This window comes from Xiphias gladius, chromosome 4 (assembly GCF_016859285.1).
Source record: "Xiphias gladius isolate SHS-SW01 ecotype Sanya breed wild chromosome 4, ASM1685928v1, whole genome shotgun sequence".
NCBI classification, from domain to species: domain Eukaryota; kingdom Metazoa; phylum Chordata; class Actinopteri; order Istiophoriformes; family Xiphiidae; genus Xiphias; species Xiphias gladius.
The window spans coordinates 6,222,977-6,493,896 of NC_053403.1; the positions used below are offsets into that span (position 1 = coordinate 6,222,977).

At 41.3% G+C, this 270,920-nt stretch overlaps 7 protein-coding genes across 15 annotated transcripts; 2 read left to right on the top strand and 5 right to left on the bottom strand.

Annotated features, from left to right (window-relative positions):
* Positions 1-9,804: 9,804 nt before the first annotated feature.
* hadhb (hydroxyacyl-CoA dehydrogenase trifunctional multienzyme complex subunit beta) lies at positions 9,805-18,345 on the bottom strand. 2 transcript variants are annotated; one of them, XM_040125594.1, is made up of 16 exons: positions 18,230-18,344; positions 16,798-16,870; positions 16,383-16,424; positions 16,033-16,129; positions 15,744-15,788; positions 14,805-14,904; positions 14,408-14,495; positions 13,852-14,039; positions 13,538-13,718; positions 12,550-12,671; positions 12,038-12,117; positions 11,892-11,939; positions 11,498-11,585; positions 11,097-11,171; positions 10,472-10,636; positions 9,805-10,238 (listed from the first exon to the last, which is right to left on the bottom strand). In XM_040125594.1, the coding sequence occupies exons 2-16, from the start codon at positions 16,862-16,864 to the stop codon at positions 10,203-10,205; spliced, it is 1,422 nt and encodes a 473-aa protein (XP_039981528.1). In that variant the 5' UTR covers positions 16,865-16,870; positions 18,230-18,344; the 3' UTR covers positions 9,805-10,202. The 2 variants fall into 2 exon arrangements, with proteins under 2 accessions (XP_039981528.1, XP_039981530.1); XM_040125596.1 differs by lacking the exon at positions 16,383-16,424 and having other exon boundaries at positions 18,230-18,345.
* Positions 18,346-18,366: 21 nt separating this feature from the next.
* fhit (fragile histidine triad diadenosine triphosphatase) lies at positions 18,367-19,367 on the top strand. Its single transcript, XM_040125597.1, has one exon. It carries the CDS (start codon positions 18,497-18,499, stop codon positions 19,190-19,192), a length of 696 nt encoding a protein of 231 aa, XP_039981531.1. The 5' UTR covers positions 18,367-18,496; the 3' UTR covers positions 19,193-19,367.
* Positions 19,368-23,933: 4,566 nt separating this feature from the next.
* Positions 23,934-42,649, bottom strand: gareml (GRB2 associated, regulator of MAPK1-like). The gene is made up of 7 exons (XM_040126205.1): positions 42,095-42,649; positions 38,067-38,207; positions 32,564-32,694; positions 32,196-32,361; positions 30,615-31,465; positions 28,212-28,381; positions 23,934-26,547 (listed from the first exon to the last, which is right to left on the bottom strand). Exons 1-7 carry the CDS (start codon positions 42,204-42,206, stop codon positions 25,947-25,949), a joined length of 2,172 nt encoding a protein of 723 aa, XP_039982139.1. The 5' UTR covers positions 42,207-42,649; the 3' UTR covers positions 23,934-25,946.
* Positions 42,650-45,248: 2,599 nt separating this feature from the next.
* On the bottom strand, positions 45,249-47,855 carry atp5mj (ATP synthase membrane subunit j). Of its 2 annotated transcripts, none has more exons than XM_040124675.1 (4): positions 47,717-47,855; positions 46,687-46,810; positions 46,144-46,164; positions 45,249-45,385 (listed from the first exon to the last, which is right to left on the bottom strand). In XM_040124675.1, the coding sequence occupies exons 2-4, from the start codon at positions 46,808-46,810 to the stop codon at positions 45,372-45,374; spliced, it is 159 nt and encodes a 52-aa protein (XP_039980609.1). In that variant the 5' UTR covers positions 47,717-47,855; the 3' UTR covers positions 45,249-45,371. The 2 variants fall into 2 exon arrangements, with proteins under 2 accessions (XP_039980609.1, XP_039980610.1); XM_040124676.1 differs by lacking the exon at positions 47,717-47,855 and adding an exon at positions 47,056-47,165.
* A 2,312-nt stretch (positions 47,856-50,167) lies between these two features.
* LOC120789093 (nesprin-2) lies at positions 50,168-138,409 on the top strand. Its single transcript, XM_040125586.1, has 113 exons — positions 50,168-50,267; positions 53,437-53,498; positions 55,571-55,666; positions 55,802-55,879; positions 55,965-56,057; positions 56,262-56,458; positions 56,595-56,794; positions 57,231-57,331; positions 58,396-58,509; positions 58,608-58,745; positions 59,003-59,167; positions 59,409-59,521; positions 59,648-59,816; positions 60,101-60,197; positions 60,311-60,516; positions 60,611-60,763; positions 61,072-61,209; positions 61,367-61,468; positions 61,727-61,894; positions 62,326-62,484; positions 62,575-63,093; positions 63,178-63,357; positions 63,661-63,795; positions 64,291-64,446; positions 64,585-64,751; positions 65,445-65,772; positions 66,441-66,559; positions 67,493-67,643; positions 67,734-68,638; positions 69,018-69,173; positions 69,315-69,465; positions 69,647-69,805; positions 70,033-70,200; positions 70,339-70,440; positions 70,698-70,901; positions 72,721-72,926; positions 73,853-73,960; positions 74,500-74,788; positions 75,299-75,477; positions 75,642-75,957; positions 76,989-77,153; positions 77,324-77,662; positions 77,825-77,961; positions 78,330-78,459; positions 80,003-80,173; positions 80,273-80,480; positions 80,628-82,273; positions 84,216-84,386; positions 85,195-85,350; positions 85,523-85,764; positions 85,867-87,895; positions 88,011-88,345; positions 88,480-88,624; positions 88,805-89,005; positions 89,267-89,526; positions 89,606-89,756; positions 90,304-90,447; positions 90,534-90,665; positions 91,184-91,366; positions 91,589-91,726; positions 92,226-92,411; positions 92,733-92,855; positions 93,472-93,654; positions 93,991-94,104; positions 95,199-95,300; positions 95,898-95,975; positions 96,154-96,612; positions 96,908-97,008; positions 97,119-97,266; positions 97,380-97,466; positions 97,930-98,085; positions 98,333-98,533; positions 99,194-99,283; positions 99,851-100,036; positions 100,302-100,472; positions 100,631-100,768; positions 101,585-101,784; positions 102,320-102,452; positions 103,272-103,454; positions 104,167-104,316; positions 104,956-105,132; positions 105,520-105,675; positions 105,775-105,930; positions 106,449-106,619; positions 107,039-107,172; positions 107,458-107,653; positions 108,695-108,877; positions 109,060-109,173; positions 109,333-109,484; positions 109,679-109,826; positions 110,408-110,502; positions 112,158-112,380; positions 113,169-113,366; positions 114,663-114,785; positions 116,420-116,575; positions 119,717-119,875; positions 121,069-121,235; positions 125,567-125,729; positions 126,175-126,365; positions 126,753-126,903; positions 127,719-127,901; positions 128,820-128,957; positions 129,339-129,530; positions 130,060-130,345; positions 132,141-132,209; positions 133,929-134,071; positions 134,201-134,327; positions 135,547-135,749; positions 135,831-136,007; positions 136,666-136,794; positions 137,030-137,221; positions 137,727-137,809; positions 138,007-138,409. Exons 1-113 carry the CDS (start codon positions 50,192-50,194, stop codon positions 138,212-138,214), a joined length of 22,938 nt encoding a protein of 7,645 aa, XP_039981520.1. The 5' UTR covers positions 50,168-50,191; the 3' UTR covers positions 138,215-138,409.
* Positions 138,410-143,682: 5,273 nt separating this feature from the next.
* On the bottom strand, positions 143,683-164,034 carry esr2a (estrogen receptor 2a). Of its 5 annotated transcripts, XM_040124826.1 has the most exons (11): positions 163,953-164,012; positions 158,731-158,824; positions 154,661-154,917; positions 154,025-154,558; positions 152,811-152,977; positions 151,875-151,991; positions 150,583-150,885; positions 148,571-148,709; positions 146,295-146,428; positions 144,503-144,686; positions 143,683-144,362 (listed from the first exon to the last, which is right to left on the bottom strand). In XM_040124826.1, the coding sequence occupies exons 4-11, from the start codon at positions 154,429-154,431 to the stop codon at positions 144,122-144,124; spliced, it is 1,692 nt and encodes a 563-aa protein (XP_039980760.1). In that variant the 5' UTR covers positions 154,432-154,558; positions 154,661-154,917; positions 158,731-158,824; positions 163,953-164,012; the 3' UTR covers positions 143,683-144,121. The 5 variants fall into 5 exon arrangements, with proteins under 5 accessions (XP_039980760.1, XP_039980761.1, XP_039980762.1 ...); XM_040124827.1 differs by lacking the exon at positions 158,731-158,824 and having other exon boundaries at positions 163,953-164,034; XM_040124828.1 differs by lacking the exons at positions 158,731-158,824; positions 163,953-164,012 and adding an exon at positions 162,724-162,809.
* Positions 164,035-202,657: 38,623 nt separating this feature from the next.
* On the bottom strand, positions 202,658-254,117 carry jag2b (jagged canonical Notch ligand 2b). Of its 3 annotated transcripts, none has more exons than XM_040125312.1 (26): positions 253,156-253,630; positions 252,155-252,475; positions 232,046-232,100; positions 225,536-225,793; positions 223,731-223,791; positions 220,734-220,864; positions 218,381-218,500; positions 217,811-217,924; positions 217,350-217,463; positions 216,208-216,321; positions 215,698-215,744; positions 215,430-215,603; positions 211,378-211,540; positions 211,121-211,282; positions 210,472-210,585; positions 210,158-210,271; positions 209,805-209,918; positions 209,318-209,434; positions 208,617-208,644; positions 207,920-208,005; positions 206,212-206,325; positions 205,921-206,036; positions 205,138-205,395; positions 204,889-205,020; positions 204,036-204,186; positions 202,658-203,911 (listed from the first exon to the last, which is right to left on the bottom strand). In XM_040125312.1, the coding sequence occupies exons 1-26, from the start codon at positions 253,222-253,224 to the stop codon at positions 203,388-203,390; spliced, it is 3,771 nt and encodes a 1,256-aa protein (XP_039981246.1). In that variant the 5' UTR covers positions 253,225-253,630; the 3' UTR covers positions 202,658-203,387. The 3 variants fall into 3 exon arrangements, with proteins under 3 accessions (XP_039981246.1, XP_039981247.1, XP_039981248.1); XM_040125314.1 differs by lacking the exon at positions 253,156-253,630 and adding an exon at positions 253,919-254,117 and having other exon boundaries at positions 202,659-203,911; XM_040125313.1 differs by lacking the exon at positions 216,208-216,321.
* Between the last annotated feature and the right edge of the window lie 16,803 nt (positions 254,118-270,920).

Consider the following 270,920-nt stretch of genomic DNA (forward strand, 5'->3'; position numbering starts at 1 on the left):
AGCTCTAAACCCCCTGGTGAACCTTTACCTCCACCGCAACTGCTAATGTAACTAATCCTGATACTAATCTTAACTCTTGTAAGGGCTTGAAAAAAGTGCCAAAAGACAGACCAGACAAAAAGACCGCACTTTGCAAAGAATATCCTCATTCCACAGATCAAAAACTCAAAGAGGATAGAAGCACAAGGACACACACTAAGATATCAGCAACGTTATGTTGGAGGAGGGGTGAAGACATGCCCTTGACAAATGGAGTTTTTGTCATCAAAATGGCGGGATGAAAACCTTTGGCACCTTTAGATTCCAGCAACTGAGAGGCGGGGCCCCGCAGCCCAGCGGGCGCTCTCATTGGACAGGATCGGTGGACATTTGAGCCCTGTGGGGGGACGTGATTGGAGCGCGGGAGCCCTATGCAGAGCACGGGATGCAGGCGAGAACAAGAGACACCAACACAGCATGAGACACGTACAGAGGGAGAAGGAGGCTGAGACGAGAGAGATGGATGGATGGGAGGAAAGACGGGGAGGAAGGTGTGTGTGTGTGTGTGTGTGTGTGTGTCATGGTGTGTGTGTGTGCAACAGAAAAGCCCAGATAGCACTGTGTCAAGAGCGCTGTCAGTCACTCATCCATCCAGCTGGCTAATTGGCTCCTTACCCTCTCTCTCCCTCCTTCTGTCTCCCTCTCTTTCCCTTTCTCTCTCTCTCTCTCTTTCTCTCTACCTCCCTCCCTCCATCCCTCCCTCCCTTGCTCGCCCTCTCTCTCTCCCTCCATCAGGCGTTGCTCCTAACTGCGCGCCGGAGGCCAAAATGCAGATGAGCTCTGCCTCGCGTCAGGGGGAGCTTCTGCTCTGCTTAATTATCGTGTGTGTGTGTGGGTGTGTGTGTGTGTGTGTGTGTGTGTGTGTGTGTGTGTGTGTGTGTACATGTGGGTGTGTGTGCGAGAGGGAGGGAGAGAGAGAGAGAGAGAGAGAGAGAGAGAGAGTTAGCTTATCAGCTTACTGGCCCACACACACACACACATACACACTGTTCATGCTGCTGCTGTTGCTGCTATGCTAAACAGCAAGGCATCCTGGGAATTGCAGTGACAGCTCATTTTGGTTTTTTTGCAGTCTATGTATGAAAGCTGCTGAGAGACAACCTTTCCCTCCCCCCTGCCTCCCCCCTATCCCTCTCCCCTTACAACACGCACACACACACAAACATACACACATACACTGACACATACACACACACACACACACACTGACATACACACTCACTCACACACACAAAACCCTCTCTCCCTGGTGCTCATGGGAATGGTTCTGGGGCCTGTCACTAACCCACCCCCACTCCCTCACCCCTCCTACCTCCCCACCACCCCATCCTCCCCTCATCGCCGCGGTGACAGGGCTTGTTGACAAACGCCAGCAGTCATCAGGGCACCATGGGAAATCTTCTGCCACCATTTTGTCAGCAGAATGACAGAAGTTGTTAATGTCTCGCCTCTCGCCCTGACACGAGACGCCAGGGCTGACAGACTCTGACACGCGCCATACACACTCGCACGCACACTGACACACACTCATACACAAGCATACTCCTTACACACTGCTGCTCGCAGCCGTACGACGACACAAATGTCACGCTCAATACAGACACAAACACACACATTCCATGTGCACTCACACACACTGACATGCTGCACACACACATCATTCATGTCCACATTGTGTGCCCACCATCCTTCACTCTCCCTCCATCTCACTCAACTAAATCAGTCAGTGTGTGTGTGTGTGTGTGTTGTCTGACAACTAGATGTGTATGGATGTTTAGTGTGGATGACTAGGGAGTATTAATGAGGATATGTCTATGAATGTGTACGGCTCCTAATGAGTTGTTCTCTAGTGTGTGTGTGTGTGTGTACGAGTGAGAGTGTGTGTTTGTGTGTGTGTGTGAGAGGGAGAGAGAGAGAAAGAGAGAAAACAGTGTCTCAGCTCTCGTTATGGATGAGGTGTATGCGTCTGATCAATAACATTTACAATCCCAACAGGAGATCGAGCCTGGCAGACAACTCTAACTGACCGTTATGAGAACATGATGAACTCTGGACAGAGCACACACACACACACACACACACACGCACGCACGCACACACACACACACACGCACACGCACACGCACGCACACGCACACAAAAACACTCTCACAGACACACACACAGATACATATGGGCAGCTTCTCTGGACAGCCAATTACCGTTCCTCATAATCCATTTGCTCATCACTCAGCCTCTTCCATCCACCTGTGTACAGTTAGTGTACAACCAACAGATGTAAAGATGTATTTGTGAGTGTGTGTGTGTGTGTGTGTGTGGGTTGCTGAGGATGCCAAACTTCCCTACAGAATCCGCAAAGATACACCATCTTAAGCACACAGGCCCCCGATCAGATTAACAGGTGTAGCTTGCTACATTTCGATGCACAGGCGTTGTTGGGAACTGAACTATCTGTTTGATGTTTCAGGATTTCACTGAGTTGCTCCTGCAGGGACAAACACTGCAGAGTCTTTGGAGGGAGGAGGAAGGTGTGTGTAGAGCCAGCTTGGGTGTTTCCAGGGGCAGGACACAGGCCCCCGCAAGCAAAAAAAAAAGATGTGGCTGGATGGACAGCTTTGATGAAAAGAGCAGAGCATGTGCGATGATTTCAAACCACAGTTTTGTGTCGGTGGACAAATTTTCCAGCCCAGTTCGATCTTTTTCAGGTTCGTTTTGGCACATACTTAAACGTAATGCCACTGATATCCACTTGGTAGGACTTTTTCCAAGGGGCCCCCAAACTTTTACCAGTTTGAAAAATCTGCTGTAGATATACGTTATTGAACAAAACACTACTTTTAAATCAAATTAAGATCAAACATAAGCATCCTATAAACATGTAGCCATCACAAAAGCTGTTGAACCAAAGGGAGCAGCTTGACAGCAGGGATGGCACTCGGGTTGTTTCATTTCTATACTCGCTCTGATCACTAGCGCTCCGTGTCCGTGAGTCTTCACAGCCCAGTCTAGGCCAACCTGTGCTGGCCCTGGAGCACCGAAGAGTGGCGCCATTAGTAGAATGGGGTAGACGATTGTTATGTAAACTGTGGAAGGACACCAGTCACCTCTGAGTTAATTGTGTGTCAGGGCGGATCGAAGCAACACTGATGTTGTATCTTTAAAATGAGGGTTTATTGTGAAAAAGGCTTTAGGCTTGCATATCATTCGGTTCCGGCTTCTTAACGCGAGGATGCGCTGCCTTTCTCTGTTTAATGTCGTTGTAAAGTGAATATCGTTGGGTTTTAAACTGTTGGTTGGACAAAACAAGGAATCCGAAGACAACAAAGTTGTGTGGGGCCCAATTTTCTCAAGTTTTTTTTAACTTAAAAAAAAAAGAAAACACAGATGAATCAATAATGAAAGTAATCATTAGTTGCAGCCCTAAATCAATGCATATCCTCACATATATATTTTTGTTAAATCTTAAATCTCTCATTTTTATTGCGGTATATATTAAATAAGATAAATGCATAACGTCTTTCACATTATTCTTTCACATTATTGCCAATGATCAATGTCCGATCTGCGCATAATGACAACTGAGCCCAGTCTTATGTCTTGTCGAGCTCCAGTCCACACTTAGGATACTGCGAAACAGCTGTCTGGTTGCCATACGGAGGTTAGTAAGTCATTTGAGGTTAGATGCATATCACCTGCTTCCTACACAATTTTGCAAATTCTTGATCGAAATGCTTTTTGGGTATGAATTTTAAAAACCTAGGTTTCTGTAGCGGTTTTGGTCATTTTAATGTTTTTCTTGTCGGGCTTGTGGTTGTACTCGTACATCAACGTCTACAAAAGCCTTTAACTCAGAAGTTGCAGACAGTATTTACGGGGCCAACAGAGAGTAAAAAGACATAATGGATTTCTCTGCATTTCTAGGTGCGGGTCCAGTATCCCTCTTCCTCCAGCCTACAGGACGTAGAGTCGACAAAAAGGCTAGTATTGTGTGTGTGTGTGTGTGTGTGTGTTCATGGTACGCTAAGCTCACATATGATTGATTGATTCTCATTTTCACAGACTGGATTTCTGACTCATACCAACCTGGTTTAATATCATCCACATGCACGCACACACACACACACACACACACACACACACACACACACACACACACACACACACACACACACACACACACACACACACAATGGAGCTCTGACACTTCGGCAGTATTAAAAGTTGCACACGCTTTCTCTCGCACACACAAACTCACACACTCTAGCAGATATCTGTCACTTATATAGTAGATACCAAAGCGTTTAGCATCACATACACCCACTCACACTCATTTTGACACTTGTATAGTGAGTGGGTTATATGGAAACCCGTTAACACACACACAAAGATAAGAGATGAGAGAGAGATGGAGCGAGCGAGGATCTTACCAACAAGTGGTACAAACCATTTTCAGCTGTTTCAGTCACGCTCTGAATTATTACACTTGCACTTCCACAACCAGCTCTGGTAATTCTCTGTTTCATTACGGCCATGCCAGTAAAGCGAGAATGAATTCGAGACTAAGAAAGAGCTGAGGTTGGCGGAGCAACCTGAACTCTACGGACGAAACAACTACGCGTGACTTAACGGTGATGGTATGAGGCAGATTAACGCACTAGATGTCAAGAAAGCTCAAAACTCTTAAGAGAGGTGGATCCTGAGAGGTTTCAAGGGGGCCCAGAGCCGGACAGGAGCATGTTTATCGCGTCAGAGCTGTCGTTGAGATGTCATCGGGAGGCCCGGAAATTACTTGCCCCCCATCTGAACCCAACTTTGTCAGTCAGTCAATACAATCATAATCAAGGCATCTTAAAACACACTTTATCCCAATATGGGCTAAACAAAACTGTCTAGCCCAGTTCCAGACTTCTGAATCGCTCGGTATGTCTCCATATTTTCCAGTGATTTAAACAGAATAATGACGCAAAACAAAATAAGGTTGAGCTGATAATGAGGCTAAAGGCTGTCGCCGCCATCACCAAAATGTCAAACACGAGATCTAACTTTGCTATCACTCCCCAAACGATTATTGCCACTGACACCACGGACAAAAACTAAATTAGAGCTTGAGAGTTGTTTTCTTGACCTTTGAAACAGCAGCTGACAAAACAGGCTGCATTCAAGGTCCACTTCCTCGCTTGGTCTGGAGCTCCATCAAATGAAGGTTTTGATCCGATGAAGACCGTGTGATGCATTTAAAAGCTCCAGAGGAAACGTAACGATCGAAATAATTCAATTGTGCCATTCGTACATCAGTAATGTTTCTAAACACTGAAGGGGACTACAGTTTTCAGTTCTTATTATGATTACAAAAACAAGTCAACTGATTTCCCTTTCGGACAAACTTTAATTATATATTATTTCACTGGTGATGCTCTTAAAAGGGACCGTGCAAATAATTTGACAGCCTTTTTTTAAATCCAGTTTACTTGTTATTTTACTAATTCATTCAGTCACAATCACTGAATTTGTTTTGTTTCATCCAAAACTGCTCCAACAGTTTAACTGCTTCCATTAAAGACTTGAAAGGCCAACTGCTGTCTGCCGTCAGCTTGAGTGATCTTACGTTCACGGACTCCAAATTTGGGCCTTTAACTCATTAGTAGAGCCTTCGGTGGTGGGAAGAAGTTCTCAGATCTTTTACTTAAGTGATAGTAGCAATACCACCGCGTAGAAAAACTCTGTTACTAAGTCCTGCATTCAGTGTTTTACTTGAGTAAAAGTAAAAAAGCATGAGCATCAAAATATACTTAAAGTACTAAAAGTAGTCATTATGCAGAATGACCCATTTCAAAATAATGTAAAGTATGTTGTTGGATTATAATTAGCCTATGATGCATTTTATGTTTGTATCACTGTATCAATGATAATCCATCTTAATTTCTTAGTTGATTATATTTTGTATTGACCATCTGAATCTGCAAAGTAGCTAGTGGCTGTAGAATAACTGTAGCGGGGTAGAAAGCATTATATTTCCCTCGGAAATGTACTGCGGTAGAAGCTGTAAGGGAATTTTCCATTACGCGGGTCAAGCATGGGCCTCGAGGTCTCAGGCGAAGCAGCAGCGAGTCTTTCTGAAAGATTTGAAAGGGAATCTACTCTGTGTCCTTTGGGAAATGCGGGGGCTCCGTCTCAGATTTCTGATCCCGGAGTTTAGTCGCGGACCCTTTGTCTGTAGAAACTGCGGACACCGGGCGAGCCACTTTCTGAATTTTCGCCCCATTTGACTTCAAACCAACATCACTGTACCGAGGGGAATTGAGAAATTATCAATACAAGTTCATGGGCAGGATGCCGTCTCCACTCTGAAGCTCTGCCCCCTGTGCTCAGTCTTTAAACCCCTGCAGATCGTGCCTCCCAGAGATGGTCAACCTCAAATCCTCTACAGTATGCGGAGTTAGTCTTATTGGTTTGCTATTCTGCAAACAGGGAAATGTTTTACCCCCGTTAGTTCGGATCACTTTGCACGTGGCCTTCAGTATAACGTCAGCGCATCCTGTCCCGGAGCCACTGTTGTCTGGCTATGCCCGTGGATTCTAGCAGACACCAGTCTGCGGCGTCCGGGGAGGCAGAAGCAGCCGTCTCCTTTGACCTTGGTTACCACAGCAACGCCGCTTCACTTTTATCAGAAAGGCTCTGCCTCCCCCAAATAACCTCGGACAGCTGCCCGGCGTCTCAAGGAGAGAAGGCAGCGTGCCTCTCAGAGAGGTTTACCGCTGTTTTCGCCTGAGACCTCAAGGCCCAGGCTCGGCCTGCGTGACCCGATAGAAAATTTCCTAACAGAGGTATAAAGCCGCATGGAAAAACCGAATCACTCAGGGGCAAGTAGCTCAAAATTGTGCTCTGGTGCCGTAGCCCACTCAGTTACTTTTCACCACTGAGAGCCACAATTCATAAAAAAAAAAAAAAAAATTTGTAAATATATTTTTCATTTTTCTTAAAAGTTCCAAAAAGAAGAAAAAAAATTCTAAGAAGTCGGAGAAAATGTAAACAAAACTGTCACAATTCCCCAAAAGCAAATTGTCCCATCATTTTGCGCGTGCGTGCACACAGTGCACAGAAACTTGTTCAGCCTCGCGTGCGCGCGCGCACACACACACACACACGCAGACACCGAGCGCGCGGAGCAGGTGGAGGAAGCGCGAGGCAAGTGCACCTTCCAGCAGGTGCCGCCCCGCGTGAGCCGGCTAGGACGAGATGAAAGGCGCCGCTGCGCACACCGACTCCCCACTTCCCTCGCGCCCCCTCCGCGTGAACAGCCCCCGCCCTCGCGCGCTCGGTGAGGTAGATTTGTAGTGACAGCAGCGGGTGCATTCGCCAGTCATTCCCCATAAAAGGTTCCGACTGATCAAAGCCCCGCTGCGGCAGGGAGAGGCAGGCGGAGGCGGCCCGCGACGTCGGCGTGTGTCTGCGTGTCTCCGGTGTCTCGCAGGGTCGGGGGCGGTTTTGAAGCTTTAAAAAACACAAAACCCTCCCTGTCTCTCTCCCTGCTATTTACATTTGAGCTCCGTTTTGCCTCGGCAGTAAAACATTGGTTTTTATTTCCCCTCCGCCCGCAGCCCCGGTGACAAGCTCGACGGCATTAATCCACTCCTCCCCGCTCGGAGTCAAGGATCTCTTCAACTGGAAGAATTAAATCTTTAAATACGTTTTAAACGGAAGCGTCTGACTGATGTCGTGATAGCGAGCCCGCCGAAGCTCAGGTGCGCGGGCGTGTGTCGGGTTCCCCGCCGAGCGCTGAGGGGGTCGTGCACACCAAAGCGGAACAGGGGTGATGTGTTGATATAAATTTACCCATCCGCAGTCAATTAGACAAACACTTTAGCAGGTGTAAAAGTTGGGCTTTTCCAAGACAGGAACACCCAAATATCAGGAAGGCACCGCTGCAACCTGAACTTTTAACTCAATCCGCCAGTCAGTCATGTTCCAAATTTTCCATATGCATGTTTTTTTTTTTTTTTAAATCACCAGGAAGCCCAAGCATCCCTCTTTACCTGCTCATTAACATCAGTCGTCTGCTCAGAGGCAGACAGCCTTATTCACCGTCAATTAAGTGCAGGGGAATCCAAAGCCAGCCTCTACTGCTGACACGCCTTGGTGCAGGGCCTGGGCGGGATGCAAATGCAAATGCACAACAAAAAAAAAAAATTTTTGGTAATGCAAATTTTGAAATCTGTTAAAGAGTGAACCCCCCACCCACCCATCTCCCCCTAGTTCGTTGATGTTGTTGTCTGCAGCACAAAAGCTTTCTATACATTGATCTTCCTCCCTGCAATAGTTTCAGTCCCTGCTGAATAAAACATAGCCCGCCACCGCTACTTGGAAGTTACTGTCCGTGCATCAAGGCCTTCTATCGGCACAAGAGTGTAAATCACCACGGAAATGTAGAGAAAGTGCTGCACACGACACGAGGAAAAACCCAAAGTCACTGAGAAGTTGCGCTTTGTACAATGAGAATTCAATTCCCAGCCCCATTTCTGGAAATGCTGACTACTGAAACGTGACGTGTGAATGCCGTAGCGTAATTATCTTTACTGGTGGAAGGTTAAAAACCTGGTCTAACCCGGCTGTTTCTGCCAAATCTTGTCATTGAGAGCAGCTCGAGAATGAGAAAACCCTTAAAGGCCCTGAAAACCTACTTGTCAGTGAGTTTCCTATCACCAGCAATAGTTTCCCTACCTGAACACATACTTTCATACAGTTTTGGATTTTTAATCACATGGCAAATTTGTCTTTTTTTTTTTTTTTTTGTCTTTGTCTCTTCCTGCTGGTTTGAAGTAGGTGGGGCTCAGCTGGAAAGTGATGTCACAGGTAGGAATTGAACAAGGTCTTTAAAAAAAAACAAAAATAAAACACGTGGTGACAGTTATGGGGTTGTTTATGTTGCCAGCCCAGTGTCATTTATGTTTTACTTCATGCACCTGCAACCTTGGGTCTGGTGGAATTTGGGACGAGGCACTGTGGCCCTCACTCACAATCGCTTCTCCTCCATCCACTGTGGCTTGAACTGTATCGCAATTCAACATTAGACATTTACATGTCTTTAAATTGCTGGTTTTGTCTGACCAACAGCCCAAAATCCAAATATATATTTACTTTACTTTAATAGAAGACTAAGAAATCCAGCAAACGTCCGCATTTTAAAGTTAGAGCTAGTGAAATTCTGGTATTTTTGCTTTAAATAAAAAATATTTACACGATCAATAGACTATTTAAATACTTGTCACTCCACTAAAGATCACCAGATGCAGTAATCTGGAAACAGTATTTACAAAAGGAAAACAAACTTCGATTTCTTCATAAATGAGAGAATTAGCAGAGTAATTGAAAAAGAAACTGGGATATTACAAGAAATCATGTGACATCCAACAGTAATTAAAAGTGTAATTAAAATGCTCGCTTAGTGATCACTGTGCCTAGTCCTTTTTCACAAAGACATTTTAACAAGTCACAGTAGGAAAAGCAAAAAGGTATAAAATATTGAAATGAATTCCATTTAGCTGCTTCAGGTTCAGGGTCCTGGCACTGTGCACGCTGGCTCACTGTCACACGGCAATGGCTGACTGGGGCATTTCAGTAGAACAGAGCTACAAGTTAAAGTTACGAGTAAAACCTGTGCTTTTCCTACCGTGACCGGTCCGAATGTCTGCCGTGAAGAAAAAAAAAAAAAAAAAAAAGCCCGTTTCAGATGGAGAAAAGAACAGCAAACCCAGAAACGACTGCCAGTGTGGTTATCATCATCATCATATCATTTAATTTCTACAGTTCATAAGAAAAAAAAACAACATATCACAGCGTATATAAACATTAGCACTGTGGCTCCTCTGAGTGCTTAAACTTTGCTATGTTACATTCGACTCGGTGACAATGCTGACATGATGCACCCCGAAGTCCACAAAAATCAAAGGCAAAATTCCTCTGCTTTAATTTAACAGCCTCAAAAGCAAAGTTTAATTTACACAAGCTTCCTCACATACACACAGACACACTCACAAATTGTTTCTGACTCCTCTCTGATCAAGGCAAAGTGGTGCTAGTATGTACACTCTGTTGTCTGGATGTTAGCGTGTGTAGCCATCGTGATGAACCTGAGGACCGGGTTGGCGGATGATGCCTCAGGTGCTTTACTGGGGGTAGGCCTCGATCACCATGGCATGACCCTGGAAAACACAAGAAATACAAGCTTGTCAGGAAAACAACAGCAGCCTAAGATGGTTTCCTCAGACTGTGTAGAATAAATGAAAACATATTTGAGTAAAGTCTTAATTCCCTTGAATTTTAACATCTCAGGAAGTAGAACCAAAACGGATAATGCTTGTGAATTTTGAACATGAAGAGAGATTCAGCCGGCGTCTTTTTGCTGTTTTATGAAGGCGTCGCCCATTAGTTTTACCTGTCCTCCAGCGGCACAAGCCGCCACCAGTCCGTACTGTCCTCCCTCCTTCTGCAGCCGGTGCGCCACTGTGGTTACCAGCCTGCAGCCAGTGGCACCAAACGGATGACCCAAAGACAGAGAGCCTCCCCACTGGTTGAACTTCTCCATGGGAGGAGTCCCCACCTGCATACAACAGGCATTCGGTCAGGACTGATATTTTACGCCAGGGAAATCGAAAATCCAGAAATCGGAGGAGGAGAGGGCTATCAACAAGACCCTGACTGCCGCGGATAAAACTCAGGTGATAATGTTACCTAACGGGAAAGTATTATGCATGTCTTGCTTTGTATTTTTATCCCTTGATGTTTTGTCAGTATTTAGTTGCTGTAATTTTTTAAAACATTATTATGTATATAAAACTAAGCAAAAACATCCAATTGCTAATTGTGATATCAGGCCAAACTACCAAACCAAAGTCTTACAGTTTTTGTATTACACTACAACCATATACAAATATGGTTATGCCAATACGAAATGCCTACTGTATCATTATCTTGGCCAAAATTAACAGTGTGCACAACGTTCATCTGCTGCAGCATGTTGCTGAGAAAAAAGCCAACAGCTGACCAGCAGCCGTCTTTACCTTTGATTTCCTTCCCAAGTACGTCTGGGCGAACCAATCTGAGTCCATAGCCTTCAGGTTGGCCATTATCTGGCCCTGGAAAACACACACACACACACACAAAAAAAGATATATCCAGAGAGTTAACATAGATACCAGACTGAAAACACATCTATTTCTACTTATTTCTCAACGTGCAAGATATGAAGTAGACCAGTCAATCTTACTCCTACATTGATGTCCATGAATAACACAGGCCGCAATTGGATTAAGGCAGACACAGAAACTGAGAGATTGTAGTTGAATTGTTCCAAAAAATGTACATCTAAAATTTATAATGTCTTGAAAATTGTCAAGATATTAATAGATAAATACACTCAAACGGCTCTACACACGCTCACAGGCTTTTTGCGATAACTTACTGCAAATGCCTCGTGGAACTCAAAGACATCGATGTCACTCATGGACAAGCCGGCCCGTTCCAGGACTTTGGGTGTACCGTACGTTGGCCTGAAAGGGTCAAACAGAGCACACTGTGAAACAAACAACTGTTGCTCGTCAAAGGAGCAATGCACTTCAAAATATAATCTCTCTTTACCTAGACACAAATGCACAGTAGGTTAAAAAACACACACAAGGTTGGCTATCACAGTTCTGTCACTAAAAACAACCCCTTGTTTTGCAAATGTTTGTCAAGCTTGCTGGATTAAATCTGTGAATAATATATGAACTTTAAAATAACATAAGGAAGAACACCATCAGCTGACGTTTCTACCTGAGAATCAGTGAAAATAATAATAAAGGGCTGAGGCTCACCCCAAAAGCAGCTGATCTTTGGGGTCCTGGGACACGTAGACAAAGTCTCTGCCGGGATGAAAACACAATATGATTAGCACATCACCTGAAATCGCATCGTTTGGGAAATTGAGGCATTTGGACCAAAACAGAGAGGGTGCTGATACCTGAGGTAGGCTTTGGGCTTGTAACCCATGGCCAAAGCTTTCTCTTCAGACATGATAAGCACAGCAGAGGCACCATCAGTCTGAGGACACACGCAAACAAGCAGTTTACTTAAAGTCAAGTGGTGACGGTGTTTCCTCTTCTGAGCGGGAACGGTTGGAAGAAAATCCAATGAGATAGAGTTTGGGCAGGGCTATACATTTCTTTTCATCAGTGGACCCAAAATGTCAACAGAAAATGTTACTATAAAGCCCAAAAGAGTGCCTGAGATAACTGTAAAAACAAGGCCAAAGTTGCCGTCTGAACAGAAAAGGCTCACCATGCTCAACCAAATTTTCACAGCATTTTGCTTCAGGTAAATGGCAGATTTGTTTTTGCAGCTTAAAGTGTGTGCAGCTTTGTGTGTTTGTTTTACACACAGTGACAGATGCCGATGTCTATGCTGAAGGAGGTTTAGAAGCAGGAAGGAGGAATTAAGAACACTGAGAATGTGTGTGTGCGTGTGTGTGTGTACCAGGAAGGAGGAGTTGGCAGCGGTGACTGTGCCATGAGGTTTAATGAAGGCGGGCTTCAGTTTGGCCATTTGCTGCATGGAGGATGGACGGATGCCATTGTCAGTGGAAACAATATCACGACCTGGAAAAGACAAAAATATACGGTCGTCGTGTAAACAATTTAAAAAAAAAAAAAATGCAGGACTGGCCTTTACTCGTTAAAATTTGTTACAGTTCTGGCATTCGGTGTCACGCGCAATCTCTTCAATTCATGTCAAAATCCATCATTTGTGTCTGATGTATTACACTGGACGGATAGCTGGTGAGAGAAAATGACAGAACTGATCCATAGCCAAAATGTACATGAATGATTGCTGCCTTAATTCAAAGCAGATCCTCAAAGATCCTAACACGGCATAATCAAATCAATTACAACCCACAACAGGGGCTGAAACTAATGACTGTTACGTATTAGATTCATCTGCTAATTATTTCTGGATTAATCAGTAAATAATTGGGTCTTTAAAATGTCAGAAGATTGTGACAAATGCACGTCACAATTTCCTAAGGCCTTCATTTGTTATGTTTAGTCTGAACCACAGTATAAAGCCCAGATTATCATATCCAGTTTACACTGATATAAAACACAGAAAATCCTAACAATTAAGAGGCTGGAACTGGCAAACTGGCAAAAAAAATTTCAACGATTAACTGATTATCAAAATAGTTTTTCTGTCACTCGACCAATCAATACCATTTTTTTCAGCTCTACATACACCCATCAACAACATCAATAAATGGTTCAAATTAGCACTTACAAACAAAATCAATGCAGAGAATGCACCAAACAGACAAATGACTCTGACTAATTACAAAAATGTAAGCAACAGCCCTTAAGTAACCACTATCCATAAAATTCCTGAAAACTAATACAACATATACAACCATCCATAAGCCATTAATTTGTAATGTCATGTATTTCAGTTTAAAGGGTGAAGCAGTGTTTACCTGGCACCTTGAAGGAGATGACATCCTGCAGCAGACCATCATCCTGGGCCTTTTTAGCGAGAGTGTGCGATCGCAGAGCGAACTCATCCTGCTCCACTCTGGAGACCCCGAACGCAGCAGCCAGACGATCAGCACTGTGGCCCATCGTTTCAGCTGTGGAGAACTCAGCCACGGCCGGAAGCTAAGCACACGTGATAAAAAGGTTACAGGAGGAAACACTATTTCGTACGTCGAAGATAAAAAGAGAAGGGCTTTGAAATCAACTTTAACAAACTGAAAGTGGTGCAGCTGTTGGAGATTAAGTGATTATCTACCTCCGGGGAGAGGTGTGCCAGCCGGATGCTGCCAATCAGGCTGAGCCTCTGGCCAAGGGTCTTTGCTTTGTTGAGGGACAGCATGGTCTTCCTCATCTTACGGCTGTGGCGGATAGGAACATCGGACATGAACTCCACCCCGCCAGCAACAACACTGTCACACTGGCCTGCAGCAATCAGACCAACAGCTGGGGGGGGGATTAAGAAAAAAGAAAGATCAAACAAAGAGGGGGACAACCAAAAAAAAACAAATGCGGACACAAAGGTGCCTTACTGTAATGATAAGATTATTTCCTATAAGTCCTCATCGTCAACATGCCCTGATGTTATGATTTGTTTTGATATTTGAGTCTTAAACTCAGCTAGTGGGCTTTTTTTGTTTTGCTTTTTTTTTTTTTTAAGCAACATTAATTTTTTTTACTTCTAATTACTTCTAACAGCAGCAGTATTCAACATAAAAAAAAAACATCAAACAATATCACCCAGCCCAGCCCAAAACATACAGTGTGTGTCAAATGGAAGAGGCCGGGTGTAGAGACTTCTCTCCCTGACATACCTGAGGTCATTGCCTGGTTGGAAGAGATGCAAGCCATGGTGACGGTGTGAGCCGGGATCTTGTCAGAGAAGCCTGCACCCAGCGCTGCCTGAAATCACAGCAAAACAGGAAGGAGATGCACAACAGAACAGCAGCTCTCTTTACAATTTTGCAAATGTGAAAATTCTTAAACTGCTGGACGACAGACATTTGCTGGGGACAAAATGCTCCCTTAGTTAAGTTTATGTCTCAGCATGCAGTGTTCATGCTTAGGATCAAGGTTTAAAGACGTTACATGAAACATGCAAAGTAGGTGAAGCTCCAGATACTATAGCCATATTGGGTTATAGGAATGTGTGTGTGTGTGTGTGTGTGTGTGTGTGTGTGTGTGTGTGTGTGTGTGTCTGTGTTTGTATACCTCTCTTGCTACATTGCTGGTTTTGACCTCCTGAATGACTGTTCCATAGATGATGTAGTCTACAGCGTCTTTGGGTATACCCGTCCTGCTCAGCAGACCCCTAGAGAAACCCGAATGGAAGGTTTTAATCACAGTAGCACTGAAAAAAACAGCATCCTGAGTGAATTTATTACATGGCAGGGGATGAAACTAATCTCTGGTTTTCAACAAAACACTCCCAACCCCCTCACAGCGCTGTCAAGCTGTTGCTCCAGTGTTCTTCTCTTTCTCCCCCTGTCTAAACCGACACCTTCAGCCATTTTCAGCCTAGATATTTACAATCTGTAATTTTGTCATGCTGGTTGTCCAAACTGTAAATCAAGTGTGTGCTCTATTCTGTACACACAACATTCATTGCATGTCTGTCCATCCTGGAAGAGGGATCTCTCCTCAATTGCTCTTCCTGAGGTTTCTTCCATTTTTTTTTTTTCCTGTTACAGGGTTTTTCTGCTGATTTTTTCCTTATCCAGTTCAATGGTCTAAGGACAGAGGGTACTGTGATCTGTACACACTGTAAAGCCCCTTGAGGCAAATTTGTGATTTGCGATATGTAGGCTATAAAAATAAATCTTAATATGACTCGATGTGGCCAGATATTACATCTGAAGGTCACCCATAATTCATAGAGCTGTGGTTACATAAGATGTACACCCTGGGTACGACTTTTGGGGGGTCTAGAGGCCTCTGAAAAAAAGTAAAATTACTTCTGTAGTAATGAACACTTTAGAACGGGACTAGGACTGTTTGATAGAGTATTAGGGTTACTGTATATGTAGTTTACCAAGTCAAAAAAGTGGCAGATTTTATCTAGACTAATGGTGTTGATAAAACCGCTAATGGTGGACTTGCTAGTGTTGTGACACAAATAACACAAAAAACACAACATGAGGACACACTTACTGCAGAGCTGCTCTGGCCAGGTCATGGGGCATTAGGTCAGCATATCTGTAAAACACAAACCAGAAAGGTTTTACCTTCAAACCACTGAGATTATCTCTCTGTAAAACTGTCATCCCACTACAGGTTTTCCCTGACTATCCAATGTTTAAAGGGCAAAAGTGTTCATTTCACTTTCCTAATTACTTCCAGGTCAAACAACCTTTTGTATTCTTATTAATGCGCCATACATTTATGATGGCCTAAGGTTCTAGCCAGTCATCTTAGCCATAAGAAAGGAGCAGAGACGTACGTGGTTCCAGACATGAGGAAAGGGGTTCGAACTCCCTCCACCAGTACTATGTTCTTCACACCAGGCCGAGCCAGCGTCTTCTTGCTCTTTGTCTGAACTGAAAGAAAGGGAAGATGGCAACACATTGATAGACTCTGACAGTTGTGAGCTAACCTGAGAAATCAATTTTCAACCCTTTAGATTCCACCGAGGGGAAAGTAGTTTTGCACAGGTTCAGCCCGGATAAATAAATGAATCAATAAATAGAAATTTAGACGTTCAGCTCAAATTTTAAACGGTGTGATCTCCATAAGACTATAAACCGGATTTTTATGTGAATGTAAATTATATCACTTAGAGTAATGACTTACCCTGAGCCTGAAGCTGGGCCGTCGTACTGAGAGAGCGTGCCCCTGAGACGCACCGAGAAAAATATTCCTCATCATCCTCAATTTAAATTACTTGGCTAGTTCAGTTGGCACAAACATCTCAAATGATTAACAATACACACTATAACACGACTTAAGCAGATAACAGTGTTGGTGCAGCCTGAATCTACGCAGCAAATTTCTGTATTTGGATCACCAGTTTGTGTGGTAATTGAAAAGGCTAACCAAACCAAAGTGACAGAGGCCAAAGATCAAATTTTTGTAACCACTAATATACAGTATGTATAATGTAATGAGTATCTTGCATTCCTGACTCTATTCTTGTTTGATAGAATATTTTCCCTATTGCTTTTTCACATATTTTTGAATCTGTCAAGTAAGGATGCAGACAACTCACCAAATCGCACCGCCCAGGAAGGGCTGACAGAGCAGCTCCGCATCGAGTTCAGCAACATGGAAGCCATTTTGTTCTACACGGAAAGAAATTTTGATCATCACTGCGAAGTTCTCACCAGGGTTCTTATAAAAAGGTTCATGGTCCTGCGTAACAATTCCATGTTTTAAAAATGTTACGATTTTCTGTTTTAACAGTGTTGTTCTTCTCATGTAGGAAAAAAGTCAGATTTCCTCTTAAATTGGACTGCAAACTACCAGCTAATGCAATAAATGCAGCATGTTGAACATCCATTTATGTCAATGAGGGTAGGCTAAATGACAGAAACAACTCTCTGTGTATTGCAAACACAGTTTAACAGGACCACAGACCTACATCCTCCAAAATGATCACACAGCTGAATCAACACCTCTCTGAAACAGCTCGAACAAAAACTGAACATTGCTGTAGAATTATTGCAGCAATGTTTTATTAGACTGTTTCGCTAGGTGTACCTAATAAACTGGCAACTGAGCGTACATGACCTCACATCCCAGCACAGTGACCAGTCTTCTTGGTCCTTGTCAAATTCTTGGCTCTCCTTGCCTGGACTCACATTTGACATTTTAATTTTATTCCTGAAACTGCGTAGCCCATGCGGACTGTGTGTGTGTGTGTGAGATAGTGCAGCCTAGAGAGTGATATACCCACACTACACTGCCTCTCAGGTAATACTCGGATCTACTTCTGTAGGCAAAAGGTCAACTGTGACCTGAATGTCTGAATAAACCCTCAGTACTGAGGCTTGTATGACTGTTTATAATTAGCTTACTCTGACCTATGCAGATTAATGTGATCATAAAAAATTGCAAATATCAATGGCTTTTTGAATTTAATAGACTTAAACTGAAAGAAAAGATGTGTGTGTATGTATGTATGTATGTATGTATGTATGTACATACATACATACATACATTTATATATACATATATGTGTGTGTGTGTTTGTTTGTTTGTTTGTTATGTCTTATTCTGTGCTTTAAATGTGATTATAATACGACATATCATTGTCGGTCATCCGCCCAACCCCCCCCCTACCCCGGCTTTGACCCTTCACCTAGATTCCTGTCCTGGAGAATAAGAGGTACAGAAATGCACAATCGCGGGTCTCAACCGGGGTCAGACCTGTGTACAGATCGACTAAGTATTTGGTTCCCTAATATAACGTTTCCATCGGTCAAAAACAGCGCTGAACAATCTAAAACGCAAAACAATTCAACTGGTACGGTAGCTACGCACGAGCTAGTAAAGATAGCTACTGGTTAGCTAAAGTTTCCATTCAGTTGTGATGCACTTCGCTGCGTTTGGGAGGAAGAAGCGTATCTGCAGAAATCATGCCATGCCTTTTTCTCTTTCTACCTTTTTTTATCAATAGTGATAGCTAAGTTGAAGCTTACCTGTGCTTGTGTTATTTCTTTGCTGACACTACCTCCCTGTCAGACGGTCGGGCACACTCGTCAGCGCTACCGGACTACAAACCCCCCTAACCTCTTTCAAGGACCCCACCAATGTGTTGCTGACCGAAATAATGCCTGGAGGACCAATGAATAGTGACATGCCTGCTGGGTTTTAGGAGCAAATTTAATTAAAACGGATACAACCGACATCATAAAGCTCTTTTTTTTTTTCTCTCAAACAAAAGACAACAATGCGAGCACAATAACATGTTGGGCTCCGGAGCTAATTCTGCGTCTCGGGAGGTCCCAGTCCTGTTTGCAATCCGACACTCGTTCGCTCTCGGAGGGGCGGATGGCAGGTGCCGGAGTTTTTCTCCAGGACCTCTCGCGCCGGGGCTTCAAGCCAGTATTAGATGCCGGAAGTCGTCGCTCAAGCCGACTCACGGGCTGGCGAGCTCCCCGACGCCTGCATTAGCCGGGACGTTACCGACGAGTCAGCGGGACATGTCGACCCCGCGCTTCGGACAGCATCTCATCAAGGCCTCGGCGGTGTTCCTGCAGACCGAGCTGTCATTTGCCCTGGTCAACAGGAAGCCCGTGGTGCCCGGACATGTGTTGGTGTGCCCCCTGAGACCAGTGGAGCGTTTTCGGGATCTCAGGCCGGATGAGCTGGCGGACCTGTTCAGCACCACCCAGAGAGTGGCCGGCCTGGTGGAGAGACACTTCGGCGCCACCTCGCTCACCATTGCCATCCAGGACGGCCCGGAGGCCGGACAAACCGTGAAACACGTCCACGTCCACGTGCTGCCCAGGAAGAAGGGGGATTTCGAGCAGAACGACAGCGTATACGAGGAGCTGCAGAAGCACGATCGCGAAAACGAGGACATCCCCTCCAAGTGGAGATCGGAGGAGGAGATGGCAGCGGAAGCTTCAGATTTGAAGGAGAAGCTGCAGAATCTCTAAACGGACAGTGTTCAGCATCTCATGCCAGGGTCAGCGGTGACTGGGACATATTGCGAACGCCTGATATTAATGAGGAACAATATTCCCTAATATTTACTCACATCTTCTTTCTTTTGTATCGCCACATCCCTCTTATATATTTGTTTTCCAAAATAAAATTCAAATAAGCGAGAAAGTAAAGTTTAAATTCTTTATTTTTTTTCTCCCCCTCCTTCAAATGTCCCTTCTCGTCAGGTATGTGACACGAAATCAATAAATCAGTGTCTGTTTTATGGATTCACTCGTGAACACCAGCCTCTAGCAGTCTGACAGTTCGGTGTCTACTTTCACTCTTAGATTTCTGGCCACACGCAGACTCGGGCTTGGGGGATTGGTTAAAAAAAAAAAAAAAAAAATTTTACTTTTTTTACATTTACTTTTCATTGACTTGCAATTCACCCGGTGACAGGCTGGCTCATGCCAACAGTAAGTGTCCTTGAGCAAGGGCACTCTTCAAGGGTATATTCGTGCTACTCGTGCTGACATTCTCCGGGGACGGCGTTAAACTCGCAGAAAATTAACATAACACAATACCGGTGGCCCTCTGTCTGACGGTCTCTCATCTTTTTTTTTTCCTTTTTTTTCACTGTTCTCTCCATCAAGCCGCGAAAAAACACACGTCAGCCACGAGCTCAAGGATGATGTGGCGGTTGCACGACTCGGTGGTACAACAGCCGCGGCGTGTGCGTGTGTTTGTGGCAGAGGGGCGTGAGACGGCAAACGCGTGTCAGAGAGAGAGAGAGAGAGACTCTGTTTTTGACAGTCTTGACTACCCGTCTCCGTCTCCGTCTCCCACTGACAGATGTGGGATGATGAACCAGGAGTGTATGCATCTGTGCGCATGAGTTTGTGCGCGTGCCGGGCGAGCGCACCGCCGGTGCGGATGCACCCCGAGCGGAACGGCGGGTGATGGGGAAAGTCCCCCATCCGTAGTGGAACTGCCCGGATGGAGGCCTCGAAGCAGTAGCAGTGCGTGTGCGTGTGCGTGTGTGTGTGTGTGTGTGTGTGTGTGTGTGTGTGTGTGTGTGTGAAGGACCAGGAGCCAGATAAGGTGTGAAAAATGCTGCTTATGTGGAGTAAGATTTCAGCACTAAGTTCCGATTCTGTCTCTTCTCTGTAGTTTGCGGTACCGCATGAGCACACACACACACACACACACACACACACACACACACAAAGCTCCTGGGGACACCGGAGATCGTGCTGGGACTGCTGCCTGGAGCAGGGGCCACTCAGAGACTTTCCTAAAATGGTATAAATGCACACACTCATATTAATCAGTTATTCAGTTCATAGCGTGAAGGCACTGCCACTGTCTTGTGCTCGTGGCTACTGGGTCACACCGGAGTGTGTTAAGGTCAAGAGCCTCACTTGGGGGGGGGGGGTCAGCTCCCAGTGTCTGCAAGCCGCTTGTCGCGTGCGTGTTTTCAGGTGGGTCTCCCCCGAGCGTTTGACATGAAAGTGAAAGGCAGCAGGGGGATCGGGTCCAGTGCACCAGCCTTCGGGCCCTCCTGGGTATGTTCGACGTGAGGCAAATCGTGCACGTTAAAAACCCCTCAGCATTCAGTCGCCACGATTTGCATCGAATACACAACTCCCCTCCGGGAGTCGTAGCTCAAGTCAGATCTTAGCACACAGACATGATTCACATAGTTTTCGATTCATGTGTAGCGGCCATTTTTTTTTTTTTTTTTTTTTTTTTGCAGGTATCATCACATTTGATGTCCATAGTTTGTCTTCCGGTGTCAAGGTAAACCAGGGATAGTGGTTGGTGCATCCACAAGTACAGTGCAAAACGGAGACCGCCAGTAGCTAATTTACTGGCCCTCATGTCCCGGTAGTTAAATGTACTTCATGTTTCATGGCATTTACCTTTTCTCTCTTTCCACAGGAAACAACATGTTGAGTCAGTTACGAGAAAAAGCATTTAGGCAGTGACTCCACTGTTACAGTATTTTATCTGTGATCTTTATGTTCACACGGTGAATCTAATTGTTATCAGTTGTAGGTTGTAAATCTGTTAAGAAAAAAAAAAAAAAAGCCTCTTTATCTGTGGAAATGAAAAAGAAGACAGGAAATAGGATACAAATCCGAAGTGACTGACATCCTCTGGTCTGATCTACTCATGAGCCTCACTCTGAAAGTGATCACGTGTGTTTGTTTTGGAGTCCGCCAGACTCTGACGTCCGGTACCAGCTGGTGTCTCGCTTAACAAATGAGGCGGGTCTGTGCCTCCTGGAGGGAACATTAAAACACACAACTTACCCTGATACACACACACACACATATCTTGAATCAGAGCCATATGCACCAGGTGATCAGGCCAATTCGTTAGGTTACCAGGGATCATCTCAATCGAATCTTGGGATGGTGCAGCCCTGAAGTAGGCATCGTTCTCTGAGGTGTCTGTGCTAATCCCACATTGCTTTAACCCCAGCCAGAAGTTTTACAAATGACCCCCCCAAAAAAAATGGATTCTCTAGCAGAAACCACCCACGACTACCCCAGTTCACAAGACTGTAGCAAACTGGATATGACCTGAGCATGCACCGAAGGAATGCACCACAGTTTTGGGTCTTTTTTCTTCTTTGCTCTGTATTTAACTCCTCTGGTACACACCGGCGGTTCCTGAATCGGATGGCTGTCAATGAGTCCGTTTTCCTTTCAAATTCAGAAAATATGTGTAGGGTCACAATATTCATTTATTTGGATCCCCATCAGCTGTTAACCGGCGCAACAGCCGGTCTTCCTGGGGTCCATAGGGGAAAAAGTAGCTGCAACAAATTCCTGAAACTATCTCAAATATAACTGTACACAGGTGCCCTAGGAAAAAAATTCATCATTCGTTTTCTGAAAATGCAAATTTTGCTGTAGATTTTAACACTGACCTTCGTTCACTGTTAATGTTAAACCCTTCGTCTGATTTCAGATGCCTGAGGAGTTCCCTGTGAAATATTACACTACCCACCATCCATGGAGGTTACTCTTTAACACCAGTGGTGGAAACTACATTTACTCAGGTACTGTACTTAAGTACAGTTTTGAGGTACTTATACTTCACCTGAGTATTTTAATTTTATGCTACTTTATACTACTCCACTACATTTCACGACAAATATGATGCTTTTTACCCCACTACATTTATCTGACGGCTATAGTTACTTTTCAGAGTAAGATTTTACGTAAAAAGTAATTCTACGCTTATATAAGCTTGTAAAATACATTCCATTGTAAAAAAAATAAATAAATAAATAAATAAACCAGTGGTTCCGAACATGTTTGGCATGTGACCACTTACAAAAAAGCAGTGTTTGGTTGGGGGTCTTTGTCAAGTTTCATGAGTTGTTAGCAGATCATTCAGAGAAACAGTTCCCCTCTGAACTTCTCACAGGGTTTCAGTCATAGAACTGTTTGAGATATTCAGATATTTCCCAGAGAAGCAAATATTCAAAAAAAGTCCCAAAAAAATGAATAGAAATTTGTATTAAGACCTTTGTTTTTTCTTCTTTCCTCTCCCATTAATCACCTCATGACCCCTCAGATCAATCTTGTGACCCTTTGCAGGGGCCCAGAACCCTACGTTGGAAACCCCTGGACCAAACTACCTATGATATCTGTTTATAAAGATCTTTATATCCAGTCTATGATATCAAGTAGTTAAAACTAGCTAAACCTCGACCAGCTATAATAATAAAATGCTGCTTACACATTGATGCATCAGCATTGATCTAATAACGTCACATACAATAACATATTAACAATAATCCGTCACAGTTACATTTTTTCTGCTGAACAAGTACTTTACTTTTGATACTTTAAGTACATTTTTACGTGAGAAAGATTTTAAATGCAGGGCTTTTACTTGCACAGAAGTATTTGGACATTGTTATAATGGTACTCTTACGTATGTAAAGGATCTTCTTCCACCACTGCTTAACACCGAAGCCCCACCTTTTCATGTTTTCTGTCGTTCCTAGCTAAACCGAGGCGAAGTAGTCGGTTTTATCACTCAGTGGATCACTGACATCGTTCATCGTGGTACGTGACACAAGAAATGTAATGCCTCTGAAGAACTGTGATGTTTTCTCTTTGCGTTTTTTCATTTCTGTTTACGGATCTGTCATAAGCCTCTGATTGATCTTGTAACTGCTGGCTTCACTTCAAAGTGTAAATGTTTGAGCTGTGCTTGTAAGTGGTCGTACTTGTGCCTGGAACAAGATGTATTAGTTTGCAGTTCATTAACAGCGGACCTGGCTGCCTTTTTGTCATTTGTCCATCATACCTTATACTGGTGGTGTTGTGGCTGCAACTACCCATGGCTAAAATAGCCTGACACACTGCCCAGGTCTCCGAAAACTGACAGATCCGGGATGCCGTTTTTTTTTTTTTCTTTCTAAATATCATTTTCTACCAATGCAGACACTGTGCTACTGTATCCGGCTTTATCTTCACCAAGCCTCACAACCCCCCGGCTGCGTGTTGCTATGACTCCGGCTCCCCGCAACCACCAGGGCACAAAAGAGAGGGTAACTTGATTTTCAGAGGTCATTAAGTTTCTATTTATTTTGTGTTCTCATTTATTTCTTCATTGCTCTTCTTACAGTGGCCTTGCAGTAACATGATCACAGAGAGTACATCAATATTATGTAGGTGTAGTAGACCAAGGAGGAGGTGTGTGTGTGTGTGTCTGTGTGTGTGTTGGGGGGGGGGTATGGAGCCTTCGGGAATTTTGGGAATATGGAATTTAAAGAGGATTATTTCAAACATTTTCAGAGGACGGCAGTTTGTATGGCAACAAGAGAATCGTAAGAACTAATAAACAAGTTAATTTTAACATTTACAACAACATAAATTGCATTTTCACAGTTATCTGTCTAACTTGGATGATCTTGCTTCTTGACATAATTCTCAGTGTAGCTGAGGCTACAGTCCCTGGTTATATAACATTATTATCATCAGTATTTGTATGGAGGCATAGTTTATACCCCTAATTGAGCAGGACATATACTGTGTGTAGAATTCACAGAGCAGGCTTCCACTTAATTTGAAGAGCTGGAAGCAAACGTCTGCCCTTCGATCTTCTGATGTCTGGATTCATTCAGAACCAACCATTTTTATTCCTGGAAGACATCTGGCCAGAGACTCGGGTCTTGCCTGTGTGTGTTCAGCCTAAACAGATCAAATCTGTAGCATTTTGCACATATTTTCAGTACAGATTTGGAGGTATTTATATACCAAATTAGAAATGAAAATGTAGGGCTGCAACTAATGATAATTTTCATTATCAATTATTTTTTTGAATAGTCAGTTAATCATTTGGTCTATGAAATTTAAGAGAATAAGAAAAAAGCACCCATCAAAATTTCCTTCAACTTACTTCAGAAAGTGAATGTTCCTATTAAATTATTCCTTTTTATTATTTAATAACTTTACAACTACGACAATTATTTTAATATCTAATGCAACAGTTGTAATCCTTCAACAGTTTCTAATTGTGTCTTCTTTTATGGGGCTGCGGAACTTTCCCCAAATTTTTCTGACATTTCTTATACTGTTTGTTTACACCGGACCTGTATTTTTTTTCAAGCTGTCATCCGTGTGCGTGTTTGTAATGAAGGAGTAAAAACCAAATGGCTACGTGATCATACTACCAAGTGCAGTTTCATTTATTATTACGCATGGCTAAATGAAGCACATCTGAAGAAGTGATCCGAGGTACATTTTGAGAACTCTATTTGTGAGGCACTCAAAAATTCGATTGTAGCATGGCAACACATCTGTGTATCTGACTACGGAGAGGACGTCTTGTGGTACCCTTAAAGGGGGTTTAATAAAAATGTCACTGTCCCAAAGCACAAAATGGCCTTGATACAAAATTCTGTATATTCTGAGATGGTTCAATGAATCACTGATCAGTGCCGGAAACTCAGTGATTAATTGGGTGCTAAGATTTCAGACTTTCTAGATTTTTCTTTTTTTATTTAGCTTTCAACAACTAGCTGTTTCTCATCTCCTGAGAACCTCTCACTCTTTTATCTATGCCAGTTACATGCCAATGAAGCTCAGTGATGATGAAGGCTGCGCAAGACGCTCGTGTAGGGGACGGGTTCGCTGTTACATCTGTGTTGTTACATCTCGTACTGGTCAACAAAGAGAGACTGTGAATCCCTTACCGCCCGTCTCACTTCAAACCCCAACTGTGGTGTAATTTATGAAATGCGTAGATACTGCAGGAATTCTGTCGATTTGTCATAGTGTTTTTATGTCAAATGAAGGCATGTTTTCCCCTCTTGTCAGGTTTTATGACGGACAACAGCAGGGAGGCAGCACAAATGTAAGTAGTGCTTAAAACCTTTCTGTTGTTTGGTAGCATGAGGATGTATTGTGGTTGACTATCTGCCCCAAATACCAAATGGGGCACTTTCATCATGTAGCTCTCTGCTGTAGCCATTTGTTAGTAAACTAGTCCCAGTCTGTGATTCAGACAGGAAATATGCAGTCAGTCTGTCTGAAACTCTTGGCGTGAGAGCCGGTCAAGTGTCGGTTCTACAGTTTGACCACAGGATGGCGTGGTTTCCTTCAGCAAAGTCTCAGCTCAGTCGGTGGGGCTCAGCAGCCAGTTGGTCACAGTGGAAGGCACGTTCAGGAAGGCTCAGGAGCCGACAGGCACATTATCTGGACAGTGTGTGCGTGTGTGTGTGTGTGTGTGCGTGTGTTAGATTTTGGGCCTCCAGCCCTGTATGAACTGTGTGATCTTGGTGACATGGAGTCGGCTCAGTTGGAAGTCATGTGACAGGATGTCCTCAGTCAGCTGCACTAGGAGGCTGCCGTCAATTCGCTCCCTCTGGAACACTGCCACCGCTCCCTCTGATAGACCAATGAACCGCAGGCATGCTGACACTTCCTCCAATGACAGAGCAGACAGGTCAGCAGGAGGCCGCCAGGTGGGGTCAGGAGGCGGGGACAACCCTTCAGTGACCCCCGTGGACGTCCCACCGCCCTCTGCACCTCTGGAGGAATCTGTCGGGGGATTGGCAGCAGGCTCAGGCGAGGGGCAAGGGGACTGGCGGTTGAAGGGGTTCAACGCCCCAAATGGAGCGAATCGACTCTGTGGAGGTGGTGGCCTGAGTCGGGGTCCGGAGGAGGTGAAGGAATCCACCCACGGCTCTGCCCAGGTGGCCTGTGCCGGCTGAGGATTGGCTGTGTTGTCTGCGGGGACGGCAGGGACTGGCTCAGGACTGGCAGGGTTAGGGGCAGGGCAGTCTGCCCAGGAGCACGGGTAACAGTACAAGGAAGCATCTGGAGAGGGTGAGCAGCTGGGACAGAGCAACAGAAAATGGGATTAGTTTCCATGATAAGTCAGCATGATTTAACACCAATAAATTCCATATGAAAAACTGAAATCATTCACATTTTCTGGGCTATAGTTTATTGTTATTTGACCATACCAACAAGTTATTTCCCAGCAAGCATTTATTGAGGTTTTGCAAGTCAAAAGACATCAAGACCTGTAGGATAAAACAGGATTAAACATGGTCATTTTAAATATTAGTTATTTCAGCAGTATTTAAATTACTATATTTCGCTGTCAAACAGGCTCTGACTCCAAATACACTCATTAAAATATAGTTGATAAAATAGTTATACGTCAACTAGACATGGAACTGTAAATGTGTAAAATTTGCTTTCTTGCTCAGCACTTTAAGGACCGTCTCAGTTATGTTGGCATAAAAAAGCTGTGGTTTTTCTGAGTGCTATAGCACTCAGAAAAACTGTAAACGTGAAGATTTACAGCACTGATTTGGCCTGACCAAATCAGCGCTTACCAGCTTTGGTCTGATCAATATGGATTTTACAATGTGGTTGACTGCACAGCCAGTACCTGATATATTCTGCTGCTGCATTCGATATTTCCCATTATTTTGGGAGCCAAAAAGTCTTTTTTCAAAATGCCTGTTCTTGTCAGTGTCCAAAAGGCTTTGAAATAGTCTTTGGACCATTAAAAACTATACTGTCATTCAGGATATTACTAAAAAATAGTAGAGCTGAAATGATTAGTCAATTAATTTATTAGTTGCTGACAGAATTATTTGAAAACATTTTTGATAATCGATTAATCATGTCTGTACTTTTTTTTAGAAAATCCAAAATGTTTGGTCGTTTCAGCTTCTTTCTCTGTTTTATATCACTATAAAATGAATATCTTTGGGTTTGGGACTCTTGGGTGGACACCACCAGCAATGTAAAGATTTTTCTCCTTTTATAGACTAAACAATCGAATAATAAAAAAAAAAAAATCAACAGATTAATAATTAATAGTAGTTGCACCACTAAAGAATAATAAAACTAACAAAACATTACGATCTGATTAAAAAATGTCAAATAAGGTAATGTCATCTACTAGAAAGCCAAAGTATGTTTATAATTTATACAATAAAATGGTAATCAACCAAACTGCATCATATTTCAGAGCTGAAACATGTAGCTTAAGTGATACAAATCGTACCTGAGGGTGCTGTATATAGCTATTTGAAAAACATCACTTTACTATTGTCAAAGTCATTGTGCTAACCTGGGATCCAATGGAAGCCTCCATCTAACAACACTAGTCAAAATTTGTGAATTTCTCAATAATTACACCAAATTTAAATTATCCCTACTATGTCCTATTGCAAAGAGAAAGTTCCTATTTGTTCCTGTTCTTCCCGTCTATAAACAGTATCATCTGCTTTAAAGAGCAAGAAGGATGAGATTTGGTGGCATCCTTTGTTTAGGAAACACTGGTTAGTTAAGCTCAATTCGAGCTAGAAGAACGCAAACCTCTTCCTGTTTGCGTCATAAAGCACATCCAAAATAAAACAATGTCAGATCAGATAAGGCGGCTGCTCCTCTCAGTAATTATACTAATAATTCCAAAAAATGTAATATAATGGCTGATCTGTTGCATGTTTTTATTTACAACAAGACCTTCATAAAGTACCTGTCCTGAAGTCCAGAGGAGTAGAAGGAGAGGTTTTGTCTCAGGGAAGTGGAGGTTTTTGGGAAGCGAGGTGGGACAGGGGGGCTGGGGGCCGGACTGGAGATAGAGCCCCCTTTAGAGCAGCGAGGGGGGACCGGAGGGGCGATCAAGTAGCGACACTCCTCTCTCACCTACAGGCAACCACACACACACGCACACACACACACACACACACACACACACACACACAGAAAAATGAGAGCTACAACAGCAAAAAATGTAACTCCTAAAACTTGACTTTTCAGGAGGCTCCAGTTTGTGTGTGTGTGTCTGCTGACTTGTCCCAGTGTTCTGCATGGTAAATGCCAAACTTAATGACCTTTACACCTCGGACAAACAAACATGCACACACACACACACACACACGCAAACACTCAGATAGTGTCTTGGCAGGCTAAATATCAGGGAATGAGGAACTGTGTGTGTGACAGGGTATAATCCAGCTGCAATACAGACATCAACACCCACAAACCTTCTCTGTGCTGCTGCTGGCTGCCATCACTTTAAAAGAAAAAAGTTAATTAAACAAAACAAGCGTGATAATGCCTCCCTTACAAACACAGATGCCATATACACTAACATATGCACTCTAACGTTGGGGAATAGCAGCAACAAAAACAACCTTGTTTTCAACAGGAAACACCATTCTCTGGTTTAAAAACCATTTGGTTTTAAGGAAGCTTCATATATGCGGGAACTGGTCGTCTTACAGAGGAACATAAGAGCCTTCAGTGGAACACGAGGAGCACGATGAACTATAGCAGTGTAGGTACAACCCCTAAAATTAGTAAAGTAATAAAAGAATAAATCAGATTGAAAAAGTAAAAAAGTAGCCAAAACAATCCTACGAAGAAATTTAGCTACACTTCTTAAAGTACACTATCCACTTAAGCACTTAAAAAGGAATATTCCACAACCTTCCCATTTATGTTCAATAAACTTGATTCATCTGTTTCTATCAAGTGATGTAACACAGTAATGATTGCACCACACGTTGTTCATTAAAGTTTGTACTTTTTCACTTCTAAGTTCTTAATATCTGGTTGCTACACTATGCACTGAAAAAAATGGTTCTACAGATATTGATGCATTTTACGCTTCCAGGTCATTTCCAATCAATAGACGAAGAGGAGCTTGGTTACTACAAAAGAAACTTTGAAATAACTTTAAAACTATTCAGTCGAGTGCTCGGGGGTTGAGTTCAAAGCCCTGATGAATAAACCAATGACTGAACCCTTAGGAAGCTATTGAGGATGTAACGTACTAGTTTTGTCATTAAACCTAGGGAACGGTCGTTTGAAATAACTGTAATAACGCTTACATTTACTTTATCAACAAAAAACTAAGCAAGAATTTGGAAAATCAATGCATTGTTTAAGTCATTTGTTAAAGAAAAAAGATTAACTATTCTCTCTTTCCAGAGTTTGTGCTACGTTGCTCTGTTTTATATAAGGACCAATGAAACCAAATGAAATTAAATTGAATATGTTTGGGTATATGTTTTTTGAACTGTTTTTCAGAAGTAAAGCTATTTCAAGACGCAACCTTGGTGTGTGGGAACTTGCGATTCGCGTTATAATATACAAATATAATATAAAAATAGTTCCAGATGTACAGGCAGAATAAGTGGTACTGCCCCACCTGAACAGATGTTGGACGAGCTGACACTGTCATCAACTGTCAACATTGCTGAGCAGGAAAAAAAAAAAAGAAACCGTCATCTGCAGAAACTAAAACTTCACTGAAACTCTAAGAAAAAAACAACCCAGCCTGTTTGATTGACAGGTTTTTGGAAAGTGCAGTACTGATACACAGCAATTACAATAAACAAAGCCTCTGGATTAGCACTTATACAACAACCAACGTATTGTGATAGATTTTGTTTTCTGTTTTTATCATTTGAAATGGTTAGACTGTTGCTTTGTCACCATCTTTTATCAGGAAGTCAACAATAATTTGTTCATTCTTAAAACCACAGATTCCATTAGTGTCATACTCTGCTGTGGGAATAAAATAGTTCAGTACCGTTTATTGAATTATTGTATCCCGGAATACAGCAAACATGTACCTGCGTGCTTAGTGATGACGTATGTATTCATGTGCTGTGAGTGTATGGCAGCCTTTCCAGGAAGGCAGTGTGTGTGTGTGTGTGTGTGTGTGTGTGTGTGTGTGTGTGTGTGTGTGTGTGTGTGTGTCTGTGTGTGTGTGCTTATGTGGTCAGTTGGTGAGGTTTAAAAGCTGTAATGTATGAATAATTCAAGCCAGGCATCCTGAGTTTTACAGCCGGATGCTGCTGTGGACAGATAAGAGGAATGAGAGACAGAGGGACAAAAGGGAAGACAGGAGTTGAAGACTGAAACTCACAGCATCAGATTTGGGAGGTACAGGTGGCGGGGTAGACACTCTTGTCACCATGGTACCAAGAGAACCATCCAATGAGGAAGACGAATGGAAGGAGATGAGGTTTGGCTCCTTCCCCAAGCCCTCTGCTGTCTGATTGGTCCAGAGTTCCTCATAAGGGATTTCCTCACTGGTCCTCATTTCAGCCTCAGTCCACTCAGGAGTCACATACTCCCTCTCCTCACCTGGTCCCTCCCCCAGTCTCTCCCCAAGAGAGTCCCTACAGCGCTGTGACAGGCTGTCCGAAACCCCACCGCCATACCCGCACATTGAGAGGCGCTGCAGTGCCGGTGCCAACGAGTCCTGACCCGACACACACACGCGAGAGCGCCGCGGGCTCACACACTCCTCTGTCATACACTCTAGCTCTGGCCGGGTTTCTCTAACGGCACGAGAGTAGGCATCGGGGTCGAACGCGTGTCGCAGTAGGAGGCTTTCCAGCGCCGCTGTGTGAACGGAGGCCTCGGCCACATTAAACCGGGGCATGCAACGCAGCAGCAGGAAATGGGAAGGGGAGACTTCCTGTCGGCGGAGTACCATGCAGAGCACCACCGTCTTGCTGACGATGTTGAGCAGCTTGTAGCGGTGGCCCTCACGGACCGCATGGCGGTCGTAGGGGTTTCGTGGCGGTCGTGAAGGTACGGACACATTGACGGGGAGGCGAACCCTCTCAATTATGCTGCGTACCGTGTGCTCCCCTCCCAGCATGCCTTGTTCCAGGGGGGAGCGTGTGCAAAAGCGTCCACGGCAGCCAAAGGGGAGGCTGACACTCTGGTTGGTGCGATGGTTCATACAGACCAGGCAGGGAGTTTTACCTGAGGAGGCAAAGACAGAGAGGTGGAGGGGCACAGGGTCAAAAGAGACTAAGGAAATAAAACACCAGAATATGAAAATCCATGGTTGTGCCTTCAGGGGGTTGGGCATATCTACAGAGCCATATGCTATGCTGATGTGAACCTCCTAAACAAATTAACTACATGTCCGAGCTATCGTAGCTACATACCTGCCATGTTGACATCACAAGAGCTGTAATTGGTGAATTTGTGCAGCTTGTGTTTTCTCCTATAAGTTTCTGACGTTGGTGCAGATGCTGATGTTGCTGATAGTGAAGGCAGTATTAAGCGAGCTAAAGAAAGGCTCAGTGATCTGCTCGTTTTCACTATCAAACATCCAGTAAAGCCATTTCTACTGTAAATACCACAGCTCTATCGACAAATGAAAAACGCAAAGACGGCGAGTGGACGCCAGTAGTCTCCTAACCTCTTTCAACGAGGATAAACCCATCTTTATTCTGGTGAAAGTAGACAACAAAGAGATGGAGCTGAAAAGGTCCAGGCACCTTTTTCTTGCAGAAGTTACAAAGCAAAATCATCCATATAGATTTAAAAATCAACAGTAGGTACCCTTTTCCAGGCATAAATATCTCATCCCACACAGTACTGCCACTGATGTCACTGATTCCCTTTTCCTCATCCTCATGTGCAACCACTGAAATAGGACTCCATAAAACATAGAACTCAACACACCGAGTTCGGCCTTACTTACTTCTAGGAGTCTTTCCCAGGCGTCTCAGGAGTGCACTCAGTCCCGTCTTTTCCTTTGAGGGCGTGGCACAGAGCAGCTCCGCTTTCCCCATGAGTGACAGCTCATCTCCAGCCTGCAGAGTGAAGCTGTAGGGCTCGCTGTCCTCACTGAACTCCCCTGAAACCACCTGCAGCACACACATGCATGGGTGAGGGGGAATTGATAATGCATTGCTAGAAGGTTGTGCGCAGACTGAGTCATGTTACTCAAAAACTATGAAATAACCTGGAGTGGGAAGACCAGGATACAACTTTACCTGCCTATCAAAGGCTAAGTAAAGTAGAGTAGAGCTGGAAATGCATTATATGAGGATGTGAGAAAGTGCTAACCTTGACACTAAAGGTGATCGTCTCCATGACAAAGACCCGGTCAGGGAAGACTCCAGCAACTTCCTCCACACTGGAGAAATACTGGACAGGATCCCTGACGTCCCGGTCTTCATCCAACAACTTGAACTTGCCTACAGAGATGGTGGAAACAGGATGATGGTGATGGGGGTAGAGGTGAAGGAGATGAGAAGGGTGGAAGAGAAAATAAGGCGGAAGAAGAAGTGAGTTGGTGAAGGAAGTGAAGGAAAGGACAGAAGAAGAATAAAGTAGAGGGAGCCCAGAGGAGAGAGGATGATGAAGAAAATGGGGGAGAGAGGGAAGGAAGGAGGACAAGGAGAGAGATGGGTAGAGAAAAGTGGAGGAGGACAAGAAAGGAAGAAAGCAGCACAGGGAAGAAGAGGAGGAAAGGGAGGAAAAGGAAGGCAAAAAGTTGTTTTTGTTCTGTCTTTCTTTTTTCTTTTTGACTTCCTGCAGTCTTACTCCAAACACACACACACACACACATCCGCAGTAGACACTGTTTGGACGAGAAGAATACAAAGACACCTCCATGACCTATGACCTGGCACCAGCTATCGGCCAATCAAAAGCTGACGGCGTTGGCATGGCAACCAATAAAGGACCCCCATTCTCACGCAGAGCAGAGACACATCACCATGGAGACACTCACACATACACTCTGTCTCACACACACACACACACACATACACATGCACAACTCTCTCTCTTTCACCCTTTCTTTCCCTTGCTCATCCCCTCCTCCGTCTTTCACACTTACTGTATGCACTCCATTGTTGTCGTCCAGTAACTGTGTTTGTGGTCTATAAACTGTAAATTTTTGTGGTTTGTACCACCTTTTGATGTTGAACCACTTAAGGAATGCACAATGGGCTCCAAGTCCGCTGTATTAAATAAACATTTTTAATGGCTCTCATATTATTCTTGCATTGAACTATGATAACCCTCGAAGGATCCTCCTTTTTTCTCACAGTCAAAGTGTTTGTGTTTGAGGGAAAGAGACACGGGAAAGTTTTTTTTTGTCTGGAGGGCAGAGCAGAATACCAAACTCCACCATCCTTCTCACCAGCAGCTCCCTCCTTCTTTCTCCCCCTCTTTCTCCTCCACCCCCCGCCTTCCAATTCAAACAGAGCCCCCAGGATAAGGAGCTTCCACCCACCCGCAAGTGCTACTTTGCAACACAACCCACCAACCCCCTTCCCTAAAAAAGTGACAGGCTGAGGAGGGGTTTTCAAATGAATCAGGTTTTACCACAATACCATACAAACTCCAGCTCCATCTTGGTAACTCCTATTAGTATGGGGATCGTTTGGCTACAAGCGAGACTCCAAATGTTACTGAGATGTGACACTAAAATAAAAAGCTAATATTACTCTGTGAGAAAAGGTTGTTCCAAGAAATAAAAACAGAATCACTCTGATGCTTTTAAATCCCTACAAGTAAGGGTTTGGCCGCTACTGCCCCATTACAATAGTGGCTGCTTCCTTGAAACCTAGTCATGACAAGGGATCATTGGGGTCTTCTGTCCTCTACTCTTCAATCACTGTTGCCGCTCCCTGATGGACCGAGGAGGATACAGACAGCCGTGGCGAGGATAAGGAGGAGGAGGGAGCATCCTGTTGTCCATCCCCAGGGGGGAACCTATATTGCTCTCCTCCTAAGCTTATTTAGACTTCCTGTATGAAGTCATCACACAGACATTAGCTCATCACTGGCAATGGCCTCTGATTCAACAACAACTCACCTGTTATAGTTAGAGAGACATAAAGGTAGTCCTAAAAATAAGCATGGGTTTTAATTAGCTTTGCTAGCTTGGTTTTTCTTTCCAACCAAAAGGAATCATTAAAATGGTGGACATCGGGTTGATGTAATGCTCCAGGGTCCAGAGACAGCAATGCACACAACAATCAAGAGTCACCCCACAGCAGCCCTTACAAGGCTGTTGCCTGTTAGACTCTTACTGTGAAGCCCCTTTTCCGCCAGCGGAACCATTTTGGTTCCTTATCCCCAGTCACTTCCTCCTAAAAAAAGTCCCTGCCATGAACATCATTAACTGACAAGACACATATATGCCAGCCCTTTTACAAAAACTGGAAGCCAGTAGATTGAAATAAAGGAGCAGCAAGGGAAGGCAAATGTTACAAGAAATAATATGAAGATATAAAACCCAAATGAATCTTGGAGCTGCTGTTTTGCGTGTTTTAAATTTAGGAGACCTAGAGTTTCATATGGCAAAACTGAAATGAAGACTATTAGGTAAAGTAACTTTGTTTTAAAAATTATTGTCCAAGATGACTGCAATTTTCCCATCACCACCTCCTAATCTGCCTTAAAGTTATAATCCTTAAAATTTCAGTTTGGTTAATTTGGCGACACCCATAGTTACAAGTGGTAACACTTAGACCGTCTTAGTAATATAATGTGCGCATGAGCCAGCTCTTGTCCTTTGAATTTTGTCCAGTATGAGCATGCATTGTTTGCTGTGAATCCCTTGTCAGTGTGCCTGAGATTTGAATCCAGCGTGGAAATAACAGACTCTGCCACTGACGATGCAAACTACTATATAGAGTGCCAGAAATTGAGTTTGATATGATGAAAGTCTTGAGGATTACGAATTAAACGTCCCAGGTTTTCATGTGCAGTGGTAATGACAAAAATGTGTTCAAGAAATTTGTGTAATTCCTAAACTTTTCAATACTTCTAGTCCTGGGATCTTTTGGTTCATAAGGGCCGTAAGAAAAGCCTGGCTACACCAGTGCAACCCACTGTTACACTTAAATGGCCCACTCTAATACTTTTGGAAACCCAAGGACAGACTGTATAAGAATCACTAAGCCAGCACCTATTTACTTGTTATTTACTTCACGTATCTCTGTTACATTTGTATTTCTTATTTATTGTTTGACACAACTACTGTTTGAGTTCTTGACCTTGGTTCTTGGAGCTGCCTACTTCCCTTTGCTAATGCTGGTGGTCACATGCTTGTGATGTGAAATGCTAAAATGTCTAAAATGACAATGATCTCAACATACCCCCTCCCACCCAAATGCTCTCTCTTTCTTCCGAAAAGGAGCCTGGGAGGCGGCAGTAGTGTGAGGTAATATCAGTGCTCCATCAATGGAGGAAGCAGTGGAGAGGAGGCATTAAGATCCAGTTACACAGTGAATAATGTGAATGGATGGAGAATCCGAACAATGGGATTGTGGGGATGAGCTCCGGTGAGGTCATACTGGCTGGACTCATTCAGCGGGAAAACTACCAGTGAATGGAAAGGAGGAGACAGGGAAGGTCACACCTTCAGTAGCCAGTTGGCTGTATGAATATGGAATGTAGTAAGTGTGTGTATGGGTGTATGTAACGGTATATGTCTGTTTGCTAAGGTCTAATATTAGGGTCTGATTGAATGTTTTAATTATTATTATCTAAATGTGACCATTTCACTGTTTTTCAAGTTTTAATACGTGACTTCCTCACCCGAAACACAGAAATCACTGTTTGTGCTAATGTGGTATTTATTGGATAACAGTAAAGTAATTTTGGTCACCAAATATACAGTTTTCCCCTTTGGTTCCCCGTAAAGCTTTAAAGGAATTGTTCAGCATTTTTGGCAAATAAACGTATTTGCTTTCTCGCATAACATAAGGGCTGGAAAGTACAGGGGGAAACAGCGAGACCGGCCAAAGGTAACAAAATCTGCCAACCAGCACTTCTAAAGATCACTAATTAACATGTTTCACCTTGTTTGTTTAATCTGAAAAACAGTGTTAGAAATGTTTTCTTGGTCAGGACATGAACAATGTTTGGCTGCACAGCATACGCTTGTAATGACTGGTTCATTAGGGGACCGTTGCTTGTTAGGGTTTCACCCTAGTAGGGAAATTCATTCTCTGAGTTTGAGCTGTCCCACATATTTAGGAGCAGTGGGCACTCACTGTGCTTCCACATTGCTTGTGGGATCTAGTTGTGAGCCCAATGCCTCGTTCAAAGTCACGGGCAGGAGTATTCCTAATGCCTGACATGTGTGCCTTTTGGGCGGAAGCAACCAGAGGGAAGTCACATACATTTTAAGAACATGCAAACTCTACAAAGAGGGGTTCCAGTCATCCCCAGTGGGGTTTGAACCTACGACTCGGGCGGCAACTTAAGTTTATCTTCAATGACTTATTATTATTCTGATGATTGATCATTGATTAATCTTGTCCAACCAACAGTTTACAACCCAAAGATGTTCATTTTATGATCATATATGACAAAGAAAAGCAGCAAATCTTCACTTTGGAACAGCTGGAACCAACAAATGTTTGGCATTCTTTAAAAATGACTGACGCGATTAAACGATTATCAAAATAGTTACTGAATAATTTTCTGTCGATTAATTAATTGATTAACAGCGCAATTATTTCAGCTCTGCTCGTGAACTTGCCATATGCAATGTAAATGTACTGTTACTGTCACAGTTTAGATCATAGATTGTGACTGGAATGATTACGTGAAACTCATTTTCCTTCTCTATAAAGAGACCTTCTTTGGGAGTTTACATTTGGGCTTTTTGCTATGTCAGGCTTGAAAGGTCATAGCTTTTGAATAGTGTTATCTGCCAAGTTCTCGATGAATCACTATATATCGAAGAAAAAAAAATGAGGAGACTGTTCTACTGAGGCATCTACTGTGACTACAGTACATTGTATTGGGTTGTGTGGTTGTATGCTTTTATACAACCATTTTTTTCTGTTCATGTTTATTATATGAGTTACATCAAGACTAATTCGGATCAGCCTGTTTGAAATGGGGACGAACTATTGAACTTAAACTTATTTTAGCTTTTTTAATTTATCTTTACAGCCCCCCTGTGGCTTAGAGGTTAAGAAGACGATCATGAACCACAACATCCCTGGTTTGAGTCTGTCTGAGACAATTGTTGCAATTCTTCCTCCCTCATTTCCTGTCATATATCACAATCTAATGAAGTCATAAAATTCCCATCATAAAAATCATTAAAAACGTTAGTTTATCTTTAAGACCATACTATTCAACACTAGAGATACCTCTAATATTCATCATGTCATTAACCAAACAATTAAATAAACACAAGCTTTACTAAAAAAATTCTAAATTCAATTAAATGTCATTGCAAGTTTCGAAGAAATGTCGACACATCAGACATCATTACTTGCCAATAGCAGTATACGGTATCAGTCTAATTCTACTGTGTCTATTGTATGTGTTTGTTTGCCTACCCCCAAAGTGACATGAATTCCCCACCAAATATAGAACAAGTGGAAAATTTTGACCTTGCGACAAAAATGTGTATTTATTTTTACCCCCTAGATAAAATGGACATTTTAGGGAAGATTTGCTTTTTGGTTTTTTTTTTAAGGTCAGGACAAATTTTGACTATTTAGGAATTTTTGTCCATGCTAGTGTAGAAAAGCAGTGTGTGTGTGTGTGTGTGTGTGTGTGTGTGTGTGTGTGTGTGTGCACTCACCCTGGTATTGCAGAGGGATGTCTATCTTGGGTCCAATGACGTAGTGTCCCTCTTCCAAGCTGTGGGCCGTCACTGTGGTCCACTGACGACAGGAGTGTAAAAGCACCACATCCTCCTCTGACAGACCCTCCACACATTCACCTGGAACACACGCACATACACACACAAATGGATTAGGGATTCACAAACAGTCAACTGGCCTCAGGTTTTAATTTCTAAGGTCACCGTTAGTGGCTCAGCAATGGAAAACACTAAAACACCTCCCCATACACACACACACACACACACATGCATTGAGGATTCAGTGTCAATAATTACCACCATCAGTGACGGTTCACCACCCCTAACCTACTCATTTGGACCCCGCTATGCAACTGGCAACCTACTATTACACAGCCCCCATACGTACCCACACAAACACACACACACGCACAGCTCTCCAGCTTTCACTAGAGCCATCGTGTAGCACAACAGCATTGATTTCTGATGGCGCAGTGGTACAATTCAATCACACAGCACACACACACACTCTCTCACACTCACAGGCTCACACACAGATCACATGGATGCAATTCTTTTTGCTCTTGTTACTCAGGGATAGCTGTTACTCCCAAACCTTTTAGTCTAACAGTCATGCTGATGGATGGATGACCAGAAACACAGGACAGAGGATGTGGGAGTGTAAGTAGAAATACAACAGGTCCTATGCTGAAAAGTTTATTATCAGCAGAGGAGCTTGTTCTCTTTTGGGAGTTTGGCTCATTTTCACTTTAGGCTTGACACTAAATTTGTATCTGTGTGTCTCAGTTTGCTCTGGCTAGTGAACATATCAAAGTTTTTAACTGTATGTTAATGGTTCAGTTCACTCAAATCACAAACAGACATATCTACCCTCTTATCCTCAGTGGTGTCAAGCAACACAGCAACGTTATTTTCCACAAAAAACACATTTGTGTCCAATGCAAACACCTAATCTATTGTGTAAGCTCTGCTGAAGGTCTGACCTTGACCAAAGTACTAGATGATAACTTGAGACACGTTTGTATGTGTTGGTTTATTTTCATTGGAACTAGATTTGAAACTTTGGTCAATTAATCAAGTAGTTGATCGAGAGGAAATTAATTAGCCACTATATTGATAATAAATCAATTGTTTAAGTCATTTTTTCAGGCCAACGTGCTGCCCATTCTCTTGTTTCAGTTTCTCCAATGTGAGAACATGCTGCCTTTTTCTGTTTTATTTCATAGCACACAGAATATCTTTGGCTTTGGGACAAAACAAAACATTTGAAGGTGCCTTAGACATTTAGGTTATACTGAAAATATTCAGAGGTCGAAGCCCTCATTGGAACTATTTTACTACTCAAGAGTAAGAAATCCTGTAACTGTCCCCAGTGAGGTGCAGCATGTAGATTATCTCGACGAACTAAGAGAGAAAGTGCTGCTTTTTTGTCATGTGGTCGAAGACGCCACTTTATGCACGACAAGTCGGCTGTGCATTGTATTTGCATAGAATACTGTACTTTGCAATCATGACATGGCTTCGACTGTTTATTGGGCGGTTTGGGTTCATTTGGTAGCATTCATACTGTATGAGGAGAGCCTCCCCATCACACACACACACACACACACACACACACACACACACATACTACAGAAACACAGTCTTGCCATCCGGATAAAACACTGTTGTTGTTTGTTGTCAATATGATGAAATGGAGGGAGAAAAGCTGGCTTGCTGACATCATACCCTGTTGTAAATAACCAAACCACCATCTGGGTTGGCGGCCTGTGCAAACAAGCTGTCATCTGTGGGCTAACTACAGAGCCGTTAATAAACACCCACGGGTGAACTCTCTCTGCAACGCACACGCGCCGGAGACGGTAAGGTGCGTAATTTTCTGGGGGGACCATGACATGGCTCGGGTGCGCGCTTTTGTCCACCGAGGAAAGTTGGAGCCCCCACCACCACCACCAACCCTCGTCGCTGCTCGTTAGTATTCACCACATTCACCGACAGATTACAGCATTTACATATGAAAAGAATTGAGCAGCACTTCAGCAGCACAACAGACACTTTGTGGCTTTCCGGGTCTCGCTGGACTGGAACAACTTTGGCCACGACACCCGTCGCCCGATCCCAAAGGAAAGACACCGAAATCTGGTTCAGTGGAGGATCGCGTTGGCGTGAGAAAACAACACAAATAAAAAGAAGACTGAACCCAGATGTTACATATTAACTCTCGTATCCACGTTAGTGGATTAGTCTAAACTGTGAAAGTCTGTGGCCGAGAATGAACGCTGCAGCTGCATCAAGGTAGCCACATTTAACCGGAATAATAACGGAAATAAAGCCATGTTGGTTTCAAAATAAGAGCATGAAATGTGCCCAGAGAGCCGGGACAGTCGGTAAAACTTACTGCAATACACTGTACACCTTGTCCCAAGAAAAATGATAGCACTTGATTGTAACAGTAGTAGTGGCTTCTCAAATGTTTTGTCAAACTACATCAATAATATCCAAAATATTGCACACGATGAACAAAAAAACAAATGATCTATTCCAAAAAAAGGAAATATGTTATATTCTGTATGGAGTCTTTTTGTTTGACAGCATGCCTCATTTTAGCAGAAACCTCATTTGAATCAATTATACATTTTGATTCAAAGCAAATCTGAGCCCTATCTTTATTGGACCCGTCAGCCAAAAGTAAAAAGTGACGCTACAATAGCGAAGCACATCCAAGACTGAGACATCACAGTTTTGCATCTTTGATTAAAGTGATTTCTGATGTCACCTAGGTCTAGGAACAGATCAATTAATTAATTAATCTGAGCCCATAATACAGGCTCATAAACAGCCGAGAGAGCCTCTAATCTCTTAAGTGTCATTTGGTATAAAACATAACCAACGTCAGACGTTAGTAAACATGACGTTAGTACTGTGTGCTGTTCACTGGAATCACTTCTAAGGAACTCTGGGTAATGTTGCCCGTCTAGTCAAAGTGGGTAACCTCTAGTTCGTGAGAGACCATCAAATATAATTTTAGAAAGAGAAGTAACACTTATTTGCCCAGCTTTCATTTAAAAGACAAAACCTTTTATATACACATTGTAAATGAATTTAAATATCTGCTTTAAACTATTCGAGCATCCCCATTAGGGCTGCAACTAAAGACCATGTTCATTATCTATTATTCTGCAGATTATTTATATCATTAATTGATAATCGTTTGGTCTATGAAATGACAAAAAATAGATGAAAATGCCTGTTACAACTTCCAAAAGTGAAAAGTGATGTCTGTAAATGTGTTTCTTCGTCCAGTCAACGGAAAATAATTAGTTAACATGGAAAATACATGGAATGATTGGTATTTTTGCTTTAATATTACTTTAGTTAATATTATCATTCGATTATCAAAACAGTTAGTGACTACTTTTCTGTCAATCGACTAATTGATAAATCACCTGCTTCAGCGCTAACCCCCATTAAAATGTCTGCCTAAATTGTTTCACAATTATTATATGAGGTTAACCTCTAAGTTAATGATAGCTGATTACATTTATTCATTTATTTTATTGTTTAAAAATATTTTAAGCCAGTTTTTTTTTTTCATTAAAAACTTATTTTAAAAAAAAATTCTGATACGGTTAAGAATTTATTTTGAACGTTTTGACCGGAAGCGGAAATTTTTCCTGGCAACCTTGACACTATTAAAATGCTGCACAGATTCCTCAGTTAATTGCTACACTTGTCGTTATATTTCAGCGTCGTTACATCCACAAAACCCCGTACTAACGCACTTTACTCGATACGCGTTTGTGTCTTTCACGTTTCCCAACTGGAAAATCCACATTTATCGTTACTCCTCATCCTTACTGTCACGGTTGTCTTACCTCTGGTGGCTGTGAAGCGACGGAGGAGCGGCAGAGTTAGCTAACAGTTGTCAAGCGAATACACGGCAGCCCTGAAAGTTTTTAACGGTCGCGCTGGCGGTCGAAGCCCCTTAAGGGAAGGTTGTCTCTTACCGTGGGCCAGACGGACCAGAGTAGGCAGACGGAACTTGCTGACCACCGCGTCCAACGGCAGCGCCAACGGGCTCCAAGTGATCTCCGACAGGCTCGCCGACAACTTCTCCATCCTCCCGGGTCATCACGGTAACGGAGATAATGGTGATGATGATAGTGAAGATGATGATGACGATGATGATGATGGTGGTGGTGGTGGTGGTGGTGGTGTTGTCGTTGTTGGCGGCGGCGACGAGGACGATGAAGTGGAGAAGGGTGAGGGTGATGGTGGTGGTATAATGGCAAAGAGTTTCGCCATGTTTGAATGTAGGAAAAGAGGGAGCGCAGTCACAGTCGGTGCGCACGAGCGGTGGGAGGGAGCGCGAGCCCTCTCTCCTTCTCCCTCCGTGTCATTCAGTTTGTCCACCACCCCCACACACACACGTGAACGAAATAGCAACGCAAAACTTTGATTTTGGGGTTTGCACCATTGCAGAATTGGTTCAAAAATCAGACGCAGACGTAGGGAAGCCTCCGGCCTGTCTTTCCAAGGATGAGAAGTCTGACAACCTGCCTTGTAACTTCATGTTTTATCCCCCCATTAATTATTACACCACTCTGTCCACACACGTTAATCTGAACAGGTGCGTAGGAGGAAAACGATAGCTGGGGCGGGGGGGGTGCAGGGTGTCGCAACCTTTGCTGGTGCCAAGATTTTCCACCGGGCAAGCAATTTACAGATGTGGTATACAGGCGTGGATGGAGGTACTGAGCAGGCCTACCGGGCTTATCGGCGGACGCCTGGGCCTGAACAATGACCACAGAAAAGAGACACACACCCACCAGACCGCAAAAACAACCAAGGGATGAAAAACGACCTCAGAGACACAGAAAGACAAAAACAAGACACATGTAGTTGTTGTAGTTGTTATTTTATCTGTCTCTCAGTCTGGGGGTCCTATGTAAGAGGGACGGGGACCGGGACGGGGGGCTCTTACCTGTCTGTGCCCAGGTACCCATTTTCTCATAATCCATCCATGTACATAAATCATGTAAAATCTGAGTTTGGTCTTTTCAGGGTGAACCAAGTACATTTACTCAAGTGATGGACTGAAGTACAATTTCGGACCGCAGAGCTCCAAATTGTGCTTTACAGGGGTGTTTCTATTATACGCTGCTCTATACCTCAATGAATGTACTTTTTACAGCAATACAATTATTTCCCAGCTAAAGTTGCTGGTTGCCTTGCAGAATAAGATTTTATGCACAACACCAATATTGAGCTTATAAAATGTGATGCACTGCAGTGGTTCCCAACAAGATTTTACTGCCCCTAACAGACCATCAGTACTCACATGCAGTTCTTAAAGGGGACATTTTGCATAATGAGTACTTTTACTTGAATTAATTTAGCACAGTTTACTTAAGATTTTCTGAAGAAAATGTCACATATGGGCCAAAACATTTTCTTTATGGGGGATGCAGTTTGTATGTTTAGACATCCATGGCATGATAACCTTGATACCAGGAGCAAGAAGCAGCCATGACAGCTCCCCCAGACACTCAGACCGGACATTTATTTAATGATGTAGCATCATAATAGAGCAAATTCATGAGCGCCTACACACATGAACAGTATCTTATCCCTCCCATCACAAGCAATGGATTCATCTCAGTCCCAGGGAGAGTAACTTTACAAAAGACCGATGCATCTGTGTCATCATCAAGAGACAGAGCTGTATGATAGGAGTCACCTACGCCTGTTTTGGGGTGGATTTTGCATTTAGCTTTAACACAATCAAGGTGGTCTCTAACTACAAATATTGACGTAAGACTTTTTTAAAAGTTCAGGAATTGAGAGGCTTGTCATACTAATTACAGACCATTACTTAATTGTCATTACAAGAGAAGTAATATCATCTCTTATACATCAATTGTGCAGGTGTATATAAAACATGTACACCGTTGCCCATTAGCCTTATCCCCAGCACATGTGGACAGTAGTGATGTGTTGCAGAAGTGGAATCAGTTTATCCACCTCCTCACCCAGCACTAAACTTCTGGCCCCGGGCAAGACTCTGGTCAACTCACATTCAGTTCAATGAACCAAACTGTAAACAGAAACAAATTCATTTGCTATCGATTTTTTTTTGCCGGCAGACCAGTTGTGATGCCGCAGTCCTTTAAGCCCTAACCGAGAGTGAGCACTTCAAATTATTTATATACCTGATATCAAATCTACCATTGTAAACTGTAGCACTATTTAAAATATTTATTGTAAGAGGGTTAAGTGTGTCAATGCAGGTCATCAGTTATCAAGTGGGCTCGTCCAATCACATATTTGGTTGAATCAGTATTGTCTGGCTCCCTAGAAGGAACCAACTACACCAACGCCTACTCTTCACCAAATATGGCAGTGCTGCGGCGAATTGTCTGTTCAGTTAGTTAAAATGTAAACCAATACTGTGATTCATTGGCTGTTAATGGCTCACTCATTCTCAGTTTTCACTCTCACAAAAGCATATGGCAAACACTGAGATACGAAAGATACAATTGTCCAAAGGACCACCTAATCTGGATTGAACCAACGAAGGATCTTTAAGAACTGATTGTAGGGGATTTATAGTTTCTGAATATTGCTTGCCCCTTCCTTAAACATTGTATGAACAATTTAGCAAGACACAAAATTGGGATGCAGTATTTCCTTGAACCTTTTTGTATTAGTAATCAACACACACAGAAAGTGTTAAATGTACAATAAAGGAAATCCAATGATAGAGGAAGGGATTTATCAACACAGCCAGATATTAGTGCTTAAATGTCCCAAATGTGTACTAATACCTGTTGGTGATATGGGGTGTTAAAAAGTAAAAGGTATTAAATAGTGTAAGTCTAGTCCTACGTCAATAATCATCCCTGCAAAGGTTGTAGAAAAATGTGTATTTATCATGTGAAATACATAATGCATTCTTACTAAAAATGAATTTATTTTCCATGGACACACCAGTCCCCTCACATTGTTGTTCACAGGGCCTGAGGTTAATTCCCATACCTTTATTTTGATTACAAAAAGTAATTGTAATCCCAGTTTTTTTTCTGCCTACAGTCACCGCTGCATACAAACAAACAATGTAGTATGGCCATCATGAAACAAAATGACAATGAAATGACCAAAGATTTGGATAACAACTTTATTTGTTCCATATTAACAAAAATTCAAATATGAGGCTGGACTTCTGGACTAGCGACTGGGGCATTATTTCACAGCAGGTGGAAGGGTGGTCAGCATGGTGGAATCTCAATGGGCAGGCTCTGCAAAAAAGAGAGGACAGGGGAGAAAAAAAAAAAAAAAAAAACCCACACATTTAATGACACAGATTGATGAAAGACCCTGTCCAACAAAGCATGGGCATACTATGGTGAATTTCTTCCTGCACCAGAAATCACCTAGACCACCAAAAGATCAGCCAGTAATGGTTCTCTAAATGTAATCTGTCACTGACACTTAGAGGAAAACATATGAAACTACACAACAACTGACAACTTTTCCTGCAGAATAGCGCATGTTCACTGCTGCAACCTTTTCCCACGAAACTTCCTGTGTGTTGAAGAATCCCAAGATACAGAGGGTAATGACTAATGGCTTACATAACCACTCTAAGAGCTTTGTTTAAAATTAACACACCTTTCTTTTCAATGTAGATGACCTATTTAGAAAACATACAGTAGATTGAGGAGCAAATTAGTACACAAGCCTGGTGCTACTGCTAATAACGTCTGTTCTCTTTAACCTACCCGTAGCACTTAATGTACGGTATTTCTAATTACAAGCAGGCAGCAGAAAAATGTGTTCAAGTTCAGTTCACTGGGTAAGATAAAATCTAGGTGACTACATAGTTAAAGACTGTCTGTAATCCAGGTAGTACTTTTACATACATTATATGCAGGAGTGGTCAATATCTGAAGGTAGCTAAATTTATATTGCCCCACGGTATATATTATCATATTGTACAACCCTGGTTGTATAGTATGATTTAAAAAAAAAAAATAAAAAATGTTCGACTACTTACTGTCCTTCACAGCCTTCTTGCCTAGAATGATGAAAAAAAAAAGTTATATTAGTTGCATTAACCCATACCACTTAGTCACCATGCATTAAAATACTGCATATTTAAGTAGCTCTAGCTGCAGCTGGTTACACAGCCTGTGCCCTGGCAAGCGATGCAGTGTTTAATGATGCAGGATCATGGCATTTATTCAGCACTATGAAGGCCACTTTTATTTCACACCTATTTTCAACTTCAGTATATTTATCTTGCAATATGTCGTACATACATTGAGCAGAGTTGCCCTTGTTGTGCTACTCTTATTGATGTTTACAAATGAATCCATATCCAGCACAAATAAGTGCAAATATTGATTGCTTTTCAGTTATTCAAACCACTAAAAGTTAAACCAACTACGGTATAGGATAAAGAAGATCCTACCAAATTTGGTAGCAGATATCATATTTGTCAAAACAAAACCACCTACATCACTTCACATTCAGTTTGTATTATGGAGTGAAGCTGCACTTTCAACATAATGTACAAACCAGTAAGTCTTAAACTCACCCCCATAGGAAACTTTGTAGTACAGGTATGTCATGATGCCAACACCAACCCACATCTCTTGGTAAGCCTTTGTGTAGTAAGGGCTCACCTTGGCCCACCAACTTTGGAACATGCGCCCAGCCATCTGTGAGAGAAAGCACCGACATGCTGTCAAAAACAATGCTCATGACTGGAACATCACAGTTCCTACCCCACAGTGTCTTGCATTCTCCTTGCAGAGAAAGACCATACAGAACTTCATTCAAAATTCTACCACTTTTTTGATGTGTTGCTCTTTTGCTTATTCGACATAACTAGCTAACTTTAGACATTTACTTATAGATTTCATACTTTCGGTTTAATGCATTTAATACGTTAGGCTGCACTAACTTTGACCGAAGCTTTAGATACTGCTTCCTTCATTCATACAATGTTGTTACTCAGCATAAACGACTCAGATTGCTACCTTGACCCTCAGCTGTGTCGGGCCAAGCTAATGACTTTGGCCACCTGGGAAATTGAGATCAAAAGACGGGGTAAAATAGCACTACTCTCTCCTCCCTTTTCTGATCTTTATTGTTAGTGGGATAAGAGACATTGTTTTTTTCAGTTGGCGGTTCAAGCCAATCTTTACTGAAGATCAGTCAACCTAATTGCTTAACGGTAAAGTTACTGTTATCATTACGATCTCGCATCTAGCCAAGTCAGCGTTAGCATTACACGAATGCAAGCCCGTTCATTCACATGAGAACATGTACAAGTAGTCACACAGTTGATATATATATTGCGCTCAATTAGCTTGAGAAGCTAAGTACTTCAATAAATGAATGGCTCCTGACTAGCGTGTTAGCATCCTCCAGAACCAGGAGAGAACGCTAACTAGCCTTAGCAAGAAGCTAAGCTACCTAGCAGAGTCCACCTGAAAAAGTAGCGCACACCACCGTGGTAAGTGGAGACGATAGCTTCATTTTTAGACTGTCGCAAGGAAGCAACAGATTTGATTTTTATGATTAAAGTCACTCTGCTAAATAATTATAAACGCTTCTCTTACCTTTTAGTTTATCAAGCTACAGTTGGAAGGTCAAGACAGCCTCTGCTGCTAAACGTCAAAGTCGTGGGGGGAAGCTTCTTCTACTCTCAGCCGTGTTGGACATTCAATCACGTTTTGGTATGCAGCGCCACCAGATGGAGGTACGACACGGACTCATTTGATACCCGACTATCCATCTCATGGCTCCACCTTGAGGACTGAATCATAAATGCTGAACACAGACATCTTTTCTCCCTTTTTTTTTTTTTTTTGGTTTTATACGAACTGAAATTAGAGCATTATGTGCTGCTGTACACCAAACATTCATGACAAGTCCATCGCACGTCCAGACACAGAATTAGTCAATGAAAATATATTCAATAGAGTCAAAAGATACTGTAGATGTTGCATAATGTTATAACTTAATGACTTAATTGCATTGATTGCAGTTTCAGCCTCAGAATGAAATTTGATCTGATGTCATGTAAGCCTTTATGACTGAACCTACAATTTCCATCTGGCATTGTAAGAAGAATCATGGGTATGAAGCTCATTTGGGGAATTCTGAATACTGGGCTCTCTAAATACTGGACAGAGCCACCATAATAGTTTTCACAAAATGCTGATTTAGTCCCCATAAATACATTCAAATTAGGGCCGTGTCCAATTGGAGGGATTGGTCAGCCGTCTACAAACTCAAAATGTTTCTGGGCATTATGTGCAGGTGGCCAATAAGTGTTTCTCGGTTTCATCGTATTGGACTTTTAGTGAGTCACACTGGCTACAAGTTTTTAGGTAGACAATAACTGATCACTGAAAAAATGTTATAATTACTCAGGTAGCACACTTATCTCTTCATAAGTCAAAATAGCCAGATACAAAACTGCCATGTGAGGGGGAGTAAGAGTTGCTAAGAGTTTGATGACTGTCACATACTTGTTTGTGCTACTAAAGCTGATACCAGTTTCCTTTAATTACTGCTTTTACAAAAAAGTCAGTGGACATTCACTACAATAATCTTTTAGTGTGGAAAAACTCCCTGCTTCACTTTCAGTTTCAGTCACACACTCCTTACTCCATGCACCTTGCCTGCTTTTCTTCCAGAGGAACAAATAACTATCTCATACCCTGGTCTGCTTTTATTCACTATTTTGTTCTGCTACTGCCATAACTGAGGTGGGAATTAGAGGTCAGGGTGCAGCTGCCGCATGGCACACAGATTGTCCACCAGCTCTGTCTGCTCACCATAGTGAGACAACAAATAAAACACTGGCACTACTCTCAAGGGTAAAAATGGCATTGTGTAACAACCTCTACTGCTCATGCTTCCTCTTTCTCTTCAGGTGAAACAAATAAATAACCTTAAGTAAAGAGATATTTTACAGTCTAAATTCAATTGTGAGCATCCTGTTCAGGTCAAGAATTTGAAAAACACGTGCTCCCGGTGATCACTTACTTAAACTGTAATGAATTATACTGAAATTATAATTGAAAAGTCTTAACAGATTGTTATGACCCAATATGAAACTTACTGTGAAAAGTGAAAGGAGAAATAAATATTTATGAAGTACTGTTTACTGGAGAGTTGTTCTGGAATTACCCCTAAAAGGAGAGTGAAACAGTTTCACATTCATGCATCAAACCGAAGATCTTTCCCAGTGTTGTTTCCTTCTTTCTGTAACTTTATTGCAATAGCATACAAGAAAATCCAGGAAAAGATGACAAGATAAAATACATAAGTAGAGGCACTTGTGACAACTTCTGCTTTTGCAAGCAAAGCTGCAAACCAAAGGAGTCGTCTCTGGGATTTGTCAGGATATGATTACTTTTTAGGCAAACGGTACTAAGTTTGTATGGGAGCCTGCAGGAGTGATTTGGGCCGGCAGTGAGTGTGGGCGGGACTTTCCACTCTTTTTTGTCCTCCCGCTCTGATAGGCAGGAGGCACCTTGTTTCATTTAGGAGCACCTAAAGGCAAAGCCCCTATTTGAAGGCTCTGAACACAGTGAATTGAGTTGTGCTAATATTAAAGGACACGGCTGAGGAGATTTACTGTACACTGTTCACACTCTACTGGCTCCTCCATTGTAATATGCACTACAGTAGCTGTCTGCGGTGACTACAGCCCTGCTACAGGTATGCTGATTTGACCAGGCCATCTATTTTTGTATATCTACATTATGTCAGTGTGCTACGGTCTCCTTCCATACAGTATCATTCCTCCTCTGTGAGCTCTTTGTTTGAGTGTTTGCATGTGTGTACTTGCATCTGACTATGTGCGTTTGTGGTAATGTGGGGTGTGGATTGGCATGTTTTTAATGTGACTAATCAGGCAGTGGAGGCAGCTTACAAAAATGTTTTGCAAAAAATCTTTGACACTGCAGTATTCTCTTTTTATTCAATTTTTGTTCTCGTGGATTTCTCTTGAGTAGATAATTTACTAATCCATGTCTCCTGAATCTTTCTGAGGTCGATTTCGTGCCGTGGTTGGAGACAAAATGGCTTCAGGTGGTGCAGAAGAAGACGATGGAGGCATTCCATTGGACATTGACAACGTGCACATGCTCCTCCAAGGTCAGTCTATTCCTGTACTTTTAGAGATGTTGTGACATGTGATGTGCTGGAGTGGGGAACCACAGTGTTGGCCAACTATCTGGGGTCAACTACTCTTCAAATAATAATAATATTCGGTGGAAAATAGAAAATGTTTAGGGAAAATACAAGGTAATAGGATCTCGTGGAGATTCTACTTTCCTGTATTTTTCATAATCTTAATCTTAAATTACGTATGTGTATGAATTCATAACTTAAAGACCAAATTAAAAAGAAAGTGACAAAGACAGATAACTGTGTGGGTTTTCAAAAAAAGTTATAGGGAGTCCAGTGCCCAGAAAAGACAGTTATATAATATGAAGTCAGCACACTGTTAAAGTCATCAGGTCTTAATGCTGTCTTGTTAGTGTTTGGTTATTTGGTTGAAGTTTGATGAGTCCAGTCTTGTCCATACTGGACACGGCGCTGACTCAGTGTTGTCCGTTTTATTTGGCAGCTCTGTTTTTGTTTGCTATTTGTGGAGATTACGTCGTAGACATTTAAAAAGCTCTACCACCTGACACACACAGAAGAGGGCCCTTGTGATGCCCCAAATCCAGTATGTGACCAGGTCCACTATGTTATTAAAAGGGATTTTTGCAGCTTCTTTATTTTCACCATTGAATAGACTCATGGCTCGTGTCTGGCATAACGTTATAAACTCTAATGCAGAGAAACAGTAAATATCATCCAGTGTCTTTACAAATGCTTGCATAATGTCAATTTTCTATGGTATATAGATCCATTTCAATTCTCATTTTTAGTTTCATATAGTCTCTGTCATTCATGTTGTTTTCAGTTTCATAAAATCCCTGTTTTTTGAAGAGACAGTGAAGAATTTTGTTGTTCAAGCCCTTCATGTTGAAATGGGAAAATCTGAAATGTCTGGTCCACACCATCAAGTGTGTGTGTGACTCATTTATCAAGTGAAACATTTATTCTTTTGGTCAAGCTGGTCTTTAATTACATGCTTAATCGCTTCTCTTGTCCTTTGAGCTTGATCATCAAAAGAAATTGGCCTTGTTATTTCACATAGCATAACTGCTGCTCTGTGAATGTGTAATGATGGCTATCGTCACTGAAAATTACTTTGAGAGTCACCACATTTATTGATCGGACAAATATTTTGTAATTAGAACGCGATGGTGCTCGCAACTTCGCTATCTCAAATACGAGCTTTGAGCAAATCTTGTATTGGTGAAAATGTACAGCCCTTTTAATTAAGTGTTGAATCTCTGTAAGCGATGCACATATTAAACGGGAAGGAATCTTGCCAATATGTTTTGATAATATTTAATTTATAAATATCCATTATTTAATGTTACTGCGTGTGCTGCGTGTGTTACTGTGTGCTGCGAACGTGTTCATTCATAAGTGTCCAATACCGGTTACTGTATGTGCTTACACTTTTTTAAAAAATAAGGATTGTGCTGTGCATCAGGGAATATCTTACATAAGCAGTTTTGAAATTAGTTGATTGTTTATAAACTTCTGCAAAAGCTCCATGATTGTAATTTGACGCGAGACAAAAAAAACATATTTGACTGAAGCCGTCTTACAATGTCCTGAGACCAAGAAGTTATTCTTAATGCGTTGAAGAATCTCACTCCTGTTTATACGGGCCACGTCCGGTGAACTGGGTGGAGTTGACTGATGAAAATACTCAGGAGTTTCCTGGCCTGGCAGGCTCTTGAACAAACAGCGGAGCCAGTGAGTCAGATTCGTGGCCAAATCTGATATCAGCAAGTCAGTCCATGAATCTGAGTGTGACTGTGTGCTTTTCTGATTGACAAAACAGCAAGCTCCTTTATTTATTATAGACTGAATCATAAAATTTTCCCACCAGCTTGTTTGTAATCATAGAAATGTTTGGTCAGCAGGAGACTTGAATGTATAATTTTCGCGGGTCATGCTTAATTGCAGCACAAACCCAGAACTTGTCATCGAAGCCTCATGTGAAACCAACATTGCACATAGATACGGAAAGTAGTGGTTAAAGGTTTATGAGAGTGACGCTGGCAGAATCATCTAATTATGAGCAGCAGCCAACTTTTTATGCTTGATACAGTTCATACAATTAATCTAGAAATACTAGCAAGAATAATTAATTATTCTACTGACAAGTTTAATTAAAGTAACAAATTCATCATGGCTGTGAGTGTGTCTCTGTGTACGTGTGTGTGTGTATATGTGCGTGTGTGTGTGCGTGTGTGCGCGTGTGAGTGTGTGGTTGCCTCAGTATCTATGTCTGTCAGTGTCTTGGAAGCCATCCTGTTGCCAGATTCCAACCTTACTTCATCTTAAAGAGGAAGCCTTTCACTCCAGGGTCATCCAGTGGGAGAGAGGGCGAGTTTTATGTTGTTTAAGTGGTCGATCTCCTCAGTTGTTGTACATGGGTCGACTGACTATTGGTTATAAGAATGGCGAGTCGAGAGGCCCTTCAGTGGTCTGATGTTGGTGAGTAGCTTTCAACCTCGCTGTAGCTCAAATCTCGGTTTCCATGGCTGTTTACCTTACCAGAGTGTGTTCCACGCAGAAGTCAAGGAAAGCACAGGTTGTTTTTGAGGAATGTAGTGTAATGTATTTGACACAGTCTTTTGATGCAATAGCTGGTGGTTTTCAGTACAGCTGGAGCTGGAACTGACCCTTCACAGAATTACAAAAACAACAGATTTATGTTTAACGCTCTGCCAGTTTTCTGCAAGGGATGAATGGAATTTTTGTATAAATCAACGTTTGACTATATTTGCATTGCTCTTTTCAGGAAAAAGCAAGAGAGCATTCATCTAAGTGTGCATCACATGTTTTATTTTTAACTAAACATATGCATGTGATTAAACCAACATGAGAAGACGTAATTGGACTGTCATATTAATAGGACTGAGACATCCCAGAGATGCCCTTCATTAATTCATTACTGTATGTAACTATAGTGTGTGCTGCGGTCAAGTTGTCAAACACAGTCTTCCAACATTCAACAGAAATGATCAATTTTTAATTCATATTATGTTTTCATTAAATTACAGCAATATATTTTGGTGTCCAGTACACCAATACTGTAATAATGCCAGAAATCAGAAACCACCACATTTAAATACATCTTGTACTGTATGTGTATAAATAACAGTTTATTTCTCTGTTTCCCAAACAGTGGAGCATGAACAGATTCAGAAAAGAACTTTCACCAACTGGATAAATGCTCAACTCGCTAAGGTATGTGAGGATAGCATATTTGTGTGTGATGCTCATAGTATAAATTTAATGCATTTGGAAATGGAAACAAAACACTAAAGCCACCTCATTTTGGGTAACATATAAATATAAACGTATATATTTGTAAAGATAAAACTGCTCCTGGAGCAGTGGTTATGGCTTGGACACAAAGTTGATCTCTTATTGGATGTCAAAGCATTTTTTCTTAATGTAGGTATTATCAGACAGCTGATATTTAAAAAAAAAAAATTAAAGCCTGGTGCTATATCAAAGTAACCCCTGTACAAAAGTTAACATTCAGTTATCAAAAATATTTTTTTTTATTCTGGAGAATATTTTTATGACAGTTGGAGTTTATTAAAGAATATAGTGGAGAGATGCAGGAGAAATAATGTAGGACGGGACTGACGAGAACAAACCTTCAAGGCTGCAGGTGTATATGCTATTTGCAGCCTGGAAGAAGGAAACTTCCTTTTACATGTGTTGTGTGACTTCATTTTTCCTAATACTTAAAATAGTCTACCTGTGGTTGTTTTATTTTTATGCAAGTTTTATAGGAGGTTTGAGTATAGTTTGTGTTGCAAATAGTCAAAAAACCTACATTTAATGTGGGCCATGTCTTAAAACTTGATCAAAAGTGCTGCTTCAAATTATGCTTTTAAAATGGTTTTTGAATTTTAGGACTCGGTGTAATTACAGTTGGACTAGAATGAGTGGCGACAAATGAAACCTTTTTCGAAAAACCTAAAGAGTGCTGAAAAATGGCACGACGTCGTACTATGGTTTGATTGTAAATGATAAGAAGCAATCTATAGAGTGTAACATGCTGACTCACCGGTCAGACAAGGAGGTGCAGTGAAGCAGCTCGCCCTGGATCTCGTTGGAAAGAGACCTTGAGCTGCCTGTGACATTCGCCTGGAGTATAAATAGTGCTTCAGCGGAGCAGAGCAGCACGAAATCTGAACCCAGCCACCTCTTCGTAACCTCATGTCCATATGACTGCACTCTGACGCCAAAATCACTCGTTCATAACTTTCCATCTGTTACACCAATCTGAGTTCACTTACAACTGCCAACAGAAAATATTATCAAGGACGTTGTTCACTGTTGTGACTCAGCCTAAAGCTTTGACCCAGACACAACTTTTTTTTGAACGAATCTAAGAGAGTTTCAGTTGAAGTTTTGGTTGAAAGAGAGAGTTTGTAGACACTGTTCTTTAGGGTTATGGGGGGATTTGGAAATGTGGTATGTGGAGCATTTTAAAAAGTATGTCATTGCCCAATAAATGTTTATATGCAGTATTTTCATAATTACAATAAAAGCATAAGACCAGGTCAAATTGTCTAAAAACCTCTATATTACACAAATGGTAATGTTAGTTTTAAGTGTTTCCCACACTGTTGGCCAATTTCCCATAAACGTTTTTTATTAGGTTTCTGTTTTGGTTCACTAAAGGGTAAAGAAACAACAGAAATTATTTTTCCATCAGCCTTTTACTCCTTTTACCATGACCTGAGGAAGCTCCGAACAACTTCCTGTTTTATATAAAATGATGCAGCAAATTTCCAACCAAATATGACACCGTGACCCTGGGTTATATACATAACCCTGTCTAATTTGTTATCTATGTGGTATTTATATTATGTCCCAGATGATTGTGGTGTGATTGATTATGTGTTATTGCCTGTAGCACATTTGACAAAAATGTTAGGGTGGTTGCTCTCATGGCAAAAAAACTGCACAGCTTAGACGCTTTTGTAAACTCTGCTGCTTCCTGTTTTGAGGTTTTAATGGAAATAAATGAGAACAGTGCATAAGAGGAGAGGTGCAATAGATTTTTATTGTGCTTTCAAGCAAAAAAAAATTAGGCTATGTATAAGAAATTATCTAAGTGCCGGTACTAAGTCACACCCGCTGTATGTATCTGCACACAGACTGTAGTTGGTGTAACTAGTAAAATCAATGACGGACAATAGATTTCACATGAGCGCAACCACTACTTCATTTTGATGTGCTGTGCAGCTGGATATGCAGTATAAATCAGTCAGAGTAAATTTTGTGCATTGTTACAGAGATGCCCGCCCTCATTTGTATCAGACCTGTTTTCTGACCTCAGAGATGGGTCACAGCTGCTTGACCTGTTGGAGATGATGAGTGGTCAGTCTATGGTGAGTTACTCCAGTGTATTTCTGATATCACTGAGTGAAGTATTGGGTTGGGAAAAAGGCGAAACAGCACAAAAAAAAATGTTGAAATGAATGTTATTATCACAGTGAAGCTGATGTTATAATTTGTCTCCATAGAAGAGACAAAGGGGCCATGGGGTTTTCCAGCAGAGGGCCAACATTGAGACAGCACTCAATTTCCTCAAGAAAAAATCTGTAAGTTTTCACACTTAAAAAAACTCACTATCTGAAACTGTAATGCTTTTTATTGTTAACATTTGTTGTGGTTTGGTTGGTGTAGATCAAACTGGTGAACATAAACATCCCAGATATCATAGATGGACGACCCTCGATCATCCTCGGCCTTGTATGGACCATCATTCTCCACTGTCATGTGAGTACCAGTAGGAAAAGTTAAATATTAAAGCCACTTTATATTACTCTACTACTGCTACTGCTATTGTGAGAAAGATGTAGGAGGAGAAACAGAAGAAGAAACACAAGCAACAACATGTTGTGAAGAATTGTTATTTCTTAAAAAATTCTTATATGAAGATACATTAATAAACAGCATGTTGTTTCACTATCTCCATCTTAGATTGAGGAGCTGGCCAGCGCTCTCTCCTTCAGCTCTCGTCATTCCTCTCTTGACTCTCTGGCCAGCCTGGACTCCTGGTCCGGTAGCCCCATCCCAGCTAGTCCAGTCCCTGCAGGCCGGACATCTCCCCTCCACAGACGCTTCAGAATATCCGCCAAGAAGGCCCTGCTCATGTGGGTCAGGGACCAATGCCAAAGGTGGGTTTTTAAGCATATACTTAAATGCTTGAAACACAGGCATGTCGGTTGATAAATTGAAAAAAACAAACAAAACAAAAACGGGATAAGTCTCTTTTTTCTGTTTTATTTTCTTACTTTCATTGTCTGTCTGCAGGGTTGGTAGCTCTGTCAGCGTGAAGGACTTTAAGTTGAGCTGGAGAAGTGGAGAGGCCTTCTTGGCCATCCTATGTTCGCTCAGACCACAACTGGTTGATCTCTCACTGGTCCAGTTCAGAAGCAACCAGGAGAACCTGGAAGAAGCTTTTCACCTGGCCGAGAGGGAGCTCCACATCCCCCGCCTGCTGGAGCCCCAGGGTAAGGCTAATGAGATTTTACATGGCGTTTCACAGGGATGTTTGTTATATTTCTGGCTAACAAGTAGAATAACAGACTACTGAAACCACTCACTCCAAAAAATTAGAGGACATTTAATTAGCTTTTGAGACTCTAAATTCTTCTGGATTCATAACAAATTATTTAAAATTAACTTTACTTTGTTTTTCTAGTAGGTATAACTGTTAATTTGAGTTTTGTGGTAGCAACAGAAAAGCAGGAATAAACAATTTAAAGATTTACTGCTGTTGGGAAGTACTGAGAAAGGGTCAAACTTTTATATTTCAGTGTTTACTGACATATTAGAGTCTCGAGCAGCAAAACCAAAACTGGTTTTACTTAAAGCCATTTGAGACACCATCTTTCATAATCGCAGTGGGGGTGAGTTTCTCGCTGAAAGCCTTTTCTTTCACCCCAGATGTTGATGTTAAAGACCCTGATGAGAAGTCCATTATGACATATGTGGCCCAGTTTCTACAGTACTCCAAAGACATGCCAGCACCTGATGACCATCTGCAGGTCAGCAATCTGACCCACATCTGTAATCACAGCGTCACATTCGCATCACGCCTGCTGAGTAAAAGAGAGATTTATTTCTTGGATAACTCCTACCATTGTATGCTTACTGTGATGTTTCACACCGTAAACCCAGTGTTGCCATAAAGTAGTTGTGTTCACTGATTTGCAGCGTTCTCCACAGTGGCCTTAAACAATCAGTTTACATATCTCAGTGACCCTGCTCCCCTAAAATATATTTAATCTACAAATTACATTTATGGTGCCTGCTACGCTCCTATGTCCTTTTATTCTCCTGGATCAATCCAGCCTAACAGACACATTTACATTACACCAATTTACATTAAGACATGGTGATAAATCTTTAAGTCTCCAGGTGAAGATAAGCTCCATATCCTTTTCATTTTTACTGAACTATGTTTTTACACCGGAAAATCTTCAGAATTAAACCGCAGGTCTAGTGTTACTGTTTCAGTTGGGTGTTTTACTAGCTGTTCTAGCCCCTGCTGCTTATATTCCCTGTCTGATCTTGAACCCACAATCCCCTGCATGAAACCTTCAACCCTTTGTTTTCATGCTCTCTTCTGGTGGCGGTGGCGTAGCTGTTCCCTCTGGATCAGCCCTCCTGCTTCTCACCTGTGGATTTGCCCGCACACTTCACTCCGGCAATTGCTGTCACACCATTACGCCAGGTAGCTACGTACCAAGCAAAGAGTTCCTTCATCAGAAGTCTTTCTCTCACCCACTAGTTTGCATTAATTGTGCACACTTTTATTGCCGAACAATGCAGTTGCACGTGATTGATATTTATCAGATGCATGGCTGTTCCTGCCGACGATTTTTCTTATCTCTAAATTTGAAATTTCCAGCTGTTTCCAGGGGTCTAAAATCTCTGTTCTATCAGAGCTGAAACGTAGTTGAGGTTAACTGTTAGGTCTGTATGAGTACGGCACATACTTCATGTATTTATCCAATGATTGTGACTCATTAGCACGGTTATTCACCTTGGTTAGCACTCTTATAGCAACAAAATGTAGTTGTTGACAGTTTCGATTGGAAAACTTTAGGTCTCTCCAAGTGAGCGAGCACAAGAGGTGACTTGCTGGCTGCAGCAGGCCTATCAGGACCTGTCAGAAGCGTGGACGGCTACAGAGAATTCAAGCTACATGGAAAAATATCGGGTAAGTGCAGAACACAAGAATTGAAGGAAGAAAACATTCACGGGTGTGTATTTTTTTGTATTGTTGTACAGTGATTGCAGCTGTGTTTGGTTCACCAGGTGTTCCAAACTTTCACTGACTCCTTCACTGAGCAAAGGAGACCTGTAATGACCCTCCTCGCTGCCATAGGACGCTGCCCTGAGCTCAGTCGAGAGCAGCGTGCTCTCAGGGTAGCGTGGGATGATCTGGAGGAGGAGGTGAGGCCACTCTGGCCCTGTTCTTATATTTTTGGTGTTCATGAATTTGTGAGGGAGTAATTTATCATGATGCAATATGGAATCAGTGAGATAAAATGTGAAAAGCATTTGCTTTTAGTCTGAGAAATGGCTCTGCCCGAGTCGCTTCCTTTATCTCTCTCCAGATGAGTGAGAAATGCTTACAGAGCGCTCATTAGACAACATTAGAGTGATCAGAATTTGTGCTTATATCTGTGTATGTGTGTGTCATTCTTCAGCTGCAGAGATGTAAAGCAGACCTGGACCTGAGTCTTCCTGCTCCTCTGGACTCAGTGGTTGTGTGGCTGCAGCGTGCAGAGGCAGCGCTGACAGAAGAGGGAGGAAGGGTGAAAGATCATGCGGATGCTGCTAAAGAAGCAAGAGCTCAACAAGACACCCTAAAGGTTACTTTTATTTTGAAGCTACAGAAGAAATTTGATCTTTCCTGTTGTCAAAAATCAAAAATGTACATTTTTCTTGTTTTCTGAAACTCTGAAACTATCTGAAATGATACATAGACTATAGGACAAGAGTGATGCAGACTTACAGTGAACAGGCAACATAACAATATCTCAGGACCTTGAAACTTGACATTTTCATTATCTAGTTTCTGTGCTTATAACATTGTTTACTGGTTTTCTTTAGACTGTAATCAAGGAGATGAGCCACCATGTCCAAATCCTCGATGACTACCACAGCACCGATGGCTCAGGGAACGTGGTAGTTCCCGTTGAAAAGTTTGATGAGATAAGACGACGGTACCTGACATAATTGTTCAAAGTCATAAATCTTAAAATCACTGATAATAAAATAATCCACAGTAGCTTCTTTTGTACCAATAATCTCACTAGATAATGTGGTGATACTTTTTCATTTGAAAACAGTGTGACCCATGTCAGAGTCACAGCCAAATATCAAGGGATCAAGTTGGAATACCAGGAATATCATCTCACTGTATTGGACCTCCTGAAACGTTTCAATGCTAAGATCCAGACCTGGCAAACTCCTTACAGATCAAAGGAGGCCGTGCATGTGCTTCTGCAGGACTGGCATGTGAGTGTATATCCAAAAGAACAAGAGTTACACCTGTTACGAAACGTGGTATTGTCAGCCGAAATAATGGCAGAGTAAATTGGAGATAGTAATATCAATAAAATTCTGACAGCCTAATCGACAAAGCCTTTTATGAGCTAATTTTCCATGGATTTAAGGAGAAATATTTCACTCCTGGCTTTCATTTGCTCTAATTAGAATTTGTTAACCCTACCAATTTATCTTGTAAATTATACCTGCAGAAAATCAGCAACAGTGATGACTTTTGTTTGTTTGTTCTCTAGGAAACAGTGGAGCGCCAGGGCACGCTTTTGATTCTTACGGACACTCTGCAAAACCTGAAGGAGAAGGCAAACACTTACACCAGCAAGGCAGCCCTAGGTATGAGCTAAATGTGTGTCTATGATAGGAGTTCTGTAAGCAGAAAATAGCTTAATCTCAAAGATTTTTTTTAAAAGGCAAAGCTTGACTTCCGCCCACCCCTCACTCCCCAGGTGACGATTCCCAGCTTGTTAATCGTCAGGTGAAGGAGGCAGAAAGTGAAGCTGAATTGGTCACACAAGCCGTGACCGCCGTGAAAGGGATGATGGAGAGAGTGGTGTCTGCGTGGGAGACTTACAACAAGTGCCTCGCCTCTCTAAAGGCATGGCTGGCACAGACTACACAGTCACAAACCCAGTCTCCCGCTGTGGGGACGCAGGTAATCTGTACGACTCTCACTGGGAGGTCCAGCGTTTACAATGAAACCGCGTAGCTGTAGGAAACGTTTTTATTCTTCGTTTTGGTTACCGCAGGATATGAGCGAGTGGGCGTCATGTCAGGCTAAGCTAAATGAGGTGGGGAACTTGCTTATTGAAGTGACAGAAACTTCAACCAGCCGCACTCTGGCCCAACAACTCAGCAAGGTCAACATGCAGTGGGCTGAATGGATGAAGAGAACAAAGTTTGTAAGTTTGCAAGTTTTCATTGTTCTTGCCACAGAGACTTTTCAAGAAGGGATAGTTAAGTTTAAAGGAATGCAAAGGATTTTGAATGTTCATAATTTCCAGAATTAATCTGAAACTGTTAAAACAAAGACCTATTTAAATAGTGTTGCAGTTTTTTCATCTGATGAAGATTACACACTTTTTATTTATTTTATTTTGTATGGGACAAACAAAATGTGACATGTGAAAGGTAACTTACACGGGCATGGGAGTAACAGAACATGCAGGCATTAGTAGAGGCTGCCAGACATGAAGCATGTCTTTCTTAGGAAGTATCATCGGAGCCCAGTGTCGGTCCCCCGTGTCTCCAAATGTTGCATTCACTGACCCAGGAGGCCAGCTGGCTGCTGAGAGAACCACTGGATGTGGCCTCTGTCCCACTGAAGGCTAGCAGACAGAAACTACAGGTTGGCAAACTTACACAGTAACAAAAGGATCGGTAGATAAAAACCAGCAGCAAAATATACACAAAATTTTAAAATTTTTCTATGCCTGGTCTAGTCTTTTTTTTTTTTTTTTTTTTTTTTTACTTCTAATGGCTGCAACTACTTTTGTTTTTATCAGCTACTGAGTAAAAAGATGGCAGGAGTGGACATGTCATCTCTCAGTTCATCCCAAGACTTTCAAACAAGCCACATAAAGAACCTCCAGCAAACTCTCCCACAGGTACTCTCCTGTAAAAACTCACTGACAAATTCCATTCCTTTTTCCATTTAATGACTAAACCCATTCTGAAGACAGGCTTTATTAAACCAGTGCACAGGCAACATTCTGCAAATCCAGTGCTGTCCAAATATTAGGAGAGACTGCAAAGAAACGCTGTGTTTATCACTGACATTATCCTGTGCCCATTGTCCCCTCTCCTGTGTTGTAGCGTGGCAAACCAAGGGTGAGGGTTCAGTCCTTATTGCTTGTATTTGACAGATGCTGGCTGAGGCAGAGAGGATCTGCGGGGAGCTGCAGCAGGCTGCATCTAGGCTAGAGGGCCGTCTGGCTGAGCTGGACCACTGGAGCACAGATGCCCTGGACTGCTACCAGCACCTAAAGGATAAAGAGCACGGACGACGCTCTGCACAGGACTCTACAGCCAAAGTCAGCAAACCGAAACTTTTTTCTCCGTCTAAATAGGCCTTTTTTTTTTTTTAGTGTTAAAGTCACCATAAAAGATCCTCGGGCCCTTTCTCAAAAGGGATTTGTGAGGATTGTTTACATGCAGATTGCAAATGATGGTAGCATTACAATTCACAAATGGTTATCGCTGGCAAATTGCAGATAAGTTTGAGAGTCCTGCAGGTCTCTGGTGCATCTTTTTCTACATACCCTAACATGGGACTCATCCTGGGTAGCAGGTGGTGTCCGTGCACACTGAAATAGTGTAACACTGGGTTAGAGTGACTCAGGGTAAATATAAAGCATAAACGTGTCCTGTGGAGTTGTAAAACTATGCTAATATTTGGTTTAGGTCCTTAAAATTAAACAGTACAGTACACACAACCCAGTATAGTCTTTGTAATCCTTTCTAGGCGCTGATCTCTCGAGGCTTGCAGCTGGAGAACCAGGTTGTAACTGAGGGAAAGGATCTGCAGGACTTGGTCGCACAGGTGCAGAGAACCTCTCCTCTGCAGCACCTCAGTACCTCTGGGATGCAGGACAGGATCTCAGAGACAGTTTCCCACTGCCAGGTAAGTTAAATTAGTGTATTGCAACTGTTTTTTCAGTTCCTCAACAATTACTCATATTCATGAGATTTGTATATTTTTCATTTTTTTTAGGAGATTCTTGGCATGTTTAGATCCCTTGGGTTTAAGCGACATATGGATGAAGAAGTCCATCGGACACAGAGACAGCCAGAGACAGGGTTATTTGTTGTGGCCAGAGCCAAACATGTGGACCAGACTGGGAATGTTAAGCTGCAAACCCAGGACCCGAGTGAACTTTCACCTCAGATTCAATGTAATACGCATCAGCATAGGACAACCTATTTCCAGGGTTGGCTTAAAAACCAACACATGAACACACTAGATGAAACAACCATCGTTATATCCCCTGTCGAAATCCAAATGCTCCCTCAGCCTTTGAGGGAACCAGTACCTCATTTTCACTCATTTCTTGCTCAAAGTGTAAAAGAAGCTGAATCTAAGCCCGTGATTCAGCCTGGGTCATTTTCCGAATCCCATGCTCAAGCTTCAAGTTTGGGTCAAGATCATCAACCTTTACCTTCTTTGACCCAAAGTGCTGTTGGAATACCATCTCAAAAAAGTCTGCTTCTGTCTAAACATGTAACAGGTACAGTAACAGAGGAAAAGGAAAGCTCACCCCCCTCGCAAACTCACAAATCGAAATCCAGAATAAGAGGGCTACCAAACACTCTACAGATTAATAAAACATCTCCACGGCCGCCAGTTATGGTTCTCAGTGAAGTTCATTCAAAAGCTCAGTCAATGGCAAGAAGCAGACTGGAGAAGGCCAGGGTTCATCTGCAAGGACGCATCCAGCAAGCCATCAAGTTATTTGGTTGGATAGAGATTTCAGAGTCACAAGCCAAGAAGAAACAGGTACAGTTTTAAACATTAAAGGGACATCACTAATCCTAACTGATTTTTTCAAACTTGTGAAAGTCTTTCGAGACTTCATTTTTCAATTATTATAATTTGCCAAAAATACACTGTCTACCTATTTCTTGCTTATTAAATGCTCAAAACAGAAGCTTGGTTATTTTTAACAACATCCAGACCCTACAAATCCCAAATTTAATTTCAGAATCAGGACACATTCTTTAAAGGTCTATGGCGTTTCACTTTGTGTTGCTGCCAGCTTTGTTTGCGCGTGTTTGTCTAGCTGTGTGTCTTTCTGTGCAGCGGGCCTTAAAGACTCTGCAGCCTGTCGTCCTTGACGAGTTCCTGGATGCAGTGGAAGGCTATGGGGCCTTCTGCTCCGGTCCCCAGCTCCAGGACTTGATGCTCCTCTCTGACTCGGTCAGAAAGCAGTGGGAGGTATGAAAGAGAGTCTATAAGAGGCTGATGCACCCACCAGCAAAGGTTAAGTCAAAGACAGGTTTTAATGTAACCTAATGTAAATTCTTTAACCAAATACCAAAAGAATTCAAAAACACACCTTAAGCTTTCCTTTTTTTTTTAATCTACTAAGTGAAGCTTAATAGGAATTGATTTGGGTTAGGTATGTTTCCCATTGAATTCTTACATTTCTGTTGTTATAAGGTGATAAACATTATTTTGCATAGGTTGTGTCACCATAATCACAAATCAAATGATATTTTTATACAGTGTAAAATTATATATTTTGATGGTAACTTTGTCTCTAAAGGTTTTTTTTTTAATACTGGTTTTACTTTTTGTGTTCTCCTGGATTCATCCAATATTTTAAAGACCTTTAAATCATTACAACTTGACATAACTAACATTTTTCTTACAAATTTCTCTTAAAAAATTTCCCTAAAGCAAGTTTGTGCTTGTTTGTGCCACACTCAGGATGTACGCAGAGAAATGGCTGCCTTTGTTCCCATCATATGGTCTAAGATCAGAGAAGGAAAGCAGGCATTTTCTGTTGTGCAAAGTAAAACGCATACTAACACTCTCCATGAAGCTACTGACCAGACTGACCATGATGCTTTGCAGCAAAAACAGGTACTTGCATAACCCTGTAACATAGCATTAACATCTGACTGTACTGTGTGGCAAACTCTCTGATTTTGACAAAAGATCAGATAGCAAGACAGAAAGATTCTTGATTCCAGTTTCTCAGAGGTTCGCCTTCCTCCCCAGGCCGTCATGGACGGAGCTGCATCTGTTGAGGCACGGTTTGAATCGCTCCAAGAGCTGTGTGAAGCAGTGACAGCAAGTAAATCATCCTGCCTGGCAACAGACCAGCTGAAGGAGTCAGATGAAGCACAGGAAACACAACCCAGTGACACAGTGCTCCCAGCGCGCACGTAAGATAATGCTAATGTTAAGAAGGAAATAATAAAATCCACATTCCTTATGTGTATATCCACTTTGTCTGTTCTGCTCTGAAGCAAAGTTTATGCATGCCATTCCCTCAGTCTTGAATAGTCTTGTTTGGATTTACTATGGTTTGGATCTATAATTCTGACAGATGTCGTGTGATACCCCAAAACATGCTCAATGTAAGCCCGTGATTTCCACTCGGAAACGCCATGCAGTCATTGAAAAGTCCTTGAATTTGATCTCATTAAGTATACTCGTATTAATGTAAGGGTTGACTTGTGCATGATGGGAACGTCTTTCCTTATCTTTCTGGTTAGACAGTTCTTTAGTGCATCTACAAATAAAATTCAGTTCATATTTCAGATAAAAGCTCAATTTATTAAAAAAAAAAAAAAAGAGTTTTCACAAAACAAGCTTGGGTCATGCCAAAGCCAGTCAGTGGGAGGTAGAACGTCAAACTGTAGGAAGAGCGTTAGACTTCAGTTTAAGATATTAAAATTTGGACAGAAATAGAAAAAAACTGGAACCGCATCATTCAATTGAAGCAGACAGCTTATTTCATAACAACTGTCACTCTGTAATCCTTTGAGTCTACTAATCTTAATGAGATGCCTGTTGCACTGGTTCTAACTGACTGGCCCTGACCTCCCCCTGATGAACGTTTCTTAACTCAGCAGGGGACGGCAGCTTGGGGGAAACACCCCGCTGAGTGCGACTGGCATGTCGGTTGACACACAGCCGAGCAACAGTCTGCCGCAGAAACAAAGCGCGGACAGCCCACAACAAGACCTCTCACCTGGGGCTGGCTCAGCGCCACTTCATGTTGATGTACTGCCACAGCGATCTGAGGACACCCCAGCAGAAAGAAAGGACAACCTGACACAACATAGAGCCTCGTGGTCGGGGCAAAATCAAAAGCCTTCACTTGGAGCACAAGAGCAGCCACTGAAAGCTCGTCTGCTGCACATCACAGAGAGCAATCAGCAGGCCCAAACTCATATACAGGTATGATGGGATCACATGACCACGTTTCGTTAGATTTTCTTTTTTTTTTCTTGATTTTCTCAGCTCCACAAGGTATTTGAGTACTTTGTGAGTTCCAAGTTGCAGTTAGAGACGATCATTTACATTTTTGAAATGTTTGAACAACTTTTTTTTTTTTAACCTAAAAATCATGTAATGTGAAGTAGTTTGAATTTTCCAGTGTCCATACTCAAAAGTAGATAACAATTTGGGACAGCCAGCTTGTTACTGTATGAGGCATGCCACACTTTTCTGTGTTTCAATCAAACTATGAGACACTTACAATTAATTATTTGCTTCAAAGAAAGAAGGAGAAAGTGTCACAGTCATAACCTCACTAGAAAAAGTGTGTGTTTTCCTTCAGTTTATCACATTACCTAACCTCAAAATGTTGCCTATGCAGCTTTGAGTTTGTTGCACATGTTAATTATCCTGAAATTAATCCTATTTACTTGATACATTGCATTTAAAGTTCCATTTCCTCTTCCCAGTCAGAAAGAAACTCAGCGGTTTAATTTGCTGTGACTGACACTTACAAGCCACAGCGCCAGCTGTAGGGCACTAATCCTCAGTAATTGGATAGGCTCGCCGCTCCAGCTATTCCTCTTTTCTTCACTGGACTGTCACTTTGTAACTCTCCCATCTCCCAGGCGGTTGTGAGGGGTGACACTGTGGAGACCAAGCAGGAGGCAGAGTGGACCGTCATCCCAGAGACAGTCGCCCCACCGCAGGAAGAGCGCCCCACTGGGGCAGAGGAAGTACTGGAAAGGTATGGGTTCATATCTCAGCGTGAGTTTACAGAGTGAGATGAACTTCCTCTGTTCTCATGTAGCATTTCATGTGTAAATCTTTCACTGTAGGTACAGAAAGTCCTGGTTGGTATTTCAGTCTCAACTCCAAAAGAACAAGCAACATTTGGAGGAGTTTATCGCAGAGCCAGTCACTACCTCTACCGTGCAGAACCAAAAGAAGCAACTACAGGCAAGTTGAAGCATCACTTATGTTACTACACCCCCTTTCATAATGCATTTTTACAACCTAGACCAATCAAACCGCAGTGCCGAGGAAGGTCTTCGTCCCCGCATTAAATAATACTTTCTGCATAAGTCACCGTGTGCAAACTTTTCACTTTGTCTTTTGATTGCTTTGTAAACATGTGTCTTCTCAACAGACTTTAAAACAGGAGACAGAGGCACTATGGTTTGAGTTTGAGCTCCGATATGCCGACCTATCCCAGTCTGCCCCTCTGATGACCAGGGAAGACCTGAGTGAAGTGGAAAGAGACTGGGAGCAGCTGACTCAGGAGTGGAGAGGCCAGCAAGTGTGCCTAAAGAACAGGTAGAGTGCACCTCTCAGATTAATCAAAAGTATTTGTAACACTTATTCCTGGTTGGGGATCTTTCAAAAAAAAGTTCATTTACCAGTACAAACAATAACTGTTCACCATTACTAGGGTCTGAAACATCGCTGCAGAATATAATTGCACAAGGACTGTAAATGTAAGATAAGTTTCAAAGTTTATTCTTGACCTTGGAAACAACTATCTCCCTTCAAGGTCCATTTAGTAGTTACTCTGAAGCTTTCAATTATATTACACAATCTTAATCAGCAGATGGTGTGAACTAATAACCATATGTTAGTACAAGACATAGTAACAACTTATTCTAACAAGTAACGTTGCTTTTACTTTGGTTTGTGTCAGGATGACATCTCTAGAGAGTACTGCTGTCTTGATGGAGTCTGCAGATGATCAGATGGCACTGATCACACAAAAACTGGATGGGATCGTCAGAGGGTCTATGGACATCTCTTCCTTCATCTTGGCTGACCCTATTCTGCTATCTGACTTAAAGGTACATCTTTCCTCTGTTCAAACACTTAACACTGTAATTCTGAGAGTGAAATATGCAAAAACTACTATTAATCCCTGATGTGTTATCCAGGAAATGGATGACAGGCTGCAGACTGAAATGAGAAAACTAATAAAACAAGGCAGTGAAGAGGAAAGACAACACCCTGAAGCCAAATCCCTCCACCAGGCTCTCCTCAACAGTGTCAGTCATCTCGAGCAGCTCAGACAACAGCTGGAGAAGGTTCAGTTAGCTGCCCAGGCTGTGGATCACTTCCTGGCCACAGTGAGAGAAGTCAAGGCCGAGATCCCAGCCGTGCTGGCAGACCAGGATGCCAGCAGGCAGCAAAATGAGGCAGACTGGGAGCAGGAGAGGCATTCTTGGCAGGCAGCAATGCAGCAGAGGTTGCAGACTGTTGCGGAACAATCCGATAGTGTTGACAGCAATTTAAAGGCAGCGGGGATGACTCTGACCGTGGATGGTGCAACTGTCACGTGCCAGGATGTGGTGACATCATTGTCCAAGCACGTTGTGGACCTGGAGAAAAAGCTGATGAGAGCCAGGAAAAGGGAGAGCAAAGAGGAAATAAAACCAATGGGAAAGGAACAAATGCAGAGGAATGAAGAGTTGAATCCTATGGAGATACATCAGACAAAGACGGGGGATGATTCACCACAGCAGGGGGGAGCACAGGAGCGGGAGCGTCCCCCTCCAGGTGGGGCAGAAGAGGAGTCAGGGTTGGAGGCCAAAGGGAGTAGGCTGGATGGAGAGAATGAAACAAAGATACAAAGGGAGGAAGAGCACAAGGCTCAAACACGGAGGTCTGAAGGGGATGACAAGGACCAGAACAGAAGAAGCAGCCATGATAAGAAAGAGGGAGAGGCAAAGGATAGCTTGGTCCAGAGAAGAGCTGTCTTGTTGGGAGTACTGAGGGAGATAAAGGGAGCAGCTGAACATCTGGGGCTGCCCGAGCCCACCCTGCCAGCTCTGCAGCAGAGGTACAACACTGATCTGGATGCAAAAATACATTGTTATTCATTTTAACCTCTCCATTTTCCCGCTGGGGGTGGAATACCAGATTGAGGGAGTTTACTACATCAGGATAATGACGACTGTGTTAAGTAACTAAAATAACTCTCAGATATTTTCCTATGATTGTGTAAACCTTTGGGTTTTAGCTATATTATGAACAAAAATCTAACAAACAACAAACATTATGAAAACATGAAAACATAATACATATTACCCTTCAAATCGTGATTTTTTTTTTTAGCTGTCTTCTCACAATATCAGTAATCTCCACTCCTCCGTAACCTCTCTATTTTCCCGCTGTGCACTGATGACCCAGCACACTCATGACTGTTTCTTCCTCTTCAGGACACGTGCCCTGACAGAGCTGGAAAGGCGTCTTGCTGGCCTCCTCTCTGAGCTGCAGTACATACGAGATGCATCTTCATCAGGAATCTATGATGTGAGTCAGACCGGCGGGGTGGAGGATGTCTGGGAGGAGACAAAAAAAGCGGTAACTGAACGGTAAAGACAAGAGGAGTAGTTACAAGCACAATGTTGGATTATTTAAGCTTCCGTCTTTCATGATTTAACCCTATGTCAATATAGTTGTGTTACTTTGCTGAGTTTGGGGTGTGTTTGTGTTGTGTTACGGATCACATTCAGGCTGGAGCAGTGTCGTGTCCTAACTGAGCTGCTGAAGATGTTTCAGAGCATTCGTGGTGAGCTGAGTGGGACATTGCAGAGAGCAGAAAGCACCATTAGTGAACAAGCCTCCTACATTGGGAAAGACAACCTGCACAGATTACACAATAAGGTACAATATCAAGATTTTTGGAGTTTGGCCCATTGGTCAGTTTGCGAGTAAAGTATAGAGAGCATGCAGTAGCCATCAAATCATCCTTGTGTCCCTGTTAGATTACCGGCACAGGGTCTTTGTGGTGACACCCAAATACATAATACAGCCTTTGTGTGTGTCTGTATGTGTGATTTCACAGATTCAGGGAACAAAAGCAGAGCTGAACGGCCTTGGGGACAGCATAGAGGAGGTCCGCAGTGTCTGCAGGCAGCTTCACGCTCACCTTCGTCTGATACCAGAATGCACCATCATCCCATTTGAGAGCGAGGCTGACACTCTCATGGACAGCTGGCTGGATGTGAGTTTAGACGCTTTAAAGACTCACCTCAACCACTGTTGTTAAAGTAGAATTTACTACCTCCCTTTATTTTATGTGTGGATGATCCCATGTATGTAAATTATGAAGTAAAGCTTGTATAGTGAGTAATAAGCATTGCAAATATCTAAGTGCTGTGGTCTTAGGTTGAGCAGAGTTGGGTCCTATAAGACGAGTGCTAGCTTTCATTGCAACTCACGTTCTCGCAGGTATCAGAAAGAACAGATTCCCACCTTGAAAACTTGCACCTTGGCCTGACTCTGTGGGATGGAGTCCTTGAGCTGGGAGCAGAAGTGGAGAGCTGGACCACCAAGAAACTAGCAGTGTTTGCCCAGTCTCCATCCTTTCAGTCAGAGGACGACATCAAGACACTGCAGGTAAAACGTGGTTCCTTTTAATCGTTCCGTAACACATAGTTTCAGACTTCTCTGGGGGTGTCTTATGGGAAATTAATTGATCCTCAGGTTTTCTGCAGTCGCTTTGACTAATGACAACCTCCCTCTCACTCCCTCCAGAACGAGATTGTGGCCGTAGAGAAGAGCATGGAGCGATTCCAACGAAGAGCCACTGAGATTCAGTCGCTGCTTCAAAGTACAGAGCCCCCTCTGGAGCTGCAGGTACAGCTTGTAGCTTTTGATTTCGTTTTCTGTTTTAAGTTGTACTGTAGGAGTTACAGGCTGAAATAAGGCTGCTAGGATGGACAGACGATGATCCGCAGATTATTTGAACTGATATGATGCCACTACAACACACTTCACGCTTCTCTTTTTGATTAAATCTGGATATATTTTTACATGCTTGTCAGAGACACACATACCTTGAGCCACGGTGTCTCTGTCAGCTCAGGCCTCATGCTTAATTTTGTTTTGTCTAGATGGCAGAGACCCAGATAAGGAAGAAAATAGAGCAGCTGAAGGAGATTGGTTCCGAAGCAGAGGATGTTTACAGGCAGATGGTGGCTGCTAGGGGACAAGTTACTGCCAGGATGGCCGAGTGCTTCAGCTCCCTCCAAGAGATACAGAACTCCCTCCTCGCTCTCGGTGGTTCAGATGTTGCAACAGTCCTTGCAAAACTTAAAGTAAGTTCTAAGACTTAGTTTGAAAAAATATATATATATTTGTTAGTATTAGACTCAAATTTTACCATATAATCCCACATAGGTTTGTTAAAAACATATTTAAGATGTTTTGTGGAAGAGATTGTATGTATAAATACTCACAGGACATCTACATCAACTCAAATCATGAAATGGAGCTGTAACATAAAATTGCTTCCTGTCCCATTTCATTTGGATGCTTTATATTGGGTCTTTTTTTCTAAATATGGTAGCAGGTAGAGATACTGGTTGGAAACCTGTCTTATACCCAGGAAATGACACAATGACCTTTGTATTTAACACAAACATTTCTCCTGCACCAAAGCCAGACCTAAAGTATCAATGGCTGAAGCTTTTCACAAAGTCCACCTGCATTACTGCCAAGTACAAGTCATGTATGTTTAGTGCTGTGGCATCACATTTCGTCCTAGCAGTCAAGTTTCAAATTCAAACCTTAAATGCTTTTAATTTTTTTGAAAGCAAATATGTGAAAATTGCAGTGTTGCTCTGAATTGGAATTTAATGTTTTAAACTAGCGATTTGGTGCAAGGACCTTGCAGACCAACCAATGTGTCACCGGCATGAAAGGCATACAAAAGACATTAAACATAATTCTGATTTTTTTTAAAAACTGTGGGCCACCAACAGGGTGACAGGGTCACAACACTGGAGAGTGTATGACTATTCTAACATTTAAGCTGTCAGAGCAACAATAAATACTTCGATCCCCTACATTCTTCAACAACACAGCATATACTCGTATTGCCTAAAAGTGGTTGTACTCATGCAATAGAAAAATAAGCATTTTAACATCTGATTAAATTTAACATATCCCCTCACCATCTTTTCACTCGGTTCCTCCTGGAACCTTTTAAAATGGGGTTTGGACACCTGGGGACTCTTTTTTTCCCGAACACCCTGGAGTGGAACGGAGAGACACAACACCAGAGATAAGTGACTGAAAAAATATAAGTAAACATTCAATCACTCAGTCTAATTCAGTTATTCCTCTTATGTGTTACCAAACTGTGACAATTCTGGGATAACCGAACTGGCCAAAGTTTGTTTCACTTACAGGCCAGGCCTTCAGTCACTGTGTACTGAGACTGCTACCACACCAAAAACACACGACAAATTGCAATACACATATAAATGATGGAAGCGAATAAAAATGGATTCAACCTCAGCAGATTGTGCAGTTATTTTTTCCAATCACTCATACAAATAGTCATAGTGCAAGTATACATTTGTGATGTCATGTGATACAGTTTCCAGCAAGAAAGACGACCTGTGCCACACAGAAAGTGTGGAATTTGATGTCAGTAAAATTCATCTTAGACACTCACTGTGATCTTACAGTGGTGGGGAAGACAGTCCAGATTTCTGTGGACACAGTGCACATGCTGCTGTTCAGGAAACAGTTAGTTTCACTTTAATTTGTCAGCTTCTGTGTGGGAAAGATTTCCCATAATGACATCAGCTCGACTGGAGTGATCCCACTGTGTCAAAGATGGGGAAAAGTTTTTTATTTTAAATCTTACCTAGTGCATTTTAAAGCAACTGGGTGTGGAATTAGAAGATTTGTGACTCTGGTGCTCTTCCCTAGGTATCGCAACAGACCGTACTAGACAGAAATGCACATTGAAGAGATGACTGAAGTGAAAACACCAGTTTTCACCAGAATGATTTAAAAGATGCTATGATCACTTTAAATTCTGCACGTAGCGGCTATAAAGTCCAGACACCGATAACTGAGGGTTTGAAATGCGGATCACTAACAGTAATGTCTTTGCCTCTGCAGGAACTATGTTGGCAACTCCAGACCATGGATGAGCAGGCAGAGAGCCTGCTGGAGGAGCTGCGTGTTATGAGCTCCATAGCCACTCCGGATAGCCTACAGAGTGTGTCTACGGATGGGATTCAGCTGCGGGAGAAAGTCAGAAACTCCCATCAGCTCTTCACTGAGGTGGAAGAACAGACTCAGAGGAATATCCAGGACCTCGACAGGTAACGGACAACATGCATAGACGTTTCAAGTTCATTTTTCAATGCAGCTGTCATGTAATGTCTAAAGATTTACACATCTAACGTGAAATCTTGATATATGTCTTTGCGACCATGTAGCGTGCACGCAAACATCATCCAACATAACATGCAACATTTACACATTACAATAAGGGCATGAGCGAGCCGCTCGGCAGATATTTCTGGAGTTTGTTCCGATGCTTTCTGTTTCTTTGTCCAAAAGCTGCTTGATCACCTGACTGTGTTTCAGTGGTTGTCATCAGGGGATCTGCATAAAGAACAAAACAGGCAAAACCTGAAATGAGTCTAAAAGTGTAAGAGCAGCGAGAGGGACCAATTGTGATCAGCAAAGCATGCAGGATATATATTATACTGCGAACCCTGTTCTTTACAAGAATAGATATCTCATCAGTCTGTGTTAAACCATAGACATCATACCTGTAATTACTCAAAGTAATCAGTTGAAATACTTTGGAGGATATCAGATTTGAAAAAATTAGTTATCTATCTTTGGACAATGAAATATTCTGCATGAATCCATGTAATCATTTTTATTTTCATTTGTGTTTCTAGTGTTTAACCTGATTTTAACTTCTTTTCAATGCCTTTTTTTCATACATTTTTCTTTTCTATAGTTCAACTTGATTTAAATGATATGGTTAACTATATCGTATATTTTTGTTATTGTCAACAGTTCCCATGAGAAAGCCCAAAACCAAGAGTGATTTAGTTAAGCATTGCCAGTCAGTGCTTTCTGACTTCACCAGGCTGTCTGTTGCACTCGTACCTAAGTCTGCCCATTCTAACTGGAGACATAAAACTTAGTCGCAATTTTTTTTTCAGAAGACTTTACATAAGCGTGACTGCGTCATGCGTGTGCCTGCAGTCATGGTGTATGTGTGTTGTAGGCTGCAGAGGGAGAGCGAGCATTTGGAACAATGGCTGCAAGCTGCTGAGGAAAAAGCAGCAAAGGAGGAAGATCTTAGCCTCCTACAAGAGGAAGCACTTAAACTAAGGTAAACTTTTTTCTGGGTGAAGGCACGTAATGCTCTGTATACAATTTTTTTTAAAATTGTAGAAATTAAGACTTTAAATGTATTTATGAGCTGTACTTGGGCAGTGTATGGGGTGATATACTTTATACTGTGTGTATTTAGGTTACAGTTAAGCTATTGACTTCTGTATCACACTGTCTGTAGCACACGCTTATAGTAACTAAATAAAGCTTTTGATAAGGTGCAACATCATATCACACGCATGGAAATACAGGTTTAAGCAATTACTCCAGGTTGGCTGATGCAGAGACTCCCATCATATACATTGTTTCAATTTGAAAATTCATTAAGTGTAGGTGAATTTCTTCTTCCAATACACTTTGAAAGAGCTGCAAGGTTGTGACAGATTTTTCCTTTCTTCTTATCTATCACTTCAGTACATCCTTGGTAACTTAGCCCTGACAAAGACAAAGCTTCATTTTTGTCCCCTTATTAACATTTGAAAGTGTGAATAAACTGTCGCTGAGCAGCAACTCCCTTTTCATTTCTCTTTCCTGCAGAGGGAGGACAGAGCTCCTCGGTCAGCTTGTGTCATCCCTACAAAGCAGCAACCTTCAGCAATGTGCACTGGTGGAACAAGGTAGCAAACTGCTGGAACGATACCACAACTTCCACACCAACACACTACATGGCGCCGAGGAGAAGCAGTGCTCTCTGAGCAGGGACGTTGAGGTGTTTCGGGCTTTGTCTAAGTCCACACGATCCTGGGTCGCAGATCTGAGACTCCTTGTTGACTCTTCACTTGTTGAAAGCCCCAGTCCTGAAGCACAGAGACTTCACCGTGCTCAAGTAAGAAAACTTCACCTACTTTGATTGATTGAGCTGCTCAATTTCTCTACATATCTGGCAAATCATATCCTACAACAAATCTGAACATGATTCATTTGACTTACTTATACTCCTCAGCTCCTTTAGTTTGCATCACACCTGAGCCAAATACCTGTTTGGCAAAATTAAGTGTAGTATTTTAAATATTGATTATTTTTATTTTGTTTCATATAGCTGTAAAAAGTGGTGTTTACAGTAGTATGATTTGTCAGATCAGGGTGTGATCACACTGATGTGTTGTTTCTTTGTGTCCTCATTTGTTCCTACTCGTTCCGAAATGTGGATGGCCTATTCATTGTGCAGAACCGATGTTATGATGACTGACATTTTCAGAGAACTTTCTGGAAGAGACGTTTATGTTACAAAGTTGTCATTGTCATACCAGCCGAATCAAGGAGACGTTTTTGTCACTTTTCATGCTGAATTCTGAATAGGTTATGCACAGATCTTTGAAAACATGCTATATTTCAGGCTATGGTGAGTGCAACAGCAGATGGAGAGGCTCGCTTTGAGGAGCTCAGAGTTATTGGGAATTGTCTGAGCCACCGACTGTGTGATGGAGATGAACTGAAACTCGAAATTCGGGAAACCATTCAGAAAATAGAGGAGCAGTGGAAGGACCTTCTGCAATCAGTTGAGCCTTATTACAGGCGAGTGGAGCAATTGAATGGCTTTTAATCAGTAAGATCTTTTTAATCAGTAGGATGATTAGGGTTGGAAAAAAATATCAATCTTGGGTTTGGGCTTCATCATCTTCATTGGTCACTTAAAGACAGAAGTAGTTATAATCTGGTAGTTTCTCCTGGTGTTTCAGGGCTCTGCAGGCTGATCCAGAGCTCACCTCCTCCTACCTGGCAGGAAGACAGGAGGTTGGCTGCAAAGTGGAAGCGCTGCAGCGCCAAATTGCTCGGCTCCCCATTTTATTCCCCTGGCCTGGAACAGGTGAACGTAGACAAGCCTGCCTTCTAGCCCATCAACTGTGGGATGAATCTGAATCCCTGCAAGTAACTCTTACCAGCCTGGCAGAACAGAGGAGGGAGCTGGCTGAGCAGACCAGCGACGCCATCTGGAAAGATCCCTCCTGGGCTGAGCTGGACAACTGCTGCTTATCACTGATGGCAGAGCTGAGGGTAAAACATTACTTTTCCTTTTAAAGTGATGATCATGGTTTGTCACAGTGATTCCCAACCAGGGGTACTTGTGCCCCACGGTGCACTTCTGCAGTTGGCAGGGGGTACATGGCAAGATTACGGAGTAGCTCACCTAATGTGGAAAAAATAGGAAATAGGATTTTAATTAAAAAAAACAAAAAAAACAACAAAAAAACCATACCTATATATATGTTAAGAGGAAGATAAATCTCAAAACAGGATTAAAAGTGTTTTTTAGTAAATTTATTGCCACAATAACCAGTGAACTACCAGCTAATAGTGGCTGACTGCACAGTACACACCTCTCACCAACCTCAGTCAGTTTTAACACTTTAAAACCACATGTTGCAATTGAGACTGTATGAATACTGGTAAGCAATTTGAAATAGTTAGCCAAAAGTGATGGTTAAACGGTGAAATATTTAACCGAAGGATAAATGGTCGAAAATTCTGATAAAAGTAATGGATAGACAGCTGTAATACTTAGCTAAAAGTAATGGACAAATAGTGAAAATAGTTACAGGAGCTAAAAGTAATAAACAGTTCAAATAGTCAGCTAAAAGTAATGGATACATTTTTTAAATACAGTACACAGGCAAAAGTAATAGATAAAGAATGGATAAATAGTACAAGTGAAAAATGATAAATAAATAGTTCAAATAGTTAGCTAAAAGTAACTGGATCATTTGAATAATTAGCCTAAAGTAAGTTGAAATTAAATAGCTAAATAGTTGAAAGGTCTAACTTCTTCCACTCAAAGTCATAGAAATAGGAATGCAAACTTGACTAAATTGACGTAAACACAATTCAGACAATTCAGCTGTTTGAAAAAAATATTGTAACAATATCCATTTTATTTAGTCCATGCACTTTAAAATCAATTGAAATTAACACATATGGAGCATTACAGGTTGGGTCAATGAAGTCATACTTTATTATAATCACAACAAGAACGTGTACTTAAATATAAGCTCTCTGACTGTGTCTCGGTGTCACCGAAATATCCGCAGGATGTGTGTTCCCGCCTCGAGAAAGGTGCGAGTACTGAGGAACGTTTTGGCCAGTTACTGCAGGACTGCCAACGTAAACTGACATCCGTGCAGAAAAGGATGTCAGCCTGTCAAGCCCAGAAAGAAAGCTCAGATGGACTGTTCACTGATGTACCAGCTCTGGAGGTGAGGTCCATTAACTAAACCGACCCGGTGAATCATGTACGAGCTCTCGTACGTTTCTTTTTTTGTTTGTTTTTTTTCACTTTCCTTCTACATTAAATCCATGAAAAGACATTCAAATAGAGGAGATGGAAAATTTTTCATGTTCATGTGTCACTTTCTCCACTTTTCAGGCTTTGCTACAAGAAGTGACAGACATAGAAAAAGACATTTTGCAACTTGTAACACTGAAGGACTCTATCGCAGACGGTTCCACAGTCGAGGCCCAAGCCAGCCTCTCCCAGCAAGTCAGCAACCTCCGAACCCACAAGGGGGCACTAGAGAGCAGCATTAGAGAAAACCTGGCTCTGCTCAAAGAAAACAGCAACCAGAGAGTTCAAAAAGTGAAGGAAGAGGTCTCCCGTGTAAAGTCAGCTGTGAAAGACCTGGCTGAAGATGTTGGAAATCTGTGTGAGAACCATGACGTGTTACCTGATATCAGTCAGCTCCAGCAGCTGTGGAGTACTATACAGGTAACATTAAAAGATCCTTTAAAATGTTGCTTTGTCCCAGATTAGTAGGTCCGTGAAGGAATATATGCTCAATGAATTTGCCTGCCTGTCCACTCAGTCAAACACGAAATCTTAGACATCTGACAATATTTTCAGTCACAGAAGCATTTGCTCCTCTCTCAGGACTTTGAGTACAGGCTGACAGAGTTGGCTGCAAGAGTTCACAGCCTGCAGAATACTGGAGAGTCCAGCATCAGCCCAGAAATGCTTCCTGCAGATGTCATTTCGACTGTTGATGGAGTTGCTGAAGACCTTGACAGGTACTTTGGATTCCTCAAAACGATTAACCCCTCCAACGTTAACTCACAATATCCATGCAGCTTTCTTGATGTCAAAATGTGTAGTGCACATTAAAAGATATGCCAGGAAAACAAGTTGGATGGATTGAAATGTTGTATTGGCAACAGAAAGCATACAGAGTGGGAAATGTGCTATGAACCTTGTAAAACACCTTCATTATCAATAACACTGCAGTGAGCCAGAGACTACCTGTTGTCTTTAAGACCAAAGAACCGCGATTTATTGAAAATGTAGTCTTGCTACATGTATATTTTTTTCCCCCATGTTTTAAATATCCAATTAACTAATTTCCCGCCTGTCTGTTTTCTCTCTCGTGTCCTAACTCTAGCCTCAGGTCCATTTTTCTACAAAAGAAGCGGGAGTGTGCAGAAAACACTGCTAACAGGGTGAGACAGGCCATTAGGCAGCTGCGGCAGTGGAGCAAAACAGTACAAGCTGAACCACCATCGCCCAGCCAGGTAATACACATTTTTCTTTTTAATATAAAAAAAAATAATTTAACAAACAGAGTCTGCTTTGCCACTGCCAATTAAATAAATTCCCAAAAATTCTAAACAATATCCAAAAAAGCTCAGATAAAAACTGTCAGTACGCTCGACTTTAATTGGCCCTTCATTCTATTGTCTGTGACCTGGAATTTGTGGAACGTAAGTTCAGGCAGTAGTTACTTCCCACAAATGCAGAGAGCTTAAACATCCGATCCCATCTGAGCCTGCACTTTGTGTTAATATGAAGACTATTATCTTTTGCCGTTTTCGGCTTGGGACAAAAAACACATGATGTTTCTACTTAGCAGAGCTTTTATGTCTTTTTTTAAAATTTGTTCTTAAAATGTCACAGGTCCATCCTTTATGCTTCAGAAATACAAGAATGGCAATACCGTCTCCTCTGTGTTGCACATGGTGGACATAATAGATAGTCCTCACAGGGAGCATGTGGCTAATTTCAGCAAAGTTTTGCTCTTTGGCATTACTAAAGATCATAAACATGATGTGACTCATTTTTTCCATCAGCCTCACTTTCTGCCACTACCAAAAACTCTAAGCCTAAATCCGACTGTGTTATTCCTGTTTTGCCAGTCTTCTTAGTGATGGTCTTAGCGTATATACAGTAAATAAACTGATGTCTATGACTTAATTTGATGATCATTTACTGATGGTAAAATGCAAAATGGTTGACCTCTACAGTTTGTAGTTCTAAGCATTTTATAAGCTAGAACAGATTCGGGGTCCATCGCTGACAGATTCATTGCCTGGCTGGCTGCATTTATGATACAATCACTGAGTCCAGACTGAAATATCTCAACAACTACTGGATACTGGATTTGCATTTTTTTTTTTTTTTCCTACGGTGCCTAGAGGATGAATCCTACTGACTTTGGTGATCCACTGACTTTTACTCTGTTTCCACCATAAAGTTAACATTTTTGATTTTGAGTGAAATGTCTCAACAACTATTAGATGGACTGCCACTAAATTTGATACACACATTGATGCTCCCCATAGGATTAATTGTAATAACTTTGGCAAACTGTTAACCTTTCATCTAGCGCCATCATCAGGCCAAACTTTTAATTTGCCCATTACTTTTGTTTATTACTTGCAAAACTAATGATATTCTCAGCAACTTATGCTGTACTTTGTTTAATGCTAATTAGCAAATGTTAGCATTTTTATTCGCTACGATGCTGAAACATTATACCTGCTAAACATCAAAATATCAGCATTGTCATTGTGAGCATGTTAACATTTAGCTCAAATGACGACGTTGTACCTAAAGTACAGCCTCACAGAGCCCCTTGAATGGCTGTAAAATACCACGTAGACAGGCAAAGTGAATTTCAACAGATCAGGAACATCCAAACTGTTGCAACACCAGAAAGAATGGGCACTTTGTCCTGTTCACACTTAGGTCAGTGATCTCAAAAAACTATATCTTACCTATGAAAAGGTCTCCTTTTTTTTTTTTTTTGAGTTTGTATATCTGTCTGTGCTCTGGTAGGCAGCTCTGGATGAAGGTTTGCAGCTTCAACAATCTCTCCGTGAAGTGCTCTCAGACAAAAATTTTCTTCTAAATTGTTTGGAAACAAAAGTCTCAAAAAAACTGGAGAAAAATGCTTCAGATGCTCTCAGTGAAAGCACATCCGCACTTGAAACCCTGTCTAAGTGTGTGGTAAGTTTATTTTCAGTCACTTAATCTTACAGTACAAAACAATGGTGATAATATTATTCGTGTGGTTAATATTTTTGTTAAATTTCCTGCGTTTCATAGGTGAGTCAAGGTCACGGTGAAGTGGAATTGGACAACAAAGATTTGACGTGTGAAACTGTTGGAGAAACATTTAGAAGTGACACAACAAATTCAGCTTCACCTGATGAGACAATGGCCATGTGTCCTCCAGCATCTCCTTCCCAGTTTGCAACAGATAAGGAAAATTCAGAAAGGGATCCGAATGACCACAAAATGATAACCAAAGGCAGTTTCTACACTTTAGAAAAACATCAGCCTTCCACTGAGCTTGTCATGAACACTTCAGGAAAATCTAATGTGGAAGCTGATGCCACAAGAGAGGACGACCCATGTATTTCTACAGAACAAGTACACATTTCAGTCATGTGTACTGCAGATAGCCTTATCCAAACAGCTGAAAAAGATGCCTTAGTACCTAATCAAGTCCCAAAAGCAAAAATCCCAGATGTTTTCAATTCAAAAACCCGCCAGGAATCACAACCGTTAACATCTCCACCAAAAATGAATGTGAAAACTGATCTCAGGCCAAAAGATATTGGCAACATTAACACAGATAGCGGCCCTCAAAGCAAGACACTTTCTGAAAATAACAGAGAGCCTATAATGTCAGATTCACTTCAAACTCTCAACGAGAGCCTAATAGCTCAACAAGAGATCCCTGAACCATTGCAGGACAACACTACCTCAATCCTGCACTCCACACCGTCAGCTATAGACACAAACAATACCAAAGAAATCAATGCACCACACTCTATCACATCCCTGGCAACAAAGCCTAATGACTTCCCGCTTTTTAACACTGAAAATGTGTCTGGATATTTCGCAGCACAGTCAGAGACATTTGGGGCAACCGCTGATGCTCAAGAACAACAGGGACCATGTGAGGACATCAGTGTGACCCCAAAGAAAGTGTTTACAGTTTTGTTGGACATGGAGCCACAAGACATGCAGGAAAATGAAAATGTTGGAGCCAGCAGTCCAGACGTACCAAGATATCCAAAGGGAGCAGCGCTGTGCGATGCAAAGCTCACAGAAGTTTCAAGCACAGGATTCCCTGAGAAGAAATCTGGACTGCTTACACCATTCATCGGTCCCAAATCAGACAAAACAGACTTGAAAAGCCTTCATTTAGCAGCACAATCAGAGACATTTAAGGCAGTTACTGATGCTCAAGAAAAAGGGGTAGGCTGTAAGGATATCAGTGTGAGCCCAAAAAAAGTGTTTACAATAGTGTTGGACATGGAGCTGCCCTTCTACCAGCCACAGGACATGCAGCAAAGGGAGAATGTTGGAGCCAGCAGTACAGATGTATTCACATGTTCACAGTTAGTAGAGTCATGTGGTGCAAAGCTCACAGAGGTTTCAAGCACCGGACTTCCTGAGAAGAAAGCTGGACTGTTTTCAAAATTAATCAGTCCTGAAGCAAATGAAACAGACTCGAAAGGCCATTGTTTAAAGAGTCTTAAATCAAATCTGTCTCAAATGGAAGACTCACTGTCAGAAAACCCCGTGGCGTTAATGAGTACAGAATTAGAGGAAGGGCAATCAACAAGTGCCAAATTATCATGCAAAGAAAAATCAGGAACCCATGAATTAATCCACAGTGAGGTGTTGAATTCCTCCAAATCATGTGGCAGTGTTGCTGAATGTCAATTCACTGGCACTCATGCAGCAGAAACATTTCCGGTAGTCAGACAAGAGGAGGTGACAGATTTCTGTCAGACTGAAAGGCAAACAGTTAGCTCAGTCTTGTGCACTGTGGAAAGTTCAGTGCAAACTGGAGATGCCTTAACCGAAACTCACATACCTGCTGGTGACAATAAACAGATGATGGGTGCAGACACTGCAGAGAGCACAAGTCCAGGACATGCAGAGATGGCAGAAGGAGAAAACACAGAAAAAACAAGTGACCCTGATGGCCCGGAGTGCAAACATTCAGAAGTGCCAGAAAGACGAGACATCGCTTCGCCGCTAAAAGAAGAAAGTGAATCAAAGTTACCTGCATCGCTGGAGGACACAAAGGTGACAAAATTTACTCATGTTTACAATATAGACAGCTAATAGGAAACAGGGAAGCAGAGAGTAGATTGCCGTGCAAGAAAGGTCAAACAGGGGATGCTCTGACTACATGGTCGGCATTGTAGACCTCTAGGCCACAAGGACATCCCATTTAAAAAAAAGTTTTGAATCAATACTATCAGTGATTGCTGTCAGGTTTCTAGAATCATAAGAAAAACAGAATCTCAAAGTTAGTGAAGCTCTGCAAATATAACACATTTTTCACTTGTTAAAGAAATTTGAACAGTGGGAAGGACTTTATCATCCCCGCAGGCAGTAGACCAAGACGTCCCAGGTAAATTCATAGTCCTTGCTATCTTGACTTTCACTAATCAAACAGGGCCATTCTCCGCTGCCTGCCCTCATGTTACAGTGGGTGTGTGTCCAGTGAAACTTAAGTATTTCTGACATTTTAAAACTATAATTTTATCCCAACATTTGCCCTAAGCTTAGCTGGAACTTATTTTTTTTTAGTAGATTTATTCCTTTCACCATTTGGCATTTGAATGTCATAATTCATTTCATGTCCAGTCATAGTTTTTAGCATTCTCCTTTTTTTTTTTTTTTTTTTTTTTGGAACATTGGTCATCCAGTGGAAAAAAAAGACATTTTTCTCTTGACAAATGAATGAAATTCATGTCACATATATCCTTGTGTATGGCACAGAAAAAAATATAAACTGCCTATTACAAAACAAAATTATGTAATAACACTATGCCACAAAACACAGAATCGCATGCTGAATAGTGAAAACAAACATATTCCAACGTTAGACACCCGGTAGTGACAGAAAATCTATGAAAAAAAAATCTTCTTTACCTATGTACCTATGTTCAATGCCAGGGAAAGAAAATAAAGCATAAGACCATTTTGAGAGAGAAAACCACACACACATGTTACTTAACCACTGTTAATACTCTTAATTTTGGCCTCCTGCATAAATGGAAACTGCTAATATCTGTCACTTCAGAGCTATTCAGTTTCCAAATGTGTTTTGATAGTACAAGCCAAAGTGCTCAAAAATACCTTTTGGTCCCTGAGGAATTTCTCAAACTAACACAACCTGTCATTATTGTGAGTAATAACAGCGTGCGTTCTCTCTATAAAAATGCTTCCATTTGTTTACAGTGATGAATACTGACTGTCCTAAAATGTTCCTCCAAATACCAAAATATTTGTAGTGATAAAGCTGTCTGGTTTTAGTGGTCATGATTCAAGGAGCATTTCCAATATAATAAGATTTTTAAAACGTGTGTGTGTGTGTGTGTGTGTGTGTGTGTTAGACACATTTTTACTTCAAAACACTGGTAAGGAATGTTTATTTCAGACTGTACACTCTTGTATGTACTCTCAGCTTTTGTGTTGGTCCAATGCACCTAATTCTTTGCACATTTTATGAGAAAGTAATATTTGTGAGTCAAACTTGACTCAAACAGTATAAGATATTCTCTTTTGTACTCTTTTCTCCCTGCAGCCAATCAGAGGTATGTTTTCAAATCCTCTTCTCGCTGTACTTACACCCTGGTACAACACACATCTTGGTCATGCTTAATGCGTTTCAAAAGGCACCTCCCTTGTTTGTAATATAGTAACCCGGCAGTTCATGTCATATTTTGGTGTTTTCCCTGTCTAAACAAATTATAACAGAGCAGTTATTTCCTCAAAGACGTATGGGAGGCAGCCCTTTGTAGATGAGTAGATGGAGTCCTTCTCCCTTGGGGCAGACTGCTCCCTACTCTGGCACATTCTTGTTTTAACTGCACCGACTTGCCGGGCCGCTGCCAACACTGTAATATTTACCACTGTGGAGCAGGGAAAGAACAGGAAGCTCTGTTATTATCTGTGGGCAAACACAGGGAAGGAAAAGGCTAAAATGTGACACCACCCCTGTCTTGTGTGTATGCAGCCTCAGATGCAAGAAGGCATGGAGGGTGAGACAACGGCGCTGGGTTTTTCAGCTGATCCGGGTTCTGGAGAGACGACGGGGGGATTACCAGCATCCTACAAACACAGATCCAGCATGAACGATATTTTGTCTGAGATACAGAGCTTGGTGGAAAGAAGTAACATAATAAATGTGAGTATCAACAGGTTTTAATAAAATTAAAAAAAAATCAGCTGGCAGCACCTCTCTCACACTAGGCTTGCTATGTCTCAAATCATGTTGCTGTGACTTAATAAACTGATTTGTAAAACTATGAACTTTAAAGTGTGTGTACAAAAGGTTCAATTCTGAAGTGACTGGTTCACTGTTATTATTCACTGTTGTATTCAACCTGTATTCTGTAATTGTGGACAATATAGCAAATGGGTATTGAAATGAAAATGTTTTTTATGTTTTAAATTATTGTTAAGTAATATAATTCAAAGTATAAATGCATAGCTCCATGTGTCCAAGTGTGCAAAAGGTTGATTATAAATGCATGGTACAGTGAATAGATAAGAGTATCAGTGATTGATTGTTGTTTATATATTCCTATGATGCTGCTGACAGGAATGTCTACAGGAAGGACCAAAAAGATACAATGATTTCCTGCTGGGTCGTTAGTTTGTCTAATTACCCACAGTATACAGTCTGTGACTTGCACTGCGATGGTTTGAATGCTTTTTGATACCAAGTTTGATTTTGTTTAATTATGGAAAGACAATTAATCATTCCCACCATTTACAAAAAAAAGAGAAAACATTCCCACCCCAACATAATGCTGGCAGCAATAAGGTTTTGTTTTGTTTTTGTTTTTTTTGGTCTGTTTTCCACATAATTGTCATTATTTTCACCAACAGAGGTTCAGGCCTAAAGGGTGCTATAGCAAGCAGTATTTTTTTCCCTCAATACAGGTTTCCCAATAACTTTGTTTGGTTCGTTGTTGTTATTGTGTTTATAGAGGAAACCACAGATTGATTTAAATTGGTATCTGAGGTCCTCTCCTGGTGAACCAGAGATTCGACTTGTACGAACTGTCCAGCAGGTTCTGGCATGTCGATATCAACCAGCACAACTTGATCTCACAGCCATGGTAAAACAGCTCGAGGAAGCAGAGGTATGTATAGTACTTCAATTTACTTCTTTTTCTTAGTATGACTAACATAGTTTGCACCAACTTCAATATCACAAGATTCACAAATTTAACCTAGATTTTTTTTTATTACAGAAAAAAGCAATAATGTAGAAAATGGTCTAATCTGTTCTAAAGCCAATTCTGTCTACTGTAGGAGTACAGGTGCTGTGTTCAGGAGCAAGTAGCTACTATGAAAAGAATTAGTGCTGCCAGGGTTTGTGACCCAAATGCCTTGAAAAGAGCTGAAGGACAATGGAGTGCAGCACTGCTGGATGCCTCTGCCACTGTGCAGGTGAAAGCAGCACAGCTGGATGAGGTCAAACAGTATCATAAACAGATGAAGATGACCAGAGCTTTTCTGGCGGTTTTAGCTGCTGAAAAGGAAAAAATGAGCTTGTGAGTAATCTTTTGCTGTAGTTTACATCATCATTACTTGATAATGTTTCTTTGTGTGCATGATATATAGTACACTCATGTTTTTTTTCACGGTTTTAACAGAAATGCTCTGGGAAGTAGTGCTATTCAAGCTGACAAACTCCATGCTCTACTGCAAACCATGGAACAGAAGAAAGACATAATGGAGGAGCTGCTCCACCTAAGCAGCCAGTTATCAGTCCACTTGAGCGATTGTGAAAGTTCAGGTGCTCTTCTTGCCCAGCTTGGAGATGTCCAAGAGGAATGGAGGCTTTTAGAAGGGAGTATCAAGAGAGCTCTACAACACGCCACAAATTCCACCTCTCAATCCTCTCTTCTAATAAAAGAGGCCGAACAGCTTAAAGCCAAGCTTGAAGCTCTGCAGAAATGCAACTTTCAAAGCAATGATACGAAAAGCACTTTAGAATTTGTTTGTCTAACCACAGACCTAAAACTTTATAACCAGCTTTATCTACACTTACAGTCCCAGTCAGAAGCTCTCGTCCATTTCTCTCTGGGTCAGAAGGAGAAGGATGAGATCCAATGTAATCTTCAGGAATTGGGGTCATTGCTTAATTTCACCAAGAGAAAGCTCAACACATATAGCTGTGGAAGTATTTCTTCAACTAAGATCAACAAACAATTACAAGACTTGATCATATGGGCCAAGCAGGCAGAAAACCACGTCTCTACTGGGAAAAGATTAGCCCTTTTCCCAGAAGAGGCTCGTGTTCAGATTGTTGACATGAAGAAATTTCAGACTGATATATTGTCCCGACGGTCCAAGATACAAGTACAAGTTGAGGAGATGAAAGATGTAGCCTCTAATATGGAAAAGGAAGAAAGTGAAGTATTGAAGGTAGTACAGGACCTCTATGAAGCCATTGCTGACAGCCTGGATCATGTTCTTGACACCATGAAGAAACACCTACATGAGAGGGAAAAATTGTTATCCCAGCTTGCTAGCATGGATGGATGGCTAGCAGAAACACATGCAACAAGAGACCCCTGTGTCCATGTTGAAAATGTTTCCAAAGCTGACATCCAGAACCTGGAGAGCGAGCTGGAGAGTCACAAATTAGCCACTGCAGAGGTACAGAGCCAGCTAAATCTAGTGGAGGCAATGGCAGAAAGTTTCAAGGATATAGCAGAAGGGTTGAGTCCAGGAGAGAGCCGCTACCTTGTCAACAGACTGTCAGGCCTTTGGACAGAATTAGATGGACTCCTAGCTCATGAGAGAGCAACCAGCTGGGAATTGGAGGAGCTGATTCATGAGCGAACCTCTTCAGATGAGGAATTGTCAACCATCCAGGCTAGCTTAAAGCAAATTTTGACTGATTTGGACCAGCAAAAGTTCCCTTTAACACAGGAAACCCTTTCAACAGTTGCACATTTGAAGCACATGCTAATGGAGAATCAGTGTCAGGTACAAGAGCTTCAGCACTGCAATGAGGCAAAGCGAAGTGGCCTGCTTTACACAATTGGGGAACTGCAAGAGAGGTGCAAAGCTCTTAGTTTAAATGCCTTTGAGCAAGAAAAATATCTCTATCTGAGGAGACAAATGGAGGAGTCTAGGGACATTGCCAAGGACCAAATCCAGCGGTCCAAAGACATAACAATCAGTGTGGGTGAGAGGTTCAGATTATGCCAAACACTCCTGGTTGAACTTCCTTTGGTGAAGACACAGTGTCAAGAAGCAGGAGACCAACTGGAGGCATTAGCTCAGGAGTTGTACCCATCTAAGCTTAATTCAGAGAGGCAGAGGATTCACCGCACTGTGGAAACTTTGGTCTCCTGGGAGCATTCTGCTACAGATGATATCAAAAATCTAGAGGACAAGCTGCTGCTAGGTCTGCGCTTTTCCTCTGAACTTCCTGCCTTAATTGAGCTTTTCCAAAGAACAAGAGTGGAGCTGGAGGGAGCCCAGCCAGTCAGTCCAGATGAGAAAGCAGTAGATACTGCTCTACGAAGATGCTGGGTCATTTGGAGAAATATGGAGTCTGGGATGAGGGTGTTAGAAGCTCTGGGACGGAAAGAAAAAATTAACTTGAAGAACTACAGGGATTTATACTCTCTCAGAGATGCAGCCATGCAAGAGTGCCATTTACGAATGGTAAATTAAAATATTCTTTGTTAATCCAGCCTATTTTTGAGTTTTTTTAATTTACAATTCACACGTTTGTTTGTTTCTCTAAACTATCCTTTATCGTGTAACATTTGTTCAACAGGAGAGTTTATCCCAGGCTCGAGAATCCTTGAAGGATTACCATTGGGCAGCTCAAGGAGCATTAGCCTTCCTTCATAATGCCGAAGCCACCTTTTTGTCAGCTCCTGGAGGGTTTTTGGACTGCACCGAGGAACAAAGACAGACCCAGCAGGCTCTAGAAGCTCTAGGAGATGGATTTCAGGCTCATATCTGCCACCTTGTGGAACTGGTCCCCCAGCAACCCTGCCTCTCCCGCCAAAAGGCCGAGCAGCTCCACATCAGCATTCTCAGCCAGTTGGTAGTGGGAAGAGCTGTGCTGGAGGCCCAGGCCCAGCTCAGGCTGGAGTCCTTGCAGCGGTACTGGGCTTTTCTTGATTCCTAAAACCAATTCTGCATAGCTTTTGTCTTTTCATAATGTGGTTATTTCTGTGTTTTTCTTCTTTTTCTTAATTCTAAAAAGTAAAATCACCTGAAAGACAAATTTGTTACAGGTGTGCAGTAAGACAACAAAGCCACAGGAGCTGTCATGAAGACATACGGCAGCAACTCTCTGGGTTTGAAGCCAGGCTCTCAGACTGTGCTGCAGCACAAGTGACGTCACATGAAAAATGTCTTGCCCAACAAAAGACAGCTACGGTGGGTTCAATGCAGAACTTATTCACTGCTGTCTAGCAAGTGTTTCGACACACATTTTTCTATATACACTGGATCCACTTGCTGACAGTTAACAATTTTGATACCTGTACTGGTGTTACAGGAATGCGTTCGACCTGTTTACATGCAATTTTGATCTTAAACTTTTATCTCTTCACGAAGCTGCTGATGGAGGATCTCCGCAGCCTTGCTGGGAAGATAGAAGAACTGAGGGCTGGATGTCCGATGCAGGGCTGTGGCCTCGGTAAGGATGGTGAGCTGGGTGCCCTCTGGCGGCGCTGGGTATCATTACGACGTGGTATTGGCCTCCTGATGGCACACATAGAACAGAGACAAGAGGAATGGAAGGACATCACTACAAGTGTGAGTGCACCAACCACAACTCCATCTATGCATCTAAACATGACCTAATGTATGTGCATCAGCACATATCAATTAATTAATAATAAACAACATTTTCTTTTGTAACAAACTTCTTTTCTTTTAGGAGAGATTTATTGTATTAAGGGACTTTTATTGCTTTCTGAGACAAAATTGGGTTATTGAATTATAACATACCGGACATAAAGGATAGAGAAAAATTATATACAGATAATATGTATGATTAAATTCTCTTCCTTTTAGATAGAGCAGTGTTGCAGTTTTTTGGCCAGTCTTCAGTCTGAGGTCCCTGACTCCTGCACTGTGAGCTTCACTCAAGAGAAACCCCAGGAGCTTCTTGCCCAGGCTGAGATGTACCAGGCCGGTCTGGAGCAGGAGCAGCAGGCCTTAGCCTCCCTGGAGCATCGACTGGAGCACGCCTTGAGCTTATCCAGTTCCCAGGATCCCATCAGTCCTGGCCCTGTTGGCAGAACACTGGTGAAGATCCGAGATACTGTCAGGAGGTGGGATTTGTTTAATATACATGTGGAAATTGATTCATGATTTATATCAGAGATGCTGAGAAGATCCTGTTCCCTACAGCCTAAAAGAGAGAAACGTGCTGGTTGTAGCTGCAGCCCAGGCAGAGGAGAAAGAGAGACAGCAAGTCCAAGAGGATATAGGAGAGGTGGAGAAACACATATTCGTCATTCAATCCATGCTGGAAGCCTGTTCAAATCCAAGCACACGACAGGTCAGGCTCAATTTTAATGCTTCACAAGCTTGGAAATTGGAGTTTTGAGATTTTGTAGGAAAGTAGATGAAGTGACATTTTTGGGAGGCAAAAGACAATGGGACTGAAAAAAATAACACTAAAGTTTCTTTCAGTCTACATTACTTATAATTGTCTGGCTATTTATTAATGATGCAATGGTGAAATTTTGAGTTTTAATAAGCTATACTTTTATGTTATGCTTAAAACAAGCTTATTTTAATGTCGGGGTAAGTCATCCCGAGCCATGAGAAACACACTGTTAACCGTTCACAGGGCTCCTTTTGTCAGTTTCAGCTACAGACAACATGGAGCTTCTGCAATTAGATTACAGACTGTAAGTGGTCTTTTCAAGTTGTCATCAGTCTGAACTGTCTTATCTGTTAAAAACCAGCAGTTAACATGAAAATAAGTTAAACAAATTCAGTGAAGCTAAACTTTTGAACCCGCCCCCCCTCCATCTATTAGTCTCTGTGTCTTTCTTACATCCTCTCCTTCCCATTTTTCACTTGCATTTCCACCATGACAGGAGCTCAGAAAGGATTTGTCCTCCCAGAGGGTGAAACTAAATTGTATCATGGATGGTGTGCAGAGCCGATGTGCAGAGATTCCTGTTGATATCAGCAAACGGTTGCAAGAAGTTCAGTTGTCCCTACAGAGAGCAGAAGAGGAGGTAACAGGAAACAGCACTGAATCCTTCCTCAATGGCATGTATAAAAAGATCTCATTTTTTGTGATTGTGTGTGGTCTGTTTTACAGCTCATGGTGGGGACCAACCCGGTTCGGAAGCTGGCTAGTCGAGTGGTGGAGCTGGGTTCTGGCCTCGAGAGAGTGAAAGCGTTACTGGAGCAGAAAAGTCCATCAATCAGCGAAGCTCAAAATGTGCTCAAGGTTTGTACAGAATCTATGCTGTTATTATGCATATGAAGGTAAAAGTTTGCAAATTTGGGTGTGAGTGATTACTTGTCACATTAATCACATAATACATACATAATAAAATTTTATGATATATAATAATCTTATAATTTTTCAAAAATTATATGAATTTATCTTTTTCTTGAACCAGACTTTAAAAATTAATAATAAAAGATTTTTTTTACTTAGGAGTTTCACTTTTGATTAAAATTTAACTGAGTTTCAATTAAAATATGATGTTAATCTTAAGCTGAGTAGAAACTGCAGTCTGTCAACAGAGCTAAAATGTTGACATACAGATACAAAATCACAAATAATCAGTGCTGAACTGGTGAATTTGCAGTAAAAAAAATAACACAGAAATCAATGTCTACTCACTTATCCCAAGATGGCTGAATGGCCGCTTAGAAATGCAAACTACCGTCAAGCCACAAGGCTGCAAGGATAACATTAATCATCTCAGAGCCCTACATACTGTATCCTCTGTTCTCCAGTGTGCTTGGGATGAGCTGGATGCATGGCACAGCCGCTTGATGCTTCTGGAGAACCAGGTGCATGATCTTGCAGAGGGGCAGCCAGATCAAGCCCACCACCTGATGGACCAACTCACACAACCACTGCAGCTCTACCAAAACGCATCGCAGATGGCCGAGCACCGCACCTCCTTCCTCAGCAAGGTCAGACATAGTATGTTGGGGGATATTTACACCGTATTGTATTTTATTGAATGCAGTGATATGAGGTCTCACACACCATTAAACAGAAACCAGGCTTTAACTTAATTAAAAATGCACGACATCACAGACACATCAGTGAGGAAAGTGTCCTCTAAAAATCTGAAAATCAGTCAAATAAAACAACCATTCTGCTTCCTTATATTTTCTGTACTCCTTTGTCAGATCCCCGCCTGTCTGGAGGAGTTTCAAAACATTTTGTACAGCGCCACCTGCTGGTTAAATGAGGCCCAGTCATGGTTGAGCACTCCTTGCTCATTCGCAACAGCCAAAGACCTCCAGAATCATGCAAACTCCCTGCAGGTCAGTGACACCATGTAAAAAGCAAACTTCTATATATCTGATATCACATCCTTTTATGTGAGATTTACGTTTTATTTCTCTCTATATTCTCATATTTCTCATGTATTTTATCTTAAATATTAGGGTTTTTTTATTATGCTTTTATTTGAATAGAATATGCTTTTGATATTATAAATTTGTCTGATACATTTTCACATACCTATATTACAGTGATACTTCCATCATTGTGGCATGAATACAGATGCTATACACACCCTGCTTACATGATGCATTTTTTATTTATATATTTATTTTTGAATTAATTGCATCTATGCAGGTGTTTAACAGCCACATGATAGTATAGTACTTCTTTATTGTGTCTTGTCACTGTTTCCTACTACTCATGCCAGGCCTTATTAGACACCTTAATAGACATGATTCAATACTGACCACAGCATCCATAGGCATTTTCACATATGTCATGTTAATAATGATTTTAATCATAAATCCTGTACTACAGCTGGTCCTGGACGACTCTGAGAGGATCAGGGACACCCTGCAGGACTTCAGAGCAGTGCTGGCTGAGATCTCTGCTGTGTGTGACATCAGCACGCAGGAGGAGAGGCTGGACCAGTATGACCAAGAAGTCCACAAAATGCAACGCAAGATATTAGAGCCACTGGAGCAACTGCTGCAGGCTGTTGTGGTACGAACAACTGATACCTATTTGGGCAGATTGGCATTTTGAGATTTAGGAGTGATATAACAGCCATATAATGTACATCTATACACAGTAGAAAGTGAGAGGAAACAATGGCAGAGACATGATGTGCAGTAAAAGTCCTCAACCAGAACTGAATCAGGGACATTGTTGCTACACAGCATAGCTCCCAGGCAGCTATTTGAATATATTTTTACAAAAAGTAAAATCAAGAGACATGGGCACTTTTATACAGCATATCAAACCATTTAGTTAGAAAGATACAAGTCAGATCTCTCAAGAAGTTGCTGGCAATCTCCTTTTCAGTTGGTTGAGGATACGGAAGCTGAGCTGAAGACTTTGGAGAAGAATGTTCCGAAGATCAGAACAATCTTATCCTCCTTGGAAAACTCCAACATAACTCTAACGGAACATCTTCACAACCGACAGGTGAAACTATGCAATTACTATTCTTATATATCCATTTCATGCAAATAGTAGTGCAGTATAATATTAAAAATATTTAGCACTTAAGATGAAGAGGTAAGGAATGCAAGAGCTCAATGTTATTTAAGTTGGAAACTTGGAAAACTTAATTTTATTCTTCTTTGTTTTGGCTGATTAATGGAAAAAAACGTAGCATTTTCTTCCTCAGACACCACACAACTTCTTTCTCTACATCTACTAAAATGTCCAAATGAAGCCCCTGCTTTGACAGTTTCCCTAAATAAAATGAAAACATGACAGCTGAAAATAAAATACTGAAAATAAAATACCTAACCAATCTCAATTCCAGTTACACAGTTGTGATTTACTGCAGAGGGAAGGAAAAGTCTTCGTTTCTTTCGAATCAATGTGTTTGGAATAAACAAAGCTGTAAAAGTATTAAAGTGACTTTATTTTATTTGAATTTGTAACTTTTTTTTTTAAAGAGGTACACCAAGAAGGATGTAGAACGTTTTGTGGAGCTTTAGTCACTGTCAGCCAACTGTCCATCAAGCATTCGTTGTTTGTACAGAGGTTTAGTTTACACACATGTTGTTTTTGGTTATTTTTTCACCTGAAGGTGATCCTGGCCAATGTGCATTCAATGTGGAGGACACTAGGGGAGATGGAGAGATGCAAAGGAGAGCTTCGCCTCCCACAGGGAGCAGAGGAGAGCCTGCTGGTCTTCTCCCGAGCCAGGCTGCTCCTGCAGCCGCTCCAGGAGCTGGAACAGCTCACCCAGCAACAAGTCTCACTGCTGGAGGTACACCATCACGTCTGAACGTCCCTGCTCATAGAAAAAAACCATGATTTTGTTCTGTTACTGTAGAAGACCTGGGGGTTAGGCAGAAGGTGTCTCATGAATGCTTACAATGACTGTTGTTATTTTGCTGGCAAAAACAAACAGCACTCAAGCTGGTTCTTTATCTATGTAATCAGAACCTGTGTAATGATCTTCTCAACCCTCAGCTTTGTTCCTCACAGCACAGTGGCGCAAACAACCACAGTGACAAACAACAGTACAACCTTGAAAGTTTTTCATCAACTTTTGTCACTTGCCACGTTCTCTCTCTTTGTCTTGTCTCTTTGACTAACATAGAACAAGATTAGGAAGGAAGAAGAAACCGGTAAGGATCTTGGCATCACCGCAGTCTCCAGTATTCCCGAAGAGATACAGCAGCTAGACGCATCTCCACAAAGACACTTAGTCCAGGTAATAAAAATCACAATCATAATGAAGTAGAATTCATCATCAAACACCAGCTAAAACAAAACCAATATTGTGATGTTTGATTTTAACTTGGCATCATGTTTGAATTAAACCAGTTAAAAACAGCTTATTTAATAAAACTTGCATCTTTATTCCGTCAGTGTGAAATAGTCCAGCACTTTTTAATTAAACTGTTGTGGTAAGTCACCAAGTCCAGGATTCCCACTGGACACCGAGTTTTAAAAGGTGTGTTTTGATAAAGGAATATGTAGTAATTTCATGTCTCAAGGATGTCAGGCTTGGTGAATATCGTTTATTCCCTGTGCTACCTGGAATTGGTTGAACCTGCCTGGTACAGGTCTGTCTCAAAAAAACATCGCCCTAAAAATGCCACGTTCATTCTACTGGGCTGTGAGGCAGGCTCAAGCAAAATCCACGAATCCTATAGTTTGTTTTTTGGGGGATTATTATTATTCTTATTAATGTCCTACTGTACGTACCCAATGACTGACAAACTTCCAATATGATGTTTTGCATGCAGTTCAGAGTGATTTTTAACAATCATCTAGGCCCAATTTAGCTCAGTGAGCACATATTTTGGATGCATGTGGGATCACACTTCGATTCCTTTAAGACTGTACATGAAAATTAAACAAAATGTTGTTCCCTGGGTAAGAAGATAAGTAATCTTCCCCAGAAAATGAACAGTCCTTTTAAGCAAGTACTGTACACGTTCACTAAATTAACATGTATTCCTGCGTTCCTGGTGAATCCATCAGTCACCAGCAATGTTAAAGCCTTTTTCTTGCTATAATTTAAGCAGACAAATTACTTAGTGAAAAGTGCTTTAAGTCTCATTTTTCAGGTTCCACATGCTTTGAAGCCATGGTAAATCTAGCAAAAATGAGTGGGTGACTGTTTATGGAGTCATGGTGGTATGCATACTTCACCAATATTCCTTGAACATTACATTAGGAAAAGGAAAAGTTATATTTAAGAAAACTGAGGAACAAGTATTCATCAGAAAGCCACTTTAATTGTTCCATTTTCATGTAACTCACCATTTTGATCATATCATTCACCCTTATCACTAAAAGCAGGAGGCTTTTGAAGTGTCTAATTCAGAGGAAGAGGAGGATGAGGATGACAAGAGTTGTCACTCGTCGTCCTCTGACACACTAACATGCAGTGTTCCAGAGGTAAATCTGAAAAATAATTACAGCTTAGGAAGGCATGTTTCTTGGTACCTCTTTCTTTGGGTTCCATTCTAAAATGTCACTTTCAGCAGTGTCAAAATTGCTGTCGTTAAAAGCTTCTTTGTGTTAAAAATGAAAATTTAAACAATCCAGATCCTCATGAACAGATACATTTTAGACTTGGCAAGGAATTTCAAAAATACACATACTAATTCTATGTGTTTTGGAATGGAATTCAAGATTGCTTGGGGGACCTTCCTCCCCTATTTTTCCTCCTTTATTAATGTTTTGATTGATTTAATAGATTTCAGCTGTAATATTGCTTCTTTTTCCTGCAGTTTGGAGGCTTTGGGGCAGATTTTGCATGTTAATATGAAGCTGTGTGAGGCAGGCTGTCCTGTTTACTGATAAATCCACTCTGGCACTGTCAGGTGCAGCTGCTTGAAATGTGTTGCTCCTCGGGAACCTTTCCTTTCATTAAAAAAAATAAATATATATATATATGTATGTATGTATGTATGTATATGTATGTGTGTCTGTGTGTGGTATGTGTGCATGGATTTCTTTTACATTTATGTATTTATACGGCTCATATATTAGGACCCAGAGGAGACGCTCAATGTTTCGGATGTGAAAAGTGAGGATATTGCTGAAATAACGCCGCTGTCAAAAGTTAAGGTAAATAAGGTTTTAATTTTGGAGATGGTATTTGTTTAATGAACACTTTGAAAATGGAGCACATTTCTTTCTGAAACGTAGCCTTCAATCATTTTCTTTTTTTCGCACTGTTTTTCATATCAGTGTAGTTAGAGGACACATGTACTAACTAATCATAGTCATTTCTTTTGTCTTTCAGGACCTGGAGAGTTTGGCTCATCAGTTTTCTTCTGAAATGGAGACGAGCTCAAAAGGTGCTGAATCTGGGCTTTTGTCTGTGAAGCCTGTGTGTGATACCGATGACTTTGGATCTACAAATGTTGACACTGGATTAGTAACAATGGATTCTAAAGCTGATGTTGGCGATTTGTCTTGTCCCAACACTCTGACGGCTGAGCCGCTAATCACCGCAGCCATTCCAGCAGCTGAAGACCAGTTTACTGCGGCTGCTACACTGGATCAACACGAATCACCAAAACATGAAACCTTTGACACTGACCCTCATATAGACTCGCCTCAGGCAGCAGCTGCAATTGAAGACACAAAACTGATTCCTGAAAGACCTAAAACTCCATTCACGGCCACTAGAGAATCAGTTGAGTTCATAGAGGAGAGAGACGAAGATCTGTCTTTGTCCACAGCTCCCAATGAAGATGTGGTACGTCCCTGAGAGAGAAAAGACTCCCTTTTTAAAATAGTTTTCAAACTTTTCTTACAAATGTTTAACTTTTTAAAAAAAAAAAGCATAATATTAACCAGTCAGTTGCATCCAATTCTAAAATGAAGAGAATTATAAAGTTTGATTCTTTACACGTTTAGTGTCATAATTAACACTGATTTAAAACCTTGAACTTCAGTTATATCTAAGGTGATCTTTCTGAAGTGACATTCAAATAAAACACAATAGAAACAGCAAGAAACCACTTTTTCCCTGCCTTCTCTTCAATGTCCAGGACACTCTTAATGGTTTGAAGGAGCAGAGTGAAGTTAGGACCAGCCGTAATAGTTTGGAAGAATCCCAACAAGCCCGGGAGTCGTCTAAATTATTTGTCAGGTAAAACACAAGGGACCAGTCACAGGAACTGATGTCAAAGAGGTTTACAATTCACATACACATAGCATACCATAGATTCAGGCATATTGTGTGTTCCCTGTGGTCCCTAGCTTGGCAGGACCTGAAGGAGATGAGATGGAGCAGCAAAGGTGGAGCCATCTTTATACCACGATCTCTCAAAAACTGACCACTTTGAAAAAAGTTGAGGAGGAGCATCAAACCTTGATTAGCTTAGAGGCCGGAGGGACCCAAGAAAAGGTAGGAAAATACAGAAAAATAATAAGACTTTTTCTGATTTCTGTTTTGTGTGTGTGTGTTTCTTTCTTCCACCCACTGTGAAACTTAAATTACAATTATCTGGTTTTGTTTAGGTTCCAGAAAAGGAGCTGATATCAACCAGATCTGCTTCGGCTGTTCTCCAGCGGGCACATGAGTCAATCACCATGCTAAGACAGATAGTATGTGCAATAAAAACAGAAGTGAAATCTCAGCACATTTGTGTTCCTAGTTAAAAGGACTTAGAGTAGACACAGAGATCGCTGACTCTGATAAATTGTCCCGCAAGTGATCAAATAACATGGATCTCTGTGGTTTAACGAGCTAATGAAGGGGGCTTAATTTTGAACAAATGCTGTTACAGTTTAGTCCTGACATGTAAAGGTATACGGACCAAAGTGTAGAAACCATACCCAGGGGATCAGAATTATTGAATCATATGTATGATTACTGAAGTCAAAAACTAGCATTACACATGTAGCAATATGCAGCAATGGCACACCGCTCCTCTGTCAGCGTTGTTGCCAATTTAAGTGAGGCAAGATCCAAGATGTTCTAAAATCAGTCGCGGAGAAAAAGGTTTCTTTTACCATGGAAAATCCTGCATTGAGTCAAAGTGATGATCATGTATTTGATGTTTTCCAGGTGAAGTCTGCAGACGGTTCTCATCCAGGTGTGAGAGAGGAGTTGTACGAGGCTGTACGGAAGGTCTTCCTCTGTCTGGACACTTGCACTGACTTTCTGTTGACTCCTGGTAGCGCTGGTGAAGATGACCCCCAGCTGAGGCTGCTGCAGCAGGAGGTGACTGACCGTAATACTGCTCAAGCACATATATATTGTATAACTATATCTCCTGTATTAAAAAAAAAACACACATGCAGGTCGACTGATAGGAAAGGATTGGAATTTTTCCACATCTCAGTTCTTTGTCCAGTCAAGAATAGTGTAATTTTTTCGATTTCTTTATACCTTGTCTTTGGATTTAGACCTCCTATTTATTCTAAAAGGACTCTCCTGTTTTTGAACTTCTGTCTAAATTACCACGTAGTGTGTATCTACTGAGATGGCGACTCTGGCTGAGCTGCTGAATAAAGTGGAATCCGAGACGAGGCCTGCACTTTTGAAAGAGGAACCCGACGCTTACCGCTGTTTGACCTGTCTTCAGGATTGTCTTTGTACAGTCCAGCTGGTCTTAACCTCATCCAGCAAGCAGCTCGCTGAACATCTGGGCCTCAAAAACCAACATCAGGTTTGAAATTGAGTATGATGAATTCCAGAAGCGCATTGTCAGTTCTCACAGCTTCACCTGATCATTTCCATTAACCATATAAATTCTACTGTGTGGGTCAGAAACGAGTGATTCTGTCAGATAGCAAGGTTGCACATGTCTGCTGATGTGCTGAAACCATGTATCAGTAAAATATCAAATCGTAAGTATACAAATCCCAAATGTAACTAAACTACATTTATTTAAGTACTACCATACAGGTATAAATTTGAGGTACTTGTACGCTGTATTTCCATTTAGTGCCACTTTATAATACGATTTATAAATATAAATATAATTAGATATAGATTAAGCTATCTAATAGTATATAAATTCATTAGAATTAGGTCTCTCTCAACCAGCTACGACATTAAAAATGCTGCTTTCATATTAATGCATCGGTAATAATAATCCAATAATAAATAATATTGTGAAAGAGGAGCATTTCTGCTGCACATTGACTACTAATACTTTTGATACGTAAAACTACATTTTGGCTCTAATACTTTTAAAACTTGCATTCAAGTCTAGAACTTGTAATGGGGTATGTTTACATTGTGGCATTGCTACTTTTACTTAAGGGATATGAATACTTTCTCCTTCACTGGTCTGAACCAATGCAGATTACTTTTACTCACATAGGAGTTCTTCAGCCAGCTGTGCATTTTGGACGAGTTTGAACTGGGACAGAGTGAGATCTTCCCAAGTCTAAAGGATGCACCTAGTTTGGAGGTAACCACTGCTTCACAGCTTTTTATAAGTGTGTGTTTATGCATGTTTAGATACCAGTATGTTTATGTGTACAGGTATCAAAGGTTTGGCTAATATGTGTCTAAAGGACTCTTATAAAAACACTACTGCCTTTACAAGAAATGGCCTAATTGTAATGCTTTAATTATAAAAGCATTACAGGCCATTACTGCTGCGCTACGATTTTAGATTTTAATGACACATGCAGAATGATGAATTTGGCAACAACATTCTGGTGCTGAATAACTTACTGATCTGATGTGGGTGCCGTAATTAGCTAGCAACGTTTCAGTTTTCCTTAGAAAAAAATAATTAAAAAAAAAACACTAAATAATAACCACTAAAATATGGCTGTCTACATCCTCAGAGAAAAAAACACAAGAAATTTACTTAAGTTCAAATTACAGACTAATATCAATATATGGTTTAGAAAAAATCTGCTACTCCATTCAACTCCATTGTAGTTGGACTGGAAACAAGATACAGGATCTGTTTTTTTGAAGTTAATGGTATTTTCCTTACACTCTGTGCTCCTCCTGTATCTCTCAGCAGTGTGTCCTGGGCAGACATCTGAGGGAGAGTCCGGGGGAAAAAGCCAAGCTACACCGAGCATCTCAGTCCTTGCTTCAGGGGATAACTCACCTCCTGGAACTGGGTGAAGAATGCATAAAAGACGGGCAGGGGAGCCAGGTTCACAACCGCAGTCAACTTCAAGCCGCTGCTTGCAGACACAAGGTATCTCACCGTGCTTTTCAACAAGTTTTTCAGCAGGCAGGCAAAGCCCAGATTTAAGTTACTTTCCCAAGAGAGTGTAGAAGCCTCTTGATGGTTTTCAAAGAGACTTTGAACAACTAATGATTAGACTTAACATGGAGATATTTAGAACTTAATCTCACCCTCTTCTTCAGTTCTCTCTCCATTCTTGTTGCTATATTTATCAGGCCTACTTTGCATCATTTCACTTCACTTCTGTCATAAATCTGGTCTCTTTGTGATCCAGAAGCTCCTACAGGTCCTCGGGTCTCAGTTGGCTTTTGTGCAGCATCTATTCCAACGTGAGCCAGAAGAACTCAGTTGTCAAGAGGATGAGCGGTTACAGCTGGAAGTCAGGGCCAAAGCTTTGCAGCAACAGGCTCTGGAACAGGAAGTGGCTTTTCAAAGGAGGCTGCAGGTATGTTGTGCACATTTGCTGAAGGCCATAAGAATTCGTATTAACACAAATGAGAACTTTCTCGAGGAATACTGGAGAGATTATCTGTGTTGGGGTGTATGTTCTCACAAATCAAATCTTAAAATAGATGTGCGGGTTTCTGTTTGGATCTGCTGTAGGAGTGGACCCTTTGGGAGGATAATTGTGGTCAACTGGGTGGGGTGCTGGATGAGTTTGAAGCCCTCATCAGCAGTGGGGGACCAGAGGGAGACCATGAAGAGGAGTTTGTAGTACAGCGAAGACTAGATGCCTGCCAGGTAAACCTGATCACACTGCACACAAACACGGTGCCTGCTATTTTTTCATCAGACTTTTACTTACCGGCTCTTCTCACCTACCCTCGTTTATGTAGTTTCTTTTTATTCCAGTAGACATTCTTTATCTCTCAGGTTGGCGTTTTTTTTGTTCATCAACCTGCAGTAATTCAGTTTTGCAAATGTACAGAAATTGAGAAAACCATTTTGTGAAGTGCTGTAAACTGCTTTTTTGATTAATACATCAATCTGCTTATTCTGCCCATAATTCTGTAGCTAATTTACTTAATTTCCCTACATGCCTCTCAATAGCCCCCAGAGATCATGCCTGCAGAGAAAAAGCAACAGTCACACATTTTCAAAACTCAACATGTTGCTATTGAGTCTTTTGTTTAGAATTTGATCTGCCTCAGCTACGATGATCTGGTTTTGAAGATTTGATCAAGAGATGAAGAGAGCTGTTGCCATAGCAATGGATGAGTGAATTGGCACAAATCAGTGATATTGAGGCAGGGTGATAATATGGTTGGTTTGTTTTTGTCTGTATTAATTGCCCTCTTTTTCCCCTCATGTTCTTTATTACTTTGCTGCTATTCTGAGTCGTCTTTTCATTTTATACCGTTCTGTCATTCTCTGCCATTTTTGAACGCCATTTTATATTTCTCACACTCATGCTCTTTAACGTCTCCTCTTCTCTACAGTACATCACATTTGCTCCATGCTGTCTCTTCAAATGTTAGTGTGGAAGTGGCCTATGAAGAGAATCTCACTGAGTGTAATGTAAGCTTAACATAAGTACTAATTCCCCTTGTCACTCAGCAAGCATCGGTCCGGTTAGATGAGAGCAGAGCTGCTTTAGGACTGCTCCTGGATCAGTGCAAGGTGCTGCAGACAGATCCAGTGTTTGCTGCCTCAGTCAGCCAGGCAGGAGGTGCTCTTGAGCTGGGATGGAGGAGTGCCTTCAGGCGGACAGAGCAAGAGATTCAACGTTGCAGAGATATCCAGGACCTCCGGGCCAGGTGTGACAGGCTCAAAAATACCAATGTATAACTTCTGTTAAAACATAAAAACAAATTATGGTGCTCTAGATTACTTTATTATCTTCGAGTGGAAGCCAGATGGGTTTATTTATTGCCTGAAAGGTCTGACAAATGTTGTTGTCTGGAACAACCGCATCAACGATTTTGTGGATGGATACAAAATAAAAATATCATGCCAAAGTGTTTCTTCACTCCAAGGCCAAAGATATTAAAGGCTATTGAAAAGAACTTGGATGTGCAGGACTAAGACTAAGACTAAGGTTTTAATGTCCATAGAAATATTGCACAGGATTTAGTCAGTAAATTTTAGTGAAACACACAGACTTTGTGCCACCTAAAATAATAGACATGTGGGATACAGCTACGAGAGAGCAAATAAAAACACATGCCGCAAATCGGCAGTCTTGTTTATTAGTATTGGATCCAAACCTCAGTGGTTACTTCACTGTCTGTATAAAGGAGCCTACATGTTCTGCTCCACTTGATGAGCTATCTTCCCTCATCTTCCCCACAGATTCCAGACAGACTTTGCCTCGGTCAGTAAATGGCTGGTTGATGCCAACAAACAACTGAAGACTTTGTCTGACCTGGGAGACCCCTCAGACCTGAACCAAGATTGTGTTCACAAAAATCTAATCAAGCTACTGGTAAGGTTCTTTTATGTACTCATCACCTTTCCATACTACTAAAACAGAGAGGCTATTGTCAGCAAAGGCCTTTTAACCTGAAAAAATAACATCCCAAACAAAAAAGGGAGTCTGGTGCTTTGAATCCTCAGCGTCATTTCCCAATTTTTCTTCTTTTTTAAGCTTATTTGCATTCAAGAGAATTGTTTTTGTTTTAATGCTGTTATGCTGTCATTATTTTCATTTGTGACTGTATTAGTTTAAATCCTTTTAAATTATTTTTATTTGTCTTTGAACTTGTATTTTTCAGTTTTATGTCTTCTTAATACACTTTACTTGTTTTTGACAACTATGATATAAAGCTATTGCTATTATGTGTGGTCAGAACAGGCATAAGATGTACAAACTAACCCATAACTTCTTCAGCAGTATTTGCTATGCAGTCCAGATCAGCATTATATATGTACGATGATATTCCATAACATTATCATGAAAACAAAAATCTGCTCGACTACAGACTTAGCACACAATATACAGCCAATAGCCTTTGTACCTGTAATTAGCTTTAGCTGTGATGGGAACAATGACCAATGAAAGCTCACCACCTACACAAACTCATACGTCACTGACGGAAAATTGAAATAAAGTAATGCCCCAGTACTAAACACACTTTGTGATGGACTGACGAACCGACCCGTACTGGCTGCTGGTTTTAACCAAAGACCTACACAGGTTGACACTGAAATTAAAACTCACTCAGCCGTTCATAACGCATCTGTTGGACGGTACTGAACTGCGTCCTGACATTGGTTAACCTCCAACCATGACTCTGTCCCCAAGGACTTCTCCATGGAGGTGGAAGCCATGTCGGTGCATAGGGCATCTGTTTCCAAGGAAGCCGCTCAGCTGCTCCACCTGAGGGAAGCTGATTGTCGCGGCCTGAGAGCTCAGATCGCCCAGCTGGAGGTCAACTGGAGCCAACACACCTCTGATCTGTCCAAGATACAAGACCAGCTACAAGAGGTGAGGTGTTTACAAAGACTTCTCTCAGAGTTTTACATATCCTGTAGCTGCACTGTAACTGTAAGATAAATACTTATATTTTGGTATAGTTACCTTAAATAAATGATGCAGTGGTCATGATCATCTCAAGCCTGCATCACATACTAGTGGCGTTTTTTTTCCAAATTTCAACCACATGCCCCATAAACTCTTACTTTCCACTTCTCGAATGGATTAAAATGCAATGGTCCAAATACCATTGAAGTGCTGTTAGTTTTCAAAAATAATTAGGCATTTTGAAATCCCTTGCGGTAAAGGGAGTGCAAACCTCATTACAATCCTGTTGAAATCAGTTTTGGGGTGATTGAGGATAGGGAGGACTTACAAAGGAGAAGAAGGAGGACTCTTTTTTCTTCACGATTTATCACCAGTGAATGGAACCAGATATTCCACTTTTATAATAATTTAACTAGTTTTGCCAGGTTTGACAGAGGGTTCATTCTGATGACTTACACTTTGGCAGTCACCTCAGGAGAGGATGAAAAAGATGTTATCTACCAAAGGAAGATTTAATCATTTGGACAGGCACAAAAAGTCTGATTATGACAGGACTGATGTTCACTGTGTAACTACCCAGCTGGATAAGTGAAATACATTTATTTTAAATACAGTAAAGTTAGAAATGAAAGGTACAAGTAACTCCTTGTCTTCTCTGTTGTATTGTGTCTGTTAGCGGCTGCTGGATGGATGGCCACCGGTGGAGCTGCTGTCTGACCTGGAGGACTGGCTGAAGAAGCTGGAGGCTTCGCTGAGCCATGAGAAAGAAAAAGTTCTCAAGGCCAAAGATGCTGCTCAGATCACTGAAATCCTGCAGCACTACCAGGTACTTATATCCCCAATATTCACTGTTTTTTTTTTTTTTTTTTGTGCATCTTTTTCTTTAATCAGAGGCTCTGTTTCAGTGGTTATTTCATCACTTGGGAGGTTCTCCTCTATTACAGCATCCACTGCCCTTCTCTTTTGTTTGGTTGAGTCATGAAATGTGTTAAGCTAATATTCACAGAGTTACATTGTGTCCTACACACTACATTATGTGTGGAAACAAAAGCAAGACACATCTGCAAGGTGTATTCTGTACAATTAAACATAAACGAAAACTTGAATTTTTCCTATAAACAACCTAAAAATCTTTCTTTATTGGGACTGACTTGTAGAATTAAACAGTGTTTATGTCCATACAATTACTTGGGCAATGATGAATGAATGATGTTTTTTTTACTGGTGAAAAAATTTGGGATTGTCGGAAATGAGCCAGTCACAAAGGAAAAATGTCTAAGATGAAGGTAATTAAAACAAATTCCATAGCGCATCAGATAAACCAGTACCAGAGGTGAATGACAAATACAAATTTAAAAGCATGAAAAATTTAAAAGCAAAGTAGCACATGTCACTTTTGACTGTTGCCATCTTGAAACGGTGCTTTTACATAAATGAGATCTTTATATTTAATATTCTTTTTCAGGAGTTAAAGGCAGGTATTGTCAGTGGGCAGCTCCTCCTTGATTTCCTGTGCCAGTCTGGGCCTCAGGTGATGGGAGCAGACGTCCAGGCTCTCCGGTCTGAACGTTCAACGTTTTCAGAGACACTTGGCGCCCTTAGACTCCGGTGGCTCCACCTCCGGAGGGAGCTGGAGAGCCAGGTCAGTATCTCAGCTACCAATATGCAATATAACACTACTACTTTTAGCGAGCTGATCTAACGGAAAAGTAGTACAGTTGGGTGGCTCAGATCTGAACGTGGAAGTATTTTCATGCAACCAAGTCCAAGACTTGGTTCCATGTACGTCTTTTTCTGTTGATGTATTGTCATTAAATGCTCAAATACGTTGTATCAGCAAAAATGTTTGCTGATGGTTTTTATTGTTACTTGAACCAATAAGCCAAACCATAAACATAATTCCGTTTATGCCAGTGACAACATCTTGTTTAATTCTCCAAACAGACTAAACAGAAATGTAACTTTCCACTTCTGATCGTGTTTTTCTACGCATGAGCCAATGAGCCACTGTTTGTCTTTGCCCACTCAGATTCGTGGAGCTGAACAGATGCATCACACTCTGGCAGTCAGAGAGAGGCGGTTACGGCACCTTCGTGTTTGGATAGAGCAGCAGAAAAAGCAGCTGGATCAGTGGGAACGACCCACCAGTCAAACTCTGGCTCGTAAGGCTCTGCTAGAGTGGGAGGTACAGAAACAGGAAGCAAACAGGTGTATGTTTGTTATGTATGTGCTGCTGCTGTCCTCAGATCTGAGCCTACTCTATTTTTTTTTTTTTTTCTTCCAGGCTGTTGTAGGCAGAGTGAAGGAGGTGGCTGCAGCTTTGAAGGAGTTGAAAGTCACACAATTACATGTTGAAAAAGAAGAGGAGCATCCTTTTGATATAGCTTTCTCGAACCAGGCAGAGAGCGTTAGTCAAGCCTGTGAGGACCTTAGTCAACAGGTAAAAATAGGGCTGCTAGTGCCATCAGAAACAGGGAAAAATTAGCTCCCGAAAATAACAGTGAAGTAAAGCACTGCTTGTTACCATGAGTTACTACAAGCTGTAAAACCGGTGATGAGACACCTCACCTGAAGGAAAAAAAAAAATACCTTAATTGCGCCAACAAATAATTAATATATTGTTTGTAAAAATGTATGGCTCCTCCATTCCATGTACAATCCACTGATAACGTCTCACTAAAGAGCAGTCATTTACTTCTGATAATAAAAGTTACGTAACAGTTAGTGCACTGTTCGGTATTCTCATTCTTAATCGTTAGTCTGAAATATCATGCTAGTCAACAATCTACCAAGGTCACATACTCTTATGTCTTTATGTTAAAACAAACCAACAGGGGAGTGCTTTATTCCCGTAAATACGAAACCTATACCTCAAAAATATTGAATAAATGCTCCCCCAACTGTTATGAAAACTGCATTGCAAATCCTCATCCGGTTTCTCTCTCTGGTATTTTGCAGATGGAAGCTCTGAGACCAGCTCTACAACAGACTGTTGCGGAGTGGAGTTGTTTTGACAGAGATCTGAGGGAGGTTACTCTCAACACCAGTAGGGTGCGCTGTGCTCTGCAGCATCAGCAAGCTCCTCTGTTCTCACTGAAGCAGGCAGAAGGATACATGGAGCTCCTCCAGGTGAGCAAAAGCACTGACCATTATATCTTGTACACATGCGTTCATAAAGGCTTTACACTTATAAGAAGAAAATATTCCTATATTGAATTTGATCATAATGATCATCACATTAATCCAAGTAAAAGTTGCTTCTTCAACCCCTTAAGCAAGTTGATCCAAAATCTAAAAGGCTTGACAGCTATTAAGCTTAAAAAAAAAAAGCAAAAGGTAGTTTGTTTTTTTTTGTCACCCTGAAACAGCCAGCTGTAACTGTGTGAAGTTAAAAGCCCTTCCAGCTAGTTGTGACAGATTCAGTAGAGGTGTTGGCGTACGTGGACGTCAAGCTCTCAGTTCTTTTCAGTCCCTAAACTTAGATGTTAGGGAAGTAAATGCACCTCCCAAAGACGGAACATGAAAGAGAGGTGTTTTTCTTTGCACAGCATTTCCAGGAGAAGGCTGGAAAAGGAGAGGAGCTTTGGGCAGCTGTGGAAAAATCATTCCAGAGTCTCATGAAGACTCTTCATTTTGGAGCAGCACAGGCACTTGGTGTCCAAATGGAGGTAGAGCGAAAACGGTCAGTAGCATAAATTACAAAATGAACAATATCAGTGGATCATATTCAAACTTCCACATATCATCGCTATCCAGTGAAAATCATGTATCTCCAAATTTGGTGATTTAAATTCTCCTACTTTTAATCTAAATATATCATTTTAAAATCCATCAGAAGTATGTATTTTCCTAACATGTATAAAGATTGCAAACACTTTCAATGTCAATAAAATATTGTGATACAACTTCACCAGACAAATGTAGCCTCATAGAGTTACAGTGTGCTATTGTACTGCGGCTGTGTCAGGTGGAAGGACACGGTGCAGCAGCTAAAGGACGAGCATGTGAAGACTGGGGAGACACTTTCCCTCTGGCAGGAGTATAAGCGTCTCTCTGATAGCTGTTCCCTTCACCTGCGACACCTGTGGCTTCAGTGGGAGGAACTGTTGGGTTCTTCACTTTCACCCGAACAGGACACACAAGCCATGGTTCACTCAGTGGAGGTGAGTTCAGGGGGCTTTTAGCAGAGTCTGAATATGCAGTCCTAGAGTAAGTGTGTACAGCAAAATCCAGTGATTGCTAAAATAAGGTAGATGATAGCAGAAAGTGTCCGGATGTAATGCTACATTCTTGCTATATATTCGAGGCAAGTAACAATTTCAACATGTGAGTTTAAAATATGATGTATATACAGTATAATATTTTTTTACATGAATAATAACACATGTATGCAAACATTTAGTTTTTTGTTTGTTTGTTTTTTTTGTTGTGAAGATATGTAAGATACAAAAAAGCTGATGCATGAAAAAGTAAGGACATATTCCACCAGTGATATGAAGATTTTTGGCAAAATTTGTTGTTGTGATCATCACTGACTTGTTTATTTAGGGCTCATAAACATCTAAGAATTTGATGTATCTTAAGCAGCTGAATTGGAACAAATTTCTGGCATCGTTGAGGGTCACTTAGAAAAATTCCCTGCTTGAATCATCCTGTTCCTGGTGCTGATTCAGAGAGTTTATGCATCACATTCACATTTTAATTGAATGTTTTTTTCAGTGACTGGTCTCTTATTCTTGGAAACGAACAGAAAGCATGCACTCATGGGCAGAAATATCAGCAATGGTCTGTGCTGTGTTTGTACACCTGATCTGTTGTAATTATGTTTAGTCCAGATGCTGCATTATGTGCTGTTTTGCACATTCATGCAAAAAAACAAGCTTTAGGGTTCCCATTCATCTAATTTTTTCCATTTCTGCCCTCTTCAAAAGTACACAGGAAGATGTATTTTGGAATACATGAGTCAGAACCATTTGTGGAAAACAAGATTTCCATTTTTACCGGACAAAAAAGTAGCTGCAATGTTATGAACCTTATTTTTTTTTTTAAGGTGCATTGATGAAAACATTCTGAGAGATGATGAGAAGCAGGAAATACTTTGTAGTTAAGTCAGTTAATTACAACCCAAACCTGCTCACAGCAAAAACAGTAAATAGACCTAATAGAACTGATTATGTTTTTTCTCTCATTTATTTTAACGCCAGATGTTGCAGGTTGTTGCTAAGGACTTGCAAAGCAGTGTGGGAGATGTGCTGGAGTCTTCCAAGCCTCTTATTGGACGGCTAGAACCACTGGCCGCAAATCTAATCCAATCAGAGACCAGACTGCTGTCACGTGACATCCTGCTGCTGAGCCAGGCAATGTCAGTTAAAAAGAAAAGTTTACAGGTAAGAAAATTTGTCAAAATATCACCTGAATTGTTTGTAACAATAATATCAGTAAAACGGGTTTTAAATTCACAGACCAGTTTGCCTGAAGTTTGTTCAAACACTAACTAACCAGAGATTAAAGATTGTCAGCTACTGTCCAGATTTCATTAATGAGTCAGTTAATTTCTCTCTGTGTGAAGGATGATTTGGGGGAGCAGAAACTGTTTCGTACTTGTCTGCAGACCCTTGAAAAGCAGACACAGAACATACAACAGAAACTAAAGGCCAGTTTAAATGATGACAACCCTGTGAAGGTTGGTCCGAATCCCTGTCATTTCCCATGAATGAGCTTCACTGTACATTACTTTTGGACATCACATTTAAATTCAGAGCGCTAGGATCAAGACATCTTGACCGTGGGATCTTAAACTAAAAATGTGCTTTATGTTTCCCATTTCTTGGATGTGGAGCAGGTTCTCATGGAGCTCATTGATCTGTTTCCCTCGCTGGTTGACGTCAGGGAGATCAGCTGCTATTTGACCATTAACAACCAGGACGCAGAGAGACTGCACACGGTCAGCAGGGAGAGGATCGAAAGCATGACTCGCACATCTGCCGTGAACAGGTGACAAAGATCTAAACTGACTAAATGGAAATTCACATGCTATTTGAAAAGGTTCACAAAACATTTTTGCAACAAATGCAGAACTGTAATAAATAGTTATTTGTTGGAGCCCATTGAAGTCCTTTTGAAAGAAGCTTCAAGTTGTAGTCTATAGGAAGGCTATAGAAGTTTACTGAGTATTCTTGGTTTTCCAGAGAGCTGCAGGCAGAGCGTCAGTGTTCCCAGACCTTTGAGGAGAAGCTTAAGAACCTGACACACATAAAGGAGAAACTTGATGAGGAATCAGTGTCCAGAAAACCTCACAGTTACTCCTGCATCCAAGAGATGCTGACTGTCCATCAGGTACGATACACTTTTCAGATTCTCTGCATTTCTTCCATTCGAGAGACATTACTGATTCTGACAAACAGAAACCAGCCTCTGCCTCTTAACCACTTTTAAAAACTTCTGAGGGATAGGAACTTCAGGTGGTGTAGTGTTTGCACCCTGGCAGCCAAAAGTGGCAGAGACAAATAGTCCAAATTACTCAAATTGAATGGACACTTTATCTTATCGCTCCTGTTAAAGTGTCTTGTTAAAATGTTAAAAGCAAAGCTAACTCGCCAGCTATTCTCACTTGTTATGGGAGAGCTAGGGGTTAAATTCTTGCTGGATGAATTCTTTGTTGATAAATCCTTTCCCTCCCCTACATCGACAGATGAGTCTGTACTCTAGATAAACAGTTCAACTATATACTGCCAATGTGTTACTATATGACAAGCATGTTGACAAAGAAATATTTGGTAAGGCCTGAGGAAGCCAAATTAATGACCTCATCAGCACAAAGGCTTGTTTAATATATCCCTGGGATTATAGCAGGACATTTGGCAGATCACTGATTCTCACACTGTTCTCTCTCCTGCTGTTATCATTTATTCCCACAGAGTCTTTGGGCTGAAATCACTCCTGGACACCAGCTTCTGCAGGGTCTTCTCTGTGATGCAGTCAAGTCCATGGAAAAAGAAACAGGAGATAAAAGGTATATGTAAGTTGTGGAAAAGTCTTGGAAGACATTAAGTCCTGGTTTAATACTGTACAAAAATATTTTAAATGCATAGTAACAGGCTTTATTGAGCTTTAAGTTTGTGAATACTAATAATGGCTAGCAATGAGAGAGCTTCAACCCTTTAAGCCCTAATTTTCCCTGGTTCTTCACTTCAACTATATGAAGTTAATACAAATGAAGTTAACACATTCACAAAGGCCCAGTTCAGCACACTCTTCAGCTTGACTGGTCAGTTTAATTCACAGAAACAGCAGGTGTCTTGCCAGAATGAATGAATGAGAAACTGAAAGGCTTGAAAGACTTCCAGAATAGCCACATTTTATTGTCAGCTGTGTCATGGCACAGGTAGTACTAGAGAAATAATTTGTTGTTGCGTCTAGAGGAACTAATTACCTAAGCCTCTATATGGAAACTAAACCAAAAGACTTCACGGATAAGGGTTATTATTAATATTATCCATGTTATCCATGTTATTATCCATCATAGTCACAAATAAAATAGTTTCTTGTTACTCTGCCAAAAACAACAGCTCTCCTCCTACTTCTCTCCCATTTTTTTTAGCATCAAGGTTCAAGGTTTGTGTGCCTCTGACGGTGCTCCTATTAGATGAGACTCACCCTTTTGATTTTTTTTAGCAACCAATCAATAAGACAATGACAGCCATGGAAACATGACACTTGTCTGAAAGGACAATTTCAGTAGAAAAAGGGGAGCTAAGACTTAGAGAGATACTTCTTAGGTAATGCTATTGACTAAAAATGTCAATCTTGCCAGGATATGTGACGCGTCGCGGTCATACATATCCAGCTGTAGGATGGGATGTCATTTGTGAATTGATAAAACCTTTTACTCATCAACTCCCTTTTGGTGTTTGTACCGATACTAGCAGGTATCATACTGGCAGCAGTAGTTAAAAACTCTGAAAAATAATGTCTCTGGCTGTGTCTGGGCCCCATACTGGAGGAAATCTCTGGCAGTAATCTGAGTTAACAGTAAGTGAGTTTGTAGTCTTGTATTTGTTCAGGCCCCGTCATCAATAAAGTGACTAGATCTGAAGTTTTCCAGTTGCATTCCTTCTGCGCTTTTGACAGTCTCACATATTGGATGCACACTGAGACACAACAAAATGCAGTCTGTACAGGTGTTTCCTACCCTGGAACAGCTAGATGCTTCCTTAAATCATATTTTTGCAGTGTTTTGGAATGCTTGGAAAGCTCTTACATTTTTAAGGGATCCAAGGGAAAGTTCCCTCTGTTCCCTCTGCTGGGATTGCTACTTAAGACTGTAAGACAGTCTTAAAATTCTGCATTGTTGTAGTATTTGGCTGTGAATGACCTATAACAGACTCATTTGTTTTTCTCCTTTTATTTTATTACTTCTACCAGTTTGTGTTCTCTTTTTGTTTTTTGTTTTTGCAAAGAAAGTATATTATGCTAAATTTCGTTTCGCAAAACCTAACTTGACCTCCACTTTATTTTTCAACACTTCCCCCATTTTATCTTGGATTCATTACATATTTTTAGCGTCTGGATGGATGCCAACACGTTTGCCAGAGGTTTACAGCAATGTCATTGTTTTTCTCCAAATAGAGCACATTAGCTGAAGCTCTTGTGTTGCTTCTTGTACAGATCTGAGCTCATGGCACAAGTGGCCAGTATGAGGGAGAGCTGGTTCAGTGCCGTTTCTCTGGCTGGCCAGCGCAGGGCCATGGCCAAAGAACAGCTCAGACGATGGAGACTCTACCACCACGGCCTAAAACGTCTGTGGAAGCTGTTGAGGGACGCTGACCCTCTACTGCCCCCTGCTGGCCCTGCTCTGCAGCAATTACGAAGCTGTGCGGATGATTACCAAGTAGGCAAAGATGACAACTAGTGCTGTTTTATGTTTTTTCTGTCAACTAAAAATTTTAGTGAAGCTAAAGACCTGATACAATAATAGTACATCAATGGTAGAAACACACACATACACACAAACACTGAAGCACTGAAAGTGCCATACAGTATGTCTTAAAAATCCAAATTCAACCCCTCAGGTCTAACCTTGGGTTTGTTTTGGTGGGCAAGAAACATTTGTTTGGAATTGGCTCTCAAATCGCAGTTTTTCCGTCAGAGCGTTTCAGCCAAACACCTTTGAAACATAGGGGAGAAGACTATTTCCAGTCCATTACAACTGACTTGCTGATTGACTGATCAGTCCAAGCATGCCCAAGACTGTATGGCTGTAGGTAGATGCAGTGTATATTCTGACCAGCTAAAAATTCAAGCTTCACGCTTAATAATTTGGACGTAAGTACCAACAAAATATGTCCAACCAGTGACCCTGCCAGTGTGTGAAAGGATTACAACGTACGTGGTGCATGTCTGCAGATTTTCATCTGTCACACTGTGGTGAAGCACAATGTCTGTGGTGTTTCTTTTGACTGGAGCTAGTTGGTCAGCCTGTATCCCATTCTAGTGGTTTTGTTAGTTTTCAAAATCAAGACCACATTTCCTACTGTACACTCAAGGAGTAACCATTTTCCTCTGGTGAAAGACTTCTTTCTTTACAGAAATTGCAATTGTCTGACAAGTTTAATGTTTTATTAATGTATAAATACTTCGAATCACAAATTTAAAAAACAAGCCTCTCCTCCATATTAGTGTGTTGACGCGGCTTTGAGTCTGCACTCTACCGTGTACGACCAGACACTGGAGGCTGGCAAGCAGTTGTATGAAACCATGACAGAGTCTGAGTGTCAGAGTCGACTGCGGTCAGAGCTCCAGGCCATAGAGGAAGCCTGGAAACGAGCCACCTCACTGCTGGGGAAGAGAAAAGACCTGGTTAATAAAACTCTTCAGGTAACAGCCATAGTTATATATTTATTTATTTTCATTTTCATCTATTAAACACCAAGACTCTAATTCTACATCTGACAAAATGTATCTATAGGCAAGAAAATCTTAGTGTCACTTCTTTGACAAAATGGTCAAGAGTTTAATACAATGTAATCAGAAAAATAAATAAGACCCCAATAAACCTCCAGTATTAAGCTTTGCGTGACCTTATGCTACCCCAATAAACACACACAGAGGAGCTGGTGAGTTGCCCTGGCACTGAGCTCCTGCCAAGAGGGATCAAAGAGCGGCTCAGATCTATCCATGATCCACATCCAGACACAGCTGGTTACCAGTGTCTGTCCCTTTCATTCCATCACTGCTTCACTGCAGTTCTGATATATAGTATAGTATGATAACAGTTAACTCTTTAAATGTATAAGTTTTAGAAGGTCTTCCCTGGTTCATGAGCTGTGTTAGTTACAGTACAACATCCGATTGTTTTAGTGACCAGAAAGGTCAGGGAAAGTTGTGTTAACCCCCTTAAACTAAACAGGATCTACCCAGGGACAGGAAAATCCCTCTGACCAGCATGGCAGAGATCCTATAGACGGAGGCATTCAAGCACAAACTAGAACTGACAGAAAGAGACTAATGTGCTCATCATATACGGTCAATCAGATCTGCTGTGAAATCTGAAGATTTTTAGGAACAGAAAACTGGTGTTATTGGTTTCGTACCCTTTTTAAATTTAGTTTTTTTTTTTTGATTTTATAACTATACTTTTTGCTTTGATGCACTTTTTTTTAGAAGGCCCGACACTGATAAGCACAGAGTACTAAATACATCAAATACAGTATCAAATACATTTTATAATATTTAAAAAAATTTGGAAACCAATTAGATGGTCATGGTCTTTTCAACTTTTGACATGAATTAATTTGTTTCACAAAGCATTTATTTTAGCATCTGAGTCTTGAAGAATTATGTTTGCGGGAATATTAAAAGGACAGGCATGAACAATTCTGCTTTTAATGTGATTTCAAAAACACATTTCTAGGAAGCACAATTCATTTTTTATCCCTGTATTGCATATACAACAGCGAATTCAACTAGAAAAAAGAAAATGAATCTTTAGAAGAGCATGTTGAGGAGCAGGTTACCTCTATGTTGATTGAACTTGTCCCTGTTTCATTTGATGTAATTGATGGATTCTCAAAGTGTAGTTCCCAAAAATATAGTGAATATGTTTTTACAGAAGCCCAGACTTTTGTGCTTAAACAATGCAAATCTCAAGTCTGCGTCCTGCTGTTTATTTAGAAATGGATTCAGTGTCAGGACGGGATAACCAACATCATGTCTGACCTGGATGAGGTGAAGACCAGGATGAAGCGGCAGCTGCCTGAAGGACCAGAGGACTCTAAGAATGAGAAGCTCGTTCAGGTGATTATAACATGGGTGGTGTGTGGTGTGGGTGTGGGTGTATATAAAAACACCTGTTCATTAGTATTATGTAGTGATTTTTTTTTAAATATTCCTACATTCATACAATTCACAAATAAGATGTGATTTGCTGTGTTGATCTTTACCTGATGCATGCACAGTCTCCTATCATCTTCCAACTTCAAATCTCACTGAAAAAGCAGATAAAAACACTGTTGTCCTTTTCGAGCAGATTTTATATAAATCAACCTGCACAAAACTACCAGAGCGCCTACAAGTCTTCACTTTCAAAATAATGCTAGTGGCTAAAAGGGTAGAGGCTACCATTGAGGGCACTAAGCTCACTTTTCATTGTATTTATTCTAGGAATTTTGGGCTTTTGGCAACCCATCCTACCGCAAAAAAATATTTTATCTCATAGGAAGAATGCGGTGTTTTAGACTCGATATCTTTTTAAACCTGACTACTCTGTGATTAAAAAAAATAAAATAAAATAAAAGAAGAAAATTGTTCCAGCGTGGACGAACCTATGGCACCGCATTTGGACCTTCATGTTCAGAAAGAAATTTTACAGGAAATACAACTAAACAGTTAAATAAAATAACAGGAAGTGGACATTGAAGAGGGGCTGGTTCTGAAATCACTCACTATTTACTATATAGTGCACTATATTTACTGTGCGATGTTCTCTGAGCATGTTTGCCCTGAAAACTTCCAAACTGGGGCAATGAAAGTTGTGTCCTTATCGTGTGCACTACTTTCTACCAACAATTGCACAGAGCAATGCTCTGCATTTTATGGATGCAAAAATTACAGTCAGGCGACTCCACACCTGTCAGTAATGACTCAAAATGATGATGATTAGTAAGCGTCCGAAATCTCAGTTAACGACAGAGTGAACTGTTACGTAGGGAGTAGTGAATGAGTGACCCTGCCACAGATTCATCACCTCGGTATATCTAAAATCTGAGCTGGGGCCCCGGTGGCTCACTGTCGCTCACCATTAGGGATGCAGGACTCGATTTAGGACAAACTCTCTGCGAAAGCCTAAAAATTGCTCTCTAAAACACAAACTGCTTCTTAGAATCCACACTTTTGTGTCTACATTTTGACTTTTGTTGGTTGCCTCGCCTATTATCATAAGATTTTTTTTATTAGATGGAAAATTGCAAAGGAATGATGAAAAATATCGTTTTTGTCATTAAGTTAATTCCGTGAAAATAAGTTATCATGGTACCATGTGTATGACATTAACACATAAAGTCATGATATAAGTCCCAGTGGCATTCATCAGCATGAACCTGTTGGAGGAAAACCTAACAGGTCAGCCAGTCTGAAAACTGGCAAAAGTTTCCCCACCTCTCAACTCCATTAAAAGCTACCCCCCCCCCATCCCACCAGAGCGCCTCTGAGTTTACACCCCTTTCCCCTATTTAATACCCCCATGCTTTCACTCCCCTCCCCCTTTCTGCCCCTTCTACCCTCCCCCTGTCCCATCTACAGCCTTTTAATCTGGATGGTCAGAGCGAACGCGTGCAAGAAAGAGGTAGAGAAGCGTGTGCACACAGCTTGTATATGGCTGTCTGTCTGGGTGTTTAAGTGTGTGTGTTTGTGTGTGTGTTTGTGTTATGCAGGAGACAGAGCTCACTCTGCAGCGTTTGGCCAGTGGTTTGAGGGAACTGGGCACCATGAAGACAGACCTGTCCCAGTACATAGCGGCTGGTGACTCGGCTCTGCTGGAGCAGCAGCTGGAACAACTCCACGGTCAATGGGAAGAGCTGTGTATGAAGGTGAGAACTGATTTAAAAAATAATAATAATGTGGGTATATTTGTGTGTGTGTGTTGTGTTTGTTTATATATATATATATATATGTGTATACAGACAATCTGTGTGGGCAATAAAATGAGCCAGAGAGAGTTAGAGATTGTAGTTTTGGGAGAGAGGGAGAAATTTGCTACCAGCGGTTTCTTGGCGGTGACCAGCAGCACAAAGCCTATGCACCACTGAAGCTGAAAACACACACAGACACACACACACACTCACACACACTCATTTGTCTGACAAAAGAGCCAGCATTTGCGGGTTGTTGGAGGGAAAACTGCAACATCTTGCCCTCTTGCAAGATGTTGCAGTTTTCCCTCCAAGAAAAGTTGCTTAATACTCAAGCAACTTTCCTCACTAAAGGTCAAATTATTTTTTTCTTTTTACATGTCGACTGCAAAGGTTTTTCTCAGTTTTTTGCTCATATCAGCACACAAAGAAAGTTAAGCCCTTTGCAGTTTATTCAAACGTTTTGAAATAGTTGCTTGCCAGCTTTTTAGGGATATAATTACCTCCTGACTCAGAATCACTGTGCAAGCTAAGCAATCACATGAAACTCTCACACATAACAGGCAGTTAATTCTGTAACTGCATTATTGGTGAAAGTAGGTCCACTTTATACACACAGGCTCAAATTCCTACAGTTAAGTCTTTATGGCTTAAACATAAATGAACTCTTGTTCTTTAGAAACCAACGGTTATGACATGCTTGGGACATTTTCGTCAGTTATTAGGGTTATGGGACAGTTTGCACTCATGGTAATTGGGTCTCCAGTTTGCCTGGCTGCTTCCACCTGCCTCCTATCTTGGCAGGAGTTAACTGAGTTACTCACTGACGCAGCAACAGCAGCCAGGATGCCCCATTGTTGGGTTTTCTTTTGACATTTAGGGTTTTGTACGTGGAATTGTCTTCGTTAGGTGTACCACCATGGGTAGCTGACCTTGCAGTCACTGAGGGTTAAGAATAACAAAACTTAAGTCTCATACATTGTGTATATAGGTTCAATCAATGTTATTTCCATTGGTTTTATATGACAAAGTTATACTTCGATATTCCAAAATGGATATTTTTGAAAATGTTTTGATAAATTGACAAATTTATTCAAATTAATTGAAAAGAAAACATGTCTGATCATTTGAGAAGGCACGGACTAATTTTTGCTGTTTGATCACACAAGAGTTTTCATCCCTATTCATTCTTGACATGGCCGGGGGGGGCATGGATCTGATCCACAGCAGCTTCCTCTGCATAGTTAACAGGTTGTAGGTGGGGGAAGCCACTGGAATGGGTCCGATGAGCAGATGGCCTGGCTGGCCTAAAGGGATTCAGGGGACAGGCTCTATTGTTCCTGGTGAAGCACAAAGTCCTCACGGGGTGACTGCAGCGCTCAAAGCTCCCTAAATTCTCCAGAGCCCAAAAGGCCTTGCAGTGTTAGTACATTAAAACCAAAGCAGAGCTCATTTAAATCAAATGAATGCCACTGAACAGTAAAACATAGCAGTTTCAAAGATGCCCTGTGGGCCCGTTAAGCCCTTTAACCTCAAAAAGATCATCAGCCCCCTCCTCAGCTATGTAACAGGGTGTTTTCATGGCATTAAGCTGTCATTAGGAAAATGGACCTTGTTAATTTTATCAAATAGCCAGACTCTATTGGGGATTTTTATAAATTCAGTTGATGACTGTTTCGGATAGAGATTAAATGTCCCTACTGCTTTAGTGTAGTAAGATAAAAAACACTTAATATTCAGTCAGTTTTTACAGTATTTTATTCACTTCTATATCATCTAATTGCCCATTTTTTATATTTCAGGGGTTTTGAAATGAGCTTTTTTTTTTTTTTTTAAGTGATTTTCTCAATTGTTACCACCCATGCACTAAGCTCAAGCCTACAAAGTGCTTTGTTGTGTATTAGATTTGGGTCACAGTGTTTCCTGGATACACACCAGGAAGCATCATAACAAATAACCCTCTTTCAGACTGGACTGACATTCGTCAAAATCTTTGGCACTACTGTTTTGAAGCTTTTGTTTTGCATGTTAAACAGTGAACACCCTTTTGCTTTCAGGTCTATAGTAAATTAAGAAAGAAAGTACCTAACTCTTGTAACTGAGACACATTTATTGTGCTGTTGTAAGATCATCAGTTTCATTGTTTGTTTAAAAACTATAAATCATGTTTAGTGCTTTTTGTGGACAATGCACCAGACCCCTTGTTTGCTCTAAGCTTGCGTGGTAGTTGCATCAAAAGTGGCTAGCGTGAGTGTTATACCAGTTCCTATCTGCTGTTAGTCATGAACAAGCTCAGTTTCCATGCACTTTGTTTGTAACATTTATGCGGAGGATCAGTAGATGTACACTCACAGGATTATTTTTAATGGCAGTTTAGGGGGCACCACAGGTGTCCTGCAACCACTGTCTAGACCTTTATTGTCATTGTACAAGATACACATTCAAAGACATTAAGTGTAAGTATTAAGGCTCTTGCACGACCCAACTGGGTTTAGTTATATTTGACAATGCTATAGAAAACAGTGGTTAACATTTAATGTGCTGTGAATGTATGCAAACCCAACCGTGTCGCGGAAGAGCCTACGACATCGACCATTTTGAAAACCTTTCAGGTAACGGAACCACCTGCCCTCTGATTGGACTCTGCTTTGTGATTGGACTGTCATTGTCCAATCAGATTCAGGTGTAAAGGCAGTCAAAATTTGTATGTGTAACTTGAGCGTCACACACAATGTGAGAACTTTGAGCTCTGAGTTTTACACGAAGTTTAAAGATTTTAGAACAAATTTTATTCAGTCTTTTTTTTTTTTTTTTTACTAATGCATAAACTTGTCTACACATGCACAAACTTGAATTTCTCACGCTGAATTATTTTACAGGTTTACAAAAGTAGATTTACAACTAAAAACTTTGGAATTGTTTGTGAACATCACTTTACAAGCTCAAAAGATTATTGACCCGTAATTTGAGCTCATAATTATCTGCGTTCTGGTACTTCACTCATATTTTTCAGAGATTTGTCTCACTGACATAAAGTGTGCAGTAGCGTGCAAAGTTGCCTAACACCAGTTCTACTAACTCGTCTCCGTCCTTTACCAGGTTTCTTCGCGCAGGCAAGAAATCGCAGACCGCCTCAATGCCTGGACCATCTTCAACGACAAGAACAAGGAGTTCTGTGATTGGCTGACTCAGATGGAGAACAAGGTGTGCCACAGTGGAGATCTGAGCATCGAGGAAATGGTGGAGAAGCTGAAGAAGGTACAAGATCTATGAAATCTTAATATCTTCCTATACAAATAAAGGGCTTTTCATAGGATAGGTTTACATGTGACAGACTTAAAAAAAAGATGCACAATAGGATCCTATCTGATATTTTGTCTCACAGATCATCTTATGACAAGAATGTTTTTGAATATATTGGCCACACAATATGTAAAGACATAGCAATGGTTAGAGTGACACTACTTTTTAAAGTTCATTTCATGAAACTGAACTGTTTTAGGATTTCCCTACCTTCAAATACTACTGCTGAATTATATCTTGCATTGCAGATCTGAGTCTCAGTGGTATCCTCCAGAATGCACATTATAAAACTGTCATGCGGGATACTACTTGCACACTAGTCCCTATAAATAACACCGTCACAGTAATTCCCACAATCAACCCAGGATTCAGGGCACGGGTAGCACGGTGTAGCCATGATTAAAATCCATGCATGAGCTACATATGCATTATGCTGTTTATAGCAGATGGTGGCCTGGAATCGAATGGCTGTGTGCCCTTTGTTCACACACAACAGTTGTCCTTTCAGTGACTGAAGGCCTTTTGTACCTTCCTGACTCATCCGTGAAGCATGGTCATTCAGTAAACAAGACGATAAGTGGTTTGAACGTTGCAGAATCAAAATTTTGGACTGTTAAATGAGATGAGAAAATTAGAGGCATGTGATAGTAGTTCAAATTATTCAAAGAGCTGTAAGTGGCACTTCCTGGTCGGTTATCGATGGCTCCACAGCATGGAAACAGGTGTTAGACAAGTTGAAGTGAATCCACATTTTTTTTGTTTTGCTGGTCATTTTAAGATGAGACAGATGAGATTAAGTCAAAAATAAAAAGCTTTTTCTCATCCTTTTCCTCACCCTTGGCCAAATTGGTAAACCTACAGTTTACTAATGTGATGCTTCATGCATTGGATATTAATGTTGCTTACTCTAGCTGAAGTTCACATCGCCACTATAGAGGGATTAAATCATTTTACATAACTCTACTGAAAAAATGTCCATATGAAACCCATCTATTTTAGTGTAAAACAGAAATACATACAAGAATCCATAGAGCCGAACTTTAAATTTAATCTCTATTACACAGGTGCTGTTTTTGAGGTTTTCCTGCTTTTTCCTTAAGACATGATGTATGAAGCAGAGACATCTTATCATGCCATGTTCTCCACAGGACTGCATGGAGGAGATCAACTTGTTCAGTGAGAATAAGAGCCACCTGAAACAGTTGGGTGAGCAGCTGCTGTTGGCCAGTGATGAGGCCAAGCAGACCCAGGTCCACGGCTCGCTGCAGGAGGTCAACCAGCGCTGGCACAACCTCTTCCACCACATCGAAGCCAGGTGAGAGCAGCAACAGCTGTCACAGAAGCTGCACAGAGGGTTTTGTTGACCCACTAACATGTATGAGCTTGTATTTGTACCAACGAAGCACTCTCCAGTAGACACAAAAGGAAAGCAAACAATACTGGAAAATATTGAATGTGTGCCTTTCAGTAAGGACTTTTCAAACGCAAATAGTAAAGGGTGGTTAAATTAAAAATCAAAGTGTGTGTGCCTGTGTGTGTCTCTGTGTGTGGATGGTTATTCAGCTTTGCTGAATACCACACACTAAATTCAACAGATTACTATCCTTCCGCACAAGCACCTTTCACAGCAAAGCCACTCTGCATTAAAAACCATAATTAAGGACTGATAGGCTTGAACAGGGAGCCTGTAATTAAACAGTAGCAGAACCATCCACCTGCTGTTGTGTATTCCTGCAGCTGTGAGAAATACATGGCTTCTAACGTACAGACTGTAGAGGTTAAACCCCTGTGATGATAAACAGTTACTGCCCCCCCCCAGACAGATGGACAGCCCTGTGGAAAAGCAGGAGATACAGACTTCACCCCTAACCCTGCACACCCAACCTACGCCCACCACCATGAAAAAAAGCTGCGCTTAAGTCTCAGACAGTACCATATGTCTCCGTGTCCGCACTGACCACCCCTCCCTTCTTCTAGTCTGTCAGAGTGGGACGATGTGAGCGAGGCGGGGGTGCCTTAGCGTGGCAGGGGAGGGGTCTGTCGGCATGCATTAATCATGATTCCTAAAGAAGTCCCCTCAGAGATTCCATGAGCAGATTTCAGGGGGCCTTGATCCAGTGCAGGCAAGATGTGGAATAACATAACCATGATGGAGTAGCGTTCTTCGGTCAATTAGCGGCTTAAAATTTCCCTTTGAATATTCTTTTTTTGATCAGCGTCAGCACGGCAAGACAGCAACACTACCAGCTTCACTTTTCTCGGGGTCTGCTGTTGCACTCATTAGACCTTAAGTTAGACTTAAGTACGTAAATCAAGATTTGTTTGCACTATATAGTAATTAAAGCTGCATTTGTTGATTTATGGACACAAGGAGGCCCAAAAACTCCAAAACAAGCTGAGAGACACAGCTCGGACGTGTCATCGCCCTTTAAAGTTGCTGCGGCTAACGTTTTAATAAAAATTGCCAGCTTTCACATCCGGTAAACACAGAACAACATCAACATCCTATTGGAGTCTTTAACCCAACTGACAGACTTTTAAAGAAAAAGCTAGGGATTTCCCAAGTGGACAGTGTTTGCCTGAAAGTATGGTAGCCCTTCATTTACGTTACATTTTAATAAACTTTTGTTCTAAATGGAAACTCCTACAGCAGAGGTTGGGGTGCATCCATACCCGGCATAGGCTACAGTAACATGAAATATGTACTCTATAATGTATGTGGCCAGCTATAATACAGTGACTCAAAGCATAATACTGAGAAAACACATCTACAGTAAAGGGCCAGTTGGAGTTTAATCTGTGAGTAACTTTGAGCCCTCCTGTGGTCAGCTGCACTTTAACTTCGTCCTCCAACCATATATCCGCAATTATCCTCCTGCTCTTTTCTACTGCATTTTCTCCATCCACTTTTCCTCAGCAAGGACCCCTGACCGGGTTTTGTGTCTTTGTTTGTCCTCCACATGAAGCTGCTGGCCTTTTGTTAAGCTGTCAGAGGTAGAGAGGGAGTGAAAGGGAGAAAGAGACAATTTAGCCGACTAGGACGGTTGTATCTGCAGAGTGGAAGGCTATTTGCTGGACAGAATTTACAGTGACTGTATTATGTCTTCATTACACGGCCATAAACAAGAAGTCACATAAACTATACACACAAACTTCCACCGACTACATACTGTACATTATTCCTGAACTTTGCCTGGGGATTTGAAGTTTCTTACTAATTTTTGTAAAACTACCAACACCATACAGTTTTTCAATCCTTTGAGGAACTTTAAGGAAGTTGTTTGTGTTTTTTTAATTTTTTTTTTTTTTTTTTCTACAAATCCCACAATTTTTTTAATTTAACTAAATATGCCGGACTTCTCAGTGCATGATTGTTTCAAAGTTGTCTTAAGACAGGCAGCCATATATGTAACTGAGTCTACATAAAATAGTCTAAAGTCAGGAAAGTAATGACTCAGTCAGATTTTGTTCATATGGTACCTGATCTGAGTAGTCGAAACCAAATTTCAATATTTCAGCAGTTTTCGATACTCGGCGTTCCAGATGCATTGTGGTCTGTACTCAGACCTGTACTACTGAGGTCCGATACTAATCTCTAGAACTGGATATTGTTTTAAGTTTTTTACCAGAGTGTTGGACCAAAATGTTACTGTTTTTTATACCTTACTTTGAAGAATAAAAATATCTCCCTACAAAATCCTCTTGAGCCATGCTAATGCTATATGGATGGCAAGGCTTGTCTGTCGGTAGGTCACACCACCTTGGCCCAGAGTGAAATATGTCAAAAAACTATTGGAAGGATTGTCATGAAATTTAATACAAACATTCATGGTCTCCACAGGATAAATCCCTCTGACTTTGGTGAGCCCCTGAGTTTTCCCCTAGCACCTTCATCAGGTTTAAATTTGACTTTGCCCAATACTTCGGTTTATAACCAAATACGCGCAAAACTAATGACATTCACATCAGCCTTAGCTGCACTTTGTGTTAAGTTCCTTTTAGCAAATGTTATCCCGCTAACACGCTCAACTAACATTGTGAATCTGCTAAATATTACACCTGCTAAACATCAGCAGTATAGCTTCGTCATTGTGAGCATGTTGGCCGTCTGATATTAGCATTTATCTCAAAGTCATTTAACAAAAGAATCCAAATGACTCAACTGTTAAATGTTGTCTAAACGCAAGCAGCCATACACGAACTTTCCCCGATATAAAGTAAAAATTAAGTATAAAATCCGCAAAAATCTGATTCCGTCAGAGGCTGTTTTTATGTTAGTGTAAGTAAAGACGAGTAGACAGTTTTCAATATTCAGTGCTAGGGACACATTTTGGCTGGAACTCAAAAGTACTCAGAGCAGAAAGAGAACTTCAACTGGATCTCAGAAGAACAGATCTAAAAGGGCTCTCACTCATGCACACGCTCACTTATCTATAGTTGTCCCAATGTCTGGCATCTGTTGGGACCCTTTCATGCCTTCTTCATCCTGCCACTCACACTCTCAGCTGTTTTTCAGTGCTTATTATTTTGGCAGAGAGCGTCTCCCTCTCTCAGCCCTGACAGGCTCTGCTGGACCTCGACAGGAGAGGAAGGATCAACTGGGGAAATTAACTCAACCTCCCAAATGGGGCACACTTTCAGAGGCTTTTAAGCCACTGAAGAGAGCTTTTATTGTCCCAAGCGTTGCTATGACACCAGTCTGTGTGTGCGTGTGTGTGTGTGCGTGTGCGCGTGTGTGTGTGTGCATGTGTGCGCGCGCGTGTGTGTGTGTGTGTGTACAAGGGGGTCAGTTGCCATGGAGACTTTGGAAGTTCTAGTGTAAGATACCTGAGAGAGCTGTAGGTTAGTGAATAGCTTAAGTTTATTTGTTTGTGTTTTTCTGATTCTCTTTTTTCTGTCTTTCTTTGTTTTTTCCAGATTTTTCTTTTATCTTTATCTTTTTATCAACTTTTGTGTCTCTTTCTCACTTCATTGCTTTTGTTACTCTCTATTCACTTTTCTTTTGTTTGCTTGTTTTTCTCCCTATCTCTTTTTTCGTTGTTTTTGTCTTTCTTTCATTTCTTTAATTCGTTCCTTCTGTCTTTGTTCCATTTTAATCTTTGTTTTTCTGGCTTTTCTTTTATTTCTTTTTTCTTGTTTTTTCTTTGTTTTTCTGTCACTTTCTTTTTTATCTTATACTTTTTTTAATTACTTGTATTTATCAGGGTCTGTGTCATACATTAATGTCATACACAGAGAAGAGGTACCTTTTATACCAGATTTCTATATATAAATATATATATATATATGCATACACACCAGATCTTTTCTGTTGTTCCTGTCTTTCCTTCTGTCTTTTCATGTTCCATAAGTATTTTTCTTGTGATTCATTTGCTGTTTTTACCCCTTCACACTGCAAAATTTTAATCCCTTTTTGGCTAATTATAACCCACAGACATGCAACTGTTGACAATGGGTTACAAGTTGACATTACTTCTTTTTAAAGGTTCATACTCATAAATACAAAAACATTGGAAACCACTTGGTTAGACGTTGGTACATGTGCATAGATGTTTCTCACAGTCCTAACTGCTTACTTGAATATGGATTATGAAATATGAAACGTGGATAATACAGTTTATACAACAGCCTGTGTGTGATTTGCAGGGTGAAGAAGCTGAAGGAGACACTGGTGACAGTGCAGCAGCTGGATAAGAACATGAGTAACCTCCGCTCGTGGCTTTCCCGAATCGAGGCCGAGCTGTCCAGACCAATCACCTACAGCGTCTGTCACCACCAGGAGATCCAGAGGAGGCTGGCTGAGCAGCAGGTAGACAGACCAGACATAGACTCACACTTTAAACTGTTCACACTTTAATGAACACTTCGTATTGTGCTGTTCCTGCAAATCTTTTTTCTTATTTTTTGCCTTTTTAATCTGAGTATTTCTTCTTTTTTTTTTTTACTCTTTCCTACTATTTTTGAGTTATTTCTTCTTTCAACTGTATTTGTACTTTGGCTTTATAGTTTGTATTGTCACAATTTCTTTTCATATTTCTGATCTCCCTTTTTTCTTTTTCTGGTTCTCTGTCACTCCCTCAAACTCTTTGTCTCTGTTTATGTTTAATAATTTATGACCGTCCTTTGTTTAACTTTGGGAGTGGTGGTCTCATGTAGTGGCACAGTGTCCTCTGTGGGCTGATGTTTAATACATGACGTCTTTGGTATGGGCTGGTGTGATGTCTGTCTGCATGTCTGTCCGTGTGCGTGTCCAGGAGCTGCAGAGGGACATTGAGCAGCATACGGAGGGCGTAGCGTCGGTGCTCAGTCTGTGTGATGTTTTGCTGCGGGACGAAGATGCTGCTGGCGGCACTGAGGCGGAGAGCGACTCCCTGCAGGAAACCAGCCGCAGCCTGGACCAGCGCTGGAGGACCATCTGTGCCCTGGCTCTGGACAGGAGGCTCAGGTAGGAGCTAAAACACACATGCATGTATCAGTCAGATTAGTGCACACCCTCATCTTTGCATCCAAGTTTGTAAGCAAGAAGAACTTCACTTCTAGGTTCTTTGTCAATTCCTATAACTTCCGCAATTATTATATGTCATGATATACATGATTATTTCACAGCTGTTGAACAAACTTTTGTTGACTGATCCATAAAGACATTTTGAGAACAGGAGGTCGACAAAACAGTTTCACCACAAGGTCAATTTAGTAGCCGTTGTGGAGCTCTCGAATGTATCAGTTGTCCAGTTGACTGAAAGAAATTCACTCATTCATAAGAATAGCACCCTTCAGTGTCACAGAAACCCTGCACAGCGGACTGCAACTCCAGTACCATGTCTCCCTGTAGGATCGAGGAGACGTGGAGACTCTGGTGCAAGTTCCTCGATGACTACTCGCGGTTTGAGGATTGGCTCAAGATGGCTGAGCGCACCGCTGCCAACGCCAACTCTGCAGACGTCCTTTATACCGTTGCCAAAGAGGAGCTCAAGAAGTTCGAGGTCAGTTGTGAGGTCCGCAGAGGGAACAGGCTTCCAGTAGCTTTGTTTTATTTGTTTTTGTTTTCTCACTGTTCTGTATTAAATTTTATGTGACTCAGTAAATGACTCTTGAGTTGGACATCGGTTTCCACTGCAGACACCCTGTCACTCAATCACTGTCTGATATCTTTTACCTTTCTACAGTGTTTATTCTGATGTCTGTTCAATTTAGAAATAAAAAAGGGTTTTTGATTTTACTCCTCTATTCTGATTTTTTTTTTTCAACAACAAACAAATACAAAAAAATACATCAAAAGTAAATCTGTCCATTGTTTTACATTTTGGCTGAAACGAACGTAATTTTTCGTCACGGATCAGTCTGCTGATTATTTTCTCACTGAATCACTTCATAGTTTAATTTATAAAAGGTCTGAAAATAGAGAAAAATGCCTGTCACAATTTATCAGAGCCCAAGTTGACATATTTAAATTGTTTGTTTTGTCTATCAATAATCAAAACCCAAAGATGATGAGGCATACTTTCATAAAAAACCAGCAAATATTACAATTCTTGAAGCTCTAAATAGTAAAATTTTGGCTTTTTTTTTCTTGAAAAAATGACTTACATAATTAATGGATTGTCCTAAATAATTTTCTGTCAGCAAACAAATCAATTTACTAATCATTTCAGCTCTATTTGACATTATGAAAAGGACGGTGGATCACACACAGCTAGAAAAAAACAACAACAAGTAATTACATAAGCCTTAGTTGGAGGAATGATTTCTATATTTGCTCCAAATCCATGGTTCATCCTTATTCTGCTGTTCTTCTTAGGGTTTCCAAAGGCAGGTTCATGAGCGACTGACCCAGCTGGAACTAGTCAATAACCAGTACCGCCGTCTGGCCAGGGAGAACCGCACTGACCGGGCCAGCCAGCTCAAAGCCATGGTCCGTGAGGGCAACCGGCGCTGGGACACCCTGCACCGCAGAGTAGCTGCCATCCTCCGCAGGCTCAAGGTACAGTACGAGGAGATACAGTACAGAGTAGCACAACTGCTTAAAACATATGAAGAATCTGACTAGCTGAGAAGAGAATGAGTGAGTCACCCCCACACACTCCTGTTTATTTTCCTCTTCTAACACTTCTGTCTTAAATAAGCAAACACACGCCTCCAGCTCTGTGTGCAATAGCATCATGCATGTGACAGAACATCACATTGTCAGGTGAATTAGTGTTAATGTGTGTGCCACATACAGTGTGCACGGCATAAATTTAGTTTTTTCTCTTTCATATCTAAGTAATGGGCACATTAGTTTGCCGTAATGACACTGTTTTGACTCTCAACTGGCTCCGGCACAGCTGAGAACAGTTTGAAATATTAATTGCGTAATCAGTAATGTTTTAGAAAGGCCAACTGGTGACTTATTAACACAGAAGTGGACAAAAAATGCTGCACTGTTCCTCTCCCCAAATTACATTCACAGTAATTCTGACATCCTGGGTTTAAGTCCGGACTGGAGCTTTGCTTGTATACATTTCCCCTTTTTCTATAAGTCAGTTTATTCAATTTTATAATCAAAAGGCAGAAAATTTGATGTTTTTGTATTATTGCAGCAGGAGCATTTTTAAAATAAATCTCTTGCTAATGGATTAAATTGACAAATTGGTCCGAATGTCAATTGAAGGACTGACATAAATTTTTCACAGTCCTCTGCTTTGATTGTGTATGGGACGGCCTTCCCTTTTTATTTTCCTTAACCCTTAACGTTACAGTCTGAAGATGGACCGTGTACAGTGCTCTACACCAGTTGAAGTCGACTGAGATAGAAGTTTTCCCTAGAGAACCTGATGACAGGCTTACTTCCCCCATTACATTAAAAATATACCTATATTCCCTCTCTCTTCTATTCATTCTGCCTTCACTTTTCTCTCAGTATTTTACCAGCCAGAGGGAGGAGTTTGAAGGCACCAGGGAGAGCATGCTGGTGTGGCTGACCGAGCTGGACCTGCAGCTCACCAACGTCGAGCACTTTTCAGAGAGCGACGTCCATCACAAGATACAGCAGCTCAACGTGAGGACATATGGTTCACAGACAGACACTCATATTTTCTGCACGAGTCACAAACTGCAAATCCTCCTCACTGTGTCAGAAGAAGCTCTCCTCAGTTCTTTTTTCATTTTGAATTCTCCTGAACAAACATACCTCTTTTTTCAGTCAGTTTTCTTGGTGCTCACATCTTGCAGCAATTTAGAGGAACTGCATCTTAAGATGCATAAGGCGCTGGCTTCAATTTTAAACTGCGGGTAATTTTTTAAGGAAGGTTTCTCTTCCAGTTAATTTACTGGACCCTTTTACAAAAACTACTAACAGTCGTATTTGGTTTCTGAAACGTTCCTCTCAATTTCCTGGCTCAGTCTCTGTTCGTACAACCATCTAACTCTCTTCCTGCAGAGCTTCCAGAAGGAGATCACGCTGAACACTGAGCGCATTGACGGGCTGATAGTGTTTGGAGAGGGCCTGATCCAGAGGAGCTCACCGCAGGACGCAGCACTGATAGAGGACGAGCTGGAGGAGCTGCACACCTACTGCCAGGAGGTTTTCAGCAGACTGGTCCGCTTCCACCAGCGCCTCAGCCAGCCCCCGGTGAGCTGGAGCCCTCACACAAACACACACACACACATTACAAAAGTTAATATATAGAAATGTTTCAAATATGTGCTTATGTTTCAAATAAGCACATCTTCCTTTTGCTATTCTTTTATTGATTTCTATATATTCTATATATTTGCAGGATTGGATTGTTGCTTACAAAATTCCAGATGAATTTGTGGGTCCTACAGGGCTCCTGAGTCCTCATTTGTGGGTCACGAGTGTGGTGTTTGTTTTGATGCATGAGGCCTCTCAAAGTTAACAGGAGAGCAAATGATTTCAGGTTGCAAATTTGGTGAATACAGCCCCTACATGCTCAGGCAGTTTAAGAAGCACAGACAAAAAAAAAAAGTTTGGTCACCCTGAGTAACAAAGTGAGTAGTGGAAACAATCAGGAGACTGCAGCTCATACGGCGATTAACAATTCCACAATGTAACTAGGAGCCTTGCCATGCAAAGCCTTAAAAGTTAAGACACTCGCATATTCACACCTGGCTGAATACCTGTTACTTCTTGGCCTCAGATCAGAGAAGAACCGGAGCTCTCTGAGACTACCTTTTCCCTGGAGTCCAGCTTGGAGCTGATTGGCCGGTCGTGGCTTTGGCGGAGCCAAGGAAGCCTCCCGGCCACACCCACTCACCTGCTGGCCTCTCCGCTGGAGCGTTCGGGGCGGGAGACGCCGCTAAGTGTGGACTCCCTGCCTCTGGAGTGGGACCACACCGGCGACGTGGGAGGTTCGTCGTCGCATGAGGATGATGAGGAGGAGGAAGAACAAGATGAGGAGGGAACGTACTTCAGTGCACTATCAGGTACATTTACAGTGTATGACCTCACAGAAAAACATATAGAGTGATGGTAACCTGACAGCAAAAGTTCACACACTTTTTACATTTCCTTTTTTTTTTTTTTAATGTTACTTTTTAAGGGTTTTAGATGTCAAAAGGTCATAAAAACGAGTTGTCATCTTCATACTGACCCGTTGCCTCAACAGACTTCAAACCTAAACTAATCAAACCAAACCAAACCATTCCCGCAACTATGTAAATGGAGGAACTAAATTAGCAACCTAAAGTCCCTCTTTCGACATCCCTGTTTGCATTTCCAACACACACGACTGATGTTTGAATGAATGTAATGTATGGATGAAAAGAAGACAGAAAACTCCAGGAAGCGTCTCCCCACAGTAAACGTTCTGCTTTATTCTTTTATTTAGAACGTAACCGCAATGAAACAATCAGGAAATGTTTTCTATCTCCACCTCACTCGATTTTTTTTTTCTTTTTTCTTTTTTTTTCTGCTCTTTCGCTCTCATTCACCCGTGAGATCACTCGACTGCCGCTCCTTCTCTCGTTTACTCGTGCTTTCAACTTGTTTACACGCTGTCTCTCTCTCTTTCACTAGTTGGGAAGCCAAAAATAAAGCTTCAAACTTTGTTTCCAAAATGAATAAATATCAAGAAATGTCCACCCCTCATCCTAATATTAGTACTAGTCGCACCCAGCACTTGTTTTGTGAGTGATGTTGCGCACAGGTTGAAGCAGCCACGGTGCCCTGCATGCCCTGCCGCCATATTTCCTCAACTGTCAGAAAGTACTATCCCCAGATCAGGGACTTCTTTTGCCACCTTGAAATTTTACTTCGTACAGGGACCAAAATTTATTCCCTGGTTCCGGGGCTCAAAATGCCATAAAGTTCCTGACTTCATCAAAACGGTCTCGGCCCCTGTGGAAAGTTTTTCACCTCATTTAACAAACCAATGTGGGTTTTCAATATTTGTTGTGTTATCTATTGTGCCTTATGTTATATGCAGCTACATGTAAGCCAAGAAGAGATCACACTTCACTGATCAACAGGAATCACAGAAACACAGGACATGACCCCAAAGGTCAAGGAAACAGGAAACAGGAACAAGCCATAAACCACAAGGCGGGCTTTACGTTACGCCCCATTGGGCTGACTGAAACATACAGCATATAAAAGACACACACATAGAGCTCAAGTCAGATCTCTTCATGGTATTGCTGCTTGTGCAGACCTGATTGATCTCCGCTCTCTGCAGACAGCGAATAAATACTCATACTTATTCAATTGAGTTTCCGTACTTTGTTTCCACATCTGAACTGGGAGAGACTGTGGCTGAAACAGGTCACAACACCAATCAGTCAAATGTAGGGATAATGTATTGAAAAGCAACAACTTTGTTTGAGATGGAAGGTTTTATTACAAAATGAACCAATAACACAGAGACACAGTGCTGTTCTCTGTAGTTTAGAATCACATGATTGTGATGTTTAAATGGATTCTGCAAAGGAGACGTGGATGAGACCGAAAATATCTAAGGCATAGACCTAGGTTAGACCTAGACCTCCCTTAAAAGTCTCCTGGGTTACTGGAAAAGGGTTAATATTTATTTTTACCTCAGCAGTACTGAAATGAAAGTGATAAACATCTGAAGTACTTAGATTTTATAGTTAAAAAGCTAAAAAATGACAATATTTAATATCAATTTCACACATGTACGTACACTGCCTGACGCACACACACACACACGCACACACACATAGACATCCATATACCTCTACTCTGACCCCTCTTTCCTCCCAGAGGTGGAGTTGACTGAGAGCCCGGCGGATTTTGTCGAAGCCCCAGAGGCACTACTAGCCTCCTCGCTGGGTAGGCACAACAACATCTTCACTCTCTGCATTATAAATCACAGCTCTTCATGGTGAAATAAATTTCCTGCAGATATCTTCCAGCAGCTCATGTATCACTTGCATATAATTGCCCGCTGTGCTGCTGCCTTGATACTTTGCTTTCTGCAGCTGTGGTTTGGAAAATCTTTCAATGGCAAAGCAAACTTTTTCTACTTCTTTTCTTTAACACAATTTAACAAACTAAAGGTAAAAAAACCTCTCAACTTGAAAGCCCTGGTTGGATTTTTTTGTTAGATTGCTTATAATTCCCTGCAAAGTAGGAATTTCAGAGGCGAATGCATGTGTCATGTCCACGACCTTTTTATCAGCCTTTGCTATCATAGATCTCCTTTTTTTTATTTTTCCACATATACAGAATTTGTTTTACACCACCAAACCTTATGTTTTTCAGTCAAATCTGTTTTTTGTTAATTTCAGTCCCTTCTCTCATGATCTTTCATCCTCCTCCAACATCCTCTTTTATCTTCTAGGTTTTAAATTCTACACTTTCATCGTTTTTTTTCCCACCTTGTTTCGCTCTTTTCAAGTTTTTTTTTTGTTCTTTTTTTTTTTTAATATCTCCATTGTGTGTGAAATCCTACTCCTCCACACTCGCCATCTCCCTGCTCTTCCATTAATCTCTAGAGACTACTGTAATAACTCCAAAGGCAATCAGAGAGCGCAGACTTCTGCCAAGGTCAATGTCAAACAACATGCACCATACTTCGGAGAAATGAACTTAAAATTCATAGTAAATGATCCGGAGCTGCCCTAAAATTGAATGGGTGCTTCCCTGGCCTGTGCCTTCTCCCTCCACCAAGTTCAGTGCAAATTGGTTCGGTAGTTTTTGCTTAATCTTGCTGACAAATAAACCCACAGACACGGGTGAAAACCTCCTCGGTGGAGGTAACAAACACCACCACCACCACCACTGACAAAATCGACTACTTTTACTGGCCCCATCAGATGGGATTTGAGGAAAATCTGACTTATTGTTTTACTGCACAGAACAACAAAAGCTTAGCCTTTTTGCATCCATAATTTGTTCACAATAATCTTACCAAGGTATCGTGCCATGGCGTCTTTAAAGGTCGTTGCTTTCATTGTTTAAGGACTGGTGTGAACTGGTTTTGAAGTTTCCAGCTGCAACTTGCTCTGCTGGGATCTTGGTGCCTATCATCTGCCTCTCTCCTGCTGCTTGAACATGTCAAATATGGCATTGAGGAAACACGACTGCACAGATAACAAGCTTCAAAATTTCCTGGGGCGGGTGATTTATGCTAGGGTGGCATCATTACTTGGCTTGATTTGAGGGTAGTTTTGGATGAATTTCAGTCTGTAATAAAGTCAAGTTTCGCAACTTCATAAATTATTTCAGCATCTGCATGTTTTCCTCTATGGTATCAATTGAGTCGAGAACAGTAAATTATGCCACGAGTTTTATCCAGACATTTTTATCATCCAGATAGAGAGCAACCACAAAAAGTAGAAAAATCTACTTTGTTATCATATCTAAAAGCTCTCAACATGAATAATTAAGCCAAGTAATTTTTTATTATCAGTCAGCAAATTTAGGGCCCACAGTATCCCCAAATGAAAAGCTTTTGGTAGGAAATACTATCAGATGAAGGGACTTTGACATAGCTGAGGATGATGTGCAATAATGCCTGTGGTTTCTCTCTGTTCGTGTGTGTCTCAGTTCCAAGCAGGTCTATGGTCGTACATGGGTCCGCAGGATGGAAGTCCACGGCAGACACAGATGCACAGTCTCTCCAGCTGCACTCAGAGGACCGCATTGAGCCTGCACCCCCCCTCACCAGCACTCCCCTAAAGCAGGGCTATGTAAGTTTGTGGTTAAACTAACAACAACTCTCTGTTGGAATATGAAAAAAAAATGTCCGAAAACCGTTGCCCGGTTGTCAGTCTGCTGCTCTTAGCTGTCTGAACCAACAGCGTTTGTTTTGTCCCCAGCTGCGTCTCATGTCCCAGTGCAGCGGCAGCATCGAGGACTTCAAAAGAGTCTCTCTGATCCTGGATGAGGAGGAGCAGCCGAAGGAGCTCGGTCTGACAGGACTAACTGCCTCAGACAAACAGTCAGGTGAGAAGTGTTCGCACACATAATGTGATCGATAACCTGATGTTCACTGTGAAGGATTGCACAGCTCCAGCAAATTTTCAAAACAGTGGCAATAGATTTGCAGATTAGCTGCGCTAAGGGATCAAAAAATGACTAGAAATCACCGGATGGAACAAAACAGAAAATGCATTGAAATCTGTGAAACCCAGCAGCATGGTTTGCAAAACAATAAGCTTTTAAGCATATGTGATTGTGGTGAATGGGCAAAGCATGCAAAACCACTAGTATGGCCCTCTAAGATAACATATTCCTAATACCTATCAATGACATTTTTACCATAAAGAAATGACAAGTTGTGACAGTTTTTGTGTCAGGTGTCCCGGCCAGGTCTCTCTCCTGGCATTTCAAATTGATCAGAATTCCTTTTTTCCTTTCTTCATAAATAGATATTTGACAACCTCACCAAAGATTGCAGGCTTATTAAGCAACAACATTAAAGAATATATACTCTAAACATTGAATGAACCCAGCAAACACCTCAAAAACACAAGCAAGAACAACAAGCACCAACGCTTAAGGCCAATAATAATAATGTATTGTACAAAAGGGATTATAATTCCCACAGTATCTGAGTAAGAACAGTCCAACAAAACCAAAATACTGCAACTCAACACCACATCCTTTTGTCATCATGGCTGTAGTTTAACATGAAAGAAGTTAAAAGTTTGGATTTTATATTTTACCTGTGACGTCATGAGTTACTCAGTGGTAGTAATAGTCCATTTTTGTATATAGCCCAGAATCACAAATCACAGATTTGTCTCCAAGCAATACCAATCCATGAACCTTTCGCTCAGTCTACGGAGCCTGTGGACAGAGATGTCCCAGCTTGTCAGACAGATGAAAAGAAGCAATTTAGGTCAGTCAAAATATTTTAAACCACACCACAGCATTCAAAAATAAACTAGAAGGGCAGTCAGTAGAGTGCACACCTCTGCGGAAGCGAAAAATTACCCTGGTTGCGTTTAGGTTTAAAGTCTGGCCTCAGCTGGCCCCATTCACTGCTGTTCATTTTTGACTGACAAGCTGTAAGCCAGGATACCTGCATACACACAACACATGGCCCCCGTTACATTCCTCTTATCAAAATTTCACCTTGTGAAAAAAAAAAAAAAATCCAAACTAATTCCACTGTCCGATAAAATGGACAGTTCCTAAGTAGATGTTTGTGCTCACTCAGGTGTGATCCAACGCTGGGAGCTGCTCCAGGCTCGGTCCAGGAGCGATCAGCAGGCCGGCCCTCAGGAGCCTCAACAGCTCACTTCTGACCTCGACAGCATCGCCTCCTGGTTAGAAAACGTGATCCTGGAGCTGGACCGCCTCCAGCGGTCCGACCCAGCGTCGGGTATCGCGGACATGGAAGCCAGAGCCAAAGAACTAAAGGTAAACTTTCGGACCAAATACAACCGATGTGATGATAAGTATTGAGTTTCTTCATACATATTCGTGGGTATTCTCTTGCAGAAGATGCAGAAGATGTTTACTCAATACAAGTCCGTCATGCTGTCTGTCAACCTGAGGGCTCAGGAAGGCCCAGAACTACAGGAAAGACTGGCGAGTATGAACAGGGACTGGAGCAGAGCATGTACGGGCCTCCAGCAGTGGGACAACAGTCTGAGGAAGACTCTGGTGCGCTGCCAGGTGAGAAGAAATACCAAGTGTACTAAACCTTAATAGACCACATTGTACAACACAGCCTCAGGTCTTGTGGTGCTTTTGAATTAGGAACGACGTTCTGAACTGAAAACACTATTGATCTTACTGTGCTGCTACTGTTTTCTAACTTGTAGCATTACAGAGGGTAGACTTTCCTAAATCTTAAATGGAGCCACTGTGTGAAATTCCTACTTATTTATTTGTTTGTTTGTTATCCATTCAGTCTCGTTAAGAAAATGGCCTTAACTTGTAGGGATGGGTACCAAATACTGGTCTTAAATTGGCACCAGTTCCTGATTGGTCAAAAGTAAGCTGGCGGCCATCTTTAGATGTACCGTGAATTACTTAGGTTAAAACGTGTGGGCTCTTTGAAGCTAAACGAATGGAACATGTAGCCACAGTACTACTATTCAACATTATATTGTGATTAAATTTACTGTTAAATGTTCACTGGTTTAGTAGTAGCTCTGTTAGTTGAACTGAATGCCTCCACTTGAATTCATTCAGACTATGCAGCATACAGCAGCTCCATCTGGATAAATGAAGAATCTCTCTCTATCTAAATGAAAGTCTGCATGAGTTGTCATATTTCCAACTAAACCCTTTCCTGTAAGAAATGACCTTTCCACCCTTCTCCATGCAGGAGTTTCATGAAACCCTCCACTCCCTGCTACTGTGGCTGGCCCACGCAGAGAGCAGACGCCACACGGTGGACATCGGTCACCCAGACACACCTGTCAGAGCCCTGCAATGCCACCGCAACACCCTCACTGTGAGCACAAAGTTCCTGCAGTGTTGAGTCAGCACCTAATAGGATGGCGATGCTTGGGGATTCCTGAACTGTACACTTGAGTCTTTATTGATCTTCAGTGGCTGTTAAAAATGTTTTTGGTTGGAGGCTGGTGACAGCGTTAAGGGCTTTTAAACAGCACGGCTTGGCACTTCATTTGATCTACCGGATAAAATCGCAGCCATCGAACATTTGTATTGTTTTTTGTGCTCTGCAGGACCTGCAGGAGGAGCTGCGGGCCAGGCAGGCCCAGCAGGCCTCGCTCCGGGCCCTGTGGTCTCAGCTCCAGCCCGAGGATGGAGGTGAGGAGAGCGACGAGGCCCGGGAGAAGCTCCACGTCACGGGTAGCAAGCTGAAGTTGCTCCTGAGGGAGGTGGACCAAGACCTGAGCAGCCTGCAACAGCGACTGGTAACCATCTAACTATAATATTTTGAAGTTTTTTTTTTTTTTTTGTGACATCAAACAGCTCTCCTGAAATTGTGGATGAAGCATTTTACAGTTTTTTAATTTTGAATTTGAATTACACATCAGTTTAAAGTGAAATTCATTTTAAAGGCATACTCCAGCCTTAGTTTTGCACTACCATATGGTTGGGGGACACACAGGAGACGTATTTTTTATTTTTTTCAAATTTTGAAAAGCTCCCTTCAGAGCAGTCCATTATACAACTGTTTTCCCCAGTGGAGTAGTCGTACTTGTAAAGATTAAAGTGAATTTCATGTGTAACATTAGCAGAGTGGCTCTTCAAAACCACCAAATTTTCTTTTGTCCATTGATGTTAATTCTTTTTATTTTTCCTTTGGCAAGCACACAACAGCAGTTTTTTGCTGATCGCCAGGCTCTGTATGTTGAAATTGTTGTGAGAAGTTGAACCAGACTGATATTTCTTTGTCTTTTGACTTTTTAAATTCAGGGCTGTGCATCTGCATCAGACGTCCAGGGCCACAACGCCTCTGCAGATCCTTCACGTTCAAAGAGAGGTTCCTCTTCTCAAAGGTATAAAGAAAGCCATTGTTTTTTTTCCCTTTATTGATGCAGTACTGGGATTTGTGGATGAAAAGTTCTGAGTGCAGCTACTGCGGTCTTTGCAGATTCCCCTTTTTTTGTCTTCCTATAACCTTTTCATTTAACAGCACCTGTATTTTATGATTTCCTGTGGTAAATTTCATCCATGTGTCCTGTGTGTCGTTCAGAGAGGGGAGGGGATCGTCCCCGCCTCGGTCCTTCTTCTACCGAGTCCTTCGTGCCGCCTTCCCCCTCCACCTCCTCCTGCTGCTCCTCCTGCTGCTCCCCTGCCTGATTCCCCTGTCGGAGAGCGACCCCAGCTGCACTGTGGCCAACAACTTCGCCCGGTCTTTCTACCCCATGTTGCATTACACCAACGGCCCCCCGCCCACCTGATAATGTCACTGAGGGAAAAAAAATGACTTTTTTTTTTATTTTATTTTTTTTAAAAGAACATGATGAGCAACTCGTGCCAACCTTTTTAATCAAACATGGTAATAAAAATGTAGATATTTTAGTTTAATAATCCAAAGATCTTGACACCGTCCAAGAAAAATCAATCACTGCAGCTTCTTGTATGCCCCCCCCCCCCCCAAAAAAAAAGTGGTCATAAATGGGGTCTTGACACTGGTGGAGGCGTGAAGCAGCATACGTAGCAGTGGCAGCAAAGATAGTACAGTAACAGGTAAGAAAGTTTAAATATCTTTCAGCTGCTGTGCACGATGGTCAATGGTTGACAGAAAAGCCAGCAATTACATTCAGTGAGTTGAGTTCACTGGAAAATAACAAACTGGAAAGACCCATTAAAGGTGACAGACATTTTTCACCCAATTACCTTTTTGGTAAAAGCTTCAGTGGATGAATAATCAGCTCTAAACAGCGACCGTAGAAGGCTGCATTAGTGGATTTTTACTGAACAAGCCACTGCTTTGCTTCTTTCAGACTGTCCTTCATTCAACAACTTAGTATAATCGCTGAGTTCAGTGTTCTTGTTTTTTTACATGTTTATATTGAGATATCACTACTATCATGGTCTGAATTGTTGACATTTCATTTTGTCTAACGTTAGTCTGCCTGTTAAACTGCACTCTACAGAAAAATATGTATACATTTTAAAATAAAAGACACTGGTTAAATTTGAATATATTCTATAAAAGGCCAACAGTATAAAAAAAATGCTAGTTTTTATACACATACTTATATATCCATATTTTTTTAGATGCTATTTGTCTTGGGTAGATTGTGAGCAGACATTTCTCATCCTCCTGGTGCACTGTTTCGACACTGTAGATTTAGAAGATGATCTTTATGTACAAAATGTAATAATATAATGCATATTTATAACATCAAAAGGTGGATTTATGCTCCTGATTTTCTGGTAGTAAACACTGATTGCCTAAACTCCATTTGCTCAAAGCGTGTTGGTTTTTCCCCCCCCCATTTTGCCTGAAGTCCTAATGACGAATGATGAGCATATAGATACACCTCTGAACAGAGCCAGTGCTTTGACAGAAAGATATTTACTTTGGTGTAGTGAAATTTCAAAGCACAACAAGAATTGAAACTAAAATTCTAAAAACAAAATGTCTGTGTGAAATCACCTTTCAAAAGCCCCAAACGCTGACTTCATCAAATGCTCAGTTTAAAAATCGGATTCAGGATTTAACCTGTTACCAGACTTGTGCATGAGCCCGTAAATAATGTACCAAAACTAAAAAGGTTACTCTTCTTCAGTCCTTTTGATTACAGTCGTAACCCTGGTTAGTTACAAAGGTACAAACATGGTAGAAATCTAAGTTTCGCTGCCTCACCTACCTTTTTTTTTTTTTTTTTTTTTTTTTTTAAAGGCCCTTTACTAGTATACTACTAAGCAATTTTAAGACAAGCTCAGGATGTATCCAAAAATAATTTTAAACTACTGGACTAAAAACAACCAATAAAAAAAGCACTTAGAGGTGAGATCACTTTCGAGGGGTTAAAGTTAGATTTTTTTTTTTGTTTCTTTCCAGGGTTTTCTAACTCAAGGTCTACTTTCTAACTTTCACTGAAATCATCGCTGAGCACACGTCCCAATACGTCTGAGTGACACTACAGTGTACCGACTGTGACTCTGGACATTTGTCGCTGAATTTATTTAAGTCTCACAACGAACAATCATTTTCAAAAACGCCCATCACAATACCCTAAAGCACAGGGTGATGTCACTAAATGGCTTGTTTTATCTCACCAACATATCAAACCCCCGAAATATTCAATTTACTTTAATGTAAGACAAAGGAGAGCTGCAAATTGCTGGAACCATCAAATGTGCTTGAAAAATTAATCGATTTATCGATTATCAAAATTGTTGCTGGGTTTTTTTTTTGTTTGTTTTTTTTTGTATCTTCTTATTAATTAATCGACTAATAATTGCAGCTCTAGTAAGCATGACATGAACTAAAAACACATGATAATCTTTGTTTCCTCAATTTGGATTGTTATAAGTGAGGAATTAACTCTTTTTTTTGAATGGCATTGATAAACCACAATTCAGTGTGCCACAGTCGTATCTGTACAATATTTTTGCTTTATTTCATGGTGTAAACAAGAATGAGTGGGTAAGCATAAACATGCGGCAAAAACAAAGGAAGTGAAAACTTGCAGCCCCCAAAACTCTCCGGAGACGACACTGAGGTTCCCCAGTTATTGATGATTTGCAAGTTGATGAACATACTGAGGATAATGTTAGATAACTGACGGACAAACCAACGGCCTTTTCACTTACATTTGTGCTTGTTTACAGATTCATTCACTGTAAGTCCATGTCCAAAGTGATAATACGCTGTATTATGATATAAAGCAAGACCAGAGTGAAAGCACACGGCAGGCAGAGGGAGGTTATTGTCAACATCTACATTTGTTGAACAACCATTAATCTTGAAGTGATTCTGCGTGTCGAAGCAGTATCACAGCTGTGCACGCGATAGCTACTGTGGCGAGTCCTAAGATACAAAAATAGTCTTTTCGTTGTCCTTCGAGCAAAACTTCATAGGTACGAGTGCAAAGTTGTCTTAAGAGCAACAGTGGTTATAATTCTTCACAGACAGCAGGTGAGGTGTCTTTGACAATAAAGCCAGGACTTAACAATGACAATGAACATTTAAATCATCTGGCGTTGACATTTGATGTAATGCGCCCTCTAGTGGTCAACCAAAGGTCTGCTGTGACAAAACAACAGCTGGAAACAGCTGGGGGGAAAAAAAAATAAAAATCAATTACAAGTCAGCTGTCTCAACTTTACATATAGTTCATTTCTGTAGTTTTGTCAGAAACTTTGTTTTCCGTTTTGATGTCGTCAGTTTGTTAGCTAAAGTAGCCGAGCTAGCTTCGTTTTCCGGTCTCTCGGCGACCTCACTGAAAGATTTTCTATTTTCTGAGCTAAATGGGTCCTACTGCGCCGAGCAGTAAAAAAACGACCACCTTGTCATTTTAATCGATATTAAAACAACAATATTGTTCGCATTAAGCCACAGCAGCATCCATATATTGGCCACGGACATGCCGTCAAAACCTCATGGGAGCTGTGGTTATGAATCTTGAAGTAACTTATCTTTCCTGGACACAGTCTTCTAACATGGTATATGTGATTCCCTATTAAAGGAATAGTTTGAGACAGGTTAGAAGATCGAAACCACTCGTCTATACAGTAAATACGACACTGCAGCCAGTTAGCTTAGCATATTGGAAATGTGTAAACTGCTAAGCTTTGCTCTGATCAGAAGTGACAAAAGACCACAACATGTTGCTTATACATTTTTTTTTTTTTAATGACTTAAACAAATGAGATATTATATGTGTTAATTAGTGACTTTTGGGTGCTGAGAGGCAGATTTTGTGACCTTTGGACAGAGCCAGACTAGCTGTTTCCTCCTGTTTCCAGTCTTTATGCGGAGCTAAGCTAACCGGCTGCTGGTTGTAGCATCATATTTACTCTACGGACAGAGTGGTATCAAGTTTTCTCATCGAACTCTCAGCAAAAAAAAAAAAAAAAAAGCCTATTTACCAAAATGGCGAACTGTTCCTTTAAGTTAAAAATTATAGTCAAGTCAATTAAATTCCAGTTGCAAAAATCCTTTTAACCCAAAATACACTCACTGGCCACTTTATTAGGTACACCTGTTAAATGTAATGCAATCCAATGCAACAGCTCAGCCATAAATTTTACCTTTGCAATAATCACGTTCAGGTTTGAGTGAGTGACACTGTCCGAGAGGTGTTAATTTAACTATGCTTATTATTTAGACTGTAGTTTTCAGTGGTGTTGACCTGGAATCCTTTATACTGGGAGGTGTTCCTAATGTTTTGCCCACCACATTTATAAACATGAGGGGGGAAGAATATTATAAAACACGTTTAAAGTATAATGCAGGCCAGTACACCAACACCAATAATAAACATGTAGTTGAATTAACGACTCTCAGAAATTTCTTAATAAACTGCACGGCAATGCATTGTACTGGCGAACCTAACTAAGTGGCTAGGGCATGGATATTAAAAGGACTAGCTACTTCGACGGAACTCGTAAAGCAATGTCCCTGTTGTCTCACTGCGTACACATCAGCCGAACTCATCTGTATCCGTGCTACGACAGGGGCTGCACGTTCCTCCAGACCTAACCCTGAACTCTGAGCTGACTAACCCCGAGCCGGGGATCCTTACGCTCTCAGAACAGGTGACCGAAGGTAGTTCAATCCACCCTGAGTATGTCCATCAGTGTTTTTCTAGGTGTTGGGGAGTACTGACTCTTCCACGTGTGCGATGTCTGAACGTACCGGCAAAGATTGCCCTTCTGAGATATGACTCGTTCCAGGTAAGAGGTGACGTTAGTGAAGATAGTCTAAAACGTTCTAATATCCAACCCGGTATTAGGGTACCGTTTGCTCTTCCTCTCCTGACGTGAACCTCTGCCAGTGAGTGAGCTCTGACAGGCCCTTTGACATGACGGTACTGGTAAGAAAAATGACCCGGCGTGTCTCGCAGCTCCTCCTTGACGTGACGGGAGGGGCGGACGCGGAGAGAAAAATCACCCGCTGAAGAAAAACCTGCCAGTGTGCAGGCTAAGTTGGCAGCATGAACTGTCACAGTAACTGTTACTCAGGAGTCTCCCCTCAACCCAGACCTACCAGACTCCGTTTTTACTAAAGCCTTGTCCACACGTACACGGGTGTTTTCTTTAAGATACATCGATTTCTCTGGGTTTTGGCCTCTCGTCCACACGCACGCTGCATTTTACAGTCGCTGAAAATGGGACTTAAAAATGGGAGCTTTGCGAAACTCCGTTCTCATTCCTTGACGTGTGGACAGAGAAAACTGAGCGTCTGGCTTGTGAAGGCAGAGTGTGGCCCATCTCCTTTGTTTACGTGAGGCGATTTTGTGCGCCGTCGGTCGTACCCAAAAACAGTGCTGTGTTAGTGTTTTTAACCTCGCTAGCAGGACCTTTACATTTACATGCATCAGACCACACGGATGATCCCCCGCCTTCCTCGATGCGCCATCGTCGTTAGCCTACTGGAACCGGTAGTAACTTTGTCACAGGCATCTGATTGGCCTTGACGGTTAGGCATGCTCTGGACAGCGTGTTTTTGTGTTTTCATGTGGACGGAATATTTTTTTTTTTTTTTTTTACGTACGAAGGAGGAAAACCCCCGTTTTAATAAATACCCATGTACCCGAGGACCTGATCTAAACCTGCTTTCTGAAACAGACTCCTGGTTGTTGGACCTTCAGGACAGTACCAGCAAGGCACGACAGGAGGTTTGACAACTGTATGCAGTATAACTAAACAGTTTTTTTTTTTTTTTTTAAAGCTGTAATTTATCTGATGATCTCGTGTAGCTGTAGCTTTATTTTCTCTAATAACAACATCTCAGTGTCTGTCAAAGCTGCCTCGTGTCATTAATTTACAGTAGCAAATGAAACTCACCGTCTTGCCTCAGCAGAAAAAGAGGTCATTACCTGGTATATAATTCACCTCTGAGCCCAAGAAAATCGTCACAGTATCATGACATGAACATTTAAGCAAGTAGCGGTGCTACCGCTCATATTAGGACAAAAAATGCGTTCATCATCCCACTCTGGCTTTTCAAAATGGGGCACATTTGGTCCGTCTTCTAGAGCTTTAACGTGAGATTTCAGAGGCTCGGCAAAAAGAGCGCACAGTGCGTCAAAGCTTGAGAATCCAGCGCTCTGTAGACTGTCCGAGGTAAAACATCTCCTCAGTCCCTTGGACCAGGTTTGCACAAGGCAGTGAAAATTCATCGCACGTTACTGCTGCAGTTCACCTCCACCTCCAGTGCTGCTGGGCATCCAGGGGTTTGAGGGGCCGTTTCCAGAGCCCAGGGGCCGAGCAGGAGCCTCCCTGTGGTCTGCGGTCTCCCGCTGGGGAGCGTGGCAAGGCAAGCGAGAGCTGTGCATGATGTGGGCATCCAGCATCTCCAGTAGCAGGTCGTACAAAGGCACTATGTTCTTCATCTTCATGCAGTGGAGGTGGTCCATGCCTTTGTTACTGCACAATGTCGAAAAGAAAAGCAGAAGAAGGACAATGACACTTAGGCGGTGGTTATTCTGTGGCCCGGCAGGGAGCGAAATGAGTGCTGAAAGCAAACGTTATAGTTATAGAACCGGGCCGCCGCGCATTCGCTTTACCTGACATGACGGATGTGTGAGAGCAGCATGAGCAGGTGTGCGAGGCGGGTGTACTGCTGGCGGAAGGTGAGGCCGGTTTTAGCGATGGCCCACACCAGAGCCTCCGTCACAGCGTCCAGAAGGCGAAGCAACTTGGAGCGACTCTGCAGCTCCTCGCTGCCCTCTGTGGAGCTAAGGCACATGTCTGGTTGACACACAAAGACAGAAGTGCTTAACACTTTGGTGCACGGGTCATTTATACTTCACTGTAAAAGGCAATTCTAATGTGACTGCTATTTTTCCTCTTCTTTTTAAGTCCTTTTTCAAGGCAAATATTGCAAAACAGATAAACCATATATATTGCTATACACTAGTAATATAGCAGCAGACTTAAGCCATATTTGTGTAAAGTACTGTACAGCCGGTAAAAGTATTTTGACTTGGATCGTTGACACGACTGGCTGTGACTAAAGCAAGACTCCCAACCCAAGCACAGAGAATCGTAGCCGTTTCTTAAAATATTAACGTTGAATGGTAAACATGACATGAAAGCAGTGTATCATTTTCTGAAAGGTGAGAATGTATCATTTGAAACGGTGAACAGAACTATTCAGCCATCATTCATTTTGTTGTGTCTCATAAGTGTCCTGCAAAAAGGACAGTTTATGCGAGTTACTGGCTAGTTGCTAGCAAAGACAGTTTTTGATCGTAACAGCCGAAACAAATCAGACATGTCACCACCCTGCAGCTACGTGTGTTCGAGCTCGAAAAAGCACATTTTCATTTGTCTGCTGAGGCAGTCAGAGCAAGACACGCAACACTTGTGATCAAAGTGCGACGCCGAAGCTAAGCAGCTACTAGGGACGGGCGGACTGATGCCTATTAAGTCGCTACGTCAGATTTTTTATCCCCTCATACCGAGTCTTGCTTGAGTATCAATACTTGGCAGTTTTGGGGTTACTCGGTATTGGATGGGAACCAAATTTTGTGGTATCGCCCACACCTACTAGCCACCACTACAAAAGATGATACACTCACGATGCGGGCCCCTTTAATGGCCACTAGATGCTCGACATACAACTTCGGCTGATGGGAAAGACCCCGAATCTCTCTTAAAAACAAAAAGGTCGGAACATTTTTGGTCTAAAGGGACGTTAAGGTCTCAGTAGCTATATGTCTGAATGTGTGTGTGTGTGTTACATTCTAAGCTCTTACTTGAATCCAACCTTTCAATTTTGTTATAAGGTTAGATTCAGAGATTTTTTTTTTTTTTTTTAATGGGCAAACAGACAAAAGGTTTATCAGAAGAGCTGGTGCAAAAAACATGACCCCCCCCTCCCCGGTTCAGCTAAGCTGGTGGAGGCAATTAAAAGGAACACATTAGTCAGACAATAATAACGCCCCGGTGTAAATGCTCACAGGCTCTGACCCTGTTCATCCTCATCAACAGGTACTGCCTGTTACTCTTAAGCATTCAGCAGAACCAATGGGAGCGGAGACTCCAACTATAACACCGTGTTCCCATTAGGTGTTTTCATTGGTCCCCTTGCCAACCATGTGCGGATTCACACAGTCAGGATTACATGCTGGGATACCAATCAAACGCTCGACTGCAGCTTCACGAACTGGAGCATCCCACACACACACACACACACACACACACACACACACACACACACACGCACACGCATCTTTTTGTCTCACCAACACACATACGGTACATGACACAGGGAGAGAACACAAGTTGGACACACAGGGAGAAATAACAGACCGCACGTACGCCCACGCGCGCACAACAAACAAGCTCACTCACTGGAGTTCAGGAGGATCATGGCCTTGAGGCAGATGTACTCCTCCCTCTGCAGCTTGAGCTCTCTCACCCTGGACGTGGCAGCTATGAGCATATCAAAGATCTCCACGAAGCCCTGGACACAGCTCCCCTCTTCTCTACCGTACAAAAGACGCAGACACCCACAGTTACTTGCCATGAGCCACTCTTGATTTTTAACTCACCAGATATAGCAAAAAAAACAAAAACAAAAAAATGCTGCATGGATTCGAGGCAGCTGAAATATGCTCCACCTCCAACAACCACAACGGTTAAAGTACCGATTAGACGTTAATGCATCAGTAATAATGATCCAATAATTAAACTCGGACAGGGGCCAGGTCCATAAGTACTTTTGGTAACACTTTATTTTACGGGATGTGTTTTACCAACGACTTCCCCAGAATTTCCTCAGAAGTTCCCTGGAAAGAACGACGCCATTTCATAGTAACTATGAAACTAGGGGGAAAAAAATAGACAGTGTTCAATCGGTACACTACAAAACTCATTCATTCCAATCAATTGTGATCTTAAGTCTTTAAGTCAGTGTGCAGGAGGTCAGCGGAACATGCAACAATGTGGAATTTGCCTACGGGCAAACAAATAATTCAAAACAAAGCTTTCAACAATAAATGGATAATGAACTAATACTTATTTGGGTTTAAATTGAACTGAAATTCATATTTTTCCTGTAATTAGTACCAAGCATACATAGTTCTTTCCATTAGAACTTATTAGGAATATACAGACCCATAAAATAAAGAGTTTCCCTACTTTTACTTCTGATACTTTAAGTACAATCTGCTTAACTTAATTATTTTATTTGCAAGACTTTTACAGGAGTGCGATTACAGTGTGCTATTACTGCTACTTTTACTTTAAGTAAATTACCCGAATACTTTCTCCAGGAAGATTCATCCTCGCATAAGCCCCGCACTGCAGCGTGCACTGCGTCATTTCAAGGACGTTACGTGATGACAGGGGCGCGGCCGCAAAGGAAACGTAAACCTGCCCTCAGTGACGGAGCCCGGGACGCTTTGTTCCAGCTCCTGAAGCCGCTGGGAAGCAGCTCCCGCCTCTTCTAACCACATGTGAACACATTACCGGCATGATACAGATCGGACTGTGGTAGGCACCGGGCTCCGTGTGCGCTGGATGATGGTCTCTGATTTCATACTGTACACAGATGGAGGCTGGAACGCTTTTTAAGGCCAATGCGGATATCGATAATCGAGAGATTAACAACGGATAATGACTTTTTTTTTTTTTTATAAACAAACACACAGTAGCAACAATTTTTTTGAGGATCACTTACATTTGTTTTTACATGATTGAGACAAGGAGATGTGGCAAGGATGACATTTAGCAGTTGAGAAAATAAATTTTTTTGTTTGTTTTTCTTTGTTTTTTTTGCATCAGTCTTGTTTATGGAGTATATGAGCATGAGACGGACGGAAAGCAAGAATCACACCAAGAGTGAGAGCTGGCAATGTTGGAAAAAGGGTTGCTCGGTTGTTAGATCTCAGAACACAGCGTTGAGAGGAAAACACTGGGTTTGATCGGACTGGCTTTCTATTTTCACCATAAAACAGTATTTGGTATCTGAAATATTTTTACTTCTATAAAACAAGTAACATTAAAAATGAACCTAACATTCAAAACAATGATGGGGAGTTTGTCGTTTAAAGGATAAATTCCAGTTTATTACGACTTACAACTCTTATTTTTGTAGTTTAGGCCATCGCGTACTAACCAAGTTAACTGCTGAGATCTGGGACAAGAAAAGAAGTCGGGCAGGGCAAGAAACTCAGTCATGTGATGATCATACAGGTTTTATACAAGCCAGTAGTTGAGCCGCACGTATTTAGAGGAGAAAAGTGAGGCAAAGGGAAACATTCTTCCCGATGTAAACATCCACCACAGTTGAGAGACAGTTTCCTAGTTCATCTTTGACTGTAGCTGCCGTACTGTAGCTTGTCCTGTGCAAAGCGCTCTCACTTTTACCACAGCGGTTTCAATAATCTGGATAAGTTCCTGGTTCCTTTACAACCTGTCCGATCATCTGAGCGCTCGTGTTTCTTGCCCCTTCGGACTTCGTTGTAGCCACGTTGCCATGACGCCGGCGAGTGAGCGTCACACATTGTCAGAAACCGGCTGAAATGATGGCGGAAAACTATCAAGGTTGAACCAAGTTGTACCAAACTTGAATCATCCGTTAATCATGCCAGTGGTACGGAGATGTGAGGTTTTGGCGGTGGTACCTGCTCAGGCTGAGGTCAGGGGAGAAGATGAGTTTCCCTGGATGGTCCACTGACCTCCACATCAGTCCGATCATCAGCACCTCCAGCCAGCAGCACTCCAACAGGTGCACCTGGTCCAAGAGACTGAGCTCGACAAACCCTGAGGAAGAGACATGATCGAATAGTACATATAGCTGTGTGTTGCCTTTAAAATCGGAGCACGGATGGAACAAAACAAAAAAAAACAAAGTGAGAGAAGAAGAAAAGATTTGTTTTCATATCACAGTAACACGATTAACGGTAATAGTATGACTACTTCCTGTACGGAATCACGCACATCACACAAAGTCCTTCTTTTGACTGTCAGTGCTGTTAAATGTGAGATTACACTTCCTGTGATTAGCAAACCAACAAGTCATGAAAAAGCACAGCACCACCGTACAGTTCATCATTTAAGTCAATTTATCAAGCAAAAGTGCTAAAACTTTGCTGGTTCCCTCATCGTCAATATGAGGAATATGAGGCTGATTGTTTCAGTTTTATATAATTTTAAATTGATTATCAATGGGTTTTGAACGGTTGGTCCAACAAAACAATCCAATTAAAGACTTCACCCTGAGCTGTGGTAAGATTTCACGGGCCAGTTTTTAGACTCAACACTTGATTTAAAAAAAAAACAAAACAACATTTACTGATAATTATTCTAAACCCAAGATCAAGGTTACAACTGAGTTAAGAAAATAATTGGCTGTGCGTCTAGATGTAAAAGTACCCGTGTATGTTGTCGTGCTAAATTATGAACATGGCATCATAAATATTTGTAAAACCTACAAGTGGATTAAACAGAGACTTTTGTTTTGAAGGGCAGCGGTTAACATGTCCAGTGTTATATGTCCAACTTTTCGTTCTTTACACTTTCTGTAAAGTGTTGTAAGTATATTTTATGGGAGTAAATAGGCTTAAATGTAGATACACTCTCCTACAAAAGGGAATGTTATGTGTTTTAAAGGCAAAATAGAAAATTAAGTTGCTTTAGGTCCTCTTTTTGTCTGGACTTTTCCATTGGCAGGTACGCATTTCCCCATATCACAACATGCGTTGAGTGACCGTAGTGATATTTCTACATGTTAAAGCTGAAGTTTTTTATTTTCTATTTTCGTGCCCATATCTGACAATTAGAAAAGGAGTCCATCGAGGGATTTGTGTGGTGGCGCTTGGGTGTACTGTTGGAAACGTGCTGATTAGCCATAGGGCAGTGAAAAGGTGCCAAAAGTATTTACACAAGAAAGAGCTTGTGAATGCTTTGTTTCTCGACGACTGCAGAAATATCAAGCGGGTGCCTTGCAAATAAAGAGCTTGAAGACGGTAGCAGGCGGCGTGGCCACCCGGGCTACGAGTGATTCTGCCTGCCAAGGATGCTCAAACATGTCCTTTTAGAGTGGGGTGAGGTCTCTGAGTCATAATGTTGTTCTGAACCACGGCTGAAATCGGCGGACATCACTGCCTGCCATTTGTTCAAAACTTCTCTATTGTGCATGCGAGCAGTCTGAATCCGTCGGCGTGTCTCGTAAACACACGCTCGCGCTACTTATAATTATGTCACAGCTCATTGTCCAGCTCCAATTTCAACACCGCGTCTGAGTTTTGCAGGAGTGAGGCTCACACAATAAAGCAGAGACAATTACCGTGTCTGGTAAGGATAAAGTCGTTAACCCTGCCGCTCAGCAGACTGAGCTGTTTGGCAGGAATAAAAAAAAAAAAAATATGCAGACATGTCATTCTGGCTATCATTAAGCATTTCATAAAAAGATATAAAAATTTATTATAAATGGTATTAAGTGCCCTTGCAGAACATTGTGATGCAATAGTGAAGTTGACCTTTGACCTTTTGGATATAAAACATCATTGTGTTTCTTATTTTTATCTTCTTAACTTTTGTCTTGATGCCTTTTATGTTTTATGTAAAGCACCTTGAATTAATTTTCTTTTTTTTTTTTGAAAAAAAAAAAAATATAGAGAAAAACCTCCAGCACCTGGAATCTTCTTGGCCCAGCTGATCATGTGAACCAGTTCCTTATCAGCCAAGCTGGTGAGCGACATCATGACGTTTGCTTCGGTCAGCGGCCCATTCATGTCCTTCATGATGTAGATCTCTGGCGGCTCTGCCTCCATTATTCGCTCGATCAGCTGCTCTGGGGTCAGTCCAGACGGCTGCGGCTCGTTTAACAAACCCTCTGCCGGTCCAGCCTTTGATCCGTTGGTTCTGCTCTGTGAGGACAGACGAGTCAGGCGCCTCATCTTGGGGCTCTTGTAGTTTCCATGCTCCTTTCGCATACCTGAGACAAAAAAATAAAAAATTGTTTTAATTTACCAGCCATAGTTTTGTGAACTATGGCTCTTGCTTTGTTGCTCTCTGTGTTTTAACTTGTGTTCAGACACACAACACTGCTTACAGACAACGATGGTAGGCTTTCAGTCCATTCTCATTTTTACATTTCTCTTTCAAATAAATGGGCCAGACATGACCATCAACCAGGCCTTGGGGGGGGGGGTTCTACTTCAAAAATAGATCAAATGAAAGCAATCTTCTCCAATTCCGCTGTTGAACAGATTCATTTTATGAGGAAATGAGTACCAACAACCATCCACGACCTTTAAAGAGGGAAACAAGGGATCGAATTCTTCTGGATATAAAAAAAAAGGGGGTAAAAATGCTGGAACTACATGGGACTGATGGTAAAGAATGAACAAAATCGACTGTTAACTAATTTAAGATACAGGTAACTAGTGATCAACAGTGCAACTGACGAAAACCTGATCTGTGCATATTTTTGTATAAAAATAAAGTTTTTATGAACAAAAACATATTCAGACTCAGTATTCGGCATTTCTTCCAAAACGCTTGTCTTCTCAATGTGGAACGACATTGTTAACATCATTTAAAGAAGTAGGGGAAAATAAAAGACTATTTATATTAATTCATTGTTTTCCTCTCAAAAGTGGCACAGAAAACACTTAGTCATACATTAGACTTTAAATGGAAAAACTGAAAAAACACCTATTTATTTTGAGTAAATACACATCAACTTGCGAGTAAAAAAAGCATGTCATTGGTAAATGTTATGTGTAGCTGTGTAAGGAGAGGACACATCATTATATTATCACAAGACCGCACTGACCGGCTAAAACCCAGAACGGCATGTCAATAAAAAGATATGTTGTCTGGTTTCTTGTTTGTTGGGGGCAGAAAAAGAAAACGCAACAACCTCAGGACGGGAATAGAAGAGCAAAACCAACACAAATAAGGGAATGAAAGGACACCAACCACACTTGGTCATGCCAACTTCATAGCACTTGCGAAGGCGACATGCCTGGCAGCTCTTACGGCGGTTCTTGTCTATAGTGCACTGATTGGTTGCCGGGCAGATGTATTCATTGTGCCCTGAAACATAGAGGAGGAAGAAAGAGAGAGGATGAGGACAAAATGAAGAGTAAAAACAAAGAACAGCCCATGTCCCAGCACTGAGGGCCCACAGACTTGTAGATCGACAGACACATTCCCGCTCATTTCACAAGGGCTTAGCACTGTCTCACTGTAACATGAGCACCTGCTAAAGGGCACTGACGACAAGCTGGTCTTGTTTTATTTTTTGGTTTTGGGACCATTTCAAGCCCCCAGTCCTTACTGTGCTGTTCACCCGGTGCTAACACTGTCCGTGAGGGCTCGGTCAGCGGAAGCCGAAAGTACAGTTCATCCTGTGGGGTTCGGCTGCAACAAAATCAAAATACCGCATTTATTATTCAATCGTGAAGAGTTTACTGCCATGCTAACGGCTCTACGAGGCAGTACTCTGAACTTTGTACCAAATTTCATGGAAATCCTCCCGACAGTTGACGACAGATATCACTGAAAACCCCAAACGTCAACTTTATGGAGACGCTAGAGGAAAAGTCAGGGGAGTCCCAAAGTCAGTGGGATCAACCGCAAATTTCTGTACAAAAATTTCATGGCAATCCATTCAATAGTTGCTGAGATATTCTAGGCTGAACCAAAGTGGCGGACCAAACCAAGAGACCGACAATGCCGGCCACAGATTCTAATCGTTATACTGTGCAAAGGGAAGACACCAAATGACACCTTAACCCAGAAACAGAACCTACTCTGAACTTAAAATGAGTTGAATCCCCTCCGACAGTCTCAACAATCGCTGGCGAGGAAGCGCTTCACCCAGCTGGTACTTCTATGTTTCCTGTGTCTCACCTTGGATGCTCCTCTTGAAGAAGGCCTTACACCCCTCGCATGACCAGACCCCATAGTGGTAGCCGGAGGCGTAGTCCTGACACACAGCACAGTAGTGGAGGTCCGCCTTCCCGCCCGACGACACCACGCCCTCCTCACTCTCCTGGGAGCGCCTCCTCGCGCCCTTGCTAACAGAGAAGCAGAGTCATCATTAACCTGCCACCAAGGAACAGGGAAGCAGCTCAACTAAGTGCGCGGCGTGTTCCGTCTTAATGAATCAGTACCACATCAGTAGTATAATTACAGATTACTTTGTCTTACTGTAGCCTTTGTTAAGCGGGTTAACAATGGGAGAGACTGAAGAAGATCCGGAAAGAGCAGAGTTATCGCCAGCACATGATGAACCACAAATTCATCTTATTTATTATTACAGATGTGAAATCATAAGTAATGATGAGCCAAAAATGGTGATTTTTCATGACGACAATTATCATTCTGAGTGGCCGTGGTTATACTTTGACTAGTAAGACAGAATTTGGCTTTAAAAACATACAGCTGCTAATAGTGACCGAGGCTGGAATGTGTCGGGGATGAATCAGATCAGTCAGTCGACAGAAATCTGTCAACACTTTTGATAATCAGTTGATTAGTCGCGTCATTTATGAGCCAGAAACGCCAAACATTTGCTGCTTTTCTCAAGATTATATCATTGTCAATTTAATGTTAGTTATTTTTCGGGTGTTGGTCGTACAAAAGCCGTCTGAAGACATCATCTTAAGCTCTGGGAAGTTATGATATGCACTTTTCAATATTTTCTGACATTTTTTAAACTCAGCAATTATTCAATTAATCTTTTTTTTTTTTCATTAATTGAATTTTTTACGTTAAAATAATCATTTGTGACAGCCCTACAATTGTACCAAACACACATACACAAACAAACTCATCGACTAACAAAAAAATAAACACGCTGCCCTCCACCACCCCGAAGACTGAAAACAGATCCTTTGTTTAATGGATTGTCTACCGCACTTATTGAACTGGATGTTTGTCATGCGTTTGTTTGAATCACCTTCTTTTGTCTCTTGCTTCACTGATAATTTCGGAAAAAAAACCCCAAAACAACGCAGCACACACACAAACAGCCCAAGAAAACAACGTGCCGTACTTGACCGGTCAGCTTGGGTGACTGTTAAAACAGTAAACTAGAGTCAAAGAGTAATGCACCAACCTACCTGGTTGTCAAGACACCGTCCCGTGGTGTCAACTCCGCCCACGGGCTCTGGATTGGCTGGCCGTGCTGGAATTGGGCCTGGGAGCGGTGCAGGGGTATGGGTGGCCCCATGTGGCCATGGCCGGGCCAGAACAAGGGGGAGCTTAGTGGCTGATGGACAGGGGGACAGTCTGAAATGCCGGGAGCAGCATAACTGAAGAGAGTTGGACTGTAGAACGGTAGGGTGGCGAAGTCGTGGCTGAGGTCGGTGTAAGGGGAGGGGATGCAGATGGGCTGGCTGATTTCGAGGGACAGACCGGGAGAGGAGGAGCTGAGGACGGGGGAGAGGACACGACTTCTAACTCGACTGGAGTCCACCTCCTGGAGCTGCAGGAGGGGCTGGTTTTTCTCCGGAGAGGCAGCGGCCATCGCAGCTACCGCTACAGACAGTCTCGGTATCACTAGATTTTACTAGATCATCAACAAAGAATATGGGCCAGGGATAGGTGTCAAGTTCACTCTGCTGGTCATCATCTACAGGTACTGGATGGTTCCCCTTTGAAAGAACAGGTGCAGAATAACAACAAATACCAGCAGATTTACCTACACAGGCCGCGGTAGTTTAATGTTACTCATGAGCTGAATCTGTCTAACCAACCTGACTTTGTTGTGATTCTGCTCAGTATGACATGTCAGCGCCGGGGCGGATCACATAAACCGGCACAAAGCTGACCCTGATTCTAGAGTGGAGGTCGATCTTGCGAAAACAACCCAGAGGACGGTGAACGCCAGACGGCAGGCTGTCTAAGCCAGAGCAGGGGCGATGTTCAGCGCTCATTCCCGGTCCGGCCATGAGTCACATCATTAATAGGCAGCACATGGGCCCAGTCAGAAATGTGTGGCAGGCCTTCGCAGCTAGAAGACAAAGAGAAAAAACACTAAATGAAGTACTGAAATTGCTGGGCATGAACTGCAAAGCTAAATTTGCATAAAGTTTGCCCTGGAACTAGGGGGCTGCTTTCAGCCACTCTCTTTTAAAAAGCAGCATTTCACGTACGACCACTTTTATCTCATCTGACCACAAAGCTGTGTATTTTGCGAAACACCACCTGAGCAAGTTCCATTTGCTGAAGACGGCCATGAGATACAGTACAGAAATATATATATATATTTTTTTTTTTTTTAAATCACAAATGCCTGGTAATATTCCAGACAACTCTCATGTGATTTGGGCAAATTTTAAGATATTACGCACTTTGGTGAAGCGAGGACTCTGTAGATGAATGTCAAAATTGTGAGTACTCGGCCTGTCATAAAATTAGCAAAGAACTGCTGATTCCCTAAAGAATAAGAATATTAAAACCAGGAAATGTCACGTCTTTAAATATCAAAATAAACACTGATTTGGCTGTTGTATTTAATTTTACAGAAACATTATTTTGGATATATTTTTAGGACTTTTTGGGTCAACTGCATTTCTTTACTTAATTTTTCCCACATTTTTGAAAAATTACTTTTTTCTTTTTTTTTTTTACTTAAGTCCTTAGAGTACATCAAGCATATTCCAATCCAGACCAACAATCCTGAGCAAAAAACAGAAATGATTATATTCTTGGTGCACTCATTTTTAAATTTGCAGTGACTGGCTTAATGGGTGAAAACTTCATGTCATAAGAATTTTGACTTTTCAGACATGTCTAATACTGTATGTGAGCGAGAGCTGCTGAAAGTGAAACAGGCCTCCAGTTGGATTAAAATATTATCACTGCAAGGTGGAATTTCCCCTCTTTTAGGTGAAATTGTAATATTAATGATGCTGTAATCCTTTCTACTGTAGGGTAGGAAGAGACAGCTGGTAAATCAATGAATGCAACACACACACATGCCCCCAAGTGCACTCTACGCAAAGTGCTATAATGAATTTCCTTTATGATATCAAATGAAAACATGACTGGAGAAAAATCACTCTTAGAGCTGTGAAAACAGTCGGAAATGGGGCGGTTTAAGGATGCTGGATATTACGTCACACACTGAGAATAAAGACTGGGGCTGAATAAAGTTGTCAGAGGAAAAGAAAGTGATGTTAAATGAAGCACATGGAGAAAGAAACTTTTTTTTTTTAAATCACAAATGCCTGGTAATATTTCAGACAACTCTCATGTGATTTGGGCAAATTTTAAGATATTACGCACTTTGGTGAAGCGAGGACTCTATAGATGAATGTGAGTACTCGGCCTGTCATAAAATTAGCAAAGAACTGCTGATTCCCTAAAGAATAAGAATATTAAAACCAGGAAATGTCACGTCTTGAAATATCAAAATAAACACTGATTTGGCTGTTGTATTTAATTTTACAGAAACATTATTTTGGATATATTTTTAAGGACTTTTTGGGTCAACTGCATTTCTTTACTTAATTTTTCCCACATTTTTGAAAAATTAGTTTTTCTTTTTTTTTTTTTTAAATCACAAATGCCTGGTAATATTTCAGACAACTCTCATGTGGTTTGGGCAAATTTTAAGATATTACGCACTTTGGTGAAGCGAGGACTCTATAGATGAATGTGAGTACTAGGCCTGTCATAAAATTAGCAAAGAACTGCTGATTCCCTAAAGAATAAGAATATTAAAACCAGGAAATGTCACGTCTTGAAATATCAAAATAAACACTGATTTGGCTGTTGTATTTAATTTTACAGAAACATTATTTTGGATATATTTTTAAGGACTTTTTGGGTCAACTGCATTTCTTTACTTAATTTTTCCCACATTTTTGAAAAATTACTTTTTTCTTTTTTTTTTTTACTTAAGTCCTTAGAGTACATCAAGCAAATTCCAATCCAGACCAACAATCCTGAGCAAAAAACAGAAATGATTATATTCTTGGTGCACTCATTTTTAAATTTGCAGTGACTGGCTTAATGGGTGAAAACTTCATGTCATAAGAATTTTGACTTTTCAGACAAGTCTAACACTGTATGTGAGCGAGAGCTGCTGAAAGTGAAACAGGCCTCCAGTTGGATTAAAATATTATCACTGCAAGGTGGAATTTCCCCTCTTTTAGGTGAAATTGTAATATTAATGATGCTGTAATGCTTTCTACTGTACGGTAGAAAGAGACAGCTGGTAAATCAATGAATGCAACACACACACATGCCCCCAAGTGCACTCTACGCAAAGTGCTATAATGAATTTCCTTTATGATATCAAATGAAAACATGACTGGAGAAAAATCACTCTTAGAGCTGTGAAAACAGTCAGAAATGGGGCGGTTTAAGGATGCTGGATATTACGTCACACAAAACCCGGATTTTTGTCACTGACACACACTGAGAATAAAGACTGGGGCTGAATAAAGTTGTCGGAGGAAAAGAAAGTGATGTTAAATGAAGCACATGGAGAAAGAAACTTTTTTTTTTTTTTAAATAGTAATATAACATAATATATATATACACATATACACACATTTATACACACGCACACACACACACACAGCTTCAGATCTAATATAGCACCTGTTGTGGGTGATTAGGTGTAAAAGTCTTCTTAGTCCAGTTTGATTTTGTTAAAAATACATAAATAAAAAAAGACAAAGGCTGTTTGAGGCTGAGGGAGAACTGGAGGGGGAGAAATGATTTTAAAGAGGGAAAAAGTAGGCCTTGCTCTATGGTCGGGTCTGGCATTAAAACCCCAATTCCAGGACCTCAGATGAATGGATTAAGAATAAAAATCTGGTGTCATACATACAAACAAAATGCACCAACGTGTATGAGAACATTTGTCTTCCTCAGAGTGTATTGACACACATGAACAAAGTACATGGGAACACATATTTGGCCACTAGGGGTAATGTCTGAGGGTGTTCAAGGTTTTTTGAGGTTCTCCAAAGTTTAAAGCTGCTCTAAACAATAGCTTTATATTAACAATGGATGGGATTTGTACATCTAATGTAAAGAGGGGTCGCTTTTACTGACGAAACCACGGAGAAATATCCTCAGACTCTGTCTCACTGGAGTGTTTCGGCATCTTTAAGCGGTTCGGGTTTTTCGAACCGCAACTTCACCTTTTTTGATTCACTCTCTCCGCTCTCATCAGCTGCAGGCAGCTGTTTTCAATGAGAGAAAAGCTCTACGAACCCAGTGTACACCACCTGCTCAGCACCAAACAGCAGACAGACACGGTTACGAGACTTAACTGGTGAACATAGCGGAGCATTTCAGCCGCTAAAAGGGGAGTGAAGACGGGATTTACATTCATCAGGTGGGGTACGACTCTAAGCGAATGCTAATGTTGCCCCAGATGGAGACAGCTGGAGCAGCTGGTTGGGTTAACAGTCGGTATGCGTTCAGGCAGCTCATTGTTTCGTTTGAAACCAAAAACATGTTTTTTTTTGTTGTTTTTTCATTTTGTACACAGGCCGCTAACCAGTCCACCTTATCAACTGTAAAAGATGATAATGTACACTTTTTATTTTTACACATTTATATCGCTGCACTCAAGCCTGCAACAGATTTCAAGGTTTTTAAGGACGACTACTGCCTCAGTGATGTATCAGGCACCCTGGCCTTCACACACCCTGAACAGTCTGATAGTATATTACTCTCCGCTGTTACCACGGGGCAATGGTTTTTGAATATTTGTGCTTTTTAATGACATTTCCATTGACGAACGACCCATTTTTGGCTGATGTGTGTTGGCAGTGGGAGGATGGCTTAGCTTAATTCTTACCTGACATCCAGACTGATGAAATGCCTGGAAATCAAAGAGTCTGGGCTGTACTGTGTTTGAAGTTTCACCACACTTCTTGCCAGCTTATCCGTTTCTGCTTAAATCATGGGGAATGACGGATGATAAAAAGGTCATACACTCGCTCACAGAAACTTCAGTGACAACATAGGCAGCCCTACTATCAATTAATATCAGGATATTGTATATAATCTACAGGTTATATGCTGCAGAAAGCATAAAGAGTATTACCGCAAAGAGCGCTGTCTTCAACTAATTTTTTTTTTTTTTAACCAAGTTTCCATTGACCCTCTGTCTGTAGCCAATGAACTGACTCCTAAAACAGAGGAGTCACTTGAAGAGAATTGAAAAAAAGATTGTAGCAAGATTTTGCTTCTTTAATTACCACTTTGGCGTAAAGGCAAATGCGGAAGAGTTTTTGTTCCCTTTGAAGCTTTAACCTTGCCTTAAAACCTCCTCACTGTCACACTCTCCACCAGCTGGCAGCACACTGTGGGAGAAATCCTCCCAGATCCTCCAGAAGGCTGCTCATCCTGCCGTCAATAATGCCAGCTCCCACGGACAGCAAACACTAGATATAAAACCCAAAGTTCTTTTATAAAAAATTGAGTCTTAAAGCGCAAGGTTCAGCTCAAGGGCACTACCACCAGTTGGGAAATGTTCGTCAAGGACCTCGGCCAACTCCATCGCTCACATCGCCGCTCTACAGAGCTATCACACCAAACGCAACAAGTTCGACCACTACTGTCAATAGAGAAAGCAGCTGCGCTCTCTTGGGAAGCCGCACAGGCCATAGCGCCAAGCACTAAGCTGACTTTCCACCAGACAGTGCAGCAAAATAAAAAATAAATAAATAAATAAATCAATCAATTAAATTGAACTTTGATCCCAAATACGTTGACCTCCACAACATGCTTCCAGTTGGAGTCAGGAGGTAAGGCAGTAAGTTATATCAGCAAAAATGTTCTGTACAAAATAATAGTGGAAAATTTTTGTGTTGTTTTTTTCGTACATCCCTGAATACTGGACTTGGGTTAAAAATGTAAATCGTAAATCAAATTAGCAAATTAAAATTGCGATTATTTATATTTCAATATAGTCCACAGCATCCCCGTTAGCGGCTTTGTATGATCGCATGCTGCTCTTCTTTTTGCACTCCACCCCGCGCAAACCATTTGCACTTGGGTTTCAAAGACAAGAGAACATGTAGTAACTACAGAAACTGAGAAAGTTTGTCGGCTCTTCGCCACATTGTTTAACAGATACATGAGTTGGATTATAATAATCAAAGACCTTACATACAACCTAAAGACCTTTAAGACGCTGCACTCTACTTTTGGACAATCCTGGGAAGTCGTGTACACGGTATGGTTGGCATTCAAAGGGTGGGAACACTGCTGCTAGGCAACGCCAACATGGACGCCACGGAGGCTAGCAATTTAGCAAGCTAGCAGGCGGGTAAGGTTATGCAGGAAAGGGGAAAATATGAGGCAGTTTTCCTCAGACCTATTATAAAACTACGACAAAGAAACTGTACGACTAAAAATACAATATATTAAACTTACCATCCAACGAAAAATGAGCGTCCATAGCCTCCGCCATTTCTGAAAACGTCTGCAAACACGTCACACCTGGTAAACTCTTTCAGAAAATTCCGAGGTCCGAGGTCGTGAATACCACAAGAGGGGGGCATTCACATAGACTATTCTCGTGAACACGGTACGCACTACCCCATTTTGAAGGCCGCATCACTTTTTTCTTAATTACTAAAAGGTGTTGGAGTATTAAATGATTTTTCAATTAGAGGAAACAGGAACAAGTGGGTAAATTAGCTTTAGCTAAGGCGCACAAGCTAGCCGTAACTAGCCTGAGTGCAGTATCTGCAGTTTCAATTTTACCTGTTATATTTACATGCTGTTGTTTTCCCCAAAATTACACATTTCTATGGCAAAAATATATTGACTGAGGTTGAAAAATGTATTTGCCCAACTATGCTGTCAAAGCATTTGGGAATTGTTTTGGCATTATTCATATGGTTTGCAAACATCCATGCAGATTATAAACTTTTGCATGCACACACAAACCTTCCCACCCAATCCTCTGAATTGTAAACAAAGCCAAATATAGGAAAATCTGAAGTGACAGAACTGTTCCCGGCCATTAGCCAGAAGTGCATGCCTTTTACACAAAAGCTCAAGGCCATGTCGTTTTCCCATACGAAGATCTCACTGCCTCCCTAAAAAAAAAAAAAAAAAGTCAGGCGGAAATGGATATGAAACCGCTCTGCGAAAAAGAAGCCGCACCTTTCTATATACAGTAAGGGAGTATGAGTTGGGAAATGAGTGCCAGCGAATGTGAAAAAAAACCGTCTTGAATTGTTTGCCCTACTGTGGAAAAACCACAACTCGATACAGAGGGATGTTCTTCTTAAGATTTACTGCAGTTTCTTTTCAAAGGCTAATTAAACTCTGCGCTCGGGAAAATTAAAAACATCATTTTGAGCTCCACAGCCATAGTAGCTGCTCAACTGAACTTCAACTACACACTGGATCCCTAGTTTACTAGTTTACTATTAACAACTAAGTTAACTCAACTCATTTTAGAGGCCGTAGTTGGTAGTTGTGCTGTAGATGAGCTGAGGCACCTAAAATCTACTGTACAACACAAACCACTAGTAACTACTAAAAAAGTATTTTTACCTCTCTGACACTGTCACAATGTCAACGAAATCTTTAAAATGAAAACATGCTGCAACACAATCGTAAGTGAAATCAACCTATGATTCGTGTATTTCAACCTAATGTTAAAACTCTGGTGAGTACTTCTCGGGAAAGGTCTTGGTCCGAAATATAGCTGGAGATCCCTGTGATGAAAAAAAACCTAAGTTACAGTGAAGGTGTGTTTTTATTCTGTTTAAAAAAAAAAAACACACACACAAAAATGTCTGTAGTTGTTGTGGGCAGCCGGGACAATGTGATTAACACTGATTGAGACAACTGATCCTGAGGAAACGCAGTCAAAACACTTGACCTCATGATAGTTAGTGACAAAAAGTGAGAGTGGAAATATATTTCTCCATCTATCTTGAAGTCTCTCTGTGTAAACTTACTGGGTCAAACAAAAGATGAACCGTTATTATGGTCCTCGTTATCACACACACATTTTTCCTCTGCGGTAGTTGTGTTTCTTTTTTTTTTTTCGGAGGGAAGCAACCGATAGGAAGGTCGGGTCATTTTCTGCATCTGTCAGGTCCGAAGACAGGTGGGATGCATTTCAAGTAGCAAACACGTTTTTAATCTTGCCCTATTCTCAACGACGGTGATGAAAATTTCTCTCCGCAAACAAATCCATGCATGAATACGTTCTGAGAGCATAACTAAGGTTGTCGCTCAACGCGGCGCAACTTCTGCAAATCGAAAAGTTGACACTGAAAGAGCAAATCTGCCTAAATCAATGCAAGGAGAACTTTTATTAACACTGCTATAATAACTTTGTTTCCTAATCTCCAGTACCACGCAAACTCTGCAATGTCTACTTACAGAGACAACAACCTTTTAAAAGAAAACTGACAAAATGCATCAGACTGACTAAACTTCTACCCGTAATGTCAAAAACACTGAACAAAAACAAAACAAAACTGTGTCTTGTCGGCATTTTGTCAGATAGCAATACCACCCAGATCAGTTGTTTGAATGTATTACTCTGCAAATAACCGAATCGATGCATGGACAGGTTGAAGGGATCTACACCACCGGTCAAAGGTTGTAGAACACCTCCAGTTCTCCAGCTGTCACTGAAATGTACCCTGTGTAATGTCGCAAAGAGCAAATAAATAATACGGATTTGAAATTCAAAGAACACAGCTGGGTGTTATTTCTGCGACGGGAATGAAGGACTGCCCAGGGGGTTCGTCCCGACGCTGTCGCAGAATTTCCCGCACATGCGTCGCACTTTTGCGGGCGGCTTTGCTTTCACCTCCTGTCCGGCTCGTTCCAAAAACCGGCTCCACGGGGTTCGAGTCCGGAGGCCGTGCGGGGTACCCCCGTCGTCTGTTCTGCCGGCGGTCCGGGTCACCGTATCTCGCAGTAGGGTGATCTCTCGCCGCTCTCACGCCAATGCACCGCGGCGCCCGCTGCAGTAGCAGTACTGTGCTAATAATGCATCGCCCGGTCTGCTCCGGCAGTAGGTGGGCACCGAAGGTTGGGGCTCCCGTGGGAACTGTCCGCACTTTTCACGGCTTCATTTACTGACACCGCTGCAGGAAAGCTGTGAATCCTAATGTTTCAGTCCCAGAAAAACACCTTTTTTTACATGATTTATCAGTTTCTGGTGACCTAAACTTTTTTTTTTTTTTTAACCATTTAAAGTTCATCACTGGACTTGAACTGCTTAAATTTCGAGGAAAACCGGCAAATGGGGGGGGTCTGTCCTAAGACTTTTTGACCGGCCCTTTACCATCAGATGCACCGGGTCAAACACGGACAAGTGTAAATTCCTCGCGCGAGCCTGAGCGCGCTACGGCGGCCGGCTGACAGCAGCCGCGGGCTTACACAGGGGAAGGGTGCTTTCTGAAAGTGGGCTGATGTTCACCTCAGACTTTGCCTAAATTCAAACGCCCGATTCTTTACAGACCCCGAATTAGACGAAGAGGAGGGAGAGGCGGGCGCCTGTGGCCCCCGGGGGATCCGCATGTGGTTGAGGTGTGGCGTTCAGGGGAAATAGTTGTGGCAAAAGACGCAAATGATGAGACAAAACGTGAATCGTTTTGGTTACACTCCCCGTGATCCCGTCTCCCGGTTTCATAGTGCAGATGTCCTTTTTGTAAAAAAAGGTCTTCGAGGGGCTGTTTGAAAAGGGACGAACGGATCCGGTTGAGATCTAGAGGCGAGTACTTGAAACTGCCCACAGTAAACCCGAGATTAAAAACCTCACTCGCTAGAGTTTGTCCCGTCGCCTGCGGACCAGCCTCAATACGAGGCGACGTTTAGGTCCGGTCCGATTTTTCCGAGACCTGCAGAGTTGCCGGCCTCCCACTTGTTGCATGCAGCCTTACCGTCATGAGTCAGTGGGGCAGTGGGGACTTTAGCCCGATGGCCCCTCTCTGCGGCGCCGCACGTCGCACGCTTTTTTTTTTTTTTTTTAATCTTTTTTTTTAACGCAGACGTGGATGTGCATTGCATTGGCAGACGTGGGAATGTTCTTACCGGAGACAGCAGCCGCGGGGAAAGTTGCCGGCCCGTGAGAGCGCGAAGTCCCGCCGCGCGCGTGGAGTGCGGCCAGTGCGAGGCAGCGCAGGAGCTGCGGGCTGCAGGTTCGCCGACGCTCCGGCTGAGTTGATATAAGAGCCGCCCGTCGCGACGCTCAGCCCGGAGGCGAGCGACCAGATGCGTTTGGGGAAATGATGTCAAGTGAGACACATTTATGGTGCATGAAATCCTTCAAAATAAAATCCTTCCTCGTGCCCCCCCACCCCCACCCCCACCCCACCGACGTCAACCTCAATATCATGAAATATTAAAAAAAAAAAACAATGAATGTACCATTGAAAATAGACTAATACTTAATACTTAATAATTTTGGAGTGTTTTTGATCTGGGATTAATGTGGTTTACACAAAGTAATCGCAACCACAAAGGGGCCAAACTGGACTAAGACTTTATGTCGAGCAGGAGCTTCTTTGAAATCTGGAAATTCCAGCTCCTCGAATGTGAGGATTTGATCCTTTTTTTTTCTTTTGCTATAAATGATGGTGAAGTGAACGTTTTGGGGCTTCGGGCTGTCAGTCGGGCAAAACAGGCGCGAGGAAAGATTTTTCATTATCTTCTACATTTGCCGGACAAAGCATTCAATCAATTTACTCAGGTAAATAATCAGCAGATTAATGAATAGTGAAGATAACTGTTAGCTGCAGACCTTTTTTTTTATTTTTATTTTCCTAATGTACGAGCTTTGGCAAACTTTGTGCTTTTATTATGAGGGAAAACACCGTGCTTCCGGTTCAGTAAAATAGTGACAAGTGCCAGTTCTACTTTCCCACAAACCAAGGTGATGTTTTTCAAGTATCTTTGTTTTGTACCGACCAACAGTCCAAAACCCCGATATATCAAGTTTACTATCATTGAAGACGGAGAAAAGCACCAAATCCTCAGATCTCAGAACCTGGAAACAGCAGATAGTTGGCTTTTTTTTAAATAAAATATTTAAATAAAATAATCAGTAATAGTTGCAAATTAATTTTAAGTCAATCAACTTATATAGCAGCTCTGTTTTACATTGCTTTATAAGAAAATACATTATTAGTAGCTCGTCTTAATTAAAAAAAAAAAAAAAAAAAAAAAAGAAAAATGCCCATATAATCACTTCATTAAAAACAAAATAGGTACTTAGCTGTATAAACACAAATGCTCCACGTTTTTATTAGTATTAGTATTTGTGTGAATTCTTAATATTGAATTAAATCTTAAAAGCATCTCATCCTCATTACTAAAAAGTCAAGGCACCAGTCACATATATTTTTTTTTCTGTGAAAAGATGGCTAAACGGTCCCGACGTTAGACCATTCATAGCTGGTGTTCACAGGACAACAAGAAAAACATCCAGCCAGCATCCTGTCATTCATTTCTGAAATATAACATGGCAGAGCAAAGCACACCCGTGCACGGATGGGTATGCAATTCAGACAATATGTAATGGTGAGGTGCTATTAGGGGGTGTCCGGCTTCCTGGACACTGAATGTGTTGCGGCTGAGTAATTCGAGGGCATGTTCCTTCCTCACATCGCACCAGGCGAGATGCATCCAGGGGCCAATGAAAATGGATTCAGCTCGTAGCCTCAGTTTTGTAGCTGCACTGCATTCTGAGCTACAGAGGCTATTTCCTCTGAATCTAGAAAGAAATCGTTTATCTTTGATTCTGGGAGGCTGACATCTACTTTTGGGCAGTAATGAACAGAAACAGTATAAATAAATTGATCCCGTTTGTAGTTTATGGTAGGACTGAAATGTGTCCTAGCAGTGTAAAATAATTAACTGTTTGATTAAGAAGTATCTGTTTATGCTGGTCTCACCCCGGCGACTTTTGTCAGCGCGTGCGTTATCCACCCGAGCACGTTTGGCCTCAGCGGCCTGGCCCACGGCTGTGTTACATGCCTGCACTCGCGGAGCAGCTCAGTGGAAGTCTGACCTCTGCTCGCCTTTGGGCTCGTTACCAAAGACTCCCGAGGGTGGAAATGGCCGATAGCTCTGCAGCCAAAGCTGCAAACAGGTTACAGAGAGCTGCGCGAAAACAAACAATGCCACTCATACTTTACTCTTTCAAGGGTACAGTCAGTAATGGTTTACACGTTGGTCAGTGTTGTCATGCAAAAGCAGTGCATATTATACACATATAGCTGCAACTAGGGCTGCAAGTAATTATTATTTTTTCTTATTGATTGATTTATATTGTGTTTCAGTATATTGCTCAGAATATAAAAATAACAAAAAATAATGCATCAAAATGTCATATATTCCAGAGCCTAGGGCGGTGTCTTCGAACTGCTCGTTTTTCGCAGCCAACAGTCCGAAAACCTCAATCACTTTACAATGATATTACAGAACAAAACCCGCAAATCAAGTCCGTTTGAGAAGCTAAAACCGGGAAATGTTTTGTTGCCTTTGCTTGTTAATTACTTAAAGGGCTTCTGGAGTTTTCCTGCAAACAGACAAAAGTTACATTCAGTTTTGTGTGTATCCCCGTAGTCTGACTTCTCCATAGTAATACGTTTACGAAGCAGTTTAAAAAAAAAAAAAATATATATATATATATATATATATATATATAATAGGTTGTGCTTTTTTTTAAATCAGTGTTTGCTTGGTAGCAGTCTTCCTCGCTGCCTTTGTTAGCATGTTGCTATGTGCTTTACTGCCACCAACTGTCGATCGGCCCAATAGCGTGAAACCAGCAGCGAGATCTGAATCACGCCGCCCGCACAATACGAAAAGCACGAGGACCCAGTTGCTGGTATAGCCCGATCAACAAAGGATTTTTGAGGCCTATACTGGCTGATGTGTTTAACTGAGAGTTTAAAAAAAATCTGACAATGACGCATCAGCCGATATTAATTTTCTTCAGACGACCCATGACATAGATAAACATATACACAAATACCAACATACATGCAATGAGCCAATATCAGCCAACTGGAATCGACCTGGGCAATTTATCTAGTTACTAATGGTCAATAATTCCAGAAGGTATCTGTAATTTACAGCATTAATAGGTTGCAAAATATGTTGGATAATTTACCGTAAATCAACCAATATTTGAAAGTCTCTTGTAATGGAGCTGAAATTGTGTCTCAGACAAGTGTCTCGTGTTGAGGAATAATAGTGGAGCAGTCACTCGCCTGTGAAGCTTTTGATGCCAAAATATTGTCTACGTGTGCCTGCAAACTCAAGTTCCTGTTTCACAGAACAAGCCCTTTCAGCTGTTCTCTTTAAAAAACAAACAAAACAAAAAACAAAACTTCTCGTGTCATCATTGATACGGTGTCATTTTGACTTTGCATGCTCTGCTCGGCGCAGTGGTTCGACAGCTAGATTTAAGGACAAACTGCAGGTGATGCAAAGTCATATTTTTCAGTATTTATTAAACGACCTCCCCTCAAACTCACGTCGGTGGGGATGAGTGCAGAAGGCTAGGACTGCTGCCAGTGCTGCTCAGATCAGAAGAACAGCGGAGGCTGAATCATATGTACAATATTATCAATGGGTATGCTCCTCGATACCTGTGCACTCACACAACAATGGTCCATACTCAGCATAACCAGTACCAGGGAGCGTGTGTTCATGTACAGTGGCCTTGAGTGAAAAATGCAGCCAGAGGTTCCTTTTTTTTCATGCTGATGCCATGTTGTGGAACTGCCTACCACTACACATCCTGCTTTTAAATATCAGACTGGCTTATAGAAGTCAGGTGAGGACTTTCGTTTCAAACAGGGTAACATACTTATAATGAAATCTGCAATGACATTGTTACTTTAGCCTTTACCCTTGTTTTTTTTGATGTGGGAGTTTATTATAATTTTTTCTTAATTTGTTGTGACGTGTTTTGGGATTTTAGGATTCTATTGTTTGGTTTTTATGCTGAATGTCCTGTGCTTTTTTTTATTTCTTTGTCTTTCAACATCACGGGACCATGTCCCAGGATAATAGTTTTTCACTTTAACATGTTATCCCTTGGATTTTTGTTTTTTTCCGATAATCCATAAATAAAATCAATCCATCAATCAATCCTGTAAAACTAACTTGATGTGTTAAATCGGTGGAGAGCCCTTTTAATACTCAACAAAACCGTACACTCAACTGGGATTTGTGTTGTGGACTTGTGCACCTGAAAACAAATAGTTTCATTTTTATGTACACTTTCAAAGAGAACACATTATATTCACTTGGCAGCTTTTGTCCGATGGACAAATTTTTAATTTTTCTCTCCACCTCGCTGAAATAACCACTTTGTGACAAACTCCCACTGTGCAAAGTGTACCACCACCCTCTACATCATCATGTCAATTTGTCTTTTGCTGACTAGCCACTCTGCTAATTGAAGGACTTAAACTGTTTACGTGCCGCGTCCCTGCGAGTTTTGATGCCGAAAGAAAAGCAGGTTCGTCGGGGCTGAAAATCAGATGCAATATCACTAAAGGCGAAATGATGCTGCAATTAGAGAAGAAAAATTGAACATAATTCAACATTTAGTTGTCCTAGTACCTGGAATACTTTCTCCAGATTCAATTCCCCTTCTACACCTGCTCTCAGTCACAGGGACAGTGTGTGTGTGTGTGTGTGTGTGTGTGTGTCTGTCTGAAAGAGCATATTCACCGTTGCAATTTTCTTTGAAGAAAAAGAAGAAGAAGAAGAAGAAAAAAAAAAAAGAAGAAGCTTTTCCCAGTCATGGCCCACCGTCACACCTGCCGAGATAATCATTCGGAATTACGATACGCTCATTTCTCACCTCTCAAAATCCAATTTCCGTGATTACGTTTTGTGGCTGTGCAGTCTATCATTGCTTCAGAAGCTCATTTGACATCACCAGGTAATGGACTACAGTCTTTACATTCTGACCAAACCTACACAAGTGCACAGCGGGTTGCGAGGTGTAAATTGTGCCAGAAGATGTGACTGTGGCTCCTCCCGCCTTTCTGTCATTTGGTTTATGGGGACCTGAAGGAGCAATTTGCCCCTTAAAATTGAGCTTTTAACCCTCAGTTGTCATGATGGCACATAACTAATGAACATTACTTAGATTTGGTCCCAGTCATTTCATAACCTCACTACTTTGCTGTCAGTAGCCATTTACCTGTTGGTAGAAATTATTTTTTTTTTGTACTTTTGTACCCAAGGGCTATTATCTCTGCTCAGATGATGGGACTGCATGTGGTTTAGAGGATGAGCTTCTTTTATTTGCCAAGTCGGGGGCTTAAGAACTAACCTCACTCTACCGGCAGTTCTGGGCTGTCAGCTTCACATTGCTTGGTTTCCCATTAGTGTCCATACTGGCGTGAATCAAAATCCAAAAACAGAAGAGTAGTTATAATTTGTGCTTCCTAGTCAAAGCCCTTTGGAAGGGCTTCATCAGGACTCTCTCTCTGGGTTTTCTACCCTTGCCTACCATGGGAGAACGGCCTCCCAGGAAAAACAACAGCATCACTCATTTCAGTAAATGTCCCAAAAGGATATATGTTTACGTTCAAGGGACAAAGACTTCTGGCAGCCACAGACATTATAGCTCTTCCCCATCAGGAGCAAAGGAGGAGGAGGAGAAGAGGGAGGAGGTCAGAGTGGTTAAATGGGTGAACAAGAAGATGCCATGTTAACTTTGCATTCACTGCCGGCGCCGCAGAGATTCAGGGAAAAATTAGGAAAAATGGAAGATGTTGACAGCAAAAGGAGAAAGAACGTAAATGAGGGCAAGATGTTTGAGCAACATGATCCATTTCTATCACTTCTCTCTGAGCCAGACCTGAAAGCAAAACACTCTGGAAATGCCCATTACGGCTGACTTTACAGGGTTCGATGCCTTTATTTTATTTTTATTTCTTTAGTATAACCAGATGCTATTTTTTTTCCGTTCCTGTTTTGTTTTCAAATTATTTTTATTGGTTTAGCCCTTAACCCTAAATATCCAAGTTAACCGATTCTTGTATGTCCATAAAGGACCGAAAGAGTCCCCAAGGTTGCATCCCCATATCATAACAGATGTAGTGAATAATACGACAAAAAATGACTTAAACGCAACGTAACGGTGATGATACGGGTACAAAAACATCCCGACCTAGAAAGACACTGGGAGATAAAAGCTAGTTAAATCAGTCTAAATAAAAAAGGAAGAGGAGGGGGTTGGTTGCCCCATCATTCAAAAGTTATCTTCGTGGTCACCCACAGTAGGTAGGTTCTCATCGTATTGTATAAAGAGGGTCCAGATCCTCATAAATGATTTAGTTGTTCCCCTTGAATCTTGATGGTGGAAACTTCTGATTACATCCTGATCAGGGACTGTGCCTTTAACTGGCACCTATTAATGTATTACATTATAAACAAACAGTGTGGCACACTGTTTGAGAGTAGTCAATCACTTGCATGATTTGACTATGACGGACTATGTCATAAACTCTGATGGTGTGTATGACAGTATATGAGGGCGATTTTTTTTTTTTTTTTTTTTTTTATATAAGGACAAATTTTTTTTAAGACATTTTAGTGCGGAAACAGCTGGTACAGAGAAAGGAGAAGTCCTCTGTTCCCTGGGAGAGATGGATCCATCAGTAAGAGGAAACACAGAAGGTTATGTCCCCTTCAAAACTCATAATCCCAAAGAGCTGCCCTCCGTTTCACCGCTGGCAGCATCTGTTTGTGGAAAGGTTGTTGCATAAATTGTGTTATATATTCTATATACAACTAAAGCTGCCAAAAATCCAAGGGGTGATGCGCCACTACGCTTCAGATGATCACAAAACACAAGCCCCAAACTGGGTGCAAAATGAGCCCTCTGGGGCCTCGCAGCGTGTCAACATGCATTAAACCCATCTTTATGAAAAACTTGGTAAACAAATACGTCCACCAATGTTTACCCCAACGGCGAGCATCAAAAACAAGGAATCAAAAGTGCCTGACCTCCAGGCTCGCGGGGTCTTGTCAAGGTCAGAGGTTCATGTTGACCTCTGAGGGGCATGGGACAGGGCGGACATCACATGCTGGCAGCTTTGTAGAAGTGAGAGTGGGAAGTTGTTGCTCTTATTGTGGCAACCTGGCACATGAGGTAACACTGAGGGCACTTTGGGTAGCTTGCTGTCACACGCTGAGCAGTCTGGGAACAATTTATTTATTTGCCTTTATTTAACTATTGCAGGGATGAGACGGGAGGCGTAAACTGATTCAGATGGTTTTGCTAGGGTTTCAATTTTAGATGCAGGGATGATGTGTGGGCAGGGGATTAAAAATGCTTTCAGTCTTTATCTCTGAGCTAGTGCTTTTTTTTTTGTAAAAGATCAAGCTCTTAAAAAGATCGTATCAAATTTATTTGTCTGTTCAAAAATTTTGGTTTAAATTACCCCTTTTAAACTTTGGATTTTCTGCAGACTTCTTAAAAGCTTATGTGCAGCCTTGATCCTCAGCCAGGGCCTCTCTGACTGCTCTTGTCCCGGCTAAAGGCTACTGGTTATCAGGCTTTTTATTTTTGACTAACTTCCCGATGATCTTTTTAAATGTTCTTTAAAATCACTTCTCAAAACTTTTATTTTAAGAGTTATATTTGGTCTTTAGCTTTTTAATCATTCATACTTTGTATCTTGGTTGTAACTTATCGAGCTGCTTTAATTCCAATTGCCAGAAGTGGTTTTTTGTTTTTGTTTTTTTTCTAAACTGTTGTTATTGTTTGACCTCTTTTTAATTAATTATATTACGGTTAATAAACCAGTAATCTTTGCTGACTTGATGATGTGTGGTTAGGAGGCAGAGTTGATTACAGTAAGATGTGCAGAGTGCGCAGCATCAGCAGGGTGAGTAGTAGGTGACGGCGAAGAAATGATTATGCACATTGTGGAAGGATACAGAGACTGTCAGACGGCGTGACTCAGCAGAGCAGTGAAGGCGGAAAACTTAGCTTGGGGAAAGGTGATTGGAAGAAGAGACGGGAAAAATTCTTTTAATCAGAGGAGTCCGGGTCGGACAACACTGGAGTCTAAAGATTTATGTCTTCAGACTTACAGCGAGTTCATGGCTGAATCTGCGAATCTGTTGTATCTTTTTCAGCCGCGCAAAGACTTTGCAGGAGAGGAGAAGGAGTGGAGTTAAGGACACAGATGTCAAAGGGTAAACATGCCAAGTTGCTTTCGTTTTCTGTACAGTAAGCAGAGAAGTGAAGGCTCGCTGTACACCAGAACTCTTGATGAAAAGGAACTAAGGAAACTAACAAACTACATATGTTAGGAAACAAGCTCGCCACGAGGTCCATTTAGCACATTTTATGATTTAAGATTGGAGTTTGCACGGTTGTCATGAAATTGGAAAGTTCACGAAAGCCTTCTTGTCCATGTTGGCTTCATCGGCAGTTGGGCAAACTCCATCTGCTGGTGACGATCACGGGGCGCAATTGAAAGCTCCGGCACAGATCCTACACAGGCCTTGCGGTAAGACTTCACACTTTACTGCTGTTTCCGAGTCCAGGCTTGAACTCTGAACCCTAAACTAAATAAAATTAGCCTAACTGTCCGGTGTTTTTGGTCCATCCTGCAAAATTGCATTAATATGAAGAACAACCTGTAGCCGTTTGCCGATGAGTTTTTCATGAAATTAAAAAAAACCATGTCACCATACAGGAGGTTAGTAAAAATAAATCCTGAAGCCCTGGTTGCTGATGAAAATAGATTGCTTTAAAAGCATAGTAAAAAAATGTTCCTGTCAGCTGCTCTAGCGGTATGGCAGAAGTGTGCTGTGGGATGACGAATTAAAATGCTGTTGGGCCAGTATATCCTCATTGAAAGACACCATCCATAACAATACTGATTTAAGATAAAACCTGGCAATTGGCCGTGACACAAAATCCCTGCTCCACAAAAGCCAAAATCCCAGGCTGCTTCTCAACTACCCACTGACGTTTTTCTTTTTTCTTCTTTTTCTTTTTTTCTTGTAGTTTGGAAACTCTGACACATAAAAAAAAAAAGTACAAAGAAAATTATTCTATTAAAAAAAAAAAAAAAAAAAAACTCCTTACACTCCAGTATTCAAGATGACTGGTCACACCTGTAAGAAACCACAAAAAAGATCCAAAACCAAAGTGTTTTCTCTCCCAGCTGTTTTTATTTATTTATTCATTTTTAACTTGGGGCACAGTGCTGCAGTGGCCAAGTGAAGAGGAGAAAAAAAACATGGCAGGTAGGTTATTTAGTAATAGCAAACTTATTAAAGGGTCCATTCACCCAAATCATACAAATATACGATATCTTCCCACTTATGCCCATTTGGTATCCAGCCATGCAGATAACAAGGCAAGTCAAGTTTTTTTTATTATTTATTTAACTAAAATGTCCGTGCTCTTCCTTAGCACAAGGCTAATGCTCTCACCCCGAAAGGCGTGTAGCATGGAGCCCAGGCGTGAATGATGAACAGTCCTGGATGAATGATTCTGGTGTCCGCAGTATATTTGTGCGATCGCCACCAAATCGTCCTAAAACTCGCTACTCTTCCTTTAACTCAAAATTCCCTCCGGTTTTTGAATGGATTGATTTCCGGATTCCAGACTGAAGTTTTTTTTCACTACTTGAAATTTGCAGGTTTCTACAGAGCATGTCTTGAACAGGACGGCGAGCAGTATACAGTGGGCCTATTGCCACTATACAGTTAGACCAACTTGCGGCAGACACTCTCCCGTGGGCAATGACGGTGGGAATGTCATGAAGGGTACTTCTGTAGTGATATAACAGGAAAATGACAAAGAAAGCGATAATAGCCGGAACACGATGAAAGGCTGGTTGAAAAGAAAAAGGTTGAAGAGTGTGTGTGAGCCATTGAGAGCCTGAATGTTTGTGTGACATTGAGACGGAGCAGAGAGGGAGGCTTTGGGGGATGTGCGCAGTTTGTGTGCGTGCATGCGTGTGTGTGTGTGTGTGTGTGTGTGTGTATTTGTCCATCATTTGGACATTTTGCTGCTGGTTTCCTGTAACAGGCTGAAGAGCAATTAAATCCATCTGCGCAAGCCCACACAATTATTCAACTCTGTAGGTTGCGTACAGGCTTGAGTGGATTTTTAAGATGGTTCTCGTTTGATGAGAATAAAAAAAGATGTTCTTTTACCTTTATCTTTTTTTTTTATTTTGTTTTTTGTTTTTTTGTTGCATGTTCGAGATATAGCCACACGGAAGAAACCCCACTCATCTCTTCTCCAGCAAAGCCACATCTGTCCATCTTCCACTATCCATCTCCAATTAAAGACTTCAATAAGAATTTCTCATTAAACCTCATTACAAAATCCAGTTTTTTAAACCAACACAGTCAGCCTGGTTCAAATCAGATTCAGCTGCATCATATTTATTTTTATCTAGTACACAAGCCGCTCAGGTGACGCACAAAACCAAGTGATTATGTTAAAAGCCATTTAATGGTTTGGTCGATGCAATCCCGACCACTGAGGAGGAGCGTGAGACTCAAGACGAGTTTGTTTATGGGATTTTATTTTGTTTCACTATCTGTTGCTCCTCGACAGACTAAAAGCTAATCGGCCAAAGTGTAGTTTATCCCTGGGTGAACACAAGGGACGGGTCACCATCTTCGAGCACACGCTGTACGATACACTGTATTATTAACTTTTAATTTTGCTCAGGTTGTGTCCAGATGACACCGCACCAGTGTACAGTGTAGCCATCGGTGCACGTTGTATGAGTGGGTCAGGTTGGGGACCCCGAGGAAGCCTCAACCTGTTGCCAGACCAAAGAAATAGCCACTAACAAATGTCCCCCAAAAATAGCAAAATAGTATGCGATAGTGATTTTTATGACTGAAATCTGTTGAGGGCCATATTCACAGTGAGACGGCGCTGAAACTCCCTCAGGAGTCAGTGGAGAGCAGAGCAGAGCTCGAGGGAGAGCGAATATTGCACTTAGATCCATCAGGTGGCCGGAAACACGACTCCGAATACGTAACGACATCGCTCCGCGCCTTCTGAACGCAGGAACAGACATCCGTTTGTGATTTTAAGGGCATATTCTCATCAGCCTAAATAACAAATGATCCTGCTGCCTCAACATATCCACATTCCTTGTGTTGCTTTAATTAACAGATAATCATTTATTTTATTTAGTACATGTATTAGTTTTGTGATTGGATAACCCATTCAGTCAATCTTATTATTATTCATATTTTTTAATTCATCAGCACCCCCGTTATGGTTGGTAAACGCGTATTCAAATGATGTCTCTGTCAGGGAAATGAAGCAGAATGAAAGGACAAACCAAAGACCTACATGTGAAAAGGCTCTTTACGCTCAGGTACACATCGGGAAAAAAAAAAAAAAAAAAAAAAGGCAGAGAAATGAGCACCAACAACTATACAACCGATGATGCCTTTTTACTTCATCCACTATTGACCAGGAGCTTTTATCACTTATTTGGTTTGAAATGTGCCTGTGTGTTATGTGTGTGAGTGAGTAATCATTCAGAGGGACCGACTGACTGAAAATATTGCCACAACTGTTGATTTTTTTTTTTTTTTTTTAACAGACTTGAGTGGAAAAATGTTGGTTTGAGAGTTTTTTCTGTCCACTCAGAGCTGACATGGCTCTGATGTAGCTTTTCCAAACCGAGTACATTTACTCTGAATGGTCTGGAGCACCACTACACAGATTTATATGCTCTTACCCACCGGTTTTCAGTGTTGATTTTTCTCTTTGCATGTGGATGCAGTTTATTGTTCATTTCTCTTATTACTTATTATTACTCTTGTTGATGACACTTCTGTTCATCTATTTTCGTAAGTGCTTCATGAGCAAGGGTCATTATTGGAATTATAGTTTAAGTAACATTAAAATCTGTCTCTCTCTTAAGCTTCAAGCACCAAAGTTCTGGTGCGACAACTTATTTATTATTTGTACTGCAAATTACTTAAAAGTTTTTTTTACTAAATTTCACGTAAAAGACTGTTTGCATATTCAGAATGGTGTTTACACAGATGTTAAATTTGATGCCGGAGGCTTTAACAGTAAGGCTGTTATCAGCTCCCTTATATTAGCTTTCTTAATCATCTTGACAGCAAACAATCATCAGTTTAAAAAAAAAAAAGACTAAATGTCTTGAACTCATGTTTGTTTCACTTCCTTTAAATTTGGGTTTAGTCCCATGCATACAGTATACCGTCCATGTATTTATTAGTCGTGGAATAAAATGTTTTTCATGTGGGACGACAGTGCAACCTAGTGGTTGTTTTCCTCACTTACACTAAATAGAGACCATAATAATTATGAGGTCACATTTTCAAGTATTATACTTTGTACTTTGTCATTATACACGGCCGCTATTACAATTCAGCCATTACACAGTGCACTGAACAGTTTTAAGTTCAACCAGTACAGTTCTTTCAAACACTGAAGCATGTTCTTGTCAAGGTGGAGGGTCTTCTTTAAACAGCATTTACACTGATGGTAAATTATATTTCAGTCTGTGTTTGCAACTCTTTAAGACAGGGTCAGTGAAGTTCCTAAAGTTTTCGTTGCTGCTTGGGGGAGCATTAGTTTTGCGACATTTTATGTAAGCTCAAAATGTCATTGCGGTAGAAAATGTCACAATACACTAGCACATAACTGTTGCTGGGTTGTGGGATCGAACCTTTTGAAGCTTTGATGCAGACACTATGGGGCTCAGCCTCGTTGTTTAAAATTTACCGAGTGGACCTATAGTACGCGTCACGACGCTGCACCACTCTACACTTCATTTATTTTAAGTCAACTCTAAAACACTGAAAGGGAGAAAACTGCGGCTACACCAACTTCCTGCGGAATTAACTCTTCAGTCACCTTCTCATTTTGCAGAGAGATGATCCCTAGTTTGAACTTGCCAACACCATTCAGATGATGCTAAACTGCAGAATATAAAATACAAAACTTACAGATAAAAACAAAAAGACCTTCTACTGCAAACCTGGTTTCATTTCTATCCTTGAATGTTTCTCATTTCAATTTAAAATATTAGTTTCTACTTTTGGCAATAACTATATTGTATATTGGTTGATCGCAGGATATTAAAGAACTTTAAAATAATAACGCAAAATTCGAGGTAACTGGAAAATTCCATCTAAGAAGAGGTAACATTGGTTTTGAAGCAGCCTGATTTGATTTTACTTAGCTATATGTATACTTTCAAAATGACATTCACTTGACTTGTGTTGTAAAAATTACAAGACGCATGATTGCAAATCTTTCAGTCACAGCCTCTTGTGAAAAATCCACTGATTTCATTTTGATGTACAGACAGGAGACAAATGAAAGAAAAAAAAAATCTGAATAAATGTTTGGAGAATGAAAAAAAGAAGGAAAGCCTCGGAAGGAGAGAGAGAGAAAAAAGCGTTTGATTTAGTATGAAAATAATGTGAATGATATGCTTTGGCCTTCAAAGTCACCTGATCTGAATTCAGCCAAACACCTACGAGAGATTGTGGACTGGCGTGTTAAACAGCCTTTATAACAAAAAAAAAAAAGCCCTCCACCGAGAATGAGAGAGGAGAGAAAGCGGTTTGATTAGTAAAAAAAAAAAAATGAATGATATGCTTTGGCCTTCAAAGTCACCTGATCTGAATTCAGCCAAACACCTACGAGAGATTGTGGACTGGCGTGTTAAACAGCCTTTACTATCATTAAAACACCAAATGAATGAATTATAATAATTAAAACAAATAAAACTAATAGTTTGTTTTGAGAGACCTGCAGAATCGATGCCATTGAGTATTGAAGCTCCCTGTGGTGACCCACTTCCATACTTTGACATTTTATGTTGGGTTTTTTGGTCGAAATGTTGTTTTTTTTGGTATGAAAAAAAAAAAGAAAAGAAAAAAAAAAAAAAAAATCAGGAAAATTATTTTCCTTTGCTTATATAAAACCATAGAAATTGATGACTAGGCGAAAAACAAAGATTCAAAACAAATCAATACTATTAAAAGGGCTTTTTGAATAAAAAAATTAATGTTTTTCTGTGTGGTTGTCATCTATTTTGTCTTACAAGGCACACACACACACACACACACACACACACACACACACACACACACACACACACACACACACACACACACTAGATGTTGATACAAAGGGAGAAGTTCAGTGAACTGTAAAAACACTAATGGGATCCCTGACAATATAATTAACTAATGAGGCTGATGGAAATGACAGCTCTCTGTCACCAGACACCCTCATCCCTCCTACCCAAATGATCCCCCCCCCCCCGGCTGCTTTCTGCTCACATCTGCTGCTCAGCAATCCTCTCATATTCAGGGCATCGTTTTATCACTTATTTTTCTCAAATATTGCGCTACAAGCTTTGTTTCTAAAACATGTAGTTGAAAATAAACGAATTTCATTTTGAATGCATGGACCAGTCCCCGTTGTCCTCAAATTTAAGAAGCAGAATCCAAGTGAATATTTGGCATTTTTGCATGATAACTGATTTAAATAACTAATGTCGATTAATTTAGAATTGCTTGACTAAGGGTGCAACAATCGAGTAGTTTCATTATGGACTATGGATTCAAATAGCTTGTTATATTCAATTTACAATGATACAGCAAATCCTGACGTGAGAGAGACTGGAACCAGAAAAATGTTTGGCAATTTGGCTTGAAAAAAATGTTAAATCAGTTATTAAAATAGTTGGCAATTATTTTTAATAATGGTCAAACAATGACTCAACTAATTATTCCACCTCTACAATCAACTAATCCATTGAATAATCAATATTTTAAAATCGATGGTTTTGATGTGAACCACGACACCAAACGGACCTCTGATGATGGTAAAGTCTGACGATTTTGTCCGGTGCATTTGTCCCAGGCCGCTCCTCGTCATTTAGACACCGCAAACGTACAAAACAGTTAATCTCCTGCCCTGCTCTGTTTGATTCGCTTTTACCACCTGCCCGTTCTGATTACGACCTGCACTCAGCAGGATGAGCACGTTTGGCACAAAGATCGGCTCGCTGTGAGCGCATGCATGTGCCTGATTGCACTTTATAACCCTCTTAGGCTTAAACTGCAGGTGCACAAGTAAACTGAAAGCTAATTCAATTCTGCTTAAAGCAAGATTAACATAATTCAGTGGGTCTGACATATCTCATCTACTTTTTAATCAAATTTGTATATAGAAAAATTTGCAAAAGAACAAATGGTTAACAACAAAAATCTCCACTAAGGGCTCCTGTAAAACAAAACAAACAAACAAACATGACTCTTAGACGAAGGCACCATTTGAAAACTCTCCACTTGTTTGCTGATTGGCTAACACTGCTACTGGTTAACAGTTAACCTCTTTGCTCGCTTGATTTCATGGTCAGCGCTAATTCCTCCAAAGCAATTCACTAAGGGGGTCAGAAATGTGTGATGCCGGAGTCGCCTCCCTGGCTGCGACCACTGCGGAAACATCGCCGTTACATTGTGCACATGTGTCACTGACTGCAGCCACTGATTTATTGCTGAGCCACAAAAAGGCCTCCTTTGTGTCCCAGTATAAAAGCCAGGAATGTCGGATGCTCCATTAATTAGGCAGTTTGTTGTGCTTTTGCATGGGGACAGTGTTAATGATTAAGCAACCCTGTAACCACACACACACACACACACACACACACACACACACACACACACACACTGCTGTAAACATACAGTGCAAACAGCCTTTCTGTTTTAAGGGTTTTTTTTTTATATGATTATTAAAACTATGGCACATAATTTATTTTATAGAAACTGACTTTTTTCAAATACCACAGCATAAGATACTCTATTCCAAGTGTAGGTGTAGGAATGTAGCGAGTACACGGTCTCAACTGAGCAACATATAGACAGACATGACATGACGCATTACTCAATGTAATAATCATAGTATTCCTAGATACTTGAAGAGCAGAATGTAGTACAATGCAAGCTGCAGGAATGAGAGCCTAAGAGGCCAAATAGAGACTAAAAGTATTCATTATGTAGCACAATTGCTGCATAACAAAAAAATATATGAAATTAATTTTTTCATATATTACGGGATTGTTATTACTGATCCATAAGACTCTAAAAAGCATTTTAATGATGTAGCAGGTTGAAATGGAGCCAATCTTAACTACCTTATATAAAGCTGAATGGTTTAATCTGTAATAGGTACATTACTTGTCTGATAAGAGTAGTTTCACTAATTTCTCCCCATTTCAAATTTTTTTGTTTGAGTCGTCTTTCCTTGATCGCCTTCCATTTGTTTTTTACCCCGGAATCCTAAAGAGAGAAATTTCTGTCAAGCCGACACAAAAGGACAAGTCTTGCTTATCCATGGTACTGAAAAAGCTGTAGAGGGAAAGTTGTAGGAGCCACGGTCAAACAGTAGGGTGCAGCATAAGCACGTGTAGCTACAAAAACTGCTAGCACTTTGCCCAGTGCATGTTCTATAAATGTAATCTAATGCCTCTTAACACACTCCTTCTGTTTCACTCACACACACACACACACACACAGACACACACACAGACACACACAGACACACACAGACACACACAGACACCCATCAGTACCATGGCTGTCTGTTGACAGTGCTCTCTATCCTCACATTAGTGTTATATCTACACAGCAGTCTCCTCCTCTCTCTAATGACCTGCCCGCCTTCATCTGCCTCGTACTGGACAATCAGGGCACGACCCACGCAGGTCAAGACTAGATGTAATAGTGAGCTCATATTAAAAAAAATAAAAAAGTAAGACAATCTTGCGTGGTAAATTTATGGTTTTAAAAACCACTTTGCATGTGGCAAAACCTTAATAACCAAGACAAATATCTTCTTGACCCTTTTCTTAGTTGACGATTATGCTGTAACTAAATGGACTGCGTTTGTAGTTAGTGTTTTTAATGCACACGCAAACGCAGACTTGGTGGTGCATCTTCCACACAAGCCACTGAACCGGAGGACTCTACAATACGTGGACAGGCGGAGCCAGGAATTGAACCGCCAACCCCTGCAAATAATGAATGACCTGTTCCACCTCCAGAGCCATTATTACAGTATACACACTGTCCCACTGGCAAGCATTGCTGTACCCTCAGTTGCCAGTTTATTAGCTACACCTAGCTAAAACTACTGCAGTCCAATACATCAAGTCCTGCAATCATCCTATGTTCTTGGGGGTTATAATGTTCAGCTTTTGTTGACACTTCCTGCCGCATTCGGCTGTGTGATCATTTTTGGAAGACGTAGTTTGCGGTGCCGTTAAACTCTCTTGCATTATACAGTGAGGTGTTTGTTATTTAGCCTGCCCTCACTGACATAAATGGGGTGGAAAAAAAATAATAATAATAGAAACACCTGTCTGCGTAACACAACACAGTGGCAACAGCAACACAAACTGCAGCCTCGTAAATGTCCATTAAGTGAAATCAACACCTCTCTAAAACAGTTTCAACACACAAGTAACACTATAACCTTCATTCAGGTAGACTTTATTGCAGTACTGCTGCACTGGATAGCATTAGTTTTGGCTAGGTGTACCTAAAAAAAACTGGCAGCTTCAGTTTATTTAGGTACACCTAATAAACTTCCCCCTCTGCCTCTCTTGCCGCTAATACAGATGTCAACAGATGTGGTTGCTTACCTGAAATAAATCCGAAAATATTACATCAGCTTGTTAACTGTATTTAATTTTTATACAATTTTATCAATATATAGTCCATACAAGCCATGTTATAAAGACGATTTTTTTTTTACTCGTAACAAGATCAGTTGACTCTAATGATTTAAAAAAAAAACGACTTGCTTAGAGTTACAGAACAATGTTCACACCAACTATATGAACTACACTGTGTATGTACTAAGTCTTTAGTATTAAGTCTTCTCTTCTTTCTAGTTTGTACGGTCGTTTGCCTTTAAATGCCAGTAACTTATCCATTGTGGGTGTGCATTTTTTCCATCTGCATCAGAGAATCCAACAGCCAAGATGCCTTTTTAATCACGTTCTGCATTTGATAAGGAGAGATTACAAACCAAACTGATAAAGCTAAGGTTCCACAACAAGCACTCTTAATTAGATGCCATTAATTTCTTCGCTGCAACCCAAAACAAAAATATTATCATATTTTAAAATGTTATCTCAGGCCACAGTTTAAAAATAAAAAATCAGCTCCCCACGAGAGAGAAACATTGCTTCTTCCCTCCTCTTCTTCCTTTTCTCCTCTATCTGTGTGTGAAACAGAAATCCTTCCCTCCCTCCCTCGGCTATAAACTTACTGACCCTCTTTGCTGCAGCACAAGTGCTCATCTCTGCATTGACTCCCTCTGTGGAGAAAATCAATAAGCACGGATCAAAACAGCCACTGAAGGAAGGAGTATTGGTAACACTATAAAAGCCTCAGCACAGGGTTTATTGAGGATGCAACCGTGGTCTCAGCGCAAAGTATTAAGCTTATTGTGATCTTACCTTTGTCTATGTTTATAGGTAAAATAGTATGTCTTTTTTTTTTTAAGTAAGCTTATTATCTTGATCCCAATGCTCCCGAGTGCAAATACTCGGGTGCTACAAGCTTTGATTCAAGTTAAATACTGACACTGTCTGTACAAACGCCCAGCAGCGTTTGTTCTTTCTGAGAGATGAGTTTCCTTCAAGGTGTGCAATGCTCAATTTTTTGAATCGGCGTTAATCACCCTCTTCACAATGAGTTTGACGTGCTTCCTTCAGGCCACTATGCGGGATGCCCAAAATAAAGGGCACGGCATTTTAGACTCTCGTTTACTCCTGTGGCCACTGAAAGACTGACTCTGTTGACGTAATACAGAGACTTGCACACCTACACTATGTTACTAGGAACTGCACTTTATTTGGCTCTGTATCTGGCATCTTATCCTCCACTGTCTTATGTACAGGATGGTAGTGGTTCTCGTTTTTTTCTTTTGGCTTGATATGCTGCTGTTGTTAAACAAGGTAAAATTATTATTATCTAATATTGTAGTTTTTATATTGTATTTCACTTATTTTATAAATGGATTTTGTTTTTTTACGTCGTCGACTATTGATTGTAGCTACTCACTGTGCTCTGTATGTTATGCATCCCATCAAACCAAATTTCCTTTGGGATTAGAATAAAGTTGAAAAGTGAAACAATAAATGATAACGAATATTATTAAAAATGAGTAAAAAGCTGAGAAATATTTGAATTTAGTGAGTTTGTACAGATACACACACACACGTTTGACACACACACACATGCACACACACAGGAAAACTCTGATAGGCCTAATGTGAAGACATCAGCCTTTTCTCCTTTCCACACTTGCCTCTCACCTCTCAGTGCTCTCAGCCCTCATCATGAAGGTGCCGCCGCAGAGTATCTCTGGCTCCGCGCCTCCTCCAGTCCATGCCGCGCTCATGCTCCTTATCAGGTGTCAGATGTGGGTTTGGTGTCACTGAAGCCCTGTCGATTTCCCTTCACACTCTGCTTTCTGAGCTTTATTACATGGACCAAGTAACAAAAACAAAAGCGTGGCACTCATCGCTTTTTCGGTCTAGGGGAAGTGCGTGTGCTTTAGGCTATGTTCACACTGACATGGATAGAACTGAAAAATTAGTAACGTTGTAGAAAATCTGGGTTTACCAAAGCAGTTCCAAATCTAAACCACTGCTACAGAGTTCCTCCAGTGGAAACTTAAAAAGATGCAGTGATTTTGAGGCACCGGCAGCGCTTTGCTCGTGAAGCTAACGCTAGCATGGTTTAACCGACAAGTGTCCCATCCTGACCTGTCTGCAGAGTCCGGAAAGTCCCGTAGCCAACCGTGGGAACGTAAGACATGAAAGCCAGTGGCTCACCGCCAGGATAAGTGAATGAACCGTTCAGATGCGACGCTGTCTCCTCAACATTATTGGCAATTAGTGGCTGATAAGTGGGCAGGAAAGGCGGCAGACAGTGCGTGAATGTCATCACAGGGCTTGGATACAACGTAGTGGTCTCAACAGAATGAGGGTCAAGGGGTCACACACCTGCAGTAACACCAGCAAATTCAGGAGGCAGGTTTGTAAAGGGTTCTTTGATTTGGGCATGCCTTCTGTATGAGGATGAAATGAAAATAATCTTCTGATTTTTTCGACTAAAAACTGATATTTTCATACAAATATATATGTACTGTATATGGCTACTGTCAAATGAAATACCACCTATAATTCAATATACAATATAACCAGTCAGAAACAAACAGAACATGCAGTGTAAATCTTATTTTTCAGCCCTATGGGAAGTTTTTCTGGTTTGTTTGGAATAAAGTGACCATGAAGGGACAAAGGTAAGAGTTTTTTGGGGTTTTTTTTTAAGAGTTACAGGACCCCAAACTTCATCATGTCACAAAGACGAAGTTCAGTATAAATTCACTTTGACAGAAAATCTGTAATTACACTCTGTCTGTCGTGGGCATGTTATCCTTCATTGACCACTTCATGACATCTCCTCTCTGACAGTCACTACTCTTGCTTTTTGATTTTGAGGTCAAATAATGTTTTGTTTTTTTGATATATAGCCTGATAAACATTTCTGTTTTTTTAGGTACATCAATACCTATGTCCTTACTGTCTGAACTGGCCACACTGATTGATATTTAAAGTAATCTCCATCAAATAATCTACATAAAACCTGACACATTTCATGCAGTGTATATAGTTCTTTAAAGAGACTTAATTTTTGGGCATAAAAATATATGACACACGAAATCAGAGGCAGAGCTGTGCAACAAACACAAGAGCCTGTGACGGCAGGAACCAACTACCGAAAACTGAAGAACAACCAGAAGAGTATCTGGTATATGACCGATGCAGCTCAAATGCACTAAACGAGTGTCACAATCAATCAATAAGCTCGTGACACAGCCATGTAAAAATGTGGAAATGTCCTCTGCATAGCACCACGTCAGATAGACACAAAGAGAAATATCAGACACAGTATGTAGCCGTTATTGTGTTTGAAATGTACAGAGGGAAAGTGGGACTTTGGTCTCTAAACTGTACAGAAACCTGCCTGTGGAGGGCAACAGAGCCCATATGGCCTCGAGTTTAAACCTATACTTTACCCCCTTGGACAGAACCATTTTTATTGAGAACACATGAGTGAGTTTATTTGCGTGAACAATGTTCTGTCTTTCGTCAACCGACTGACTGAAGGAATGCACTTTTGCAAGAAGGATCGGTGAATAACCATGAAATCATTTACACTGAGGATCTGTCATGGAGTTCTTTACCACATGCCAATGTGGTTTATTCGGTTTATGGATGACAGAGTTAGTGGTCACATTGTACAGAAGTTTTTGGGGTTTCTTTTTTTGGTATTTTGTAATTGTTAATCATTCTGGTAGGTATGATGAGTTACTTTCATTAGGAACTGATGGACTTCTGAATTTTAGGATTAGAGCTTAAAGGTTAAGGGTTATAATAAAGGAATACTCCAGTAAAGTAAAAGTTCCTCAATATTGTACTTAAGGACAGTGCTGATAATAAGGGTGCGAATTAGGAATAAATCGGGAGTAAAAGTAAAGGTTAGACCTTTAATGGAGTGGGCAAAGGGAGAAAAAAAAAAAAAACATCTTAAAAAGCATCCTCTGTCCTCATACTTTGGTCCAATTTTACTATTTGGTGCATGTTTCTTACTCCTGTAGTTATTTTACTAGATGATATGGCATCACACTAACATTTCTGAATATTGGCTGGTTTCAAATGGTTTGAAAGTCAGGTTTTGTTCGAACACATGCCCGAAGTCTAAACCCCTAAACACAGAAACGCACACAACTCATTTGGGCTGGGAATCTTGATCATCGGGTGGAATTTTCTCCCTCCCTTTGATGTTTCTCCAAGGGCAACTATTTATACAGCCACCACTTGTTGTCTGGAAAGTGCGAGCCTCTGCTGCGGCGCAGATCCCCACTGTACACAAGCATATAAACACGGCCCGGGCTCGCAACGCTGCCCTCCTTATCGACAGGAACCCAAAGTTCCTCCAGTGGAAATGTCTTTGTTCCCCCTCGGCTGCCACACAATGAGCGCGACTCTCTGGAGTCGGCCGAAGGCACTGCAAGCGAAGGCCTTCACTCATTCCACGCATAGCACGGCGAAGGCGCTGACCTTGGCAAGAAGCTATTAAAATTGTTCTCCACCGAATACACATATGTACAGTCACCTTGGGACACCAAAAAGACACTCTTGTGCGCAGCACAACATGTTTCAGTACTACCTTCTAGATTAAAAATAAATGTGTGGAAAGACACAAATTACTGCACTAAAGACTGCAGGTACATTTTCTCTTTATCTGCGTGTCTATGTAGAGTGTGTATCCCTCTGTCGAGCATATATCACATCCATCTACTGACCCTTAATCTACAGTACCATATTATATTTTATCTAGGGCTGCAACTAACTATTATTTTCATTGTTGATTAATGCTGCCGAGTATTTTCTCAAATAACGGATTATCGTTTTGTCAAAATTTTTAGAAAATTATGAAAAATGCCCAAAAGAATGTCCCAGAGACCAAACTGATGTCTTCAAATTGCTTCATTTACATGAGCAATATTATAAATCCCAATAATATTCACTTTAACGTCATATAAGACAAAGAAAAGCATTGATTCCTCAAATTTAGAGGCTTGATTCACTGAATTTTTGGCATTTTTGCCTTAAAAATCACAGAAATAAATAATCAATTATCAAAAAAGTCGCTGATTCATTTTCAGTTACCTCACAATCTACTCTGGATGCACCAGTCTGCGGATTTCCACAACCAGTTTGCATTCATCCAGGCATGACGGGCCACTGACTCAGTTTTCCTCATATTTTCTTACATAGTTTCAAAAGTAGTCGATTAGTGGATGGGTCGGTTGACAGACAATTAATTGGAAACAATTTTAATGATCAAACATTTGATGGTTCCATCTTATCCAATGTGAGAATTTGCTGTTTTTTTGTGGTTTTAGTACATTTTATTACATTTTTGTGGGTTTTTGACATTTGATGACATCGCCTTGGGCTTTAGGAAATTGTAATGAGCATTTTCCACTGTTTTCAACTGTTTTATAGACCAAACATTGAATCAGCTACTCTAGAAATAATCAGCAGATTATTCAAATAGGAAAATAACCATGAATTGAATCCCTACATCAATCCACCCCCCCACAACAGGGCACCGGTACTCCGGTGCCAGCATTTATTACCCTCTGCCAAGTACGAGGTAGAATAACTGCACAACAGATTCACCAACTCAGACTTCTGAGAATATATACCAACCTACTCACAGTATCGGCATAGAGGCCCACAAACATACACACAAACACGCAAACCCAAACTCACTCCCATGCATGGATTTTCCCTAATGACTCGCCTCACGGCAGCAGTCAGTTGGAGCTGCACAGAGGATGAAATCCTGTTACAGCTGGCTTTTCATGATGCCTTTAACTGCATTACACTCCCCTCTCAAGTCTAGATCCAATTTCCCTATCAAACAAGGTAACACACACAGACACACTGTGACAAGGCTGTCTGCCTTTAATGTCGTCAAAAACAAAGTATGTTTTTCTTCTCTCGGTATCTCCAGTGGCTGGGCTCTCTAGGTAGATGGGAACGGGAACTCAGTCAGACAAACAGGGGAGGAACGGGGGAGCAGTGGGTGAATGGATAACTGGCTTGACTCTGGAGGATGTTTGCGTGTTTGTCTTGTCCTCATAATAAAACAAAGATGAGGAAAATCCTCCTGAGTAAGAACATTTTGTCAGCTCTCACCTGTTAATTAGCTTGTTTAGGATTAGGTTTTGGGTAATGGGTCATAAATAAGGACGTAAATCAGAAATACATTAGGTTTAGGGTGAAGGATAGGCCTATAATTAGATGGTTAAAGGAGTAAAACAATTTAAAACACTTAACTCTTGCTTTAAAGATATCAACTGGACATTTATCTTACATTTTGGGGAAGTTTTATTGTCACAACTAGTTGATTAATACATTAGTCTAATGACAAAAATTAATGAATATTTTTGACTTTTAATTAACACTTTAAGTCATTTTAAGTCATTACTGCTTAAAAAATAGCTACTTCCAGCTTCTCACAAATGAGGAATTGCTGTATTTTTTCTGTTTAATAGCACTATAAATGGAATATTTTGGGGTTTCGAACTGGTCGTCAGACAAAACTAGATTTCTGAAGACGTCCCCTATCACACAGGGCGAACCACGATAAGCATTTTTCACGGTTTTGCAATATTTTATAGACAAACCAATTAATTCAATATTTTATATGAACAATCGGTCAAATAACTATGAGTAATGCAAAAGATGTGCGCTTGCTGTGACAAACCAACACAGAATTATCACTCAACTCTGCTGTTCCCCTGAGATCCACAGAGCATTTTAGCATCTTTCAGCTCGTTGTTTTGGTTTCACAGGTTTTGGTTTGGTTAAGCTGTTTCCAGCATGTAAGCTCTAATAAACCTGCTGTACCTGCCCGGCACCAAACGGCAGACAAAGTTAGTGTAAAGCTTGTGAACATAGTAGAGCATTTAGCATTTAGCTAAAGAGCCAAATAATGTATTCCCCCTAGCAGCTGGTGAAGACCAAAACAGCACTAAAAGGAAAGTAATTAATTAGACTTTAATTCACCAGGAGGTCCAAATGAATGCAAATGTTGGTCCATGTCTGCTCAATGAGTAAATGGGTAGCAGTTTGCTAACACATTTGCCATTTCTACTTTATAAAAGATCAACCTTGTATTTACAGCTGCTTAAGCTGCCCCTAAGTGGAGAGAAATAAATAAATAGATAAATAACAGTTTTAAATATTGCAATATTGTTGCAATGTTGTTGCAATACAGTATAATCAACCTACAACCTCTTCTTGAAGCTTTAAATTTGCAATTTTTTTTCTAGGGATGTGCGTGATAAGTCAACTAAATGGTTAACGTTGCTACCCTTGCTAGTCAGCACCAGAAATACTAGTTGGTTAAACTAATTAATAATATTTTACGGTTGTACGACACCAGCTAACTTTTGTGTCTAAGATGTCATGCAGCCCCCCCCCGCAGACAGCAGCCCTCCTCTTCCCGAGGTAATGCCCGGATGTTGTATACCAGCAAAATGGAAAGTGGGACAGATGACATCCTATAAAACCAGCACATTTTGGCAGTATTTTGATCTAGAAAATGAAAATAAGGTTGTACGTAAGCTGAAACTGGCATATAACCACTCGACCGGACTAGTCGACTAGTTTAAATTTAAATTTGCGTTTAATCGACAGGGAAATTAGTTGTTAGGAACATCCCTAATTTTTTCCTGAAAAAAAAAATAAATAAAAATTGGCATTTTAGAGCTGAAACATTTACTCAATTATTCAACACACAAAATTAATCAGCAACAATTCTGATAATTTATTAATTGTTAAAGTCATTTCTTTTTGAAAAATTGCCAAAACTTCAGTGGCTTCGTACTTCTGAAATGTAAATATTTGGTGGTTTGCTTTGTCCTGTATGAAAGTGAATGGAATATCTATGGGTTTTGGACTGTTGGTTGGCCAAACATCTGAAGATTATTTTGACTTTTTATAGACAAGACAATGAATAGATTAATTGAGAAAGTAGTCGGAAGATTAATCGATAATGAAAATAATTGTTAGTTGCAGACATAACGCATTTAAGCTCTCCTTTTTAAAAAAAAAAATAAAAAGCAGAACTGGATAGTCAGGATAAGCAGTGGAGAATCAGCACAATCAGCTTTACTGACAGCCAGTGATCTTTAAGGGAAGGTCAGTCACCGGAGGTCACATTTCCCCTCCCCCCCTGGTCCCAGCAGCAGAGAAACAGTCTGTTAGAAAGGCTGCTGCAGCATCAGCGACATGTTTGTCTGCAGGATAAAAGACCTTCCTCATTAAGTCAGCTGTCACATCGGGCACCTTGCCAAGTGGCACATCCATCCACTTGCTATTCCCAGCTGCGCCCTTATTGCTCTATGCCAACTGCCGAGTCCTACCGTGACCTCGCACAACCTTGATTAGGTTTTCTTGCCTCGTAATATTTTTCCACAATTTGATTTCAACTAACATAATCAACAAAGGTCTTCAAATAGCTTCCCCTCGTCTTGGCTATGTGGACCTAAAAATGTAGACTGATCAATTTGAAGAAAAAAGTGTAGCTTTGGCACAAGATACCTCCGAGTCTTAATGAATGAAAGGGTTCTTGGCCTTAAGGAATGCAATAAATTATCTTCACGCGGGACCCTCACCATAACTTTCAATTATCCTTTCATTTACTCATTGTAACTGAATTGATTGAGTAAGAATGGAGTTGACCTCTGATCAGCTATCTGAGGCCGTGCCTGTCAAGTGTTAAGTTGAGAGAATTGATTAAAGGATTGAATAGGTGTCTGATTAATTGATTTTTTTCTTCTGGAGAGTGTCCCTTTCACACCCTTACCATCAATGCAGTAAGGGGAGACATTTAAACATTAATCAGTCTTCCAAAGCTGGTAAAGTGCATTGCTTTTTGAGATCAGGATCTTCAGATTTTTCTGGTATTGGTTCAGACCAGTTTCCAAATTTGTCTTCTTTGATTATTATGAATTATTACATCAAAATATTGTCAGTTTGTTTGGGTTGCATGAACTGTATATTTAATACTTAATCTGTCTGAGGGAAACCAAAGTTTGCCTTCTATCCTGTAACATTAAGTGTATTTCCACAGCTATAGCTTAAATCATATGGAGAAGATATATTTTGGCTGATATAAGCGTATTGCAGATACAGTATATTGGTATCAGTGTATATGCTGACTGATAAGTAACAAGAAACTGCACTATACTGTCGAAATGTCAAACTAAGTTTGAGGTCATTTATAAACAGTGTCCATGTTACAATTTGTTCACCAGAGAGGACTAACACGATGATTTCCCAACTGTACAATGTCCCACTCAGTAAGTATCTTGTTCACAAAAAACAAATCCAAAGCATCTGTATCAAGATTGCTGTTTATTTATAAAACAATTACTACTACCTGATATATCGTTATCAGATTCCCAAATATTGATATTAGTGTCAGCCTCAAAAATCCAGTATCAGCTAGGTTTGAATATCATCTTGTATCACATGTAATATTCAATATTTATTTATACGACAAATCATTAACTCTGATGAGTCTCCATTAAGGTGAATAGTGTCTGTAGTAGTCCAAGTAGTCCAAGGCGAAATATTCAAATGCCTTGTTCGGTCCTACCAACAGTCCAAAATCAAAAGATATTCCATTTATTATCATGTTCAACTGAAAAACTGCATCCAGCCAATACTTTGCATTTATTCTTAAAAATTACTGATGTGATTATTCCATTATCACAATATCTGCCAATTCATTTTTCTTTTTTCTATGATTAATTGACTAATCATTGCATCTGTAGATTATTTAAAAGAGTACTCCCCCGATTTGGCATTGCACTACCACATTGCTGGACTCATGATGGACAAAAATCAATGCAGCAGAACCAGAGATATCATCTTTTGTAATCCATGCTTATCAAAATGTGGCGCCTACACTACCCACAATGGATCTCTCCCCAAACAGTTCAGTCACAATTCGAGTGTGCTATGTTAGCAGTGGCCAGTGTACCCAAAATAAAAAAGTTACTATTCTTCATCCCTTTTGATTACAGTCATAACCCTGGTCTACTTTGAAAGGTGACTTTAAATTTTACTACCAAAAAGTCAGGATGAGTGTAAGAAACACTGGACCAAAGTTACAGAGGCACAAACATAGCAGAAATGTTGCCTCTCCCGTTTATTTTTTGGCATTAAAACAAGGGAATATAAGGCCCGTAGTATCACATTTTGTGTGGAACACCAATACCTGATATTTTATACACCAAACGATTAATCGGTTAATCGAGGGTTTGAATGATAACGAAAACAATTGTTAGTTGAAGCCCTAATATCATTCATGACAATGTGCTGGTTAACTGCACACTTAAAGAGTGAACGGTAATTTGTTGTAAAGGGAATGTAAGAAGTTAGAGAATTGTCTCTACCAATAAAATGCCCTTAAGCAAGAAACCAAGTCCTTACATGATGCTTTTCAGCGGCCCACTCGATAATAAAATGAGAATTAAGGGCAATTTATCAATGTGACTATACTATAACTACAAATGTTTGAAACAGACTGTTGGAAATGTTCAATCAGAGCTAAAGTTTTGAGTTTCAATTTGTTTGATGTGCTCGATCACTTTCTGTCCAGCGCTGCTTCTCAAACACACCGCCTGGCTCACCTATACTTGACATGGCTCAAGGCAACATATTTCTGTGACGTGCCCAAACCAACCCCAGGAATGTGTGATCATTCATTATTTCCTGATTCATTACGAACCAAGTGCGTCAAGACTGAGTCACACAGAAGGAGTGCCAGTATGAAAATATCAGCGTAATGGCCTAAACCTACAACAGCCTGTCTAAATCGGATTTCAACCAGTTGTGCTCCCAGTGCTGCTGCTACCAACTCTCCCCCTGCATACATGTCAAATGCAAAAGGAGATGCAGCAAGTGCCCAACATCCTAGACACCAAATTACAGCACGGAATTTTTTTTGAATGGAATTCGCAGTTTTAAAGATTTAAAGATATGAACACAAATTTATCCCATAAATGTCAATATCAAGGATATGAGTACATCTAGAATACTTTGTGGATGTAATTCAAGAGTTTATATGTAACTCTGATATAAATAGTAAAACAAACTTTCACACTTGTGACACTTGTGATATATCTCTAATATCTAGCCCAGTATGTTGTCAGCAGAGAAAGTGTAAATGTGATTTCCTGTCCTATGTCTGACAAAAGCCATGTTCATGTTTTCAATGATGCCAGTATGACTTACAGCTGAACAATAACGCTGAATGGACCGCGTGCAAGACGACAGTCATGTTTACGTCCTTAAAGCCATGCTAATGAGGGCAGGTTAGCTGAAATGTGTCTGGTGAATTAGGCCTGTTGTACTGGAGAAGAGTTTTGTTTGGCGGTGTCTTTTTATTTTGACGGACTTACATCCCCAAAGCCAACATACAATGTCCGAAGAAGACAGAAACCCTCCCCTAAACCAAGAGCAACGATTAGGGAACAATGTGCTGCACAGCCAGTGGTGAAAATTACCTTAAGCGGTGTACTTAAGTACAATTTTGTGGTACTTGTATATTTTACTCCAGTAAATCCATTTTATGCTGCTTTATGCCTCTACTTCAAAACGTTTTGGAGGAGAACATTGTACTTTTCACTCCGATAGCTTTATTTACCGGTTGCTTTGCAGATTCAAATTGTGAATACAAAATATAAATCAATGATGAATTATTCATGATTAAAACTACCTAGCATAAATAAAAGTAGTTACAATTAGCGACACACTTACCAGCTGTAAAAATACACACTAATGCATAGTTATAATCCAATAACACTGTATATTGTGTATGATTCTAAAATGGGTTATTCTGCATAATGAGTACTTTTACTTTTGATACTTAAGAGTATATATTAATGCCATATAAATTTTCAATGCAGGACCTTTACTTGTTATAGCGGCTCCGCACTGTAGCATTGCTGCTTTAACGCAAGTAAAAGGTGCTGGTATTTCTCCGGTCACCCTGCACAACAAATTTAACATTTTATAAGCTCCACATTCATAATTTGGCTTACACTGACTTACGATATGCACGTTAACCACAAGCAGCGTGTGCTCACAGCTGGTGGGGAGGAGCTGTCATCCTCGGGGTCTCAGCAGAAAGTTAGACGCGGCAGCGGGAAAGGTGGACAAAAAGGAGTAGGCTGGACTAGCTAGCAGCAAATGTGGCACCAACAGGGTTACTCCCTCCGCAAAGCTGCCCTGAGGTAACATGTTTGGACTGGGGTCAGGCCACCTTGCCTTTAAAAACAAATGCTACACAAACACCAGCAGCAGTGGTGGTGGTGGTGGCACTAGCGGCGGGTTTTTAACAGGGATATAGCTGGGAAGGCCGGCAGACGAGCGCAGTAGCAGAGGCCCACGGCAGAGAAAATGAGCGGCCGGGCGGGCTTCCGGCTTTAAATAGTCCGCCATATTTAAAAGGGTGCGTTGGATTTGTGTTACAGCGAGCAGAGTATATCACGTGGGAGTGTCCCGCGCGCCCGGCGGTGGAAGACGTACTCAGATCCTTTACGTACTTAAACAAAGTAAAAACTACTCCATTACAAGTAAAATCCATATATTCACCCTACTTATGTAAAAGTACTGGAGTATTTTCAGCAAAAAGTACTCGAAGTATTAAAAAATAAAAGTGCTCCTTCTACAGAAAAATACCTCTCCTGTGACAGATACATTATTATAAACAACATTATTACCGATCCATCGGTGTGCAGCGGCTGACTGCTGTAGCCACTGGAGGTGGAAGCTAGTTTTAACTGTGCAGTTGTCCAGCCATTGTTACCAAACAACGGGTAGTTCCCCTCCAACGGGTTACAAGATAAATCTGGGCGTCATGACACGACCGTTGGGGGAAGAAAGAAGAAAAAAAAAAAGCATACGCCAATTTATATTCATTTTTTTGGAATTTTTCTCCGATCTTTGCGGTTATTTGTGAATTTGTTTTACACAATTATTTTAATGAAACCAACTGATAGGTTTAGAGGGGAACTGCTGATGACTCATAGACGTCTGAAATATGTGACAAGGGGCCTCACCTGCTTCATTGTAAGGGGTCAAAAGCCACAATGAGTGGGAACCACGGGCATAATGTTTAACAGTTTGTTGTATATCAGATAATTATAGTGGAGTAAAATGCACAATATTTCCCTCTGTAATTTAGCATCAAATGGATATACTCGAGTAAAGTACAAGAACCTCAAAATTGCACTTAAGTACAGTACTTGAGTGAATGTACTTAGTTGCATATAGCTACATTGAGAAAGAGTCGAGTCTTCACGTATGCTGCTGCTTGTGACTGAAACATGCGTCATTTAGCATCACTCGGTCTTATTTCATCCTTTTGTTTTCCAGGTCTGTGTTACTGAGTAAGTTTCGAAAACCCCAGCGTGTTATGTTCCACGTGGTGCTGCTGTCTTGGCCGGAGCACTCCTGTAAAAGTGATTTTTTTTTTCATCTCGGTGAGGCCCTTTCCTGGTTAAATTAGTTATATATATGATTCACTAGAAGAAAATAATAATAATGCACTCTCAGAGGCACTCGAGCATAATTTATTTTATTTTTATTTTTTGTGCTGTTGACAGAGAAGGAGTTTGAGTTTTCAGAAGTAATGAATGTACAGATGACATAATAATAATAATAAAACCAATAGTAACTTTTGACTGTGACAATATTTAACATTATATTTTACCCTCCTTTGCCCTCATGGACACATACAGCACTACACACAGTACTATATGCTGAAGTGTTGCCAGAAGCATAGATAGCGCCAGTTCCGTCCTCATACACTGGGTTAACAATTGGCTGAATACACGGAGAACATCAGTCTAGCTCTTCCAACTCTGCACATATACAGTATCTTTTAATTTTGTTGTGCTGTACACACTGTAGCTCCTGAGGGTATTTTATGCTCCGTAGTGTCACTCAGGTTGGGAAAGGCGCAAATTGACCTTACAGATCAATATCACCATATCACTGTACAGGGTGTTGGGTGTTGGGTCACTTGAGCGTGTACAAACAGGCATGCATGTAATATGTGGAAACAAACATAGTTAGGGAAAACTACATCATGAAATCTCAGGAAAAGCTCAGTCTCAAGCACACCATCTTTCCATCCCTCTGTTCGTGTCAAAATAGGCTATATATATATATGTGTGTATTATATGTATTCTGGAAATACGAGCCTGTGCCTTGTTTTCCAATACAAGCTGCTAAAGGCCAGATTCTCACCAGATATCCGAACTACCAACAAGTGCACATGTCCTGGCATCACGCCACCGCATGAATATGCATGCGTGTGTGCAAGTGTGTGTATTTGTGCACAACGGCTACTGGCCGAAGTATGTAAATTTGGAAATGCAAAATCACAGCTTGTTTACCCTCCTTTGCCCTTTGACCTTTCCCCGTGACCTACAAAATCCAACATGGGAGTTTTGTATTACTTCCATGGCTGTGATCCCACTAAGTTACAGCAAGGAATGGACCAAAGCACAGTCCATTAAAAGGGGATATTTGTAGTTCTTTTAACATGTGTTATTGATTATTTGTGATATTTTCATATAATTTCTCTAAAAATATGGCTGTAATGCCTCCATTTCATACCAGTAATATTGTTAGTGTTTATGGTAAAACCTCCAGAAATATATTTTGCTGTTAACAAATTTGGAAGCACGTTTGCTAACAGTTTATACACCAAATAATTTTGCAGTTAATTTTGGAAATAATCTGCAGATATTAATCAATAATCAAAATAATAGTTAAGTTTCAGCCCTATTGTCCCTTTTTTCCTGTAAACATGATGCCACCTGTACATTTTCGATGTTTCCCACAGCTATATATGAAATATTTACCTTTCTAGTAAAATTTTTTGTCTATCGTAACTAATTATCAGAAGGGGTTTCCTCCCATGGCCCCTTTATTATAATTCAAATTCACGTATACTTTTCTGTATTCAGTTACTTCTCTTAGTGTAACTGCCATGTTTACTAGAAATCGTTTAAGTTTCATCTCAACACATTTGTGTATTTAGACACATGCACGCGCGCACACGCACACACACACGCACACACACACACACACACACACACACGCACACACATACACACACACACACACACACACACACACACACACACACACACACACACACACACACACACACTGTACAGCTGTCCCAGAAAAGCTGCTATGGCACTGCAAGACACTCTGTTGCACTCCCCCCACCCCAGACATTCCCTCCCCTCTGCCAAGTTACTGCCCCCCACCCCACCTCCTGGTGCAGAAGGTACGTGTTGGGGTTACTGCAGAGGCAAAACAGACCTGCAGTACCAGCCAACAGTACACACAGACAGACTCAGTCAGGATACTGTGGCTTGTTTCCCTGCCTCAGTCAGCCCACAGTGCCAGCTGCAGCCTGCTGTCCACCAGCACGTGCCAGCTTGATATCCCGTAAGGGCCATGTTTGGTGTGTGTGTGTGTTTGTGTGTTTAAAGGGACGAAAGGCTTAGCCTAAAATCCTGTCACCCAGCTGCCTCCACTGTCAGATGGTCCCAAAGACCCACATCAACAGATGTACAGAGCAGCCACAGGGAGCAGAGCACACACAAAATACCATCTCGCAGTCAGTCACTCTGCTGCAGTCTGCCTGCTTTTACAGAAGGCACGTGTATTAAAGAGCGTGCAACCTTCTCTTCTCTAATACAGTCAGATAAATGCAGCAATCATGGCCTTGACAATATAGCTGCATACTTTCCTAGTCAGTGCTTTCAGCCATTTTGAGCTCTGTAGTAGTACTACTTGTTTACAAATGCAGCATACTGAGATGTCCTTGGCTGCAGTAAGGAGCCACTTTTGGAACCTGGTGTCAGTTTACTGATGCAGTCTGGGATCGAGGGGTGGGGTGGGGGTATTGATACTGACAGGCACAAAGGCAACTTGGCATCACACTACTACTAATACCCTGCTACCCTGTACCTAGACATGTCAATAAATAAATGTGTTTATCTTGATTAGCAGAGGAAGTAAAAGAACACCAAAACCAAAATATTAACTTAAAATGTTAAATTCAAATGACTGATGGTGGGATTCACTTTTTCCAGAGTTTTTTCTTAATCAAATATAGAGTAGTCATATGGCGCAATGATTGCAAAGCCTTTGGAGGCAAGTTTGTAATTTTGGGCAGTACTAATCAAATTGACTTAACTGGACTATAAGCAATCTAGTTTGCAATTCACTTAAACTCATGTTTTTGCACTGTGGGGAGAAACTGGAGCAACCAGATGAAATCCATGTGGATGTGAGAGGAAACATCCAAGTTCCACGTAGCTAAAATATCCACATTGAATGTCACGATGTCACTGTTATTAAATGGCGATGAATAAAGATACAAGTTCTCAGCTATTCAGTGACAACTTCTGAAAGGTTGAAAGGTTGTCTTTATGTTGTAGACCGCCACTATATGTTCTCTTAACGGGCTAAACTAAAAGCAGCCACTTGAAATTGTATGTAAATACCTGAACTACTTAATCCCGACATCCGTCAGAGTAATAGACAGCACCACCAAAAGTGTCTACAGACCTCAACAGAGTATGTGAACACCCATATGTGTTTGTTGCAAATCTCTTTCCAAAAACACGGGCGTTGATATGTTGTTTTAATGACATCTACTCTCCTCGGAAGGATTTCGAAAAGATTTTGGAACTTGGCTGCAGGGATTTGTTCCATGCAGCCACAAGGGTATTAGCATGGTTGACCGCCAATGTTGGGTGATGAGGCCTGGCTCACAGTTGACATTCCAGTCTATCCCAAAGGTGCTGGATGGGGTTGAGGTCAGGGCTCTGCGCATGCCAGTCATTTTAGTCCAAACCAAATTGTAAAAGCCATTTCTTTATGTCATTTATGTCTTCACTTTATGTCATCCTATGTGAGAGTCGGCACTCACATGATAATATAGAAATACAAATGTAAGCATCAAAAAGAAATTCAGACATGAAGCATTTCAGCAAAAAACAAAACACAATATTCCGATATGAAAGTAGTTAATTTCCACCCTATCCCTCTATCTCTCTAGGATCAAATGACACCCATCTTAAAGTGATTTTACAGTCATTATTATAATATGTCCGTAAACATCATCAGCTCCCTTCCCGTCTCCCCCATGACTCCACCACTTCCACAAAGCTGTGTAAGTCGATCCGGCCTTTTCCAACAACGGACGGTCCCATTAGCGCCAGCCATGGGCACCCATGGGAGCCAGGAAGAAAAGTGTCCCCACCCCACCCACAGTCCGCCCAGCATCATAACATTACTCATGAAACATTCACATCTTTATGTGGCCAGGATGATCACGCCAGCCTCTCATTGGTGGAGAGTGGATCGGCCCAGAACAGGAGATGAGGTTCTATTGGTGTGGTGGGGGCTAGAGTGATGGCAGGGTGGTGAGGAGTTCGGTGATCGATCGATCAGCCCACATAGACGAGGGCAAGGGCAAGTGCTGCAGGGTTACTCTTGTGTAAATGATGACAGAGGGTAAAAGTAAATCTTGATCTGATCTGAAGTGTGAACACTAATGTATGATTTTTTAAAAGGTTTCTAGTCAACCGAATTAACAAGTTTACAATAGAGCTAACTAACTGACCAGGGCTAAATCTGGCAGCTCACTTATGTCCACTTAATGGTATGTAGCTATGCAGGTAGTTTGGGTTTTATTTGCACAGGTTTTAAAATATATCTCTGAGATATCTGCCATTTGAAAACCTGTCCCATTTTGTCCATTGGTTAATCCCAAAACCACTGTGAACTGTTACTACTTCCTAGTAAAGAAATTGTCCTAATGAAGTGAGAAAGTGTTTACTTTTTTGTGAGAGAAGATCCCAGATCAGATTTTTCCTGCACATGTGAAACCACAGATTTTTCTCTTATCAATGTGATCAGAAAAAGCTTGCTGCTTTATGCATTTATTTTTTGTGCTAGACGACATGTCTATGTAATAAAAAAGTGGATGGGTCGCATGACCTACGTGTGTACGCTCAGCAGCTACTGAAATTGGTATGTGTCTTTTATCAGTCAAGTCTTAGATCCAACACTCAAAAGATCTTAGCTTTAGCTGCTAAATGCTAGTCACTAATTTTGTTAGCATCAAAGCTGCAGCCTGCCCGATATTTAGTGTTGGGCTAGTAGTGTACAGTGCGTTAACCAGAGCCTTTATCCCGAAAATGTCTACCTGGTGTGTTGAAAATGAGATTCATGAGAGCGATGGGAGTAAATCAAAACATATGAGTTGTAAAACCAAAATAATTAACTGAAAGGTGCTAAAACGCACCATAGAACTCAGAGGAGTTCCCTATAAGCCCCCACTTCTATAATACAGTCATTTGATACATTGTTAGCATAAAGACATAGATTACCGCAGCTTTAAGGCATGGTTACAATATTTAACCTACTAAACTTTTCGTCAAGGTCAAGAATTAATTCTCAAACTCAGTTTTTAAAGGGACTCTCCTGCCCTAAACAAACAACCCCATATTTCGTCTGTGCAAGCAGCTTATTGCGATCCATGATTACATTTTATTATTAGCCGACCTCTAGTAGCCATAGTAATTATTATGGAAAGTCAGTTGATGTAGTATATAGAATGACAAAGTCCAGGTTGTTACCCTGACGATGAAGCTCCGGTATGCCTGCTGTTGGTACACTCCTACAGGTCGTATCCAAGGGTAGGGACAAGCGCCTTATACGGTCATTTAAGTTGGAGGATTTAAGTTGGAGGAGTTTTGAACATGGAAGAAAGGTCCTAAAAAGCTGGAAATGTAAAATTTGAAGATCTACAGTACAACTGACCAATGAACTGACGGATGAAGGCCATGTGATGTGTTTGAAAGCTCCAGCACGGGTAGGTGGACCTTTAGCAAACCAAATACTACAAGCGTGCTCAAGATGTGTCAAAACTGCTTTAATAAATAGCTGGGATGATTATTTAGAACAATTAAACATCCACTAAAAGAATGGAAACTTTTTTGCTTTGTACAAAATTAACTTGTCCCTTGAAGAATAAAATATATACAATATGCATTATTCAGCTTTTAACACCAGCAGTGATGCATCTTTAATTCTTTATTTTGCTGTCTCCCATTTACAGAAAATACGATGGTATTTTGAGACAATGACATGATATGAAAAGGGGTAAAACTTTGTCATTTTGAACTGAGTTGGTAACTTAAAAAAAAAAACAAAAGAACAAAAAAGAACAAAAAAAAAAAAACCACACACACATTTGCATGGTCGCAAAAAAATTCTGCATCAGCAAATATTGTTCCCTTCATTAAAGCCTTTAAACCAAACATGAAGCTGATGCATGATGTTCACATTTGACCTACTGACATCCACATGACACTCAAGAGTCATGTGGACTGTTTATCTTAATCCTCCATCAGTGTTTTATTCCAGAGACCTCCAAGATAGCAAAGTGAGACAAGGAGAGCACTTTACTCAGCCGAATAAAACACGCCACAATACACCACACAATGCTTTAAAGAGTTACTTTCCTTAATAGTGAAAACAAACCAACAACATAAAAAGATGACTGATTACACTAATAATGCATTACTCGTTACATTAAGGCACCTGAAACAAAAGGGTTTGTGATGGGTTTAGAAATGGTTTGAAGCTTTCCAGAGAAAAACTCTTTAAGGCTATAATGTCGGCAGCTTTTCAGCACTGCCTGTTGGAAGTTTTTTTAAGCAAACCCTGATCCTGAACCTAAACCAAAACCACAGAACTAATAAAGAGAAATTTTAATAACTACAGCGTAAAAGGGAAAGCAATGACTGGGATCAAAAAATGTTTTAGGATGCAGCTGTTGTGATCTCTAAAGGCAAAAACTCCGGAGCAAGTTGCACTTTGGACACACCTCTATTGGTGATGTCACAATAGGCCCTAGCCATTAGTTTTACAGGCAGAACACCCACTGTGACATCACCAATTGAGGAGCAGCCATAATAGCAACGAGTTTGGAAGTTTGTCATTAGAGAACTGCCGTTTTTTCCCCTACTTGTTGAAGCTACGGCTTCCACTTTAAATATGACCATGTTAAAACTGTTTTTGTTCTGTTTGACAAGATAATTCTGAAATACCAACAACAAAGAAGAATAATTTATACATTTCTCTGATACTGCAATTAGAGGTTTCCTCCAAAAGAGGAAATTAAGTGCAAAAGAATTACGATTTATTTGCATTTAAGAAAAAAGAAAAACCATATCCAGGCCATGATTTCTAGAGTCAAACTACTGTTGACTAAGGGCCAATAGATGTGATTAATTTTGCAATCAGGTAGCAGAACTGCAGTGTCAAAGAAGCTGATAATGATATTGTTGGACCACATATAGCAAAAAAAAAACACTTGCGAAGGGAAGCAGCAATAACGGTTATTCTGTGATAAGAGCATCATTATGTATCCAAAAAAGCTTCACTGGTTTACTTTGCATAACTAAAAAGCACTAAAGAAAGAGTTGCAACTGTTGAAGTGACAGTTTGTCACAAAAAAAAAAAAAAAATGCGTCCCCATGACAAACCATTTATAAACCCTTCAGAAATTCCTTCATAGGTGGTACCTCATTGTAAAGGTTCTTATCTGTGAGACACTGGATATGAAGTGTTATAAAACCTGCCTATTTCGACTGGCATAAATAAAAGGAATGGCATTGTAAAAAAAATAAAAATAATATTAATCATAATAATAATAATAAAAATGTGTGACTTGTCTTTAAGTTACTTATTTCAAATATACACAGCGACTCCTTTAGTATTTACACATATGTACAGAGTATTCATTTCTGTTTTGATCAAATACCTTGAATGGCGTTGCTGTGAAATTGAACTCTCTAAATGTACACTTATATCCCTTTGAGATTTGAGGACAAGGAGGTCAAACTGGGCAGCGCGACTTGGAGCCTCGACATGGCTCTTAGAAAGGCACTTGCTACCAACTCAAATACTGCAAAAAAAAAAAAAAAAAAAAAAAAAAAAAAAAAAAAATCCTCATACAGAGCTTTCAGCCAAGAAAGCTGAGAGACAGGAGAAAAAAAATGGAAGGCCACATAGTAGGCACTGGGGTTTCTGTCCCCTCTCCCCTCCAGGCCAAGTGTTTTGGTAAGGCTGGCGTATGACGGCCACAGGTGGATTGGTGGGCAAAGCCGGAAAGAGACAGAGCAAAGGGAAAGTTTCCTCTGTTGCTGTGGCTGCAACAGTCCGTTTCCCTCAAAACCCTTCCTTTACTGTCCCTTTAATGTGTATCTGCCCCCCACAGACACTGAACAGGAGCCCGCTGACAATTTAACAAAAGCATAATCATCTGTAAACTAAAAAAAAAAAAAAATCTTTATACAAGTTGTTTTTTTCTCCTTTTTCATGAATCATCGTTTCTTAAATGGTACAATTCCATAAACAAAAATTGCAGAGAGCTTCTTTTGCCTCTTGAAAAATTGTTACATTTCAGCTCCTTCTGTACATAAATAAAGAAAAATAAGTGAACAGAAGCAAAAAAAGGATGTTCACTGTGCTCTAACCTCCTGAATCAAAAATCCTTTCAGGTGACAGTAACAAAAACATGAAGACAAAGCAAAGAATGGCTTATTAAAACACAAAGCCTTTTTTTCTTTCCAAAAAGTAGTCCGAAAATAAGAATAGCCGCTGCCTTGCAGCTTCTCTCACTTCCACACTGAGAGTCCTTTGTTTAAATGTATTATACACAGTGGTCTCTGAGGTCTTTTTGACCAGTCAAGATGGCACTGACATTTTTCCAGCGGTTGTCTTTGGGGCTGTAGCCTGGGGTCCGGTGGGGCGCTTTGAGGGGTGAACTGGAGCTGTGCAGGGTACAGATCACTCCCCCACTGGACTGCACTGCAGTCTTAGAGTACTTACAAACTGGCTGCTTTCCTGCCTCTGCTCCACCACACTCTTCCTCGAGCTCAAACTCGCCTTCCGTCTCCTCCTCCTCCTCCCCCTCATCACACGTCCGATAGGAGGGACCCATGAGCTTTTTGCGCTCCTGCTCAGCCTCCCTGTTGCTTTCTTTCAGCTGCTGCTGCTGCTGACGTCCCACGACGAGCCGGAGTGGCTCCCACTGGTTGTTCACATTGTCATCTGTGGCAGATCGTGCGTTCCTCTCACGTTCTTTTCTCCGTTTGCGCGTCCACCAAACGCATACAATGATGCAGAAGAGGCAGAGCAAGCAGAAGACTACACATAGTAAAGGCACCAGGTAATCTGTTGGCATTAAGACGCACAAGGAAGGAAATTAAAGACAACTATAGAGAAATCAGTGAAATCAAGGAACTGAAGGGGGCCCATAACAAACCCTTGAGGGACACCTTTGTTAATTATTACTCACCCACTGAGGGGGTCATGACTTGCGTTTCCACTTTGACCTCAGTGACTGCCAGCATTATAGTGCTGTTGTGCCGCCTTGACAAGGTACCCTCTATGGCGCTGGCTGCCTTCTGGATCAGACTGTGGTCTGGTAGATCTTCTGGCTGGAAAGACTGAGAACCAAACCAAACAACAGGGGAGAGATGAGACACAACAGCCAGGACCAAGCATTAAGCTGTATGATTACATCTGCTATATTTACATCTTTTTCATTGCAATGTGTCACTTAAGCTTACAAAGTATGTATGATTAGGTAATGTCAATCTACATAACTGAAAGTCACCCAACACAAAAAAGAGAAACAAAGGAGGCAGTCACTGGAAATTTAAAAAAAGTGAAAAAGAAATAAGTTGAATAAAGGAATAGGTTGGCTATTTGTGAAATAAGCTTATTCACTTTGTTTCTTGAGAGTTGGAATAAACCATTTCCTAAAATTTCAAACAATTCCTTCAACTTAACCTGGTATTGCACAGCACCTATAAGACAAAATGTGTCCCTTTGATCGACACTTTAGGCAAACTGACAAACAAATTTTGATTTAATGCAACAGCTTGCGTCAGTAATTGTAGTAATGAATGTCTTGCATAAGGGGCCAAACAGGAGTTCTTGTTTGTTTGCGTACTTGGGTACCAACCAACTAAATCTGGCAGCCAAACTAGGGATAAGAACTAATGATCTCCAATGCTTGGCATCTTAGCTGAAATGGGCTAATTTTAAAGGATACTACACATAGTAAGAGTATAGTGGACACCATCCAAGATTTGGACAACATACCAACTCATTAGTCAGAAACAACGTTTGGATCATTCACTTACTATAGCCACCTCCACAGCATCCTGATTTGAACGAGAGAGGTCACAGAGCAGGAGAAGGGCGTGGTCTTTTGCCAAGATTCGAATGTCAGGAAGATACCTCAACTCATAGCAGATATTTTCCACTGTCGTTCCCTGCATATGCATACAAAAACATTCTGCTCAGCAACAATACAAAAACCGCAACTTGAAAAATGTGTTGGAGGCTGCGTGTCGGAAACAAGAAATAATACATGTTTAGATGTGACTCACTGATGGTACTTTGTCTCTGTTGAAAACCAGTGTTATGAGAACACAGCTGTTGTCCAAATGCCCGCCGTTCGGCTGGCACTTGGTGGTTACTTGTGGAAGTGAGGGCCCTGCCATGGAGCAAACCCCCCACTGATGGCAAGGGGGTGAGAAGCAGGTGAGGTAGCTGTGCTTTAAACACTCCCGTCCAGCCGGGCAGGACTGCTGTCTCTGTTCCTGGTCTGCGGACTGGAGTTTGCAGGGACGACGACCGCACAGCACCTGGTGTCAAAGGGTCAAAACATTCACCTACATGTAACCCCACAAAATATTTACAATGCTGTTACATGCATCATTTTAACCAACAAATGCTACTTTTAATCCCATTTAGGGATGCAACTAATGGTTATTTTCATTGCGATTTAACTTATGACTATTTTCTCATAGTCATCATTTTGTCTAGAAAATAGTGAAAAATGTCCATCACAAGATCCACAAACGAAATGTAATGAAATGTTATAAAACAGACAAAAAAGTAAATTCAAATGATCATATATTATGTCACCATTTGTACCTATATCTATGGCTTCACTTTGAAAACTTACAGATCTAAGTTACCATTCAGACCGCTGTATTTATCACAACTTATGTTTGTGGATTTGTTTTAAGTCAATGGGAACAGTACCGGTCGTCCACGTGAGCACTGTTAGTGATTGTTTTTCCTCACCCAGTCAAATAAACAGGGTTTGTTTCTTAGTAAACAGTAGCAGATATTTAATTGCAGCGTGTTTAGAAAGGCCATGTTACCTTTGTACAGTCCACTTTGCCGTTGATGCAATGGCAGTTGTTGCACTCCTCTTCCCAGCGGCTGCCATGGGGAAACTGCAGCCCAGCATAGTGGCACGTCTTCCCAATACCTATGACTAAACACACACACACACACACACACAAAACACACACACACACACACACAGAAGCATGTCAAACTGTTTTAGCAGGACGTCTGCAGTAATTAGTGACTGAATAAACTGAATTCAAACTTTGATGATATAAACTACAAGACGGACTGAATTAATGAGAGCACAAGGATCTATTTACACTCTTGACATCGGGCTCCTGTTCGACCAAGTGGACAGATACATCGGAAACCGTTGATCTCATCCACGCATGTGGCTCCGTAGGCACAGGGTGAAGACTGGCACTCATTTATGTCTGTGAAGGGAAGAAAGCATCAAATTTAGGTTGGACGACAGGCACTGGATACTAACTCTTCTTTTGGCTTCTGACCCCTTATAGCCAAGTAAAGTCCTGGCCAAAGCAGAAAGTAACAGCTTGATCTGCCCCATGTCTTCATGAAATATTTGACTCCAGAAGCTTCGTGACATGGGAACTAGTCATAGAGCTGGTTGGTGAAATACTGTAGCTTGCCAGCAAACCACCAACATGCAAGCCAGCTGGAGCATGCTAGCACTAGTCGGTCACAATACATTTCTCAGCCTCTTTACATATTTTCTGTACTGGGGTGTTCACTTGCGACCGAGCTAACAAGCTTGCTAACTGACAGTTAATGTGTTCACACAATTGATTCAAAAGACGTGTTTATATTTTCCACTTCTGTCTCGTAACTGTCTGCAAACCATTTTTCCTTTGTGGAGCAGTTTACATGCCAACAGAGGAGGGTCATATTAGAGAGTGTATAAGGATATACATGAATGCTACCACAAAGAAGCTATGATAGCTTCCTCCATGTTGGACTCTCTGGCTTTCCATTCCCTCAAATGTCACCAAAGTTGAACTCGACATGAGAAACTTGCACAAATTTACTTTCTCCACGCCTGCGAATGCAGGAATCGCAGTCATTGGAATGAAATGGTTCCGCTGCAAAAGTTTGACATTTTAAAAATGCTAGTGTGACTGTGACTTAATGACTTCTTGCGACCCCGTCATTGTTTGGCATTGGTTTGAGATGTGAGCAGTTTAACCACAAAATTAGTGTTCACTTTTCTCAGACTGTTTGTTCTGAGTAGTCTTCTAGAGCCTTGAAGAGGTAAAGCTCAACAGTATCTCACAAGAATGAGAGCAAAAACATTTGTAAAATCCCGAAAGAGTAAACCAAATTTGGTATAGCAGTTGTGTTATTTCTTCTCATGACCTTTTTAGTCAATCAACCCATGTATCCTCAGATTTATTTTATGTCGCAAATAGCAACCAGTCAAGTCCAAAAACTTCCAGTCTGGGCAAAATAAAAATCACAGAACCAATTCTTATATAAAATTTCATGAAAAGGATCAATGTTTAAATAGTGCAAATTTTTAATTATAAACCTTTCTGTTACTAGACCAGCTCTTTGAAACACGTGTATCAATTGTGGCTCCCCACATTGTCATCCAGATTTCACATGAACACGATCTAGAAGAGAGCCCTCAAATTCAAGCCTGACAGCAAAGGTGAACGTTATCCGGCCGAAACAAAGGAGCAGAGAAGAAGAATTTGAGGGTCACTGGGTAATTTGTCTTCAGTGTGTGTTTGTGTGACTGTGTGAGTATGGAGGAGGGACAACCTCTGACCCCTGAGGCGTTAAAGGACGGAGAAAAAGGGAGAGGGCGGCATCCCATTCTTGCATTTAGGTGTCAAAGTGTCCATCTCATCCTTGTCCCCCCTTTTCCTTGGTTCCTTCCTTGCTCCATCTATCCATCCTCTTAATCATACTGGGTGCCGTGACTACGTAAGGGTCTTAGTAAATGAAAAATCAAAAAGCATCCAAAAAGCAGGTTATATGATTAAGTCAGTTCTTGTCATTACTCACTGATTCTGCAGTCTGGTCCAGCGAAACCAGGAGCGCACTCACACCGAAACCAGTTGACTCCGTCCACACAGATACCGCCATTGTAACTGAGGAAGGAAAGAAATAAAAAACAATTCGATGAGGCCTTACAAGAGCCACATCCTTTCCAGCTGCAACAAAGCCACATCGTTTTGTGTGTGTGTGTGTGTGTGTGTGTGGGTGTGTGTGTGTGTGTGTGTGTGTATGTGGTGGTGATTGTGGGGGTCACAGGGCTCAATTCAACTCATCAATACCAGCCTCCACCTTTCAGATGCTAATAGGCGTGGCCAGTCCCCCCCCCCTTCTCATCATGCCTCTCTTCCAGTCCTTCTGAAAGACCAGCCCCCCCCCCCCAGGTCGCACAAGAAGAATGGACACGTAAGCGCCACTCCACCCCCCACCTGCATTCACCATGGGGTAGGTGGGACTCTTTCTGCCGCCCCCCCAAAAAACTCTTTCCCCACCTCTCTCTGTCCCATTCAATATACTAGCCCCCTCCTCTGAGAGATGCCCCTTTGAGGCTTGATTTAAGCAGAACTTCCACTGCTTTTAACGGCCCTTCACCCCTCCAGCTTGCAAGGTCTGTTTGAAGTAGCAGGGAGATAGATATTTTGCGTGTGTGTGTGTTTGTGTGTGGTGTTTTGTTTTTTTTGGGAGGGGGGGCACCACCGGTACATACCATGGATGAGGGTTGCAGTCATTTGTATCTGTTGAAGAGAAGAAACAAAAAATGTTTAGTGCTTAGCTGACACAGCAACATATTTATATCATGTTATCTCATTCAACTATCATTCATTTAGTATCTTCTCAGATATTCACAGCACCAATGATCTACTGTGACATTTGTCACATTAGACACATTTGTGCATTTTTTTTTTAAGATGACAAAAAGACAGGTGTTTGCCTTGCTAATGTACCTTTGTCATGTGGCATCTGCATACCACTGAGTCATTTTGTATTAAAACCAAGCTCTTAAACTTTTAAATTTAAGTCCAAGGAATCACATCCCATTTGAGTTGGTGAGTTTTGGCATGGTTAAAAAATTAAGGTGCGGCAGGAAGAAATAGCCTTCATGTCATTTATAAGGAATCTTTATATCTTATTTTACTCTTAACTGCATTACATAGGGGATCTACCCCAACTGTGGGCACTTTAATTACATTAGTCACCTGTGATACTGTGACATTTAAAAGGTCCTATTTATTGCCTTCATAACATAATGTAAAAAAAAAAAAAAAGATTCAAAATACAGTCAATAATCATATGATAATAGTGACATTGCGACAGTTTGCATTGCATTGGAGCCCACTCCTCAACACTGTCACATTAAAAACGCAGGGTATGGGTGCGTTCTGTACAAAGCTATGTAGAGAAACTAACTTTGGCCACAGGTGGGGCCTTCCCAGCCGTCTTTGCAGATGCAGGTGAAGGTGTCTCCCCCTCCAACGCACGTTCCACCGTTTGAACAAGGACTGGAGGCGCATGTGCTGTTCTTGGCTGTGGAAAGAAGAGAGGTTGAGCCAAAGACGCACAGGGGTGCACCAGACTTAAAAATTAAAACTACACAGATCCCACAATAAATCAAATTCGACAATCTGAATGCTTTTGCACGAAAGCCCTTAACCTGAGCTAACGTGAAATGATTTAAGAACCAGATTCTGTCTGTATAGTGTAGTTGAAAATGCCGTTAGTATTATTTTGGCTTTTAATGTAGTTTTAGCATCTATTAGCCTAACTAAGCCCGGCCCCAGACTTCTAAAACATGGCTCATATTTTACACTCAGCAACCCCCAAAGCAAAACTAGGTGACATCATCGATCATCGGCTTCCTCGAACTTTGGTAAACGTCATCCCAGAAAAGCGTCACCTGTGTTGCAAGTGTTTCCTCCCCACCCAGGTGGACACGCACAGCGGAAGGCATCCCCGTGGTCGTAGCAGGTGCCGCCATTACTGCAGGTGGTTGCGTCACACTGGTTCTCGCCTGGCAGGGGAAAAAAAAACAACAAAAAAAAAAAAACACTGAAGCTCCATATTGTGCAACACCTAGAAATCCTCCTCGTTTGACTCTTACCAGCATCAAAAGGAAAGGATAATTCCCGTGATCCAGCATGTTAAAACAACGCTTCAGTTGTCGAAACATAAGTAGATGCACTGCAGGGTGCAGTTGGGGCTGCCGCAAGCTATGAACATAGACACATTAACAGAGTTGACATAACTCACGGGAATGGCAGGTCTTGCCCTTCCAGTTGTCGGTGCACTCGCAGTAGAAGTCGTTCACCATGTCGACACAGCGCCCGCCATTCTTACAGGGGTTGTGTCTGCACTCGTTGACATCTGACGGTGAAGGAAGATTTACACAATTTGACCTTTACTACACTGCCTTTTATTTAGTGCAAAGGAACAGAACAGAGCAAGTGGCAGCTCTACCCCAGGCAGGACTTTTTTTTTTTTTTTTTGCTTTAATGCTGCAATGACAGGGTCAAAGGATAAACAACAGTGAATGCACTGAAACAAATTGGAGGCGATGAACTCACTGTGATCGCAGAGCTGACCCTCCCAGCCGTCAGGACAGAAGCACTGAAAGGAGTTCACCCCATCGATGCAGGTTCCTCCATTTCCACAGGGGTTGTTGATGCAGTCGTTAATATCTGAAATAGTGAGCAGGAAAGGTTAGATAGACAAAAGACTTTCACTAGGATTGTGTTCGGTTTGAAGATTTTTTTCTTTTTTTTATCATTATGGTAAGACTTCATTTTAACCCCTGCATTTAACATCTATTAGTATATAAGCACTTAATAAACGGTTTATAACACAATAGTATGCTGTGTTTGTTTATGTTTGTCGACAATAACTCATTTTTTCATGTCTGTGATAATGAATCATTAAATATGTTTAAAGCTATGTTTATACTTTGAATATGTAAAATTTTTCACGTAAAATGGTTTTCCACGTGTTAAACATGTTTCATATGTTTATCACATTAATAAACACTTTAAAATTCTTATATCTGCTTACAATAATATTATAATGTGTTATAAACCATCTATGAAGGATTTAAAAACTACTTAAAAATGCTACATTTATAAGGTTTAAGGGTCAAATTAATTTCACTTTTTTAATTTCAGCTGTCGGTATGATCTTAAACAGGAGGCTAAAAATCTCACGGCAAGAGTCTGTACTTACTCTCGTGACAATACATGCCACTGAAACCCGGATCGCAGACGCAAGTGAAGTTGCCCGCTGGCTGGCTGATGCAGCGTCCTCGCGGCCCACAGACGTTGGAGGAGATGTGCCGCACTCCAGCCGAGTCGTTTGTCGCTACAGCAACAGTGCAGCTGTCAATCACTGAGAGGACATAAAGACACGGTTGAAATTCGTTACTTTTCTTTAACATACTAGAGTACTCTCCACACAACAACACTGCACATGGCTCCAGGCACCTTGACATGGGGTGGTTTGGCAGTTCTCTTTCAGCCGTTCACAGGTTTTCCCCTCGTAGCCTTCAGGACACGCGCAGTAGAAGTCCTGGTAAATGCTGTGACACTTGGCCTCATTCTCACAAGGGTTTGGATCACAAGCATCTGAGGGGGACCAGCTAGAGATCTGTGGACATCAAGAAGAGACGATATAAACAGTAATTTAAAAATCAATGTACAAATCTCTTGATGTGAAAAGCGTTACTTATGATGATGAACCAACAGAGAATTCTCACCAACTCTGCAGTCCATCAGCTTTAGAGCCTTTTAGCATCTTTCAGCACATTGTTTTGGTTTTATGACGCACAACTATACTGTTTTGATACAGCCATTTTCAACAACCAAAAAAAAAAAAAAAAAGCTCTGAAAAACCCACAATATCCTCACTGCCCACCACCAAACAGACATCAGTACACGATACTACCTTCAGGAGTTGTTGAGGACCAAAATATAGCTAAAAGGAGAGTGAATATTGGACTTACATTTCAACAGGTTGCAAGAAACACAAATCCAAATGAATGTCAATGTTGCTCCACGTTGAATGATGTGTAAATGAGAAGCAATTTTTTTGCTCACCCTCACCACAAGAACTTATAGGGATGACAATATGTCAATGTTGTGTTTGCAGATTTTTGCACAGCTTTTTTTGCTCCTCTTTTTTACCTTTATATACCCAGGGAAAGTAGTCGAAACCTAATTTGACAAAACGTTTCGCAAATTCACATCCAAGACCTCCCAGCGCCAGCACTCAGTGATTGCTGACAACTAGATCCCACTGCTGCCATTGAACAGCTCCACTGGATCCACTAGGGGTACAGACAGTAGACACCTCCTTCTGTGTGAGGAGCTGCGTAGGCTACTGCTGCCGCACTAAACACAAATCCCTTTACCAATACGGTTCTTTGGTGATTATTAAGACGATTAGGCAAGTGAAGCCAAATGAGCAATGGGAAAATGAGAGCTAAAGTCTGTGTAGGCGAGTGGCTTGGGCTGGCTCAAGCCACATCTGCTGTTCAGAACAAATCGAAAGGTAAGTGCACAAGCAATGTAAGCCCCAGAAACTTTCCCTAAGCTCATCAAGGGAATCCATGCTTTTTTGCATCTCTGTCCTGCTTAATCTTGCGAGATTACTCTGAGACAGAAGCCTGGCAGAAGAGAGGGAGAGAGAAACTGAGCAGGCAAGAGAAAGATAACCCATTGTGAGAGCAAATATTGACTCTGGCCCAACATCATGCAGACCCACGGTGAATATAATAAAGATAAATTATGTGTCATACCACCATGACACAGAAAGAACTGGTCTAGAGACCATGGTGATATCTTTTTCTATTTTTACATGCTGCAATATAGAGGTTGGAGTAAAAATCTCTCTTCTGTTTATGTAAACAGAAGCCTACTGGGCATAAACTCTGGGTTGCACCCTTTTGCCATTTAAGGTGCTAAACAGGGGAGCCGGAGTAGGGCATCGGGGTAGTGAAGTCTGTGGTCACAGACAGTTTATTTAACCCTAAGTGTCAGGACCAGATACACTTTTTCTTTACTATTTGCATGTGTGTGGTCAGGGGATCGCGTCCTAGGACAAGAGTGTCTATAAATCTTTAGCACATTAATGTGACTATTTGCACTGTTCAGTGCACCAGAAACATTTTTCAGCCACAAGGCAAGGTCACAGAATGTGCTTGTGGACAACCACAAATTAATTCTGCAATAAAACAGACTTTTGATGATTGCTTGTACCATTAAAAAAAGGATGTTACTTGTCTCTCACAAAACAAATTTTGCCGAATATTTAAAACAAAATGTAATATTAAGTGTAAATCAATAAATAGGTCCTCAAATTATACTTAAAAACAACAGAGCTCACATTGCATATCGGAGATCTACTCATCAGTCTACTCATTCTGGTCCATTTTAAGCCAATGTTGAACAGGCATCAATAAAATTTTTATGCTTTTAATCGACTTTGAATATGAGGTTCAAAGCCCATTCTTAACCTCGGAAACAGCAGTTGCGATCTCACCATGAGGTCCACTTAGTAGCTGTTCTGGAGCTTTTAGTTTTATCACTTGATCCGCATAATGCAAATCGGAGTTTGCTCAGAGTCATCATGAATTAACAGGAAGTCTTTAAAATGCTCAGGAGAAAATGGAGACGTGAGCATCTACGACTGCACGACAACTGGGCCAAATCAAATTTGCTGATGAAGATCATGTCATATGATCAAAAGCTTCAGAGCAGCTACTGAAACCTGGCAGTGAGATTGTTTTCTTGACATCTTAAAACATAATGTTAGCCAGTAAAAGATAAAAATTGATGACCAGTATGTCGTTTTTATTTGATCTTAGTTTAGCATGCTAACATTTGCTGGTTAGCACACAACACAAAGTACAGCTGAGGCTCGATGGAATGCCATTAGTTTTGTAAGTTATTTGGTAATCAAGTTTTGGACAAAATCTAAATTTTAACTCAATAATGGCTCTAAATGACAGGTCTGTGGTTCACCAAAGTCATTACACTTCATCTTTAGCTGGGACATGAATGTCTGAACCAAATTTGATGGCATTACATCCAAAAGTTGTCAAGATATTTCTGGAACAAAGTGGTGGAAAATCGGCTGAAGACCTACTATACCATCCAAAAATAAAAATAATCTTTTTTGGCCTGGCTCCCTGAATTATTTCTTTGAGTGGGAAAAAAATTCATAAATTACATGATGAAGACAAGCATGTCTACTAAGAGAATATATGTTGTGGCTCTTTGTGTTTTGCCTTCTTGAGCTATTCCGCTGGGATTCAAATTGTCCTATTTCTTGGAAGACATGACTCAGATTGAGTGGGCAAAACACCATTACCCAATGAAACTTATGGATTTGGAGGTACTAATCAGAAAAACATTTTGCTGGAGGCGTTGTAGTTTTGGCACAGCAGGGCAGGATGTACACCGTGCCATAGCAGGCATCAGAGGTCTGTAGTACGCGGGCAGAAACCCAGCGTCACCTCATTCAGAGAGGCTCATATTTATAGTAGAGATGCTAAATCAGGATTGGCTCCTGACCAGCAATGTCCTCCATTCAGGGCCCAAGAGATGCAGTGAAGTGTCGGTTTCCTCACTGCTAACCTACTTTAGCTTCAAACACACACTTTAAGTATAAAAGGCTGCAGCAAGGACACTGATATGTAATGTCTGTATGAAATAAAAAGTTGAACTGCAACAGGCCTTTGCAACAGAAGCTGGGCTTAGTTTATTGGGTTGGGAACATACAGTATTACAGAACTTATAAGCCATCATAGCAATGATTTGGCACATTGCGGGGTCTGCAATGGACAGTTGGCTCAGATGACAGTGGTGTAATGGCTACTGCAGTTTGTGCATTTGTCTGGCATTACAAGTCACTGTGTGTATATTTTGACCATATTATTATCATCATGGTTTGCAGAGAGGGTCGACAATGCTTTCTTAAGATTATGCGATTTTACTGGCATGTTTAGCCACGGCAATTTATACTGATCAGCGATTGGCAGGATAATTATGAGAGCTTCTTTGGGGTCTTTATGCATGTCTCTGTCCATGGGAACATCCTCTGTTAGACAGTGTACTATTACCTACTTTAAAATAGTTTCTTGTCCATCTCCATGACTGTCTAATCTCAAGCCATGGACCGCTTTGCTTTAGCAGCACGTTTTTTGGTATCTAGTATCGTCATGTTGAACCATTTCCTCTTCATTTCTGTCACAAGTATGGCACTGCTCAAACAACACATTGTTAGCAGCTGTATTAATATTTCTTTTTAATTGTTCTGGGTCCCCTGATCTGCCTACGGACACTGCTAAATGTATGTTTTCATCTTTCATCTGATTTCTGACTGTACCATGAAGCTCTGTGATGTGAGATTCGCCCACAAACAAGAGCAGAAAAGGTAGCTTTGTATAGCCACAGAAAGTGGCCACCACCAACACATACGCTGTCACTGCATCAATAACTGTTAAATGCTGTGACATGTGGAACATGAGACTCACCTCACACAGCTGTCCAGCAAACTCTGGTGGGCATTCACACACGAAGCTGTCCAACACCGCGTGGCACTGGCCGCCGTTCTGGCATGGTTTGCTGTTGCATTTATTCCTCTGGATTTCACAGTGAGTGCCCACGAAACCTGGAGGACAATGGCAGTGGTAACCCCTCGCACTCTCCTGAGGAAAACAGAAGCACAAATAAGAGTCAAAAGGTGCAACTAACATCAGTAAATTTACCCAATTATATAGTTGAAAATGAAATCATCCGTACCTTGCATGTTGCTCCATTCTGGCATTGACCATGGCAGCCATTGATTCCTGAAGAGGACGCCAACATTTGACATTATTTTTCATTGTTTAACATTGTCCAAAAAAAAAAAAAAAAAAAAAAAAAAGGAATTAATTATAGGGCCACATATCACCTCATCCATTATTAGGTGAAATCTATAAAATGGGATGTGCACAGATTAAGTCAAAGTTTGGAAAAGAAATAACTAGTGAAGCCAAGAAAGTGCCAGATCGACCTTGTAGATTGTAACCGTGCATGCACTGGATCCAGAGAGAAGAACTGGGCATGCAACTTGAGTCATGACGGCAGAGCTGGAGCTTCAGTTTGCCAAGACGAGAAAGTAATGGACTACCACATGTGGGAAAGTGATGCTAAAATACACCTATGTTTTGTGTCCAGGAAGTGAGGAGAGGCAGTTAAAAGTAGCCAGAGGAAGAGGACACCAGCAAAAGGTAAGAAATTTAGAAGTGACTTTGAGAAAGAAATACTGACTGATGTCACAGTTTTGTCCGGACCATCCCCGAAAACAGTTGCAGTGATATCCACCAATCAAATTTTTGCAAGAGTAAGCGTTCTTACAGGGTTTTTCTGAACACTCATCTGCATCTGTGAAGGCAGGAGGTAGAAGGAGACCCAGTCCATCAATTGAAACAAACCAAGGAAAGCACGGGGAGTAAGAAAAGAGACCAGAAAATCAACCTTTGAAGCCTCACACACACAAAATTAAAGAAATAAAACCATTGCTACTGAAAAACCAAATGTCGTAGCCAATATTTGAGTCAAAAATTAAAGATGAGTTTCAAATAAAAAAATCTGTTAGTGAGTGAAACTGTACTGTTTGTGCTCATTTCAAACCTTCACCATCTCTAACGACATCAAAAGTGTTACAACAAAGACAAGCACTGCTGCTCAAATATTCAAAGGGTTGTCCTCTCTCTGAAACCCAACACTCCACACACCCATGCCCACACACAACAATCTCCAGGTAAGATAGGAGGCCAATAGCTTCCTGCCGGTAAACTGAGATCTGAGCTGGTAAGTTGATACTGAAGTCTTGGGATCTCTTTCCTACCTAAACCCCCCCCCAAGGGGGGAAAAAAAAAAAAAAAAAAAAAAAAACCCCACCCACACACACACACAAACATTGTTTACCGGTCGTAATCCATTTCCTGGCTTCGTGTCGGTCACGTCCGCCCATCGAGATGGGAGCAATATAGAAACGAATGCCCGTGCCAGCGACAAACAAACAGCCGGATATAGATACACTAGTAGCTCATAAAATCATTGAGAAAAGAAGCACTGAACTGTGGGCAGCTGCTGGCTCATCCGCGGTATTGACAACTTGTACTCTGGCCACGGGGCTCGGGCTGTTGGCTGCCAAATTTAATCCCAAAATACAGTTATCCAGAGCAGCGAGCAATGTTGGCTGTGTCTTAGAGGCCCTTTATTCTCGTTTTAGGAAATGGAAAAAAACAGGAAAGAAATGGGGGCAAGCCTACATCTCCCAGTTGAAATGAAGAATTTTTCACCAAAAAACAGACATCCTAAAAATATTATCTTTGTGTGTGTGTGTGTGTGTGTGTGTGTGTGTGTGTGTGTGTGTGTGTGTGTGTGTACTAAGGATGAAAACTCACCTATCTGGCAGGTCTTTCCTTCCCACTGTGGGGGGCACACACACTCGAAGCCATTCTCCTGGTCGATACAGGTTCCACCCCGAGCACACGGACTGGACGCACACTCATCCAAATCTGAGAGAACACAAACTTCAACTCACGACGTGCCCCAGAGGGTGAGAAAGCTTACCACTGTTTTCATCAGTATCCGTTAATAAGAGGGTCGAAGATGATGAAGGAGCGCAGTAAGGGGAGGACTGAGAGGTAAGAGATCGGAGGTTTGGTGTTTAAGTATTAAAAAGGGCCATGATTAATGAATTAGGTTAATTAATTTATCTTCGAAGGAAGGCTGGTGGCTGGTCAACAACACTCAGTGAATATTACAGGGACATACTCAGAAGGAAAGGGAGGAAAACAGAAACGGCGGGGGAAGTGTGTATGAAGAAACAGAGGAGATGATTGAAAGCAGTGCAGCGACTCACTGTTGGCACAGGTCAGACCCTCCCAACCTGGCGGACACTGGCACTCGAACCCTGCAAGAACCTCGTGGCACGTGGCGCCGTTGGCACAGGGATCGGACACGCAGGCGTGCTCGGCTGATGGGGGGAGGGGGAGCGCGGTCACAGAATGAAAAAGCAAGACGTTACTCAGGTAGAGGGCTAAAAATCTTCATTATCTTCTTCCTACACATTCTGCATTCGTGCCCCTTTATGATTTTCTTTCATCATTTTTGATACGTTGTATACACTGAAAACTTTGTCATGATATTTTTTGCCACACTGGATATGTTTCAATACTGGTATATTTTCATATCAGACACATGGACTATCACTATTTATTTTGCCGCAGGCTCACAAACTACCCCTCAGGAAACATCGTCTTAAACGAACTTCAAACATGGTAGAACAAGGGGAATGAAGCTGACAGGGATTAAAGCGGAAGGAGACAACACTGTACGTGAGGGAAGGGCCATCTCGATTGGACACAAAACAGCAAATATAACACAGTGACAAAGTCAACTTTCAACGAACGTAGTGCAGGTGCTCTCTCACCTATCTGACAGGTCTTGCCAGAGTAGCCCTGTGGACAGGCGCAGTAGTACTCATCTGGTTCGGTGTTCATGCAGGTCCCTCCGTTGACACAAGGCTGGTGGCGACCGCAGTAATTTAGATCTGGAGGAGACCAGGAGAAAGACACGTTCAAAAGGATTCTAAGACAGTGCATTGCATCATCATATTTCTGGGTGCACCTAAGCCTATATACGAAGGCAGTAGTGGGGAGACGACAGGAAACAAATGAGAGAAAGATGCAACAAAAAAGGTCCCCTGGCCGGACTCAAACCGTTCAATAAACCTTACTGATACCAAAGGGTGAGTTGAGAGAATTAAATCTAGGCCCCTCAGTGATGAATGAAGTCACAGCCTCCATCAATCTATCCTGCCATACTTACTTTTCATTCATGATTTAAATCGCAATTTGATATTTGGTAAGAGTTTGAACTACCTAAAAACCTGTGCATAAACAAATGCGACGACTATACTAAAATCTGCTCAGAAGGCAGGAAGGATCGGCAGAATAAGAAAGAAAAGAGCTTTGTCCTAATCCAGGTAGTTTACCATCATCCTGTACAATAATTCAAGACCAAAATGAACACTGTTTTTCTATATAGGCATCTTTTGAAGAGCCATCAGTGTTCCTTGGGATAAGAAATAAAAGATAAAATCATCTATATAAAACTTTGGAGCAAACTTCCAATGTCAACTGCAACCGTGGCCTCGGACTTCGCTAACTGGATCGACCCAGTGAGACAGCCCTTTGCTTGCTTCACCATTTATCCAGTTGACGCCAGGAGTTCGCGGGCGGCGTCGTCGGAGTCTTCTCTCTCGGTACAGAACCCCAGCTGTCAAGCTTTGACAGGAAGCCCGGGGTGTTTTTCTCGACCACTCTACTGCACTGCATTATGATAAGAGGTTTCACTGTACTGTATTTACGGGATACAGCCAAGTGGTTAACATCAAGACAAATCTCTCTTTCAGTTATTATTCAGCCATGGACTCCATTCCTCTATGAGGAATTTGTCCTGTTACTTGTACAAATACGCAGTTTGTCACGCTAAGACCTATCAGTATCCAATGTATTTTTGTTTCCCTTGTCTTCTTCATTATCTGCAGTTTTTTTTTTTTTTCCATGCCATGTACAAAGTAAGCTCAGCTAAACCCCATTTGATCCCTGCACACCAACCTTAGGCTAAAGGCCAGGTCACCCTAAAGGCTGGTAAATAAATGAGCAGGGATCTGTCTCCACTCGGGATCTTAGGACCCGTTCTCATCCCCTGAAGAGCCCTTGGTGACGAAGGGATGTTGGGGGGGGGGGGGGGGATCGAGTGTCCCGGCTGCTGCTCAGATCACCCAGGCAGTAAAACTATTCAGCTGCCGTTCTTCTCACAGAGAGAATGCGGAGTACAGATAATTCAGAAGGTAGTTTCTTTGAATTCATGTAAACTGGAACATACTTTTACTGATATACATGAATCCTATGTGTCTTTGATGTATAAAATCAATCATATTCTTTTGCATTTCGGGCTTTTTTTTGGGACATTATTCCTGTGAAATACAGTATTTAAACTGTGTAAATCTGTGAGAGTCTTTCATCCAGTTTTTGGAGCAACTTGATATCCAAAATATACTAAAAATCATCTCTAATGCTGTCATGATTTTCATTATTTTGACAATTATTTTTCTCAATTAGCTGATGAATCGTTTGGTCAAACATTATTGAAAATACCCACCATAATTTTCTTACACCCAACGCGACTACTTGAAACTGCTTTCTTTGTCAGAAAGAAATCACTTAGTAATGACAAACAATGAATTGATAATTAAAAACGCTTGCCAATTAATGTTCTATCAGTCTTTAACTTGATGATTTGACTAATCGTTTCATCTCTAAATCATCTCTGAGAATGGCCTTTGAGTGACAGGACTAGATAAAATTCTAAAGTTTTAAAAACAGAATGTGCCTCCACTGCACTTTAATGTGGAAAAAAAAATGCATTTGAGTTTAAAGACAGCTCAATTTAAACTGTTTTCCACATTTTAAAACTGCTCAACAAATAGAGAGCATTGCTGCAAGCAAGGGGACCAAAAAAGCCTGCTTCTCAAGCCAAAAAAAGCTCACGACAGAGCAGCATTTTGCATGGCGATATGGTCCCTCTTCAAAAGTTCTCTCTCTTGCGACTCTGCTCTGAGGAGCTTGCTTACTTGTGACTCATCAAATGCAGGCAAACTGTAGCTGGAGGACACATGCAGGATGAAAGTGAGGACTGTGCCAGTGCCTTGTGTGGGAGGCGATGAAATGGAAAAAATAAAATAAATAAACAAACAAAAACCAAAAACCTTTCCATACCTTTATCACACAGCAGGCCACCCCAGTTCCTCTCACAGTTGCACTGCCAAGGGAGGTTGCAGGTCCCGTGGACGCATCCAGGATAAAGCACACATTCATCGCAGAACTGGCCCTGCCAGCCATAGTTACACCTGTCAAACACAGATGCCAACACATTATCATAAATCATTTCCCTCTTCTAATCCCTCTAACTGCTCTGTGAAAAATCCCTTCCGTTTCTCTTACAGGCTGTTAGCTCATTTCTTTGCGTTCTCTCTTACATGATCATTCTCAGAAAACCAAATGATATATAGATGTACGCAGACGTGATGACTATGACAGTCTCGCCACCATTAATGTAGTCATATATTGCAAAAGAAAATGTTTAAAGTTCTCTATTGAATAAGCTTTGAAGGATTGGTTCTTTTTTTCCCCCCAACAGAGGATGTATTAAAATATTAAAATCTGTAATTATGCACAGCCTCCTCATTATAGTAACTTCACTTACGAAAAACCTCACATGCTGCAGCAGCAGAATGCAAACTAGGCTTCAACACACTTCCAAAGGGCACTTGTGTAGGCCTTTAAAACACCACAACTTTAACAACAAATCAAAAAAGGGGATGTTCATATTAGAGTCAAATATACATTTTTCATATGTTCTTCTGGGGAAAAAAAATTTGGTGAAGTAACAAAGTCAATAACACCTGACAGAACGCATGATTTGTGATGTTCTTTTTAATCAGTGAAACAAACATGTACTCGACAATCCTGTTTTTCCTGTTTTACAAAAACAGATCATCCTGGTTTTTGAAGGTCTAAGTAGCTTTTTGTTTAAGCCCAGTGAGGAGCTGCCACAAAACAGTAGGGATTTCAAAAGAGAAGTCGTTTTAAGCACCATTATACACCATTTTAATGAAGTCTGCGGGAGGGGTTGGAAGACTTTCTGAAGATAGCCATTGGGCCCTGATTCAGACCGCTAGCCTGCGGCGGCTACTAAATGTGCAGAAGGGACAAAGAAAAGAAGTCTACTTGTGGCTGCAGTGAGCCCTCGGATGCAACCTGCCCAACAGTGGAAACACGCCTAACACTGTATCTGCTCTTGCATCAAACCCATCCGATGACCTCCTGCCAACTAATCTTAGTGGAGTGAGATTCCAGGGCAGGAGGGGTTAAGAATACTTCCAGCTACTCCCGTGCTTAGGTTAGAGAGTCTGGGGCTGATGCTGGGTGTGTGTGAGTGTGTGTGAGAGAGAGAGAGAGAGAGAGAGAGAGGGGGGTGGGGGTTGACTATGAGGGTGGCACGGTGGTTCTGAGCGCAAGTGGCTGGAGACGTCCGTGTGTGTACAGCGTATATGTGCACACGCCTGCAGCTTCATGACAGCACCGCGCTATTCCAAGGCTGTGGTGTCGTCGAGCCAGCTGTCTTGTCAATTGACTGCTATTTTGAGTCTCCTGCAGACGGCACCGCTGCCTCTCCGAGAGACGAGGCCTTCGGAAATCTCTGCCATTCTCGGGCTGGAGGGTGGAGGGGCAGCGGGGAATACTTGTCATGCTTCTCCCACTGTATATGATTAACCTCGGAGGGTCTGACAGCCCTGTAGCGACAGCAGTAACTGTACTTTGGAAAGGCAACTCGGTCACTTCCTTTTAAGCTAGAAGGAATCAAAAGAGTCCTTCTGCGTTTTAATTCCTGGCCATACAGACATCAGGATTACTCATCGCTCACGAGTACAGGCAAGATGCTTCTTTGGTGCTGAATTCCAGCATCTTGGCACTTTGACACGTCAAAGGTTGCAAAACGTTCAAAATGGTGAAAATGGGTTACGTTGCTCACCGGAGTGATTCTCGGGACACAGAAAGCCTCTGACAAATATGCCAGAACAAGTCTAATGTTTGCTAATAAAAACCCTCAATACCAGCTTTTGTGTTTCTTAAAAAGACAGTCGTGAACGGGCAAAGCCCATAAAACTCTGAGGAAATAAAAAGGGAATGAAAGGAGATGACAAGTGATTTAATGCCAGCTTTCTGTGACCTGAGGCTTCATTAAATTCATGCCACTTTTCCTGTTGACTGAAACTTGCCGTTTCATAAGAATAAGGTCCTTCCCTCCGTCGCCTGTCTGCTAGCTGGAATAAGGATGCGGCCTGCTGATAGAGGCAGATTTTAAAAAATGTGAAACAGTTTCCTAAAACTGGTCATCCCCTGCTATTCCTTGGCTCCGAGCCAAAAGCTCTTTCCTGATAACGGGAGGCAAGTGTCTCTTTGCATCCGGCAGGTGGGAGGGAGGTTTACAGATGACAACGGGATGTACCACATCCTGAAAACGTGGAGCTATGGGGCCCACTCTATGTCACTTTATATAAGTCTCGTTTCCACTTTGGGAAATGTACATAACACGGTGGGATATTCATTTCCTCTCCTGCCCCCTGCCCCTCGAGGAGGACTGCAATGCGGATGGAGAGGGGATGTGACAATTCCCGGCACGTTTGCAGTGGTCAAACTCACACACCGGCAACTCCCTTTCTTCGGTCCGAGCGGCGGAGAGCCGATGAGATGCTTGGTATTCTGTGGGGGATTTCGGGTGGCTAAAAATACAAGAAGGCAGACAGGACATTGCCCTTTTCTTTTTGAACTGAGGTGGAGATGCCCACGAGGGAAGGAAAGGCTGACACAAAAAACACACAACAGGCTTCTACAAGTGAAGGTGCCTCCGCTTGGCATCTAAAATCCATCCTTCTTGCACACATTTTGATTGACTATTGGTCTTATTTTGAATAAGTCAAACGCCACTGCAGTTGCATTAACAGAAACCACTTTTCTATTATAAATGGACCAAAATAAATCAAGCTACGTGAAAAATTGTGATGGCGATCTCAAACGCAACGCAGCAGGGAATGTAATGTGTGCCTAGGTAAAAGCAGTACATTGAAACCCAAAAAGGCCCTGCAGAAAAAAAAAAAAAAAATCAGTCACATTTCTCTGTATGAAAGAGACAGACATTCCTGCTAATCTTACTTGCATTCCCCTGGGACAACGCAGATGCCATGTAACAGGTTGCAGCCTTGCTTGCAGATTGCTGGAAAAAAAAAAAAAAAAAGCGAGAAGACCGAGAGAAACAATTCAAAGGTGATATTTAAATTCCATTGGGAGACATGTATCATTACATTTCTCCTCATAAAAACATAATTTTTTTAAACAATTCAAAAAAAAAATACAAAAAGACAGCAAGCGAAGGGAGGCAACAATGTGGAAGGGTGGGAGGAGGAGAAGCTTGTTTGTTTGCCATCCTTCTAACAAGTGCAACAAGACATGAGAATTCATGGCACCCTGACCAGAGTTGGGGGGGGGGGGGACAACTTTATAGCCTGCATGTAAGACACTACCCCCCTCTTAAAAAGCAACCCAGCCCCTCTCTGTGCTCCCCTTCACTATTCACCCTTAGTCTTCTAAGGTCAGCTGGGTGATTTATTGAGGCCCCCCACTCTCTCTAACACCACCCACAAGCACGACCCCAATGCGGCTACATTTTAAACATTAGCAGGCTGCATTTCAAACATGCTTTTTTTCATTTTTTTTAAAATGGTATTTGGATAATGGCTGAGAGTTAAGCTAATTTATATACGAAAATCCAGATGTTAAATTCAAGCTGTTAATAACATAACTTTATACTTACAGCAAATAATCTGATACCTTTGAACACTATAGTGTTAAAAATAAGGATGCAACTAATGATCATTTTCATTAGATAGTCTAATTATTTTTTTCAATTAAGTGCCTACTGTCGTAGTCTTTAAAATGTTAAAAAAAAAATATTCAGATTTGAGAGGCTAGAACCAACAAATGTTTGATAAATGATGGTAAATGATGATTAACCAGTTAAAAAAATGATTGATTATATTTCTGTTGAATGACTATCAATTAACAAAATCATTTCAGAATTGGTGAAGAAATTTTTACAGCTTTGGAGTAATCCTCTCCTATTATAACGGGACAGCCAATGATAAAGGTTTATGATGCAGTTTAATGTCATCTGGTTTATTCTGAAATCCCAGAGTCGTCCCCCAGAGCTGTGTCCGGACATTTTCAAACATTTTCCACTCGAGAAATCGAAAAAAAATGTGGTATTCCAGTTATTAATGAGACACAAATACACACCGCACTAAAGCAATCCAGAACAGGTGACAGCTGTGAAATCAAATACACAGCAGTGTTGTCAAAAATGATTCGATGCCGAATCAGAACTTGTTGAAAATGTTAAACCATGAAAATTATGATCATTATGGTCGACCATGGCCACTTATTTTGAGTCACTCTCGCGTACACCGTCTTGCTTTTGTAATCATTCACTAGCACACTGAATTAATAACAATCTGCCGTCCCTGGAAATATGCAGTATATGGCAGGGAATCTGGAAAGTATGAAGAGACTGATTAACGCATTGTTGGTTTTGGTCCCTGCATCACTTGGTCTTTTCACTGGGTTTGTTACGTCTGTAGCTATGGCAACACCACAACTGTGTTGACAGAAAAGACATACAGAAGATTATTTTCTTTATCAATTAATCTGTGGATTATTTTCTCAATTAAAATCGACTAATCATTTTGTCAATGAGGTGAGAGAGAACAGTGAAAAATTCCAGTTAAAATTTTCCACGGTTGAAAGTGATCTATTCGGATAGCTTGTTTTTCACAGTCACAGTCTGGGATGGGCTTGGCGGACTGCACATAAACAAGATAACATCAAACTGTCTTTGTGAACCGCTACGATAACTGCAGGCACCAAGTCCATGACATCTGCCAATTGAGATGCTGGCAGCTCACCTGTGCGGCAGTCTGGGCCCATCCAGCCATCCAGGCACACCTGAGCCCCCGAAGGCTCACAGCGATAGTGTCCAAAGTAGTCGTCACGAGGAACACACAGCTTATTGCACTTGTTGCCGTAGTAGTTGTCATCACAGCGCACCCGGATGCGATAGGTGAGGTGAGCCACGGGCCCGTCGTGCAAGATGGTCTGCCACTGGTCACCGGGGTTGATCATGCCAGTGTGAATGCTGCGTTCGATCAGCAGCTCCTCCTCATCTGAATCAAAGACGAGATGAAGACAAATCGGTCATGTCGAGTCGTGAATTTGTGGTTCCAATCTGATCACAGAACAACATTTACAATATCTGCTTCTCCCCCTTTACACCTGCACACTCAAGACCACTGAGGAATGAAAAGACCACTGTGAATGCAGTTAAGGAGAGAACTAAGCCTAGGTACCATAAAAGTTTAAAACAAGACTTATTTGCCTCCCTCCTCCGTTGATCTTCCAGCGTTTTCTTTTGGGCAGTTTTTCCTTTTCCAAATTGTTGGTATAAAGACAGAGGGTGTTGTATGCCATACAGATTGTAGTTGCTCTTTGAGGCAAATTTGTGATTTGTGATAGTGGGCTATATAAATAAAACCGACTTGACTACGCTGACTCGTTTTAATATATATGTTTATTTACATCCAATCCCAGGTTTCAGTGCAGTTTGCTGTTGAAGGATCACTGAGGGCAAATATAAAGTCTCAAATGGGATTTTTTGCGCAGGCTGTATTCTGTGAAAAGATACTTTCTAATTGTTTGGTTCATGAGATATGGGTGGCTTGCCAAGGTTTGATTTGAAGATTTGGATTTCTGGTTGGAGTGCCCGTCGCCCTGAGTAAACTGAAGGACCACTGGTAGGTTTCCCTGGAATGACAACTGACAACTGCGCGACTGTACGATATACCGGCACTGATTTCTTACCAGTCTAGATTTACATTCACCGTAGTTCAATAAATATGTAGTTTGAATCCAACAATTTAAAAAAACAAAAACAAAAAAACAACAATAGCAACAAAAACCAATTACATCTTACGAGATATTCAACCAAGCAATCAGCACAGATGGTTGCCTGGCAACTTTCACTTTTTTTTGCGGAGTCTGCCATACTCTCTTTTTGAAAGTGAGTCGGCAGTGATTCGTCACCGGCGTGCAGTGTATCTTGGGATAGGTTCGGCCGCAAAAGATCCACCCGTTGGATCCTTCGTTGCCTGGGAAACGAAGGACGTATTTCTTGCCCACATTTGACGGAGTTTTCAAAAATAGGACAGCCTCATCATTGCCGCTGCGACCCAATTGTTCTTCAAATGGAACCTGTAGCCTTCAAAGGGCGCAGCCCCTAAATTGGGACACAGCCATTTTTTTCCCCTAAACACACAAACGATTACTTTTATGTTACGGTTTGTGTATAAGTAAAACCTAAAACGGGTACAATGTATTAACCAGTGGCTTTTACAGGTATTATAGGCTGATTTTTTTTACTTTCTTGAGAACCAGGCTAACTGTTACCCCCTGCTTCCAGTGTTTATGCTAAGCTAAGCTAATCGCCTCCCGGCCAGATATTTCCCCTCGGAAGCTGGTTGAGACCAAGAACTGAGTCAAAAGAATAATATTGAACATGTTCACAGTTGTGAACGCAGTTGTGTTCACGCTGTGTTCACAACTTCTTAGCCAAACATGTAAAATGTAACAGATATTGTAGGTGTAACGAGTAACTTCTGCTTGGGCCGTCCAATTTACCAATGGAATTGATCTGAATGTGAGAAAAACCAGGATCTGGATATGGTATAAACGTGGCTAAACACTTTCTAAAAAAACAAAAAAAAAAAATCACAATCTGTTAAAGAGCATGACACTCTAAGTTAACATTTAACTATATGCAATCAGTCCACACAGCTTCCATTTAGCCATCATCCCCAAAGGTTGAAAACAAACAGTCAAACACAACTCAGAAGGTCCCCAGCAGCCACTGCGTTTAGTAAGGTATCTGAAAATAAGTAGTATTTGAAACACTGACGCCGGCTAATGATGTGAAATCTCCTATATTCTGATGTGAAAGTCAGTCCCTCACAAGAAAAAGCAGTACATTTATATTCAGTAGATGCTGATATCACATCGCGTATGTGTGTGTATCTGTGTGGAAAGTACCCACGGAATTTTAAGCATGCAATTGAAATTCATTGTCTACAAATTGATCCATTTTCTGGTGATGGCACACATCGCCAGTGCCTCTCAGCTCTCTGTGTGTGCACTGTCATGTCGGGACGATGCTACCATTTAGCCTCTTGCACACCAACACTTGCATTAAACATCGTTTGCCTCTGTGGGGCTCGCTGCAGTGCCAGCTTCCAGAAAGAAAGCAATCTTTATCACAGTAGGATCGAAGCTGGCAAACAATCACTGTGGAAATAGGGGGTCTGTGATTTCCTTTTCTCTATGGCTTTGGACTGCAATGCACCAAAGACATTTTGAAGTGAGCAGGCAGGAACACACACACACACACACACACACACACACACACACACACACACACACACACACACACACACACACACACACACACACACACACACACACACACACCTTCCTCTGCTGGGGACTGACACAATGTCAGACAGAATTAAGCAACAATAACAGAAATAACCCCCGGCAGTTGCCAGATAGAGAACAATGGGCTCCGGGCCCATGCCGGGCTCTGCTACCTCGGTGTCTAAACACTGAGCTCGGCCACCTAGTCCACTCCACTTCCTGCTCGATAAACACAAGGAAAACAGCCGGCTGCTTTTCCTGAGAACACAGGGCGAAGGGAAAAGAGGCTCACCGGAGGACATGATGCTGGGGGAGAGGAATCTCACTGACAGACGCAACACACTGGCGGGCTCTTACGTAGGACAAGATATGAGGGTGCTGCTGACTCAGGCCAGAAAACATGTTGACCTCCAGTGTCTTACGGATAGACACAGTCATGTGCTGTATTTCAACATTTTACTTCACTTATCTCTCTCTTTGTGCATAAAAGATAGCCTCGGGGGTTTATTGCTATGCCAGTTCACATACTCAGAGTTCAGCTTCTAGAAATCCACTTCTAAAATTACTTTTGTCCCTCAATTTCAATCTCTGGATTTTTCCTAGGTTTTCAGAGTTGAAATAATTCGAAATCTTAAGTTATTTTAAGTTTTTTCCCCACATTTTCTACCATTATCCTTTTCATATTTGTGAAAGAAAGCTGGCAACACTTACCGTACATTTAGTCAAAATTCAATTTATTTCACCACATAACTTTTGAGATTTAATGAAAATATATGTGGGTGACCATAACTTGTGCAGTTGACCGATCACAAAGGGAAGCAGCGAGACCTGTCATGTCCCATAGCGACGTAAAAATTGGGGAAGGTAGCGGTGGAGAAACTTAACACGTCTGAATCAGAGCACAGTGAAATATATGACACAGCTAAACTGTTTCACCAATTTTAATTTGTGGGGGAAAATTAGACGGCTCCTGAGAGTTTCTGGTTGGCGTTCGTGTTTATTTCAGTCGCTAGCAAAACTAGATTGTTACCTAACGTTAACACTAGGTTAGTATAAATTATGTTTTTTTTTGTTTAAGAAGAAATTTTTTTTTTTTTAATTTTTGCTATAATATCTTTTTCTATTTCATGGGCTATTTGGGATTTTTGTGGTAATGCATATATAATGATTAAAAAAACAAAACAAAAACATTTCGACTACTGATATGGACCATCAATCAGTTACCCCAGCAATGGCTGAAGCATCGAAGCATTCAGGTCAGCCCTAGGACTTTGGGCTGACCTGAATGCTTCGATGCTTTGATCAGCGGTTTGATGAAGCTACGTGACTACCTCTACCTTCAGCCCTGCACTTTGGTAGTCATTATTCAGGATATGGGTTAGGCAGCTACAGCCACCAACAACGGTTCAACAAGGGCAAATGTACATGATAGGCTCGATATTTAAAAGGCTGAGATGCGACAGGATCTGAACATTCAGGTTTACTAAACACCACGTTAGTGAGGTTGTTGCCTACATAACTGTGAAATAAAAATACCATACCTGTTGATAATGTGACTGAGGGGAAGCCAACAGTACAGAGCTACTACAACAGCAAAGGGGACACAAAAAAACAAAACAAACTACAGCCTCGTCTTTGTTTAAGCTTCTCACTCAATCCAGCAGAGCAGCTCTATCAATAAACAGTAGTTCATACTGAACCTTTACTACCACTACTCCCAACACGCTCTATAAAGCCCTAAATAGCTAAAATCCTATAGTTTAGCTTTGAATTTTACACTCCAGATACCAATTCGGTTACTGATTCCGAGCACCTGCCGACACCGATTCCCAGTCCGAGCCAAGTTGGGTCTTTTTCCTACATATAAAAATATATGTACACATCACTGCATCAGACTCATTGGGGTCACTCGAATGTAAGGTAACACGAGGACCGAGATTGCTGTGGCACTAAAAACTAAATACGTCATGACTAAATCAATATAAGTGACAGCAGAAACACTGAATGTTATAACTCTACTAACACAGAGGCCGTATTTAAAGTGGATTGGTGCCAATTCAGCACTGGTCCAACTTTGTGTTGGACCTAGAGTAGCTACAAACAGGAGTTCTAAGACTGATTGATGAGAGCAATTTAATTGGTAAAGCGACACAATAGAGACACTTCTAACATCACTTATGCTCTTGTACGGGCCTTTGAAAACAAACTGTGTTTGATCATGACTTGCAAAAGACCCAGCCCTGATTTTTCTGCCAATGAAATGTTTGTGTTGTGATGCATCGAATAAAAGTTAACGTAATGAGTGTGACCTTTCAGAAGTGCGCCACTGCCAGCAGATTCTCTTCCACAGACGTTAAAAGCAGCATTTGTTCCAGATGTTTGTGTTTCTTGAACCCCTGACATTAAGGTTAAAGTCAGTTGATGTCTGTGACCCAAAAGCAGGCTCAAATCAGCTTTTGAAAGTCATGCAAAAGAGACTGCCAACAACCTTGCTTTAAAAAGGTCAGTTTTATCCAATTCCAACATTTTGCCATTCGATTCAAAATCGAACATTTACCTTTGTCTTATCTCAATGAAATGAATCTATCTGGAAGTAGCAACAATGTGTTTCTTATGTCTTGCATCCTTAACACCCGAAATCATCTATTTTGGTTCTTTATAGCTGTGTGGCTCAGACCAAAGTGCTTCAAGATGGCAGGAAATCAACTGGACAAGCAACAGACAAGGACAAGCAACAGACATCAGAACTAATTACTGTAAATGTACACAATTACTGGAGAAACGGGAGAATACACAAAGCATGCAACAGTCTAATAAAAGCGCTATGATGTCAAGATCTATTTCTTCTCCATTGTCTAAATGAGCAAGTGGAAATGCGCTTGATGTTATGGGCAAAACAGGATGTAATGACCTCATATAAATAAGGCGCAAGTTTGGACAAGGGAGGACAGTATGGTACAGTACATAAAAGCATCGATGCTCATACTTGCATGCGGAGAAAGGTATTTGAGATTCATGAAAAATGCCACTGTCTCCACGGATCAAAGCTACATCCACACATACATTTTAGTCCTCAATGGGTCCTCTTCCTCCCAGACAGAGCTACTGCTTAGACGGGAAAAAGGGGTTGTGCAGGAGTCCACTCAGCGGACATAACCAAGGGAAAACAGGATACAGCTGGTCAGCACTGACTGCCAGAGCCAACATAGATAAGAAGAACCAAGGCTTGTATTCTATATGAGGTGTCTTCAGCGGCAACAGTATACAGTACAACATGTTTTCAACCTTACCAACAGTGTTAATGCAAAAAATTCAATAGTTTCCTTTTAAAATGCAAAATATTAAGAGACAAAACACAGCTACTGTTTTAAAGATCTGAACAGGAAGGCTCATATGCTCATGATGTAGAAGTAATGATGACTTAATATTTCTCATGAATTAAATTTTTTTTTTTTAAATTGAAAAACGACAGTCAGTGCTACATTAAAAATAAATTACTAATTTCATAAGATACTTGCTGCCAAAATCATATAGGCGCATATATAGGTCAATATTGACTTATTGCAGATATTTCCATATCAATGTATGTGTGAGCGCATAAGTAACAATAAATTGAAGTAGAGAAATGCCAAACATCTAATTGAGGTAGGTTTGAAACAGTGATACCATTTGTCAGCTAGAAAATTTATTTTTTCAACTGTAAAATCTCCCGCTCTGTACATATCTTGGTCACAATACTTTAAAATAAAAATATTTGTTTGTGATTATCGTCCAATATATCGTTATAGTACTGAGAGTTGTTATCTTGTAATGATAATAAACATTAGGCAATAAAATTTAAGTTTTGAAAAAACAAAACAAAAAAAAAACGTGTTAAATTTCTAATCTCATCCACTTCCAGTTGCAGGTTTTGGAAGTCACAGCATTGAGATACGTGTGAAGTTTCGACTTACTGCTGCGTGTGGCGTTGTCCCAGTCCCAGGCCTCTAAAATCAACGTGTACGTCCGCTGGAAAGAGAAGAAAGTAGAACAAAAAAAAAAGTCAAAAAAGGAGTCAGGTGAAATAACCAATGAAATTACATCTTTTTCACTCAGCTGCACATTAAAAGGCTGAAGAGTTTGTTAATTTCTGTGTACAGAGGCCTAAAAGGGCAACCACATCCCAATATTGCTGTCCACTGGCTGATTTCATTTGGCCAATGGTCTGCAGCATCTGTGACACTGCAGCCTTATAATAAAGTGGCCATCACCCTCAGTAGGAATCGAAAATCAACACGATTCCAGTAAATAACCTAAGGTTGCATATTGTGTGAAGATATTTTAGGCAGGAGAGTATTAAGCACGAACAAAACATAACATTTACAACTATTAAGCATGCACCACACTACAACAATGATAACACCTGTTGTACTATCAGAAGTTCTCTAATTTAAGTTCCTACTTGTCACAGATCACTCACATTCTAACATTTCCATTTCAGGTGACTTGAGCATGACTAAGCTAGAAAAACTCGATAATTTAGCATTTCACCAGCTAGAAAATGCTAAATGGAAAATATACCGTTTAAAAACAAAAGATAAAGGCATCCCTAGAATGTAAAACTGTATTTTGAAGATTTTTTGCCACATCTCAAATCATTACAAATGACCACATGATGTCTGTGTCTACTCTCAGACAGGTGATCATTTCAGCCATAGTCAAGCAACTCCTCTACAGACATCAAAAGACACACACACACACACACACACACACACACACACACACACACAGATGATGCAAAAAATTGATTTCATTGCTACTACATAGTCGCGTATGCAACTTGACCCCGTTACCCACAGCTGCGCTTGAGTTATGCTGCAGATGAAACCCAATGAAGAGAGCAAGATGTGGTAAGTACAAGTGCGGGAAGAAGCTAAAAGAAGCTGCAGGACTGAGAAGTGGAGAGGAAAGGATGCAAGGGAAGCATTAAACCAAACTGTCTGGGCTGTACCAACTTTCCTCTGGCTCAGTATGCAATGTAGAGGTATGAATGCATGTATGTACCCATGTTCCTCAGTTCAACTGAGGAAAAGGCCACAGATACACGCAGATACTCATGTTGAAGGTGCAAGTTAACTAATCAAAATAAGGAAAATGTTACTATTTGCCAAAATTGACCAAATGATTTCATACTCTTGTTCATCCCTCTATGGTTTGTTAAACTATGGGCAGATACTGTGTGTTTTTATTAATCTTTTATGACTTGTTAACTCACACTATACGTTTTAATCAGCTTTGGTTCATGGCCAGAACCAGCGACTTTTACGCTCACACTGTACAGATAACTCGATGTGGGTGCTCACACTCTAAAATTAATGAGGGAAGACCAATTTGATGTTAAAATCAGGCTTAAGCTGTCTCATACCACGGCTGGCACATGGTTTGCAGTCTCCATTATCTTATTAGACTTATTTGGCTGGAGCAGCTCAACATCTTGGAAGATATGCTTATTCGCATTCCTGCTGAGAGTTAGATGAGACGATTGATACCACTCTCCTGACTGTGCGCCTAATACGAGGCTAGAGCCAGGAGGTGGTTAGCTCAGCTTACCATGAAGACTGGAAGCAAGGGGAAACAGCTAGTCTCCTTCTGTCCAGAAGGTTTATTAAAAAACCAAAAAAACAAACAAAAAACAACCCACATATCAACACCTCTAAAGCTGTCCCCAAAATGTCTAACTATGACTATGTCTAACTTGAATGTAATGTTAGCAACAGGGTAACCCTGATGCATTAATGCAGTCGTTACCTGACGAGATGCTAATGTTGGCTACAGCAAATCATGGTTCTCAATCCTGGTTTTTATTGAGACCCACACAGTTTACGTTCTTACAGCCCCCCCCAGACCTTATGTTTTCTGAGAGCCTCCCACTGAAACCCACTTGGACTGTTCTTTCTGACTCTGTTCTAATCCGAACAAGTTTCCTCTAACAAAATGTATGTACACAACAAGGAATCTTAAGAAAGGCAGTTTGTCTTCCACCGTGTTTTCAGGAAAATTAAAGCCTCAGTGTGTTTGATGTCCATTAAGAAGGTCACTTTGCCAATATTAGCTGTGTGAGATGAACTCTGCTTGGCTTTGTCCTTGGTTGTCAGACAGCGAGGTAAATCAGCAGCTAAGGGGATTATCTGGTTTCACACCAAGTTATGCTTCACTATTGACCAGTATACCAGTAACAGTGCAGTGATGAATGTGTTTTACCTTGTGACGAATTGATTAGTTGATTAATCAACTAGTGGATCAACAGCAAGTTATTCAATAAAAAGGTTGATAATACTTTATAGTATGGACAGATTATCAAGCAAAACAGCTAAAACATTTATTGTTTCCAGTCAATTTATACAGTTTTCAACTGAATACATTTGTTTTTGGACTGTTGGTTGAAGAAGTCACCTTGAGCTCTCATAAAATGGGATGGCTATTAGGGCAGGCACTAGCACTCTGCGTTATCGATTAATCGGACGATTGTTTTTTCGATTAATCAATTATTTAGTCTATAAAATGTAAAACAAAAGTTGAAAAACCCAAAAATATTCAATTTGTTATTATATAAGACATAAAAAGGCATCAAATAGTCACATTTGAGAAACTGAAACCAGTGAAATGTTGCCATTTTTGCTAGAAAAATTATGGTTAATTGATAATCGAAACAGCTGCTGGTTAATTTGCTCTGAATGGACTAATCAATTAATCGATTTATTGTTTTTATTCGCTTTGTTATTACTATTTTCGGACTTAGTAAGGAGTAAACAGTTTATTTAAAAAATAACCTGATTAAATCGATAACACAAATAATCACTAGTTACAGCCCTTGCTTTACCTATGATCCCCACTCCTATTGCACTGTCATGACTCCAAATACAACACTTATCTATTTTGTGATATAACAAGTATTTGAATGCAACAAAATTGTGTTTTGTTAATTTACATTCACATTTAAATGACACTTTATGGATGTTGAAGAATTGTTCGTTGAAACATGCAAAATTTAAAATTCTTTAAACTGTGCTAACCTGAGTTTTTTTTGCACAGCTGGTCTGAGTAAACATGAACAGGAACAGGAACAGGAACAGGAACATGAACACACACACACACACACACACACACACACACACACACACACACACAAAAAAACACGGAAACTAACCAAGCTAACCTGCATCACAGGAGTAATCTAGCTGGTGTGCTGCGCACTGCTAGGCAACCAGCTGACCTAAATAGCATTCATTACGTCACCACCAGTGACAGTTGTAGTAGCCACAATGTGACTACTCTGACCTCCAGTGTAAAGTCATTGATAAAACGTAGGTCTGGAAGGGTGGTGGAAAAAGAAAAAGAAAAAAAAAAAAAAAGAAAAAAAAAAAAAAGCATTCGGCAAGTATCTGAGGGACTTGGGGTTTGCTTGAATGAAGTGGGAAATAGAAATCAAAAGGAGGGGGACTGGAAAATGTGTGTGTGTGTCTGTTGTTGATCTGGGGGACCAACAAGCTGGTAGGCTGGTTGCTGCTGGGCTGTGGGATTAAGTAGGCTTGTCTGGCTGTGGGTGGTGGCGGGAGTAAGGGGAGGGGAGTGTTATTGTGGAAGGCCACGGGTGACAAGAAAAGGGTATGGAAGATGATGTGATAGGGGTGAGCTAAAGGGCTCAGGTCAGAGTTTGCACAGCGGGTGGTACAGCTGCACGAGAATGTAGCTGCTGGCAAGACGTGAGATGCCAAAATGAGGCTGGGGTAGAAGAGATGGTTGAGAAGAAAAACTATAGTTAGAGGAGAGGGGTAAGGTAGAGGGGAGGGGGTAAGGTAGACAAGAGTCTGGGGGTTTGGGCAAAGGCAGGCAGTCTACGGATGATGCTCGTGCTGCTGTTGCCGGAAGCTCTGCCAACCCGTCCAACCGCAGACGCACAACAGATGCGCCCTAAAAGATGGATTATTTGACATGAACGTGGATCATCCCACGATATGTAGCTCGGCTTCTGACCTTTCCACCCATCACCCCTCCCCCCACCGCAAAAGGGAGGGCTGGCTGCTCCAGTCTGAGCATGTGGTTGGGTGTGTGCATATGCCAATGCGTACAAGAGGAGAGATGAGTGGCAATGCATGCATTAGTGACTGGAGATTTTGACCATAGGATGATGGCCGCCTGTATCGTCAGACTACCCAAGCGTTGAAGACAAATCTCGTCAAAGACCAAAGAAAGAGCAGGTGGCCATATTGTGACCTGCACCTAGGCTTTCTTGCATGCCTACAGGTTGTAAATGTTTGGTTAAATAGTCCCCTGAGTCAGTGTGTGTTGGTTGAGCAAAGCCACGGACTAGTCTGGTTTCCCACAGACCATCCCAGTCTGTGATTAGCTGGATTAAGTGACAGCTGCCCAAATGGTTGGAACAAGATAGATGGATGGGCAGGGGGATAAAGGGGAGGAGTGGGGGAGGGAAGGGGGAAAGGCTACTGAACAAAGACCCTTGTCTCAACACCGTAATTCACCCCCATCCCAATCAAAACCATTGTCCATGAAGAGACACGGTCAGCACGAGGACAATTAGTGTCAGCATGTGTGCTACTGAGCCTGGGCAGGACAGTTACATGGCTGAAGTCAAAAAGAAGGCAGCCAGTGGTTCTGGTAGGAGTCCTAATTTTATAATCTACCTGTGCTACAACTCTGAAAACGACCTAATTCCATTAACCTTCCCTTTTTCTCAGCTCAAAACACACGTCAACAACACTTCACGGTGTGAAATACTTCAGACACTATGAAGAATCCTCTGTCAGTCAAATCTCCAAAACCCAACCTGGCCCTTCCCCTAATGGATTAGAGGATTTACTAGGAGAAATCCTAGTTTTCAAGTCAAAAAGGAGGGCACGGTGAATAAAAAAAAAAAAAAAAAAAAAAAAAAAAAAAAATTGATGTTTTTGTGTCATGTACTCGTTGAATATGTGTTTGCTTGAAATTCACTAACACCCAAGTGCTATCTTTGCATCACATTGCACAAAATGGACCAAACCTAGTCCTTTTATTGGATCCAGGTAGAGTAAATTGAGTCATCGCATAAGTCCATTTTTATGAAAGCAGAATACGTGATGGTGGTGGTGTCTGGGGAGAGCCACAGGTGTAGGTTCCCACGCCAGATCAGTAGCGGACGGGTGTGTGGAAGATGGCCATTGAAATGAAAAGCAACGGGAAACAGAGAGAGATGGCAGTGGGAAGTGGAAGCTGGGGCAAGTTGGGGTCACTAAGCATGGGATCTGCACGCTTCTTTTTCAAAAGAGGGGTCAGCCCTCTTCATGTGGTCCGATGTGCATGTCTGCATCAGAAGAATACAAAGAATGTGAGATCCAGGCCTGGTGTGTAATCCCATGCGAGATCAGCCTGGCAACAATTCGTTGTCAATGGAAGGGTGCATCTGTATTGAGGAACTGAGGTTTGATTGACTCATTTTTGCCTCTTGGAGACAGTCAGGAAAGTCTCAGATGTTGAATGAGCTTTGGGAATTATTCTTCGTAGCTGTTTTTTGATACCTTTCGTGTAACAACTATAAAATTCACACATAAAAACACTGCCTGTAACCTTAGCTATTTCTGTTTCCCATGTCATTGAGAGGTGACCTGAATGTCCACCTCCCTGTTCCCAGCTCCTCCACAGGGATCTCCACTGACATCTCTTGATTTATTGCCTTCCGATGGGACATGAGGTCATCACGATTCATCCCGTGGCCAGCAATCACTGCATGTAATCTTTATTAATCTGTGATGTCAATCCCAGCTTTTGGTTTTACTAGGGTTGAGTCTACGCTATTTCGGCAAGGGCATCAAGCTGTGCCGTCTCTGCTGAAGAGGAAGGGCCACTGGACACAAAAGCATTTACCTTCTTCGGACACCGAACTTAAAAATGATTGGTAAAAATGGCCGAATAACAGCAGTACTCTATCACTCTTAATGGGGATTAATGGATAATAGCTGTCTCTATATGACGAATAATAGAAAAAGATAGTCCAATAAAATTAATCTGTTAAATCAACTCTGAAAAGCCCAGTTGCATCTTTGATTAGAATTGGTCATTAAGACTAACTCCAAGTGAAATAATTTGGTATCATTAATTCCTAATGATACCCAGGGTCATTAATGCATGGGACCAGGAACTTGCTGAATGTCACAAAGCCTAGACGCCCTCTAAGAGCACAATAAGAGAGGTTTCCAATGGGATAGAAGCTTGGAGGCTGAGAGATCAACTTCTTCCAGTCAATACTAAAAGGGAGAAAAAGTAGATGTGAGCTGAGCCAGCTTCCCGGCACTTTGGCACGGGGAGAGGACTCGAATGTAACTCTTTCCAGGTCCAGGCTCCCAGAGGCGAGGATCTAAGACCTACAGTGGCAAAATCCTTGCAAATGTGATGGTGTTGTTGGCAGGCAGAGAAATACAAGCTGGATGGGTTTTGGCCCTTCCTGACATTTGCACTGAACACTGCTGTACTTTGCTTGTCCCAGGATTTCCAAGTAGACAAAACTGGAGCTAGACAATCTTGTATATGTAGAATCAAAATATCAGAGTGTGTAACATATAGAACAAATTCGGTGTTATTCATAAAAATCACATTTTCCCCCACGTCATAATCTGAAAGCTGGAACCTTATCTGACAAAAGATTTCACTTCCATTTGTGCCAGAGAAACAAGTAGTGCCAAAACCTGCAACGGGAGTAGTTTTGGAATTGTATTTTGGTACTACTTGACATAAAAGATACACAATCTTATATAATATTGGATCATTAGGCTTGAGTTTAAGTTCCACCTCAGGAAAATAAGTCCCATCCAAACACCCAGCACCATGTGATAGATACTAGAAACAAGAGTTTTCTTATTAACACACTTTACACCACCATGCAAGTGACCTTTCCTCATAAGAGCCAATTATGTGAAAACAATTATTACTGTATCAATTATTGTTTTTATTGACGACTATTTAGTTGATAAAACAGGGTGGTCAGGCCAAATACTAGGTGTTTTATCTAGTCTTTTTTTTTTTAATGAACCCCTGCAGATAACTTAAGCACCACTGAACTGTGACTCAAGGCATTATAAAAGAAATTTACACTGCTTCAACTACATTTGTGCTTATGGAAGCAGGTTACAGACATTCACATCTCTGCTGGGTAGAGACGGAGAGGGCTGGGAGTTCTGCACACAAGTGTCTTGCCAGAGTCATGTGCCAAGAGATGTCGCACTGAAGGCAAGGCATTTGGCTGGCTGGTGTATGCCGGATGTGTGTGCGCGTGCATTCACCACACACACACACACACACACACACACACACACACACACACACACACACACACACACACACACACACACACACACACACACGGCCCATTGAGCATGCAGCTTCTATGCCAACAGGGTCATTACCCATGCACTTCGAATACAACAAACCCCTCCCCTCGTGGTGCTAATTAACCAGCATGATCCAAGACTATGCAACTTGTAAAACAAACACCAACACATGCACATTTGCATAGGAAAACTAAACGACTTCACATGCAGAACACAGATATATCAGAGTAGATATCCTCTAGTTTACTTTTAAAACAGTTAAGAAAAAGAAACTGAAGCCACATGGTGGGGAGAGTGTGACACTGCCAAGACAGGAACAGTGTTCACTCATGTTTTAACATTTAAACAAAAACACTAAACCGAGCTCAATTTCTTGCATGATCCAAAATCAAAATGGTCAGTTAAAGAAGGTTGAATGAAAAGTTCATGGATGTATTTATGCATTTATTCATCTTATCTGAAAATACTAGATTGACAAGGCTGGTAGTCACAGTAATAATGTGCAACAATACCTTTTATACTCATGTCACATCTTCATCATCATGTATGCCAAGAAACCATGTGACAGACAACTTAAAAAGGTTTCAAACATTCAGGTTAAACCTCAATTCTCGTGGACTCGTGGGTATTTGTCAATTACTTCCTCAGGTGTTCATTAGCCTTAAGAAGTCTGCGAGCTATTATGGCAATAGACGTACTTTAGAAACATTAACAGGCTAACTCCTGATCCAAAGCAACAGGGCGCCTGACTGGAGAGCAATACGGCACCGCCTCCAGCTGAGCCCTATTATCATTTCAAACAGGTTCAACAGTACAGTGAGAATTTAACTGCCTATGTAATGACATGCTTTAATTACCCCCACAAGGAGCCTCCGGCACCTGCACACCATTCATTTAACAAGAGGCAGGGTACACAGTGGCCAACAGCAAAACTCACGTACAGTTCATTTAAAAAGACGCATAAAAGGCAGAGCAACTACGGGAAGACGTGCACACAGCTCACAACTACACATCTGCTGTGCACATCTGTGTGTTACACAACACGTGTGGTTACACAGGAGATGTAGGGGCCAGCTTCAAGCAAAACTATGGAGACAACGCCATTTATTGCAGGCTACAGCTGATGTTCCGATTCATTTCTTCCATACATTTTCCTTGGCTTTGAGGTGTGGCATGTTTTACTTCTTAAAAACTGCAATTCCCATTAACTGTCACAAAGAGGATGTTAGCCCGAGCGTCCCAGTCCCCAACACCAGTCAATATGCATTTTTTTGTTTTTGAAAGTTAGTAAATATGTTCAAGTTCTGCTCTTAAAGTAGTACAAGTAAACTGGTGCTTTTTTCCGTGAGATCAGCCAATCTTCCGTTGTGCTGCAAGGTAATCAAGTCGATTCCCTCCCAAACCAACCAATAATTAATATTACATTTTTAGTGCCCGCCAGTTTTCCCAGTTTTACACTTAAATATGCATATGTCGGTTGAGCCAGTAGTTGGGCTGAAGGCCACAATGCTACAATGTCCCCAGTTTCAGTCCAGCTGGGAGCCTCCGTTGCGTCTTTCCCCATGTCTCCCTCCCCTGTCATTTCCTTTCATCTCCCTATTGTCAACTATTCCACAAAAAACATGAAATGCCCTTAGAACTACATGCCAAAATGTTCCCAACACACTCGACTCTGGCAAGAAAAACAAATTTAAAAAAAAAAAAAGCTCTGGCCTCAGATACTGCAGAGATAAAGATATGGTGGAGCCTTAACATGTGTCACCAGAGTAGAGACTCAAGAGAGAAAACTCATGCAGGTGTCTTTGTCATGGTTATGACCACACCCCACGGGAATACCTGCATCTTCATAACACGGGGACTCGCTTACTGTTTTTGCTGTAAGAGACAAGACATGCAGTCCACACTTCAGGAGTCTTTGAATGTTGGTTTAAAAACTCAAAAATTATGAAGAATTATGAACTGGTCCACGATGGGCTCCATGCAGCGCAGTGGTTTGCAGCGAGGCACCAACCTGATCAGGAATAATGGTTGTCTTTTCATACACTGCTGCTAAGGGATGCATCTCACCCATTTTATTTTTGCAGACTAGGACTTGTTGGCTGCATGCAGATGGACATGAGGAATGCCATCATAGCTCTATTTAAAAATCAGACGCTTACATGTAATGATTATTGTGTTGTAATAGGCCCAATTGGGCAAATTGTTCCAACAAGCTCCATTAGCACTACCTGTCAGTCACCTTGTTTGTCATGTAAGACAGGTTCGTTGAAAGCTTACGAGAGACTAAGAAAACCAGATTCTGCAAAGGCCGATTCGGCACACAGCTAATCTTAAAACAGCTTTTGATAACTTTGAGATACAGTTTGGATTAACAGCTCTGCAAGTTAACTAGGTAAGGAGGACAATACCAGAGGGAAACTAAAGCATTTTGGCCCAGACCGAAGTATGTCCAAAATTAGCAGAAAAGTCAGTGGAACTGCTAAATCTAAATCTGCCCGGGTGAACATTCACCAGCTGAACAGTGAAACTTCTCCAAGCAACTACTGAGACACTTTCTCAACAAAACAGCTTATTCATTGACCCTCTACCAAAAAAAAAAATTGCCAACTTATTGTTCACACTGGCTAAAAACACATCCACCTCCATCAGGTGCCGAGTACGAAAAACAGCCTTTAAATAATGATGGAATGCTAAAAATTTTATTTCCCCTCTCATACACGCTGTGCCTGAAGTGAAATCACAGAACGAACAAAACAAAGTGCTCTCGGAGGAAATCCCCGCCGCCTCCTCCCTGACACCATTACACAGATCCATTTAATATTAAGAATGTAGTCAGAGTCAGATGGTGATGACAGAGTTCAGTCTTACACGGGCTTCCACAGGGCAGCTGTCCAGATAACACACTCAATACTACAGTCAATGCCACACTGCATCTTTGTTAAATGAGCAAAGCTACTACACAGATGTCTGTCAGACTTGTAAACTCTGGTGACAGGCAACAGTGCGGAGGACACAGAATGTGCTGTGTCTGAGGGGGAAGGCCTTGCTGGGAAGAAATCAGGACACGGGGCTAAAGTGATGATCATTTTCTTGCTACTTCTACTTCTTTGACTCAACACAGAAAGAGACGCGGATGAGCTGGTTCATTTAACAGCTCATTGTCTTTAAATCATGCCGACACTTACGCAAAAAAAAAAAAAAAAAAAATATTTTTTTAAAAACTAAATGAAAAAAACAAACAAAAGAAACGCATTTTGATGTTTTTTTGGTGCAGAATTTACAATTAGCATTTTAGTTACAAGTTCTTAGTCTTGGGTTACACATGAAAGGTACACTGCCAATTAATAGTGACGTATGGGTGACACTCTTTCCCTAAATGTGTAACGGTAACTTTTAGTACTTTTCATTACCTCTGTGTTACGGATAAATACACTCCATGTGTGTTAATCAGAAAGTTTGTTTGAGAGATCAGAAGTCAAAATGTCATCAACTGTGCCAGACTATAAATAATTCCCATGGGGCAGCATGCAATAAAAAGGTTATTTTAAGACACTGTGCTAACACAACTACTCACGATGATTAGAAGAAATAAGAAAACCAGAAAGACGTCTTTCATGCCTGATGCATGATAAATATAACCTTAAAATGATAAACAGGAATCAAAGAGGTTTAATGTAAAGCCCTTAAAAAGAAGCAGAACCTGTAATCTAATAATCTAATCTAAATTTAATATGGAATGATTTAGAAGTTTGATAAATTCAGACAGATTTAATGCTGCTTTTCGATTCAAACAATCACCGTTTTCTTGCTGCCACAAATGAGCAGAACAGATGCTGGAATCATCTAGTCGGTGACGAGGCTTTAATGTTATTACTGTGCGCACAAGTCACCACAGTTAACTGAAGCACTAGTCACATGTTGCTTAAGTGGGGCAGTAAAAACAAAACAAAACAAAAAAACTCAAAACATCTAAAATAACTGCGAGGCAGGTCCTGCTCCTTCAAATTGGGCTGCATCTAGTGTGCACAGCACAGCGGTAGGGCGGCAGGAGAAACAGAAAACTCTAAAGCCTCACGACATTTCAAGGTTAGCTTTTCATCTCGTGATGCATCAGCAAGTTCAATTCTTCCAAATATAGTACTTGCCAACTTCTTGTTGGAAATTGACCAGTCTACTGTGGGCATGGACACCCTTTCCTCAGACCGAAGAGAGATTTTGACCTTTCCCGACTGTCCTTCCAAATTTCGTGGAAAGGTGAAAAGCCCCGTACTGCAGGACTCTTTACTGCTCGAGAATCCCACTGATGTACTGCCCTCAACTCTAAGAAACCAGAGTATTACTGAGAAACAGTTTTTCTTCCAGACACCGTAATTCACACAGTATGTAGTTGCAGATGAGGGGGACAGATCTCCACGTTTACTGCAACTAAGATTGCATCAGGTATCATATTAATAGGAATTTCCACACTAAACATGTAGTATGTGCATGAAACCCTTGGAGACCAAACAAAAGCTTCATCTGGATGTATTGTTTTTAATTAGGGCTAAGTTTGGGGTAAGCATATCTTGGTAAGGACTCGAGGCATTGAGACTCTTCTCCTAGCTGGCATCACTGGAGAGCTTTCACTATAAAAACAGCAACGCGGACGTGGAATGCTAATGCTTGTATATAAAACTGTATAACAGGATATTTTTGGATTTTACTACACAGCAAACCCTCTTTGCAGCACATAAAAAGACCCCATCCTTAACTATCTCTATCCCTATTGTTTACTGCAACCTTGAAATGCAAATATCAAGACCTCATGCGCCACTTCCAGAAAAAGAGAGCTCTTAGAAAAAGCCGCTATTTCACCTTGGGAGTTCAGCCTGACTGGCTAATTGCATAATCAATACGGAGCTGAGCTGAATCACAGGTGAGACTCGTGCAGAGTGGCTTTCCACGAGGCCAGGGGAGGAAGGATGGGGGAGGGAACCACAGAGAGGAAAGATAATTGTTTACTCGAGGCCTATGTAGCCGTCTCCTAGCAACAGCTCTCACAAGCTCCGTATCAGGTGTGGCTAACCATGGCAGCCTCTGTTAGCCTTTGGTTCTGCGAGAGAGTGTGTGTGTGTGTGTGCGCATCAAAAATATAAACTAACGCTTTAACTGGCAGAGACAAAGGGAGAGGGAGGGAGGGGGGAAAGACATACAGTACATGTATAGAGCCGAAGTGTTTGAATGAGCCACTACTAAAGTCTCTGTCCTACCTCTTTCCACTATTAACCACCACCACACTGTATCTGTTAGTGTCCCAATCCTGATCTTTTTTTTCCCCCCCTCTCATGTGGCTCTGATCTTGTTTTCTCATCAACATGAACTTTTAAGGGCATGAAGATAACCAGAAAACAACAATGGTAGGAAATGAACACAGCTGACTTGTGTGTGTGTGTGTGTGTGTGTGTGTGTGTGTGTGTGTGTGTGTGTGTGTGTGTGTGTGTGTGTGTATATATATATATATATATTTGTGACAATTTCAGAAATTCAGTAAAATCCAAAAGGGTATATAAACCTACAAAAAAAAAAAGGGGCTTAGAAGAAAAATATACTGTAAGTAGTCTCCCGTTACTGTTCACACATTTTTCAGTGTTGATACTGAGCGAAGGAGGATTTAATCCTGACATATATATGAACAGGTATCCCAAACAGAAAAAAAAACCCAATTGGAGCATAGAGCTCTGGAATATACTGGTGAACATTTTCAGCTACTCCAGCACAGAATTTGGTTGCACTGAAACTTAGCACATTCAAATAGCTGTCTATGGAAATCTATTCACAGACCAAATGCCAACAAGCCCCTTTTCAGAACATTTTGACTTATCCTTTCAAGCCAGACAACTATTCAGAATTAGTCATCATTTGCCAGTCACTGAGCTTTCCCTCCCAAGCCTTGATAAAGGCTTGGGAGTAAAGGAAGTCAGTATTCTTCTAAGTGCCTGATTGTCAAACAGCATCTGACACCCCAAAGCCCCACGCATTTCTGATGCCGCAATTGGGGGGATGCAGCTGTCAGTCTTTGTAACTCGTTGAGACTTGGATTTGCACTTCTCTCTCTAGCTCTCTTGGCATTCTTCACACAAATACGTCTGTCATTCCATGTGTGCAGAAGAGTCAAACACATTAATGCCCAGAGGAAAGTGTGTCAGAAAGTGTGCGCTGTTCCCATTTCCATGAATCACTGTGCCGGGACAGAATTATCATGGAGGAAGTGTGATGCAGCCAGGAGAGGGTTACGATTGCTGGCTTTTGGACCTGCCTGCAGGTGTGTTGGCTATAGACACTTGTGCCTTCAGACTTGGTGAAACAATACGTTGTACAAAACAGTTCTGAGTTTTGAGCATACTGAACCCCTAATGTACATCCAGCCACACAGTCCATTCGCGGTTCGGATGCTGATCCATGGAGGTTATTCAATATGCTACGTAGCATTAATGTAAAAAGTGAGTGGAGTAAGAAAGCATTGGCTGCCTTATAACATCTTCTCTTGTCTCAGTGCATAAATGCACTAAAGACATAAAAAAATAAAAAAAATAACGAGAAACATTTGTGAAAGTGGTTTTTGGGGTCCCAAAAACCCTGAATGAAAAAGACAAATTCAAAACCCCTTCACCTGACTTAATACTTAGTACATTAAAAAAAAAAAAAAAAAAAAACACTAAACAAAGACAATACAGTTCATTTGACGCACATGTGGCCAGAGCTGCGAGCCAAAACGATTCAAATAGTTTGAGTTTATTTCAGGAAAAACTATTGTAATTTTGGTCTGTGAAGATGAACACATTTTATAAATGCGAGTGGGATCGTCTATACCTCACACTTTTGAGATGATCATCTTGTGAGACTGACTGCACACCAAAAGAGTCTACGAGCTGCAGACCAAACACACCATTTTGGTACAGACCATTTAGCCCTTGATCATCGATACACTCCAGAGGCTGGGCGTTATTTTTTTTCCACAGGAATGTGTGTGTTAAAACTACCTTGACTATCCATTCAAATTCTAATTCAAAATCTATAACTGCTCAAGCTTCCCAAACAACAGCTGATGTGGTTGGTGCCTGTTGCAGATCATCCCCAGGTCTGGCTAACTACACGCATCCATTTACTAGCTGAGTGAGAGCGGGGGCCTGATACATACCCGAGTTGAGAGCAGATACAGTTACAGGCAGGCTCACATCAAACGGACGTCAGGCTGATGTAGCTGGGGGGCAGGGAGGGGGAAGAGAGAGGCAGAGAAATTCCACCGGCAATTTCATTAGTGATCAAATGGAAGTAAGACGTGTCTCTCTCCCTTCCCCTCTCTCTTCCTGAAGTGCACATACAGCATGGGCCGACAAAATGGAAACTCAATCAGACAGACCCAAACGAGGCCTTAACTTGGTCAGCTGGCTGCTGGATTGCCGTTAATGTTTGACGTCCATGCCAAAGAGGTAAGATCCACATGCTCTGGTAATGACACAGCCACTTTAAACTGAATGCTGTTTCTTAAAAGAATCTATAAATCAGTATTTTTATGACAACAATAAATTCAATGACAGCATGAAAACAATGTGACAGTGTGAAAAGAGTTGCCCATAATGATGAACCAACAGAGAATTAACACCAATTCTGCAGCCCCCCTTGGCTTTACAGTGACTTTCACCTCACTGTCCGGCCCATAACTTTACTGTTTTGGTTCATTCTCACCACTCTCGTGGCGTTTTTGGTTAAAGCAGGCAGCTCTTTTCAACCAAAAAACCTCTAACAACACACTGTACACTACCTGCTCAGCACCAAATGGCACATAGACGGGTAACAGCTAGCTGGTGAACATACTGGAGCATTCAACCACTTAAGAGCCAGAAATCAGGGGTTGGTAGAGACCAAAAACAGAGGTAAAAGAGAGTGAATATTGACCTTACGGCCAAGTGGCCAGATATACGACTCCAAACGAATGAAAACTAATAAAAAGTTAATAAAACCTCGCAACATCCATAGAACCTCAGCTGTACTTTTGTGTGCAGCGCTATTTAGCAAGTCTAAGCATACTACCATGCTAAACTAAAGTAATGAACACGGTAAACATACCCGCCAAACACTGTAATGTTAGCATAGAGTTTTTGAGTATGTTAGCATGGTGATATTAGCATTTAGATATAAGCACCGCTGTGCCTAAGAACATTCTCAGAGTGGCTAGCATGGCTGTATACTTTTAGTCTTGTTTCACTTCAGCAATAGCCAGGACTCCCCCTGTTTATGCTAAGCTAGGCCAACAATGTCCCAGGTTCCAGCTCTGCACCTAACTCAGTGGTATTAATCTCTTCATTTCACTTCTCTTTGAAAGAAACTAAATAGGTTATAGTTCCCAAAATGCTCAACTATTCCTTAAAACATAAGCACGGTTTCAAAGAAGGTAGAGAAAAACATGAGGGTGAAAAAAAAAAAAAAAAAATGGATAGTGCAGGATAGTTAAACACATTGTTAGCTATCCTAAAGTCTGTTTCTTTCACCCAGTAGAGGTTAAATACACAGTTAGGTACACTGTTTGAACGCCATAAAACTGCAGTCTCCGCAGCAGCAGCGAATGAGAACTGTAAATTCAGAATTAAAAACAGAGCAGGCTGAGCTCAGAGGTGGCAGCAGCATCAGCAGTGAGTCTCTTTACTGGCATGCCGGCAAGACAAGCCAGAGCTGGAGAATCACTGGAAGATTTCCAAAGAGTGGATGAGCATCATGCAATTTGAGTGAAATCAGCCATTAGCGACTGCATCACACGGGAAGCTATGATGTCTGTGTCTCTTCGCAGAAGCAGCACCCATTCCCAGAAATGAAGGGTGATATTAACTGTTACAGGCCGACAGCGCTACGCTAAACCAGGAGATGAAAAGTGCTCTTTGAGTACTGGCTTAAGAGCCAATTCACAAAATTAAAGCCATCCAAAAAGGTATTTTCATAACTCAGGATTTCAAGGTCAATCTGAAAATCACTGTGTCCAATTTTGTAGGAAATGGTTCAATATGAACTGCACTGAAAAATACGCTGAAAAGGTTTTTAACACTGTTCGCTTTAGCAGCTACTGTTAACAATATGAGCGATATTTTCAGTGAAAATAAAAGTGTCTTGAGCTTTGACTGAACTGAGACATCTCTTCAGCTTCCAAGCTGACTAACTTGTACACACTTGCACACACTTGCACTGTCAAGATGCCACGCATGCCATAATTATTCCAGCTTTTTCAGAAGAATAATATACGTAGATAGCATGTCTCAAAATGTAATTGTGGACCACACTCATTAGCCTGGGTTGGAAAAAGGCAACTGATTGAGCTTTTTTTTCTCTTCCCAATGACACAATCGAATGTTAGGGGTTACAAAAAAAAAAAAAATGTCAGAATAATTCCTACATGACCTTCAGTTTTGGACTGTTTCAGATGCAGGGTTAGGGATAACAGAAGAGTCCAGCCCTCATTGGTTTCTATGGGGCTTGAAATGGGCGGTTGGCCAGATGACACGGCCAATAGTACACTGCATCTTTGTTTCTTCAGTGAGGAAAGTGACAACGCCACAGCTAGTGACCCCCGCAGGCTTGTTGTGACATCTGGCACTGGAATACTGCACCGTTATCAGCCCGGGCCACTTCACAGAAAGACAACACTCCAGAATAGTCCTCTTCACCTCTGCCTCGAGGTGTCAGTCAGTGCTTCAAATAAGAGACTCCCAGCGCTTCATATAGTAAGTGATGGCGAATGTTGGATGTGCGAGGTTTTTATACACACGTGGCTTCAAAAATATCCAGGGGTGGCCACAGAAAACTGGTTTGCTGCGGTTGCGGTGGTAAACGTTGCCCCTAACCACCTCCCCACCTGACAGTCTAAACAATAGCCAGCCTCATTAAATATCCGGCCTCTGCTGTGTGAAATCACACCTTTGCCATTTTCCCCTCAAGCTGAAAAACATTAGCACAGGCTGCCGCTAATTCACGAAAGTAATATACAGCTGCGGGAAACCCGGAAATAATTAAAACACACAAAAGGCAAAACCTGAATCGAACGTGACGCCTTCAACACAAAAGGCTACGAGCACATATGTCCTTGCTTTCAGTAGCTCACAGTATTAACACAGTCAGCTGCTGTTTATTAGGACCTACCTATTATGGAAACCGAGTTTTATCACATTTAGACAGAATTGAGTTATCTTCAAACCTTTTATTGCTCAATTCCAAATAAAGCAGCTCAAGGTTTTCCTTAAAAATAGGACTGCATGCAGCTAATCATGTACTGATTTTTTTTTTTTTTTGATTAATCAATTAATTGTTTGGTCTGCAAAATGTCCAAAAAACAGAAAATGCCCATCACAAGCTCTAGGCGTCCAGCATGACATGTTCAACTGTCTTGTTTTATCTGACCTATCATCAAATGCCAGTAGATATTCAGTTTACCGTCATGGAAGACGAAGGCAACGATTAATTAATCTTGATTAAACTTCCGCTAATCACCTAATCTAGTGCTGCAAATGACGATTATTTCATTCTCAGTTAAGCTCCTGATTATTTTCCTGCTGATCTCAGGAATCACATTGTCATTGTCTCACAGTCAAAATTTCCTAAAGTCCTATGTGATGTCTTGTGTTGTTCGACCGACAGGCCCAAACCCCAAAGTGTTACCCTTGCAACTAAAAAGCTGGGACTACTCAAAAATGACGACCGACTGAAGTCATTTTCAGCCCCAGACTAAAATCGACTAATCGTTTCTGTTCTACTTCAAAATAAAATACAGATATTCTTGTCAGTCCCAACAGCCTACCATTCATATTATGGTCCAGTTCCTGTATCTCGCTGCACCACCACCACTTCATTAAAAATCTGATAAAACCCATGTAGAAATATAACAATAACTTCACTCCTAAAAAAAAAAAACATTACATTACATCAAACTGTCCAAAGCAATTCACAATAGGTTCATTCAAATTCAGTAGGAACAAAAGCTAAACGTCACCAAAACTAGAAGTGCATCCCTCTCAAACAAACAACTACTACTGTGTTCAGTGCTACAGTACAAGTGCTGAGCATATTTTTCCTGCCTGCACACCTTACTCACATGCCTAATCCATCAGATATCACTCATCTGCAGTCAGACGAGCTTAATTGCCCTGAGGGCCACCAGGGGCCACCTGGCACCCACAGCAGGAGAGGAAGCTGTGGGTGGGAGGGGGTGGTGGGGGGTGTCAAAACCAGCCAGCAGTACACACCGACCCACTGCCTCAAGGCATCATTCACTTCAGCTGAACACATATTTCACACTCACAACATAATGTCGCTCATTATTCATTATAATAGAGAGTTAATTGGAGCATCCATCCAACACGTACAAGCCGACTGTGCCCACAAATACAGCACATGCCATTCTCGTATGTCTCCGGTCTTTTCAAAATGGGTTCCAGTCTGTAGAAATCCAAACCATAAACCACTTATTTCTACATCAAGTCAACTCTTATTTTTTGCTAAACCATTCCCAAAAGCCGAAGCCTTAATAAGCCAAACTCCCCTCGATGGGTTGCACAGCGATAAAAACTGCCCTCATGAATCAGCAAAATGACTTGGTTCGGGGGGTGAACAGCTTTGCCATAACCGTTTCTCCATACAAGAAGTAACAAGAGTTCCCCCTCCAGGGTCTACATATCAAAGCATTTCCCCCAGACTAATTACCCTATCACACCCTTGGCAGGTGCAAGCTGGTGGATTGGAACAAAGCCAGCCTTCATATATCAGGGCAACTTTAAAAGATGAACCAGATGACATGGCCAACCACTGTAGCTGCAATCGGATCCCCTGTGAAGCATGCAATCGTTTAGCCGTGATGTGTGTCAATTCTCATCGGGACGGGATGCCGCTAAGAACCCCCATTTAATGAGGTCTGCCCTTCTCCTCAAAAAAGGCACATGCACGTGAACCCGAGACGTGAACCAGATCAGTAGGGAGCTGTGGCAAACTTGGCACCGGTGGGATCCACCGGTGCTGCAGTTTGCTTGGATAAAATTGCGACTTTACTAAGCGTCAAGCGTTCCACCGCAGAGCTGTGGAGTTTTCTGTAGAGGAACGTAGTTGCAGTCAGAGCTGCAACAGTTAGTCAATTAACTGATTAGTCTCACTCAACAGAAAATTAATCCCATAAGCAAAAATGGAAAACAAAGTGGATGGTTCCAGGTTCTCAAATGTGAGCATTTGCTGCTTTGAACAGTTTAATGTTACAGTGAATGGAATAATTTGGGGGGGGAATTTGGACTGCTGGTCAGACGAAACAGGACATTTGCTGACATCACTTTGTGCTTTAGGATATTTGATGTGTGCTCTCTGGTGTTATATCCACCCAACCATTACGTGAGAAAATAATTGGCAGATTAATCGATAATCAAGATGACCCGCCCTAAACCTTATTTGGAGAGTGTGAACTTTTATCCAAATTCAGGGCTGCTGTAGTACACTGGGTGCATGCAGAATGGGAGACCGGCTCCTCACCCTTCATTAATGGTTGTAGGACATGTACCCCCTCGTTTGTGTACAACATGCACCAAAAAGTGAACATTAAATTGCCCAAATTTCAAACGAGGTTCGGTGTTCTGCTGTTTTTCAGTGAAGAAGGGGCCAGGAAACAGTCCCGTACACTTAACTGGGGCAAGAAATCAAACTCACCGGCCACGCAAACTGGAAGGGGATCAAAATCTTGCCAGCATCGTCGATTTTATTCGGGTTATTCTTTGCGCTCCTAAAAGAAAACATATTTCCACCGAGAACTTGCGTAGATCCAGCCCCGAACGTGCAGGAGCCGGCGGTGGTGACCTCCATCTGGTACTCCTTCAGGCACAATTTGAAGTAAGTGTCGCACTCGTCTCGAGTGCAGCGCAGGTCCTGGGAGCTCCTGGAGCCGTCGCAGCACTCCCCGTCCGCCAGCTCGCCGTTTACATTCTCCACGGAGATCAGCTGCAGCTCGAAATAGCCGGTTGACTGGGACACCTAGAAAACGACACGTTGGGAAAAAAAAAAAAAAAAAAAGACCAAAATGACATATAGTGCGAAGAGGCAGCGGCGTGATTTACAAGTCTTTAAATTGGTGCGTAACGATGGACAAGTGGCCAAACAGTGCCCGAGGCTCTCCCCTCAATTAAGACCAATATCAAGCCCATGTAGATGGGACGGACACGCCGAAATTATTTGTTGCATCGTGAACGGAGCACGTGAACAGCCTGGGCTGCACTTTGCGGGCTGGGGTTGTTGGGTTTTTCTTTTCTTTCCTTTTTTTTTTAAGACAACCGGGTTACTCTCAGACTGGGGGCAAATTAACCGCTGCGGCAGCCAATTGATCCAATGCAACTTACAACTTGTTTGGCTCAGGCCTAATCCACCCACCCCCCCCCCAAAAAAAAACAACATAGAAACGTTTAGGGGCTCAGCACTGTGACCAAAATGGAGAGTAAGCTTCAATCTTGTCATGGTAACATGATCACATGCTCCGCAACTGACGGCCACGTAATTCAATTATCGATTGATGTGATGCGAATATGCAGCGCCGGAGAGCAAATACATCTGCCCACGCCCACCAACTTTTGACATTGCTCGTTTTAAAACATTTCATTTTATTTGCGCGGGGCCGAACAAAAAATTGTGGTCCCGATCAAAATGAACAGCCTTCTTACCTCCGTCCATAACGTCAACAGCAGGCACACTATTGGGAAGCAATTCCTAATCCTGGTGCGATTCCACATGCCTCCGATTAATTAGAGTGACATAGAGGAGGGAGGGAGGGAGGGGGGGGGAAGAGAAGCGATAAGAAAAGACAAACAGCCGCGGACCCGGCGACTAGTTCCTCCTCTCCTGACATGCAAAAATAAAATATTCACATGCGTGGTTTTCTCCGCCGCGTACGTCCAGGTCTCACCGAGGCATTACATGCGTGTGTGCAAGTGTATGCATGTGTGTAAGTGTGTGTGTGTGTACGCGCGCGTGTCTGTGTGTGTCTGTGTGTGTGTGTGTGCGTGCGTGCGTGTGTGAGCGAGCGAGCGAGCGAGCGGGCGGCGGATTGCAGCGCAGTGACGGTCCATGCACAGGAGTGTCCCTCCGTCAAATCTCTCCACACAGCAACTGAGATGTTTCGTAGCCACAGCCTGAGGAGAGGATGTCTGCTTTGATTGGCAGCTACGCAAACCACTTACAAATTGGCCTGCGGGCAGTCTCTGAGCCAACCGGATTAAGGGGCGTACAATAGTGTAATACCCCCCCCAAATCAACCCCCCCCCTCCCCTCTCCTCCTCCTCCTCCTCCTCCTCACCCTCTTCCTCCTCTAGAAAAACTTGAATTACACTTGGTTTCTGTTGAGCTTCATTTGGACCAAAAAAAAAAATAAAAACCCGCATTACAGAGGTGCAAACAAAAGCAGCCGCCGACTTTAATTAAACGCACCCGCAAAGGTCTCGTAATGAGCAGGGCTGCTCCTTCAAACCAGGGACCTCATCGGCGCTGCGCTGAATTGAATTACATTCGGTGTTTGGCACAAAGGCAAAGGCGGGTGACTGTTCGCCGTCTGACGCGAGGTGTCACTTCGGGCCCAGGTATCCGGACACAATTTTGTCAGCAAAACCTTCAAAAGCAGCCCGTGCGAGCAGACCACGCGGACTAAGTGGACTAATTTCCGGTGCCTGACGTGATTTGATGGGGGTAACGTGATCGTACTTTACATTAAACCGACAGTGTACGTGGGACGGTGGTTCTGAGTGTGTGTGTGTGTTTTTTTTATTTTTTTAATTTCGCGTCCATGTGGATTTTCCCGGTATTTGCATCAGTTGCTTTTCATTATAATGATGCTAAAAAAAACAACAACCAAAAAAAAAAAACTGCAAGATTTGGTTTGGACTCATTCGTGATATGCGATGGCGCGAGACATTCGTGCTAAAAAAAAAAAAAAATGGTTCGCCCTCTTGCCAGACCCGTGTTTTTTTTCGATCATCTGTTCCCGCAGCATCGGCGGCTGTTAAAAGTAAGACTGCCCCCCAGCAACGCAGCACTTTTTTTTTTTTTTTTCCCCCCCTCAACGAGACGAGACTCTCCTCAGCTCAACCCCGTCCGCTGCAGCAGTTTAGAGCGCCCTCTACTGTCCGCGCACCACCCACCAGCTAACCTGCTTCTCTACAAACTCTTTTTTTTTTTTTTTTTTTTTTTAAATAAAACAAATAAAAACAATAAGAGGAAATTGGATAATGCAGAGTTGGGTAGGTTGCAATGTCACACATTTCTGATGCTCATAGAGGCACATTCTCCCAGTCTGTCAGGTATTACTCGGGTCCTGGCGTAGCAGACATTAAAAATATTCCATGTTTAGTTTCAGTTTAGCTCTTCTCTGCTGTAACCTGTAACTATCTGCTACTGCTGCGCTCAACCTGATATCCCCGGCTCCCCCTGTCTGATACAGGACCCCCCCCCCCCCCTGCATTGCACAAACAACCACATACAGAACGGTGCACACACCTGACAGCCTGGTCAGGTGAGCTGATCCTTGTTGACAGATGGTCGGTCGTTTGTGTGGCTGTACCCATTTATGGGAGCGTACCAGTGTTTTTGCATGTTCTAGCTCTCAAGTGGTAAATATGTGATAACTATTTCTCAGAGCATGCTGCGGTGACTTTGATTTTCCTTTCTCTCTTTGTTTATTTTCCTCCTTCCAAAAAAAAAAAGAAGAAGAAATCGGTTTCGTTTCATTTCCAATATGGTGGAAGGATCGGTGTGCACACAATTTAAGCCTAACTGTGTTAGGTAATCCGTGGCAGTGACCAGCAATAATGTGACTTAATAATGTGACAAAATATAATAATGTTCACCGTCATGTCCGAGTTGATTTGCATAGCGCAGCCTGAAGGGCTGAACCTTGCTTGACTTTGAGCCCCATTGTTAAATGAACACCAGCCACATCTTAGCACGAGTGCAATCAGTTCCTTAACATCATAATGGAAACACAGAAGCTCCATTTAAAAACTCCAATCAGACTCCAAAGTGAGCCGATGCCAGTAGTTTGGTGACCTGTCTATTAAATAATTGCTTTGACCTACAGTAACAGCATAATATCGTGAGTTGTTGTAAGCTATTTCTTCCATGTAAAAAGCTTTCATCAACTATATATAACGGGTTTTGATTGCAATTAATATTAGATTGTTTTAAGGTCATTAAAGGGAAATTACGCCTTTTTTAAATAGTCGTATTGTTGGCTAAGATACGTATATATTACGTTAGCCAAACGTTGCACTTATCAGTGCTCCGCTAACCAGCTTTAAACTGGGCAAAGATAGTGGGCAGCCCGGTATAATTCCAGCCTACACAGGCCAAAGCTATGACAACGAGACCAAGTTTTTTTTCTTTAACATCCCTGCTGAGGTGTAAGAGAAATTCAACATGCTCCCAGGAGACACCTCACTTGCTGTGTGACAAGCCCAACAAGAGAGAGAAGCTGCCAGTCAAAGTGTGTGTGACAGCAGCCCCCCCCCCCCCATTTCTCTGTCTCCTTCCCGTCAGGCGACTGCCAGCCCCATCAGATAGGCCTTGAAGGAGACGGCAGATAGCCTGAGCCGCTGCAGCCGCCTCGACTGGAACGTTTCACACGCTGTCACCGGTGCCTGCGAGTGCCTTAAGTTGGATCACAGCTCGTAAAAGGGCCTCAGGTGGTGAAGGAACAATGTGTAAGAGTATGCAGTATGTTTGTGTCACATACGGGTTTTTTAGCCGCACTAGCAGCGCGCCCCCAGGGATAGCAATGGCTGTCAGTCCGTCAATCCACAATTTTGGTCCAAACTGAAATATCCCAACAACTTTTGGATGGACTTCCATGAATTTGTGTGCAGACATTCATGGTACCCAGAGGGGGAAGCCTACTGACACTGGTGATCCCCTGACTTTTCCTCTAACGCCACCATCAGGTGTCCAGTACTGTGTTTATGGCCAAATACCCTTTAAAACTAATGAATTTCCCATCAGCCAGAGCGGTGCTTTGTGTTTAGTACCTATTAGCAAATGTCTGCATGCTGACAGGATAAACTAAGATGGTGAACATGGTAAACATTACACCTGCTAAACACACCGCATGTTAGCGTGGTCACTGAGCGCATGTTAGCATGCTGATGTTGGCATTTAACACAAAGTACAGCCTCACAGAGATGCTAACACGGCTGTGGACTCTGGTCCTGTCTGCCTTCGCGTAGGCAGCCTGATAATCAACAAGAGCAAAAATTCATTTCCATGCCCATTAGATTGAAAGCGTTCGGCGCTTAGCCCACAACTGTTCTTTCAGCTTTTTCGGTGTCAGGGTGGAACTGCCTATGTACAAGCATTTAGACCACAATGGTTCACTAATACGAGCGTCCCCACTGAACTAATGAAAATTTATTAAGCGTCTCTTTCAGCCTGAGTGATCCACCAGAGGAACCTGGATACATGTTGCCTTTATATAAGGAATTCATCAACAAAAACCTGACCTGAAAATCTTTGCAACTAAAGAAAATATGCAAAATGATAACAATTGAAATTGTAATTTTAAATTTTAGACAGTTTTACAAAGCTGTGCCTTTTCACATTAGCCTTGGATGATATCTAATATGTCATTAAAAGACTAATATTAATCTAAAATAGCACCAAACTGTAGTATCTCCTGAATATAATGCCTACCAAAGGGCCTCTGGTGGTGTGTGCCTACCTTGTCTTCCTGTTTGCATACACCACATGCATGTGTGTGTGAGGCACAGAGAGAGGAGTGTGTGTGTGCAGGAGGAGAAGGGATTATGAGTGGGAGCACTGTGGGGGGTTTACCAGCCTCCAGGGGGGAGGTGAAGTGGATTTCTTCTCTCATCCATTTTTCATGGCTTTTCTCCTTTCAGATCTCCAGTCTCTGTACATACGGCTGACGGGTGGACTCCCCTTTTATCTTTAAGCATCTTTTGGGGACTCAGTGTGTGTGTGTGTGTGTGTGTGTGTGTGTGTGTGTGTGTGTGTGTGTGTGTGTGTGTGTGTGTGTGTGTGTGTGTGTGTGTGTGTCTGATGGCGTTGGGGGGGGGTGCTGATGGTGACGGCATGGGTCAAGGTTGAGACTTATTGTTTTTCATTAAGCTCTAATGACTATCTCACCACACTGGCTACCGAGATGATGCTCATGTGCTGATGTCTTTTGGCTTTTAATTGTGTCTTCCTCTAATGGTTAAGCCACAGGATACCGAATTCTAAATATTTAGCGAAAACACTGTGGATCTGTGTGTTTTCCACAGGGCAGATGGATCGATGAATGTATTTAAGCCTCATCTCAAAGCAATATTATGGAGGCCCGTCCTCGTGGACCATGTATAAACAGCACTGTTTAATAGCAGTTTATTTCCCTTGTGGATTAATCCAAACACACATGTCTTTTAAAAGGGGCTTTGAATAATTAATGCCCTCGATTGGTGACCTCCAGGGTTCAGCATCATTGACCAAACTTGTTTACCGGCCTGGAGCTTCCTTGAGAGGAAGTTATTCGGCGAAAAGCTTCAACAGAAGCTATCTAATGATGATCATTATGTAAAATAATGGAATAATAATACTGCTTTGTCCTATTCTGGTGTTGAACACTGAAGTCTTTTTAGTCTTTACTCAGTAGGTTATATCCAGGCAAAGAAATAAACAACAAATAGAACTGAAAATGCCGTCTAGGTTGTGAAATTGATAACCACCCCCCTGGTGTTTTCAGGCTATTTTTGAAAAGCAAAAAAAGCTCCAACAAGAGAAAAGCAACTATTTTTTTCTTATTCCTGTTTGGATTGGCCAACAACAAATTTTGTGCAATAAAGTTATCGTCTGTATAGAGTTGGACAGGTGCTACACTCCTATCACAGTATGTTGGATTGTAGAACTCCAAAGGTACCATCTTACCTATTAGGTTTAAAATGGTAACGTGTCAGTCTAACTTAGCATCCAGTATCGTGACATCATTTTTCTTGGGTTTACTGAAGACATAATTTGAGATTCAATAGGTGGCTCTAACAATTATTTTAATTTTTTTTTATTATCTGTATTTGATGGTTGACGCTGCAGACCAAAAGGGGAGAGAGAGCGAAATCGATGGCCAGAAGTGAACTGAGGATGTCACGGTTATTTGTCTTCAGCACTTTAAACAAATCAAGATATCGGGCCTCAGCAGTTCAGATAAAAACATGCCTTCTCCCCGATGGGAACCATGTATGCATAGCTCACTTCCTTCACTATTCAAATGATAAAATGTGAAATGTGATGTAACCAGAGTTAAAGTTGTGTTTATCCGCTGAAGAAATCCCTACCCATAGTTTAATGGGGAAACTGTTAGAGGAGTGTAGTTTTTCCAGCACACTGACTAATAAAAACCATAACACTGTATGGTCACTATGCAAATGCTGGTGAGTACAGTCTTAAAAAAGAATAAACTACCTCATCAGCAGCAATGTTGTTGGCTGGTGACAGTGCAGTAGCAGCAGCACAATAGAAGCCAAAGTTCAATGTGCCAGCGCAAAGGAGAAATTTCATGTAATATAATCTGAGCTGTGTGACAGCAAAACTAAACTAATGGCTAATTAAGATCACTAACTACCTTACCAAGATGGCTTGAGACGAGCACACATATTTAGCCCTGATCCAGGATCCCTGCAGACTGGACATTTATAGGCTCATAAAATTTCTTCTTAGCAACTTTTAAAGTGGAAAGAAACAATGCCAGGTGGAAGTAAAAACCCGACTTTAATCCAACTAAGACGAGCGTCCTCCATTAGCCTCCATCTTTATTGAATTCTTTTGAGCTGTTGAGTGATTTATAGACAAACTAAAAGTCGAAATTTAGACAGACGTCTAAATTCATCTGTGGCACAAAGCTGTGTACTTCTCCACTATATGTGTTCTGGATAAATTAAGATTTTTTTTCAAACCACAAAACATGGCTGACCATTACAAACATGGCAGCCACATTAAACCACAGAGCTCCATTCAGTTCCAGCAGAAAATGTTTGCCTTGTGCCAAAGTTCTAAAGTTACAGGGGCATTTTATTGGGAAAATTCAGCGAAGATTGTAACAATACAAAAAACATCAATTTGCATAAACTCTCAGCACAGTACAGACATGTAGCGGAGCTGTGGTTTCTTAATGTGGCAGTACTGCTAACTCGTCAGTCAGACTCAGGATAGTTTCACAGCACAAACAGAAATGACTGAAATTTTTCCTACTGGTGTGTATTTCTAAAAGGTTACGGCATTGGCTAAAAACTATTACTTAATTCTCAACATTGTTAGAAAACAACAAATTATGAGCCATGTCTTTCTCTTTTTTTTGTTGCTTGAGGCTGCTGGCCAGCAGGCGTCACTGACTGTTACCAGGAAAATACAATCGCGCTGTAAATTCTGAGTTAGCCTGGGGGTAGGGTGGCTGATTTTTTTTTTAGGCTAAAAGTAAGTTTTCATATATGTAAAACTCTCTATCTTGCATTAGACTCATTGAAGAGTGAAGTTAATACTGGCCTAACCCTACAGACCAGTCTAACGTATCTTTGTGAAACCAGCAACTGGAGGTGGCCACTCAGGACTGTGATGGTCTTGGATCAGGGCTAACCTTTGCTTTCAAGTGAGGTTGTGTTCACCATGTTCTTTTATTCTTATTATTTTCAATGGCTTCCTAAGCGGACATGTTTTGATACTGTAGCTCTGAGTTCAGGTTGATATACTGATACTTTTCAAAATTTCACTCGAGAAGTCATATTCAACATTTCTTAACAGTTTTTTTTTTTTTGTTGTTGTCTGCTTGTTTGTCTGTTGTAATGTTTAAATGCAAAAAAAATACAAAACCATCCACCATTTTTAACAATGCAGCATTCATTTTCTCTGACCGTCACATAGCAACACAAGGACCATTTTAATTTTGCTCCAAACTACAACAAACCAACCACAGCCATACTACAATAAACACAGCCTTTACAGCAGTCAAAATGGTTGTGAGTCACCCTAGTGATCATTACCGAGTCAGGCTCAAGAGTGTGGCTGGTACAGTATAGCTCATCAGCTAGGGAAAGCATTGTAAATTTGCACCAGTTGAACTGCCAAGTGCCCACCAGAAGATGTATGAAGCTAGCTAGCACTAAACCATTTGAACACCGAGCATATTGCATTACTTGACTCCACAGATCGAAAATACAACCTCATGAGTTCCCTTTTAAGACATTTTTCACATCGTTAACCCGTCGTTACGATTTTACCGGCCTTCTTCTACCAATACTCTGGACAAATTAGCGGTTTATCAACAACAAAACTCATTGCCACAGTGTCTTCAGTTACCCAGGTTTTTCCTGCAGTTCCCTCGGTTGACTGAGCTATCAAGTGTGTGGAAAGGGCATCCCCGCTGCGATAAGATGAGACATGTAGTCACCACTGACACCGCAGTGTACTGCTCTCATACCCTTATGTTCTGCTCTGCTGATAGTACTGCATGCGTTTGTGTTTTCTCATGCGGAGAGCTTGGATTTCATACAGTATGTGCCAGTCTGTTTTGATATGTTACCGTTGAGAGGAGTTGAAAAGTGACAGACACTTCCAAACCAACTGGAAATGCATAGTGTGGTTTCAGTAACACTGGGTGAACAGGGAAACAGTCACACGAACACACGCATAGACGAAGACACACAAGAATGATTAACAACGGAAAAACACAGTTACAATGTTAACCAGCTGGGCAAGTTAATGACACTTCATAGTATTTCTTGCTCTTCTTGTTTATACTTTGGAACCGGTTTTGTAGTGACAGTCCCCATTTAACCTTTTAGATATTGAGACGTGACAACAAAATAAATATGTATTCTGTGCGATGACCCGGTAACAATGAATACTCTGTTGTCACAAATTCAGCCTCGGCATTATCTCCAACGCTGAACATGTGTTTGAGGAGGAAAAAGCTGCAAGGGCTGCATTCTTAAGACCTTTGAACTTAAGTTATTGTTTCTTTTGGTTCTGACTGCAAGAGATGACATATGATGCTCAGATTACCTACTATAAATCACTGATTAAAAGACATGATTAAAGAGGATATTTGGTATGTTGTTTAGATTTCTTTCCTGTCAGTGTTAAAATGGCAGATAAGACTTTCCCATTTGCCTCCTTCCACATATGGAGATACCTAAGGGGAGACTTGCTCTAAATCCTCAAATCCATCCCAGCATGCGCAGCCCAGGACCCCTCGTAAATATACGTCGCTGATAAGGCCCGGCAGATGCTGCACAAGGACTCACAGTGTTCAAAAACAAAAAAAAAAAAGTGTAGCAAAAACCTTTATGGCCAGCTCGATATTGACCCTTTAAAACAGAAACAGGTTGTGGTTATTCACCTGGTTCCTATCTAGGACTCTTTATCAGTTTGAACCGGTCGCTCCTCTGCTCTTCCTCAAAGCACAATGCCATGTTAATCCAAGGTCATGACCTAATGTTCAAGAGTTGAGGGCATTTGAGCAGAACATCTTGTAGTAATTTCAAATGTAGGTTTGGTGAAAAAGTATATTTAAAAAATAAATGATGGATCACTTGATCTGATCAGGAGCTTCAGCTGTGTTTGCTGATGTTCCCAACTTTGGGGTCAGCCATAGGATGGATCTGAGGAGCTGCAAGATGACTAACTGAAAAGTTATTTTTTTCAGACTTTTCACTGATCTTTGCTTTTTAGTCATGCTAGCGGCATGGCTTTATGGATGGCCGTTTTGGTCTGTCGATCTGTCGGCCCACCACTTCCAGACTGAAATATCTCAACAGCTGTTGGATGGATTGGCAGAACATTTAGTACAGACATTCATGGTTCCCAGATGACGAATCCTACCGACTTTGGGCATCACCTGACTTTTCCTCTAGAGCCACCCTGAGGTTCACATTTGCAGTTTTGAGTGTGTCTTGACAACTACTGACCTAATGAATTATGATAAATTACCTTAACCCATAACTTTTGTTCTATCTGGTTTGTGACTAGATACCCGCAAAACTAATGTAATGTAAGTACAGTCTCACAGAGTTGGTCCTGAATAGACACAGCTTATCTTTAAGTTGACGAGTCGAAAAAGTTGCGTACCCCTTGTTTGAATGACTTTTTACAACAGTCCGAATGGTTGTGATGTACCGTAAACATCTCCTCAGCTGAGAAATCTATCTTAAATGTCTGTGAACAAGGCATTTAGCCTGCAATGGCTAAATAAACTGCTACGTGCCCAACAGTAAAAAATTAACTCTAGTATTGTCTACAAAAGACATAGATTTACAATAAAGATAAAGAAGAAGAAAAAGGTTGTCAAAGGTTAAAAAGCACATCTCCTTCTCATATGTACTGTCTGTAGTCTCATTTGCATACAGATGGAGAGTGTGTCCGAGTATGCTGGAATCACATCGGCTTTGTGTGTCCTGTAATCGCAGCGGTGGATCTTGTCTCTCCTTCAAAGGGCAGGTTTTAGCTCCCACCTGTGAAACGGATTGCGTTCCGAAAAGAGGGGTGGTAATCCATCTGCTGCGGCAACACACACACATATCCATATGGTCTCTGGAGAACAGGGACATCCCATGTGTCCAGCTGCAACATGAAAGCAGCAGGGACGCAATTTAAGCAGCCATCCATCCAGCCATCCCCACCATCCTTCTAAAGATCGATGGTTGGGTGGCAATTTACAGAACTGTTGGTCATACACATAATATCTGTAAGAATAAACTTGATTAGTAGCAAAGGAACTACTCGCTACTACCACTTTGACCTCGAAACTGGTTCGAAATTCGCTTTCATCTTTCTCTGTAGCGATGGAAATGTCACTTGGTCAGTCTATCAGTCCACCAGTCTGGTCCAGAGTGAAATACTGTGTCTCAACAACTAGCAGATGGACTGGCCTGAATCTTGGTACAGATATGCTAACTGTAAGTATATTTACATGCTAACATTAAAGCTGCACAAATCAATATGTGAATATTAAAAATGAGAATAACACCTGACTCTGCAGTTCCAGTCAGCTCTACAGTGCATCTAATTGTATTTCAACTTCTTGTTCAGCACCTGCCCAGGACGAAACTTCACACTGACAAACTTAGCATTAGCAACCAGTGGGTGAACGTGCTAGTGGAGCATTTAGCAGCTAAAGAGCCAAATATTTACCTCGGGAGTTGGTGGAAAATAGATCTTAAAGTGTAAGTGAATATTGGGCTTACATTCATCAGGCAGACAAAAACATGACTGCAGATGAATGCTGCGCGTATGTGTGCTGGACGTGTGATTAGGCAGCTGTTTGTTAACAGGTTCACCAAAGATTCCACCGAAAACCAGTTAACACGTCTCTACCGTATCAGAATGCTTGTGTTAGCATGTCAGCATTAAGTTCAAAGTACACGTTAGGCTGCTAAAGAAATTGCTCAGATTGATAAAGGCTGAGCCAAGTTTGATGATGTACAGTAGAGCTGAGCCCGAAGAGCTGGGAGTCCTAAAATGGCCCCCGTGGAGAGCCAGGACATCACGCCCGGACTCGCCTCTGCTCCACTAGCTTCTGTGACTCAGGGCAATCTCTCATTCAGCATTTCTTTCTTTGGTCTTTATGAAAAGATTAAGGGTGTTCCTGAGGTTTACTTTCCATACTCTAAGACAAATCTCCATCCACTACAGCCCTTGCTATTTTAAATTCAAACCTTTGTGGTAAGTTAAGCGATTTCCTTGTGTACACAGAAAAAACTACAGCTTCCACTGAAATTTACAAGCAAGGCAGCGCGGGCACTGACCTTCTCTTAGCTGGGTTTCGTCCATATCCATACAATTCACCAAAGCTGTCTTCTAAAGTATTTTTTCCAATTCTTTAGCTGTAATCTCTGCCGTCTAAAAACCCAGATGTTCCGTTTTCACTTCGACTCTCTCTAGAGATGATAAACCATTTTGATTGAGGTAACAACAAACAACCTCCCTGCCTCTTGCATTGATACAGCGTCACTAGTGAGATGAATCTAAAAATGCAAATGTTATCTCTGCATTTTTATTGTTACAACAGCTTTATGGTGATAAGTCACTCATGGCCCCATGAGTCTGTAATATGCTTAATACATTAATTAAGCATTAATTGATTATGTTGCTAAGAAGTTTTAGGGTTGAAGCCTCAAACCTTAAAACTTAAAAAGACAGTTTACAAATGAAAACAACCCTTGATATTCATGTAAATGTACAACTTAACATGTTTTGAGCTGATACCCTGCATTTCCCATACCTTGGCTACCTTCACAACAACTTAATTCCAGTGGAGGATACAAAGATAGCGGTGAAACACTCTATCAAACCCAGTATTAATGTTAGCAAGGTCCAAAGCTACACAGGAATATAAAGAAAAGGACCTGTCAGATATCTAGTCTCATGTCTGCGCAGTGCACTCCTTGCAGGGAAGCGTGTTGTGATACATAATAGTGAGGGAGTGTAAGCGTGACCTGGTGCTTTGTGTTCCCAAGCAACGTGCTTTTAAGATGTGTGGTATTGGCGTTTGAAAAAAGAAAGGAGTTAAAGTTACACTGATATAGCCGAGTCACACTTGGCAGACAGGCCAACTGATAATGAACAAATTATTGAAGATTTTAAAAATGATGATTTGTAGAGTTTTAAGAGCTTTTGTAAAGTCTTTTTTAATTTCTTGTCTTTGTAAGAACGACTCTGTAAGATAGAAAATCTTCCTCCTGTTCCTCTGCACTTGTGCACACACACCTCTGCTGAATCACGTCAACTAAAATCATCTCCACGACACAGCAGCTTTTATTTTGCCACTGGCTAAATGTGAGAACCCTGCTCACACCCCGAAACCTGTAACGATGCCCATCGAGATGGGGTTCTCAGAATTTATGTGCTTTAGCCTATCGCCACAAAGGCGTTATTTTGCATAAATGTGTCATCCCATTTCCTGATCCGCATCTAGTGTTCTCTTATCAGGATGTGTTTGTTCAAGAGGGATGATGCATATCGACAGGCTGCATAAAGGCTGCTGGAGGATTTATGCAAGCAGCAGGGAAAGCACGCTGGATTTCGGGTGAATAACAGAAAACTTGCCGATGTCTGGTCTTTCGATTTCCTACGGAAGTAGGGGAAACTGTAACGCATTACTTTAAGTCTCCCTAGCTAGCAATCATAAGCAGTGTACAAACATGAACTAAATGGCTTATAAAACACTATAATACAGTTGTAGGCATCTGTAAGGACATTTTAAAGTGTCCAAAGACATATTTCATATTATTACAACTGTATTTTACTATATTGCCATTCAGTATCTGTTTATACACGAGCCTCCACATATGAGTTATAGTTGTTGACAAATACATTAATAAACACTTACATCTGCTTACCACTATATTACAGTGTATATTAAATGCTTATATACTGCTTATAAATGCTAAATAGGGGGAGTTAAAGTAAATAGTTGCCAAATTGGATATAACCGTTAATCGAAGGGCACGTGCAAGGCTCCAAAGTCAAAATTAATGTTTAAAAAAAATCTTCTAATATGATTTGCATTTACACTTTAGGTCCAATTTAAAAAACCAAAATGAAAGCCACCTTTTTCCAACTCAACACAATGATACCTCTGAAACTATAGTATATCATACGACAAAAATTAAAAAGTGGATAATACAAAAATTGTATTGTTACGTATCAAAAATTCAAACAGAGTTTCTAAAAACATATACAGTATAATGAAAAGTACATTTCCTCGTCTTGTATTGCTAACATTATTCTGTAGTGATCCAAGAATTTAAGCAACGCAGATATCGGCCACTGTGTGTTGGAAAAGTAAGTCTTCATATAACTTAAGTAAGAATGTAAAACATTCTAATACTTAAAACGCATTTAGTTAATATAATTTAAGGCCTAAAGGTTGCATGGGCACTCGTGTAGGTGCAATCTTACCCTAGTTTAATATTTCATGATAATGAAGGATGAGAAATGTCCCAACAGAAAACAAATCAACCTGAATCAACTAAATTGAGTTACCACCGTGGAGTCCATAGTGTAGCAGCCACCCTGTCAAAATGTGCCATATATCATGAGGACTTTCACCTGGTTTTTCATCTCTTTCTCTAAAGCCAATGTCACTACACCTCTCTGCTGAAATCCCACTTTTTTTTTTTTTTAAACCAATAAAGTCACACTGTCGGATGCCAATAAAAAAGGAAAGACATTTTGGGCATCAAACCCATTTTATTTCAACTTAATGCAGTTTAATCCAACACAGTTAGTGCACATGCAAAGTATCATATTTAAATATATACTGTATGTTTGTACCAAGTGTCATGTTTTAAAAGTTAAATATTTCAACATTTAGGTAATAAATTAACAAAATCCAAACATTACTGAAAACACCGCCCACAATGAGTATACACTTTTAATAAAGCTTAAAATACATGATAAATTCATAAAACTGCAGTGTTCGTGTTTGTACTTTTTTCCCAGAATTTTTTTTTTTTAAAAACACATATTCAGTATAAGACACCTGAAAGAAAAAAAAAAAAAAAAATCACAATTGGACAAATTTCTTTACGTCTTTACCATGAGAAAAATCATAATACTTCTTTCACTCAAAGGTATCATGTGTAGCATTTTCACTAAATATTACACTGCCTAATAGAATTACATATGTGCCACGCTTCATAGTCAGTGTAAGCTGCTTCATAGCAGCAAATCTGATTATCTTCCCCCTGTTGCTTCTGATTACTCAGCTACCGGTCTGCAAATAAAGAAGCAAAAGTAAGCCGACTTCATCTGGCCGCAAAAGGGCCTTTTCCAGGATTCATGAGCAAATCAAGAGTCACTAAATGTTTATAGTGAAACATAGGAACATTGAGTAGATCACCAGAGGTAATGTGTGACCTGTCACATCCATGGTCCGAGATTAACAGTAATGCATCTTCTTCACTTGGAGAATACTACACATAGCACCTTTTAAAAACCGACATTTTCATGATAAACTGCAGCTCAGCTCATGATCACTGAAAATACAGTAAGAAATTGTCAAACAGTGCACGAACCAACGACGAAAGAAAACAAAAAAAAAACAATCACAGCTGGAGAAGCAAATACAGCATAGCCATGGGGGTACATCTATAAAAATATGGTACTGATGGATTAAGTTTTCTGTCACACAGAACCACTGAGTTTTGACATTTCCGACATGTGGCTGAGAATTTGATATGTCAGCGCCTCAGAAGCGAGCAAACGCACACAAAATATTTCCGTCATGTGCCTGAGTGATGGAGGTAGAAATGTCCAATGCTGGGCTAATGGTTAAAATCCAGCATAGGCAAGAATGAATTATACAACCATTTACTTACCTCAAATATTAGTCTTGCTGTATATTTAATAGAAGCTGCATATGGCTTACCAGTGGCACAGTCTGCAACTTCACTCTAAACTGTCAAAAGTGCATTTAGTTTTGTCGCAGAGGGGAAAGTTAGGCTTGTCGCGGTGGGAAACTTACAAGGGAAGGTTCAGCTTTTCGGGAAATGTGCTTATTCGCTCTCCTGTTGGGAGTTAGATGAGAGGATCGCTACCACTCTCATAGTGTCTGTATGGTAGGTATGACTCTGAAGCCAGAAGCCGGCTAACTTACCTCAGCATAGCATTTACCCTTTATTTGACAGTTTACAGTACAGAGACAGAGGCAGGAACAAGGGCAGAGAGAGAGAGGGGTATGACATGCCACAAGGGTCCCCCGGCCGGGAGTCAAACCGCGGATGTTGAAGTCACGTGGTATGTGCCTTAACCATTAGGTTGCCTGTGCGTCCGTATTTACTGCCCAAACACGAGAAGGGTATCAATCTTATCAACTAACGCTTGGCAAAAAGGCGAAAAATTGCATTTCTCAAAATTGCTATTTCTCCTTTAAGTTCTCCAAGAACGCTGCCAACCGCCAGTATTACTGACTTTTACACAGCCTCCATTAAACTAAATTCACCACTTTCAGAGTGTGTCGTTTGGCTTTAAACTCAAATTTTAGTATTTCATGCAGAAAAACACAGAAATTTTTAAACTGAATGAGATTATATAAAACATAGCCCGCCACTTTTAAATAGCTTATAAAACTAATAAAAAAATGCTTGAGTAGAAAATAGACTGCAGATCTGATAAAGTAGATCAACTCGTGAATCTTGACTCCACTGGCTGAACAAAAATAAAGTACGGGCCTACCATAAATTTAAGTTTCCACCATATATGCAACCACCTGCATAAATAACCTGGCTGAACCTGAAGTGCTGCCACGCTGGTTGTGTTACTTTTAGCAACCGAATTCTCCGCAAATAGTCGATCTTCAGTCACTACATTAGACGTTGAACCGGATGTCACTCTTGTTTACAGTGAGTCAATCATTGATAATAATGTGCGTCTTTTGTAATGTTCACTGTATTCACTCGACTTTCAGAAGAAGGTGTGGAGAAATATGCACCCGTGTTGGCCTACTAGCCACAGTGACAAGCCTACGGAAAAGGCAACAACAGCGACGGCCTTCCTCAAAAAGAAAGATCATTTTAGCCAAAAGAGAAGTCACGCGGCAGCTCTCCGAAATTTCACAGGCACATCAAGTTACAGACTGGCCTTAAAAGTTAAAATGGCTTTCGTTTGTTACATTTTAGGTCAAGCCAAATCAGAAGCAGATGGCGTCATTTCAACAAACTGACGGTACGAAAGGGTTGTTGGGTTTTTTTTTTGTTTGTTCAACTTTGCAATGATTATGGCTAACCCCTGTAAAATCTCTTTAAATGTGGGCGACAAATACGTTTCTCAAGAGTCATTCCAAGACAAAAAGTGACCGTTTTCATTATACTAGACAAGAACTAGACAATGGAAAACTGTGAGCACCATTGGAAATCGTTCAGTGAGGTTCTCCATTAAACCGCTGAGATCCAAATAGACCTTATTCACCTGAAGACCAAAAGAAAAGCTTGTCACATAGAAGAAGATGGATGAAATAAGGATAGTAAGGGAATGAGGTCAAATATGTGAAAAGGGTAAGGTGCCAAATAAATAACTTTCTGAGAGCTTAAAAAAAAAAAAATATTGATAGATATTATACAGGCTGATTATCATGATGTAAGGTGTTGTTAAAAAAAATATTAAAAAGACTTGAAAAGTGTTGTATGAACAGCTGAAAACTGTTTAACTTCCAGTGGTCATTTCATGATTTTCCAAAGGTGCTTTCCACATTTTTCCAGATTGTCCTGATATGAAACTTGTTTAAGTAGATACATCCTGTAGTTTGAAAGCATCCAAAAAATGTTATCTAAATTTCACCATTGATACCTACAACACAAAGAGACTCTGATTTAGTGTTGGACATCTACTATTAATCAGGTTTGGGCACTTCATAACTCCTGAGAGATATATGAATCAGTTTAGCAAATGAGAGTTATTCTTCCAAATAAATTTACAGAAAATAATTCTCGAAAATAATTCAAGCAGTTCCAGCAAACTAGACAATCCTACATCAAGGAATGATCTTTGACAGACAAAGAAGCTCAATGATTGGACGTAGGGGGAGAAAAATATGGCTTCAGGGTTATATGCTTATATACCTGCACAGTTTGGGCAGAAATTACTCCTTCAATATTTGACTCAGTGTTTGAAACCAAACCATTTTTAGTTTGGTTGATTCAGATTCTTTTGATTTTGCCAACTTGCGCGGATAAGAACAAGTGGCACCGGATAACTGCACTGAGATGCCTGAAAATGACGCTCAGTCCTCTTCGAAGAGAACTGCTGTGCGATTCAGTACGGACGAGGACATACACCTTACAAACCAATGAAAGAAAATGACCAGAAAAACGCAAGGTTTTGTGGGTAAAAGGCGAAAAAATGTTGACATGTGATTGTCAGCTGTTCCTCGGGCTCAAAAAGCAGAAAAGAACAAATAAATCCTAGACTGACTCTTATATTAACCTAGTGTATTTCTTACGTTTCACACCAGAGAATGTGGTCTGGGTGAGGAAAAATACACTGACAATAAGTTTCAATATGGGGATTTGAATTTGTTCTTGTTTAATAGTACATATGTATGATTTTATTGTAACACCTTTTAATATTTTAAGGTCTTATCAACATTGCACTTAAAATTCCTACAAATAATAACCAAATATCATTAACATAAAGGTCCGTTTTTTGTTTCCCCCCCCCCCACACACACATTTAAGTTCACCAAACCACCAAGTTATTCAGGCAGGTCAGTTTTCAACAACTTACAACTCACTGCATTGTGTCACGCATGTTGTCCAACTTCCAAACTCCGCTGGTGCACCAAGAAGAGCTGAACTCTGATTCAGCATGAAATCACTGGCTATCACAAGATCTGCCAGTGTAGTTATTATTATTAGTATTATTATTAGTATTATTATCATTATCTACCTCTAGTCATGTATAAATT

What these genes read in the sequence shown, in the direction of transcription:
- jag2b (XM_040125312.1), bottom strand. Translation starts at nt 253,224, where the DNA reads ATGTGGAATCGCACCAGGATTAGGAATTGCTTCCCAATAGTGTGCCTG. An exon ending in CCTTCCAGTTTGCGTGGCCG is followed by an intron (nt 232,101 to 252,154) that starts GTGAGTTTGATT and finishes TTCTCTTTCCAG; the next exon opens with CGGACGTACACGTTGATTTT. An exon ending in GCAAAGTGGACTGTACAAAG is followed by an intron (nt 205,396 to 205,920) that starts GTAACATGGCCT and finishes CTTTGACACCAG; the next exon opens with GTGCTGTGCGGTCGTCGTCC.
- fhit (XM_040125597.1), top strand. Translation starts at nt 18,497, where the DNA reads ATGTTGGGCTCCGGAGCTAATTCTGCGTCTCGGGAGGTCCCAGTCCTG.
- esr2a (XM_040124827.1), bottom strand. Translation starts at nt 154,431, where the DNA reads ATGGCCGCTGCCTCTCCGGAGAAAAACCAGCCCCTCCTGCAGCTCCAG. An exon ending in CTTCAAGAGGAGCATCCAAG is followed by an intron (nt 151,992 to 152,810) that starts GTGAGACACAGG and finishes TCTATGTTTCAG; the next exon opens with GGCACAATGAATACATCTGC. An exon ending in CCTGACCTCAGCCTGAGCAG is followed by an intron (nt 146,429 to 148,570) that starts GTACCACCGCCA and finishes TTTGTACGGTAG; the next exon opens with AGAAGAGGGGAGCTGTGTCC.
- hadhb (XM_040125594.1), bottom strand. Translation starts at nt 16,864, where the DNA reads ATGGCTTCCATGTTGCTGAACTCGATGCGGAGCTGCTCTGTCAGCCCT. An exon ending in CATCTCCTTCAAGGTGCCAG is followed by an intron (nt 12,672 to 13,537) that starts GTAAACACTGCT and finishes TGTCTTTTCCAG; the next exon opens with GTCGTGATATTGTTTCCACT. An exon ending in CTTGTGCCGCTGGAGGACAG is followed by an intron (nt 10,239 to 10,471) that starts GTAAAACTAATG and finishes TGTGTTTTCCAG; the next exon opens with GGTCATGCCATGGTGATCGA.
- gareml (XM_040126205.1), bottom strand. Translation starts at nt 42,206, where the DNA reads ATGGAGAAGTTGTCGGCGAGCCTGTCGGAGATCACTTGGAGCCCGTTG. An exon ending in CGATCACCTTTAGTGTCAAG is followed by an intron (nt 32,362 to 32,563) that starts GTTAGCACTTTC and finishes TGTGTGCTGCAG; the next exon opens with GTGGTTTCAGGGGAGTTCAG. An exon ending in TCCTCTGGACTTCAGGACAG is followed by an intron (nt 26,548 to 28,211) that starts GTACTTTATGAA and finishes GCTCTGTCCCAG; the next exon opens with CTGCTCACCCTCTCCAGATG.
- LOC120789093 (XM_040125586.1), top strand. Translation starts at nt 50,192, where the DNA reads ATGGCTTCAGGTGGTGCAGAAGAAGACGATGGAGGCATTCCATTGGAC. An exon ending in GTTGCTGAAGACCTTGACAG is followed by an intron (nt 77,962 to 78,329) that starts GTACTTTGGATT and finishes TCCTAACTCTAG; the next exon opens with CCTCAGGTCCATTTTTCTAC. An exon ending in ATCCGAGATACTGTCAGGAG is followed by an intron (nt 89,527 to 89,605) that starts GTGGGATTTGTT and finishes TGTTCCCTACAG; the next exon opens with CCTAAAAGAGAGAAACGTGC.
- atp5mj (XM_040124676.1), bottom strand. Translation starts at nt 47,088, where the DNA reads ATGAAGGAAGCAGTATCTAAAGCTTCGGTCAAA. An exon ending in TATCTAAAGCTTCGGTCAAA is followed by an intron (nt 46,811 to 47,055) that starts GTTAGTGCAGCC and finishes TTTCTCTCACAG; the next exon opens with ATGGCTGGGCGCATGTTCCA. An exon ending in CTACAAAGTTTCCTATGGGG is followed by an intron (nt 46,165 to 46,686) that starts GTGAGTTTAAGA and finishes TCATCATTCTAG; the next exon opens with GCAAGAAGGCTGTGAAGGAC.